The 288358-nt window shown below is 43.5% G+C and overlaps 4 protein-coding genes across 8 annotated transcripts; 3 read left to right on the forward strand and 1 right to left on the reverse strand.

Annotated features, from left to right (window-relative positions):
* Window positions 1–16238: 16238 nt before the first annotated feature.
* ATG10 (autophagy related 10) lies at window positions 16239–178112 on the forward strand. Of its 5 annotated transcripts, none has more exons than XM_066618190.1 (7): window positions 16239–16306; window positions 21553–21675; window positions 33286–33399; window positions 123265–123391; window positions 131305–131402; window positions 173283–173380; window positions 177871–178112. In XM_066618190.1, the coding sequence occupies exons 2-7, from the start codon at window positions 21553–21555 to the stop codon at window positions 177980–177982; spliced, it is 672 nt and encodes a 223-aa protein (XP_066474287.1). In that variant the 5' UTR covers window positions 16239–16306; the 3' UTR covers window positions 177983–178112. The 5 variants fall into 5 exon arrangements, with proteins under 5 accessions (XP_066474287.1, XP_066474286.1, XP_066474289.1 ...); XM_066618189.1 differs by lacking the exon at window positions 16239–16306 and adding an exon at window positions 16339–16558; XM_066618192.1 differs by lacking the exons at window positions 16239–16306; window positions 177871–178112 and adding exons at window positions 16604–17030; window positions 146156–146231 and having other exon boundaries at window positions 173283–173366.
* Window positions 178113–200186: 22074 nt separating this feature from the next.
* LOC136640044 (small ribosomal subunit protein uS12) lies at window positions 200187–205091 on the reverse strand. The gene is made up of 4 exons (XM_066614852.1): window positions 204985–205091; window positions 202069–202228; window positions 200909–201029; window positions 200187–200381 (listed from the first exon to the last, which is right to left on the reverse strand). The coding sequence occupies exons 1-4, from the start codon at window positions 204986–204988 to the stop codon at window positions 200235–200237; spliced, it is 432 nt and encodes a 143-aa protein (XP_066470949.1). The 5' UTR covers window positions 204989–205091; the 3' UTR covers window positions 200187–200234.
* A 297-nt stretch (window positions 205092–205388) lies between these two features.
* Window positions 205389–208645, forward strand: RPS23 (ribosomal protein S23). Its single transcript, XM_066614854.1, has 4 exons — window positions 205389–205497; window positions 206865–207024; window positions 207957–208077; window positions 208455–208645. Exons 1-4 carry the CDS (start codon window positions 205494–205496, stop codon window positions 208599–208601), a joined length of 432 nt encoding a protein of 143 aa, XP_066470951.1. The 5' UTR covers window positions 205389–205493; the 3' UTR covers window positions 208602–208645.
* A 9853-nt stretch (window positions 208646–218498) lies between these two features.
* Window positions 218499–239537, forward strand: LOC136641404 (V-type proton ATPase subunit S1-like protein). The gene is made up of 7 exons (XM_066617163.1): window positions 218499–218593; window positions 227956–227996; window positions 229485–229546; window positions 231376–231608; window positions 234028–234078; window positions 234836–235079; window positions 237903–239537. Exons 1-7 carry the CDS (start codon window positions 218499–218501, stop codon window positions 238203–238205), a joined length of 1029 nt encoding a protein of 342 aa, XP_066473260.1. The 3' UTR covers window positions 238206–239537.
* Window positions 239538–288358: the final 48821 nt, after the last annotated feature.

The raw sequence follows: 288358 nt of genomic DNA on the forward strand, positions 1-288358 counted from the left end.
GCCAGTATATGAAGTTTCTGTGTTGCACTTCAATAATATAGCCCAGTGTTTCTCAGACTGTGGGTTGGGACCCACTAGGTGGATTGCAAGCCAATTTCAGGTGGGTCCCCATTCATTTCAATATTTTATTTTTAATATATTAGACTTGATGTTACCATGGTATGTGACTGCATTTGGGGAAATGTTACAGACCTGTACTTTGAACAAGCTACTATATATATTCTTTAAACAATGATAATAAATGGGACTTACTCCTGGGTAAGTTTGGGTAGGATTGTAGCCTAGGATTGTTAAAAATCATCCTGTCTGATGATGTCACTTCCAGTCATGACATAACTTCTAGTGTGTCTCGACAGATTCTCATTCTAAAAAGTGGGTCCCGGTGCTAAATGTGTGAGAACCACTGATATAGCCTATATATTATAAACTGGTGAATGCTTTAAATAGTTGTGTGAATATTTTTGCTAATGAGTTCTGACCTGTGTAGGTACAGCCTGATAATTACTGTAATTAAAAGTCTTACAAGTCTCATCAACTAAAACCTTTTCTCCCTTGAGGCATCTTTGAAATAGTTATTTGCATTTGGTTTTATTTCCTTGTCCCTCCTTCCCCAAAAGTTACTAGGTCAAGATTGCCAGACATTGCAGACAGTCTTCAAAGAGTCAAGGAATTAAGTCAGACACAGTGCATTTACTTCAGGGTAACTTCACAATGTTTATCATAACTACTCTTGTATGGTGGATTTCATGTACACTTTCCTTCACTTGTCAATCTTATCCTAATTATTCATTTGCACAACTTTTTTTGGTCAACCAATATGCAACCTTAATTCCAGTAGAGCACAGTGATCACTGTATTCTGAGTTTTTGCCCAATTTTAATGAGTTTAAAGTCCATTTTTTTTAATGCTTCTAAAATTCTTGTGTAGCTTTTGTGACTTGGAAATTACATTTGTCTTCACACTAGTGCAGTGTTTCTCAAACTGTGGGTTGGGACCCACAAGGTGGGCTATGAGCCTAATTCAGGTGGGTCCCCATTCATTTCAATATTTAATTTTTCATATATTAGACTTGATGTTACCATGGTATGTGACTACATTTGGGAAAATGTTACAGACCTGTACTTTTAACAAGCTACAATGCATGTTCTTTTAACAATGATACTAAATAGAACTTACTCCTCGGTAAATGTGGGTATGATTACAGCCTAGGATTGCTAAAAATTTTCCTGCTTGATGACGTCACTTCCGGTCATGACATCACTTCCGGTGGGTCCTGACAGATTCTCATTCTAAAAAGTGGGTTCCGGTGCTAAATATGTGAGAACCACTGCACTAGTGGATGTAAAGACAAATGTAAGGCTATCCTATCCCAATCCTATCCTTCTCCCACCACAGCCTGGCCCTACCCTCTTCCACCCACCTTCACCCTTTTCCACCCTTTCAACCGACTTACTGAAATTGGCAGTCCTTCTCCTCACACTGATGCAGGAGGGGTCCTCCCTGCTGTCTGTGGTGGCAGGCTGGAAGAGCACAGCTCCGCATGCTTTCAGAGCATATTTCATGACACCATTAAGTGTCAAATGCCACCGGAATACTAGTTCTGGCAGTAGTAGCATCTTGTAGGATTGGGCCATAAATAAGTGAAACTTAGCATAAGCTGGAAATGGGTTCTGTAATCACAGTATTGCAAGATTTGAAATTTAAAAAGTAGATTTGCAGTTATTTTTTTAATTTGAAAATTCAGATTTTTTTCCTACTAAAAAGTCTACTCAAGGCAGTGTACAACCACAATGTAACAATTGTGGCACTTCCGGCTGCATCCAGGAGGTCTCTTGAAGCCCTCCAGCCGCAGGTCAGCACCGGAGGTGGATGCCAAATCCACAAATAAGGAAGGTCAACCTGATTTGTAAATAAATAGATGTAAATAAATATATCTAAATATATAGGTACTGTATAATGAAACACAGCAAGCTTCTAGTTCTATTGCTTCCAATAGCAATTATTAATTATACATTAATTAATATAATTATAAATGTTAAATATTAATATGAATAATCCTGTTTGGGGAAAAAAGCAGTTCATGTTGTAGGTAGAATTCCATTTGGGTTAATGGACACTCTGGAAATATAATATTTCTGTAATTTCAATATCACAACTGCTGGATTCAGCTTAGTATTTGGTTTGTTAAATACAAGGATTTAGGGTTGTAATTAAAGTGGGTGCACTAAATCACCTGAGCCTTTCTTTATAGAATTGGCGGGAAGTGAAAAACTGAAATAGCTAATATTCAAGAATAAATCTATATCCCAGCAAAGTCAGAGATGCAAAAGAAATTTAGTCAATTCTACATTATTTATTTGACAGTAGCACATGGCAGGTAATAGCAAATTTGGTTTTAAAAGCTGAAGACAGATTGCTTCCTTAGTTTGTACTTTGGGTAAATTATCATGGCAGCATAGTAAAGAACCAAACTGATAAAATGTTTTGAGTGTAATTACATAGAAAGCAACTTGTGATACCTGCTATAATGCAAGTTGATCTTAGAGAGAGGCAGCCCAATCCTATTGTACAAGAGCACTTGCTGTGGGTGTTATAAAAGCACCAAAAGGTGCACCCTGGGAATAAGAGGCACTGGTGGGAAGACCTGCACCATCCCATGGGTGCTGCATTCCTCCTGACAGCCACTGAGACAAATAAGTGCTGCACACAGCAGTGGGGAGGTGCGGAATGGCATTCTGGAGGCAGGGAGGGGGTGTTTCAGGGTGAGGGTGAGGAGGGGGGTTCAAGTATCCTAACCCCCGGAAAGCTGGTGCAGATCTGAGTAGCCCCATTGTGAAAACGGGGGCTGTGCACAGAGTAAGAGAAATATTCCCTCCTGCCTGCACAAATTCAGCACTGGATATGGTGTGGGCCCAGCTTTTTTATTGGAAGGTATTTGTTGCTGCAAGTGCATGTATGTGCAAATGTGTGATAAATATTATTATTCGGGAAATATTAGGGCAAATTTTGTTGTTGTTGAGAAGAAGAAGAAGATGTAAAAGAAGATGATTTGTTTGACAGTGCAAAAATCTCATAATAATAATAATAATAATAATAATAGGGAATATGCATTGTCCTTCATTGAAACAGGAAAATTCTGCTTTGGTTAGTACAGTACACTATTTTGTTTGTTACTGGAATTTCACAATTGTGTAGAGAGAGCTTTTGTAGACAACTTTGTTTTTTGTATGAATGCTCCATATTGAGAGAGAGAGAGAGAGAGAGAGAGAGAAGAGAGAGAGAGAGACCAGAAGCTTGAAGTTGTAAAGATATGATTAGGAACCAGTGTGAGTTGATATCCATCTGAATTACATTACAAGAATATGTGAAAATGAGGTTATATAATGTTAATTCCATCAGTCCCTTACATCAGACCCTAACATTTTTTATTACTTTGAAAAGTTTCAAAGGGATATTGTTGCTTGAATTACTATAGATTCATGGTACTTTGGAAAGATTATTTTCTTGGCATGATATCATATTAGTCAGGAGTGGAAAAGATCTGTTAGATTTATCCTGTTCACCTTGTTTCTGATGTAGGATTGCTCTTGTTCAGTCTAGTTTTAAAAGATTGAAGCAAAGTTTCTTACACTTTTAAAATGTTGCCATGCCAGGATGTTAGTTATATAAAATGATTTTCTGTGCGGGCACCAGAGCAGAGCTTTTTTAGTACAGTTGCCTCTAGTCTTTGGCACACTTTATTCATGCGAATTCAAATACACTCTCTTGGAAAACCAGAAATACAACAAGCAAAAACAGATAAAATCAACAGTTTAAATAGTGCAGGCAATTCTTCCTGCCTTTTAACTCACTAAATTCATGCCTGAGCATGAGATGAGAGAATGAAGCTGCTGTTCCCTCAGTTGTTTGGGCAGTTCAATCCACCATAACTCCCCCAACCAGTGATACAGCAATGCCAAAATTGCACTTTGCAGTTTTGGCCTCCGGAGGGGTAAGCTCCTGCCAACCTGTTATCGCTGGTGCAGGTCCATGTGGACTTGTGATGGAAGATCAAGCCCAGGAAGGGAGCTTGGATTCGGTTGATGCTTCTCCCATTGAACCCCCTTCCCCGTCCTGATCTACCCTCCTCCCTGCCCCGCCATTGCCCTGTTCCACCCATACTCTGCCTGCTCCCTGCTCAATTTTACCTGGGGCAGTTGGTGTCTTGCTGTCCACTGCCACATGGAGCCAGCTGTTTGCTGCTTCTGGTGGCGGCCAGGCTGTGAGCTCTGGCATGTCATGTTTTGCAACAGCTGGTAAGTGCCAAGCGCTGCTAGAATGCTTGTTCTGGCAGTGTTAGGCACTGTTAGAATTGGGCCCTTAGTTCCCACCTGCCTCTTGTAATTTTTGTATATATTTTCCAGATATAAGGGATTTTATCTGCAATTCTATGCAATTTTAGCTTTAAAATTCTATGCAATTTTAGCTTTATGCACTGACTAGAATGTAACCCTTATATAAAATGAGGGGCAAACTGTACTACTATGAAGAGCTCACTCTTCCCTTCTGGGCCTAGTGTGACTTCCATGTGCAACATAGAAGGCCAACATACAGATAATGATTGCTTTAGACTATTCCGTGTAGTGGTCACATGGTGAGCCACCTGGCTATAAAAATAGGGTGATTATCTTCATGTTGCTGCTTCCGCCCCCCCCCCCCAAGCGGGAGGGCAAATGGTGTTAATAGTGGGGTGAATAAATTTTCTCGGTCTTTGGGGTGGGCCACAGAACATGAGCATTTCATCATTTGGGGAGACAACTATCACTCAGAACAATTTAAAGTATTCCCAATATGGTAGTCTTGCCATCTTGTGAACTGTGTTCCATTGAACTGTTGTACTTTCTCCATCTCCTAATTTTGGCCTGTAAATCTGAGATCTCTTTAAACTGCCCTTTTCTCATATCTACGCCTAACTTCCCTACTTTCAACTTCCCTACTGAGGGAGGGGGAAGATTGCTGTGGGGTTCAATTCCTACAGACTTCTTGCCTTCCCAAATGCTTCAGCACAGATCTGGTTCTAAAACTCAAACTAAACATTACACAGAATGTGTTGTGTAATGTGACCTGGTGATTTCTAGTCTTTATTCCAAAACAGCATGGAACTGGAGAAACTGGAACAGGGAATGGAACTGCAGCTGGGGGTAGGTGGGCTTTGTTTTTGTCAAAGTTCCTACTGCAATCACATCCTCTCTGTACACTGTTTTAATTGGGTAAAAAAGTCAACAGAATTTTTTTTTGTTCTAATCAAAATAGTGCACAGGGAAAGGCACTGTGATCAGGATTGAAACTTGGCAAGGATGTAGTATTAAAGGCTCCCTTCCTTTGTGCCATGTATAGTACCTGCTCCATTTCATGGCTTCCCTTTGAGTGATTTTGGGGGAAAAAAATACAACACTGGGCTGTATCATGTATTCCATATAATGTACAGTTTACCCCTAAGTTCAGTTATGAGATGTTACTATTGATTCTCCCTGGGGTGTATCTACATTTAACTCCTACAAGTCAACCCGATGCTTAAAAACAAAGAAGAGATCAGCCCAATTAGCTTACAGTCTAGAAGAGACTGGTTAAAAGAGCAGGAAAGCTAAGTTAGCATGCAATAAATGTTCACTAGCAAGTTGTAGATCAAGAGGAGAATATGAAGCTGACTTAAAACATAAAAGACTCAGTGGGGCCTTGTTGCCTTCATCTCCCTCTGCCAGCAGCAAGGTGTCTGCCTGCTGATAGACTGTGAGTTGATATTCAAGGAATTGTGCTGCCCTTTGTTTCAGCAGGCTAACGGAAATGGGCTTGCAGTCTCTCCTGCTCCTTCTGTCAGCTTCTGGGTGCCTGTCTGCTGGGTGATATACACAAAACTGATAGAAACCTGCTGAAGGTAGTGGAACTGCAGCAGTGCAACTGATCATTATATGACTCCATTGCATGACAGATGTCTCTAAGGGCAGAAGCTTAGAATAAAATGCATAAGACATGGGTAGGGGAAACATAGCTGTGAACACTGAAGCAGTTTGCCCAGGCTTCTACAGAACAATATTCAGTAGCAAATCAATTGCAGAACCCTATGTGGGACCAAAGTAGTTGAGATCTCCTTCCTGTTCCTGTTTATTGCATCATACTGCTTTTCATGCACATGATCTGAACACCTCTTGGATGCAACTAGAAAGTGCTTCTGGTCACATCCAGGAGGTCCTTTGAGAGCTTCGCGCATCTAAGGAAATTGGTAATGGGGGGGGGTCCAGGAGCAGATCCTTCTTGGATACCAAGTGCCCACTGTACCATCTTTCCTTGTGCAACAATGCTTGTCAGCAGTGAAATAACATGCTCTGAAGATGTATAAACTCTGGACATATAGGATGACTTACTAATCTTTACCTCTATGTCACGAACCTCTCTCTCTCACTGCACAGACACCACTTTATGGCACACTATGCTCTAACCTGCTTCCTTTGTTTTTTAAATCAAGGATCACCTTGGTCATCAGAGAAGGCCTTTTTACAAGTGCCGCCGCCTAAGGAGGTACGTGGGGCGGCGGCAAGAAATAGGGCCTTCTTAGTAGTGGCACCAACATTATGGAATTCCCTTCCCCTTGACTTGAGAATGGCTCCCTCTCTTGAGACTTTTCAGCGAGGCCTGAAGACATTTTTGTTTAGAGAAGCCTTCTGAGTGCATGGCCTTTTTAAACATCTTTTCTGTATCTTTTTAGTATTTTTACAGGCCTGATTCCTCTGATTTGCTACGTTTTGCTCTTTTTATCTGACTATGGTTTTTATGGGTATATGTTAATGTGTTTTTAATATGTTTTTATTTGTGGTTAAATTATGTTTTTAATCTGTTTTTAATATGTTGTGAGCCGCCCTGGGTCCCTTTGGGGAGAAGGGCGGCATATAAATAAAGTTTAATAATAATAATAATCACCTTTTTGTCCAAGGACACTCAAGGCAAGAGATAATGAAATTAAGGCTGCAATCCTAACCACACTTTCCTGAGAGTAAGCCCCACTGAACAAAATGGGACTTACTTCTGAGTAGACCTGATAAGGATTGTGCCCTAAATCATTTAAATACTACAAGGAATGAAACAAAAACTGCAAGCAAAAGAGCAGTCGGTAACAGAAAATAGAACAGTCACATCATCCAAAAAATGTTCTAGCCAACACCCATATTCCTGAAAACATGGTTTTTAACATTATTATTTACAAAGCTTTTGCACACACTCTTTCTCTCAACTCTGAGCTAAACAAACGCATTGGTAAAGCAGAAACCACGTTTTCCAGACTCACAAAGAGAGTATGGTCCAACAAGAAGCTGACAGAACATACCAAGATCCAGGTCTACAGAGCTTGTGTTTTGAGTACACTTCTGTACTGCAGTGAGTCCTGGACTCTTCGCACACGACAGGAGAGGAAGCTGAATGCTTTCCGCATGCGCTGCCTCCGAAGCATCCTCGATATCACCTGGCAGGACAAAGTTCCAAACAACATAGTCCTGGAACGAGCTGGAATCTCTAGCATGTATACACTACTAAAACGGAGATGGCTGCGTTGGGTTGTTCATGTTGTGAGAATGGATGATGGCCGGATCCCAAAGGATCTCCTCTATGGAGAACTTGTGCAGGGAAAGCGCCCTACAGGTAGACCACAGCTGAGATACAAGGACATCTGCAAGAAGGATCGGAAGGCCTTAGGAATGGACCTCAACAGATGGGAAACCTTGGCCTCTGAGCGTCCTGCTTGGTGGCAGGCTGTGCAGCATGGCATCTCCCAGTTTGAAGAGACACTTTGCCAACAGTCTGAGGCAAAGAGGCAAAGAAGGAAGGCCTGTAACCAGGGAGACAGACCAGGAACAGACTACATTTGCTCTCAGTGTGGAAGGAATTATCACTCCCAAATCGACCTTTGCAGCCACACTAGACACTGTTCCAGAACCACCATTCAGAGTGTGATACCATAGTCTTCCGAGACTGAAGGATGCCAATGCAAATTTACAAAGCTAGAGAGAAGTGGAAGAACACATGAACTATAGTGCCACTACCAGGTTGCTGGGAGCTCCGGGTATTGGGCTTCCCAGTAATGACTCCTGCCTGTACCATTTTATGACTATAAGCCACTTTTGGATTCTCTTAAGAGGAGGTAAGGTGTGTGCTGCATCCTGTAGTGATGGGGCAGTCACTGGGGCCTCCTCAAGGTGTGGGAACATGTGTCCCCTTACCACAGAGTTGCATTGTGCCTACACCGGAGCTGGAAAGTTGAATAGGATTAGGCCCTCAGTTATCTGCGGATTGGGTCTGTGGCCTCCTGTTGCGCACCCCCTCTGGAAACAACAGGAGGGTCCTATGAACTCAGCAGAGGCCCTCCATGAAACCAGAAGTTGCGTTATTTCTACTGTTAGGCTCTGTTTGAGCCTGGTAGAGGCTATGGACCTCTCTGATATCCGTGGCCTCTGCTGAGCTCAGAAGCCCCTCTGGAGGATCCAGGCCAAGGGGGTGGGTATTTGCCCGTATCCATGGTTTTGGCTATCTACTGGGGTGGGGGGTTCTGACATGGAATGCCCATGGGTAAGGGGGCACACCTGTATATGCTTGAACAATTAAACTGGCAAGAACTGGTTAGGACAGACAAAAGAAAATATTTCTTTACTCAGCGCGTGGTCGGTCTGTGGAACTCCTTGCCACAGGATGTGGTGCTGGCGTCTAGCCTAGACGCCTTTAAAAGGGGATTGGGCGAGTTTCTGGAGGAAAAATCCATTATGGGGTACAAGCCATGATGTGTATGCGCAACCTCCTGATTTTAGGAATGGGTTAAGTCAGAATGCCAGATGTAGGGGAGGGCACCAGGATGAGGTCTCTTGTTATCTGGTGTGCTCCCTGGGGCATTTGGTGGGCCGCTGTGAGATACAGGTAGCTGGACTAGATGGGCCTATGGCCTGATCCAGTGGGGCTGTTTTTATGTTCTTATGTTAACTGAATATATAGGAAAATTGAAGGTTAAAAACAGTGGAGTACTACTGTTTTAGGGCCCAATCCTATCCTTTTCCAGTGCTGGTGCAGCTGTGCCAATGGGGCATGCATTGCATCCCGTGATGGGCCTCCTCAAGGTATGGGAATATTTGTCCCCTTACCTCGGGGCTGCATTGTGGCTGCACTGGTGCTGAAAAGTTGGATAGGATTGGGCCCTTAGTTCAAGAACTTATGACAGAGTAGTGCCAGTCAGTATCAAGACATACACCCAGAAAATTAGAAATAACACATTTTGAGAACTTCACACTTGATGGCACAGCATCATTAATGGCACAACGTCAAATTCTGGTTGCAAATATGTTTGTACAAAAGCAAAACTAAGTGAAAAATGTTCTACATTCTCTGACAAACACTTCAGAAATGTAACAAGCTCATTATTTTGGGAAACCTAACGCATATTAGAGGCAGTCTAAAATAGTTTTATTTGGGGGGAGGATGTTGGTCTTATTCAAAAATAATTGGTGAAAATGGTATTATGTGTTCTTATTCCAAATTAATATTTTTATCAATTTTAAAGCATTTTTATCAGGTGTAATCATCAGTGGCATAGTGTGGGTAAGGTCACAGGCGCAGTTGCCCTGTGTGCAAAATTCTTATAGGTGCAAAATTTCAAAAGAAAATAAAAGCAAGTAGTAATAATAAATAAAAAATAGCGCACCCTCCCCCTCACACAGCAACAGTGGCATGTGCACCTGACAGCAGACTGCAGCAATTGTAGCCAGAGCACTACTTGGGCTTGGGGGGCTAGTGCTGGGGGGGCCACTCAGTGCGGCAGAATACGCAACACAGCCTCTAACCACTGCCACCTCTTGCTCTGGGGGCTTGGGGGGTGAGCAGGGGCAAGCAGGAAGGGGGCTGGGCTGGGGAGAGGCGACAGAGGGAGGGAGCGGTGAGCTGCTGGGGGAGGAGATTGGTTTTTTCCCTCTTTATTTTTTTTGAAAAGCCAAGGTGTGACATCATGCTTGGAAGTGATGTCACTTCTGGTTGTGATGTCACTTCTGGGGCATCATTTTCAGCTTTTTCCCAGGCTCCAAAATTGTTAGCTATGCCACTCGTAATCACTATCATATAGTTGGTATATATGTGTGGTTTTTTTTTAGCATTTTAGACTGTCCCTATACAATTGTAGTTGAGCCATTTCAGTCTGTTGCAGCCACAATGTAGAAAACACAGTGACATCTCTAGACTGCAAACTGATGCACGCTTACATGGGAGTAAGCTCCACTGAACTTCATTAGACTTAATTCTGAGTAGATATGCATGGGATTGCACTGTAACTGGTTTATGGTACCTGAAGTTTTGTTGAGGCTCTGCCTGCCTGCTCATGAACATATAGCTGTAATGTACTAGCAAGGGACAATTATTAGCTTAAACCCCTGCTAACTGGGTAAGAGGCCATTTTTCAAGTGGGTGCTCCTCTTTTTAGCAGGGGGAGAGTAACTGGCTCACCTCACCCCAGCACTGTCTGTTCTAGTGGATGTCTGCTGATGTTCTTTTGCATCTTTTTAGATGGTGAGCCCTTTTGGGACAGGGAGCCATTAGTCATTTGATTTTCTCTGTAAACTGCTTTGTGAACTTTAGTTGAAAAGCGGTATATAAATACTGTTGTTAATAATAATAATAATAATAATAATAATAATAATAATAATAATAATAATAATAAAGAATTTCTACTCCTGTTTTCACCAAATGGCCATCAAGGAGGCTCACAGTAGAGCACAGAAATGATAATTTAAAAACAAAAAAGACCCTGAACGATGATGTCAATGCAATTACTTTGGGGGGGGGCAGTAAATGGGGGTGTGGCTCCTGGTGGGGAAAGTGCCAGGGCCACCACTGCCACAAGGCTGAGAGTGGGGTGGCCAGCCCCACTTCAACCAGCCCTGAGGGTCAGGCATAGGAGGCCCAGGGACCCTCAAAAATGGAGTACCTCAAGCCCCATCAGGCACAATCCCCCTGTGAGGACTGGTGGACTGGAGCCTTGCAGGGAGGGGTGTCGGGGCATTGTGACAACAGTGTCCCCATCCCTGGCCAGGCAAAGGGATGGACTCTTTTGCTTGAATTGTATTGGGATTGATAGATGCCACAGGTTGTGACCAGAGCATTGTGACTGACCGACCTAAGAAGAAACCTTCCTAGAGCAAATTTGTGAGTCTGCTGACCCTCTGAGCTTTGCAGGAGGGCCTTGGGGACTCCGAGATGTCCACAGACAACCTCTTCAATACCTCTCTGTCCCTGGGACAAGGCGGCAGCCCAGGCAGACATGACAATGAGTCAGAGCAATTAACTTCAAGCATTTGTTATTGGCAATGTTCTTGCTGCTTGCTCTCAGAATTGTATCTTGCCTCATCATGAGGGCAGCGTTCAATGCTGTGAGACCTGCAGACTGAAGTTTGTTAAGTGGTTTGTTGCAGGATGAGTCTTACTGCTGCAAGCAGGGGTAGATCCAGCATTTAAGAATGTAAGAACAGCCCCACTGGATCAGGCCATAGGCCCATCTAGTTCAGCTTCCTGTATCTCACAGCAGCCCACCAAATACCCAGGGAGCACACCAGATAACAAAAGACCTGCATCTTCGTGCCCTCCCTTGCATCTGACATAGCCCATTTCTAAAATCAGGAGGTTGCACATACACTTCATGGCTTGTAACCCATAATGGATTTTTCCTCCAGAAACTTGTTCAATCCCCTTTTAAAGGCATCCAGGCCAGATGCCATCACCACATCCTGTGGCAAGGAGTTCCACAGACCAACCACATGCTGAGTAAAGAAATATTTTCTTTTGTCTGTCCTAACTCTCCCAACACTCAATTTTAGTGGATGTCCCCTGGTTCTGGTGTTATGTGAGAGTGTAAAGAGCATCTCTATCCACTTTATCCTTCCCATGCATAATTTTGTATGTCTCAATCATGTCCCCCCTCAGGTGTCTCTTTTCTAGGCTGAAGAGGCCCAAATGCTGTAGCCTTTCCTTATTAAGAAGGTGCCCCAGCCCAGTAATCATCTTAGTCGCTCTCTTTTGCACCTTTTCCACGATGTCCTTTTTGAGATGTGGTGACCAGAACTGGACGCAATACTCCAGGTGTGGCCTTACCATAGATTTGTACAATGGCATTATAATATTAGCCATTTTGTTCTCAATACCTTTTCTAATGATCCCAAGCATAGAATTGGCCTTCTTCACTGCCGCCGCACACTGGGTTGACACTTTCATCGACCTGTCCACCACCACCCCAAGATCTCCTGATCTGTCACAGACAGCTCAGAACCCATTAGCCTATATGTGAAGGTTTGATTTTTTTTGCCCCAATGTGCATGACTTTACACTTACTTACACTGAAACACATCTGCCATTTTGCTGCCCATTCTGCCAGTCTGGAGAGATCCTTCTGGAGCTCCTCACAATCACTTCTGCTCTTCACCACTCGGAAAAGTTTGGTATCGTTTGCAAACTTAGTCACCTCACTGCTCAACCCTGTCTCCAGGTCATTTATGAAGAGGTTGAAAAGCACCGGTCCCAGGACAGATTCTTGGGGCACACCGCTTTTCACCTCTCTCCATTGTGAAAATTGCCCATTGACACCCACTCTCTGCTTCCTGGTCTTCAACCAGGTCTCAATCCATGAGAGGACCTGACCTCTAATTCCCTGACTGTGGAGTTTTTTCAGTAGCCTTTGGTGAGGGACCGTGTTGAACACCTTCTGAAGGTCCAGATATATAATGTCCATGGGTTCTCCTGCATCCACATGCCTTTTGACCTTTTCAAAGAATTCTAAAAGGTTTGTGAGGCAAGACTTACCCTTACAGAAGCCATGCTGATTCTCCCTCAGCAAGGCTTGTTCGTCTATGGGTTTTGAGATTCTATATTTGATGAGGCATTCCACCATCTTACCCGGTATAGATGTTAGGCTGACCGGCCTATCGTTTCCCGGGTCCCGTCCCCCCCTCGTTCCCTTTTTAAAAATCGGTGTGCCATTTGCTATCCTCCAATCCTCTGGCACTGTGGCCGTTTTGAGGGACAAGTTGTATATTTTAGTCAAGAGATCAGCAACTTCATTCTTTAATTCCTTAATAACTCTTGGGTAGATTCCATCAGGGCCAGGTGACTTATTGATCTTTAATTTCTCAATTAGGTGTGAAACATCTTCTCTTTTAATCTCTAACTGACTTAATTCCTTGGTCAGGAGGGGCCATTCAGACAGCGGTATCTGCCCAAGGTCTTCTGCCGTGAAGACAGATGCAAAGAACTCATTTAATTTCTCTGCCATCTCTAAGTCTCCTTTTATCTCCCCTTTCCCTCCCTCCCTCAGCATCCAGAGGACCAACCGCTTCTCTGACAGGTTTCCTGCTTCTACTATATTTGAAGAAGCTTTTATTATTCCCCTTAATGTTGCTGGCCATGTGTTCCTCATAGTCTCTCTTGGCCTCCCTGTATCACCTTCTTACAATTCTTTTGCCACAGTTTATGTTCCTTTTTATTCTCCTCATTAGGGCAAGACTTCCATTTACGGAAGGAAGCTTCCTTGCCCTTTACGGCCTCTCTAACTTGGCTGGTTAGGCATGCGGGCACCCTCCTGGACTTAGTGGAGCCCTTCTTCCTTTGCGGTATACACTTCCACTGGGCCTCTGTTACTGTTGTTTTAAGCAGTCTCCATGTTCTCTGGAGAGATTGGACTCTTTTTACCTTCCCTTTCAACCTCCTTCTAACCAGCCTCCTCATTTGAGGGAAGTCTGCTCGTCAGAAGTCAAGGGTCTTTGTGAGAGATTTGCCTGGTATTCTTTTCCTGATGTGCATGTCGAAACAGATTGCAGCGTGATCACTGTTCCCCAATGGCTCAGTAACACTGACATACTCTAACCTGAGTTCCGCATAATATTAAACCCAGAGTCACCTGTCCTCTTCTGGGCTCCATGACTAGTTGCTCTAAGGCACAGTCATTTAACATGTCAAGAAATCCAGTCTTCTTTTCGTGACCAGAACACAAATTGACCCAGTCTATATGAGGATAATTGAAGTCCCCCATGATTACAACCCTGTCCCTCCTTGTCACCTCCCTGATCTGTTTCCTCATTTCAAGGTCCCCATTCGATTTCTGGTCTGGAGGACGATAGCACGCCCCCAGTATTACATTGCTCCTCAAGTCTGGTAATTTAACCCACAGAGATTCTATGGTGGAGTTGGACCCACCTTCAATCTCTTCTTTGCTGGATTCTATCTGTTCCTTAACATAAACGGCCACCCCACCTCCAACACGCCCCTCCCTGTCCGTCCTGTAGAGTTTATAGCCCAGGATTGTGGTATCCCACTGATTCTCCGCATTCCACCAGGTTTGCGTTATGCCCATTATGTCAATGTTTTCCCTTGTCACCAGACATTCCAGTTCTCCCATTTTTGCTCGGAGACTTTGGGCATTTGCATAAAAGCATTTGCACATGGAATGCCCCAGGATGGGCATTTTGTTGATTTGTTTTTGCTGTGGTGGTGGGGGGCATGAGCACTACCTTAATTCCAGAGCCCAGGTCAGCTTGGTGGGTAGAGCTGGGCTCCCAGTTGAACTTTGGCCTCCATGGCTCAGGTTTGCTGGGCGAGTAGACCTGGGCTCCCGCCTAGATTTTAAGCCCACATCTACCTACTGGGTAGACCAGGGCTCCCATTCTGACTCTGCTCTCTGGAGCTGCCTCTTCCAGGTGGGTAGACTTGGGCTCCCAGCTGTGCTTGGGCTCGGCTGGGTGTGATCTTGTTGCCAATGCAGTTGCGGACCTTCCTTTAGGTCCGATAGGGCAAATGACCTAGGGTGTGAGCCTCTAGGACCCCACTGAAGCCTCTCTGAGGCTCCTGACGGGGTTGGAAACTGTGCTTCTGGTTTCCTGGAAGCAGCGTATAGTGTCGAGGAACCTCAGAGAGGCGAAGTCTTGTGAGGCTCCGTGAGTCTCAGGTGAGTGGGGGATTTTCACGTGGGAGTTGGTGACAATCTGCGGGGACACTGTCACAGACCTTTGCCCTGGGTGTAGGACTGGGGAGGTCCGCCACTGCACCAATGCTCTGCCCAGTAGGTGTTCCCCTGGCGCTCGACTATGCTCTCCATCCTGGTGGGCGGCATTCCTCGCTGGCATGAAACTTGGGGGGGGGGCATGCAGTTCAAGCTCTGATAACGCAGCACGCACACATAGTCCCCCCTTTTGGATCTGCCCCTACCTGCAAGAGGAACTGGAAGTGGTGGTGGAGAAGCATGAACATTATTATTATTATCACATGTCTGATACCAGAAATAAGATTCCAGTATTTCTAGCTTTTATGCTTTTTTAACCCATTTTTGCCCAGTCCAGAGGTGTACACATTTCATCCCTTTTGCCTATATGCAATGTTGAGCAGAAATGGCTCAGAGCCCAATCCTATGCACGTCTACTCAGAAGTAAGTCACATTACAGTCAGTTGGGCTTATTCCCAGGTAAGTGTGGATAGGATTGCAGCTGTAGGGGCCCAATCCTATCCAATTTTCCATTGCTGGTGCAGCCATGCCAATAGGGTGTGCACTGCATCCTGTGGTGGGGAGGCAGGCGCAGAGGCCTCCTCAAGGTATTTGTTCCCTTTCCTTGGGACTGCATTGCAGTTGCACTGGTGCTGGGAGGTTGGATAGGATTGGGCCCTTAATTATATTATTAAAGGATCTGGAAAAGACTGACCTGTGTATATAAGAGGTAACTCTGAAACAATTTTTTTTTGTTTTTTTAGATATAAAATTGTTCTGGGTTTCTTAAAGCAGCACTGGGGGACCAAGATCTGAGGATTCAAGCACTTCTTATGGCACTAAGGAACAAAGAGAGAGTGAGGGGAAAGCACACTTCTTTTATGGGGAGTGATTGACAAGAAGCATCTTGCACGGTTGCAGCCACAGCCAGTGGCAGGCCTGCAGGACTGGCTTGAAGCCAGTTGGCCCCCTGCACTAGGGCGATCTAGTCTGTGTGCAACTCAATCTTGAGACGGGCTTCCATTCACTGGGTCCACCGTACAGGTGAAGCAGAAGAACTGCCCTGTTTCTGGCAAGGCTGGGCTCTGCCCTGTTCCTCAAGGCACACACAGAGCAAGCACGCATGCGCCTGAATGGTGCATCCACTCGCTCCGAGGGGGACTGCTGAGCATCCTTCTGCGCTTGCTCGCCTTTCCCTGCCCTTCCTCCTCCGAGCTCCTCCTTTGGGGGTGGGAGGGAGGCGGAGAGCCGCGCTCTGCGCCTCTGTCTCGGAGGGAGGCGGAGAAGGTGAGAGAGGACGGGGGCCAGGCGGGGGAGGCGGACTCCGGCAGCTGGGCTGCGGCGCCTGGGCGCCTCCCTGCCCTGCCCTGCCCTGCCCGGGCGCGCGCCGCCTTGACGGTGCCGCTTGGCAAGTCCCGCCCTGGCACCCCCGGGGGCGCTCGGTGCTGTTTTGCCGGCGCTCAGCCAGGCTGGCGCTGCGCCCTCCTTTCCGAGGGCGCGCAGGAGATGCCACCCACGGAGAGCCAGCAGTGGCAGCGGGTGTGTGGTTGTGGCAGGGGGTGCGCTTCCTTCGCCAGGCCCAGTGCGGGAGCGAGGAGGAGGAAGGGCTTCCCCGGGTTGTCTTTCCAACAAGTTTCTGCTGTGGCTGCCTTGGGGCGCGAAGCGTCCTGAACAGCCCCTTCCTGTGAACACCCTGGTGCCCAGTGGAGAGTGACAGAAGGCAGCAAGCCTGCCACCCCAGTTCCCCTCCTCCCCCCTGCCTGCCTCACTAGGGAAAGGGCCAGGCTCAGGCACAAGGCAGCTGCTTTCTGGGCAAAAGTTCTTGGCATCTCCAGCTAGGAGAGAGGAAAGTTTCCTGTCTGAAAACCTGCTGCTTGACCTTGATGAACCGATACTCCAACTCAGCATAAAGTATTCCTGCTGGGTATAGGATTCCTATGAGGCATCCATGCAAAGTGTCAACTGTTTTGATCAGTATGGACTGAAATGTATTCACAGAACAGGCTTAGAGGTACCAAGGAAGCATTCCTGGCCTCCAGAACTCTGATAGAAGTGTCCTCAAGACATGTGCCAGGCTTCCCCCATGTGGGTTGTATAAATGAATATGTGCAAGTGTGGTCCAAATCCTAACCCACTTTCCCACACTGACACAGCTGTGCTAATGGGGTATGTGCTGCATCCTGCAGTTGGGTGGCAGTCATGGAAGCCTCCTCAAGGTAAGGGAATGTTTGTTCCCTTACCGCGGAGCTGCATTGCCCTTACCTGGGTGCTGGAAAGATAGTTAGGATTGTACCCTGTGTTGCTTAAAGTCATGCTAATATGCACACAGCATTATCTTGTGGTTTAGCTATCCTAATTGTGTGTGACTGGACAGGGGTTCTTGTTTCATTTCCTTTGTTTATGTTTGCCAGCCTTTTCCTTCTAGGACTCTTGTGCATTCTTTCAAAGAGGTACCTGGTAGGCTGAGACTGACTTATATTTTTTTATTTTTCTTAGCTACTGAATTTGTATAGTTATGCATCCAGGCACTCATTCGTCCTCTTCAATACTTCTGATAATTATTTCTGCAAAATAAAAGACATCTTCATGAAGTAGCCAGGTTTGGGATAATGAAGTAAGAAGTTTAGCTTTGATTCAACGAAATGTAGTGAAAGAGTGCATAGGAGTTTTGGTGTAAATTTAACATTTGGGAAATTAAAATATTCCCTGCACATGCCCGATCTTGTCTGATCTCGGAAGCTAAGCAGGGTCAGGCCTGGTTAGTACTTGGATGGGAGACCACCTGGGAATACCGGGTACTGTAGGCTTCTACCATAGTCTTTCGAGACTGAAGGTTGCCAACCAACCATATTCTCTGATAATAAAGGGAATGGGCTGGGAAAATGGCCATGAAAAAATATGAGATTTGTGTTCATGCGCATCACAGAAGTTTTGTGCTACTTTAATGTTATGTAACCTTCTTTATAAAAACAACCACCACTGGGAACTGAAGTTTTAAGCAGTGATGGGTTGTGGGATTTGGTGCAGATTCCAAATGTTCAGTAGACGCAGTAAAAAACACCAAATTATTACTTTTTTAAAAAATGCCAATTTGAACTCGCCATAAATGACTTATTATGTATGTCACTTTATGGGGTTGCTTCTGTAATGGTGCCTGACTGGTTCCAGTTCTGTACAAGTGGGGGCGGGAGTTATATAATCAGTCCTAAGTTGCATCATGCCCAAGCATCAGCATGCCTGTGATTGACTGGGTCTCTGAGAAGTGAACTTGATGATTACTGGCATTTTGGTTCCTGATTCACTGTGTATTGATTCAAACAGGCCCTTCTATCAAAGAAATGTGCCTTAGATTATGTTTTTTGAGGCATAAGAATTTTGTAAATGAACGTGCAAAATGCAATTGTTGAAACTCTTATAACTAACCAAGCTGAAGTTTAACGCAGTCATGAATCAAAGATTTCTAGGTGGTTGATTCCACTCCACCCTGTTTATTCAGTCCTAGGCAAGCAACAAAAACAGGAAGACTTGTCATATGCTTAGTAGGCCAGCTCATAAAACTGATGGGTTGCATTCAGCAAGATAGGATACAAGCTGTGCAATCTTATTCTAGAACAGTGGTTCCGAATTGGTGGGTTGTAACTCACTAGGGCAGGGGTGCCCAAACCCCAGCCCTGGGGCCACATGCGGCCCTCAAGACCTCTCAGTGCGGCCCTCAAGGAGCCCCCAGTCTCCAATGAACCTCTGGCCCTCCAGAGATTTGTTGCAGCCTGCACTGGCCTGATACAACTGCTCTCAGCGTGAAGGCAACTGTTTGACCTCTTTGCGTGAGCTGTGGGATAAGGGCTTCCTCCACTGCTTGCTGTTTCATGTCTGTGATACAGTAGTGGCAGCAAAGGAAAGGCCAGCCTTGCTTTGTGCAAGGCCTTTTATAGGCCTTGAGGTATTGCAAGACCTTCATTCATTCATATAAGTTCATCTTTAATATACGCTTTTATGTAAACTTATGTAAATTTATTCAAATTTTAAATGTAAATTAATTCTTTCTTTCCCCCGCTCCCGACGCAGTGTCAGAGAGATGATGTGGCCCTCCTGCCAAAAACTTTGGACACCCCTGCACTAGGGGAACCAGAAAAGGACCATTCCCCCTAAAAGGGAGCAGCCCAGAAATGGATGCTCCGACAGCGCTGCAGGGATCACACTGTTGTCAGAAGCAGGGGTTTTTTAAACTTATGGGGGGGGGTTGCGCTGACCTCCAGGAGAGTCTGGGAGCCTCATGGCCGCCTCCGCAGGCCATTCTGCTATTCCAAATAGCTCCAGTTTGTGATTGGAGCCCATTTCTGGTTTTCTGTGAAAAAACTGGAAGTGGGCTGTGATCAGTGCTATTGGAGCAGCAGGGAGGCCCGAAGAGGCTGCAAGCCTCCTGATCCCTCCCAGAGGCCAACGTGACCCCAGGGCCTATGAGAGGAATTTTGTCAAAGGGTACAAAGTTTCTTCTGGGCCCCTTCCCAAAGGGGAGGGGGCAATGGGGGCAGGCAGAACGGGGGGGGGGGGCAAAGTGGTTGGCAACCTTCAGTCTCGAAAGACTATGGTATAAGCCTACAGCACCCAGTATTCCCAGGCGGTCTCCCATCCAAGTACTAACCAGGCCTGACCCTGCTTAGCTTCCAAGATCAGACGAGATTGGGCATGTGTGACAGCCACAATAGTCTTTGGAGCCCAGGTCTACTAGGCTTCTTGATGCAGAGCCCAGGTCTACCTCATCATATGGCATTGGCAGCTAGATGAAGTAATATGGAAAACCAAACACACTCCTAAGTCTCTCTAAAATCTTTGAAATATAGAAAATCGATTATGGAAAATTAGCATCTTCGTGTTTAGGTTCACATTAGAATGGACCAAAATGAGCTTCTGCAGCAGCAGTAGCCCTGCACCTGGGTCACTGAGCTTCTGTATACTCCTTCATGGTTATGGGATCCACAAACCAAAGAGCTATTGTAGCAAACCAGTTTCCTCCCAGATTTGACACTGTGTTCAGGAGGGTCATGGATGCATTTCTGAGCCCAATGTGTATGACTTGCAGCAACAGTTAACACTGCATGCACATGTTTGTGCCTGAGCATCATGCGCAGGCAGTGAGTTCTGGTGAGACAGGAAAATCAGATCCTGGTGAGACAGGAAAATCAGGTCAGATCCCAGGAACTTTCTGGGTCCCCTCCTTTGGCTCCTGGGCCCCCTTTCTGACCCTGGGCCCAGGCACAAATCACCCCCTTTACCCCCCTCTTTTAGGCTCTGCGTGACCCCCCCCCCTAAGTTAAAAATCCATTTTCTCTGGTGCCACCACAATCACTATGGCACAGTTGGGGTCTCCCCTGCCAATACTTACTGCTGTCTCATAGTCCAAGTAGGACTTTGGGAACTACTGTTCTAGAATGCTCTTAATTTTGAGAATATAGCATGACATGACAGAAGATGACTTATATGGTAAATGAGCAGACTAAATGCTTCTCACGACTCCAGCACTTGAGAGGGTACTTAGCTATGTATTTATACCAAGATATAATTTCAATGAGAAAATGCTCATTTCTCCCCCTTTCTTGACTTCAGCAATGATTTGTGGCACGTGCATTGGAAAGGAGGCAAAATTGTGTTACACTTTCCAGTTACTCTGTTATGTCTACATCTGCTCACTTGCTAAAAACAGGTGGTTCTATTTAAAGTGTGTGTGAAGACTACAGTATTTTTACCTGCATTGTGTTGATTAGTTTTGCATTTGATCACTGCAATGGGAAAGCTAGCAATTGCTGATCTACTGTATTTCTAAAACCTAGATTTTTATGTCCTCTTTCCAGTTCCTTGTAATCCAGAGCGGTAGTAATACAGTTTCTGGTTCTACTCATTCTGTCGTTAATTCAGTTTTAAAAGAAGGTAGAATTGAAAGAGGCTGATGGCATAATAGCAAATCTGTAACCCAGTCCCCAACATGCTTTGCTTTCTCAGGTCCCATTCATTTTGTTGAACCATACTGCCTGGCAGCATTACAGGTTACAGTGTAAGAGAAGATAGGTATTTTTGTTGCAGAATAAAGTTGTAGTGAAATCAAATTGTTCACTAAGGTAGCAAAATGGGACTTTAAAGTCCTAAACACACTTACCTGGGAGTAAGACCCATAGAATTCAGGGGATCTTACTCTGAATAGACATTTCTAGGATTTGGCTACAAGGGAGACAGATGTGTTTTATCCTGTAGGCAGCTGAAAATGGGGAATTTTATGTCTTCAGAAGACTTCTCCATTAGCACCAGAGGCTATCAAGCTGTATGGCAATGGGTTGTTGTAACACTGAGTGATAACATCATGACAAAGAACATCATTGTTCATAAGCAAAAGGTCCATCTGAATGCAATAGATTGGTTGCACCCACACCTGGCTGATCTCTTGCATTGCTCTCTTTCTATTCCTGTTGAAAGATCTGTGTACTGTATTAGCATTATTGTTCACTGCATCTGATAACATTAACCTTTAAATTTCTTGATAGATGTCGCTTAACTTTGATAGTGAAGATCCTTTTTTGGAAGAGAACAAATTCAAGGAATATTGTGCAGAATTTATCAAACTCTCTCAGCAAATAGGTGACAATTGGCAATGGACGAATGTAAAGGTATGAGCATTTGCAAAACCTTTCTTAAAAGGATATCTTCTTGCAAGCTCTTATCTATCTTGTATACGTGTTTTTAATGCCCATTTCCTTTCATTTCCATTTCTACGCTGTAGTTCCTGAAAATTGCAGATGTGGGTGCAGCCTCAGTGTTTTGGAAGTTGCTCTTACAGAAGCTTTAGGATTTCTGCCTGGGATCTCTTTAGTGGTTTTTTGGTGTATTGTTGCTTATTCTGCTACTTTTAAAAAATTCTGCTGTTTAAAGACCTTGTATTGCCCATTTGGTGTTTTTGTAATTTGAATGTGAACCTGTCCACCCTGTGAAATTGTAGACGAGTCTCTGATGCAGATACTGTCACCCACTGGTGATCCTGGCAATCCTGTGCTGCCCGGGGCCAGGACCACAGAATGCCCCCCCATGGGGCCCTCTGAAGGCCTTCTGAGGCCTCCAGAAGACCTAAAATGCCACTTCTGGTTTTTGAATGAAAACCAGAAGTGGTGCTTAAAGGCTCCCCCTTTCCCTGGAGAACCTAGAAGGCCTTCGGGGCACTGGGAAGACTGCACGCAGTCTCTCTGACCCTCCGAAGGCCTCTGTACAGTGGCTGAGAGAGTGGCGGGGTAGTGAGGAGGAGGATGCCACCTCTGCAGGTGTGGCGCCTTGGGGAATTTGTCCCCCTTGACCTTCCCTAGGGACACCAGTGTTGTCACTTCAAAAATATAATTAACTGTAACTTATGCAGTTGTTTTTAATTAACTTTTAATTGTTAGCTGCCTTGAGCTTTCTGATGAATCAGGAAAAGTGGATTATAGATGTTTTTGAAAGAATGAATGAATGTGATGTTTTAATTTGTATTCTAGTTTTTCATTTGTGGGAAACCTTGGAAACATTTCTGTTAACTGTAAGAAAAAATATTTTTAAAAACTTATTTAAACATTATTGAGTTAAAAACCCAGTTTGAAGATTTATCATGGGCACTCTTTAATGGAATCGGCAGGAACATTACGTATTTTCATCAGGAGGATGTCTCCATTTAGTGCTGTTTTGTAAGATCACCTTGTATGATTCATGAAACTTACTACTCCAGAAATTTTATTTCCAATCTACCAGATCACAAATGTTAGTCATTTGTAGCATATTGATGGCATAAATGAAAGACAGGAACAGACTTCTGGTTACAAAGGCTTCCTTGCCTGTCACCTGGAAGAGAGTGAAGGCCCAATCCTATCCAACTTTCCAGCACCAATGCAAGGTAAGGGAATGGTTAGTCCTCCATGACTGCCTTCCCCATTGCAGGATGTAGTGCATGCCCCATTGGCAGAGCATTAGCCGTGGAAAACTGGATAGGATTTGGTCCTAAGAGTATGTACAGGTGACTGAAGCATCTTACTTTGGTACTATAAATGTTGTTGCTGTTAAAGTTTGCTATTCTAAATTTTGAAATTGGACCAATTTGGAATTTTGAATTGAGAAAAATTTTGAACTCATATGTGTTGGTCTCTTCAGACACATATGTGCCTTTGAACACATATGTGCCTCAAAACTAATATTTGTTCTGTGAAAAATTAAGTCAGTTGCAGAAAGAGATATAAATCCAAAGTAATTACACTATACTTTGAATACCTGAGGTGCTTAGAATGTAGGTGCTCTTAGAATGTAGAATGAACATGCTGCAATTTACTATTGTATTTATCAATGTAATTTTTATCCTATCTGAAGACTCTGGGTTCACAGGTATAATTCTCTCTTGCTCCATTTTATCCACAAAACCAACAATGTGAAGTAGGTAAGACTGAGAGATGGTGATTTTCCCCAAAATACCCAATGAATTTTACACCAGAGCAAGGATTTGAACTTTGGTCTCCTCTGTCCTTGCCTGACACTCTTACTGCTACACGCCACTGGCACTAAATCTCTACTATTCCCTCATTATTGTGCTAGAGCAGGCAACTGGAACTTCTCTACCATAGATGCAGCACAGATGATAATGTTAGGCATACTTTAGTTTCATTGAAATTATTGGGGCATAAGTGTGTGTAACACATTTGTATTTTGAGCATATAAATCCCTTTATTTAAATGGGATTTAAGAAACCTCCTTTTTTTGAAGGCTATACCCAATATTTAAGAGGGGAGTTCTATAGAGAGCTATTGAATGTGTAGATTTTTTGCTCTCCCCTGGCATATCTTACATTTTTCTGGTCTACTGCTTAGATTTGGATTGTAGCTATGGCTTCTCATTGAACATACAGCTGCATATGCAATCAGAATTGCTTTGTTCCAGCACAGGTACGTTCTGTGTTTGGCTCATTGTGTTTTAGTGGGGACATAAATATAGCATAGCAGTAAAAAGCAAGTAAGAACAAGGTAATTTTCTCTAAACTGATCTACTTTGTGTTTCAGTGTTTACTGACAAAAGTACGCACATTGATTTGTTACAGGTGCAAACTTGATAAAACAAAGTGCTAAAATAACCCCTGGCACAAGCCATGCAGATTTTTAAAAATATATAACATTTTTTTTGTAATGCTGCTTAAAACACAGAACTAATGTGTTAGAATGAGATGCACATTGATTTAAAGATCAGAACAATTGAAATAAACTGTGTCAGAAATGATAGATTAGCCAAAGAGTTAAATTTATAGTTAAATTTGCAGCCTTGTCGAGTAATTTAATGCTACATTAATGGGTTTTGTATGGAGACTGTTTTGAATAGAATCCCTTTATATCAGATGTTGCACATATGCTTTCTGTGTGTATTTGTATAAAATAAAACTTAATGAAACAGCTAATAAAACCCCAATTTGTTTGTGCTTCCTTTGAGAAATAAGCTCTTAATATGCAGCTACTGTTCATTATCTCCCATGCAGTTTTGTTGCCTTTTGACAGATAACTCTTATCAGTGATACTTGCCACGTTACAAGATCAGTCTTTAAACTTTTTTTGTGTTAAGACTTATTTGTCAAAGATAGTGTGATGGGCAGCCCAATCCTGCGGTCAGGTGGTACCCAGCAGTACAGTGGCGCAGAAATGGCCGCCACTGCATCGAATGGGCTAAGGCAGCCACCAGACTCTCCTTGGGGTAAGGGAACAATCTTCTCTGCTGGTGCAGGAGTGCTTACGGAGCTTTTGCTACGGTAGTTGACGGGACAGTGCAAATTAGGATCGGGGTCTAATTTGCTTAGTGGAGCTGGTACTGTATTTAGGAGATAGATGATGAATGTGAGGTGATGGAAGAACCTGCTCCAGGTGCAATCTTTGCAGGGTTGTGAAAGGGACCTCAAAGGTCATGTAGTATATTTACAGTTATTAAAATTGATAAATTATGTTATGTTTTTGATTTAGAAATATTAGGCATGTTTGCAAAGTAGTAGATGAAAAGTCAGACATTGGGTTTCCAGAAAGCTTTGTGAAAGCAGTAGCGAGGCAGAGTGGCACTCTTGCACCTTCTCGTTGGCTTTGTGCTTGATGGCTAGCACGTTTAGCCATTGCGTATTTGCTGGTGGGGAGGAGGGAACTGGAGAAATCTGATTTTGGCAGCCCGCAGGTTTTTTGCACCACAGCTTCTGAGCTGACTTGATGTAGAGCCAGGAGCAGCATGAATCTGAATACTGAGAGCTCAGCAGCAGTGCCCTTAAAGGTACATATCCATTCTTGGCTCACTCCAGATTTTACCAGTCATTCACCACAGGAGTCAGTTGAGGAATCATTCCTATTTTATTCCTCTTTACGTGGAGGCAGATATATTGTATAAGCTAGGAATGTGTTTTTAAAATTTGTGTGGTGCGAAGCACAGGATGGGGCCTGCCTCAGGTACTGAAATGACTACTTGCAAAACTTGTTTTCCCATCCCTTGGGTGAAATACAGCATATTCAGGGAAAGTACTTGAACATAGTTTAATTAATTAAACTTGCTGTTACAAGAGGTTGACTCCAAACAAAAATGTTGTTTCATATACATATTTGATGTTAAATTACTTTTTACACTGAAGAAAATGAAACATCTGTTTCAAAATGGCATTTTTTAATGTGACATTTCAGTGAAAGTGTAGTCCCAAGTAGGGACTTGTTCAGCAACAATATTGCTGAAACATATTGAAATGCTATTGTCTTTATAGGAACAGTAGCCCACTTCAGATGAGTGTCTCCCCAGGGAGACAAACACCTGGTCAGGTGGGCAAAGGTGCACCAGCAAGCCCCACCCTTGTACTGACATGTTCCTAAAGCCCCATCTCCATGTGTACATTGTTTGTATGCAGATTTTCCCCATGTTTGGATGCCCAGCATATGTGTGGGGGGCAGCATGTTGGGTGTGGAGTGACAAGGCTTGCTATTGTTCTCTTGATGCCCCTCAGCTACAAGTTTGCCTTCCCAGGGAGACTCACATTTGAAGACAGCTAATGTTTGCTGTATAAATCAGCTCAGTACATGCTGATTTCTATCCTACTAATAACATTCTAACCTATTAATAACATTGTGTTAGAACAGTGGTCTTCAAACTGGAGACCCCTGTACAGCTGAGAACCCATCCCAACCAGCGCTTACAGTTCTACCGTGCTGCTGCTCCTGGCACCCAATTTTGTCGCGAGGACCCTCTAAGAGGTTGCATCTATTGCCTAAAGCTGCAACAGGCTTTGTGTCAGGATGTCAGGGCAGACATGAGTGTCCACAGTGTCCTTGTGATCAGGTGCCAGAAGCAGCAGCAGCATGGTGGTACTGTGGGTGCTGCTCACATGGCAGAGGGCTATCTCCAAACACCGAATCCAACCTGCAGGCTGGGGTTTGGAGAGCCCTGTGTTAGAGTGATCCAAGCAAAAAAGTATATTTAAGGGCTAATTTGGATCCTTTTCCTCAAGTAAGCATAATACTGTCATGTTTACATATATAATATTTCATGTGTCTGTGTGTATACACTTTCTTCTCAATCCTTCACCAGTATGGGTGGATAAGTAGGAAAGGTAGTGCCAGAAAACTGAGAGGATGGGGAAGGTAATAGGTTGTGTTTAAGAATTTAAGCTATTTAGGTGGAGTGAGTGTTGCTAGAATTAGGAGAGACTAGTAATATAGCAAGCAGGGGGTGGAGGGTAGTCTGCCCTGGGCATGTCACTTGAGCCTCCACCAAGTGGAGGCCCATGTAGTACTTGGTGGTGGACGGGTCCTCCTGTCCTCCCTGAAGCTCCAAAAGACTGGAAAAGGCCAACGTGGAAGTGATCTTAGGTGCATGTGATGATGCGATGATGTCATCACATCAACAAATCACTTCCGGGTGCTATGCCCAAGGTGTGGTGTGGGGGTGACACCCATGCTGGGCAGCGCCTGCGCTGGTGATGCCACTGAGAAGGACCATAGTTCTGTCAATGGCAGAACACATGCTTTGCACACAGAAGATTCCACATAAAGGTCAGAGGAAAAATTCCTTTCTGAAACTTTAGGGAGCAACTGCCAATCAGTGTCTACAATACTGACCTTGATGGGCCTATGTTCTGACCTGGTATAAAGCAACTTCCTATGATTCTTCCCCAAGATTTGCAGTGGAGAAAAGGCACAACAAGACTGGTAGCATACTTACCTGACTTGTATGCCTTATGATGTGAACAGTTAGTAAATCAATTCTCTCTTTCTATCATGCATATTCATATTCATATTATTATTAATATTATTACTACAAACCCTTTAGCTTTAACTGACACTAGTTAAGGAAGTGGCTTATAAGATTACAGAAATAATATTTTTTTTATGCTGGATAATTTAGACAGCTGCTGTTATCCAATCAGAGTTCTGAGGAATCCTTTCTTTATGTGGAATGGTACAATTTTCTGATATGGAATGTTCTAACTTTCTCACAGTGCAATTCTAACTTGCGCTGGAACAGGCAGGCCAGGGGCCTGCGCTGTATCCAGCACAAATTTCATTCTTTCTGAGGCTCGGCCCAAGGCAAGGGGAAAATTTCCCTTACCCAGGGAGAGCCGCTGCAGCCCCAATGGGGCTACTCAGATTTGTGCTACCTAATTTGGTGGCGCAAATTTAAGGACTGCCCCTGGCCGCCCAGGAATGGGGTTAGGATCTGTCACAAGTATCAGATCCTGGCCCAGCCTCCCGCTCGCTCCAAAACGCCTCTCTCCTCCATATCCCCGCCCTCCCCATGCCACCCAAGATCCTTGCGCTGGCCAAGCTCAGCTGGTGCAAACTTACTGGGCCCTGGGGGTCGCATTGGCTTGAGGAGACTGGCGCATGGATGTGCACTGGCCTATCTACCCTGAGAGTGGTGCAAAAGTGCTTTATGGCACTTTTGCAATACTTTTTGGCCAGTGCAAGGGACTTGCTTTGGCTGAAAGGTGCTTTGCATTGCGCCCTTAGTCTAAAATCTTAAAACATAAGCTCGTTCATAATTCTACTTGCAGGGCTCTTGAGTATGAGTTTTCTGGGTGTGCTTACTTTTAATGTTTAATTTTAGAAAGTGCTACTTCACATTCTCCTGTTTTACAGATGGTAAATTTTCTGTCCATTTTCAATGGCATATGGGAAGGGTACATCCTCTTGCTTCTTGTGAAATGCGTCTATTGAAATTCCTATCGAACACTTGTGCCTTTTTTGTCACTATTTACAGGTTTACCATCTGCACCTAACTGAAAAGTAGGTCAGCTGTTAAGATTTAAACAATACATCCTTATTTTGTTTTGACTGTATTTTGTCTTTACTGTCTTTAAATCTCCTTTATTCAGTGCATTATTAACTGCTAATTTGTATTCATAACCATTTCCCTGATATCTATTTATATTCTCTTACACTCTCTCTCTCTCTCTCTCTCTCTCTCTCTCTCTCTCTCTCTCTCTCACACACACACACACATACACACACACACACACACACACACACACACACACACAGAGTATAGTATGATAGGGAATTTTTTTAAACTTCTTTCTGAATTTTATCCTTTAAACTGAACTGCTTTTCCTAATAATGCTTTTCCCCATCCTTATGAGATCATTGCTTTTATGTATTTAATAATATGTTCTTAGAATAAATCAGAAATGTCCATCAACATTTTTCATTTCAAAATTTTGTCCCCAGTTAGTAAGGGTGACTATTGCTTTAAGTGCTGAGAAGTTTATCCTTTTGATTTTGGTTTTGAAAGAAAATTGGATGCTGGATAATAAAAATACCCTAAATCAACTAATTCTCTCTTTCTCCTGGCTTTCCTTATGTATTATCTACTATTGCTATTTTGTTGGCAACCTTCAGTCTCGAAAGACTATGGTATCACGCTCTGAATGGTGTTCTGGCACAGCGTCTAGTGTGGCTGAAAAGGCCGATTCGGGAGTGACAATCCCTTCCACACTGGGAGCAAATATAGTGTGTCCCTGGTCTGTCTCTCTGGCTATGGGCCTTCCTTCTTTGCCTCAGTCTGTTGGCCAAGTGTCTCTTCAGACTGGGAGATGCCATGCTGCACAGCCTGCCTCCAAGCAGAACGCTCAGAGGCCAAAGTTTCCCATCTGTTGAGGTTCATTCCTAAGGCTTTCAGATCCCTCTTGCAGATATTCTTGTAGCACAGCTGTGGTCTACCCGTAGGGCGCTTTCCCTGCACAAGTTCTCCATAGAGGAGATCCTTTGGGATCTGACCATCGCCCATTCACACGACATGACCAAGCCAACGCAGACGTCTCTGTTTCAGCAGTGTATATACACTGGGGATTCCAGCACGTTCCAGGACTGTGTTGTTTGGAACTTTGTCCTGCCAGGTGATATCGAGGATGCGTCAGAGACAGCGCATGTGGAATGCGTTCAGTTTCTTCTCCTGTTGTGAGTGAAGAGTCCATTACTCACTGCGGTACAGAAGTGTACTCAAGACGCAAGCTCTGTAGACCTGGATCTTGGTATGTTCCGTCAGCTTCTTGTTGGACCAGACTCTCTTTGTGAGTCTGGAAGATGTGGTAGCTGCTTTACCGTTGTGTTTGTTTAGCTCGGTATCGAGAGAAAGAGTGTCAGAGATCGTTGAGCCAAGGTACACAAAGTCATGGACAACCTCCAGCTCATGTGCAGAGATTGCAATGCATGGAGGTGAGTTCACAGAAGGTGAACAGGAGGTGGGCAGGAGGTCTGGTCTAGAGGGTAGAGCCTCCATTTGCTGAAGATAACATCCGAAGGTTGCCAGTTCGAGGCCACCGGCACCATGGATGGCGAGATCTTGAAGCAGCTGACAAGCCTAGCCGAGTTATACCGAGTTATTCCACCTGCTCTTTGACCACTGTCAGCCTGCGTGGGAGGAAAATGGAGGCCAGAATGTGATACCAGATCATAAAAGATCCATCTGAAATGTTGTGGTTCTTGAAAGACAGAACCTTCTTCAATTGTAAAAATCCCTATTGGGATTTAGTATAGCCTGCCTATGTAAACCGCCTTGAATTAAAGTCTGAGGAGAAATCTGACAACCAAGAAAGGCGGTATATAAATACCTGTATTATTATTATGTATTATTATTCACATCCTGAACCATGACCTGTGTTTGCTTCAGGCTGTCAGTCCAAAGTCTTGGCAGGTTTGCTAAAACAGTTCATGAGCTGCTGGAGATCTTTGGCAGAGTGGGCGGTGACAGCTGCATCGTCGGCAAAGAGGGAGTCACACAGACATTTCAGCTGGACTTTGGACTTTGCTCTCAGTCTGGAGAGGTTGAAGAGCTTTCCGTCTGATCTGGTCTGGAGATAGATGCCTTCTGTTGCAGTTCCAAAGGCATGCTTCAGCAGGACAGCGAAGAAAATCCCAAACAAGGTTGGCGCGAGAACACAGCTCTGCTTCACACCGCTTCGGATGTCAGAGGGGTCTGATGTGGAGCCATCAAAGACTACAGTGCCCTTCATGTCCTTGTGGAAAGACCTGATGATGCTGAGGAGCCTGGGTGGACATCTGATCTTGGGGAGAATCTGGAAGAGGCCGTTCCTGCTGATCAGGTCAAAAGCCTTTGTGAGATCTATGAAGGCTATAAAGAGTGGCTGTCATTGTTCTCTGCATTTCTCCTGCAGCTGTCTAAGGGAGAATACCATATCGGTGATGGACCTGTTGGCTTGGAATTCACACTGCGATTCTGGATAGACGCTCTCTGCAAGTACCTGGAGCCTCTTCAGTGCAACTCGGGCAAACAGCTTTCCTACAACACTAAGGAGAGAGATGCCGTGGTAGTTATTGCAGTCACCCCTGTCGCCTTTGTTCTTGTACAGCGTGACGATGTTTGCATCCCTTATATCTTGAGGTACTCCACCTTCTCTCCAGCAGAGACAGAGGATTTCATGCAGCTTAGTGGCGATGATCTCTTTGCAGCACTTTAGGACTTCAGCAGGGATGCTGTCTTTCCCAGGTGCCTTGCCAGAGGCGAGGGAGTCCAGGGCCACGTGAAGTTCTTCTAGGGTTGGTTCACTGTCAAGCTCCTCAAACATGGGTAGGCACTCAATGTTGTTCAGTGCTTCCTTGGTCACTGCATTTTCTCTGGAATATAGCTCAGAGTAGTGCTTCAACCAGCGTCCCATCTGCTGCGCCCAGTCCTGGATGACCTCGCCTGTGGCAGACTTCAGAGGGGCAGTTTTCTTCTGTGTTGGACCTAGGGCCAGCTTGATACCATCATACAGCCCCTTGATATTGCCCGTGTCAGCTGCTATCTGTATCTTGGAACAGAGTTGGAGCCAGTAGTCATTAGCACATCTCCTGGCAGTCTGCTGGACTTTGCTGTGAGCAGCTCGGAGGACCTGCAGGTTGCGCTCACTGGGACAGGCTTTGTATGCTGCTAGAGCGCTCCTCTTTTCCTCAATGACTGGTGTCAACTCCACAGAGTGGGCTTCAAACCAGTCTGCTGTCTTGTTGGTCTTCTTGCCGAATATGGACAAGGTGGTGTTGTAAACGGCATTTTTGAAATGTTCCCATCTGTTGGATGCATTTGCATCAGCCAGGCCTGGAAGAGATTCCTCAAGTGCTCGTGCAAATTCCTCCACTTTTCCCTGGTCCTGGGTCTTGCTGGTGTCAATGCGAGGTCTTCCTTCCTTTTTTGTGTGATACAGTTGCTTAGTTAGCAGTTTTACTCTGCTGCACACCACGGAGTGGTCAGTGTCGCAGGCAGCACCCTGATAACTGTGTGTGATCTGGATGCTGGTAAGGCTGGAGCGTCTGGTGAGAATCAGGTCGAGCTGGAGCCAGTGCTTTGATCTTGGGTGTCTCCAATAGACGCTATGTTGGGGCTTTGTGTTGAAGAAGGTGTTGCTGACGCAGAGACCGTGATGATAGCAAAGCTCCAGCAGGCGTTGGCCATTTTCGTTCATCCTCCCAGTGCCAAACTGGCCTAAGCAAGTGGGCCATGAACTGTGATCAGCACCAACTCTAGCATTGAAATCACTGAGGATGAACAATGGCTCTTTTCCGGGGATTTTCTTGATAGTGGTGGCTAGGTCATTGTAGAATTTGTCTTTAGCTTCTGCTGGAGACGACAGAATCAGTGCATATGCACTGATGAGAGTGACAAGTCCAGCTGATGAGTGGAGCTGCAGGGACAAAATTCTTTCACTTCCTGCAGAAGGTGGGATGGTGGATTTCAGCAGGGTATTTCTGACCGCAAAGCCAACGCCATGTTCCCTGGTCTCGTTTGGTGGTTTTCCCTGCCAGAAAAATGATAAATTTCTCTCCTTGACAGAACCTGATTACGGCAGCCTCATCTCTTCAAGGGCGATGATGTCTATCTGCAGTATGCTCAGCTCCATGTCAATGACAGCTGTTTTGCGGGCGTTGTCTGTATCTTGCAGGTCGTCAGAGAAACCAGGTGTCATTGTCCTAACGTTCCAGGTGCCCAGCTTTAGGACAGGAGTTTTCTGTTTTCTGTTGCCTGGTGCAGAGTTGTCGATCCGCTTGTCAGTTTTCACCCTAAACCCCACACATCCCGTGAGGTTAAAGGACCCTGGCGTTAATTGGATGCTGGATAGTAAAAATACCTTGAATCAACTAATTCTATGTTTCTCCTGGCTTAATTTCTTATGAATTATCTACTATTGCTATTATAGCCATAATAAAGTGTCTTTCTGTCATTTTCCTTTTGTCAGATTCAGATGTTTGTCTATAAGTGTTCTGTTGGAACATGACCTCTAAAATATGCCTTGTTAATTATTAGAGTTGCAAATGGAGTTCTGTGAGCACACCTGCTATCCACAGGAGTCCCAGTTTGATTCTAACCCCACAGTCATAAAGCTTCCTAATTGTTCTGTGAAATTTATCTGTCCTATAGAGGGTTAATTAAGTGGACTGGAAATGTCTGATGTATGCCAATCTCTTATTCGTAGTTGAGTATGTGCAGCAGCAATCTTGAGCCCATCCAATGTAACATTTTATATAGGATGAATTGCCAAGTTTGCTACATCAAAAATCTTGTTGAACATTTGCAGATAGTTTTGGGATTGACAAAATATATTGGTAAATTCCACTCAGATTCTTGGTCCATCTCTGTAAGAAATACATAATTGTGGACCATTACAGTATCAGCTCTTAAGACCTAAATATTTCATTTATTACATTCTTGAGGTTTCTGCCATATGGCAATAGTGTACTTAAAAAAAAGCTTAAGTATTTTATTTTTGTGAAACACAGGACTCTGCTGATGGCTACATGAGTAAAACACATTTCCAAGTGAAAGGTGGAAGCACTTCAGGCATAGGAGAAGTAACAAATGAGAGTGATGCAGTAACATTTACACATTGTGAGGTAAGTACAGCCTATTTAATGGTTTTATTAATTGTGTTTTATATTGCATTTTTATTGTTGTACACCAATTTGAAAACTGGAAAAGCGGTTTATAAATATTAACCAAAAAGAACACTTTGCAATGAAGTAACTTTAGAACTTCTTACCCAAAGAGAAGTTTGAGAGTTTGTTTGTTCGCCTTTGAGAGATAATTGCTCTATAGCCGATGCCTTTTAAAGCAGTGTTTCTCAAACTGTGGGCTTGGACCCACTAGGTGGGTCACGAGCCAGTTTCAGGTGGGTCCCCATTCATTTCACTATTTTATTTTTAATATGTTAGACTTGATGCGGTCATGGTATGTGACTGCATTTGGGGAAATGTTACAGATTTGTAGTTTGAACAGGCTACTGTGTATATACTTTTAACAATGATAGTCAATGGGACTTACTCCTGGGTAAATGTGGGTAGGTTTACAGCCTTGGATTGTTAAAAATTTTCCTGCTTGATGATGTCACTTCTGGTCATGGCATCACTTCTGGTGGGTCCTGACAGATTCTCATTCTAAAAAGTAAGTCCTGGTGCTAAAAGTGTGAGAACCACTGCTTTAAAGAATAAAAGAACTCTGCAACCAAAGCCAGTCCCAGGGCCAGCTCTGAAAAGTGAGCTGATTGTGCCTTTTATTCTGGCAAGGCTGTGTGTTTTCCTTTGTGATTAGATGCATCCACCAGTGTCTGCCAGGGTTGGACGAGTCATTTGAGCTTTGAAGATGTACAGGATTCTAATGAAGGGAGTGTAAGGATGGTAGTGGTACTATGGCTGAGACTAGTAGTAGTTTTGGCCCTTGCATCACAAGAGTGTTGCGCGTCTGATGTTTTTGCTGTAGAATAAGACTGTTTCTACCAGCAGAGGAGAATTGTTTTATTTAAGAAACCATAAGATTATAGATTTACATTCTGAATTTAGTTGGTAATGACATCCTCAGTCATGACTAACTCAATTTCAGATACAGTTGTGCACTGCTTAACGACAGGGTTCAGGACTGTGATCCCCATCGTCAAGCGGGGCTTGACGCAGTCTGGACACTCTGCAGGGAAGTGGTTGCTCTGCTCCCCTCCCCTCCAGAGGTTCGTCTGAGCTTTCCAGAGGCAGTGTGCATCTGCTCACTGCCTCTGCAGAGCTCAGGCTGAGGGAAATCACATCTGTTGCGCAACTTCTGGTTTCACAGAGGAAACTGGAAATCGTGTGAGAGACACAATTCCCTCAGTCTGAGCCTTGCAGAGGCAGCACACGAACTTGCGCTACCTCTGTGAGGCTCAGACAATTCTCCAGAAGGAAGGGGAGTGGAGCTCCCCTTGCTTTCAGAGGGTTGGGGTGTTTACCCCCCTGATGACCACGTGACCACACGTGGTCGTGGTTATGCGATTCCGGTGTAAGTCGGAAGGTCGCAAAGTGGTTCACACCTGTACAACTAAAGGATTGGAAGATACAATAAGCTAGGATTCTTGCCGCACTTGCACAGCTCATCAGTGCTGAGGCATTGCTGTTCTGTACTCAGGTGGAAGTGGAATGAAAACGGTAGTTCTACATAGCCTTTTTTATTGCGCTGTGTTTCCCAGTATTATCTTGTAATGCCTGTTCCTACAGGAAAGGTTTAAACTGGCAGTGCAGGATTGACTTAGGACTGTAACATCATTTTACTCAGAAATAAGCCCCATTCAGTTCACTGGGACTTAAGGTAGCTGTAGTTTAGTGGTAGAGTACGTGTTTTGCATGAAAAAGATCCTGGGTTTGGTCCCTGATATCTCTAGGTAGGGTTGGGAAAGACCTCTTTCTGAAACCCTGGAGAGTCACTGCTGGATGTTGTTGATAATACTGAGTTAGATGGACCAAGTGTCCAGCTTGGCATCAGGCAGTCTCCTCTGTCTTTTCATCTGCAGTTTCTCTTACTAGAGCATTGGCATTCATTTTGGATCCTTAGACCTGAAACATGCACGAAGGGACTACCGTAGACACTTGCCTACAAGGCAAGAAATTTCTACCAATAAACCAAGCATAAATTGACACCTCGTCTTATCTGTGGGCCAGTCAGGGGTCAGGGCTGTTGAGACATGTCTCAGCCACCAGGGGAAACCTGGAAGAGCTTTAATAGTGCCTGCAGAGGGTCTGTGAAGCGTGTGAAGAACACTTGAGTGATTGCAGACAGTTTACAAACATTTAACATAAGAACATAAGAACAGCCCCACTGGATCAGGCCATAGGCCCATCTAGTCCAGCTTCCTGTATCTCACAGCAGCCCACCAAATGCCCCAGGGAGCACACCAGATAACAAGAGACCTCATCCTGGTGCCCTCCCTTGCATCTGGCATTCTGACATAACCCATTTCTAAAATCAGGAGGTTGCACATACACATCATGGCTTGTACCCCATAATGGATTTTTCCTCCAGAAACTTGTCCAATCCCCTTTTAAAGGCGTCTAGGGTAGACGCCAGCACCACATCCTGTGGCAAGGAGTTCCACAGACTGACCACACGCTGAGTAAAGAAATATTTTCTTTTGTCTGTCCTAACCCGCCCAACACTCAATTTTAGTGGATGTCCCCTGGTTCTGGTATTATGTGAGAGTGTAAAGAGCATCTCCCTATCCACTCTGTCCATTCCCTGCATAATTTTGTATGTCTCAATCATCTCCCCCCTCAAGCGTCTCTTTTCTAGGCTGAAGAGGCCCAAACGCCGTAGCCTTTCCTCATAAGGAAGGTGCCCCAGCCCCGTAATCATCTTAGTCGCTCTCTTTTGCACCTTTTCCATTTCCACTATGTCTTTTTTGAGATGCGTCGACCAGAACTGGACACAATACTCCAGGTGTGGCCTTACCATAGATTTGTACAAAGGCATTATAATACTAGCCGTTTTGTTCTCAATACCCTTCCTAATGATCCCAAGCATAGAATTGGCCTTCTTCACTGCCGCCGCACATTGGGTCGACACTTTCATCGACCTGTCCACCACCACCCCAAGATCTCTCTCCTGATCTGTCACAGACAGCTCAGAACCCATCCGCCTATATCTAAAGTTTTGATTTTTTGCCCCAATGTGCATGACTTTACACTTACTGACATTGAAGCGCATCTGCCATTTTGCTGCCGATTCTGCCAGTCTGGAGAGATCCTTCTGGAGCTCCTCACAATCACTTCTGGTCTTTACCACTCGGAAAAGTTTGGTGTCATCTGCAAACTTAGCCAGTTCACTGCTCAACCCTGTCTCCAGGTCATTTATGAAGAGGTTGAAAAGCACCGGTCCCAGGACAGATCCTTGGGGCACACCACTTTTCACCTCTCTCCATTGTGAAAATTGCCCATTGACACCCACTCTCTGCTTCCTGGCCTCCAACCAGTTCTCAGTCCACGAGAGGACCTGTCCTCTAATTCCCTGACTGTGGAGTTTTTTCAGTAGCCTTTGGTGAGGGACCGTGTCAAACGCCTTCTGAAAGTCCAGATATATAATGTCCACGGGTTCTCCCACATCCACATGCCTCTTGACCTTTTCAAAGAATTCTATAAGGTTTGTGAGGCAAGACTTACCCTTACAGAAGCCATGCTGACTCTCCCTCAGCAAGGCCTGTTCGTCTATGTGTTTTGAGATCCTATCTTTGATGAGGCATTCCACCATCTTACCTGGTATGGATGTTAGGCTGACCGGCCTATAGTTTCCCGGGTCCCCCCTCTTTCCCTTTTTAAAAATAGTCGTGACATTTGCTATCCTCCAATCTTCTGGCACCATGGCCGTTTTGAGGGACAAGTTGCATACCTTAGTCAAGAGATCTGCAACGTCATTCTTCAATTCCTTAATAACCCTTGGGTGGATGCCATCAGGGCCCGGTGACTTATTGATCTTTAATTTATCAATGAGGTCTGAAACATCCTCTCTTTTAACGTCAATCTGACCTAACTCCTCGGTTAGGAGGGGCCGTTCGGGCAGCGGTATCTGCCCGAGGTCTTCTGCCGTGAAGACAGATGCAAAGAACTCATTTAATTTTTCTGCCATCTCTAAGTCTCCTTTTATCTCCCCTTTCCCTCCCTCACCATCCAGAGGGCCAACCGCTTCTCTGGTGGGTTTCCTGCTTCTAACATATTTGAAGAAGCTTTAATTATTCCCCTTAATGTTGCCGGCCATGCGTTCCTCATAGTCTCGCTTGGCCTCCAGTATCACCTTCTTACATTTCTTTTGCCACAGTTTATGTTCCTTTTTATTCTCCTCATTAGGGCAAGACTTCCATTTACGGAAGGAAGCTTCCTTGCCCTTTACGGCCTCTCTAACTTGGCTGGTTAGCCATGCGGGCACCCTCCTGGATTTAGTGGAACCCTTCTTTCTTTGCGGTATACACCTCTGCTGGGCCTCTATTACTGTTGTTTTATGTAGCCTCCATGCACTCTGGAGAGATTGGACTCTTTTTACCCTCCCTTTCAACCTCCTTCTAACCAGCCTCCTCATTTGAGGGAAGTCCGCCTGTCGGAAGTCAAGGGTTTTTGTTAGAGATTTGCCTGGTATTCTTCCCCCAACGTGCACGTCAAAACGGATCGCAGCATGATCACTGTTCCCCAATAGCTCAGTAACGTTTACATCTCTAACCAGGTCCTGCGTACTGCACAATATTAAATCCAGAGTCACCTGTCCTCTGGTGGGCTCCGTGACTAGCTGATCTAATCCACAGTCATTTAGCACGTCAAGAAATACGGTTTCCTTATTTTGACCAGAACACAAATTGACCCAGTCAATATGAGGATAATTGAAGTCCCCCATGATTACAACCGTGTCCCTCCTTGTCACCTCCCTGATCTGGTTTCTCATTTCAAGGTCCCCATCCGATTTCTGGTCTGGAGGACGATAGCACGTCCCCAGTATTACATCGCTGCACAAGCCTGGTAATTTAACCCACAGAGATTCTATGGTGGAGTTGGACCCACCTTCAATCTCTACTTTGCTGGATTCTATCCCTTCCTTAACATAAAGGGCCACCCCACCTCCAACACGCCCCTGCCTGTCCCTCCTGTAGAGTTTATAGCCCGGGATTGCGGTATCGCACTGATTCTCCGCATTCCACCAGGTTTCCGTTATGCCCACTATGTCAATATTTTCCCTTGTCACCAGACATTCCAGTTCTCCCACCTTTGCTCGTAGACTTCGGGCATTCGCATAAAAGCATTTATACACAGAATGCCCCAGGATGCGCTGCTTATTCGCTCCTTTGTCCCCGCATCCTCTCATTGTGCCAAACCGTCTATCACATCCCATCACCCTACCTTTCCCAATTTCTTCTCCTACTCTGCCTGTGTCTTGTTGTTCTCTAACCTCCCCATCCTCATCCCATAGGGATGAGGAGTCCCGAACCGGATGCCCCTCGGCTCCTGTCGGCCTTCCCCCAGGGATCAGTTTAAAAGCTGCTCTGCCACCTTTTTAATGTTATGTGCCAGCAGTCTGGTTCCATTCTGGTTCAAATGGAGCCCGTCCCTCTTGTACAGGCCCCGCTTGTCCCAAGAAGTTCCCCAGTGCCTAACGAATCTAAACCCCTCCTCCCTACACCACCGTCTCATCCACGCATTGAGACCCCTGATCTCCGCCTGCCTAGCTGGCCCTGCGCGTGGAACAGGTAGCACTTCAGAGAACGCTACCTTTGAGGTCCTGGCTTCACTTACATTTACATTTGTTGAATTTACATTTGTACATTTACATGTACATTTCATTTACATTTGTTGAAGCTCGTTGTAGAGTCTTCTGACCATGCTTGTTAACTCCAAAACCCAAGAGTGCCTCTTAAAACGACAGTGAACAGTATAAAAAGTTGTCTGGCAGCAATAGAAGCAAGGTGTGGACTACTAGGGATCTGGTTGGACAAAGTAAACTGTTTCAACAACCAAGCAGCTACTAGGGCTGATCACAGTGAGAAGTATTGCTGTGCTACTAAACCTAAATAACTTCAAAAATAGGGTATTAATTAGGAACAGCCTGGAGGGAAAAGTTAGGAAATTAAAGTCCATGGAATCAGCACGAAGGCTGCTGAGGAATACCATAGCAGAGAAACTGAATTTATGCGTCGCCCAGAACAAAGAAGCCAAAAAGCGAGGCAGAAACCTGCTATGAATGCATGACAGGGTACAAGACTGTATTCACACAGTATAAAGGTATTCTCTAAAAAATGGGAATCCAGTCTAATAGTTACTAATAGAACAAAGCATTAGTTTTTGGCAGGCAAGATGAAATATTAAGTAGGATTTTGAAAAGCAAATGTACTACATTAAGATAAAAGAAAATATAAAGTTCTCAGGTACATCAGTGAAGAGCATTACCGGAGTCATCAGAACTAAAATAAATAGCACATCCGAAATGAAATAACATTAATTAGATTAGTTGTCATGCAAATGAAGAAACTAGTGTAATTTTAAATAACCAGCAGGGCAGTCTTGTACTTGTCTATATAGATGTAAGCTCCATTGTGCTTAATGGGAATTTCCCTTGAGTAAATGCATTTTGGATGCTGTGTAAAATTCTGATCCTACATAGGTGCCTGTATGCCTGCAGTAATGGTGTAATGCCGTATTTGTGAGGTTGTATCTTTCAGTTTGGTTTGTAAAACTAAGTGCAAATAACCAGATAGATTCCTGTTCAAATGTTCTGTGTGTTCTTTGAGATCCTCTGGAGCGGGACATCTTGCATGTCCCTGACATTCACATGAGCTCTGACCTGCACATGAGCTTTGTGGAGAGAAGGGCTGCCTCATTTGCCTCTGCTTTGGAAATGCACATATTGTTATTACAATCCTAGTGGAAATGACAATTGTCATGAGGCTAGAGGAGTCAGGGAGTGTCAGTGCTGGTCCTCTCCTTGTTTTGTTGTTTTTATTGCCTTTGTATTTTTTTTAAAAACTACATTGTAAACTGCCTTGAGTTTGGGTATAAGTCTTAAGAAAAAAATGAATCTATTAGCTTAATTTTGTCCAGTTCAGCAGTAGAAACATAATACCCATATTATTACTAAAACTCATAAAGTAGCATGTGCTAGCTTTTGAGTTTCAGAGGACTCTTCTTCAGGCTGGATATTAAATTAAAAATGGGGTTGAAGAAAAGTATACTGCTGGGGAAGGGCATGATTGAAGTTTCATAGCAGTAATTGTCATTTTTTGACTTAAAAACATAAGAACATAAGAACAGCCTCACTGGATCAGGCCATAGGCCCATCTAGTCCAGCTTCCTGGATCTCACAGCGGCCCACCAAATGCCGCAGGGAGCACACCAGATAACAAGAGACCTCATCCTGGTGCCCTCCCTTGCATCTGGCATTCTGACATAACCCATCTATAAAATCAGGAGGTTGCGCATACGCATCAAGGCTTGTACCCCATAATGGATTTTTCCTCCAGAAACTTGTCCAATCCTCTTTTAAAGGCGTCTAGGCTAGACGCCAGCACCACATCCTGTGGCAAGGAGTTCCACAGACCGACCACACGCTGAGTAAAGAAATATTTTCTTTTGTCTGTCCTAACCCGCCCAACACTCAATTTTAGTGGATGTCCCCTGGTCCTGGTATTATGTGAGAGTGTAAAGAGCATCTCCCTATCCACTCTGTCCATCCCCTGCATAATTTTGTATGTCTCAATCATGTCCCCCCTCAGGCGTCTCTTTTCTAGGCTGAAGAGGCCCAAACGCCGTAGCCTTTCCTCATAAGGAAGGTGCCCTAGCACCGAAATCATCTTAGTCGCTCTCTTTTGCACCTTTTCCATTTCCACTATGTCTTTTTTGAGATGCGGCAGCCAGAACTGGACACAATACTCCAGGTGTGGCCTTACCATAGATTTGTACAACGGCATTATAATACTAGCCGTTTTGTTCTCAATACCCTTCCTAATGATCCCAAGCATAGAATTGGCCTTCTTCACTGCCGCCGCACATTGGGTCGACACTTTCATCGACCTGTCCACCACCACCCCAAGATCTCTCCTGATCTGTCACAGACAGCTCAGAACCCATCCGCCTATATCTAAAGTTTTGATTTTTTGCCCCAATGTGCATGACTTTACACTTACTGACATTGAAGCGCATCTGCCATTTTGCTGCCGATTCTGCCAGTCTGGAGAGATCCTTCTGGAGCTCCTCACAATCACTTCTGGTCTTTACCACTCGGAAAAGTTTGGTGTCGTCTGCAAACTTAGCCAGTTCACTGCTCAACCCTGTCTCCAGGTCATTTATGAAGAGGTTGAAAAGCACCGGTCCCAGGACAGATCCTTGGGGCACACAGCTTTTCACCTCTCTCCATTGTGAAAATTGCCCATTGACACCCACTCTCTGCTTCCTGGCCTCCAACCAGTTCTCAATCCATGAGAGGACCTGTCCTCTAATTCCCTGACTGTGGAGTTTTTTCAGTAGCCTTTGGTGAGGGACCGTGTCAAACGCCTTCTGAAAGTCCAGATATATAATGTCCACGGGTTCTCCCACATCCACATGCCTCTTGACCTTTTCAAAGAATTCTATAAGGTTTGTGAGGCAAGACTTACCCTTACAGAAGCCATGCTGACTCTCCCTCAGCAAGGCCTGTTCTTCTATGTGTTTTGAGATTCTATCTTTGATGAGGCATTCCACCATCTTACCCGGTATGGATGTTAGGCTGACCGGCCTATAGTTTCCTGGGTCCCCCCTCTTTCCCTTTTTAAAAACAGGCGTGACATTTGCTATCCTCCAATCTTCTGGCACCATGGCCGTTTTGAGGGACAAGTTGCATACCTTAGTCAAGAGATCTGCAACGTCATTCTTCAATTCCTTAATAACTCTTGGGTGGATACCATCAGGGCCCGGTGACTTATTGATCTTTAATCTATCAATCAGGCCTGAAACATCCTCTCTTTTAACGTCAATCTGACTTAACTCCTCGGTTAGGAGGGGCCGTTCGGGCAGCGGTATCTGCCCGAGGTCTTCTGCCGTGAAGACAGATGCAAAGAACTCATTTAATTTCTCTGCCATCTCTAAGTCTCCTTTTATCTCCCCTTTCCCTCCCTCACCTTAGTCAAGAGATCTGCAACGTCATTCTTCAATTCCTTAATAACTCTTGGGTGGATACCATCAGGGCCCGGTGACTTATTGATCTTTAATCTATCAATCAGGCCTGAAACATCCTCTCTTTTAACGTCAATCTGACTTAACTCCTCGGTTAGGAGGGGCCGTTCGGGCAGCGGTATCTGCCCGAGGTCTTCTGCCGTGAAGACAGATGCAAAGAACTCATTTAATTTCTCTGCCATCTCTAAGTCTCCTTTTATCTCCCCTTTCCCTCCCTCACCTTAGTCAAGAGATCTGCAACTTCATTCTTCAATTCCTTAATAACTCTTGGGTGGATGCCATCAGGGCCCGGTGCCTTATTGATCTTTAATCTATCAATGAGGTCTGAAACATCTTCTCTTTTAACCTCTATCTGACTTAACTCCTCGGTTAGGAGGGGCCGTTCGGGCAGCGGTATCTGCCCGAGGTTTTCTGCCGTGAAGACAGATGCAAAGAACTCATTTAATTTCTCTGCCATCTCTAAGTCTCCTTTTATCTCCCCTTTCCCTCCCTCACCATCCAGAGGGCCAACCGCTTCTCTGGCGGGTTTCCTGCTTCTAACATATTTGGAGAAGCTTTTATTATTCCCCTTAATGTTGCTGGCCATGTGTTCCTCATAGTCTCGCTTGGCCTCCCATATCACCTTCTTACATTTCTTTTGCCACAGTTTATGTTCCTTTTTATTCTCCTCATTAGGGCAAGACTTCCATTTACAGAAGGAAGCTTCCTTGCCCTTCACAGCCTCTCTAACTTGGCTGGTTAGCTATGCGGGCACCCTCCTGGATTTAGTGGAACCCTTCTTTCTTTGCGGTATACACCTCTGCTGGGCCTCTATTACTGTTGTTTTAAGCAGCCTCCATGCACTCTGGAGAGATTGGACTCTTTTTACCCTCCCTTTCAACCTCCTTCTAACCAGCCTCCTCATTTGAGGGAAGTCCGCCCGTCGGAAGTCAAGGGTTTTTGTTAGAGATTTGCCTGGTATTGTTCTCCCAACGTGCACGTCAAAACGGATCGCAGCATCATCACTGTTCCCCAATGGCTCAGTAACGTTTACATCTCTAACCAGGTCTTGCGTACCGCACAATATTAAATCCAGAGTCACCTGTCCTCTGGTGGGCTCCGTGACTAGCTGCTCTAAGCCACAGTCATTTAGCACGTCAAGAAATACGGTTTCCTTATCGTGACCAGAACACAAATTGACCCAGTCAATATGAGGATAATTGAAGTCCCCCATGATTACAACCCTGTCCCTCCTTGTCACCTCTCTGATCTGTTTCCTCATTTCAAGGTCCCCATCCGATTTCTGGTCTGGAGGACAATAGCACTTAAAAACAGGAGGGCTCAATTGGATTTGGTCTGTGAAGCTGGGAAAGTCCTTTCTACCACTTTTTATTGTATCTTTTTTCCCCTCCACTGTGGCTAACAGCAGCTTGAGGAGGGGGGGACTGAAGAAGACTTTCACTGAAGAAACTGTGCAGGGAAACAGTGAGAACTTGTGCTGCTGTCTTTTTTCTAAAAGCTGGGATATCCAGTCATGGAACTTCTATATAGTATGTAGTTTGGTCCTCATTTATCCTTTTTTTACTGGTGTGATAAATGCTTGTGCATGTGCTACTATCATGACAGTGTGGCTTCCATGTGGGCTACAGATGCCTTTAAAAGGGGATTGGGCAAATTTATGGAGGAAAAGTCCATCACCGGGTACAAGCCTTGATGGGCATGTGCAAGTATATGTATATGCAAGTATTCTAGGAATAGGTTATTTCTGAATACCAGATGCAAGGTTGTGGCAACAGGTTACAGATATCTTGTTGTGTATTTCCAGAGGCATCTGGTGAGTTACTATGAGATATCTGAAGCTGGACAAGATGGGCTCTTGACTTGATCCAACAGGGGGGTTCTTGTGTTATTCATAGAACATATAGCATTCCTCCCTTGCAAGACTGAACATTCAAATTAGATATAGCTCTGATTTCCTGAACAACTGTATTATACAAAATTCATGAACACTGATTCATTCCCCCCCCCCCCCAAAAAAAATATCCAATCCTGTTTTTTTCTAGACTCCTAGCCAGAGGCTCTTCACAATTAAAATTACCCCCCCCCACACACACAAATCACCAACGGACACAATTCTGCAACTTTTTTGCAGTAGGCAGGCACTTTATTTTTGCACTCATTCTGGTTTCCTATAACAGTTCTGGTGTTTTCTTCATACCCTTTGCTGGGCGGGGTGGGGGGCAGACACAGTGTGCTCAGCCACAGAGGATAGTTGCCAGGTGGCGAGTAGGGAGACTAGAGGTAGAGACCTAGGGGAGAGCAGCAGATGCTGGAATTCATGCACAGAGCTCAAGTGCAGCGACATAACTATTGTAGACACAGCAAAAAAAAAACCCTTAAAAATGCCATGCTACTTCATACTGCTCAGAACTGAAGGGAATGTGGCAGCAGTAGAAGCTGGTCTAGCAAACTTTTGCAACAGACTGATTAAAACAGACAAACAAAAACCAGGGGGAAATACTGTAGGAAATACTGTAGACTGAAGACCATATCACCAGAATAAAAATACTTGGTTGCAGTGGTAACCATTTTTTTGGGTTGTTCTATATAAATATTATTTGTCCCAGATAATATTGGACAACGAACCAATGGTCACTTGAGCACTGTTCAAAATGCACAGACCTCTTGCACGGCAGAGAGTAGACAGAAAGAAAAACATGGTAGCCTTCATGTCACTAAAGCTGCAGGATTAGATGATACATTAGATATAGAGGCATTAGAAGGCAATGGGTAGCATTACCTATTGGTTGAAAGATGGTGTAGTGGTTCTGGTGTTGGACTAACCTGGAAGGCTGAGGCTGAAATTCCCAGTCAACCACAAGCTTCCTGGCTGACCTTGGGCCAGTCACTATCACTTAGCCTCATCTACCTCACTCACAGGGTTGTTGAGAGGAAAAACAGGTGGGGAGGAACCATGTATACCACCCTGAGCTCCTTGGAGGAAGTGTGGTATAAAAATGTGAAAAATATTTTCTCCATTAAAATGTCATTACTGCAGGTTTGCTTCCTCCAGTTTTGTGATTCTCATCCTGGTTGGCTAAATACAGTGTTCTCCAAAGCAGATAAAAATGGAAGCCAGTTGTTTTTGTATGTCGCACCTTTCCCCCTCTGCCTCCTCTCATGGGGGTAGTTTAACTTGTATAAGTCTGGGAAAGACACCTGAACTTGCCCTGGATGAGAAATTAATCTCCATCATTACTCTTCAGTTGCTTGTAGTTTATTTTGGTGGCTTGTGGTACACTGTGTACCGCACTGTGTACCACCATATGTACACTGCTCCAACCATCTCTTTGTTTGCTTCTCTCTCACCTTGTTCCCTGCATTGCCTCTGTTCTTTGCTTTTCTTGTTCTTTGGCTTTTTCCTCTCCTGTAGTCTATGTCTCTTTCCCTACCTCCCCCCACCAAATCCTCTGTTCCCCATCTCAATTGATCTCATGGTGTACCTCTTTCCTTATCTGCTCCCCTCAATCTCTGTCTTCTTTGTCTGATACTCTTTCCTTCCCCACGGCCTCTCCCTTCCAGTATAAACACTGGTGTTCTCCCTTCTCCACCTTTGCATATTAGTCAAGCTCTGGTTCTAGGCAGCTCTGCTCTAGAGCAGTTGTGCCAGGCTGCCACATGCTCCATTAGAAAAAAAACCCAACAGCAATGGGCAAAAGTAATTCAATTTGCAAAGAGATTCTTGATGTGCCACCTTAAGACTTTTACATATTGCTTATGGCTCTTCCATCATGCCTTTTCCCAGCAACAACCTTTTTCCCTTCTAGCACCACCAACCTTTTTTTGAAGATTAATTTACATAAGCAAACATAACATGATTTTACTGGGGCATTTGCCATATTGGCATTTTATTCATAAGCAGAACAGGTGATAACTCTTACCTAGTAACTATTAGCAGAGCTGTGGAAAAAGCAAACTCATTCACAACAGAGCCAAGTTACACAGATCGTCTTAATACCTCAAAGTAAAACCAGAAGTAACTTGCCATGGCTGCTCAAGCAGGGAAACCTAAGACAGCAACACAGGAAACAAATCTAATGTGAAGACTAGTTAGAGTAGGAGACAGCAACCCACATAACTTTAAACTAGGAATTGAATATCTAACTGCTCCCCCTGTTGGTGGCAATGAACACATATACCCACATCCTGTGTTATTGTACAAGTCTAATTCGCATGCTGTTGCTCTTCCAATAATAACCTTGGCTTACATGCTGGGGCTCTGACATGCACAGAGGCTGCTTCATTTGCTTCTGCTTTGGAAATGCACATATTCATTGCAATCCTAGTGGAAATGAGTATGCAGAACTTTCCCTGCCATTAAAGTGAATTTGACAGTCTCTGCATGTGCAAGGTTCCATGTACACTTTGGAGCTCCCCTGAGTTTTGGATTGGGGTAATTGTCATTAAGTTGGCAAAGAAAAAAAAAGATCCTAATCTACTAATAGTCCTAGAGAAAATAAATCACACTACTTCATCAGTCTTTCCTTTAGAAAGCTAGGGAGTATAAGTTGTGCATACTAATAAAGTAAATGTGTTAGATAAGATCATGACTTTCCTTTGCCTCCTTTGTTCAGACTGGGCAGAGGGATCTTAAGGTAGATATTAATAGTGTTCTAAAATGCTGTTTTTGTTAACTTGAATAACATTATTCCAGAAATATGAATACTATTTAATAACAAGTCCCAAGCAAAAAATATTTCATGGTCTGCTACTTTCACCAAAGTGGGGTAATGTTTATTCTTGTTTTACTAGAATTGGAAACAAAACATGTGTCAAATTCACACTGTTATTTTTTGCAGATAATCTAATTCAAATACTGGCATTTTTTACACGGGTTAAAAATAATCTGCATAAAACTGGACCCTACTGAAGTCTGCACCCCAAGCAGCTGCGCAGTTGACCTAATGATACCACTTGCTCTGGGTATACATTTTATTTGAGCTACTATTATTGTGGTGTTTAAAAGCTCGTTTCACTCTGGACAGGTTTGACCCTCTTGACTTTCCTTTTCAGCTCTGTTTTTACAAGGACCCTTATTTTTGTGAAGACCTCTCTTTTGAAGGCAAATGAGTTTGTGTTGGACTTCCTTGGAAAGTGTTCATGTTGTGGATAGCATGATGGTCACTATTCACTATTCCCTAATGGTTCAACAAAATGTACATCTTGTACTAGTTTCTGGGCGCCACCTAGAATTAAATCTAGGATAGCCTCCCGTCTGGTTGGTTCCAAGATCACTGTTGTTCTAGGGCGCATTTAGGCAACTACAATGTACAACTTCCTAGGATTAAACCAAGATGAATGGGACCTACTTCTGACTTACTATTCATACAGTTGTTCTCTCAGAGTATCTAGAAATTTTCTCCTTATCTCATCCTGAACTGGAATTTACCAAGTCTACATGAGGGTAATTAAGGCCCAATCCTACCCAACTTTCTAGCACTGATGCAGCTGTGTCAACAGGGCATGTCCTGCATCCTGTGGTAGGGGTGCAGTCACAAAGGCCTCCTCAAGGTAACGGAACATTTGTTTCTTTACCTTGGGGCTGCAATGTGGCTGCATCAGCACTGGAAAGTTGGAAAGGATTGGACCCTATGTCTCCTATTACTAGAGGTGGGAGAAAACTTATTTTTTCACGGATGTTGGTGTTTTCCAAAACTTAGAAGTACAGAAAGCGGTGTTATGTGTTTTTATTCAGAATTTACATTATAATTATTATCTCTTTAAAAGTGTACTGGGTAGGTGACATGGGTGGTGTAGTGTCAGCAGATGCAGTCATAGTTATTACCCATGAACCCCCCATTAAATAATAAATAAAAATAAATAAAAACCAAATAAAGAAGGTCTTTTTTGGCAGATTTTAGGTTGTTGTTTTGTGTGTGTGTGTTTTACAAAAATGAGAAGTGCTGAAAATGGTGTTGTGTGTTTATTTTTTATCACCATTTCTCCCACCTCCACCCATGACTGTTATACAGTCTCCTGTACGTATATGCCTCCCTGATTTCTTTCTTCAAGTCAGTTTCACTACCAGCATTTTGATCAAGAGGGTGATAGCATGCCCCAGTAAGTAGTAAATTAGTACTAAATTGAGTGCTCCTTTCTGGAGTGGAAAGGTGGGATATAAATTCTACTAATAAATAAATAAATAATTATTATTTGGACTGACTATTCCATTCACAGTGATTCTTGAAGGAGTCTGATTTCCCTCTAAGTTTTCTAATTTGTTGGGATCTTTATCCTTGTTGACATACAGAGCTACATTACCCCAGTGTGCCCTTCCCTGCCCTGCCCTCTTTATAAATTTTGTATCCCACTAATTCTCTCTATTCCACCACGTTTCTGTTGTGCCCACTGTACCTGTGTGCTCCTTTGCAACCATATGCTCCTTCTTTGGCTCAGAACCTTCTCACATTTGCATATGAACACTGGTATATTGTGTCCTCTCCAGCATATTGTTGATGTATGCCTTTTCCCCTATAACCTTTTGCTCTTTTTATTCTCTCCTATTATACACTCATTTCCACTTTGTGCTCTTTCTCCTTCTGGATAGTCTAGAACAGGGGTGTTAAATATAAGACCCGTGAGCTGAATTTTAACTCTTTAGTCATCTTAAACCTTTAACTCTTTAGTCATCTTAAAAGTGACTTAAAATCTTAAAATAACTCTTTAGTCATCTTAAAAGTGTTGCAAAAGTTTCAGTAAACCTGACTGCTAAGCAGTGACTGGCAGCAAATCTCAAATGCTACTTAATGTCTCTATTTAATTCTTTGAGTTATTTGGACTGTCTGCTAAAAGTCAGATTGTATAATAGCGGGGTGCCTGTAGCCGTGATTTTATTTAACTGTGGATGTGGGGGCCCCTGAGTGCTTCTGTGACTTTCCTAATGCCATCACTTCTGGTTTTACAAAATAACCAGAAGTTGACCTGTTTGGCCTAAATGGCCATTTTGAGCCTTGTGGAGATAGCAGGCAGATGCACACAGCCTCTGTGGGATTCGGAAGATCCAGGGTATTGGGCCTCCTGCGTATCCATGATTTCCACTGTTCATCGGGGTTCCGGAACAGAACCCCAGCAGATACTGGAGTACCTCTATACAGAAATATGAACACTTTTCATACCTTATATAAAGAGAAGCAGCAGTGTAAATGGAAGCATCTAAGGCACAACTGCTATTCATCTTGGGTAACTGGAGATTGCACAGTATATTTGGAGAACTACTTCTGGTGTACAGACTCTTGGAATGGAAAATGTACAGCTAAAACCTACCAGAATTCAGCCCTGTTCTTACTGAGAGGAGACAGAATGATTATGAGGTGGCTGGCTGGCGAATTTCACTGGAGTTGCTTAAAAAAAAATACTATTTCATGTCTATTACTTTTTTGGTCTGATTGCCAACTTATTTGCTTTAGAAAATTCTAACTAGTGTAGGGGACAAGAAGACAAATATGAGAAGTGTCTGCCTCATATTTTCTATAACAGTGTTTCTCAGACTGTGGGTCGAAACTCTAGGTGGGTCACGGGCCAATTCCAGGTGGGTCCCCATTCATTTCAATATTTTATTTTTTATATATTAGACTTGATGCTACCATGGTATGTGACTGCATTGGGAGAAATGTGGATAAACCTACTTATATAGTAGTAAGCGTCAGACAATTATTGATCGATTTGGGTTTTAAGTGGTTAATTGATCAATTAATTGACTAAACTCAAATAAATGTCTATAGTGCAGTGCTTTAGTTTGGGTATATGTTTGAGGGTAGAGAAAGAAGATGATGATTTCTCTTAGTTTAAAGCTGTGAATTAATTTGCATCTAACAGCTAGGTTGGAATGTGACCAGAAAGAAAAGCTGTCATTAAGTTGCTCTTACATTTGTCACAGGAAGTGTAGGCCACTGAGTCTTTTTGTTCTGTGTGATAGTGAGCCCTTCAAGAGTCCCAAGTCCAAGAGCTTTGCTTCTCATGTCACTGATTGATGGAAGAGCGTTTTTTAAATTGGCCATTAATTGATGGGGGAATTTTAATTCACTGTGAACATTGGTTAATTGCACTGATTGATCAGTGAAAGGTTACATCCCTATATATCAGTACTAGGTTTAGCACTTTTCAAATTCCCAAATGAGAGTAGTACTTCTCCAAATAATTTATCACCTGGAGGATGCAGACTGAGATGATTCCTTGCAATGCTCAATAGATCGATTTAATGTTAACAGTAATTCGTTTGTGTATATGTTCTGTGTGGTTTACTTTACTTTTTGTGGTAACTGCAGTTGGAATGAGTCAATGTGGTGTAAGTTTTGAAAGTTATCAGCTGGTAGGTTGTGGGTGCTGGGCATGACCTCTCCATTTGAAAGTGAAACATCAGTTTCTCATCCAGGCTGATTAAATTTATGTGCTTCCAGTATGGAACATCATTTTATATATCTGTGTAGACAGCTCCCTGCAGAGTCAACGTGAATGCCACCCACATAAAAAGTGTGGGACTGATGCAATTTTCCACATCCAATTAATTGTATCAGCAAAGTTGTACTGCGTATTGCATTGCAGATGTAAATATATAAATTCTCAGTGATTATTAATCACTTTCCCCAACAAACAACTGCATTTGGAATTAAAAATCAAACCATTCTCAATTTTGTGTAGAAGTAAATAGTTTTACTGTCCTGAAATGTAAATATTTGCACAGCCACAGCATTTGGGAGAGGGGAAAACCGAAAAGCCAAAAACCTAACAAATGTTACTTTAAAAAATGTAAACAAATTTAAGGGAACAGCATTCAGCAGGAATGTGAAATGGATTTTAAGGAAAAATAAGTACTCCAAGTATTTTTTTTATAACTCACAGCATAATCCTGTCCTAGCACTGGTGCAGTGAGTAACACGCTGGTACTTGTATTGGCAACCTTCAGTCTCGAAAGACTATGGTATCGCGCTCTGAAAGGTGGTTCTGGCACAGCGTCTAGTGTGGCTGAAAAGGCCAATCCGGGAGTGACAATCCCTTCCACACCGGGAGCAAGTGCAGTCTGTCCCTGGTCTGTCCCCCTGGCTATGGGCCTTCCTTCTTTGCCTCTTAGCCTCAGACTGTTGGCAAAGTGTCTCTTCAAACTGGGAAAGGCCATGCTGCACAGCCTGCCTCCAAGCAGGCCGCTCAGAGGCCAGGGTTTCCCACTTGTTGAGGTCCATCCCTAAGGCCTTCAGATCCCTCTTGCAGATGTCCTTGTATCGCAGCTGTGGTCTACCTGTAGGGCGCTTTCCTTGCACGAGTTCTCCATAGAGGAGATCCTTTGGGATCTGGCCATCATCCATTCTCACCACATGACCGAGCCAACGCAGGCGTCTCTATTTCAGCAGTGAATACATGCTAGGGATTCCAGCACGTTCCAGGACTGTGTTGTTTGGAACTTTATCCTGCCAGGTGATGCCGAGGATGCGTCAGAGGCAGCGCATGTGGAAAGCGCTCAGTTTCCTCTCCTGTTGTGAGCGAAGAGTCCGTGACTCGCTGCAGTACAGAAGTGTACTCAGGACGCAAGCTCTGTAGACCTGGATCTTGGTATGTTCCGTCAGCTTCTTGTTGGACCAGACTCTCTTTGTGAGTCTGGAAAATGTGGTAGCTGCTTTACCGATGCGCTTGTTTAGCTCGGTATCGAGAGAAAGAGTGTCGGAGATCGTTGAGCCAAGGTACACAAAGTCATGGACAACCTCCAGTTCATGCGCAGAGATTGTAATGCAGGGAGGTGAGTCCACATCCTGAACCATGACCTATGTTTTCTTCAGGCTAATTGTCAGTCCAAAATCTTGGCAGGCCTTGCTAAAACGATCCATGAGCTGCTGGAGATCTTTGGCAGAGTGGGTAGTGACAGCTGCATCGTCGGCAAAGAGGAAGTCACGCAGACATTTCAGCTGGACTTTGGATATTGCTCTCAGTCTGGAGAGGTTGAAGAGCTTTCCGTCTGATCTGGTCCGGAGATAGATGCCTTCTGTTGCAGTTCCAAAGGCATGCTTCAGCAGGACAGCGAAGAAAATCCCAAACAAGGTTGGCACAAGAACACAGCCCTGCTTCACTCCGCTTCGGATGTCAAAAGGGTCTGATGTGGAGCCATCGAAGACAACAGTGCCCTTCATGTCCTTGTGGAAAGATCTGATGATGCTGAGGAGCCTGGGTGGACATCCGATCTTGGGGAGAAACTTGAAGAGGCCGTCTCTGCTGACCAGGTCAAAAGCCTTTGTGAGATCTATGAAGGCTATAAAGAGTGGCTGTCATTGTTCCCTGCATTTCTCCTGCAGTTGTCTAAGGGAGAATACCATATCAGTGGTGGACCTGTTTGGCTCGGAATTCACACTGCGTTTCTGGATAGACGCTCTCTGCAAGTACCTGGAGCCTCTTTAGTGCAACTCGGGCAAACAGCTTTCTTACAACACTAAGGAAAGAGATGCCGCGGTAGTTGTTGCAGTCACCCCTGTCACCTTTGTTCTTGTACAGCGTGATGATGTTTGCATCCCTCATGTCTTGAGGTACTCCACCTTCTCTCCAGCAGAGACAGAGGATTTCATGCAGCTCAGTGGCGATGATCTCTTTGCAGCATTTTAGAACTTCAGCAGGGATGCACCCAGCGTTCCATCTGCTGCGCCCGATCCTGGATGACCTCGCCTGTGGCAGACTTCAGAGGGGCAATTTTCCTCTGTGTTGGACCTAGGGCCTGCTTGATACCGTCATACATCCCCTTGATGTTGCCCGTGTCAGCTGCTATCTGTATCTCGGAACAGAGCTGGAGCCAGTAGTTGTTAGCACATCTCCTGGCAGTCTGTTGGACTTTGCTGCGAGCAGTTCGGAGGACCTGCAGGTTGCACTCACTGGGACAGGCCTTGTATGCTGCTTGAGCTCTCCTCTTTTCCTCAATGACTGGTGTCAACTCCTCAGAGTGGGCTTCAAACCAGTCTGCCGCCTTGTTGGTCTTCTTGCCGAATATGGACAAGGTGGTGTTGTAAACGGTATTCTTGAAATGTTCCCATCTGTTGGATGCGTTTGCGTCGGCTGGGCCTGGAAGAGATTCCTCAAGCGCTTGTGCAAATTCCTCCACTTTTCTCTGATCCTGGGTCTTGCTGGTATCAATGCGAGGTCTTCCTTCCTTTTTCGTGTGATACAGTCGCTTTGTTTGCAGTTTCACTCTGCTGCACACCAGGGAGTGGTCAGTGTCGCAGGCAGCACCATGATAACTGCGTGTGATCTTGATGCTGGGAAGGCTGGAGCGTCTGGTGAGGATCAGGTCGAGCTGGTGCCAGTGCTTTGTCACAAATGTGCTGTAAAACACATTTGCGATCATTCATGAGCAAGCAGCGTTGGCAGGAAGGCCTGCACTGACTCGCTGGCACTGTATCCAGATCCCTGGCCATTGGTGAAGGTGAGTGCAGTGCCAAGTGACACAGAGGCATGGGGAGGGTGACTGAAGGGTGGAATGGAGGTGGGGAGAGAGCATGGGAGGGAGCAACGGGGGCATGATAGGTCTGGGAGAAGGTGGGGTCAGTGGAGGAGGCCTCTGCCATATCCTAACCCCCTTGCTGGGCCTGGCAGCTTTACATGGGCCTTCTCGGACTTGCACCAGTGATATCGCTGGTGCAGATCCAAGAAGCTTCTTTGGGTAGGTTGGGGGTTTACACAAAATAAGGGGGCAAATGTCCCCTTACCCTGAGTAGATCTCCAGCCTCCTCTTAACCAGCCATGTGGCCCTGCTGTGCCACTGCTGTTTAGGATTGGGCTGTAATCAGAATTCTTATTGGTTGGTTTTGCTAGATCCCCAAGATATTATTATGGATTTGCCTTTAAAGGACTTGAGATCTAAAAAGAAAGTTAGTGTTCTGTAATGACCAGTAAATGTTTCCTCATTGGGCTGGGTGATATCTGGAGATGTCTCTTGGGTGTTTGTTATTATAGCTTAGAGGAGGTGACCCCTTCTCAAGCTTAGGGGAGTGGCTGATGTACCTCGTGTGTGTGCATGCATGACAGAAAATAGCAATTCAATGTTGGGAACTGGGAGAGAACAGAGCAGAAGGCAGGAAGGCACACTGAGATGCAAGCGTTTCTCCCTCTAGGGATCTGATGTGACATAGTGGGTCTGCTGCTTGGTCGGATTGTGTGTGCTGATTGCTTTCACTTATTCTACACTTGCAGATAAAACATATAAAACTAAGCCAACATAAATCTTCATGTTCTCCCACTTCCTAAGGAAATCAAAATGGGAGAAGTGCTTAACCCTGCCCCCCCATTTCTCACTGCTTGGGAAAATGGCTACAATTTATAGCAAGCATATGTCTAGTTGGGAAAAGAATAATATTGTGAATCATGCTTTGTATTTTTGTGTTTGTAGCTTGTTTGAACTTTGAGTCTATTTTCTTTAGTTAATCTGTGCAGAAGCTATTCCATGTGCTTTCCTTTGTTCAAAAATGGTTGAAGAGTCAGCTTTCGGCTTCCTGGTTTAATTTGGTTCTGACCATTTTGTCAGATAGGCTCATATTGGAATATAGTCCTTAAGGGTATTAGTCTCAAAAATCAATATTTTTTTCTCCTCTTTGGACAAGACCACTGTCATTTTGGTTGTGGTTAACAGGCCTTAAGTTTATCTTCAGATTATCCTGGTGAAGACAGGATCAGACCTCCTGTGCCAGAAACATTGCGTCAAATCCTCCCCCTTCTTTGTAATGAATCTGAAAAGGAAGATGAAAAATTGATCATAAGAGGAAGAGTGCAGAAGAGCAGAGTGATGCATCAGAGCATTTTTAGTCCTGTGTGAAGATCTCCTCCTGACTTTTTTTTTCTTACTCTGTAAATATTTTTTCCTATCTATTCTGTGTTGTCTAGTGGGATAATATAGCACATTACTGTACAGCGGGGTGCCCAAACCACGGCCCTGGGGTCACATGCGGCCCTCAAGGAAGGCCCTCAGGCCCATTGGAAGGCCCAATGTGGCCCTCAGGAAGCCCTCAGTCTCCAATGAGCCTCTGTCCCTCTGGAGATTTGTTGAAGCCCACACTGACGCAACTGCTCTCTGCATGAAGGCGACTGTTTGACCTCTCGCATGAGCTGTGGGATGAGGGTTTCCTCCACTGCTTGCTGTTTCATGTCTGTGATGCAGTAGCAGCAGCAAAGGAAAGGTCAGCCTTACTTTGTGCAAGGCCTTTTATAGGCCTTGAGGTATTGCAAGACCTTCATTCATTCATATATATTGGCAACCTTCAGTCTCGAAAGACTATGGTATCGCGCTCTGAAAGGTGGTTCTGGCACAGCGTCTAGTGTGGCTGAAAAGGCCAATCCGGGAGTGACAATCCCTTCCACACCGGGAGCAAGTGCAGTCTGTCCCTGGTCTGTCTCCCTGGCTATGGGCCTTCCTTCTTTGCCTCTTAGCCTCAGACTGTTGGCAAAGTGTCTCTTCAAACTGGGAAAGGCCATGCTGCACAGCCTGCCTCCAAGCGGGCCGCTCAGAGGCCAGGGTTTCCCACTTGTTGAGGTCCATCCCTAAGGCCTTCAGATCCCTCTTGCAGATGTCCTTGTATCGCAGCTGTGGTCTACCTGTAGGGCGCTTTCCTTGCACGAGTTCTCCATAGAGGAGATCCTTTGGGATCCGGCCATCATCCATTCTCACGACATGACCAAGCCAACGCAGGCGTCTCTGTTTCAGCAGTGAATACATGCTAGGGATTCCAGCACGTTCCAGGACTGTGTTGTTTGGAACTTTGTCCTGCCAGGTGATGCCGAGGATGCGTCGGAGGCAGCGCATGTGGAAAGCGCTCAGTTTCCTCTCCTGTTGTGGGCGAAGAGTCCATGACTCGCTGCAGTACAGAAGTGTACTCAGGACGCAAGCTCTGTAGACCTGGATCTTGGTATGTTCCATCAGCTTCTTGTTGGACCAGACTCTCTTTGTGAGTCTGGAAAACGTGGTAGCTGCTTTACCGATGCGCCTGTTTAGCTCGGCAGTGAGAGAATGAGTGTCGGAGATCGTTGAGCCAAGGTACACAAAGTCATGGACAACCTCCAGTTCATGCTCAGAGATTGTAATGCAGGGAGGTGAGTCCACATCCTGAACCATGACCTGTGTTTTCTTCAGGCTGATTGTCAGTCCAAAATCTTGGCAGGCCTTGCTAAAACGATCCATGAGCTGCTGGAGATCTTTGGCAGAGTGGGTAGTGACAGCTGCATCGTCGGCAAAGAGGAAGTCACGCAGACATTTCAGCTGGACTTTGGATTTTGCTCTCAGTCTGGAGAGGTTGAAGAGCTTTCCGTCTGATCTGGTCCGGAGATAGATGCCTTCTGTTGCAGTTCCAAAGGCCTGCTTCAGCAGGACAGCGAAGAAAATCCCAAACAAGGTTGGTGCAAGAACACAGCCCTGCTTCACTCCGCTTCGGATGTCAAAAGGGTCTGATGTGGAGCCATCGAAGACAACAGTGCCCTTCATGTCCTTGTGGAAGGATCTGATGATGCTGAGGAGCCTGGGTGGACATCCAATCTTGGGGAGAATCTTGAAGAGGCCGTCTCTGCTGACCAGGTCGAAAGCCTTTGTGAGATCTATGAAGGCTATAAAGAGTGGCTGTCGTTGTTCCCTGCATTTCTCCTGCAGTTGTCTAAGGGAGAATACCATATCAGTGGTGGACCTGTTGGCTCGGAATCCACACTGCGATTCTGGATAGACGCTCTCTGCAAGTACCTGGAGCCTCTTTAGTACAACTCGGGCAAACAGCTTTCCTACAACGCTAAGGAGAGAGATGCCGCGGTAGTTGTTGCAGTCACCCCTGTCACCTTTGTTCTTGTACAGCGTGATGATGTTTGCATCCCTCATGTCTTGAGGTACTCCACCTTCTCTCCAGCAGAGACAGAGGATTTCATGCAGCTCAGTGACGATGATCTCTTTGCAGCATTTTAGGACTTCAGCAGGGATGCTGTCTTTTCCAGGTGCCTTGCCAAAGGCAAGGGAGTCCAGGGCCACGTGAAGTTCTTCTAGGGTTGGTTCACTGTCAAGCTCTTCCAGCACAGGCAGGCACTCAATGTTGTTCAGTGCTTCTTCGGTGACTACATTTTCTCTGGAATATAGCTCAGAGTAGTGCTGCACCCAGCGTTCCATCTGCTGCGCCCGATCCTGGATGACCTCGCCTGTGGCAGACTTCAGAGGGGCAATTTTCTTCTGTGTTGGACCTAGGGCCTGCTTGATACCATCATACATCCCCTTGATGTTGCCCGTGTCAGCTGCTATCTGTATCTCGGAACAGAGCTGGAGCCAGTAGTCATTAGCACATCTCCTGGCAGTCTGTTGGACTTTGCTGCGAGCAGTTCGGAGGACCTGCAGGTTGCGCTCACTGGGACAGACCTTGTATGCTGCTTGAGCTCTCCTCTTTTCCTCAATGACTGGTGTCAACTCCTCAGAGTGGGCTTCAAACCAGTCTGCCGCCTTGTTGGTCTTCTTGCCGAATATGGACAAGGCGGTGTTGTAAACAGTATTCTTGAAATGTTCCCATCTGTTGGATGCGTTTGCGTCGGCCGGGCCTGGAAGAGATTCCTCAAGCGCTTGTGCAAATTCCTCCACTTTTCTCTGATCCCGGGTCTTGCTGGTATCAATGCGAGGTCTTCCTTCCTTTCTCGTGTGGTACAGTCGCTTTGTTTGCAGTTTCACTCTGCTGCACACCAGGGAGTGGTCAGTGTCGCAGGCAGCACCATGATAACTGCGTGTGATCTTGATGCTGGGAAGGCTGGAGCGTCTGGTGAGGATCAGGTCGAGCTGGTGCCAGTGCTTTGATCTTGGATGTCTCCAAGAGACTCTATGTTGGGGCTTTGTGTTGAAGAATGTGTTGCTGACACAGAGACCGTGATGACAGCAAAACTCTAGCAGGCGTTGGCCATTTTCGTTCATCCTCCCAGTGCCAAACTGACCTAAGCAAGTGGGCCATGAACTGTTATCAGCACCAACTCTAGCATTGAAATCGCCGAGGATGAACAATGGCTCTTTTACAGGGATTTTCTTGACAGTGGTGGCCAGGTCATCATAGAATTTGTCTTTGGCTTCTGCTGGAGACGACAGAGTCGGTGCATAAGCACTGATGAGAGTGATAGGTCCTGCTGATGACTGGAGCTGCAGGGACAAAATTCTTTCACTTCCCACAGTAGGTGGGATGATGGATTTCAGCAGGGTATTTCTGACCGCAAAGCCAACGCCATGTTCCCTGGTTTCGTTTGGTGGTTTTCCCTGCCAGAAAAATGAGAAATTTCTCTCCTTGACAGATCCGGAATCTGGCAGCCTAGTCTCTTGAAGGGCGACGATGTCCATCTGCAGTCTGCTCAGCTCCATGTCGATGACAGCTGTTTTGCGTGCGTCGTCTATTTCTTGCAGGTCATCAGAGAAGCCAGGTGTCATTGTCCTAACGTTCCAGGTGCCCAGCTTTAGGGCAGTAGTTTTCTGTTTTCTGTTGCATGGTGCAGAGTTGTCGATCCGCTTGTCGGTTTTCACCCTAAACCCCACGCACCCCATGAGGTTAACGGACCGTGGCGAGGCAACACCTTACTGGCTGGGGACTGCCCAGCTTAAGGCGGGCGGTAGCTGCCCAATGAGATGCAATGATCTCTCCCACCGTCGGAAGCAGCCCCTGGCGTCATGCTCTACGCCAATCGAGCAAAGACTTATAACCGGTAAACTGCTGCTTCCCGTGTTGTGCCGACGCCGTATGGCGAAGTTGGAGTGTCCTCTCCAGTGCGCGAAGCCTGGGTAAAGAAGGTATGGAGGATAGGCTGTTACCCATGCAGCAAATCCCCCCTCTCCACGTCGCTGGAATGGTCCAATGGAAAGGCAGAAGCCAATACGGTTGGTTCCAGCGGCGTCGCAGGAGTTGCCAGAACGTGACTGTGTTCAGCCATGAACTGCCTAAGGGACTCCGGCTCCTGATTTTGCCTCGAGGTTGACTCCTGAAGCCTTTTCCAGAACTGGATGTAGCCACAAGGCAGTGGAGGTTTGGGATCAGAGTTTCCTTCTCTTAGATGAGCTGCCTTCCTAGGCTGACGAGTCCCATCTACCCAGTGGCTGTTTAGTCGCCTCTTACGACAAGTACAGCCAAACTGAGGGCCTATTCTTGGCCCCCAGCCCCCAGGGGTATAAATTCATCTTTAATGAATGGCCCCCAGCCCCCATTCATATAAATTCATCTTTAATATATTCATCTTTAATAAATTCATCTTTAATATATTCAGTTATGTATATTTATGTATATGTATTCAAATTTTAAATATAAATTAATTCTTTTCCCCCCCCGGCCCCTGACACAGTGTCAGAGAGATGATGTGGCCCTCCTGCCAAAAACTTTGGACACCCTTGCTATATAGGAAAAGTGCATATACGCTGATGGCGCTGTAACGATAATAAATATGTATTCCTTCCCCCACACTAATAACAGAGTTTTCAGGAAAACTGGAGAAAGACATTTTCTGATAACCATGATCATCCTCCAGTTTAAGATGCTTATGTAGAGTTGATTCTGCTTTATCTGCCACTATAGCATGTAAAGCATTCGTTTATTGTATACAAAAGAATGGGCATGCAGAGCAAATTAAAAACAGCTCTGATTCAGATTTTTGTGTCAGCTCAGCTTGAGTTGCAGGGATTGAAGACAAGGTGTAATCCCAACAGCAAACCTCCCTTGATCTCCTTGGAAAATATGTTTCATTCTGTGTATGGAACAAGTATTACTCGGAGTGTAAATGAAGGTTATTTTCACTGTACTTGTATGTTGAAAGCCCAATAATTTCCTGTTAACACTAAGGTAATCTCTTGGGTTTGGCGCTGGATTTTTACATCGAATAAGTTAACTGAGAGATATAGCAGCTGTAATTTAGTGAGTGTTTGGTGTATTTTTTATGGCATCTAAAATGCTTACTGTGTGAAAAATGAACAGTGAACTCATTGGGTGCTTTGTTATTGGCTTGTTTTCAGTGACGTTCATAAAATCCAGCCTCGATAAAGATCACAAGATCATCATTTTGATCTCCTGTTATTTAGTGACAGGTCCATGGCCCACTGTGCCAGTGTTGCATTTAAAAAAAAAAAGTCCTTAAACTTAAATAAAAAAGCCCTTGGGAACCAGTGCTAATTAGACTCTCTTTATAGAAAAAGCTCTTAATTTTGTCAGTGTTGTGTAGCATAAAGGTCTGTTGCATATTTATGAAATCTGTATTGCATTCAATATAGTGAGTGTACCCTATGGCCAAAATGGCTATAACCAATGTCTTTTAGTGACAATGTGTCCAGTGGGATGACAGTGGTTTTAATAAATGTTGACGTTGTTGTTGTTGTTAAGAATATTTATATACTGCTTTTAAACAAAAAGTTCACATAGCCATTCACAGAGAAAATCAAATAAATAAATCACTTCCTGTTCCTAAAGGGCTCACAATCTAAAAAGATGCAGAACACCATCAGCAACAGACTAGAAAAGACATTGTGCTGGGGTGGACATAAATTTAAGATGACCACCACTTGAAAAAGTGGCTCTTTGCCCGGTTAATGAACTTTGTAACGTTAATGTATTGAAGGTCCAATTTTTGAACTGGGATAGCTTGCAGTACAATCTAATAAAATAAATAGGAGATTAGGCATTATAATGAGAATCATTGCTTGGCTTCAAGGTGTAAGTAAGTTCTAGATAATGCAATTTTGTTCATCTAAAAAAAATGCGGCATAGTGTTACTGGAAAACAGTTTGAAACAACTATGTTGGATTAGTTCATCATACAGTGTTACTCAGTCATGCTCCCCAAATAGGATTGCCCAGGTTTTGAAGCTGAGCTGTATTTTTGCTGAATAACCTGAGGATAAGTGGTTCTAAGCATTTGGCTTAGAAGCTCAATGAAATATGTAAAAGAACAATATTTGTTACTTTGAATTTTAATAGCCTGCTTTATCTCCAGATTGTATGCCATTGTATGAGGTTAAGTGTCCTTTCATCATTCTTTTACAACTATACATTCTTTCTTCACATTATGATTTTTTACATTTCATTGAGATTATTATAGTAGTCTAATTACCTTCAAAGTCTGATAGTAGTTTAAATTCAGCAGTACATATAAAAATATGTTGATAGCAATCTCAAACACTTTAGTAATGTAACTTTATTGAGATTTGGAAGATATGCCAGCTCTCCAAATACGTATAATGAAATTGGCACAGTGATGTCAAATGTCATAAACCTAGGATTAATGTTAAACAGTCGGCATTTGCATTAAAACCAGTATATTGTGTGCTATGGATTTAGTTCTTCTGTCCCTGTCCTGTGAGAGCCCTGCACTCTTGGAACTAGCTTTCTGGGAGCACAAGGTCCTTTACTGCTGTTGCAAATGTGATATGCCATTGAGCACGGCAGGGCTGCTGCCAGAGCCAGCTAGTGACTGCTCACCAGTGGCCTGGAAAGGAGCCCTGGTGTGGATAGGCCAGCACAGGAGGGAAGTGAGGGCTGGGTGGAATGGGGTGGGAGGGGAAGGATGGGGGAAGAAGGTGAGGTGTGGAGGAGGGTAGATTGAGACTGAGAAGATGCAGTATCTGTGGCAGCAGCATTGCCCAATATCCTATGTCCTGCCTTAGTCTGCCTTGCTGGGTCCACTCAGACTTGCTTCCACTACTGTATATATATAGCTGAGGCAAGGAGTGGGGCAGCACTGAGTGGGCCCTACTGAGGAGTGGGGCAGCAAGGGCTTACCCCTGAGCAAGTAAACAAATATTCTCATATCCAGAGGAGACTTCTGGGACTGCCCCTCCACAGGATGCAGTGTGTACTGCAGTGGTGTGGCTGAATTGGCGGTGGGGGGGGGTTCCATTAGGATTGGGCTGTTAGTTTACTGACACTAGGGATTTTCTGTATTTATGTGCATGGACAGTTTTCCATTGATGATATGGACAACCTTAGTGTCCATATTTTCCCTGTTTCATTTCTGTCTTGTTCTATGGGTTTATTCTCCCTTGTGTTCCATTCCCCCTGAAGTCTGGTTTTAAGTAGGAGAATTTGTAACTTCTGGAATTGGACCATTTACAGTTTGCTGCAGATTTCAGTTCCTCATTTCCTACATGTTGGTAAAACATTGCTCAGAAAGAATGTCAATTAAAGTCTACATACAATGACATAAAAATCTTTTTTTTTTTTGCCTTTTTGTTGATGTGCAGGTATATTAATTTGTTATCTGGGGGAAAGACAGAGGGACAGAAATCTTTAGCAAGCTGGGCATAGCACCCTACAGAAATAAAAAGGGAACAATGGGGGATTCCTAATACATCAGTTCTATTTTGGAAACAAGGCCAAGTGACATCAAAATTTGGGGGAAAAATTTGCTTGAGCAGGTTTTTGGAAGCATCCCTATGCAAATGTGTATGACAGCAGACAAGGGGGGAAAATAGCAAACAAACTATCTTATTTTGGTTTCTCAGTTTGTTTTTGGGGAAATGACTCAATGCCTTTTGCTTATTAGTATTTATGTGTGAGAAAGGAAGACAAAAAGTCTGAGACCTTTATTGTGATAGGAAGATAGATACTGGGAGGCTGACAGGATGCAAAATGGGAGAGCAACAGCTTTAGTCTCAAAGGAAAAATACATTCTTGCCTCTTTAAAAGTAATATTTCCATATACAAGCTTTATAACTATCTAGTGATATTTTGTAATGTGTAGTTAACTGTATGTATTTTCATTCTGTTATAATTTGCCAATGAAATTGGTTTGCTAGACAGCCGAACCTATCACAGAAGATGACAGGGGAATGCAAACTTCAAAAGAAGGCACATTAAATAGCTCAGAAATAGCCAGAAAACTTTAACAGCTCTCTTGGCTGTTGCACAATGGGATGCAGGAATTGCAATAATGTGTTCCTTCCATCTGGTGCCTTCAAACGTGCTGCGTTCATTACTCTGAGCAAACTGTTTGCTTGTGCGTTCATGTGTGGCTGGCCAGGATTTTCTTAGGAAATCCTTCAGTGGAAACATACTCCCCTCTAGGATGGTGGTTGTTTCTTGAACTATGGTCAGCATTTGAATATCCTGCTGGAAACAGTCTAGATCAGGGGTGCTCACACTTTTTTTGGCTCGAGAGCTACTTTGAAACCCAGCAAGGCCCGGAGATCTACCAGAGTTTTTTTACAATGTTCGCGCCATCATAACATATAACATTTATGTGTACAATGTATGTTGGTGTACCTTGCATAACCGCATGAGCCAATATTGCACAACACAACATAATTAACTATAAACATTTTTTGTAATTACTTGAGTTTACTTTGATGACTTGCACTGAAGTGAATCAGCCAAGGATGCATAGCCCGGACAGTAGCTGCTGACAGCCAGCTTCAAGCACACTTCCAAATGTTCATCAGTCATGGTGGAACTGTACTTGGACTTAAAGATCTTCATGTAGGAAAAGGCTGACTCACATAAATAAGTGGAGCCTGTCCTGCCTCAGGTGCTCTTATATCCCTGAGGGCCCTATTGCCTTCAAGTGGCTGCAGCTGTGCAGTACACTCTGCTGGATGCCCAGGCCTTACCCTTAAAGGGGCCACTGCTGACACCACATCTACCTCCTCACCAGATCTTCCTCAATTCCAATACAAGTGGAGGGGGGGGGAGCAGATCTCTATAAAGACCAGTGCAAAAACAGGGGAAAGGTGTGGGGGAGGAAATATCTCTATATAGACATCACAGCAAGACCAGTGCAAAACCCCTTGCACACAGAACCAACAGATGGAAGTTGGGGGGGGGCAGATCTCCATACATACCAGTGCAAAAACAGGGGAAAGGTAAGTCATCCCCAGGAGAGTCAACGGGGCTCACTCCCAGGGATGCGTGGACAGGAGAGAAGCCTGCCAGCGGCTAACTGGGTAAGAGGCACTTTTTCAAGTGGGTGCTCCTCTTTTATTTAGCAGGGGGAGAGTAACTGGCCCACCTCACCCCAGCGCTGTCTGTTCTAGTGGCTGTCTGCTGGTATTCCTTTGCATCTTTTTAGATTGTGAGCCCTTTTGGGACAGGGAGCCATTAGATATTTGATTTTCTCTGTAAACCGCTTTGTGAACTTTTTGTTGGAAAGCGGCATATAAATACTGTTGTTGTTGTTGTTGTTGTCTACTCACGAGTCACCCCAGTAGAGTCAACAGGGCTCACTCTCAGGGATGCGTGGACAGGAGCTCACTCCCAGGGCGGGGCTCACTCCCAGGAATGCATGGACGGGAGAGAAGCCTGCGATCTACTCATTTTGCCTGGCGATCGACTGGTAGATCGGGATCGACTTATTGAGCACCCCTGGTCTAGATAGTCTTTAATCCATTCCAGGAGATCTCTTCTTGCATTGTAACGGGGGAAAAATGACAGCTTAAAATTAATGATTGGACACTACAAGAGCTGTGTTTTCAGTTATCTGTTTGACCATAGAAGTTCAGGCTGTAGTTGATACCATCCAGGACCATACACATCTGTTTTGTATAAATAGCTCAGAGGTGTATAGTTACATCTTTATCATACGGTGAAAAAATGTTAGAAACCATGTTTGGAACCTGTCCAAGTGGTCCTGTATTCCCTTTCTTGTCTTCTGACCAAGCTGCTTTGATATCTCAGGACAGGAGAAGTGTCAGAGCTGCTATATGTTTAAGCTACGCTGATAGTGTCTGAATCCAAGAACACAGTGTTGTCTACTGTGAAGAGGGGATGATATATACTGCCTTCGTGGCATTCAGGTTGGCTTGCAAGACCTTGGGGTTGGAATTCCACAGACTGTAACCCAGTGATTTTCAATCTTTTTCATCTCATGGCATACTGACAAGGCACTAAAATTGTCAAGGCACACCATCAGTTTTTTGACAATTGATAAGGCACAACACACTGACAGCAAGGGTTCACATCCCTCCTGTGGCCCTACTAACAAATGATCCTCCTCCAAATTCCCGTGGCACACCTGCAGACCATCCGCGGCACACCAGTGTGCCATGGCACAATGGTTGAAAATGGCTGCTGTAAACAATATTTGTAAAAATTAAACTGCACAGTCATTGCCTGTCTGCCAGGGACTTTCAAGTAGTTGGATCATTTAAATGATTTTGGAGTAATTAAAGGACATGAACAGCATTTGCTACTTAAATATAGTTTGTAGACTGTAACTTGGGGTGCATTTCAATATATCCTTGCTTTTTCTACTCAACACTTTTGAGGTAGGTTAGAGATATAGATTGCAGGTTTGAGATTTTACTACTTTTTGTTTTACCTGGGGATTCTTCTGAAATTGTTCCAAAGTTTCAGTTGAGGTAGAACTTTAATTTAGGTTCTCTTGATGTCTTTTGACAAGAGGGAATGCCAAAAGTACAGCATTTATATTGAACACAATAACGTTTTGCTCTTTAAAAGCTGTTGTGTCCAGCTTCCCACGGTGTAACTGTCTGAACTGAGTCTGAACAACCTTATAGGACAACTTACCAAGTTGCATAAATGTTTCTGCAGTCTTTTTTTTTCATAGGAATGCCAGTTCTGTGTAGTTAAGCCCAGGAGAAAAAAAACATGTTTTATAAGCTGTTAAACACTTATCCACCATTGTAAACCATGAACATTTTATTGCTCATAAAATCCAAAACTCTCCACCCAATCTTTTTCAAATGTGGCACAGAGGACCTAGCTGGCAGCCTATACTATGCTTGCAAATTTGGCGCAAATCAGTTAAGAAATTAGAATGTTAAAGCTGTTTAAAGTCTTACCGAGTTTGGGGGATGTAGATGTGGTTTGTGAATCATCATAACTCAATGTTTTCCCTGAAGGTTTTCAAAATTTCAAAATATTTCTAAAGTGCGTTGTTTTATGATTTTCAAGAAAATCTGTAGTTTTTTTTTTAAAGAATTGATCTGATTCCCTGTAAATTCCAATAGGTTTATATGTGGGTCAGTAATTTATCTCTTGATAGTTGGAGTTAAACTATCAATTTCCAAAAGATTTATATGTGTGCGTGTGGTGTGTGTGTGTGTGTGGACATCTAGGCGTCTCCTCCAACAAGGCTTTTTTTTTTTTTTCCTTTTTGTGATCTTCTCGCTTGAATTAGGGTTTGTGCTGTACAGAGGCCCTAGGTTTGATGTAATGGATGACTGGGATTGGGTCACTTACTTCAGTCATTTAATTTTCACTATCTCTTGCAAAAATTGTGTTAAGGAGTAAAACATACTTGTTTACAAGATATTGCAAGTAAAGTTGTTTGAGCACTCTCAAATGATGTGTCAATAATGATTACAAATGTATAAATTTTGCACTCTGTTCCATGATGTGGGCAGGATATGCATCAGATAATTTCACTTTCTAGTTTTATTTTAATTGAACAGCAGTTTATAATAATGATGATAATTTCCATTCCAAAATCAAAGAAATTTGATAATACAAGGTTGACAGCCCAATCGTGAGCTGCCCAGAGCGCCCAGGCTCGGCGGCACCGAAAAGGGCTGCCGCCAAATCCTGCGCCTCCCGCGCTACCTTGGGAGGCTCCTTGGGAGAAGCGGACGTTTGTCCCCTTCCCCCGAGTAAGGTAAACAGCACCACAATGGGGAAGGGAAAGGCACTCGTGTAGGGCACGCAGCCCTCCTTGAGCGCCCTGGATCCTGCAGAGCTCAGCTCCGCGGATCCTCCTCCCATCCGCCCCCCAGCATGCAACTCATCTTTGCCCTTTATTTTGTGTAGCCTTATCTGTTGATACAAGTCAAGGTGGGGAAAGTGGCCTCAATACATGCTAATATGTAGGTGTTCCTCTTAGGTGTAGGTCTTGCAAGTTATTGGGAAGCTTTAACACACATTCCTTCCAAGCCATTGTTGAGGTGAAAGACCAAAGGAAAATGTAACTTCATGGGGCCTTGAAATGCATGCCTTGTTTTTTCTTTAGATACAGGATACAAGAAACCTTTATTGGCATATTTAAAATCCAAGCAGTATAAAACAAAGGACTAGATGGAGGGATACATGAATCAGACAATTCACCTCCAACCATGACCAACCAGGCCTTGCTGCCACATATCAACCATTGGGGGCCATCATAGAAATACGTCTCTTAATTATCATATTTATATATTTGGCTACCACCCCAGAAAGTTCTTCATTTACCCCGCTAAGTATGTATATAATTTTATTATGGTCATCCCAACCCCGGAGAGCGGCCTTTCTTTAACTTTTGCCTATTTTTCTGTATTTTCTGACGCTTCTAGCTCCCCAAAAGCTCCTGTGCAGATTTAACAAAGTTGCTGGAAAATCACCCTGCAGCATTCTTGTTCTTTGGGAATTCCGTTATCCCCCTGCCATGTGCTGAATGTGGATTCACAGTTTGTCTTCCTGTTTGGGGCAGCTATTCTGCCTTGCCTGTTAGGTAGCAGATTTTATTTTCATTTATTTAAGAAATTTATACCCCGCCTTTCCCATACTGAAGCAAGCACCAAAGGCACTTGACAATGCTTTATAATCAAGTACAATGTATCACAACAAATAAACATCAAACAAGGCATTAAAACATTAATTTTAACATTGCATCGTGAAAAGCAATATCAAAACAGAGAGAAGAATTTAAGGGAAAAAGAGAAAAGAACTCATTGTGCCAGCCAATGGGGAATCGATGAGTCCGCAGACAAGTCATCACAGTATATCAGACACAGAGGGTAAAAATTCACTCAGCAACCAAATGCCTGTTGAAACAGGTATGTTTTGAGCCCTTGCTGAGAAGCCATGAAGGAGGGAGTTGTTCTCCCCTGGAAGAGCATTCCATAGTTGTAGTGCCACTGCAGAGAAGGCTTGCCCTTGAGCTGCCACTTCTCTCACTTGGGACAAACATGGCACTTGTAGAAGAGCCCCTTTAGCTGACCCGAAAGGGTCAGTTGGAATGTATGGAAGGAGCCGTCTTTCAAGTTGCCTGGACCCAGGTCATGGAGGTGCCTTAAAGATTAGAACGAGCACCTTGAATTGCAACTGGGCAGCCAGTGAAGCTGCTGAAGCAGTGGTCCAGCCAAGTCAAAATGTCTGTCCCCCGTAACCACTTGGGCCACCGCATTTTGTACTAATTGCAGTTTCCGAACTGTTTTAGCGGGTAGCCCCACATACAGTGCATTGCCGTAGTCCAGTCTTGAGGTAACTAAAGCATGTCACCGTAGCCAGGTCTAAATGGCTCACGTATGGTTTCAGTTGGCGCACCAGCTTAAACTGGATGAACTCCCTTCTAGCCACTGCTGCTACCTGATTTTCCAGAAAGAACTGAGGTGAATTCCAGGAGAATTCCTAAGCTACACACTTGTTCCTAAGCTTCCTAAGCTAAGCTACGCACTTGTTTTTGTACAGAGAGTGCAGTCCTGTTCAAATTGGATAGATCAGTGGCTTTCACATGTTTTAGGCCGGGACCCACTTCTGAGAATGACAATCTGGCCAGGATCGACCTGGAAGTGATGTCATGACTGAAAGTGACATCATCAAATAGGAAGTGCCATCATTATGCCAGAGGCTGAAGTGATGTCATCAAGCAGTAAGTGACATCACTGTTCTCATCCAGGAACTCAAATTGCAAATGATAAAATGAAATATTGCAGCTCAAGCTTCGTCCAGTTCTCCCCCCCCCCCCGCTACCAATGGCTTCTCAGAGCACAGTAAGCCACCAGTTGAAAGTCAGGCTCAGAAAACTGTGTCTTGCTCAGTATAACTAGAAACCCAAACAAACAGCAGGCTGCAAAGATTGCCCAAGGAAGGATTGTTGCCTGCCTTGCATTTCAGAGACCATTCTTTGCAACAGATGCATCTTTCCACATACATCTCTAAACAATGTCATCAACCAGTCTCTCTCTTTTTTTTTTTGAAAGAACCAGAAAAAGAGAGAGAGAGGAGGCAAAGGGATGGGCAGATAAAGGGGGTAGTGTCACAATATGGACCACTCAGCATCACACTGCAGCTCCAACTTATGTGAGGGCAAATTCCCCCCCCCCCATCAATTTGCTTAAGAAAAAGAAAAAAGATCAACCTTCAGACTGACTGTCCTATTTGAAGTGAATCAGTCTATTGTTCCTATTTCATAATAGGAGACATGCACTAGGTCTGCTTTGTTTCCTGTGTCCCAAGCATGATTTTTATTGTTTGACTAGAGCAGCCTTTTGGTGTTGCCTTTCATTCTCTAGTTTCAAATGGTGAGGTTGTATAATAATAATAATAATAATAATAATAATAATAATAATAATAATACAGGTATTTATATACCGCCTTTCTTGGTCGTCAGATTTCTCCTCAGACTTTATTCAAGGTGGTTTACATAGGCAGGCTATTTAAATCCCTGTAGGGATTTTTACAATTGAAAGAAGGTTCTATCTTTCAAGAACCACAACATTCAGATGTTTCTTTCTGATCTGGTTTCACATTCTGGCCTCCATCCTCCCACGCTCAGAGCAGATGGAATAACTCGGCTCAGCTTGTCAGCTGCTTCAAGGTCACACGGTGCCGGTGGCCTCGAACTGGCGACCTGCGGATGTTATCTTCAGGCAAACGGAGGCTCTACCCTATAGACCAGACGCTTTTTCAGGGTTTGCTTAGGAATTCTCTTCATTCAGTCTCCCCACCCTCCAAAATAAACCTGACGTTAAATGTTTTCCAGAGGGTAGCATGTGGCTTCTTAATTCAGACAAGGAGAACCCATGGCAGTGGAGCTTGGGAACCACAGAGGTAACACTTCTGTTCTTTGGGGATACCCAACAGCCTGGAGGCACTTCTGGATACTGCTCTTCTCATTTCCTGTTTGGCTACTGCCTTCTGTCCTCAATTTCTTCAGCCTAGCTGTAGCTGCCAGTTTCTAGAGCATCTGGTCTTGTGCTTATTTAGAAGGCATAGAGGGAATGAAAGATGCAGAATGCACTACGCAGGGATAGTGTTAAGCCTTTGCACCAACAGAAGGTCCTGGGCCATTGTCTAGCTTGCTTGGCAAATGCCCCACCTATTAAGCTTTCGGTGGTTTTTAGAGCATAACATAACTTGGAATCCTTAGAATAGTTATTCCATAAATTAAGATATTTTCCTCCTCTAAGGTCCTTAGGTTAAATAACAAAAATTGTTTCTGGGTAGAACTGAATCCGCTCATCCAAAGGGAATTATCTCTTCTTCTTTGTACTGATGTTGCTTCTGTGTTTCTGCGTTCACTTATGGGTTTTTCCCCTTCCATTTAAAAATAAATGGTTTGTGGAAAGTGAAGACTAAATTATCTGGGACCCAATTTAGTCTTATGGATAATTAGGGAGGCTTAAAAAACCCTAGTGCTGTACCTGATGGACTGGAAATGCTGCAAGGGAACTTTAGAGCTACACAAGTAGCATATAGCCCTTTATGAAGGAAATGTCTTTTAAAAACCTCTTTCAAAATTACTTTGTACCAGCTCTGTATAGTGCTAAAGCTATAATACCTTGGCATTTTTGTGTGTGTTACAGGGATTTCTTTGGCATTTAAATGTTAACTTTGTAGCTTAACTTTAGGTCTGCATTTTAAAATTACAGACTCATTGAAAAATCTGGCACTGAGCTTAATTTTTATGATAATATGCTTGATTAGATGACCTAGCCTTTGAGAATAATTAGATTCAAATAATAATAAGTGAAACTGGGTAATAGTTATCTGCTGTAGAAGGGGACATCAGGGGGAGAACCACCCGTATCTATGTTTAATCCATGTAGTAGCCTAACAGTGCAATCCTAACCTCCAGGTTAGGCTGGCACAAGTTACTTGTGCCAACTGGGGGTGTCACATATTTGTGCCGACTTTAGAGTTGGGAAGGATCCCCACACTGCATCCAGGCCCGGCAGGGTATGTTTGTGTTAGCTGAGCTTGGCTGACACAGGGGTCTGGAGGAGGGGTGGGGAGGAGGTGTTTCGCGGCAGGGGCAGGGCAGGTGGAGGCAAACCCCGGGTGGGCAGGGAGCAGGATGTGGGACCAGGATTCAGTGGTCATGCCAGATCCTTACACCGTTCCTGAGTAGTGTGGAGCAGCCACTGGCTGTTCTGTCCTACTCAGATTTACGCACCTCCTGAAGTGGTTCAGATCCGAGTAGACCCATTGAGGCCAGTGCAGCGCAAGACAGGGTAAGGGGAAAGTTTTCCCCTTGCCTTGGATTTCACTGATTCTGGTCCCGAACTTGCCTTGGCCTGCCTGCTCCAGCACAAATCAGCACAAATCAGGATTGAGCCCTAAATTTCTTTGTATGTAACATTTGTGGGTCACAGAGATTTGCTTTCCTTAATCAAACGTATCATAACTGACTGGTCCTGTTAATGTAGTAATTGATTCTTTAGAATGTTTTAAACATGCTCTTTATGTTTTTTTAAGATAACAATAGATTATATAAAAGCTATTCTTGTTGTTCTAAGACTTTAATCCTCTACATACTTCCACGGGAGCAAGTCCCATGAGAACAAGTCCTATAAGTCATCATATCAGAAACTTCTTGTTTTAATTTCCAATTTTTGGTGGTTCTCTGACATAGAATATTGGTATTCAACAGTGTTAAGTGAAAATCCCCTTTTGCCTTTTAGTTGTGATTTTTTCTCTATCTGGTTATGTTACTATGGACTAGGGGTGCCCAAACCCTGGGGCCACTTGCTGCCCTCGAGGACTCTCAGTGTGGCCCTCAGGGAGCTCCCAGTCTCTAATGAGCCTCTCGCCCTCCGGAGATTTGTTTGAGCCTGCACTGGCCCGACGCAACTGCTCTTAGCATGAAGACAACTGGTTGACGTCTCGCGTGAGCTGTGTGATGAGGGCTCCTGCCACTGCTTGCAGTTTCACGTCTGTGATACAGCAGAGGCAGCAAAGGAAAGGCCAGCTTTGCTTTGTGCAAGGCCTTTTATAGGCCTTGAGCTATTGCAAGACCTTCATTCATTCATATAAGTTCATCTTTAATATATTCATTTATGTAAACTTATGTAAATTTATTCAAATTTTAAATGTGATTTAATTCCTTTTCCCCCCAGCCCCTGACACAGTGTCAGAGAGATGAAGTGGCCCTCCTGCCAAAAACTTTGGACACCCCTGCTATGGACTAAAATATCATGCAGGCTAAACTTCTCACACAGGCCACATTTCCTAAACTCTGGTCAAGTCGCAGGCTCATGGTTACACAACTACCACCTCCCTATGGTCACACATTATGGGAGGAAGTCTGGCATCGTAAATCATTGTTTAAGTGTCTCCTACATTACTGTATTCATTGTATTGTTTTAACCCAATCACTGTTTAAGGAAAAAGTGTCTCCTAACCCAATCACTGCTTAAGTACTGTATGCAAACTTGAACTGCCTTCTTGTGTTGCTGATTCATTGTATTGTTTAAGTTCCCCTGTCTAGGAAGCCAGCCATAGACCCCATTGAATTTTGCTGATAACTGACATCCTGATCCTTTCAATGTTTTTCCTGCTGTGTGGTAGTAATGAAGTTACCAGCACTGTCTGCAAACCCCTTTTTAAGAGAGGGCTTCCTCTCACATGCTCTCTCTGGCTCTCTCTCCAAGGACCAACACATCTGTGTTGTGACAGTCAGTCAGAGTTTAATTCTGGTAACCATAGGTCATTACAATAAAAGATCAATAAATTACAATATGTCCATAGACTAAAAAAAGAGGAACAATTATGAACATCATACAAGTAAAATCAACTAGTAAAAGGAAAAAACATAAAAAAACCACAATCTGTGTTGTGTCAGAGGGTCCTCTTCACAGGACTCTCCCCCCTCCCCAACTGCTCTACAGGACAGGTAACTATCTTGCGCCTGGAACTCTTTCCCTTCTTCCCCCCCTTCTCTTCCCATCTTTAGTTAGCAGCTGGGATTGGCAGACCAGGGACCCCTAAAATCCTTCCCTACAACCTTTCCTTTTTCTAATTTCCTCAGATGCACCAAATACTCTTTACACACAACCAGCATGAAAGCTAGGTACACTGGATTCAAGTACTAGGACCAAGAAACATACACTTATCATTTCTCCATGCACATTATGTTTACCTTTGTGTTTTTGTAATAAAACTATAATTTTTTATTAAAAGTTATCTTTCTCTCAGTTTCTTCTTTAAGCAATAGGGAATTTCTCTGCATTACACCGTCTTGTTATCCAGCCTACAACCCTAAGGTTCCAATAAGGGCAGTGTAATAATTCCCCTAAACAAAGCAGTCCTTTTGGTAGCAGTGCCTTTAAAACAGACCAATTGAATTAAGTCACCTTGTGGTGGAGTCCCTGCTTGTTTCAGAATTTACTGGGTCATGTTCTTGGATGTACAGTTGATTTATATTATAGAGGCCTGCTAGCTATTTTTCTAAATAAGCTGAAAGTGCAACAAATGGTCCCTTGGATCTGTGAACTATGTGCGAATGTCGGTAATAGTAGATGTGTTTTCAGGCAACTTGCCTGCTGTTTACAGATCTGCGTGTTGTAGAACCATTAAGAGATTTCTACAGAACCCCACAATTCTAAGAACAGTTTGCTACCATAGGATTTGCATAGTACAGTAGTTTGTAGTCTCCCCAGGTACTCAAGCAAGCAAATCAGATCCAAATTAAATACACAGCTTAAGTGATTGTTTAATGGTACATATGTAAACAATGCACTTGTTTACATATGTGCCAGACTAACTGAGAGCCTGCATGGGGCTGAGCAAGACTTGAATGGGGCTTGAGTGGTGGGACTGGTCTGGTGCTGGTTAGTCAAAGTTGGGTACTATACAGCTGGTTCTAGGGAGCACAGTTCAGAAAGCAGGGAGAAGTGAAGTACTGCAGGACTGGAGCATGCTTCCAGTTATAGTTCCCAGCCAATATATATTTTGTTTTTCCAGTAGCCTAAACTTGGGTATGTATATACATAGCACAGCAGGCTTGTTAAGTGATTAATCTGAATGCTCAAAGCAATTTAATAGAATATCTGGATAAGACTGAAGCCTCCAGGTTATGCCCTCTGTATTTTCTGTGGGAGCATACAGTTTGTTCCCCTAGGCTTCAGGCTGACTTGAGAGCTGCGGGATTCCTTTGGAAAAACTGTTGACTAGTATTCATGGAGGACTCATCTGCCTTGTAGTTACTGTCAGACATTGGGAAACTGAAGCATGATTGTTGATGGAAACCAGATGTGGAAAAGGTGCAAAAGAGAGCGACTAAGATGATTACTGGGTTGGGGCACCTTCCTTATGAGGAAAGGCTACAGCGTTTGGGCCGCTGTGAGATACAGGAAACTGGACTAGATGGGCCTATGGCCTGATCCAGTAGGGCTGTTCTTATGGTAAGGTGTGAGGACCCGTGTCAGCAGACACTTCCATTGGCTTTGTAAATATGTAACAACTCTAGTTTGTGTAACAACCTGCAACTGCGTGATGTACTGTGTTTCCCTGAAAAGAAGACACTGTCATATTTTTTTTTTTGGCTCAGAAAAACACACTAGGTCTTATTTTTGGGGTAGGTCTTATTTTTTTTAATGTACAACAATCCACAGTCATTCGTGTACAAAAATATACCGTACAAAAATATCCCCTCAGCACCCAGGAGGATGCCTGTCTGCCTGTCTACTCAGAAGTCAGTCCCTTTATAGTTAATGGAACTCACTCCCTGGAAGGTGTGGGGAGGGTGTTCCCTCAGCGCCCAGGAGGATGCCTGCCTGCCTGCCTGCTCAGAAGTCAGTCCCTTTATAGTTAATGGGACTTACTCCCTGGAACGTGTGGAGAGCCTCAGAGCCTGGTAGGCAGGGTTGCCTCGCTTGCTGCTTCCCGCCTCAGCTCCTCCTCAGCATCCTCTGCCCAAGGCAGCACAGCAGGTGCTTTCTAGGTGGCGCATGGGAGTGCAGCGTTCCCGGTCGTGTTGTCCACCTGCCCCGCCCGAGGACCCCCCTGCCCCCCCTCCTGGCCCTGATCACAACTAGTTCTTATTTTTGGGGTAGGTCTTATATTTCAGTAATTCTCAAAAAACACACTAGGTCTTATTTTCAGGGTAGGTCTTACTTTCGGGGAAACACAGTATGTATTTATCAGATCATGTTCTTTTTTCAGAATAACTTCTGCTTCTTGGTTTGGCCAGGTGACACTAATATAAACAGAAATTTTCACTTCCTGTGTAAAAAGTAATGAATGAATCCATCCTGGTTGAGTGGTCACATGTTGGTCTAAGCCGCAAGTAATCCACATGAATGAATCTGTGAGGAATCTTGACAATGACTTTTAGAGGCCTAAACAACCTGGGAGTAGGCTACCTCAGCTATCGCCTTTCTCTATGTGTATCTGTCAAAGCTCTGCTCTACTCTAATGTTTTCTTTTGATAGATATGTCTCTCATGTCCAGCAAAGGAATGTCACTACGGTGGTGATACTGCAGCTTTAGAATGTACCCCCCCAAGAGATTGATCTGGTCTCCTCTCTGCCTGCTTTTAGTTGGACAGTAAACACATAAAAGTAAATTTTGAAGATGTTGTGTCTTTACCAGTTTGAGATGGGATAGTTATGCTGCTTTTACATTTTTTCTGTGTAATTACTTTACAGTTTTTTTACAGTGTATTTGAGTGCTGTTCACTGCCTTGGACTGTTTTAGGAGACGCAAGATTATAAATCTTGTTGATAAATGTATTCCAGCTCCCATGGACACTAAAATCACGCATACCTATAGATATAGTATTAAAGTTGGTGTATGAACTTCTTCTAGATAATAGCTGCAATGGAGTGTGGAAACAATTTTGTTGGTTTTAGTAACACTTTTGATGATAGGTGAAATCTTCCTCATCCAAACTGTTTTCACTCAGAACCCAATCCTGGGCTCAGCGCCGTGGCTATGTGCCGCCGTGCACTGTCGCAAACATTGCCACAAATGTTTGCGAGCCTCACCGCCAGGCTTCCGTCCGTGTTAGCTCAGTGCCAGCCGATGCTGGGCTAGCACTGGGCTAGTGCGGGGCAGGCGCCCGTCTCACGGACCGCCAAGTTGCAGCACGGTAAGCAGGGGCGGGGAAGAGGCGTTCCGGGGGCCGGGAGGAGGCATTCCGAGGAGGCAAGTGGGAGGCGTGCCGGGGGGAAGGAGCGGGGGAGGCTGGAGGCAGGTCCTGTGGAGCTCTGCTCCACTGAATCCTGTCCATTCATGGAGGGCTCGGCGCCCTACATGAACGGCTTTACAGTAAAGTGAGTAGCCCCATTGCGGGGCTGCTTCCCTTACCTGGGAGAAGGGGACAAAAGTCCCCTTCTCCTGAGGCACTGCCTGTGGTAGCCCGAGGCATGCAGGATCTGGTGGCAGCCTTTCTCGGTGTCGCTGAGGCTGGGCGCCACGAGCAGCTCAGGATTGGGCTGTCAGTCTTCAAAGCATATGAAGAAAGAAAATAATACATTCTATAACATTGTGAATATGTTCCTGAAAACCTAGTGCTGTGTGAAACAGAGCTATAGAGGCAATTATAACACTGCTCTAATGTAGATGTGTTCACAGTACTATATTCTCCAATGCATTTGGTCAGAACCTGTTACGTAACTGACCACCTCTGCTATTACTCTGACATGGCAGTGGTGGACATTGAATAAAGGAGCTTATCCCAGGAGGATGAGCCAGCATGTGACTTATCCTTGGGAACGAAAGGCTTCTTGTTGAAGGCGTCTAAGGTAAATAGTCTTGCCAGTAGCATTTCCTGTTAGGAAGCAATTGGCCCCCATGTTAGCCAGAATACACTGCTCTCATTAGTTCAGTACTACCAGAATATGCATCTTCTTTTGGTGAAAGCACAGTGCAGACTGCTGTACTTTTCTGTGTTAAGCTTTTTTTTGAACAGTTTTATGAATTTTAACTTTTCTTTTTTATAATACTATAAAAATATAGTGCTAACAAAAGATTGTTATAAGAGATCTTACTTTCTGTCTATTTTTATGTGAACTGAGTTATAAGAAAGCTACAAGAAGAAAAAAATGTATCTTTCTGTTAATGGTACCAGCTACCTTAACATGTTAAATTTTCTCACCCTGCATGTGAATTCTATAATTTTATGTATATAATAAATAAATAAATAAATAAAACAATCTCTCTCTCTCTCTCTATATATATATATCTCAAACAAACAAACATTATAATTATATATATATACTTCTTGTGTAAGTAGGTAAGTAGTCTCATTCCTGGGTATTTGGAGGAATGCAGAATGCCTTCACAGTCTATCCTTCTGAAAATAAGTTAGAAAATAGTTTTCATAATGGAAATAGGTTCACAGCTTTTAGGCTGCAATAATGCTAACTCAAAATAAGAAATTTTTACCATCTGTAATAAACAGTTGCTAAGCAGTGTAGTACAATTCTACTCAGTTACCTGGAAGAGAGATTTTGGTAGGCAAATTAAAAGAAAACATTGTTAGCAATTGTAGGCAAAAAGCCCAATACCATAGCTGTGTCAAGGAGAAAGAATTTTTAGTTTGGTTTTTATTGCATTTCAGTTTTGAACTCTGCATGATATTGGGCAGCTGGTAAATAATACATTAGCAGTCTTTTTTTATTTAAATATTGACCAGAATCCAAAGAACCACAAAACTAGTTCTGTGCGTCAAACCGAATTGCACTGGTGTTCCTGAAATGGCAATCCTCTGTCTCATGGCAAGCTATTTAAAACTGTGGTGACTTTCAGAAGCAGTTTATGATATTGCATGGTGCCACAATCTTCTGTTCAAAGAAAATTTCAAAAAAATGCATCTTGGCTCATGCTAACTTTTGAACTCGCTTATATCACCCATTGGTTTCTGACCATTGTAAACTTAGCATGAGATATTGGATACCAAGTTAATAATTTTTAAACATGTTTGTACTTTTTCCTCACAGAACAATGTTTTAGGGGCCAATCCTATCCCACTTTCCAGCACCAGTGCAGCTACAATGCAGCTCCAGGATAAGGGAACAAATGTTCCCATACTTTGAGGAGGCCCCTGTGACTACCTCCTCACCACAGGATGCAGTGCACACCCCATTGGCACAGCAGCACCGGCACTGGAAAATTGGATAGGATTGGGCCCTTAAATGTTACTAAAATGTTGTAGGCATTCTAACTCTCTGTTTTAATCTTTTTGAGACTGTCTGCATTTATGTACTATTGTGATTTAAGATGGTTTCAGGCTTATTATAAACCTTTCTTTGGATTAAACTGGAATTCTTTTGACAAGGGATTTTTAAACACTTTAATAATTTGCTGCCAAATAATCACAGCTTAATGTGCTTACAGTTGATTTCAGAGCATTTTGCTTGGAAGCAGTCACACTTTTTCAACACTTTGTTGAAATACATCAGTTTATGGTACACAAGTCCCTAGAGGATTTTTTTCTCCCATGTCAAAATTCCCATCTGTGTATCATCTATATCCAAACAGAAGGATATACATTTTCTTTTGGACTTGAAAAAAACTTCAAAAACTTACTGCTGTAGAAACACATGCATATGCACTTATACATGAATGCATGCATGAAAAATAAAAACATTAGGCTCTTTTTCTTGTGAACTTACTTATTATAAGTATATTGGTTATCAGTAATAACTGCTGTTTCAGGCCTTTAATCTGCATGTTATGAATCCATCCCCTTCATTGCCATTACCACGGCAACGACTCTCCTATTAAATCACTTCCTTTCCTTACTCCTTGCCACAGCAGAGGGCCAGTTTTCAAATAGCTTGCACATGCAAGTCAAATTGTCCCTCTTTGATACATTTTGTTTCCAAACGTAATTTGTTACTGGTATTAATCTATAAAGTCTTAAAGGCCAGGGACACGCCTGTATCCAAAGGCTGCTTCCTTCCAAATGGTAGTTGCTTTCTAGTTCAGAGCCCTATAGGAGAAGCCCTATAGGTTCCTGAAATGTAAGTTGGCTAGCACATGAGATAAGATCTTCTCTGTTATTATTCAGCCCCAATATTCTGGAAAGTTCTTCAATGAGGAGCATGTTGATGCCCAACTGCACTAATGTTCTGAAAGCAGTATAAAGTGCTTTGTTTTGTCGGACACCCAGAAGCTGAAATAAGTGTTTTTACTGCTGATTTTGTTTGACTTCTGGTTTTATTCTGCAATTTTGTGTTTCTGTTTGTGTTTTTAAATTCTAGACCAGGGATGTCAAACATAAGGCCTGGGGGCCGGATGTGGCCCCCAGAAGCTTTTTATCCGACCCTCAGGCTCTCAGCTGCTGAGGTGTTACAGCTGAAACAGCAGCCCACATGAAAATTGGACTTTCCCAAACTTTGAAATATGATCAAGATTTGCGTATTTTCTCTTCTGTCATTTGCAGTTAATGAGTTTCCACGTGAGAACAAGGTCTGGCTTCTGGCTGTTAGCTGCTTAATGATGTCACTTTCTGCTTAATATCACTTCTGTCCCTCAGCTGGAGCCCTGAATGCTAACTTTGGCCTTCTGTATGAAATGAGTTTGACAACCCTGTTCTAGACTGATGTGTTGAACATTATCTCAACTTCTTCATTTTTTAGGGCTGCATACAAAATAAATAAGAGAACATATATTGTTAAGCATTTCCCATTTCCTCAAGTGGTAGGAATTGGGGACAAGCTTTATAGAGCTTAGTTTCATTTAGATAACAGAGCTCTAGATACTTATGGTGTCTTTGTAATATCTGCTTTATTTACAAATATTACCAAGTGGAGCATAGTGGAAGCAGACAGACTTCTGCTGTAGGCTACAGTGCTGTTAATCCTGTAGTAAATTCCCTAAAAAGAGCAACTGTACCCTAAGGATACTTCAGTTTTAGCCAACACTCAATACTCTCCCACTGTCTGTGTTCAAATAATTTTTAAAAAAGTGCTTTGAGCAGTCTCTTCCAATCCCACCCAGTCGTAGTGAGGTCACATTCTAAAGGCTGGAGACATTGAGAACAATTCTCTTATTAAGCTCCTGATCACCTGTTAGTTGCTGTGAAGGGAAAACCACATTTATGAACCCATTCACGATAATCAAGGCAACCAGATCTGTAACAGTATTAAGAAACTTTATGTTTTCCACAGTTTATCTTATTGGATAAAAATGGGAATTTGCATGTATTGTCTTTGGAGAGAAATGTTATTAGGACATGCACTTGATAAAAATAATCACAGCACAGTTACGCAGCATGCAAGTCACTCCCAGCATGCAAGTACCATATTTTTCGCTCCATAAGACGCACTTTTTCCCCCCCAAAAAGTGGGGGGAAAAGTGTGTGCGTCTTATGGAGCGAATACTGCAAAAAAAAAACAAAAAAAAAACCCTCCACCCCCGCCCCCTGCCCGCTCTGCTCTGCTCGCCTTCCCAGGAAAGTGTGGGTGGGATGGCAGTCTTGCTGAGCAAGCCCTCCTGTCTACTCAGAAGTAAGTCTCAGAGTCACTGGGGCTCACTCCCAGGAAAGCGTGGGTGGGGTGGCAGTCTTGCTGAGCAAACCTGCGTGTCTACTCAGAAGTAAGTCTCAGCGTCACTGGGGCTCACTCCCAGGAAAGCGTGGGTGGAGTGGCAGTCTTGCTGAGCAAGCCCTCCTGTCTACTCAGAAGTAAGTCTCAGAGTCACTGGGACTCACTCCCAGGAAAGCGTGGGTGGGGTGGCAGTCTTGCTGAGCAAGCCCCTAGAGCAGGGGTGCTCATTATGTCGATTGAGAGCTACCAGTTGATCTCCAGTCGAAATGAGTCAATTGCAGGCTTCTCTCCCGTCCAAGCATCCCTGGGAGTGAGCCCCTGGCAGGCTTGTGAGCCCAGGGAGGGAGCCTAGGGAGTGAGTTCAGGGAGCCCAGGGAATGAGCACCTGACGGTTCTGTGTGGTTCTGTGTGCAAGGGGTTTTGCACTGGTCTTGCTGTGATGTCTATACAGAGATCTTCCCTTCCCCACACCTTTCCCCTGCTTTTGCACTGGTATGTATGGAGATCTGCCCCCACCCCCAACTTCCATCTGTTGGTTCTGTGTGCAAGGGGTTTTGCACTGGTCTTGCTGTGATGTCTATACAGAGATCTTCCCTTCCCCACACCTTTCCCCTGTTTTTGCACTGGTCTGTATAGAGATATGCTCCCCCCCCCCCCCCGGTATTGGAATCCAGGAAGATCTGGTGAGGAGGTAGATGTGGTGTCAGCAGTGGCCCCTTTAAGGGTAAGGCCTGGGCATCCAGCAGAGTGTGCTGCACAGCTGCAGCCACTGGAAGGCAATAGGGCCCTCAGGGATATAAGCAGTACCAGAGGCAGAAAGGGTTTGTGGGTTTTGAAGGAGTGCAGGTTGGAGGTAGGAGAGAAGACTGACTGGGTTTATTGAATTTGGAATCTGACTGTGGATTGTGACTGGACTTGGATACCCTGATGGATTTGACTGACCTACCTGGAACCTGACCTTGGACTGTAATTTGGCTTATTGGCTCTGGATTCTGATTTGGTAACTCTGTTTGATGGGACTGATTTACTTGGCATCTGTGGACTGGAACTGGACTCACTTTTGCTTGCTGCACTGGTGAGTTGCACAAGGGGGACTGATCAGCCTTAAGCGGGCACGAGGCCCAGTGGTTTGGAATTTGGCAGAACATCATTGTAGCAGAAAGATAATGTGATCCCCTATTTGTGTGCACCTGCTTTTGTGAGCTTCATAAATTCTGACTCTAGCGATGATGAGTTCTTGGGGTTTCCAGAAAACTAGAGTACTCAAACCTTTAAGTCTCTCCACTTGTTAATGACAGTGATAATGGTTCTTAATGCCACTGTTGACTGCTGTTCACTTTACATGGTTCAAATGTTATTCTGTTATAGTTTATTAAATAATTTATTACACTATTTGGTTCAGAATATTTTTTTCCTTGTTTTCCTCCTCTAAAAACTAGGTGCGTCTTATGGTCAGGTGCGTCTTATGGAGCGAAAAATATGGTAATCCTTTTAAGACACCCTCATGTTGCCTGGAGGGAAGATAATAGCAACTCCTCTTCAAGTCTGGGGGTGGCACTGGAAGGGAGGACAGCCAGCATGTATCTTGGCTAAGAACCCATGTCCTCTGGTGTGCCTACCTAACCAGGCTAATATCTGAATCCTCAGTGTTGGTGGCAGTGATAATGTGCAAAGTGCCAACAGGGGACAGGCAGTGAACACTACAGGGAGGCCCAGTATATGGTTTTATTTCATGACCCTCAGCACCTTGATTCTGACACAGTTTATGACACTCAAATGCTTCTTATCAATCATAAAATAACCATGATCAGAAATTCACGCCATTTCTACGTAACGTGGTGAATTACCTCAGATTGCATCAGGGTTGTCTGTCACACCCAGAAATCTGAATGGAATCCTGTCGTCTTTGTGTTTGCCCCAAATAAAGTGCCTGTACAAAATTGCTAGTACATCATTGTGCAATTTCTTCTGCATGTGCTTCTACAACTGCATGCAGAAAGGTGCAGTGCCACTTTATTTCCACATAGGAATCAGTCCATGCAGGTTTTGACTATTGGAGAATTGTAGTACTGGCTGGACTGCTCAAAAACCAATAGTTCAGAATTTCATTTTCTGTGGTACGTCCTCTTGTAGTTTTGTTCTTAGATAAAAATTCTGAGAGCCGATATTTTCCTTGTTCATTATATTCATGATTATGAAGAATGGCTGAATATAATTTCTTGTGTTTTGCATCTTGAGATATTACATTGACGTTTGAAGGGTTCTCTGATAAAGCATGAAAAGCAAATAGATACCTTGCCATTTGGAAGTGAACAGGGCTAAGGTATTTTTGTTAAGTATAAGGTTCTGAAGTTTATTTTGCTATAATGTATGTTTATGTGTAGACAGTTGTTTGCCAAAGCAAAGAATGAATCTGACAGAGAAGCAGTAGCTTTTATGTAATGATATATAATAAAATTGTGTTTTTTCTCCTCATAGCCTTTTGTACAAATTGTCTGTTTTGGCACGAAGGACACCAACAGAATGTTCAGGAAACTGTCAATGTAAAAGACACAACAGACTGATTTAAAACTTGCCTGTTTGAAAGGCTGTTTTCACTTAAGGCTGTTTGATAGTTGCCTTATTTTGAAGGAATATTTCATATTTTAATTTCTGCCTGCCTTAAAAGCATGCTGTTTAGTTTTTGGCTGTATTGCCTTATTTGAAACATCAGTGTTCTGCATTTATAGTGAGAATTATCTATTGAAGTTTTGAAAATACTAAGGGTGTTTTGGAATAGTTGAGTGACCCCAGCTTGCTTTTTCCCTGGTCTCAAAAAATTCTCAAGCATTCAGTTTTTCCCCACCAGCTCAAGCTGTTGATTTGCTTGAATCAACAAGAAACTAACACAGGGGTTCTCAAAATCTTACCTTGGTGACCTACTATATTGTTTGCAGTGGATCTGGGACCCGATGAGGCCATGAAGCTGCAGGATAAAATGCACACCAATCAGAAGTCACTTCTGGATCATGCGGTGTTTCTCAAACTGTGGGCCACGACCCACTGGTGAGTCGCACCCCACAGATTGAGAAACACTGAACTGAAAGACAAAATGTTCAGTGTACCACTTTGGGTGGTACCACTTGACCAGCCTGCTGATTCACACTGGCAAGAACACATGCAAACATGTCTTCCCTCCCCAAGCACCTGGTGGGTGTCTCCCTGCCACATAATCACAGGAACAGAATGTCCAATCCTCGCTTCACTGTGTGTTGGTGAAAGGTGGTTTGAGAATTCCACCTCCATGTGATTTGCAGCAGTGGGACAGTACATAGGTGTATGCAAGCATACCTCATAGTGCTTTGGATGAGCCAGTTGAGCAGTATCATCTGAATTCCTGCCCATTATCTTGTGTAACTAGAGAAGTAAACTTTATAGTAGTAATTGGTCCTCTTTATCTTAAGCTGTTGACCAAGAGTCCAGTTTTTCCTCTGAAAGATGCTTGGGATCTATAGTTTAATAAAAAGCCAGGTTTTAACAAGTCTCCTGAAGGGTTATAGGCTAGGGGAAGAAGAAAGTGGGGGGTAGAGTAAGGCTTTGGTGGGTTAGAGTGTCTGCTTTAGCTCAGCAGTGCCACTGTACTCCTCCTTCCCTTGCTTTTTCCTATTCATGCCCTATTTAGGGAGCAGGACAAGATGAGAGGGACAAAATTGACAGCGGTACTGACAAGAACAACAGCCACCCCTGCTGCCACAATGGAGTAAGGCAGCGGAGGTGGAGTGAGGCACCAGGTGGATGTGGCCCATGGCCATAAGTGACTGCCTGAGGCAGTCCCTTCATCTCCTTGCATGGGATGGCTCTTGCATCTTGGAACCACCAGGGCAATCCCAAATCTGGGAACTGAGCTGATAACTTAAGAAGAGCCATGCTGTATCAGACCAAAGGCCCATGTAGCCCAGCTTCCTGTATCTTATAGTGGCTCCCCAGATGCCTCTGGGGCACACAAGATACCTATATCCCATTGCTACTCCTTTACAACTGTCATTCAGATAGAGGCTATCTCTAAAATGAGGAGATTGCTTACAGTCATCATGCCTTATAACCTTTGATGGACTTTTTCCTCCATAAAACTGTCCGATCCTTCTTAAAGGCTTCTAGGCTGGGTGCCATAACTATATCCTGTGGCAAGGAGTTCTACAGTTTGATACACACTGAGTAAAGAAATATTTTCTTTTGTCTGTCCTAACTCTCTCACCACTCAATTTTAGTGGATGCCCCCTGGTTCTGGTTTTGTGCAAGAAGGAAAAGAACATCTCTGTATCCACTCTGTCCATCCCATGTGTAATTTTATATGTCACATTAATATCTCCCCTCAGGTGCCTTCTTTCTAGAGTAAAAAGCTCCAAATGTTGTAGCCCAGTGTTTCTCAACCAGTGGTATAAGTACCACTGGTGGTACTTGAGGTGGTGTCCAGTAGTACTCATGGGATCTCAGGACCCACTCTACCTGGCAGCGAGAGCAGCGATGCAGTGTTACAAGTAGCAGTAGGAGGCTTGGCTCAGTAGGCAGACTTCCAGTGTGCACTTCTTGCTTGCTCAACAAATTCCTCCTGTCTACCCCGAGCTTCTTACTTGTGTTTGTCGTGTTGCATCTAACCTCCCAATCCTGAAGTAACTGGCAATGACATCATCGCCATTTCCTTCCAGTGGTACTTCCAATAGGTGGACCATGTGAAGTGGGGAACAAACGTTAAGAAACGTTCTTGATAAGGGAGGTGTCCCACCTGCAAATCATTTAGGTCACTCTCTTTTTCATCTTCTTCAGTTCCACTGTATCCTTCTTGAGATGTGGCTAGCAGAACTGGGCACAATACTCTAAACGTGGTCTTACAATCGGTTTGTATGACAGCTTAGTAATGTTGGCTGTTTTTATTCTCAGCCCCTAGTTCAATTGTCCCGAGCATGGAATTGGCCTTCTTTACAGTCACCACACACTGGGTCAACATTTTCATCGAGTTGTCTATTAGCACCTCAAGATTACTCTTCTGCTCTGTCACAGACAGCTCATAAACCACTGGTGCATATGTGAAATTTTGAGTTCTTAGTCCAATGTGCATCACTTTACACACATTAAAGCATGTTTGTCATTTTGCCCCTTATTCCCCCAGTAAAGAGCGATCCTTCTGAAGCTCTTTGCAATCCCTCCTGGGCTTCACCACCCAGAAAAGTTTCGTGTCATCTGCAAATTTGGTCCCCTCGCTGCTTATCCCCAACTCCAGATAATTGAACAAACTGAAATGCGCCGGTCCATAGACCAGTCCTTGAAGCACCCTGCTTTTCACCTCTGTCCATTGTGAAAATTTGGTCTTGTCATAAGTTGCTTCTGTCACACAGTTCTTCCCACAGAGAGCTGGCTTCTTGCTACAATCCTCCTAGGAGAGGACTTAATAGAGATGCCCTTATCCTTTACGTTATTTATCATTGTCAGTTTGTCAAAGCAGTCTCAGTTACTGTGACCCTGGATTGAAGTTGAGGCTCAGTGTACATTAGAATGAAAGATGAGATATAGATCATTTGAACTTAGTTTATGTGGTTTGAGAAGAACTTTACATGACAACTCTGTGATGCAATGTTAGATAAAAACTGCTTGGGAACTGCTTAGAACTGAATTCATAAAGTAGCAGAAGGTGAGTTCTCTTAAAATGTTTAGATGCCATGAGTTTCTCATCCATTGTGGGTCTTGTAGTGGCTTGGTTAGAAAAGAATTGTTCAATGGGAAGACTGCCAGGCTATAGATGGTATCTTATTGGACAGCAACTAGGTCACCTACTTCCTGTGAGGTTAAAGTCTATGTTATCTTTTTCACCTCCTTGCAGCAGGTAATACAGCCCTTTATTCTCGACTGTGAAAAATGGATTCTCTCTGTCACTGCTAGACATGAGCTACTCACTGCCTTCTGTATAGCAGTCTGGGCAAGCTCAGTGTTCAGAACTGTGAGGGAGAAGCAATAGAACGCAAGCTTTGTGTTCCAGGCAGGTTGAGAGAAGGAACTCCCAAGAGGTATGTTCTGCTTTGGGCTTTGCACTGATACATGGGAGACTCTGTGCGAGTGCTTGTGAAGTACAAGTGTCAGAACTAGCTATCTAGTTAGGTGATCAGTTTAATCTAGACAAGTTAAAAACCATAAGAACTAGCTTAAAGTTACAAGCCTTGTAAACTGAATACCATTCTGCTCATTCAATACCATTCTACCCCTGGGGGCTGGGGGATAAGAATAGGCCCTCAGTTTGGCTGTACTTGTCATAAGAAGTGACTAAATAGCCTCCGGGTAGATGGGACTCCAGTAGCCTGCGAAGGCAGCTCATCTGAGAGAAGGAAAACTCTGATCCAAAACCTCCACTGCCTTGTGGCTACATCCAGTTATGGAAAAGGCTTCAGGAGTCAACCTCGAGGCAAAATCCGGAACTGGAGTCCCTGAGGCAGTTCATGGCTGAACACAGTTGCGTTCTGGCAACTTCTGCGACGCTGCTGGAACCGTATTGGCTTCTGCCTTTCCATTGGACCATTTCAGCGATGTGGAGAGGGGAGATTTGCTGCATGGGTAACAGCCTATCCTCCATACCTACTTTACCCAGGCTTCGTGCACTGGAGAGGACACTGTTCCAGAACCACCATTCAGAGTGCGATACCATAGTCTTCCGAGACTGAAGGATGCCAACAAGATTCTGCTCAGAACCCGTAAACTTCAGCCCAAACTAAGCCTCCTCTTAATGAAATATTTTCAAGATACACTCTACTTGTTGACATTACAAGATCTGTTCTGATTGGCTAATTTCTTTTGATGGTATGTACAGAGTGTTCCAGGGCTCCAACACAAATGAATAGAATATAAACAAATTGTTTATTTGCTTATAGTCATAAATGCTGGCTGGCCACTGCTTTAGTAATTCAAGAAGCTGGTTATAGTTCTTAATGACTGAAGATGCTCTCTTCATAGGAAGCTTTCTGGGAAGCTTTCCCATCAATAGGAGCCTGTTGTAAAATCTGTAAGATGTAGAAAGAAAACATTAAAAATGTTTTACAGGTTGTGCCTCGTGTTCCAGAACCCCTAGTGGATTAAAAAAAAATCAGTGGATACCAAATCAGTAGAAAAATAGCTTTGAAGACCCCCTTGTTCCTACATTGTTGCCCCAGAATGCATTGTTATAGACACTAGACCAAATTTAGCGACTAGATGGAGTGTATAATGGAATCTAATGGAATGAAATTATAATTTAACAGTGTGAAGTTAAGAAATTGGATTTTGGCTTTTTTTCCTTGTTACAAGGCATTTAAAGGTGGACCTCGGTATCAGTGGTAAGTCAAATCAGTGGATTCCAAGGTCCCATTTGTATTTTGAAAGAGGGTATGACCCTGCTGGATGAAAAAAGATTGTCTATGGATTTTTACCTATAAGGAAAAAGAAGGCCCAGTTGCTATTCAGCAGGCATAAGAACATAAGAACAGCCCCACTGGATCAGGCCATAGGCCCATCTAGTCCAGCTTCCTGTATCTCACAGCGGCCCACCAAATGCCCCAGGGAGCACACCAAATAACAAGAGACCTCATCCTGGTGCCCTCCCTTGCATCTGGCATTCTGACATAACCCATTTCTAAAATCAGGAGGTTGTGCATACACATCATGGCTTGTACCCCGTAATGGATTTTTCCTCCAGAAACTTGTCCAATCCCCTTTTAAAGGCGTCCAGGCCAGTCGCCATCACCACATCCTGTGGCAAAGAGTTCCACAGACCAACCATACGCTGAGTAAAAAAATATTTTCTTTTGTCTGTTCTAACTCTCCCAACACTCAATTTTAGTGGATGTCCCCTGTTTCTGGTGTTATGTGAGTGTGTAAAGAGCATCTCCCTATCCATTCTGTCCATCCCCTGCATAATTTTGTATGTCTCAATCATGTCCCCCCTCAGGCGTCTCTTTTCTAGGCTGAAGAGGCCCAAATGCTGTAGCCTTTCCTCATAAGGAAGGTGCCCCAGCCCAGCAATCATCTTAGTTGCTCTCTTTTGCACCTTTTCCATTTCCACTATATCCTTTTTGAGATGCAGCGACCAGAACTGGACACAGTATTCCAGGTGTGGCCTTACCATAGATTTGTACAACGGCATTATAATATTAGCCGTTTTGTTCTCAATACCCTTCCTAATGATCCCAAGCATAGAATTGGCCTTCTTCACTGCCGCCACACATTGGGTCGACATTTTCATCGACCTGTCCACCACCACCCCAAGATCTCTCTCCTGATCTGTCACAGACAGCTCAGAACCCATCAGCCTATATCTAAAGTTTTGATTTTTTGCCCCAATGTGCATGACTTTACACTTACTGACATTGAAGCGCATCTGCCATTTTGTTGCCCATTCTGCCAGTCTGGAGAGATCCTTCTGGAGCTCCTCACAATCACTTCTGGTCTTCACCACTCGGAAAAGTTTGGTGTTGTCTGCAAACTTAGCCACCTCACTGCTCACTCCTGTCTCCAGGTCATTTATGAAGAGGTTGAAAAGCACCGGTCCCAGGACAGATCCTTGGGGCACACCGCTTTTCACTTCTCTCCATTGTGAAAATTGAAAAGGCAGCAAGTCAACATGCTGGCAGTTGTCCATGGTTGAATGAGAACTCCACAGCAATGAAACATTTTAAGCAATTTTTGCCCAACATTGCATATATGCAACAGGGATCAAATGAGTACACCTGTGGTCTGGGCAGAAATGTGTTAAGAGGGGGATCTCACAGTTTACAGGTGTGCGTCCTTTTTATGGGCGTTCTAGAGCCTCCTGTGGATAACAGACACCACAGATACGGGCAAACGCCTGCCCCCCTGTCCTGGGGGGCTGTGTTCCCCTCCAGAGACAAGAGCAGCAGAGCTCAGCAGAGGCCAGGAACGTTTGTCTGCTGAGCCCAAACTGAGCTCTACAGTAGAAAAAATTACAACTTTCAGTTTCACAGAGAAATCAGAAGTGACTTTTTAATGCCTTATAAGGCATTAGGAGGCCTGGGGAAACCCTGGAGGGGGAACCAGGACTTGATCTGTTGATAACTGAATCCGTGGATACAGGATCCGTGGATATGACCCTCCTGTACTTTTAACTACATAATTTACTCATACAGTGTCAGTGCCTAGGATGGTTTAGAATGAAAAACTGGAGTGGGTGAGTGGCTGCTTCACTTCTAGATTCCTCAGCAGGATAATCTTTATTGTGCCTAGTTCTAGTTTGTTTTCTAGAGAGAGAGAGAGAGAATAAAAACCTAGAACTGTGTGTTTTATGGCTCATGCATCATTAAGTAGTAAATGATTTTCCTTTATTCATCATCCACCCACCCAAATTTGATGTGGGGTCTTTTTCCTAATAAAGGAGGAGAATAAATAATAAACATGTTTTTCTTCTTTGCAGCGCTGTACTTGTTCTGCACGCTACCACATGCAGGCTAAGAAAAAGTTCTTTCAGTAAGTGTTTAGGAAAATACTTTCCAAAAGATCTGCATGAGATTAGAATAGCTGAGTGTTCCTCTCTCTGGCTTCCTGTTTTGGAATTAAATGCCTTCAGGGTTCCCAGAATATCTCAGTTTTGAAAAAGAAAAAAAACAGTTTAACTTTTTCAGTACTTCACCCGTTGATATGTGATTAATGGTAATTGGAAAAAAGAATAGATGAAACTTTCCTTGAGACATCTTAATTAAATCTTGCAATAGAACAATTGTACCTATTCTTGTGTCCTTTGTGGAGTAGTCGTCCTCAGAGGGCAATGTAGTCCTCAGTTTTGCAGGCATTATGCTCTCCATTCTCTTGAAGGTAGAGTTCAGTGTACAGGCATGTTTGAGGGAATGTCCTGGTTCCTCTTTTTTACATGCTTAGTTTTATGATTTCTATCCCCTTTTTCCTGTTAAAAACCAGGCACAAGGTGACTCACAATATAAAATAATTAAAACATAATATACAGTTCCCAAAACAATCAGTATAAAAGTAGCAGTGTAAAAACAGACAGAAGTTTCATTGAACCAGTAAGATTATCAAGCAAAAGCCAGGCAAAAACGAAAGATCTGTTAAACTGCAATTTAAAAACAACAAAAGAGAGAGCCTAAAGTACCTCCCAACAGAGAGAATTCTACAGATGTGGTGCCATTAATAAAAGACCCTCTTTCTGACCTCTTGTAAGTGTATTTCAGTTAAATATAGTCCAGACTGAATTCGTGTTCTGGAATTGTGGAACTTCATTATTATTATTATAGGTCAAGAGCTCTGTTCCAATGAGCTTGGCACCCAAAGCACCTTAGGTCTCAATTCTATCCAACTTTCTAGAGCCACTGCAGCCCATTGTGAACAAACATTTCCTTACCTTGAGGAGACTTCCATGACTGCTTGCCCACTATAGGATGCAGCGCATGCCCTGTTGGCATAGTTGCATTGGTGCTGGAAAGTTGGATAGGTTTGGGCCTTTAGCGTATGTAAGCTTTTTACTTCTTTGTGAGGAGGGACTCTTTGAAGAACTCTCTTGCTCATAGTAGAACTGCACAATTGATCTCAACTGTGGCTGTTGTAGCCAAGGTCTCTCCATTCCAGTGGGCTGGGTGCTGTGGGAACCTTCTTAGGGTTCTACTGTAGCTACTTAGAGCCTGTGGCTGGTGGCTTGGCTCTGTGCCGCTGGCCATAGTTGCAAATGCCCTGTAAGGCACGTTTGTGGGGCTCGACACCGGGCTCCCACCAGTGCTAGCCCAGCGCCGACCAGTGCTGGGCTAGCACCGGGTGGTGGCCCAAGTTCCGCGGCTCGGCAGTCTTCCGGACTGCCAGGCTGCGGAATGGGAGGCGGGGTCGTGAACGGGGGCGTGGGGGAGGCGTTCCAGGGAGGAGGGAGTCAGGTGGGGTAGAAAGGAGGAGTGCCAAAGGGTGGGCAGCAGCGTGCTGGGGGGCGGGCGGGAGGAGTATCCACGGAGCTGAGCTTCACAGGATCCAGGGTGCTTGTGCAGGGCTGAGAGCCCTACAAGAGTGCCTTTTCTCTACCGCCGACCAGGTAAAGTGAGTAGCCCCATTGCGGGGCTGCTTACCTTACTTGGGGGAAAGGGAAGAATGTCCCCTTCTCCCGAGGAGCCTCCTCCAGTAGCGCGGGAGGTGCAGGATTCTGCGGCAGCCCTTTTTGGTGCCGCCGAGCCTGGGTGTTCCATGCAGCTCGGGATTGGGCTGCCCTTTACTTATCCTACCGAGTAATAGCATGATGTGTTGCATTACTATTTTTGCATCTTCATCATATTAGTTTTATTACAACTGATTCTTTGATATGAATTAGATTAAAAATATGATTCAAATTCAAAATATAGCATATCACCTTCAGGTGATCTTCAGGTGAAAATGTGGAGATCTTGAATATCTGTATCCAGATAGAGCTTAATAAAATAACTTTTAGTTAAATTTTGAACTAGTTACCAAAATTAAAATACATTTACTCTATCCATACAAGTGAAAGTCTGCTGGATTTGGACTAACTGTAGTCAGGAGAAAAATCAAGATTTTAGAGCAAGGGTGTCAGACATAAGGCCCGAGTGCCAGATACAGCCCACGGAAGCTCTTTATCTGGCCCTTGGGTTCTCTGATGTTGGCATAGCTGTAAAAGTACACCAGTGGAAAATTGGATAGGATTGGTCCCCACCAGCTGTTCTCAGCTGCTGAGCTAAGCTGAGGTGTAACTGCTGAAAGAGCAGCTTGAGTAATAATTGGGCTCTCCCATATCTTGAAAATATGATCTTGCGTATTTTCTCTTCTGTCATATGCAGCTATTTGCACTTCCAAAGTGAGAAAAAAAGTACTTACTTCTCGTCGTCATCTGCTTAATGACATTACTTCCTGCTTAAGGATATCACTTCTGGCCCTCAGTAGGCATTATGAATGCTATTCGGCCCCACTGTATGAAACAAGTTTGACACCCTTGTTTTAAAGTATTCTTTTAAAAAGAAAGATTTGATTTGAGAAGATCTGACTTTTTCCAATACCTTATTGTCCAATAGTTTAATCCAGTCTATAGGTTCCTCTTTGTATAACAAAAGGAAGCCTTTCTCTGCTCTGACCAAAGATTTTGAGGTTGTTCTGGGCAGCCCAGGGGCCCAATTTTATCCAGCTTTCCAGGGCCAATGCATCTGCAGTGCAACCCCATAAGGAAACAAACATTCCCCTACCTTGAGGAGGCCTCCATGACTGCTTCCTCACTGCAGGATGTTGGCATAGCTGTATCAGTACACCAGTGGAAAATTGGATAGGATTGGTCCCCGAGCCGACTTGGTACAAAAAGGACTTTGGACAGTTTTTGTTTCAGTCTGAACTACCGTATTTTTCGCTCTATAAGACGCACCTGACCATAAGACGCACCTAGTTTTTAGAGGAGGAAAACGGGAAAAAAATATTCTGAACCAAATAGTGTAATAAAATATGTCTCTCCACTGCTCTGTTTCCATGCTCCTTAGCATATTTTACTGCCTCTAGTTTAAAAGGAATTTTATATGCTAGCTTTTTCTGCTTTATCGTCCTTGCACTGGTAGAATGAGGCACTGTAGTATTTTTCTGCAAGTGCATTGTCACTAAGCATTACATTTGCATTACCATTGAGTGCCTGTATTTGCATTGCAATTTGCATTTGCATTACCATTGTATTTGCATTTGCATTACCATTGAGCAGGCAGGCAGGACCCTGGTCAGGGGCAGAAGCACCTGCCAAGGAGGCTCTGCTGCCCTGAGAACGCCTGCAGCTTTGCAGTATTCGCTCCATAAGACGCACACACTTCTCCCCCCACTTTTTTGGGGGGGAAAAGTGCGTCTTATGGAGCGAAAAATACGGTATTTAGAAACTGATTAAAAATTATAATTGTTACTGCAAGTATTTCTGTCATAACAATATTAACTGTCAAACTTCTTAGGTTTCCCTTGCCCCCACACTTGTGGATCTTAATTAGCTGATTTCTTGGCTTTTATTAGGATGGTCAAAATATGTTTCATTCAACTGTTTGATAAGAAAAACTAGAAATCTGTTCAGATGAATGAGTAATTATCCAGCTTTATTTAAGGCAATGAGTTCCAAAAATCTTAAACTTGCTTTTACTATAATTAAATATTCCTCTTGGTGGTAAATAGTAAGGGTCTTAAGCCCCACGCTTTATTGTGCCAAAGAAGTGTCATCTACATAAAGCAGAACTGATGCTTGGTAGATTTCTAACCTCAGGTGAGAAGTCAGGACATTGCAATTTAATTACCACATTGTTTATTTAGAGAAGTAGGTATCTTTGATACGTGCATGAGTTGGGGTATTGCATGTCCTTCTTGGTAGTTACCCCCAAATTTAGAACGCCTAAATCTTTGCATTTATGCAGGCATTTAGCAATCACTTTAAAACATCATATTTTGGCATGCCCTCAGTGACTTCTTATAAGTTACATGGACTCATTTTATGATAGGTTTTTCTTGGTGTCTGTTAAACATATTTGTTCCTTTTGACTGTGACATTTGATATTGATTGTTTATGCTTCTCACTTATGTAATTTGGTTAGTATTTTTGTAAAACACCTGAAGCAGAATTTTTCTGGAAAAACAAGAGATAGATCTTTATATCACTAAATAAAAGTTAAATTAAAAAAGGGAACAAGCAAACATACCTCTCTTGCCTTGCTTATTAAAAAGGATTTGTTTTGACTGTCCATTTTGGCCAGTGTTTATATTAACTCTAACGTAAACATGAATTACTCTTAGGAAAAACAATAATTGTAGATCAATAGTTGTCTTTTTGGGTTTGTACCATAATTGTTCTCTATCTGTTGAGTTAAAGCAGTTTTCAAGTCAATAAATGCTCCAAAGAGTTTGCTTTGTCTGAGAACAGAATATTTAAATACTGAGTGATTAAGAATAAAACCTTTCCTCAGTATAGGACATCCTTCTTTTTTACCATTTTGTGCTTCAATAATTTTTTTTCCTTTATTCCTATTGAAAAATATATTTAAAGCTTCTGAGGCTAAATGTTGATCAATATACTTAAAAGAGCAACAAAGTGTTCAGCAACGACTGTGGATGTTAAGTATAAAAAAGCCATCAATCTCTTTTCTCTCCATTTTTAGCAAAGTTAGTCTAAATACGTTGTTATAATTTGTCTGCTACGTTACAATAAAGATCTTGGGAACATGTACCAGAAAGATTAAAGGTAGTCTGAGCCTAAAAACATCTTTTGTTGATCCTAAAAAAATCTAATTTAGCAATAAAGTTATGGTGAGAATTAGACTAGCAGATGGACTGATTCTGCCATCTTTTTTTGGAATGGAGGGTGTCAAGCACACTCTATGCACTGTTTAAAGAAGTCACTGATGGCTGCCAATATTAGGCCTAATACAAAGAAACAAAATGATAGATAACAGGTCTGCACACAAAGATTGCCAGATGCAAGGGACGCTCTGTGCAAGGGATTGCCAGATTCAAGGGAGGCACCAGGATGCAGACTTCTTGTTGACTTGGGTGCTCCCTGAGGCATTTGGTGGGCCACTGTGAGATACAGGAAGTTGGACTAGATGGGCCTGTGGTCTGATCCAGCACAGCTCTTATGTTCTTATAGGCTGTACCATGTAAACAAAAGCCTGCACATGTGTGCTACATGGAAGAAAACACAGGCATGCCTAAACCTGCATAACATTGACATCTGAAGTAACAAGATTTCTTCACATATGTTCTCTGAATTGGTTAACCTCAGGAAGGCTGTTTGTGTTCAGGTCCCACTGATTTTAAACACAAGTTTAAAAACAAGATTTTAAACAAGAACTTGGGTTGTGTATATCTCGGGGCAAAGTGAGTGAACAGGAGAGTTTGATTTGTTTCAGATTTTAGTTTTAAATATTTTTTTCAGCATTCGTATTCATGTATTCTTTATTGTATTATCTATAGTATTAATATTGGTAATGTTTACATTTATTGTAATGCTTACTGTAGTGTTTCTCATTTCTTCAAGGTGTTTTCAGTTATGTGTTTGCAGTCTTGGGGAATCATTAGAGGCTATGAAAGGATATAAAATTGTTATATTGATGCAGCCATTTAACATAAACCTAGTTATATTTATATAGAAAATATATTTGATTCCTTCGGCTTACAATGGAGCAGTTACTTCAGCTAGCACAAGAACTTTACGTATGTGATAGGAATTCATATAAAGAACAATTAGTTGTTTGAGTTTCTTCAGCCTTCTACAATTACATTAAAATAGTTAGTTTCAAAAGGAATGTATTATTATCCAGGGTTGGCAGTTGCCCCAGAAAAAACTAGTTTGGACAGGGCAGCAGTAAGAAATGTTTTATCGGTTTTATCCTGAGAAAACTGTAAAAACTAAAATTGGAATCCTTTTAGAATTCCATGTTTTTATGAAAATAGGGATGCAATTGCAGTGTGTTGGTAACCAGCTAGTTCAGCAAACATAGAATTAATATTTTCAGAATTTGAGTGTATTTATTCAAAATGAAGAAACATGCCTGGTGTAGAATATTGTGTGTCATGTTGTAGTTTTTTCTTCTTTGTAGCTGCTTTATTGTTTCTTAACTAAAAGCGAGATACAAATATTTAAAATGACCATTTGAACCTGGATTCAGATGGAGAATTGAGATGAAAAATTCCTTTCTCAGTTCATACAGTGAACTATATAATAGAGGGGGGACTCTGATCCATGTAGTTCACCACTGGCTGCTTCTTAGTCCTCCTGCATGTGAAAAGGAGTTTGTGTGTGGGGACTCTCCCTCCCTTTCTGAAAGCAGCCCCTCACAGTTACCAGAAAATCACCAGTGAAGGTTGAGGGGTTTCTGGAGCAAGATGAGATATGGCATTGGGGGGCAAGGGAGAGGAAATCCCTTCTCCCCTTGGCCCGCCACAACTGTCTTGTGGGGGAAAGAGTCTTCTATTTGTGCAAATCTAGGTCAGGAGACAACTCATTATTTGTCAGCTGTGAATATATTTTTGAAGCTTCTGTTTCACAATTGAAACTGGACATAAATGTGTAAACCACTGTGATGTTTCTTGTAACAAAACATTTGTAATCGTAAAAGATTTTTAAAGGAGATTTGAATGTCTTAAACTAATTAATTTTTCCCTTGGTTGTAAAAAACACCCACATCAGTAAATGCCACACCAACCATATTGCTGTAATTTTATTACATTCCTGCAGACTTTGCCCATAGTTTATACAGAACAGCTACAATAGCTACTTCTTGTTTTCATTGTAGATACTACCAATCACAATTGCAGTAGCCTACACTAATTCCTTTATTTTTTACTAATTTTCTTTTGGGTTTGCTGTCAGGGAGGGGAAAAAGAACTGATTAGCTGATTCATTATGACCAAGAATACTGCAAATACTGCATGTAGATTTTATGCATGACCTTGAAGTAACAGAGGAAAATCTTATACTAGAGAATAGGAAATGTTAAGCATATTTGGTTGACATAAGGTAAATTTGTGTATATTTTGTGTTGTGGTGGGCTCACTTTTGTTCTGTCTTGTGTAGCTGCATGTGTGTTTGAGATGTGTAAACACAACAATTTGTTTGAATTTCAGTATTAAAAATTCATGTCCTAAAGTGCTATACGAGTTAACAGTGGAGCTTTTTAACTGTGAGAATAATTTTGTTCACGATCAGCAGTGTGTGAATAATACAAGTTGTATCAATGATTACTTTATAGGGCCTTTTTCATTGGCTCTGTTGGGGTTATGAAGCTGATCTGGGATATACGACTGAAAAATTTGTGAAAGATAATATTTAATGGAAAACCTTGATTTTTACCCCACTCCCCAGCCCTGCAAAGTCTTAGTAATGACTGAACGTTACAACTGGTTCTTTTTTCTTTCATTTCCCCCAATTGAAGAAGTTTGTAGAGCTACCTGATAACCTGGAACAGTACCTTAATGGATTAATTTAAGTCATTATTGAAAGGACAGGTTTGGATAGGGTTTCTACGGACAGGGTCATTTTGGGGTTTCAGATAGCCTTTGGACTTAAGACATAAGAACAGCCCCTCTGGATCAGGCCATAGGTCCATCTAGTCCAGCTTCCTGTATCTCACAGTGGCTCACCAAATGCTTCAGGGAGCATACAAGACAACAAGAGACCGTCATCCTGGAGCCCTACCTTGCATCTGGCATTCTGGCGTAGCCCATTTCTGAAATCAGGAGGTTGCACATACTCATCATGGCTTGTAGCCCTTGATGGATTTTTTCCTCCAGAAATTTGTCCAATCCCCTTTTAAAGGCATCTAGACCAGATGCCATCATCACATCCTGTGGCAAGGAGTTCCACAGATTCACTACACACTGAGTGAAGGAATATTCTCTCCCAACACTCAATTTTAGTGAATTTTCCCTGGTTCTGGTGTTATGTGAGATTAAAAAGAGCATCTCTCTATCCACTCTATTCTTCCTGTGCATAATTTTGTATGTTTCAATCATGTCCCCCTTCAGGTGCCACTTTTCTAGGCTGAAGAGGCCCAAATGCTGTAACCTTTCCTTATTAAGAAGGTACCCCAGCCCAGGTACGATTACCCCAGTAATCGTTTTAGTCACTCTCTTTTGCACCTTTTCCATTTCCGCTATGTCCTTTTTGAGATGTAGTGACTAGAACTGGACGCAATATTACAGGTGTAACCTTACCATCGATTTGTGTAATGGCATTATAATATTAACCATTTTATTCTCAATACCTTTTCTAATGATCCCAAGCATAGAATTGGCCTTCTTCACTGCCGCCGCACATTGGGTTGACACTTTCATTGAGCTGTCCACCACCACCCCAAGATCTCTCACCTGATCTGTCACAGACAGCTCAGAACCCATTAGCCTAACTTAGGGGTGATGTTTGGAGTTTGGATGGTTATCTAACCTCAGTCAAAGTAGAGGACTGACTTTAGGTTTGGATGGAATCTAGTTTTGCCTGGAGAATGGAGTTATTTGGAGGAATGATTTGCATCTGAATCAGTATAGTGCAGTGTTTCTCAAACTATGGGTTGGGACCCACTAGGTGGGTCATGAGCCAATTTTAGGTGGGTCCCCATTCATTTCAATATTTTATTTTTAATATATTAGATTTGATACTACCATGGTATGTGACTGCATTTGGGGAAATGTGACAGATCTGTACTTTTAACAAACTACTATGTATATGCTTTTAACAATGATAATAAATGGGACTTTCTCCTGGATAAGTGTGGGTAGGATAGCAGCGTATGATTGTTAAAAAAATTTCCTGCTCGATGATGTCACTTCCAATCATGACATCACTCCTGGTGGGTCCTGACAAATTCTCATTCTAAAAAGTGGTCCTGGTTCTAAAAGTTTGAGAACCACTGGTGTAGTGGCATCTGGATTCCCCTCTAAGTGATGGGTGACTTTGGGGTTTCAGATGGCCATTGAGACTTGCTGAAAGGAGAAGGATGAGTTCTGGGTAGGAATTGGAGTTTTGCTTTGTCCAAGGGGTAATGAATACTTTGGTTATTATGGATTGGTGTCTGGCTTTGTCAAAGGGAGAGGAGTGACTTTTGGGGCTCAGATGGACATTTGGCCTTGAGTGGGATTGGAATGGAGTTGAGATGAGAGTCTGGTGCTAAAGTTGTTGAATGATTTTTGCAGTTCAGGTGGACATTATTAGTATTTTTATTAGTATTATTAGTATTTTTATTAATCTAAGTCATTATTGAAAGGACAGGACATGCAGAGAAGCTGACAATCAGTGTCTCTTGGTAGCCAAGAAAAATCTTGTCTAGTGTTAATCAAAGTAATTCATTGCAGAGGGAGAGCAAATTAATTGTTCTTTCACATTTTTTCAGTGGGCTTATATTCTGGCTTGGCGTACATGAGTCCTTTTTCAGGTTGCATATTAAAATTTCATAAGTGAGCTTGCAGGGAAACAGTCAATTCAAAGAGCATTAATTACCAACTACTCTTCACTGGTTAGCATGCTCTTGAGCTAAAAATGTATGCATCATCTTGAAATCAAAGAATATTTCAAAATTTGGGAGACATCTTTTTCCATAGTCCCGATGATTCCTGTTAAGATCTTTTAACTTGGTGGTTTTCCAGAAAGTGTCCAGTTATTGGTTTCAGCAGTTACTGAATGTGATTACGGCTTTTGCACGACAGCTTCACTGAACTTGATTAAACTGTATCTCACGTGGATTCAATCTTGGTTTTGTATCCTAACTTGTTTTGTCAACTTTGGTTGGAAAAAGCTAAGATGTGCTGGGTTTGATTGTTGTAGTAAATCCCAGTTTGTTTCCAACCAAACCTGAAGCAAAAAAATTCCTCCTATATGAATAGGAAAGTGGAGCAAACAAATGTGAGACTTGCAATTGTTACATGGAATGTAAATTATAACATGTATGAACGTAAATTATAACATTATAACATGTATGATTCTGTATGAAGTCTGATTTGGGGCAATAAATTCTTGTGTACATGCATCCTTCAATTTCCACTGTTCTATTTAAAACTTTTAAAGTGGTGTCCTCTTAAATTTAGCAGGGGGAGAGCAACTGTCCCTCTTCACCCCAATATGGCATTATTTCCAGTTGTTGTTGCTGGTGTCTCTTCTGTGTATGTGTGTTTAGATTGTGAACGCTTTGGGAACAGGGAACCATTTATTGATTTATGTTACTACGTAAACCACTTTGAAAAGTGGTTACTATGTAAAGCACTCTTGTTGAAAAGTGGTATATAAATATTCTTACTAATAATATTAGATTTTCAGGAAGACAATTGTCTCTGATTCATATTTGAAACATCCAAGCTAGTACAAATAAAGTAATATTGAAAGCAAAGAATGGATATGGTAATAAATTAAATTGAAACAGAAGCTTATTGTTTATTTTGTGAGGTTCTAAGTGTGCATTTTGCAACTTACTTTCTGAACAGATGTTTATTGGTTTATATATAAGATAAAATTTACACATTGGCAAACTGTGTTTTCTTTTAAGCCATTTCTGCCCAGTGTTGCATATACACAACAGGGACCAAATGTGTATACCTGTGAGCTGGGCAAAAATGGACTTTGTCATAATTAATACACTGAACTATGTATACACTGTATTATAGATTGTGTTCCTTGATCCAGCCAGGGCAGGCTGTTTACAAAAGGATTGTACCATGGATGGGTTTCCTGTTGTTGCATAGCTGCCTACAATGCTTTTTTTAATTATCCTCACAGTGCTGGTCCCCCATTCTGTTTAATTAAATTGTGCTAGTATTGATGCATTCCCAGACCTAAGTATGTACTTGCTGCTGCAGAAGGTCTTAGGTGTCCTTAGGATTAATCTAGTTTCTTTGGATTGAAGATTTGGTGATGAATTTACATAATGGTCTTGTTTTGTTCTCAAGGAAAAGAAAGTTGTTTATAATTTCTGTTGCAAAGTACAGCTTGCAAAGTGCTTTACAGTAACATCTCATTCATTAGCAGAATAAACTTGTGAGAAGGCAGTTCTTATTTCACATGTGAAGAACTGAGGCTCAGGGTGCAAACCTAACCCAGCACTGACATAAAGGCAATGCAACTTTGAGATAAGGGAACAAACATTCCCTTACTTTGAGGAGACCTTCGTGAGTGACACACAACTGCAGGATGCAGCACATGTCCCATTGACACTGCTATGCTGGTGCTGGAAAGCACTGACATAAGGGGTTAGGATTGCCCAAGATCACGAAGAGATTGCTTGCATGAGCAGAGATTGTGTCCAAGTTCTGCGCTGGAAGAGCACTGGTTTACACATATGTAATTGATCAATCAAATTTTTTGTTTCATGTTTTTAAATATAAAAGACAAAAAATGGTCAACATTCAGATGGTCTCAAACTTGTATGTTGCTCTCTATTGACGATCACTCTGATGATTTACAGTTAATGGATTGCCCATGTGGGTGTGCTCTGGGCATGGGAGGGTCAGAATTTGAATTCAGCTCAGAGTGTGTTTGCCTCTTACATGCACTACCAAACAGTTGGCGCACTCACTTCTGACATATGCTAATCAAATATTTGTGTATGAAGGAACTGATTCCAAACATCTTCTCCAAACCAGCAGGTATATAGCATTGTCACTGTACTCAACTAGCTGTTTGCCAGGGAGTTTTTTTTTATGCATAGTCCACTGCTGTGTGTGATTATGTCTGGGCCAGGACCACTGGCTGTGGTTGGCTAGCTCAGAATGACAAGCTATAAGCACAAAACGCAATTAGCTTATTCTACTATGTTAGTTTCACTTGGGCTAAGGTGTGTTTTAAAATTTGATATGCATCAGTTGTTATGACTTTATTTGTGTTTGTTCATGAGAGAAATGCAGTATTCTATGATTTAGTATGCATTCCTGACTTGTTGCTTTTGATTTTAGCCAGTTCACTGGTGAAACTAACTGCACTACATTGTGTACTCAGTTTTGTCATATTATTTTTTTATGATGATTGTATAAATACAATACAGGTCTGTGCCTAAACCTGCAATTGCCCCTCATATTCACTTTCTCATGCTCACAAATACGTGCGCACACGGACACCCTCACATGATGAAAAAAGAGCATTTTTTTTACATCAGCATTTTACCTCAGCATAAGAGCTGAGGTATTCAATCTGTGCGTCAGGACTCCCTTGGGAGGCATCTTGGGGAGAGAGGTTGTTACGATGCGGGTATAGTCTCCGCAGCAAGCAGCTGTCCGGCTGCACCTCTCCACCTATCTCTCAAGGCCAAAGCGTAGGCACTCCCAGGAACAAAGACGACACACGGCAGAAGTCCTCCACCAAACGTATCTTTACTATGTACAATATATACAGTCCAGACAGCACACAATTCACGGATCACACTGGCGTAGCTTTCGGCACAAACTCCGCTCTGCATCTCCCACAACCCAGCTTGCCCTGGCTGGAGTATATACTTGCCACGGCCAATCAGAGTGAACTAGAAAGTGCTTAGTCACTCTGATGGCACATGGGGCGACATACCTGGTGACAGTCACCTGGTATGCATCACCAGATGTTGGATCATCTCTTCCCATGATGCTGTGCGCAGTCAGGCCAAGGCTTCAGGGCCTGATACTATTCAGCCTGCAAATTACCTGCAGGCCCGGGGATGATCCCTTGACAGAGGTGGCTATAGCTGCTCAGCTCTGCTTAGTTCAGCTGCACGTGCTGCCTCCCGACTTGCTACTTTTCTGTGGTTGTGAACAAGGTGGATGAGGCAGTGTGAGGTGGGGCAGGCATGTGAAACATGGTGGGGGAAGGTAGTGGAGTCTCCCTGGCATCGGGCAAGTCACCAGCCTGGCTATTCCAGCCTCCTGAGCTGTGTGCGCTTGGCCTTCCCTCCCCGTCTGGAGAAGTCTTGGCCAGCCATTACACGGAGCGCTGTGCAGAGTAGGACTGCTTCCCTCTCGGTCCAGAGAAGGCTTGACTGGCAAGCAGGAGCCTCTGTACTGGGAGGGAAGCCCAACCCCAGAGAAAGCTGGCCGGACGGCACTGCTTGTGCTTACCAGCCAAGCCCTCTCCGGCATCCTCTGGCACTAGAGAAGGCTCAGCTGGAAATGCACACAGCGCCCTCGGTGAATCTCGTTGCCTTCCAGCCTTCTCAAGGTTCCAGCTTCGCTCGTGCTCCAGGGAGGACCTGCCAGCAAGCGTGCTCAGCACGGGGCTTCTTGCTGCCGAATTCAGAGAAGGCTGGCTGGGCTGCGGAGGTACTGCATCTGATCAGGCGCTGCACTTCAGACTTCCCTCCCAGTCAGAAGGGAGGCGTGTGCTGTTTGTGGTGTCCTCCTGGCAGGCATCAAACTGGGAGGGAAGCCTGACGCTAGAGTGCCACCAGTAAAGGCAGGCAGCACATCGCTTCCCTCCACTTGGGAAGGAGGGCGCCAACCTGCTCTTAGTGGGGGGGGGGTTGTCCAATTGCCCCAGCCTGCATTCTTCCGTCTTGCCTGGGGGGAATAGGGGTGGTATCTGCATGTTGGGGTATATGTGTATATGTGTGTGAGCATGCCCCCATCTGCTTTGGGGGTGAGTTGTAATCTTGCTCTGTGTGGCTGCAATCCTATCCACACTCTCCTGGGAGTAAGCCCCATCAAATGGGACTCAAATGGGACTTACTTCTGAGTAGACCTACTTAGGCTTGGAGTCTGGGTCAGTGTAACCAAGGATCCTCACCCTTCTCTTTTTCCTCCCCCTTCAAAAAAGAAAAAAAAAAGCCACTCTTGATCAGTCAAGCTTTGTCTCCAAAAATTGATTAAAAAATAAAAATATGCATTCCTTTTCAGCCATCCCCCTTTTCCCTCCTGCCTCCTTTTTGGGGGGGGGGGGACACTTCCCAAGTTGGCTGCTATTATAACACAAAGGGCACAATCCTAGATAGGTCTACTCAGAAGTAAGTCCTATTGTGTTCAATGGGACTTACTGCTAGGAAAATGAGGTTAGGATTGCAGCCAAATGGCCTCTAGGTCTCAGTGTCACATCAGTTTGCAATTAGCAGTTACACACACAAAAAAGTGTTCCCCTCCCCCAGCAAATTTCATCACTTCTCCCCCTTACAAGAAAGAAAAAACGTCCCTTTGCAAAACCTTCCAGGTGTGCCGCTAACAAACTCAGAGCCCAATTTGAGTTCTGTGTCAACATGGTTCTGTGCCGCCGAACACAGTTGCAAACGTGCCATAAGGCACGTTTGCTGGGCTCACCACCAGGCTCCCGCCCATGCTAGCCCAGCGCTGAGTGGATATTTGGGACAGATAGTTTGGGAACAGGGGCAGGAATGATAACCTTGAGAGAACCTGGGAGGGGGATACCTGGCTTTCTCTGTGTAGGTCACTAATATTTATCTGAAACTCGGTTTTATTTTGTTTTTTAAACTTTTCTCCATGTCTAAGGTGGGGGATGATGACACATTTTGGCTTTTTAAGGGATTTACTTCCCAATGTAGCATAGTTACAAGGGCATCCAATCTCCTAGTATGTCCAACCCCAGTCCCAACAGTTTACCTGTACTGTGCAGGATTCAGCCTGTGTTAGTTCTTTGCTAGGCATAAAGGTTTGGTGAGGATGATTCTACGAACAGCGTGTGCTGTGTTGTTGGCCTGGAGAGGATCTTTAGTGAAAACAGAGTGCCTTCCCTTTCCATGAGCCGCTTTATGCTGTGATTTTGGGTGCTATAAGGAACAAGGAGTCTAGGCAGCTACCACGTAGAATGGTTCTTAAAACAACAAACAAAAGCCTCTGAAGATATTAAATTCTACACCCTGTTGTTGTCCATGAATATGGAAATGGTCAAATGGTTTAATTTAGGACAAAGACAGACAATAGTTGAAGGCAGTTTGAGAGAGGCATTACTGCTCATATCACTAGTCATCCCACTGTAGCCTCTGATAAACATGTTCTGAGGATTTGATTTGAACCCCTACAAAGCCTGCTTCACTTGAAGGAACAGTGGGACCAAAGAAGTACAGGTGTACATCATGGAAAATGAAGTTTATCTTGAACCATTTTCAACTCTTTTAATAACCATTGTCTGTTTCTAGTCTCAGTTCTATACAGGTTTTGCAGAGTCCATAGCTGTCTTAACACAGTTCCCTCATTGCACCAATAAAATTGTACTGTATAGATTAGAGTTTCCAGTATTCTAATAAAGAGCCTCACTAATCACACCAACAGTTCCTCAATCTCTTTTTTCACCTTGGCAGAATGAATTATCTGTGGCCCCTGCTTGCTTTTCTTGGTTCCTTTTTTCCAATTAAATTCTGTGCTTTGCTCAACTTGAAGACTTTTGTTTATCTTTTTAATTAACATTTTAACCACCCTTCTGCACAGTGCAGGGTTTGGGTGTGTCCCTGATGTGTAGAGCAAGAGTGGATAAAACACCAGCTTGCTCCTTGTAGCTTTTTTGGCGAATGACTTGCCAACAACCTTGAATGGAGGACCATTCAACAAGTCAAGCTTGTGTCAGTAGGCACCTCTATAGTTTGTGCCAGTAATAAAAGCACAGAGATTTTTGATATAAATCTGCTTCATGAGGGTGACACAGGATTGGACTCTCTCTTTGTAGATCAAGTCATGGCTTCTCTGTCTCTCTCACTGTTACTCCTCAGTGAGGATGGTGCATAGAATAGGTTGGAGTTAGCATAATGGCTAACAGTGTGTGCTGCAAGTAAGTCCCCAATTCAAAATGGGTCTTGGGGAAAAATTCACTAGATGACCTAAGGCAAGCTAATGTTGCCTTTGATGTTGCCCTCCTTTTGCATATGGCTGAGGTATTCAATCTGTGCGCCCTGCTTCCCTAGTGAGGCACGGCTAGCCTCCAGGAGCGTCGCCAGGCATCTCTGGGAGAGAGGCTGCTCTGCTCTGCGTGCTGCCTCCTGACTTGCTGCTTTTCTGCAGCTGTGAACGAGGTGGGTGGGGCAGCGTGAGGCTGGGAGGGCATGTGAAACATGGTGGGGGGAGGTGGGAGAGAAGGCTGGTTGGGCAGGCAGGCAGAGGTGCTGCATCTCATCATGGAGCTCTCTCCATGTGCAACCTCACCCCAAGGACTACATTTCCCAGTGTGCCCCTCGCCCTGGGCATCCTGGGATTGGTCAAGGCTGGAGGAGAGAAGAGTGCGGAGGTGCTGCATCTCGGAGAGAGGTGACTGGCAGGTGCTCAGCTCAGCTCAGATGCATATGCTGCCTCCTGACTTGCTGCTTTTCTGAGGCTGAGAACAAGGTGGGTGGGGCAGTGTGAAACATGGTGGGTGGAGGTGGGAGAGAAGGCTGGCTGGGCAGGCAGGCAGAGGTGCCGCATCTCATCATGGAGCACTCTCCATGTGCAACCTCGTCCCAAGGGCTACATTTCCCAGTGTGCCCCTTGCCCTGGGCATCCTGGGATTGGTCAAGGCTGCTTGGGAAGGAAGGAACCAACCTGCTCCTAGTGGGGGGGGGGTGTCCAAACGCCCCAGCCTGCATCCCTCCGTCTTGCCTGGGGGGAACAGAGGTGGCATCTGCATGCTGGGTGTGTGTGTGTGAGCAGCCCCCATCTACATTGGGGTGAGTTGTAATCTTGCTGTATGTGGTTGCAATCCTATCCACACTTTCCTGGGAGTAAGCCCCATTGACTCAAATGGGGCTTACTTCTGAGTAGACCTACATAGGCTTGCAGTCTGTGTCAGTTTAACCAAGGATCCTCACCTTTCTCTTTTTCCTCCCCCTTCAAAAAAGAAAGAAAGCCACTCTTGATGGCTTTGTCTCCAAAAATTGATTAAAAATTAAAAATCCCCATTCCTTTTCAGCCATCCCTTTTTCCTCCTGACTCCTTTTGGGGGGGGGGTACTCTGTTGGCTGCTATTGTAAAACAAAAGGCACAGTCCTAGCTAGGTCTTCTCAGAAGTAAGTCCTATTGTGTTCAATGGAACTTACTCTCAGGAAAGTGGGGATAGGATTCCAGCCAAACAGTCTCTAGGTCTCAGTTTGCATCAGTTTGCAATTAGCAGATTCACACAAAACAAAGTCTTCCCTTCCCCCACCAAATTCATCTCTTACCCCCTCCCTTTCCAAAATCCTCCAGGTGTGCTGCTAACAAATTCAGGGCACAATCCTAACCAGGTCTACTCAGAAGTAAGTTCTATTTTGTTCAATGGGGCTTATTCTCAGGTAATTGTAGTTAGGATTGTAGCCTCAGAGTGCTGGCAGCCTTGTTTCTAGTGTATAATTATAACACCTTCATCCCCATTTTGGGGGTAACTGAGGTGAGGTGTTGTAATGGGGAGCTGTGGCCAGTGGCTACAAGAATCAGGGGAGGCGTGAGCCGGAAAAGTTCGAGAATCACTGGCATAGTGGGATTGTAATACTGGCTAGCCTTTCAAATATGTCAGAATGATTGCTGAGATAATGTATGTGAAGCACTTTGAACACATAAAATATGCTATATAAACGCATGTTCTTATTAGAAATTCATATTACAGTGGCACTAGTCACTGGCATACCTAGAGGGGGGCAAACGGGGCAAAAGCCCTGGGCGCTGACCTTCCAGGGGCACCTTACCGAGCCTCGCCTATCCCCGCCGGAGGAGGAGTGCCCAGGAGCACTGTGGAGAGGCAGGAAGAAGCTGCCTCTTCATCAGCGCCTCTGTGCCGACTGAGCTGCCTCCCTCCTCTCCTCCTTTATAGGAAGATAGGCACCCTAGAGAGGCAGCATGTCGGGAGATGCGACTCCCATCGTGCTGATGCTCTAGAATGCCCATCTCATATCCTCCAGAGCAGGGGGGAGAGCGCCCTAAAAAAGCAGCGTGACGGGAGATGCAATTCCCATTGCACTGACGCTTTAGGGTAGGGGTGCTCAAAGTTTTTGGCAGGAGGGCCACATAATCTCTTTGACACTGTGTTGGGGGCCGGAAAAAAAAGAATCAATTTACAATTTACATTTACATTTACATTTCAATTTACATTCATTTACATAAATGAATATATTAGAGACGGAAAATGAATGAATGAATGAATTCAAACCGGTTTATGATCCCATTTACACAATAAAGGGGTGGGGGGATATTCCAGCCAGTTCATAAGTGATCTACAAGCCAGTTTATGATTACATTCACACTCATAAGGGGGGGGGGAAGATATTCCAGCCAATTTATGATCTCATGCACACACAAATGGGAGGGGGGGAATCTTCCAGACTTTCACACACATATACCCACCTGCTCGCCTGCCCCTCGCCTTCCTTCCTTCTTTCACTTGGGCCGCATGTGCTCCTGCCTGGCCGCCCAGCTGCCTGCCTGCTCGCCCAGCTGCATGCCTGCCTGCCTGCATGCCTGCCCACCTAACCTGCCTCCCTTGCTCGCTAGGGCAGCAGGTGCTGCAGCGGCCTGGCTGGCCGGCCAGCCAACTAGCCCTTTCTCCCTCACAATCTCTAGACGGCATGTGCAGGGAGAGACAGTCCCGGCGTGCACACAGGGCCTTTTATAGTGGAGAGTAACGCGAGACCTGCAAGTCTCATGTTCCCACTATAAAAGGCCCTGCACACCCGCTGGGCTTGTCTTTCCTTCGCTGCCACTGAACTCAGTGGCAGCAAGGGAAAGCAAGGCACGGAGCTTGCGCAGTGGGCTAGCGCGGTCTGGGGTGAGGGCCGAGTGCCCGTTCGAGATGGGGGGACCCTCTGGGGCCAGATGGGGACCCATCGCGGGCCACAAGTGGCCCAAGGGCCGGGCTTGAGCAACCCTGCTTTAGGATGCCCATCTCGTATCCTCTGGAGTAGCGGGGAGGGTGCCCTAGAGTGTCAGCGCAGCGGGAGTCACATCTTCTATCGCGCTGATGCTCTATGTTGCCCATCTCCTATCCTCCTATAAAGGAGGAGGGGAGGGGGGCAACCCAGTCCAGTGCTGAGGCGCTGTCTAAGAGGCAGCTTCTCGCTACCTCCCAGGAATGCTCCTGGATGCCCCTCCTCTGCCTCTGCCTCCTCCAATTTTGGAGGAATCGCATGCCACTTCCCAGGCCCCGATGGGGCCTTCTGCGCTGTTTGTAAGCGGCACAGAGGTCTCCTTTGCAGCTGTCTGGGGCTGCTTCTAGCCACCCGGAACCGCTCCATTGGAGACCTCTGCACCACTTAGAAGTGGTGCGAAAGGCTCTGTCGGGGCCTTGGCTGCCTCCTCTGTTCTCCCTTGTTTTCATAGGAGGAGGTAGTTGCGCGGACGTAATTGCGGTGATGATGACGTCACTGTAGTTACTTCTGGGTCAGGTGCGGGGGGGGGCAGAGAAGAGGGTGGGGGTGAAAACGGGGTGTGGGCGGCGGAAAACGAGGGGTTGCCCTGAGTGTGGGGACTCCCAGGAACGCCACTGGCACTAGTATCACTATATTATATGCATCTTCTTATGTGTAAAAAAAGGGGGGAGAGTACATCTTGTAGTTACTAGAAGAGCACAAAGGTTACACTCCTCAACACTCATGTTGTAGAATAAGCCCCATTCAACACAGTGGTATTGAATTGTGCTGTTAAGGCTTCAGTCTAGTTAAAGTTATGTGATGACATGTGGTACAATCCTAAGCATGTTTACTTAGAAGTAAGTCTTACTGAGTTCCATGGAATGGAACGGGTTACAAGTCCTAGTAGGTATGTGCAAGCTCTTGGTTTTAGAGGCAGGCTGCCTCTGATTGCCAGAAGCAGGGGAGGGCACTGGGATGCAGGTTGTGTTTGTTGTCTTGTGTGCTCCCTTGGGCATTTGGTGGGCCACTGTGAGATACAGGAAGCTGGACTAGATGGGCCTTTGGCCTGATCCAGTGGTGCTCTTCTTATGTTCTTATGATTTTACTCTCTAGTAAATATGTATAGGATGTGTATAGGATTGCAACCCAATCCTATATACCAGTAGTTCTCAAACACTCCGGGAGTTTGAGTGGTTCAATACCACTGGGAGAGTTTGAGAGCCACTAAGTTTTTGTGTGGGTGGGAGGGGGGGCAGCAGGGGCGGGGGAAGGCAGCGGCACGATCCCCAGGATTGCGCCGCTCAGGGGGACTGCAGAGGCTTGGGTACACACGCCAGGCTCCCTGCACCCCCGGGAGGCTGCAGGGGCTTGGGTATGTATACCTAAGCCCCTGCAGCCCCCCTGAGTGGCGCGATCCTGGGGATTACGCTGCTGCCTCCTCCCTGCCTCCAGGCCGCCCCCACCCGTTAAGGGGGCAGGGGCCAGGGCCCGCAGGGGCCAGGGCCCGCAGGCTGGGACTTCGCAATGCCCCAGTTTGAAAAGCCCTGCTATATTCATTTACTTACTTCCTACTATGTTCAGTGGGGCTTACTCCCAGTTAAGTATGTGTAAGGTTGTAGCCTCAGGTACAGTGAAAGCAATGGGACTTAATTTAGTCATGGCTAACATGGCTACAGGTTTCAGTGGAACTTACAGCTCATACCTCTGTGTGTGTACTCAGAAGTAAATTCCACTGACTTCAGTGGCCTTACTTCAGGTAAATATGCATAGAATTGCAGCCTTAGTCATGATTGATGTCAGCAGTCTTGAGGTTCAAATCTGTATTTTGGTCTCATCCTGTGCCAACTTGACCAGGGTTTTCTCTGCTCTTTTCCCCACATTCTTTGGACAACTGGTCGATAAACGTGAAAATGTTTGTTCTGAATGTGGTTCAAGACACTTGTAATATACTTGGTTTTTATCTCATGTTCTCATTTTTAGACCACCCCATTTCAAGGGCTTAGAATGGATAGCAATGATTTATACCACCAAGGGCTTGCTTCCTCCCATATTCTTATTGGTTTTTCCCTTTTTTGTAGCTTTGAAGGTTTTCCATGAACCTAGGCTTGCCTTTTTCTGTCACACAGGTTGCTTCCTTGTTGTATTGGCAAGCTCATGACTTCTCTTTTATTTACCTTTTGTTCAGGTAGGACTGGGGTGTCCAAATGAAATAAAGTAACAATCTGTTTCCTCATATTTTCTGGGAAATAGTGGGTAGTTTAACAATCTTGTAGCAAAAAAACTGAGAGGTATTAAGTGTGTGTGTGTGTGTGTGTGTGTGTGTGTGTGTGTGTGTGTGTGTTAAGCAGTTGAGATTTCCTAATTTAGAAAATCAAGGAGAATCACTTGTCTGTTCTTTGAACTATTTATATAGATAATTAATACCTTACAAGAGAACTACTGAATTGAAGGGGGAGGGGTTGCCCATTTCTATTGTTTCCTTTCAAATTCTCTTTCCTTTGACTGTAGTAATTTGCATGAAACTACCTGGTAAAAGAGGTGTACAGAGGGCAAGGACTTCTGGCATGGTAAATGCATAAATAGTTCCACACCGGACCAATAATTGCTAAATGTAATTATTTCTTCTAGATGCTGAGAGGCATCTATTGGACAGTCATTGTGACATCACAGAATATGAGAAACCATGTTCACCCCTCTCCCTCTTATCCACTCTATTACAAACATAGATTCTGTAAAAGGGGAGTGCATCATTACCTTTGAAAGTAGTGCAGTAAAGATTTATTTAAAATGTGTTTCTTCACTAGAGCATACCTGTTTACTCTCACTTTTTTGTTTTGTTTGTTTTAAGAAGGTAGATAAATAGGCTACAGATATGCCTAAAAACATTTTTATTCACACTAGCTTTTGGGTTTGCGTAGATGGCTGTCTGTTTTCATGTGATCTGATTCCATCTGATCTTTTATTGCTCATCTTCCTGCCTTTTTGTTGCCTCAGTATTTTTAACTTGTTGTGTGCTGCTTTTTTACCTGTTACCACCTTAGTGGTTTTTATTAATGTTGCTGTTTTTTTTTTCTTCAAATCATACCCTTTGTTGCTCGGGCATTGTATGTCATATGTTAAATTTGGTTGTTCTTAAATTTATTTTTAAAATTTATATGTTTAAAATTATTTTGTAACTTTGTATTTATCAGGTTATTTTTATCGAGTATTGTAAACTGTCTTGAGCATTTGGAAAGGCAGGGTACAAATGTTTAAAATAAAGTTGTATAGTTCCAATTTATGGTCAGGGATTAGCAGCATGATGGTAAAAGTCACTTGCCTATAAAGTATTGAAAATTTATATACTGTAAAATAAGTGAAAAGTTACTTCCCTTTTCCAGAGGGCTCACCAGCTCAAGAGAAAAATGTCTATATAATATCCTTAGAACACAAAACATTTTGTATAGCATCGTAACCAAGTGGAGTGAGTTCAAACTTTCAGAGCTTGCCAGGGAGAATTAACTTTTCCACCTCCATTCTGCCTCCATCCCAGCCATTCACCCTGGCCTTACACTGGATAAAGCTCTTAGCCAGCCATGGAAAATGTTTTTTAAATGCTAAAAAAACAATTAAGTCAAAATGCATCTTTGACACAAAACCTAATTATGCAAGCTCCTTTCTGCAAAAATATTTATGCATGTGTTTCTTTGTAAATATTTACCGATATTATGAAACTTTAGTAGTGCATGGCATTCTATTCATTGAGTCATCAGTGGGTTGTCAGGAAAATGAAAACTCCTTTTAAATTCTTTCTTGAAACAGTTGCCATTATATTATTCTGGACTTGTTTAGAGCTTCTCAGAGTTCTAATCAATTACAGTGTAAGGCAAGGGTTTCCAAGCTGGGGCATTGTTACATCCAAGAAAGGGAAGCTGTGTTGCTGCCCCCCCCAAGGGGGTGGGGTGACTGAGATATTACCAACCCAGTTGGAACGATTGTGCTGCTGCCTGGAAGGGAAGGGTTTTTCCTACCTACCTGGGGGTCACTGTGGCTCTCCAGAGAGTCTGGGGAGCCTGCGACTCTCCTGTTAGTGCCAAACTGCTTTGAAAAGGGGAAAAAAATCACTTCCTGTTTCATTATGAAACTGGAAGTGGTTACCTGTTGCAAACAGGTTTGGGTTTGGGGTGTTCAGAGTTCTTGGTTCTTGAACCTTAAAGCCCTCAAGGCCCCCCCCCCCGTCCAGTAGTACTGCCACCACCCTGTATGTGCCAGTCCAGGGACACTGAGACCCTCTAGGCTTAATTCTGTCCCTTGCAGGCACTGAGCTCTTTCTCCAATTAAAGCTTCAGTCCTCAAGTTATTAGACCTTAATGAGCACTTGGTAGCTTGCTGAACGGCTAGGCAGGATTCTGAACCTTCGTCCCCAACAGACAATGAAACAACTTGGTAAAAGAGATTTTAGTTTATTAAGTACATAAGGTTACATAAGGCAACAAATGCTAGAGGCATAAACATCTAGGAAACATATCGGCAATAAAATAATAAAGCTAGCTGGCTATCTCTATTAATACCTATCTCTCACCTGGGTCAGTTACTCTTGTAGATCTCTTAGCTCCAGGCTACCTGTGAGGCCAGATGCCCATGGTGGACAGTGGAGCTCACAGCGTGCAGGATGTTGCCCCCAAAAACTCTGCCCAAGAAGAACCAGACACACCCCTTGGGGCACTCATTATTATACTTCTTATGCTAATAGTACTGAGGTGACTTCATACTTATTTAGATTGTCCAATCAGAGACTTTTGAGGACAGAATCTTCTCGGAGTGGGTCTGGTTGCTAGCCCTCCTAGTTCTTAGTCCTCCCAACTGGAGATCCATAGTTGCATTCCATTCCGTTTGATCAGGCGCCCCTCAGTCTACTGAGTTGTTAAACATTCCAGTGTGTTGTAATTCTTGTTGTCTGTCCTTTTTGGCCATCAAAGGAGAGACAACAATCTTTTTGTTTGTTTACTCACATTCTTGCAGCTAGGAACTGCTAGCCACTTCTCCGTTACTGACTTAGTTTGGTTCAGGCTTCACATGCTAACCTAGGCCTAAACTGTACATATTCATGACATTACCCCCCCCCCTTTTTACACCAGTTTGAAGCTCACAGGAGGACTGTAGAGGGGGATTGTGGACTCCCTGGACCCTCCGGAGAGCCATATAGATCTCCAGATAAGTAGGGGGAAAAAACCCCTTCGTCCCGATCATGTTGCTCCTCCTTCCCTGCATATACTGACTGGTTCCCAAACTCTTCCTGAACTGCTGCTGTAAGGAGAATATGAGGATCGTGTACTCATGCAGATCAACATGCCTATGAAGATGTCTTCCTGTCTTATTTTCTGTTGTTGGTATTGATGTACATAAAACGTTAAGATCCAGTCTTCTTGCTTTGTCAAAAGAAGAACATAAACTTTTGCAGAACGCTTGGGGTTCTGAGACGTATCTGAGATGGAACTTTCTAGATTCGATAGTTCATTTGTGCAAGAAGAAATGTTTAATATTACAGAGCCCTGTTTTCATTTCTCAAATAATTGAACATTATTTGGCGTTGAGACTTTCCCCTTAAGTCAATTTGGATAGCAACTCTAGTTTGAGGGAAGGCGTTGCCTTTCCTGTATCGTGTGGTTTGGCTCATTTGTTTGAGCCATTTGGATTTGTTTTATTGAACTATTTCTAGCCTGCAGGGTTCATTTCTGCTCTTGGTTTGTGGCACAGTGTAATGTGGTGTGGGGTGATATGTGGTGGGGATGTGGATTAATGTCTGGTGGAAGATTCTGCCTTAAGGCATGATTTCGGGTTCTGGGTTCCTTCCAGTCTCATGATTTCATATTTTGGAACTGAAACCCAGATGTATTTTTTATTGCCTTCCTGGCCCTCTTGATCTGGTGGTTATTCAGTCTGGAGGGAAATACGTTTTCATGCCAAGGATTGCTGTGCTCCCAATGCCATTCTCAGTGTCTTTGACAATCATTGGTATTGAGATGTGGTACTGGGAAGTCTTCTGCTCCTATAAAATCATATGTAATTCACCACATACAATTTAACTGCTGTTTTCTGCTGTACAGAACTCACAAAAGGGAGGGCTGGACTGAAGAACTTGGTAAGCTGTGCCGAAAAACTCAAATAAGCTGAATATATTAAACTAGTAGAAGTAACAAGCAACAAGGGTGCATTCAGGATTAATAAGGAACACCTGGGAGGTGGAAATAAAGTCTACAGATAAAATCAATCCAAGCAGACAAGCTCTAGCAGCACCCTTTACATTAAACTAATTTTAATCTTTATTTGTATTAACATTGTAGTGATAGTCTTTCATGTTCATTTCATCTGGTACTCAACTTGCCCAGGGAAAGGTCTACCTCAGAAAGTGTAGGATTTGACATGCAAAAAAGGGCAGTGTTCATATGGTTCCTCATACCAGTTTCTCAGAATATGAAAAGCACTGTGGAAGGTCAGTTTTGACTGCACAACATTTATGTTCTGCAGAGTCAGGACTCTTAAAGAAAAAAGACACTAAACAACTGCAAAAGCTGTATTTACTGGGTGTGTTTTCTTCAAGCTTTCCAGACAATTGTTTATTCCAAAGTGAATGTGTGGTGATTACTCAAGCTGTGCCTTCCCTCTGAAATATTTGTAGCCTTAAGTTTTGTTTCCTAAAAAAAGTAAATAGACTAAGGAATGTAAGAAGCCGCCTTACAAGAAGTCAAACCTTTGGTCCATTATTACCTATATCAGCGGTCTTCAACCTTTTTTGTACCATGACCCCAGGAAGTCAGTCAGTCAGGCATGAGACTGGGGACCTACAGTTGGTCTCACCCCCCTCCCAGAATCCACCCTGCCCCTGTTGCTGCCCATTACCCATCCCTGTTACACCCTCTCAGCACTGTTCACCTAACCAAATATTCTTATTAGAGAGAGCAGAAAAAGTTACCATGAAGCTTGGCACTAATGAAAGCTGTTTTAGAACAATTGCTAAGAACCTGAGCAGGAATGGGATGCAATATACTGGACCATACATTAGATTCTTCCTCCTTTACCTAGTGGGTGCTCTAGTTCAGTGGTCATCAACATTTCTCATTCCTGTAAGTTGCTGCGATTCCACAACTGAGGCTTTGCAACCCCATTGGGGTGCTGACCCATAGTTGAAGAACACAGGCCTTTATTAATTGGCTGGCAGCAAGAGTTTCAGACAGGGGCCTTTCCAGACCTACCTGGTAATGCTGGGGAATGAGCTTGATACCTATTTCAAGCAAAAGGTCTCACTTCTACAAGACCTGATTGATTGATTGATTGATTGATTGATTGATTGATTGATTGCATATCACAGCTGCCGGCTCTTTAGCTGAACGGGGTATTAATTACTAGTTGGGCCCCATTCAGGGGCCTAGGACTTCGTAATGTATTTATGTTTGATGTGTGTTGAACCAAGCAGGGTAGCTTTTTGAGTTTGACAAATAGTGATTTTGTCAATATTCAGATGTTTTAAATGCAGTTTAAATGTTTTTGGGACTGCACCTAGGGTACCGATCACAACTGGGATAACCACTGCTGGTTTGCACCATATTCTTTGGATTTCAGTTTTTAAATTCTGATATTTACTAATTTTTTCATTGCCAGGTATTGCTGTGCTGATAATAGTCGCTTTATTTTTTTCTGTTACTGTAACATCTGGTGTGTTATGTGCCAAAACTTTCTGTTTGTATTCAAAAATCCTACAAGATCTTGACTTTCTCATTTCTGTCACTTTTTTTGGTTTATGCTCCCACTAATTATTAACTGTTTCGCTGTTGTAATTTCTGCATAAATTTCAGTGGATCATTTGAGCCACTGTGTTATGTCTAAATCAGTGTTTCTTTAAACTATGGGTCGGGACCCACTAGGTGGGTTGCGAGCCAATTTCACGTGGGTTCCCATTCATTTCAGTACTTAATTTTTAATATACTAGACTTGATATTACTATGGTTTGTGACTGCATTTGGGGAAATTTTACGCATCTGTACTTTTAAAAGGTAGAGTAACTGGCCCACCTCACCCCAGCACTGTCTGTTCTAGTGGCTGTCTGCTGGTATTCATTTGCATCTTTTTAGATTGTGAGCCCTTTTGGGACAGGGAGCCATTTAGTTATTTGATTTTTCTCTGTAAACCGCTTTGTGAACTTTTAGTTGAAAAGCGGTATATAAATACTGTTAATAATAATAATAATAATAATAATAATAATAAATAATAATATGCTTTAAACAATGATAGTAAATGGGACTTACTCCTGGGTAAGTGTGGGTTGGATTGCAGCCTAGGATTTTTAAAATTTCCCTGCTTGAAGATGTCACTTCTGGTCATTACATCACTTGCAGTGGATCCTGATGGATTCTCATTCTAAAAAGTGGGTCCTGGTGTTAAAAGTGTGAGAACCACTGGTCTAGATTAATCAGTCTGTGCAGTCTTCTTGTGGGAACTAAGTAAATGGTCAACTGTTGCTTTGGCTTCTTTGTATGATCTGCATTTTGCATCATTTGATAGTTTTTCAGTTCCGGCCTTTATTGCATTTGTTTGAATAGCCTGCTCTTGGGCTGTTAATATTATTGATTCTGTTTCTTTCTTTAAGGTTCCAAATGTTAACCATAGCTAAATGTTCCAAATGTTAACCATAGGTTTTTTCATTATCTATTTTGCTTTTGATCTTTTCCATATATTGGCCGTGCAGTGCTTTATTGTACCAGCTTTCAGTTCTTGTTTTTATAGCATTTTTCCTATACTCCTGTTTAGTTTGCTTAGCTTTCAGTAAGTTCCTACTCATTACCTCAACAAGTGCTTGTTCCCGACTCTTTTACATAATCAGCCAATTCATGCTTCTCTTCCTCCACTGGTTGTTTTACTTGCAAAAGCCCTCTGCCGTCAAATTTACGAGGGCAAATACAATCTGTACATCACTACATGGATGTAAAATATAGTGTATTGTCCTAAGTTTCTGGGTTTTCCGATCCAAAGTATCTAGATTCACTTGAGTCCAATTTATTATTCCAGCAGTATGACTGGTATGGTCCAGCTGTTGATGGCCCTAAGTGTGTTCCCACCATTTAGTTTGGATTTCAAGATTTTTCTGACCCTCTGAGTAGATTCCTTTTTGATAATGGTCTTTACTTCTTCATGCTTGATGTTCTCCAATTGTAAAATGCCAAGTTGTTGTTGTTGTTATTGCTGCAGTGTAGCTGCATGAGAAGATCAGTTGTGTAGGGACTCAGTATTTTACTACTAGATATTGTCAGGCTTATGATGTTTTGTAGAAGTGCTAAACATTTTTTTTTTGCAGGTTGTTGTATTTTTTAACATCTAAGAATTTTTTCCATTTTCAGTTAAACTTTCTAGAAAAGCTGCCTGTGTCACTTCCACTCCAGCTTCCTGTTGATGGGATCTCTTTTATTTGGCTGCAGTATGAGTTTTGGAAGAGTCTACAGATAGCAGCAGGCGGAAAAGAGAGCCATTACAGAGTTGTAAGAAGGATGGTGGTCTTGGCAATGCATCCTTTCTCTGTTAAAAGATTTCTAATACCTGTATTACTGTTCATCAGGGGCGGGCAGGTTTCATGCTTGTGGGGATGTTCTTTACAGAATCATGAAGTCCACCAACCAGAGTCAGGTGCAGAAACAGTAGGTGGGAGGCAGAGGCAGGGCCAGATGGAAAATGATGATCTGGGGGCTAGAGTGAATCATACATTGCACCCCCTGAGCCATATATTAAGAAGACTGCCTCTACAAACACAAAGTGATATTTAAGATACTATAGATCAGTGAGTTCTAATGAACAACAAAACATTAAAACTGACCAGTAGAGCTGCAGAAAGACCTGGTCAGAGGCAGCAAATTACTACATGCGTTTTACAGGTAAAGAACACTGAGGTTGAGTGTGTGTGTGTGTGTATATATATATATATATGTGTGTGTGTGTGTGTGTGTGTGTACACACACACACACACACACACACACACACACACACACACACTAGAAAGGATTTCTGGATCAAGTTTTGTGTGATGATTAACAGTAGGGGAGGAAAGATACAGCTCCTTTTGTCCTTTTGTCAGTGTTGCTTTCCTCCTTGGTCACAGCTTCTGTCAATCTCCCTCTGGAAAGGCCCTCTCCTTTTTTGTGTTCTGGCTTGACCTGGGCCAGTTGCTACTGGCTGGGTTCCAGGCTCTTATCAAATGCTGCCAAAACCAAGTTAACAGCTCCCACTTACAGCTGAACTTTGCATGAGGGGTCTTAAGTTGAATGGCTTTCAGGGAAGAAGTAGAAATTATAACATTCATTAAAACAGAAATGTGTATGTTGCATTAAGTTGTTCAAATGATTGCTAACATACAATTATAAAGGGAACAGAGCAGATATGTTGGGGAACAGGCAGGCATATGATTAAAAAACTAAAGACTGACAAGACTCATTAGTTAGTGAGAATGCATTTGTAAAGCAACCTGTATCATTAATTAGGCAGTAGCTGCTTATCGTTTTTATTAAACATATATTGCACTGAGTATAGTGCTTTAAAGCATCTGCTCAGTACTCCATTATGATAGCACAAGAATGCTTTTACGTGAGTGTAATAAAATAACAGATGCTTCCTGATGACAACTTCCCAATTTGTTTAGGAAACAGTCAGTCCCAGATTTGGTTTTCCCATGTAGTGTGGCAGCCATGCAAATAAAATTGTTATGAAGAAGCAATAACTGAAAAATCAAGTGATTCTGTGTTGTTTTCTAGAAAATGCAACTTAAGTTAAATCCTGTTTTTAAGTACTTGAATAATTATAGCCTTTCCCCCACCACTCTGTAACCTATTTTTAAAAAATCATGTTCGCATTTATGTTATGACATGTGCATGCCGAAGAGCCATTTGTTTAACAGTGTGTTTACGGACATAATCTGGCAGTCTCTGCATGTGGAAAACAAGGTGCTGAGTGGTTCATCATTGCGGTGCAATTCTAGAGCAGCACCATTTCCAATGTGAACAGCCTAGGGAAGAACAGGCTGTTGGATACTTGATGATATGGTGTGGGAAGAACTTGTTTTATTGAAACTGTCTGGTTGCCTTCCTGTACATGTAGTAGTAGTGCACCATGTTCAGGGCTATCATGGGGCAGGGGAGGGGTGCTAATCATTCATGTATAGTGCTGCCTTTGTATTCTTCTCTCTGTATATAAAAGGGGCTAGGGCAGTGGCTCCCAAACTTTTTAGCACTAGGACCCACTTTTTAAAACAACACTCTGTTGGACCCACCTAGTTTTACCAGACTTCCTTTTAAAAAAAAGGAGATGAAGAAATAATATTTTATTTATTTATAAGTTATAATAACAGGAAAGACCCACAAACATTTATCTCCCTATATTTACACATGCATGCAAACTGCAGGAGCTGAATTACAATTGAGCAATTACAGTATTTGATTTTTGAATACTTTCAGGGCTGGAGGCATTTAGTTGTCTGATCTTTCCGTCATCCTTTGGTGACCCACCAAAAATCAGGTGCAACCCACCAGTGATTCACGGTTTGGGAATCACTGGGCTAGGGTCATGTCCTAATAAATGTTTCATGTTGTATGCTTTTTATTAGGTTCTACCTTTGTTTCATTATTTCTTAATGATGTTGCCAATCATTATGAATAAAGCAGTGGCAATTTGTTTTAAAAGCCCTACTGTTTATTGTCTACGTAGCCAACATAATAATCTCTGAGTTGTTGTGGCCTCCTCAGTCAAAGAGTGCATTAAGCACCGTGAAAGTTATATTAAAGTGACTTAAATGAACTTCTGTTTTGAACATGGCGCTATATCGGTTAAAGTGATGTTAATCACCAACATTTCCTTCTCTCTGTAAGTTCTTTTCATCCTCCCCATTGGAAATACAGAGCAAAGGATTACACCTGAGCACTCTAGTCTTTATGTAATGTATCCTGTTACAATTGTTTACCAAATAAAAAGGGATTAATGATGGCCTTAGGAAGGATTCAGGAGTCCTTGCATGTTTTAGATCACAGATACAGCACTGCCCTTGTCTCTAGAAATAAGACAGGCAAAACAAAACAAACAAAAAAGCTCTGAATGGTCTGCACCAAAATCTTTGCACCAAAAAATCTTCTAGTATCAGTACATTTAAATCACTAGTTCCCAACTAGTGGTCTGTGGACCACAAGTGGTCTGTGAGACCCCAAGAAGTGGACTGTGAGGTCTCAGAGAGAAAAAATCACCTCTGATCACTTCTAGTGTCTTCCCTAGCAAGAAATCTCCCACGGACCACCTGAGAGGACAGAGAACAGACCACCTGCAGCCACAGCCATTGAAGAGTCTGCTGTGGCTGTGGGGCAGTTCGTTCTCCATCCTCTTTGATATTCCGTGGGTGAGCGCTCAGGAGACGGACTACCATAAAGGATGGAGATCAGACTGTTCATAGCTGCATGTGGTCCATGACAATTCCAGTTTTTGCCTAAGTGTTTCACAGGCTCCTAAAGGTTGGAAAGCACTGGTTTAAATAATAACAAACTTTCCACAAGGAAATGCTGCTCTATTTAATAATCATCTTAGCTACTTTTAATCATATACTTTTTTTTTTTGAAAGAGCATACAGTATTTTCTAGCAAGATCAAATTATTGTCTGATACTAACTTGGGTATAAGCAATACATATTGCTTGAGATTTAGCAAGAGTCTCATTTTAACATGATCAATTCTAGGATCTCTCTTATACAGGAGAAAGTATAAAGGTATTTAAGAACTTGAAAGGGCCAGGATACCACCAGCAGTTATTCAAGCAACTCTGTTTTTAGGAAAGCTGATTTTTCATTGTTCCTTTCACCCAGAAAAACCAGCATAGTGAATTCATTACTCACAGCTGGTTACCACCAAGTTACACCTACAAATTCCATAGCTGTGTAAGATACATACTCTTGGAAATATGCCATTACTCAGCTTGTGCGTGCATGCTTATGTTTTCTGGCAGACCTACTCTCTTGTGTTCTCTGAATACATCAGTTGTGTTATCTTGACAAATTTGTTGTTGTATTTTTCATTTGTTTCATGTGGTAAACTTTTTGTTTAATATTCTTATTTGCAAAATCTCTGAGCACTAGCCGTTCACCCATTTGTGAGTGATCAGTATGTGAAAATCGGATTTTGCATTCATAAAATGTAACATGAAAATTTTAAAACAACTGGTAATTGGGAAAGTTTAATGAATATTTGTACAGCAGACTCTAGTTCTAGTTTAGATTTTTTAACCATATCATTATCTACTCCTACTTCAATAATGGTCTCCTTTCACTCATTTGAAGAGCTCCCTTTTCAGTAATGTGGTTGCAAAGGTTTACCAACTGTAGTAGACATCAATCATGGAATCTTGTAACAGGACCAGGGCTGGGCTGAAGCTGCGTGGAATGGGTTTCTCTTCTTAAAGAACGTATTAAACCTAATGTCTTTTTCAGTATAACTCTTGGAACTTGGAATGTGTTCCACATGTATTTTAATTATTTTTAAAAATAATTCTTAATAACCTCTTATTCTTTAAAAAAAGTCCTTCTCAGTGTTGGAAGAAATATTGTGGGTGAAAGCAGGCATAATTAAAAAAAAATGGAAACATCATTATTTTCTTCAATTCAGATATGCCTTTGGTCTCCGTAGTTGAGGTCTAGAACAAGAAACACCAGTTTTGTAGGTTTACTGACGTTGGCAGAACCCATTGCTGATTTGCTGGAATATGCGGCTTCATCAAGAAACTTTCCTCATTAAAAAAACAAGTTCCTCTTTTTAAAATTGACACTGCAATAATGGTTGACTGTTTGTAACGTCTTAAAAAATATAAGTGCTGGTCTGTAGCGTGGCAGAGAGGAGAGGCAAGACAAACAGCTGAACCAATAATCAGTTTTCTAGTGTGCATGGCTGTTGTTTCGATTGCAAACCAAGGAAGAAGATGCTTCCACCTCGCAGCTGAGGGATGTCTTGTAATCTCTTTTTGTACTATATGTCTCTCCACTGTGTGGTGGTTCTTGATGTTTTTTCATCAAGGCAATTGCTATGTGATCACTAGGTTGAGGAATCCACTTAGAATTACTTTAGATATTTATGAAACCATTTCAGTCTTGGTGATTTATTCTCCTTCCCTGTTGTTTATGTCCCCTGTTTATGGGTATTAATATCTGTTGTTTCAGGAAGACCTGGATGACTCTCAGGTGGCTGGAACCCATGCTGTTTCAGAGGTGATTCGCTATGACTATCATGTTTTGTACTCCTGCAGCTATCAAGCCCCTGTACTTTATTTTAGGGCTTGTTTTTTAGGTAAGACATCCACTTGATATTTGGAACAAATATTGAAAAGAAAAATGTACATAAGTGAAGGAGTAACTGTGTAGCAGGCATTGTACTGAAGCAGCATTCATGATTCATTTCTCATATATTTTAGATTCTGTATCAGCATCCTGGGGCAGATGATATCATCCCAGCCCAAAGAAGTTTGATCTCTAGACTCCTGGCAACAAGCCTATGGTTGACTAAACCTGCTGGCCATTTTTCTTTTTCTTCAAAAGATAAAAAAATTCTTAAAGCTACAGAGTCAGATTCAGAAAATAAAGTACCTGGGTCTGATTTATGTAGAGGTACTCCTACTATGAACCTTGATACAAAATACTCCCTTTAAATGAATAATGCATCTTAATTGATTATTGAATGGATAAATCATTGATTGTATGTTATCCTTTGCAAGAAGCATTTTTAAACTCTGCCAGTGATTGCTTTAAATATTTTGTTTGTTATATGCCTTGCTACTCATGGCCCACTACTATTTTCACTAATTTCATTGTCAGGAAAGTGGATCACTCAGCTTTCTCCAAGGCCACTGTAATGCTTGTATAATTAGCAGTCATGGAGTGATCATATTGTAGCACAGCCTGTCCTCCACTCTGCTCTATTCAAAAAGCCTGTGTACCTGGGCCTGGGGATTGGAATCCTGAGGTCATTTCTAAACTTAGTCTCCTGTACAGCAGCATCAGAACGGTCTTTTCGTTTAGAACAGTCTATTCACTTTATCTAGATTAGCACATCTGAATGTTGCTAGTGATATCTTTTCCTTTTTAATTAAAAAGTAGCTTAAGCTGCTTTGAATGTGTTTGGTAGATATAATCACTCGCTGCCTTATATTGTTTAATGGCTTTTAATTTTGCCATGTTAGCATTTTAACCAGCTCTTTGGATGTAAAATGGAAGAACAAATTCTTAGACTCCTCTGGTAAAAGGGATTTTAATCTGAGGTTCATTTTCTTGCAAATGGCAATTTAGGGTATGTTCAAGTTAGGATGTAGGGAATTGGGGGCATATCTCAGACTTCATTGCTAGTAATAGTTCCCTAATTCACACATACCACAGTGCAATTATATGCTTGCGGTTATTGCAAACATTTAACGAAGTAGCAATACACTGCCATTTAACTTGTTTGCAGACAGGAGGATAGAGGAACTCTTGCTGCTCGTCACTTTTCATGATTTCAAAATAAATAGTAAATTAATTTGTGGTGTGAAAAAATGTCATCATCTTTGTTTTAGCCGGAGCAACATTGTACCTCTTGGATGCAAAGGGTAGGCTGGGGTGAGAAATGGTGATGCTACAGGTATAGAAAATAGGGCAGTTTTCTCTCTCTCTCTCTCTCTCTCTTTTTTTTTACAGTACTGTATTTTCATATAATTAGTATTCACTATAAGCAGTTAATCATCAGAGAAGAGCTCCCAGAGACAAAACAAGTTGTTTAGCTTGTCAGCATCAGGGAATCGGAGGTGTTGAAACATGACTCCTTATAGCTGGAAGTAGATATTACAGAAGCTGATGGATGATCTAATGCACACTTGTATTGTGTGCCAACAGCTCCCCTTGCAGTACAGAATTTTAATTGTTCCTACAAGTATAATTATACATTTTTAACACACTTCTTGGAATTCTTTCACATTAGAAAATGACTTTTGTAGGATTTCTACAACTGACTGGAGTCTTTTTCCATTTCTTCAGCTTTTTCCTCTTTTGACCCAAAGAGTAAGATACACAACAGTGTTTTGTTTAGGTGCCCGTTAGACATTACAGCAGAGGTACTGAGGCTGCTTTTCTGTGATTTGTCTTAAGAATATAAGAATATAACAAGAGCCCTGCTGAATCAGGCCAAAGGACTCTCTAGTCCAGCATCCTCTTTTCCACAGTGGCCAACCTAATGCCACTGGGAAACCCTCAAGCATGAACTGAAGACATAACCCTTTCTCACTGTTGCTGTCCTGTAACTGGTATTCAGAGGCATGCTACTGCTGAATTTGAAGGTAGCATGCAGCCTTGACAATTAGCAACCACTAATAGACGTATCTTCCATGAATTTGTCTAATCACCCCTTCTGATTAGGGGGTGACAGCAAATATTTGTGATGGCAAATTTAAGTCTGGAAGACTAATTTCTGCATAAATGTATTTATAGTTAAGGTGTCAATAATGTTCACGAGCAACTCTTCATAGTGTGAATTAAGAATAAATTCCACTGTACCCACAGTTACACTATATGAGTCATACTAAACACTATTCTAAAGCTATTTGTTCATTAAGTTCATTTGGGCAGGAGGTCTGGTCTAGAGGGTAGAGCCTCCATTAGCCCGAAGATAACATCAGAAGGTCGCTAGTTTGAGGGCACTGGCAGCTCTGTGATCGGCTGAGAATGGCAAGACCTTGAAGCAGCTGACAAGCCGAGCTGAGTGATTCCAGCTGCTCTTGGTGTGAGCAAGAAGCGTCTTGGCTGCCCTCCTTGTGAGAGATGGAGCTGCTTGTCAGCCTGCGTGGGAGAACTGGAGGCCAGAAGTGAGACCAAACCAGGAAGATCTATTCTGAAATGTTGTTGGTTGTTGAAAGAGAGAACGTCTATGATTGTAAAAATCCCCTTGGAGGATTTAGAAATGCCTGCCTATGTAAACCGCCTTGAATAAAGTCAGAGGAGTAATCCGATGACCAGAAAGGCGGTATATAAATACCTAATAATAATAATAATAATAAGTGTAGTGTCACCATCCTAAATTTAAGTCACATTTTAGTCTTGAATTTGGGTACAAAAAATGGCAAAATGCACTTGTAGTAAATGGTGCCCAGGTGTTTAAAGACGTGCAATATTGAAGCAGCAATTAGGAAGAAATTGTGCCTTACCTTCTGTGTTTGTTGTGGGGAGAGCCATTAATTTGAGCATGGGCACACTATTGATAAGAAATCTGGGTACTTTCTGTACCCACCCAAGATAAAAATAAGATGTGAATTGGTTGAGGGGGGGTGTTAACATGAAACATTGAAATGATAACAAACTGAGAAGAGGCTATGCAGTTCTTTGGGAGAGCCCATGCTTTGTAGGAAAGTTCTCAGTTAAAACCCTGGCATAACTAGGTAGGGCCAGGAAAGACTCCTCTCTAGAACACTGGAGACCTCCTGCATGTCAGTATTAACAATACTGACCTAGAGGTAAAATAGTCTGATTTTTCCAAAGGTAACTTTGTGTCTGACTATGGAAAGGTAATGAAATCCTGTCGACTGATTTGATTTCATTTACACAGGTACATATGCTATACCTGCAGATAGCATTTTGCTGTAGGGCTGAAATGGGACCACCCTAGGACTGGTTCACATGAGATGATCTTTCTGCATAGAATTTCTTATATACTGTATATCTATTTATATGCATGTACAGATGTTAGGAAGTCATAGTTGCCAGCATCATTAGACTGAAGCACATATGTATGTAATGAAAAGAAGTTCATCTGTTTATCCTGTCACAATTTCCTGCATGGAAATGACTTCTGTGTAGGAAATATTTATCAAGTGCAGGGTTATTAATACTGTTTTAGGAACATCTTGTTGGCAACTTTGGAAGACTTAACAATCAGAGGGAACATTATTCTAATAACATGTTCAATAATTGCAGTCCTAACTGAGAAATGTTAAGTGATCAAACCCGACTTTGTATCCTGTGTATCCTTGCCTTCTTCTGAAAGAGGGGATCATTGATAGTGTCTCATTTCAGATTTACACCTTTTTTTTCTGAAAAACATAATCATTAACTGGAATGATTTTTGAAGTCTAATTGTTGTGTGGAGGTCGACAGATCTGAATCTTTCCTTTGTTTGTATAGATATAATGAAAATACTTTGGGAATAATTTGGATATCCTGAGATAAGAGGGAACAACTTTAGTACAGTGTGTGTGGCCTCTGATAACTAGGTTTCATGTCCCTATTCCAAAACCAGGTTCAGTGATGAATATCATAGCAGAGATTACTTGCTTACATAGCAGAAATTATGCATGTTTATGTTTTAAGGAGCCTTTGAATTTGTTGTATTCCAGAAAATAGCGTTTGAAACAAAACAGCAATTAAAATATGAAATTTAAATTGTGTGTTAACAGATCAATATAGCAATAACGGATTGTTGTGATTATCCAAGTTTAAAAAAAAATCTTATGTTGTGTCTGGAAGGCATCCAGCTGTGGCAGACAAATGAAGGGTGTTTCATATCAGCTTCTTCTTTATATACGCTCCTCATTATTAAAAGGCACATAGAAGTCACCAACAAGAATCTTGTGTATTGCGTTTACTGGGAGGCCCCCATATCCACAGATCCCGTATCTGCAGTTTCAATTAACCATGATTGGATTTGCGCTTCCCTCCCCCCGCACCGCCTCTGTAGATGAGAGGAGCTCAGCCCTCCTTGCCTCCGGAGGCTTTCCTGAGGCTTGCAGAGACTGTGCTTGTCTGCCCTTGGCCTCTGCAGGCTTCAGAGTAGCCATTTGGGCCAAAAAAAAGCAACTTCCAGTTTTCTTGGGAAACTGGAAGTGACTTTTTTTGTCCTTTCCCTGGGCCTCAGAACACTGGCGTTGCTCAGGGGGTGTGGGCCGCACCAGTTGACGTGCTGGGGGTAGCGCCCTGGGAGAGGATGCGCTAACATCGCAGGGTTAGGAGCTAACGCGTCATGCCATACACTGTTGGATGCAGAATGTCCAGCATTCAATGCAAAAAACAGAATTGAAATAGCTCCTTTCGGTCAAATGTTATGGCCAGAAAACCAGAAGGAAAAAATGCATGGAGCCCTATGGAAAGTGAGCCATATCGCGTGTTTACTCGTGAGTAGGTGTACTTGCCATAGTCTTTTGGAAAGGGCAGGCTGAGAGGAATCCAACGACACCAGAATGGTCCCGATCCAATGAATGCAACCCCCCCAAAACACCCGAAAGCTTCCCCCTCCCAGCTGCGAGTCTGAGCCTGAAACGAAGCCATGTGGCTGCATTTACTTGCAAGTAGGTGGACTTGCCTTAGTCGAGGCAGGCTGAGAGGCTCCAAGGACGTCAGAATGGTCCTCATCCAATGAGTGTAGCCCCCAAAAACGTGGGAGAAGGAGGTTCCTCCCTTCCAGCTGCCTCCCTCCCAGTTTATGGAGCCCTATTGAAAGCAAAGCCGCCTCACAGTCGTGTTTACTTGTGAGTAGGCAGACGTGCCTTGGCTGGTGGTCAGGCAAAGCAAAGGGGAATGTGAGGACACCAGAAGGGTCCTGATCTGATGGAGCTGCTCCAGAAGGCAGCTCCCGAAGGCAGCCTCTTCCCCCACTAAAAAGAATCAAAAAGAGGCTTGAATGGTAAGGGGAGAGTTTTCTATTTTGCACTTGTGAAGCCAGGTGGGTCTTTATTACGATGTGTCTGAAATAGAAGAACTTTAAACTGGGCACTGGGAGGGCTGAAGAGCTCACTGATTCTTTTTGGGGGGTTGTTTTTGCAGGCAGACTACAGAGTAAGCTACATTGTCCACTATGGGACTTACTTCTGAGTAGACATGCATAGGATTGCACTCACAGGCTGCAATCCTACCCACACTTTCCTGAGAGTAAGCCCCATTGACCACTATGGTACTTACTTCAGAGTAGATTCACTTGGTGGAACAGGACTGGCTCCCCTTTATTTTAATTTAATTATTTATAATTATTTATTTTAATTTGCTTGATGATGTCACTTCTGGCCATGACATCACTTCCAATGGGTCCTGGACAGATTGTCATTGTAAAAAGTGGGGGTCCCAGTGCTAAAAGTTTTGAGAACTGCTGCAATAAGGTATTAGTAAGTTGACATGGGGTGTGTGTGTGAAACTACAAGTTTTCAAAATCACTAAAATCAGAATTTGGAGGAATAATATCATCATGTTATATATCAATCAATATGTAATTTCATGCAGAATGCAATGAAACAAACCACATTGAAATATCTGTGTTATAACAAAAGGTACAGCCAAAAAACCGGTGGGGGCGGGGCGATGGTACATCACCACACCCACCTGGGGTGTTGCCCTGCCCACTACATGGGGTGACGCATAGGTCTCCCGCACCGGGTGACGCGAATCCTAGTGACGCCACTGCCTCAGAATACCTTATAAAGGCAAAAAAGTCACTTTTTTGTGACTCCCAAGGAAACTGAAGTTGTGTTTTTTGGTGCATACAGCCATTCTGAAGCCCACAGACACAGAGGCAAATGAGCGCAGCCTCTGTGGTCAGGTTCCGAGGGCTTGGAGGGCATCCCTGGATATCTGCGGTTTCAGTTAACTGTGGGCCGTTCCAGAACGGAACCCCCGTGAATACTGCAACACGCCTATAATACATGTGTAGTAACTTAGGACCAAATCCTATCCAGTTTTCTGGTGCTGGTGCAGCTGTGCCAGTGGGGTGTGCCCTGCTCTCTGTGGTGGGAAAGTAGTCACAGAGGCCTCCTGAAGCTATGGGGACATTTGTTCCCTTACCTCGAAGCTGCATTGCTGGAAAGTTGAATAGGATTGGGCCTTTAGTGTCTACACTAACAGCCCAGTTAGTATTTGAAGCTTGTGTGACGTCATCGCTCATTACAATATACTTAGGACACAATCCTAACCCCTTATGTCAGTGCTTTCCAGCACTGACATAAGGGCAATGCAGCTCTGAGGTAAGGGAACAAACATTCCCTTACTTTGGGGAGGCCTCCGTGAGTGACACCCAACTGCAGGATGCAGCACATGTCCCATTGGTACAGCTATCCCAGTGCTGGAAAGCACTGACATAAGGAATTAGGATTGTGCTCTTATTTTCTTATGCAGTTATTGTGCTTTGACTGTTGCTTTTGCTTCCTTTGTTTTTTTCTTTCTTACATTTTGAACTTCCTACTAGTACGCAGAGATTTTTGACCTCCATTTTGAATTGGTTAAAGAAATGAGATAAAGCTGAATGTGATGGTAACAGGAATTTGAATTGTATCTAAACATGACATTCAAATGTTAATTGAATGAATAAATCTTGTTTATTTCACAGACATGAAAATGTCAGTAGAATAAAACAATTTGTCATAGGATAATGGCCTCCTGACATCTGATAAATGCCAAGATGATGATAGTTATTGAAAAAATATCAAAATATTCTCTCATTTGTAAAAAAAAAAAAAAATACTCAAGCAAAGACTTTATTTTTATTTTCAACATAGTAACTTTGTTATAAAATTTCAGCCAATATCCAGCTCACATAAATAAACATGAGTCAATATGGCATGGTGAAATTCTGTACAAGATTGTTATTTCAGAACGTAGGCACAACAATTCCAAAACCACAGATAATCTGGGTTTTGGCTTCATACTTTTCCTCTCCCGCAATCCCCCAGACATCCACAGAACTTGCATTTCTGATCGTTAGATTTGGAATAGTTAGTACTATTTTTAATGTTCATTTTGTTTTTCTTTTGAATGATCCACAGTCAGGAGTGCCCAAACCCCGGCCCAGGGGACATTCGCAGCCCTCGGGGACTCCCAATCTGGCCCTTGGGGAGCCCCCAGTCTCCAATGAGCCTCTGGTCCTCCAGCATGACGGTGACTGTTTGGCCTCTTGTGTGAACTGTGGGATGAAGGCTCCCTCCACTGCTTGCTGTTTCACATCTGTGATGCAGCAGCGGCAATGAAGAAAGGCCAGCCTTGCTTTGTGCAAGGCCTTTTATAGTTCCATCTCTAACATATTCATTTATGAACATTTATTCAAATTTGAAATGTAAGTTAATTATTTTTTTCCCTGACCGACGACACAGTATCAGAGAGATGATGTGGCCTTCCTGCCAAAAAGTTTGGACACCCCGATCTATGTTTATGTGGCAGGGGATATAAGAATTAATCTTGTAGTACTGTATGTGCATTTCTTTTTTTCAGATGGAAAGTCTTTAACTCTGGATGAAATATGGAATGGTGTTAATGAATGCTACAGGGAACGCCTCTGGCAGGGACCCTGGGACACCATTACACAACAGGTTAGAGGTTTCTGATTTTTTATAGCATGGAATGAATTGGATTTGGTATCACTGCTTAATACAGTAAACTAGATTGCTGTTCAGTGGCAAAGATAAGCTGTTAAATTGGTGAAATTTGGTAAATGGGAGAGATAGTAATAGCAGTGAAATAAGAAATAATTTTTGGGGTTTTTTTAAAGCACAACTTTAAGCACTTTAAGAAGTCATTTGGCTTCACACAGCCACTTTCCAGTGTTCATGTTACTGTTGAAAACTTTCCTTACAACCAGTTGGAGGTGAAGTTCTAAAACAGCCTTAGATAATTTATTTTGGTACATTGTATGTGGAGCAATTTCCAATTCCGTGTTGAATAAAAATGATATTGCAAGAGACAGCATTTACTGCTTTTAAGGATATGAGAAATTACACTAATTCTGTGAGCCCAAGAGGGCTTTTGGCTTATTTCTTTTCTCACACAGAAATCCCACATGCTGTGTGGCAGGCTATTTTTGAAACTGCGATGAGTTTCAAAAGTGCTTTTCGCTGTTCTGGTTACCCTCATTGGCATGCCAGTGGTGCAGGGAAGATCATGGCACGTGTGTAGATCTGGGAGACAGGTTTCCACAGTTGACAAGGGAGACAGGACACACAGAGGTCAGGACTGCAGATAGCTTCCAGGTTACTCCAGGCACAATTGGCAAGGCAGTTATGGACATTGTTCCTGCAGAGGTGTGAAGCGAACTGAGTACCTGCCAATGAGATGGCGAACTCTTTCTGTTTTGCCTGATTTGATTGAGGAAAGTGCATAAAATGCTAATTATAGCAAATGGTCACATTTATTATAGACAGTAGTAAATTAGACATGGTTAGCATTGTAATGTGTTAGATCAGTGCAGTTCTGAGCAGTCAAAAATGCTATGAGGTATATATATTTATGAATTGAGATTACCAGTTCACTTCATGCTGTTACAGAAAATTTTCAGATACTGAAAAAATGTAGATTTTTGTTAAATCTGATTCTGGGTAGTTTGACCTTTATAAAAGAGATGTCTGTTAAATTCAAGTGGACGTATTTTGTGTTGTTTTTTTTTACTAGTATGCAAAATAAATGCCATCGGTTCACAAAGGACTAGCTGCTTTGTGTTGTGATAGTAAACTTTTTCCTGAATAAACAGTGTTGTGAGTGAAAAAGTTCATATTCACTAAGGCTTCATCAATAATGGAATGTATAATCAAACACACTAAGTGCATGGTCAGATAAACTAATTAGTCTGAACAGCTTGAGCCTAAATAGCAGCATGTTGTCAGGAAAGAAATATTGAATCATAGAACTAGTTCATGTATTTCACAACATCTTCATTCTTTCTATTGATTATCCTTAGGTTCATGTGTTTATCTTTAGGTTCATTATTCAATAGGTTCATGCTACTGCACAGAAATAGTTCACTACGTGAACCAGAAGTGCTCACATAGATAGGGAGTTGGAGGATACTTTGGAGGTCATCTAATCCAGCTCCCTGCTCAGTGCAGACAACTGCTGCATCATCCCTGATAGGCAACCTGTGTCTGAAACCTCCAATGAGGTAGAGCCCAGAACTGCATGAGGCAGACTGCAGCAGTGCCAGACAGTGGTTCTAGTTAGGATATTGTTCCTCATGTCTAGCCTAAGTCTCCTTTCCTGTAGTTTCAACCCATTGGTTCTGGCCCATCCCTCAGGAACCACATTCCTCCCCTTCTTCTGTGTGACAGCCCTACAGACATTTGAAGACTGCTGTTGTATCTCCCCTTGGTCTTCTCTTTTCCAAGCTTAAACATGCGAAGCTCTTTTAACAGTTTTTCATAGGACTTGGTTTTCAGACCCCTCACCATCTTAGCTGCCCTCTTCTGAATTTGCTCCACCTTATCAATGTCTTCCTTGAAATATAGTACTCAAGTTGGGTGTCATGTTGCAGAAGTCTCACTAGTGCAGAATGAAGTGGAATTATTACTTCTTGTGATTTGAACTCTGTGCCTCTGCTAATGCAGCCCAGCATTGCATTAGCCCAAGATAGCCCTGTGGCACTCCACTTGATACCTTCCTTCAGATTAATGTGGAGCCTTTTAATAGCACTTGTTGGGAATGATTGATCAACCAGTTTTGGACCAATGTAACACTAGTACAATCTAGTCCACATACTACCATTTTATCCAGAAGGATATAATGGGAGACTTTGTCAAACGCTTTGCTAAAATCTCGGCACACTGTGTCCATAGCATTTCCATGGTCTACCAGACTATTGATTCTGTCAAAATAATTGAGATTAGTCTTACATGACTTGTTCGTCACAAACCCATGCCGGCTCCTAGAAATCACTCCGTATTTTCTGACTGCTCAGAGATGGTCTGCTTAATAATTTATTGCAGAATCTTTCCAGATACTGACATCAAATTGACCTCATAGCTTCCCAGATCCTTCTTTTTCCCTTTTTTTTAAATATGAAGGCAACATTTACTTGTCTCCTGTCTTGGCGCACTTCATGCATTCTCCAGGACTTTTCAAAGATTACAGGCAGTGGCTCTGAGATCGCATCTGCAAGCTCCTTCAGTACACTGTAGTTCATCTGGCCCTGAGGACTTATATTCATCTAAAGTAACCAGGTGTTCCCTTGCAACAGCTTTAACTATCTTGAGCCATAATGCCCCAGTACCTCATTAGTGCACCTCTTGTTAGGTTGGACCATCTTCCTCTTGTGGGAGAAGACAGATGCAAAATAAGTTTTAAGCAGCTCTGCCTTATCTCATTTGTCCGTTGCAACATCCACATCTTCTCCATGCAACATACCTACAACTCCCTTGACATCTCTCTTCTTTAGGATGTAGCTCGAAACAAAACAACCTATTGTTGCTGGCATCAGTTGCCATCCTCCGCTCATTCTGTGCTTTAGTCTTCCTAACATCATCCCTGCAGGTGCAGGCTATATTTGTGTACTCTTTCTGTGTTACCTATCCCTCCTTCTGCATCTTGGACATATTTATCTTGCTTCTCAATTTTTTTTAGAAAGCTCTTTTATGCAGCCATACTGGCTTCCTTAGACATCTCCCAATTTTTCTTCTTGTGGAAACTGTTTGTGGTTGCACCTTCAGTACCTCACTTTACAAAATACCCCATCCCTCCTGGAATGCTTTCTGTTGTAGAAGTTCATTAAAATTAATTACATTAACTTTCCTCTGATTTCATTTTATGAAATCCAGGGTATACACCTGACTACCCATATCAAGAATTTATTTATTTTAAAGATCTATATGCCATTGTTTTTATCTAGATAGCCAGCACAGACTTGAGTAGTCCATTCTCCATTGGGATCTCCATGTCTGTCTTAGTCCTTACAAGTGGGTAGCTCCTCCCTCTCAGGTAGGCAGGCCAGTCTTTTGGACTTCCTGAGGGGAGGGGCTGCCTGGACTCCCCAGACTGTCCTAGCCTTTCGGCGAAGCAGTACAGAGGTGGTTCAGCTCTGCTCTGTAGGAGAACGCAGGGAAGGACCCCCTTTTCCTTTTTGCCTTTTTTCCTCCTTCCCCCCTGCTCCAGCAGGCAATCCTTCCTGCTGTTTTTTTCCTTTCCCCCTTTATTTATACCAGCAGGCTACTGCCTGCATGGAGGCTCCCATCTATTTTCAAATTTGGTGCCCTTCCGCGCCCGAGCCCAGCTTGCCAGGCCCGCCCGTGTGCGCCTAGCAGCATGGGCTCCAGGCTGCCCTCATCTGACCCCAGGGCAGCCCTCCTCAGCGGAGAGCCCGTGTGACCAGGCTACCCTCAGCCGACCCCAGGGCAGCCCCTCTTCTGCAGGCACCGCACGACCGACGGGAGCGCTCCGGGCTGCCCTTACCTGACCAGGGCAGCCCTCTTCTAGTGGTAGCAGCCACGCAACAGGCGGAGCGCTCCGGGGCTGACCTCACCTGACCTCTGGGCAGCCCCCTACACGCGGTGGTAGCCGCGCAGCCAGCAGAGCACTCCCGTGCCTCCAGCCACTCGCCCCCCCCACCTCGGCAGGGGTGAAGCAGGCTCGCCCGCGAGCACTCCGGCCGCAGCCAGCCTCCGGAGCAGCTTTCCCCCAACTGCTGCAGGGGCATGGAGCTTCCCTCCCCTCTTTCCTCTGGAGCACCACGCAGCGGGCGCCATCTTGGACTAGTGCCCGAAGAGCACAAAGCCTAACCCCCCCAGGGGTGCAGGGGTGACAGATGCAGGCTCGTGGTGGCAGCGGGGCTGCCCAGCCGCTTGAGCCTCCTCCATCGGCAGCAGGAAGACAGCGGAGCGCAAGACTACGTGTGTGGCACCATCTTGGCCACGTGCCAGCCCGAATCTTGATCAAACCTTGAAGGAGCGGTGAGCCCCCCGAACTGGTGGAAACTCTCCCTCACCCATGGGCACCCTAAATGAGCCCTTCTGATGCGTCCACCCCCCACGCGGGCCTCAGTGCCTTAGACCGGGGGGAGCTCTCAAGGGCCATCCAGGACATGGTCCATGCCAGCATCTCTGCTGCCATGGAGGCCCACCAGCAGCCTCGGGGGGCACCCTAGAGCACCCACCCACGGGGCTCCCAGCTTCCACCCCGGAGGAGGAGGAGGAGGAGGATCCCCCCACCCCCCAAGAGGCACCGGACGCCCTCCATGTGCAGTGCCACCCCCGAACACACCCACCTCTAGGAGCAGGACCCGGGTGAGGGGAGCTCCCACGCCTCATCTGCGGAGGAGGGCAAGATATCGGGGGAAGTCGAGACGCACAAGCCTCACCTCTTCTATGCTGAACAGTTCACCAAACTGATTTCAGGGGTGTTCCAGGTGCTAGACCTGCAGTCCGAGTGCCCTGAGGACACGGAACCCAAGACCAAGTGGGGGTCTCCAACAGTCTTCCCTAACCAGCAGGAAACCCCCCAAGGATGTCCCTTCCCTCCCTTCTTCCAACAACTGGTGGACAAGAAGTGGAACAATCCAGCCAAAGCCAGGGACTCCAGCAAGCCTTCCACCAGGTTCTACAGCCTGCCCCCAGAAGTCATGGCCTGCCTCAAGTCACCCCTATTGGACACTCCAGTAGCAGCACTGGGATCCCCAGCTGTCCTTCCCATGGACAGCGACGGTCTCCCAGGGGACCCCACAGACAAGAAGGTCGAGTTAGCCACCAGGAGGGGATTCGAGGCTTCCTCTAATGTGCTGCGAGTCTCCGCCTCCACATCCCTTTGTGCCAGAGTGTTGGTTTTTTGGCTTCAACAGTTCAGCGAGACCCACAAGCTGCGCTCCAGGGCTTGATCGGATATCAGAAAGATGGCCTCAGCTGCCGCCTTCGTAGCAGATGCCACAGCAGATGCCCTGCAGTTCTCGGCCAGGACCATGGCCGCCGGAGTCGCCACGTGCTGCAGCACCTGGCTGTGTAACTGGGACGTGGATGCAGCCTCACATGCCAGGGTCACCAGCCTCCCCTTCCAGGAAGCCAAACTGTTCGATGATGCCCTGGACCCACTCCTCATGGAGTCCAGGGGCAAGAAGAGGATCCTACCCACCAGGGAGAGGAACCCAAGGCCCACCCAGCGGCCCCAACACCAGCCTTTTCACACCCCAAGGAGCTTTCAGCCCAGCACCTCAACCGCTCCAGCTCCTTTCAGAAGTCAGAGGCCTGTCTGGCACCCTAGGCGGCCCACCCACAAGCCCAGAGGACAGCAGCCCCAGTGCTTTTGGCACAAAGGGCCCAAAGCCACAATGACAACCAGCCATCCTCATCCCGCACCATCCGTGGAAGGCTGCAACACTTTGCGGACAGATGGGACAAGGTGACCACCGACCAGTGAGTGGGGGACACCATCCGCTGGGGGTATTCCCAGGAACTCCGTGTGACTCCCCCCAACCAGTTCCTCCGGGTTCCCAGACCCAAATGCCCACTAAAACACCGCAAGACACTTGAGGCAATCCAACACCTCCTGCAGGTCACAAAGATCCCCATTGTGCTGACTGCGCACTTGCGCACAAGGGGCATGGCCGCCTTCCCGTATCTGGACGATGTCCTTCTGAGATCAGCCTCACCAGAAGAGGGCGCCCTACACCTGCGCCAGACCATCCAATGTCTCCGGAACCATGGGTTCCTCATCAACTTGGAGAAAAGTCACCTAACACCCTCACAGACTATAGAACACCTGGGAACAATCATCGACACCTCCCAGTTCAAGGTTTTTCTGTCCCCAGAGCGGCGGGACAAGACTGCAGACCCGATCAGTGCTGTCCTCCAATCCCCAATCCTCCAATCGGACATACTGATGTTGACCCGTCTCCTGGGCATGCTGACCTCCTGCCAGGACATCATTCCCTGGGCCAGGTACAGGGTGCGGTCCCTCCAGCACCTGCTGCTGCCCTTCCAGGACTTCATCGTATCTCAAAGGAGCAAGTGTGTCAGACTGGACCCCCTCACTCTCAAGGACCTTCAATGGTGGATGCGGCCACACAGGTTGGACCAGGGCTTGCCCATCCAGATACACCACAGAGCTGTCCTGTTCACAGACTCGAGTCTCCAGGGATGGGGTGCTCACACCCCCGAGGAGGTAGCGAAGGGCCACTGGTCCCCAAATGAGAGGACAGCTCCCATAAACCTGCTAGAGCTGAGGACCATTCAACTAGCCCTGCTGGCCCTCCCCCAACTCAAGAACCAGAATGTACTAATGTACACCAACAACATTGTGGCAAGGGCCTACGTAAACCGGCAAGAAGCACCAGGTCAGCAGCACTGCAGATGGAGGCAGGCAGACTGATGCTGTGGGTGGAAAAGAACCTCAGGTCCATCAGAGCTGAGCACATCGCTGGACTGGAAAACACAGCAGCAGACTGGCTGAGTCGCCAGGACCTCGACCATTCAGAATGGAGGCTTCACCTGCAGGTCTTTGCATGGTTCAACCGTCAGTTTGGTCCGATGACCATAGACCTGTTTGCCAGCAGCCACAACCACCAGCTGCAAAAGTTCTTCTCCCGAGGGCACTGTCTAGAAGCAGAGGGGATGGACGCACTCCACCAATGGTGGCTCCAAGGGGTAATGTATGCCTTTCCCCCCACAAAGCTCCTGCAGAGGGTTCTCACGAAAGTCAGGCTAGAGCAGGTCGAGGTCCTCCTCATAGCCCCAGACTGGCCCCGCCGGCCTTGGCACCCGGACCTGCAGGAGCTGGCCATCTCCCCTCCCATTCCCCTTCCCCAGCGCCTAGACCTACTGTCACAGGGCCCAATCCTGCACCCCCAGATAGCCAAATGCCATCTAGCTGCCTAGAGATTGAGCAGAAGAGACTGGTCAAATCAGGCTACTCCTCCGCCGTCCTGGCTACTCTTCTCTCTGACCAGAGAGGATCCACCAACCAGGTCTACAGTGGAACCTAGAGGGTCCTAACCGAATGGTGCCAACCCCGAAATCTTGACCCGGAGAGAATCCGGGTCAAGGACTTCCTGAGTTTCCTCCAGGCAGGTCTCGACAAGGGCCTCAGCACAGCCACCCTTAAGAGGCAGGTCTCAGCGGTCGCCTCCATCCTGGGGTCCCCCAAGGGAAGGTGTCTCACCCACACGTTCCTCAAGGGAGTGAGCCTCCTCAACCCGCCCCCCATGACCAGGGCCCCCATGTGGGACCTGACACTGGTACTGAGGGCGTTGACGAGGCCTCCCTTTGAGCCTATGGTGACATGCTCGCTAAAGCTACTATTGCAGAAGACTGCCTTCCTGGTGGGCGTCACTTCTGCCAGAAGGGTGTCTAAGCTGGCAGCCCTCTCCATAGCCAAGGAGCTCTGCCAGATCCAGGAGGACAGGATTGTCCTCCGCACCGACCCTACCTTCCTACCCAAGGTGAACTCGCTGTTTCACAGCTCATAGGAGGTGGTGCTACCCACTTTCTGCCCCAATCCTTCCCATTCCAGGGAGTGAGAATGGCATGCCCTTGACGTGCGTCAGGCGGTGAGCTTTTATCTCTCCGGGACCTCTGCCCACCGGCGTTCAGATGCTTCGTTCGTCTCATACCGACCCAGTGACCAAGGCAAGAAGGTGTCTCCCTCCGCCATTTCTAGATGGGTTAGAGAGGCCATAGCTGAGGCCTACAGGGCATCCAGCAGGGAACCCCCTGGGGGAATAGTGGCTGGGTCACTCAGGGGAGCTGCCACCTTAGCAGCATTCAGGGCCCACCCCTCCCTGGAGGCAGTGTGCAGGGAAGCTACCTGGAGCTCGCCTAACACCTTTATCAAGCACTACAAGATCGACGCCTTCGCCTCTGGGGATGCAGCCCACATCCCACTTGTAAGGACTAAGATGGACATGGAGATCCCACTGGAGAACGGGGAGATTTGTACTTACCATGAATCCTCCTTCTCAGTGGTCTCCATGTCTGGATTAGTCCACCAGCCCTCACACTGGTATATATATATTTTTTTTTAAAAAGAGAAGTAGATATAACGAAGACTAGAACAGTAAGGCCGGGGGGGGCAGTACAACGCGAAGTAGCAATGGAACTAAGGTAGGGCCTTGCGCCACCTGGGCCCATTCTGCACTCATCCCTGGAGCTGACAAGCAATGCAGCACGTAACAACAGATGACTGCCACTACAGTGCCATCGGGAGGAACATGAGATAGCTGGTATCCGAATACATCTCACTGGGGAGGGGTTCTTCAAGCTTGGACAGTCTGGGGAGTCTAGGCAGCCCCTCCCCTCAGGAAGTCCAAAAGACACTGGCCTGCCTATTTGAGAGGGAGGAGCTACCCGCTTGTAAGGACTAATCCGGACATGGAGACCACTGAGAAGGGGGATTCACGGTAAGTACAAATCTCCCTGTTTTGGGGCCTTCTCCCTTATTCTGAGGAGCTGCCACTGGCTGCCTGGTGTGCTCAGGTTGTAGCAGTCATCATTTTGCTGCTGCTGCTTCTCTGGGCACCAGGCAGTTCAGAATTGGGCTGTAATATTGAATCTACTGTAATCGTAATAATTAAGCACCTTGAGACACTTATTGCATGTATAGAAGGATATGTTTGAGATATGATTTTTCTACATGACATCCCTTATCTGATGTGGACCATATGTTTACATTTCCTTCCAGAATTAGTTCCCCTCCACATTTTATATGGCCTGATTCAGCTAAGCTGAAGTCCATGGAGTTAGGGTGATTCAGTCACATTTGATGTCAGTAGGATTCAGTTGGCCAACATCCAAATTGCTTTGGCTGAAAGTATTTTGCATTATGCACTGAGCTAATAATTGCATAAGAAGATAAAAACTAGATATGCAGTGTGGCTGTACAGGTCCAAATGATGTGTTGGACTTGCAAGAGATTTGAATAAAAAGCCCAGATAAGATGGCATTGTGAGGATGTACCAGGGGACTGAATATTATTTGAAATAATCCCAAGGTGGGAATAATGAAGTTTATGAAAAGGAGAGCTCTTCTGTATTATGACTGTGAGGTATTTGGAGCAGGGACAGTCTTAAGGAATTGACTTTTATGTTGAGCCTTAAACTGTCAATCTTGACATGCAGCATATTCAAGCATTTAGGCTGCTCTCTCTCCCCCAGATTGGCTCCTTAAGAACCCTTAATTGGAGATGTTATCTGACAAAGACTCAGCCTCATATATGGAAAGCATGAATCCAGAGAATGCTCCAAGTGATCAACTTGTGTGTCACTCTCAGAACTCCTCTGGAGTGACTTTTTAACATGAAGAAGAGTATACCTCATGCTGGTGCCTACCAGTTAAGTAGCTGTCATCAGCCAAACCAAGAAATGTAAGAAGGTGATACGGGAGGCCAAGCGAGACTATGAGGAATGCATGGCCAGCAGCATTAAGGGGAATAATAAAAGCTTCTTCAAATATGTTAGAAGCAGGAAACCCACCAGAGAAGTGGTTGGCCCTCTGGATGGTGAGGGAGGGAAAGGGGCGATAAAAGGAGACTTAGAGATGGCAGGGGGCCATCCCCTGGGGGCCATCCCCTGGGGGCTAGGGATAAGAATAGGCCCTCAGTTTGGCTGTACTTGTCGTAAGAGGCGACTAAACAGCCACCGGGTAGATGGGGCTCGTCAGCCTGGGAAGGCAGCTCATCTGAGAGAAGGAAAACTCTGATCCCAAACCTCCACTGCCTTGTGGCTACATCCAGTTATGGAAGAGGCTTCAGGAGTCAACCTCGAGGCAAAATCCGGAGCCGGAGTCCCTGAGGCAGTTCATGGCTGAACACAGTCATGTTCTGGCAACTCCTGCGACGCCGCTGGAACCAACCGTATTGGCCTCTGCCTTTCCATTGGACCATTTCAGCGACGTGGAGAGGGGGGATTTGCTGCATGGGTAACAGCCTATCCTCCATACCTACTTTACCCAGGCTTCGCGCACTGGAGAGGACACTCTGTTCCAGAACCACCATTCAGAGCGTGACACCATAGTCTTCCGAGACTGAAGGATGCCAGCTCAGATCAGCCAAACCCTTCCTTTACAGTCATTCAAGGAAGGGTTTCTTGAGGACACAAACCTGTAAATAATAACTCTGCCATAGCTCTATGCACTAGTTCACATGACCTCCAAACGGCCTCCAGTGTGTCCTTGAGTGACCTCAACTGCTTCCTCAAGTGACCTCCAAAGTGTCCTTCAACTCTATATTGTTTCAGAATTTAGTTTTAAGTATTAAGCATGGCTAGTTTGATGGCAAGAGTCTGTAGCTATCAGACATAGAAATATTTACAAAGTATATGAAGAGAAAGTTGACAAATTTGAGCATAAAAAAGAAAAAAAAAATAGCATTCTAACTGATGTATTCCCTGGAGATAGGTTTTAAATGCTATAACTGAAGGTCTGAACCACCAAAAACCCTAGAGTTTCAAAGTTATTGTAAACATGTTTTACCTGGTTTAATTAGGAAAACTTAGTCCTTTTCCAACTCTCTACTAGGTAAGCTGTCAGTAGCATCTCCACTCAAGTTTGATTGATCAGCATAAAGCAAGGATCTCAACAGCCCAGATTCACATAGGACAGAATCCTTTCTTTGTGAAGGAAATACATTATTTGAAATTGAATGAAACTATAAATTCACATGGGTTATGGCCCTCTTAAGTTTCTTTTAAAATTATTTATAGGAAGGCAATCATTGCTGAGTCTGAAAAGAGATAAACATTTCCTGACATCCGGTTAGCTAGGGCTACCAATAAAACCACTGACAGAAATGATCACATTTTAGTTTTTTTAAGAGCCAGTGTGCTGACTTTGTGTCAAGTGTTTTAGTATACTTCCCCAGAAAAGGGGATAGCTCAATTTAGAAGGTTGTGTCCTTTACCAGAGATGAGTATTCCATTCAAGATGTCTGTTCTACAGTAAAGAGGGCTGAAACTTTAATATATGAAGGAGGCACGTTCATACTCCCATCACAATCACATCCCATCACAAGTTCTAATTCCTCATGTACTTTTTGTTGGGAAAATGTGAAAGGTTGTGAATTGCAGGAGTGTAAATGATTGGGGTGTAATTTGCTAGACTTAATTATACATAAATAAAAGTCAAGGTACTTTAGAATAGTATCAGTGATCATCAGCAAAAAAGAGGGCACCTTGAATGACAGGTGATAGAATACATGCTTTATATGAGGAAGGTCCAGCGCTGAATCCCTAGCTTCTCCACTTAAAGGGTCTCTGATCAGTGGCATAGCTAAAGGGACACAAGTTGTTGTGTTCCAAACACCCAGAGGGGTGTTCGGAAAGTGGTATGAGGCATGAAGGGTCCATGTTCAACATCCCTGCACCTCAGGAGGCCTCAGAAGACTTTCTTGGGAGCCTTAAAAAGGCGGTTCCAGTTTTCTTTTTCTTTTTTTAAAAAATTATTTTCCAAAATAAAAACAAACAACAAATATAAACAAGCACATAACAAACACAAACTCAATACACAACACAAAAACACACCGTTGGAGGGTATAGGCAATCATATATCAATATCAATATAATCAATCAATACATATCTTCTAATCTTGTTCCTCTTCTAGTTTAGCCTCTTAATATCATTTATCATTTATAATATCAATATCTATCATATATCATATATAATATATCATGTATACAATATATTCATCTAAATGCCCTATCTTATACATCTACAACTTCATTTTCAACCAAGCTTAGAATGGTCTCCATTGCTCTGTGTCAGTTTGTGCTGTTGATCCAAAATCTCTGTAAGTCTATCCATTTCTGCCACATTCATTATTTTCTCTATTAATTCATCTTTAGTTGGAATTTTAATAACTTTCCAGTATCTAACATATAAAATCCTTGCAGCAGTTAATATCATAACTTATGATTCCTTACCATTTTCCAATATACTTGCATTTTTTTACATGTCCACCACATATAATAAAACGTCCCTTCTTCACATTTACACTTCCAACAATTTTTTGATATGTTCTGATTCATTTTTACCAATTTTACTGGTGTCATTTACCATGTATAAAACATTTTATATACATTTTCTTTAAAATTTGTTGCTCTAGTAAATTTTATATTATATTTCCAAATCTGTTCCCATTGTTCTAATGTAATATTATGGCCTATATTTTGCACCCATTTTATCATACATTCTTTTGTTGTTTCTTCATGCATCACAAAATCCGATAGGAACATATACATTCTTTTGATATATTTTTCTTTTGTTTCTAAGAGTATTCTATCAAATGGTGTCTGTTCTGAATAGAATCCTTCTTGTTTATCTTTCCCAAATTTTGAATCAAGTTGCAAGCGATTCCACCAATCACACCCTGTCTTAACAGTTCTTCTTTTGTCTTTAATTGCCCATCTTGCTTCAATAAACTTTCATATCTAAGCATTTTTGTTGTCTCTAATAAATTCGGCCGGGTACATGTTTCTAGTGGTGCCACCCATTGGGGAATTTTGGTATACATCTGTCTTTGTATTTTAGCCCAAATCCATAATAGAGATTTCCTTAATATATGATTATTGAATCGCTTATATTTGTTTGCTTTTCCATACCAGACAAATGCATGCCATCCCCATTCAAGATCATGTCCCTCCAGTTTAAGTGATCTTTGATCTTCTTTTTAATCTTTTTAATCTTGAAGCTAGTATTGTTGCAAAAATTTTATAATCCACATTAAGTAGTGAAATTGGTCTGTAATTTTGAATCTCTTCTTGGTCAAACCCTTCTTTATGTATAACTGTAATAATTGCTTCCTTCCAAGTATCAGGGATTTTATCCTTTTGCTGTATTTCTTCTATCAATTTTTTAAATGGTAACATCAACTCTTCTTCAAAACATTTGTAAAATTCAACTGGTAATCCATCACTACCCGGCGATTTCTGATTTTTTTGTTTATAGCGATTGCTTCTGAAATCTCACTAACTGATATCAGTTGATTTAAACTTTCTTTTTGTTGCTGCAACATCTTTAATTCATTATTTTTTTTGTAAGTAATTCCTTTGAGTAATGCTTGGGATCCCTTCTTCCATATATAATTTTTCATAAATTTTTTTAGCAATATCAATCATATCTTTTACACTCATAGTCTTTTTCTATCTTCATTCTTTAATGTGTCTATATAGGATTTCATTTTCTCTCTCTTTAATTTATAAGCCAGCCATTTTCCAGTTTTATTGGCATTTTCAAAAAAAAATTTTCTAGCAAAAGTTTCTTTGCTAGTTCTTCTGTCAATAAAATGTTCAGTTTGTGTTGTACCTCTCTCATTCTCTGTTTTATCTCTGTTATTGTAGGGTTTTGCTTTGCCAATAATTCTTGTCATTTCAATTCTTTCTCTAATTCTACATCTTTTCTCTCTTTTCTTTTTCTTGCACCTTCTCTTATTGCCAATCCTCTAAAAACAGCTTTACTAGCATCCCAGACCGTGGTCATTGGTATATCAGGTGTAATATTAGCTCTAAAATAATGTTCTATTTCTTCTTTCAAACTCTTTTTAAATTTTTCATTTTGTAAACTGTTAATGTTCAATCTCCATTGAGATGGCTTTTGAAGAGTTTCCAATTTGCTCATTACTGGGTTGTGATCTGTTAGTATCTTTGAGGTACTTTCGGTTTTCGAATAAAACCAGAAGTGTCTTTCTAAGACCTCCAGAAGGTTTTCTGAGGCATGGGGAGGCCGTGTGTGGCCTCCTTGTGCCTCATACTACCTCCCAGATGCCTGCATGCCTTGGGATCTGCCATGGGGGGTGGGGGTTGGCACCTCTAAACGTATTTCACCTGGGCAATAACCCCCCCCCCCCAGCTACGCCAATGTCTCTGATATCAGTATTGGCAACCTTCAGTCTCGAAAGACTATGGTATCGCACTCTGAAAGGTGGTTCTGGCACAGCGTCTAGTGTGGCTGAAAAGGCCAATCCGGGAGTGACAATCCCTTCCACACCGGGAGCAAGTGCAGTCTGTCCCTGGTCTGTCTCCCTGGCTATGGGCCTTCATGTCTCTGATAACAAGGTTAGGAAAGTCCTTTTCCTGAGCATCCTGTGATTGCAACCTTTATTACTTGCTTGATGACTATAAGATGTTTCAATGCTCTATCACTTATTTCATGGGAACAAATTACCATCTTATCCACACCTCCTTGAATTTAGCATCGAGCTACTATTTTTAACATTGATCCAGCGACTGCTTTTTTCAGTGTGTGGTTAAGAAGCTGAAAGACATGTTCGTTATAGTACTACAATAATTCTGTCTATTACATCACTTAATTTATGGCAGTGTTAACACAAAAATCAATAAACATTATTTCTAAAATGTCAAGAACGTTAATGGTATGCTTTTATTTTTTTAAAGGGGAAAAGATTCTCAACTGTTTCTGAAGAGAGGGCTTTGATGTAGTGACGTTGAGCCACAGCAAAGTGAAATTGTGGTAGGGAAGTTTTAAATCTTCATCACTGAATCATGAGGCATTATGTGTAGGTAGCTATTCTTAGACATACAAATCTTTCTGGACATATTGCAGGATTCTGTCAAGTAGGAGAGGTTATACGTTGTGTAGCTTAACAGAAGGCTGCTAAGATTTCCTGTTAAATATGTTTGAGATATATCAACAGTTGCTATAGATCCCTGGATAGAACTTTCAAAAAAATTAATTGGAGTAACCTTGTGGAAAAAAAGAGTTGTAAACATAATTCCATAGTGAAATGTATTTACCCTCAGGTTTATATCATTCTTCTGAAATTGAGCTTAGAAGTACAACAGCCTAGTGATGGCCACTGGCACTCATGAGCCTAAAATCAGGTCATATAGCTCATTATTAGAAGCTTCCCATTCACTACCCTTCTGGGAAAGCAAGATAAATATGCAACATTCTTTCTTCTCAGTGTAGTCTTATTTGCCACCAAATTTCTTGAGGTGACTAGGTAGCTGTGAATGAACAACCTATATAAGTTCCACTATATCCACTATATAAGTAGATCTGGTTCAGATCCCTTTCCTGGGCCCCTGCCTGCCATTGATTGTTTCTGCTGTAGCATTCAGAAGGCCACATTATAATAGAATATAAAATAATTTTTTTAAAAAAACACTCAAGTTTGGTGTTTCTTGCAGGGGATTGTATCCTAACATCTTGTGTGGTGCTGTTGCCACCAAAACTAGGATTTGTTATAGCAGTATGCACTTTATGGCATCATAAACACAAATATGGAAGTGTCCATATCACTGCCACAGTGGGGTGGACCTGTGCATGGCAGCGGCAGCAAAGAGGAACCCCACTGATGCTGGTGGGGTGGGTGAAATGAGGTGGGTGAGTAGGAGGATCGTGGTGGATTTCAGGAGGGCCAGGGGCATGTCAGAAGTGGGAAGGGATGGCACCTGGCATAAGTCACTTGCACTGGATGCAGTTCGCGCCAGAGGAAGCTGATATGCCCCTTTTGTCTCTTTGGGCTTGCGCCAGCTAAAGAACTAGCACAGTTCCAAGGAGACCCATGTGTGATTGGGCTTATGGCAGGGTAAGGGAAAATATTGCCGATTGGTCCCCCGTACCATTGCATGCAAGTGAGCCTGTTTTGGCATGGCTGCATGCTATGACAGGGGAAAGGATAGGATTGGGCTGTAAGTTTAGTTAGCCACAAGTAAGGAGGCAATTCAGTGTACCTTTTCCTGGGAGTAACACCTGCTTACTCCCAAGTAAACATGCACAGGATGGCACTGTAAGGGCCAAATACTCTGCAATTATCCAGTGCTGGTGCAGTTGTGCCACCAAGGCATGCACTGCATCCTGCAGTAGAGGAGCAGTCATGGAGGCCTTCTCTAGGTAAGGAAATGTTTGTTCTCTTTCCTCAGGGCTGCATTGCAGCTGCAAAGGCATTAGAAAGTTGGATAGGATTGAGCCCATTATAAGGCACATTATTTCAAATTTAATCACACCTAATTCAATTTCTTTATATCTGTTATATACAGCAAAAAATTTTATAAGGCGCAAAATAATGCGCCTTATAATGGGCCCAATCCTATCCAACTTTCTAATGCCTTTGGAGCTGCAATGCAGCCCTGAGGAAAGAGAACACACTTTCTAAAACACACTTCTTTGGTGTTTTGGAGCACTGTGTATATTGTAACTTTCAACAGCTGTCCTAATACAAATGAATAAGGAATTATAGCTTAACAAAAATGTAAGCTAAAATGATCATCCTGGGGTGTGTCAACATGTTGCTTGTTGTATAGATTGGATGTGCTCATGTTGTGCATTCATATTTTGCACTGGGATCTTCAGCCTGTTTAGTTACCCTGTCTCCATCCCCACCCCTCGCAGGCTTTGGAATGTTGATAGTGTCAATTTTTTCTGTCAATCTGATGTGGTGTTCTGGGGAAAAGGAATATTTCTTTTATGGTTGTGGAGTATCGTGGTGCATTGGAAGCATGAGCAGTTGTCAGGCAAACCTAATTTAAACCTCCAAGATCTTGGAAAATGCACAGGAGGTATTCAGTCTCTTAACAATTTGTATTTGATTCTGTGACAGATGTGATAGTTGGATGGCAAGCACTGGATGCTTTCACTTAAGTGCAGACTCCTGGAACCTAACCTGTATTTAAGTTGCTTAGTGTATGGCGTTTAAGCAGCTTGTAATTAGCCACTCAACTGGTGGTCTGTAGTGAGTAAAATAACCTCTGGGTGGCCAGGAAACTCTCCCTCCCTAAAGCCATGGACAAAACTATCACAGCACAAGGCTGAGCTCTGTGATTTGCACCTGTGGCTCTCCCTTAATCTTGAAAAGCTGTCTCTTTATGACTAGAACAGGAAAAAGAAAATTCTCTGTAGCGTACTGTGAAGACAACAGGCAAGATATTTATCTTTCTCTGGGTTTAAGGTTCAGGTGTGAGGAAGAAAAGTATTGGAAGCAGCAAGAAGAACAATGTAGGGAGTGAGCTTGGGTTAGGGAATGAAGAGTGACAGGAGAAAGTTAAGATGAGTGGAATGAATAATCACTACCCTACGAATTTTGTACAAACAGTACTTGTTCATAGTCAATCCAATAAACCACTAATCCAGAAAACTCCTGTTTTGATCACTGTCAAAATTTTGTTAAAAAAAGAATTCATTCCCATATGAGATGCAATAGTTAACTTTTGTACTAGATTTCACTATCATGAGGAATTATTGTATGTATAAGGCAAAAAGACCTCCCTTCTACTCTCAGGAAAGGCCATATGGCAGGAACTAAGAAATGGTCTACCTACAGTGGCTAGTTGTGCACCTCACTCATAGCATCCTCTTCCCTGCTTCCACCTAGCACACTCTCTCAAACTCTTTCTCATCAGGGGAAGAATTCCTTCAGAACTTTCCTCATACTGACTTCTCATACAATCTAGAAAGGGTGACACCCTCACCCTAATGTATCTGCAGAAATTCGTCTGGTGGAGTTAAGTGAAATTTATTTGTGCCTAGGCATGTATAAGTTTGGACTGCAGGTTTGAAATCATACCTTTCAGCCTTAATTGAACATCTTAAACTTCATAGAAGTGCTAAAACTTTTTTGTTCAAGAATTTCAATTTTTTTTAAATCTTGTGTTGTTTTAACTGCATTGAATAATCTTACTGCAATTTCATTTGCTTCCCTCTTATATAGTTAGATTTTCTTCTTATACCCTCAGTAAATCCCACAATTTCAGAAAATATTTAAAATAGTCACTTATTAAAATGACATGTAAGATTACTAAATTGTTGATGTCTAAATTAATTTTTTTTTGGCAAGCACTGGAAAATTTATCATCTGTTTATTTCCATGAAAGAATGGGTGAAGTGCCAATTCTAGAACAAAAACATGTGCCAGTTTTCCATTATAAACTTTCTTTAAAATGTTTAATCAGTTGCAAACGTTGGACTGTATCCAGAGATGCCTTGTGTGACTGAAGAGGCGCTTGCACTCATGTAAGGTGCCCCCCCTCCACAATCTCTGCTGTAGTGTGTTCCATTCTATGCTCCTCCTTCCACTGCAGTGTCTTGCATCCTGTTCTATTCCGGAGGGTCCCCTAATCCTCAAGGGTGAGTTTTCAAGGAGCTTCAGTCCCTTGAAGGAAGGGGATGGAAAGCCCTGTTGCCTGAACAAGTTGTACTTGCATACATTCCTAGTTGTATGATTGTGCTTCAGAATCAGTATTGTTTTTGTCCAGTTCAGCAATTTTCAGCCTTTTTCATTTCATAGCACACTGACAAGGCGTTAACATTTTCCAGGCACACCATCAATTTTTTGATAATTGACAGTTTAGGAGCTCAACTGGAAACTTTTTTGCAGGACCCCAGTTTCACAGCCCAGGTCTGTAGATTCAGAGCATTATAAAATGTATTATAGACTTTCTATCTCTGTGGTAGAATGGAAAACAATCAAAATGTGCTCTTAAAAAGTGCATGTGAATTAATGGACCAAATGGATCTTAGCACTTTTTAATATAAAATTGTATACATGTAAGCCTACAAGTAAACAAACAAAATGGGTAGATTACCTTTGAAAAGTAAATAGTGACAAAACCACTAGTGACTGTAAAATGATTCAGTAAAAATATTATTTTTGGTTTAGAAAAAAAATTGAAAAGTAGATTGCCCTAGGTGTGGGGCCCAGTTGAGAGCACTTGGTTCAATTGGCTTAAAGCCTGCCCTGCCAGTCCTAGCCACTGGGCTACAGAACCACGCACAACCCTCACCTACTTTCTCCTTGTTGAATTGGAAACAAGCTAACTTGCTTGTGAAGTACCACGTTGCTCTCCTCACCCAGTAAGTCACTGTAGCTGGCATAATGCTGAAATAACACAGCCTTATAATTTAGGCTTGCTTAGCGGGTCCTTTTTCTTTGTGCTCTCTCTGTTCCCTTCTCCTTTCCTCAAATATTCCAGGTCATTGACCTAGAGCTTAATTGTTACCCTGCACATGCCTGATCTTGGAAGCTAAGCAGGGTCAGGCCTGGTTAGTACTTGGATGGGAGACCACATGGGAATATCAGGTGCTGTAGGCTTATACCATATTCTTTCGAGACTGAAGGTTGCTAACCAAGCCTGGGCATTGCAAGTCGGATCTTCAGATGTCAGCAGACTGGGATAGGTAGTCTTGGCCAGTAGCCCTTTCTGAACTATTTTCCCATGTGCAACCCTTTGACTGTGTGGTCTTATGTCTCCCCACTATTTTTTGTTTAGTGAGTTTCTCTTTCTGTTTCATCATGAGTCTGGAAAATCAGCTTCCAGATTTTCTCAACTAGGGTCTTTTAACTGACATACGAAGACCTCTGAGCATATGAAGTTTGTACTGAATAGCAGCCTTTTATCTGCATGGGAACAAAACTGTTGCTCCTTCTCATCCTGCCTTCAGACGTTTGAGTTGTTTCAGAGTCCTTGTAGTAGAGTTCTAGCTCCCTCATTATGGGGGTGTGTGTGTACAGTGAGTCAGTATAGACCCAGCCTCCTCACTTTTTGTCTGTGATTTCCTGCTCATTGCATGCACTAAGTCATCAGTGCAACCTCTCTTCTGACCATGTTCTCTGTTTCTTTGCACCTTATGCCTGCTTTTTTGCCTCTTATTTGCTTGCCCTAGAGTCTGTTTTTTTCTAAAATCTCCTATCTTCTCTAGGGAAACCACTTAATAATCATGACACACTAGAATCTCTCCACTCAGGGTAATCGCTGACCTCCCTTTTCTCCTTCCTCCCTAAAAAACAAGCTCATACATCTCCTCTCCCTCACCATTCTAAATATTAAACCACCTTTACATCATTCTTTGTATGCATTCTTGATCAGTAAAACACACATTGTTCTAAGTGAGGTTGTTCCTGTATTAGCATTTCTTTATTTGCCTCTTATTTGTGTTATTGTTTGCCTCTTGTTTCATTTTTTTGCCTTTGTACTGCGTTTATTTTTATTCCCCTCCTTTTATTGTAAACAGTTTGCAAATAAACTGTGTATTGTGATTTAAGCCCTTTTGGATTTTCTCTCTTCTTTTTTCTTCTGCAATAATCATGCCCCCTAAGTGAACTGTGACCAACAGTCAAAGATCCTTTAAAGATGGACACACATGGAGGCCCATTCCTTAGTGTTTCTGAGGTATGGTAACCAAGAACGCAACTGGAAATTTTTGTTGCAGGAAGGGGTATTAGAAAATGATCAGGTTGCCTTCCTGTTTCAAATAAGGACTTTTTTAAAATGATGCTATTCTGATAGTTTTGTTCATTCTCAAATAAGGAGAAATAATTCAACTTCACAAGGTTTATGTTGCTGAACAAATGCTCCTTCACAGTGTTGCTAGCAGTTTGTAACTGGATAAGATTTGAATTAGTGGTCTTGACTTTCTGTGTCTGTTAGAAGTCTTCCTATTTCTGTTCCAACACCTTGTGCATTTGACTTCACTTAATATCAGAGTATAGTACAGGTGAAAAAGGTAAAGAATAGCAGAATCCTTCCAAGTGATCTCCTGCTAATCTCATTTTTCTATATGCAGCAGTAAATTCTGGAAAATACATGATTTTTAAAAGTTTAATAAACAAACTTTAGAACATGTCTCTTTCAATATGCGTATCCAAAAAGTGGTGTCTCACTTAAAATAATTTCTTCTTCAATGTATCTAAAAACTTTATTTTGGTTTTGTATCCTTTACATTGTAAATGTTTTGCTTCACTTTCCCCTTAGGAAGTCCTAGAGCCTGGGTAAGCCAGTGTCAGTTCTACAAATGAAACGCTACCAATGTGAAATTGTCACTTTTAATAAAATAATGTAGTTGAAATGATCGACATCATCATTGGTTACTTCTGGATTGGCAATGAGACAAACACTGGTAAGAGGCCCAGGGCAGATGGGACTGCTTTTTCGAGTGTGCAGTAAGCGCACACTGTAGCTCTGCCTGCTGAGGCAAGCCTCTTATTGCTACTTGTCTCGTTGCATTGCTGGTCTTGTTGGCAGGCAACGGGTCTGGGGGACCCGCATGTACCATGTATACTACCAGAAACTACTTCAAGTACCACCGATGTTACAAGTACCATTGGTTGAGAAACACTGGTCTACAGCAGGGCTCACCAGACCAAATCTGCATTTGCCAATATCCTTCCCCTCCATGATCAACAGCACTTGCTGTTCTGCTGCTTCACTCATGTGGGCATAGGGACGCACTGGAGAGTTGTGTCTATGGCCCATGTCTCAGCAGGCTCTGCGCCAGGATGTCCGGGCTGTAGACGTGGCTGTCCAGAGCATTCCTATGTCCACATGGGTGAAGAACAAAGTGGCAGAGCAGCAGAATAGTAAGTGCTACTTGGGACGGGGAGGGAGTTTACATTGCACGTTGGTCTCCAGTATGGAGTCTGCTGATCTTCAGCTATTTTTTGTGCTATGTGGAAATGGTTTTAATTTAGTTTGTAGCTGCTTATGGAAGAGCAGTATATATTTTTGGACATTGTGTAAATGAAGAATGGTCACAAACGTATCCCGCCACACTTTATAGCTCTAGACACTCGCAGGGGACATAATACACCACTTCAGACACTGTCCACGGGGAGGGTATGATCCTCCCCATGGACAGTGTCTGAAGTGGTGTATTATGTCCCCTGCGAGTGTCCTATAATTTAACACTGGGGTTCCTAGAAACATTCCTATGATTTAGAAAGCCATAGTAGAGCTACAGCATACAGGGACTTGGAATGCACTCTCAGATGTGTTGAAACCATGACCATTTTTATGGGTATAGGCTGTCCAAATAGAGCTAATACTTCAGCAGCGCTAAAGGCCCAAGTATGGAAGCAAGCAGGAAATGGCTCCCACACCTGCAGATAATGAGGAACAACAAAAAAATTTTGAAGTGTTTTTTCTAATTAAGGAAGTGACTGGATTCCTCTTTTCTGAAATAAATAAATATTAATTAATTCAATTTCTTAATTAAAGATGCAAATAGAGGGGGACCCTTGAATCCATGGATCCTATATCCGCAGATTCAGTTATCCTGGGCCTCCTAATGCCTTATAAGGTATTAAAAAGTAACTTCTGTTTTTCTGTGAAACTAGAAGTCAAACACTTTGAGCGGCCAAACCCAGTCTGAGTCTGGCAGAGGCCGTGGATGGATGTCTGCATCCTCTATTGATCTCAGAAGCACCTCCGGAGGGGAGGGGAGCTGGGCTCCTCTTGTCTCCAGATGATCCAGACTGCGGGGATAGGTATTTGCCCGTATCCACAGTTTCAGCTATCCATCTGGAACAGAATGTCTGCGGATAAGTAGGCATACCTGTATTTGTTTTATTCATGGATTTTAAGAATTGGTGAAGCAGAATTTTTTTTGTTCTTGTTTGGATTTGGGTATAGGATTACTTGTTTTGATGTGTAATGATTTTGGGGTTAGAATTTGCCAGTCGGATCCATCCCACAATAGCTCACAGATGGGGATATGAGGAAGGTATGTATTTTAATTGAATGCCCATAATCTTTTTCCCAGAGGTTCCAGGAAATGAAGTTTATTATTTTTTTCCCTTCTGCTCACGATCTGAATGATGGCTGAGGTCTCAGGTGGTACTGAAAAAATGTTCAAGCACAAACGTTTTCTGCTGCCCTTGATAAAAGTCTTGACATCCCTCTATGAGTGATTTTCATCAAAGCTACATCATGCAAACTGGATGTGGCAGAGGATGTTTTGGACAACAGTCCCTTTGCACTATAGAAGAAATGGAGAGGCCATAAATGCTATGATGGATGCTCCAAGGCAGTTTAATGTAACACTGGAGAAAATAGAAGCCATTACTACTGGAGGAGCTCCAGTTATGACAGGGAAAATAAATGGTGCTGTTACAGGAAATGTACCGACAACAAAATACCTGCTGTTTGGGGGAAGGGAAATAAAACACAATACCGGCTATCCAGAACTAATTACCTTGCTATATCCATTACCCAAAAGTGACATTCGTTGTTAATTGAAATTTGCCATGGATAATATTTCACGTATTATTTGAGACATTATCTCACTGTGTGCTGATTCTTTTAAAGTTGCATAACTAGTCTGATGCAAGTTTTGTCAGTGGTGGAACTTCAGAGCAGTTTGCTTCCTCATGGGATGAAAGTAGAAGGTTTCATGTGTTCTTTTTCTGCTTGAAATCTTGTGGAAATGGCATTTTATTTAGTCAAGGATAAAAGATGGATAAAGGACTTTAAACCAGAAAGATCTGTCTTCATTGAATACTGCTGTTGCAGACAAAGCAGAGAGAAGTTTAACCCCAAAAGATTTGTAGGACATCCAACTGCTATGTAGAGTCACAAATGATCATTCCTATCTTCAGATTGCAGAACCAAAAGGATTTTTATAAATATCACAGCTGTTTCATGTTTGTCTTCTTTCTGTGAATTGCTCCATAACAAAAAATAAAACTGGTTATCATTAGGTTCAACTGTGTCATTAAATATTTCCTGGCATCCCGATCCCTTGAACAAGTAATTTAATCCGAAACTTCTGTTTGGAACTCTATGAAAGCTGCAGATGGTGGAGGGATGTTACGGTGCAGGTATAGTTTCCGCAGCAAGTAGCTGTCCAGCTGCACTCTCCACCTGTCTCTCAAGGTCAGAGCGTAGGCACTCCCGGGAACAAAGACGACACACAGTAGAAGTCCTCCACCAAACGTCTCTTTACTATGTACAACAGGGGTGCTCAATACGTCGATCGCGATCGACTGGTTGATCGCGAGGCAAAATGAGTCGATCGCAGGCTTCTCTCCCGTCCACGCATTCCTGGGAGTGAGCCCCTTTGACTCTACTGGGGCTGACTCTTGAGTAGACCTGGAGAGGAGCTGCTCGAAGGCTTCTCTCCCATCCACGTATCCCTGGGAGTGAGCCCTTGGCAGGCTTGTGAGCCCAGGGAGTGAGTTCAGGGAGTGAGCCCCTGGCAGGCTCCTCCCTGGGAGAGGAGCCACTGGCAGGCTTCTCTCCTGTCCACGCATCCCTGGGAGTGAGCCCCACTGACTCTACTGGGGCTGACTCGTGAGTAGACCTGGAGAGGAGCCGCTCAAAGGCTTGTCTCCTGTCCACGCATCCCTGGGAGTGAGCCCTGTTGACTCTACTGGGGCTGACTTACCTTTCCCCTGTTTTTGCACTGGTATGTATGGAGATCTGCCCCCCCAACTTCCATCTGTTGGTTCTGTGTGCAAGGGGTTTTGCACTGGTCTTGCTGTGATGTCTATATAGAGATCTTCCCTCCCCCACACCTTTCCCCTGTTTTTGCACTGGTCTGTATAGAGATCTGTTCCGCCCCCCCCCCACTTGTATTGGAATTGAGGAAGATCTGGTGAGGAGGTAGATGTGGTGTCAGCAGTGGCCCCTTTAAGGGTAAGGCCTGGGCATCCAGCAGAGTGTGCTGCACAGCTGCAGCCACTTGAAGGCAATAGGGCCCTCAGGGATATAAGAGCACCTGAGGCAGGAAGGACTCCACTTATTTATGTGAGTCAGCCTTTTCCTACATGAAGATCATTAAGTTCCACCATGACTGATGAACATTTGGAAGTGTGCTTGAGGCTGGCTGTCAGCAGCTACTGTCCGGACTATGCATCCTTGGCTGATTCACTTCAGTGCAAGTCATCAAAGTAAACTCAAGTAATTACAAAAATGTTTATAGTTAATTATGTTGTGTTGTGCAATATTGGCTCATGTGGTTATGCAAGGTACACCAACATACATTGTACACATAAATGTTATATGTTATGATGGCGTGAACATTGTAAAAAAACTCTGGTAGATCTCTGAGCCTTGCTGGGTTTCAAAGTAGCTCTCGAGCCAAAAAAGTGTGAGCACCCCTGATGTACAATATATACAGCAACAGTCCAGATAGCACACAATTCGCGGATCACACTGACGTAGCCTTCGGCACAAACTGCACTCTGCATCTCCCACGACCCAGCTTGCCCTGGCTGGAGTATATACTTGCCACAGCCAATCAGAGTGAACTAGAAAATGCTTAGTCACTCTGATGGCACATGGGGTGACATACCTGGTGACAGTCACCTGGTATGCATCACCAGATGTTGCATCATCTCTTCCCATGATGCTGTGCGCAGTCAGGCCAAGGCTTCAGGGCCTGATACTATCCAGCCTGCAAATTACCTGCAGGTCCGGGGATGATCCCTTAACAAGGGATGTGTGCAGAATCACTTTCTCATGAAAGTTGGTAAAGATGCACAGGAGAATAGGTCTGATAGTTTCATGTAGATGACGCTAGTGAGTTCTTTGTGGGGAATAATGCTTTAAGTTCTAGAAAAATAATTTCACTTTTTCGACATTCTGTTCTTATCCAAAGTTTTTGCTTCTGAAAATGTCAGATTGGGTTCTGCAAAATTTCAGTACAGGTATCCCTCGCTTTCTGATGGTTCATTTTTTGACATTCTTTCAACACATTTCAATTACACCCAGAAGTTATTCATTCAACATGTGCTCTGCTCTTTCAACCTCTCTCTGCTGGTCTAAAGGCTAAAATTGCCCTCTCCCATTTTGATTTGCATATATGACATGGTGATTCAAACTGTTTTGGGGGGTGTGTATGTGTGTGAGAGAGAGAGAGAGAGATCATGGACCAACTTTAGCTTCAGGTCTATTTCCATTCCTGAAGGTTTTAATGAGAGTTGATTTGCAGAAATCTTTGTGTGACAGCAGGAATTTGCAAGATAAAAAAGGCATTTGCAATTTACTAGCTTAAAAAACCTTGGAAGCAACATTTATTAAAAAAAAAAGTCTGGATTTTGATTTTCAACCGTTTCCGCTATTCACCACGGCTCCGGTCCCTAACCTGTCAAATGAGCAGGGGATGCCTGTAGGTGCCACTCAGAAAAATTCTCAACTGAAGTGGCAGTTTCACTTCAGAAAGATCAATTTGTAACTAAGTTGATTTTTCATTTAAATGGGTTGTGCTTGCAAATCTCAGTGTGATTCATGCGTCTTTTTGTAACTGATATATAATCCTGACATGTGGAAGCAAAGTATTATTACTGCTGTGTGGAGAGGATTTCTTGCACCTGCCAGACACACATTGAAACCTTTACATAGCAGAGAGTCTCAAGACATGTGTTCTGGCACTTTTACAGGGTTTGTATATAGTCTTCTTTGCACTTTATTGGTTTCTACATCTCAGCTTCTCAGCCTCAGTTGGTGGTTTAGGCAAAGAAAGGACAAGCAATTGCATTTGAATCAACTTTGAAAACTGCATGAGGAGAGGGTACCCCTTTTAGGAGACCGTGGGGGAGAGGCTGATACAGCATTGGATTGAGAACAGATGCTTTAGAGGAAGGTGGGCCAAAATATTAAAAGTTGCCCATTTTTGAGTTTCCAGCTGGAGACTGGGAGAATGTTGGCTTCCTTTCAAGGTGCCACATGCTTTCAGATCTGTGACTACTAAAATAGCTATCATTTAACCCCGTGGTTCCCACACTTACCTGCGTCACAATGGCCATGCATCTTCTTCTCCCCAGCTGAGCCAGCCGCTCCTGTCTTAGATTTCACAAAATCTTGAGAGATCCAAAGTGGCGGCTCTGTCTGCAGTATTGTGATATTCATCAGATATTTCATGCTGCCTTTGCAAGGCTCAGACTGAGGGAGATTGCATCTCTCACACGATTTCCAGCTTCCTCTGTGAAACTGGAAGTTGCACAAAGGCTGTGATTTTCCTCAGTCTCAGCCTTGCAGAGGCAGTGCTTGGATGTACGCTGCCTCTGGGAGGCTCAGACAAGCCTCCGGAGGGGAGGGGAGGGAAGCAGAGCATCCCTGCGGAGGGTTCAGAGTGGGTCCCAATCCCCATCGTCAAGTGGTGCATGACTGTAATACAACCAGTATTTATATACCACCTTTCTTGTCATTGGATTTCTCTTCCAACTTTATTCAAGACAGCTTACATAGGCAGGCTTACTAATCCCCATAGGGGAGGGGATTATTAACAGGTTGTGTTCCAAGAACACCTTCGTTCCAGGTGGAGTTCTTCACAGTCTGGCCTCTTTCTGGCTGCATTCGCCTCCCCCATATAGCTGCAGCACTCCACTGCACTCTCACTGGGGGGGGGGGGAGTCATCCTTCGCTTCTCTCACCCACTGGAATGACTCATCTCGTCAGCACTTTCTGCAGCTCTTGGATACACTCAGTTGTTTTGAACTACATTCCCAATTGTTCTTTGGGCTTCATAGGCAGCAGCTCTTCCACTCAGCCAGACCTCTTGTAGATTGTACACTTATCTACAGCCAGCACCATCCCCTTGGGGGGTTTGGCATTGGGTTTGGCGCTGCATCACTCTGGCATATGCCAGCACTCTGGGTCTTTTACAGAATCCACACATGTGTCAGCAGGGCTCCCCGAGATTCCTTTTAGGGTCTTCAAGAATGAAAGGTTTGAGAACATCTGACCTAGTTGAATCTGTAGACCAGTCAAGTGACGGTGCGCATGTTGTTACAATTGCTGGATGCTCATTGAACACTTATGATGACTTCAGCATCTTTTCATTAATGTTGTAATGCAGCTAGGAATACACATCCCCTTCTGCTATTCAGAATATTGTGCAGTTATTACCCATGCATTATTAATTATGTTCAACACATTGATTGTGATTATTTCAGGACCAAGGCCAATATAATCTTGAAACTAATGCTGTGTTTGGACTACAGATTAAGTGCAGGTTAACAGAGTTGTCTTTGGTATGTTGGTAGCTATGCTACAGTATTGTTCTAGCTCAGTGGCTCTCAAACTTTTAGCACTGGAACCCACTTTTTAGAATAAGCATCTGTCAGGACCCACTGGAAGTGATATAATCAAGTAAGCAGAGTTTTGATAATCCTAGGTCACATCCTACCCACACTTACCCACGCTTATTAATAAAGTCGAATTTACTATCCTTATTAAAAGCATATACATAGTAGCCTGTTCAAAGTACAGATCTGTAACATTTCCCAAATGCAGTCACATACCATGGTAGCATCAAGTCTAATATTAAAAATAAAATATTGAAATGAATGGGAATCTTCCTGAAATAGACTCATGATCCACCTAGTAGGTCCTGACCCACAGTTTGAGAAACACTGATCTCATTTTGAAGGTGAAGGTCATTAATTGGTTTTAATAATCTTCAGATAATTGCACATTCACAAATCACTGATACTTTATTTTCTCTAGTAACTTGTCATGGTAGAGTCCTTTGGTTTGAATTTGTGCAAAGCATGATCAGGCCATTTGGTAATATCATAGTTTGTACCAAGGATGACCCTCGAGATGTAATATAGAGAATTTCTGTCCTTACATATTTGTGACACATGAAGTTGAAGATGGGTAATTTTATGCATTTCAGTATTAAGTTCAGTAGAAAATGCTATGTCAAGTCTACATAGATTTACTATATGTTGTCAGAGCACGTACTGCACATCAGGTGTGCTTGCTTAGGCTCACATCTGTGTTATAGAATGAATACAGACATGCCCTGAGGGAGACATCTGCATAGACACTTTGTTGAGAATTGGATCCACCCTTTCAGTACATCAATCTCACCCAACCTACAAAGCGCTTTGTGGTCAAGCACTGTCTGCTGTCCACCCACATTACTAATGAAGATTCAGTGTGCATTGTTCAAGGAGCAGTGTCTATGAGATTTTCCCCATTGATCTTCAAAAAATGTTTTCCAGTACTTGTGACAACTGAAAAACATAGAAAGCATCTGTGTATCATACAAATACACACAGTTGTGTGTGCCACAAATGTGCAAGGCAGTAGCGTAGCTAAGAGGTACAGGGGGTAGCAAGTGCACTGGGCTACAGGGTGGGAGGGGCAACAACATGGCTGAGGGGCGACCGCGCCTGTGCGCAACAAAAGGGCTGCTACCTGCAGCCCTGTCAGGCACTCAGGAGGGAGGAGGAGCAGCAGTCAGGGTAGATAGGCTAATCTGTATGTTGCCCCTCCCCGCAGCTGAGATTGAAGGAATCATGTTTGTGGGGGCGGAGGGATAGTCTAGTCTGTTGCCTCCAGCGACTGCTTGGAGGAGCTGGCTGGCCCTCTCCCCCTCCCGCAGTTGAGGTGGTGTTGATTTGCACATACCTTCTCCGAGTCCGCCCCTTCATCCAAGTACTCCTGCACCTTTCTTCCTTTCATGCATCTGCCACCCCCTCATTCCCTCCATGATTTCTTCCACCTGTCCTGCGTAACACGCTGCCCCCTGAAGCCCTATTTGGCTTAAATGGCAGAGCATCAGGCTCCCCTCCAAGGCTGCAATCTAATCCCACTTTCCTGGGAGTAGCCCTGCTGACTATAATGGGCTTGCTTGCAAGCTGGCAGGCTGTGAGTTGGCTGACTGATGGGTTACCTGCGCATGTGCAAGAACCTGAAGAGGGTAGCAAGCAAGGCAGGGCGGCAGGAGATGAGCTGCAGCAGGATCACTGAATAGCACGTGTCTCGGCCTCATCAAGCAGACCTCATTATTTATTCATATAATTCATCAATTCCTGTTTCTGAAGGTAAGCTGCTGGCTCTTACGTATTTTCTCCAGCCCCTTCCTGCACCTCTCAAACTATGTAAGGCTGCAATCCTACCTTACAGGGAGTCCCACCTACCTTTTCCAGGGAGTAAACCCTATTGGACACAGTGGGGCTTACTTCTGAGTAGACATGTACAGGATTGCATTGTAAAAGTTTGTATGTGCTGGGAGTAACCCCATTGACTAAAATGAATTCCCTGAAACGCCAGATAATCTTATGCTTACTGACCTCAGTAGGGCCTACTTTTGCGTAAATTGCAAAGATACCAAGTGTGAAGCATTTTCCAAGAACAAATGGATGTAATAAAAGTGTGAAAAGAGGCATGTTACACAGCATGTATTTTCTTTTATGTGCTTGTATTTTATGTATTTGTATGTTCATCCATTATGCCTATGATTGATTGCTGCTTTTTTATATGGCATTTTACAGTTTTATTTTAGATGTATACTTATATTTAAATTGTTGTAAGCCACTTTGGATGCCCCCCAGGAGAAAAGTGGGACAAAAAATTAAATAGATAAATAAATAACAACTTTTAATTCATACAAGTTATGGCCCAATTCTATTTCCTACTTGCCCTGGAAGAACTCATTCTGTCCTCCATCCCTCTCTACACACACTTCTCCTCTAGCCCCAATAAGGCCAACTTTTGGGTGTAATTTTATTTTATGCCCTAATTACACTTTTTAAAAATCAACTGTACATACATTATAACTCTTTAGCCTTTTCTTCAGTCTACTCTTTTTTCTTATTTTACTGTCTAATGTTTTGTCTGAGCAGATTTTGTGGAAGATGTGTTGGTAAATGAGAAATCTGTGACCAGAATTGTCCAGATCCTATGAATGTGGAGCTCAACGAAAGCTCCAGAAGATTCCTCCTCCATAGTAAAAAAAAAAGAAGATAAAAACAGAGACTTTGAACAACTGGGAAAGTGGTAAAACAGTTACTAAAACCCAGCCCTCAATTAATATTATTATCATTAATATTCTAGTTATTTTTATCCCATGTGTGCACAAGGATCTCAGGATGGAATAGATGCCATTTTATCCTCACAACATTTTATCCTCATCTTTCCCATTTTATTATCACAACAATCTTGTGAGTTAGGTTAGGCTGAGATAGTAACTCACTTCACAAATGTCATCTAGTGAGCTTTGTGGCTGAGTGGGAATTTAAACGCATGTCTTCCTACCAGGAGTATGTTGGGACCTACTTCTGAGTATACATGCCAAGGATTTTAGTGTCTAGTTTGGCCCTTAGAGGATGGAAAGTTAGGGAATAAGAAACCCAGTTGGCAGATCTCTGCCTCAGGGGAGAGAGATTTGAGAACAGTGCTGTTTTGGTCTGCAGGAAACATTGGATTATTATGGGCTGCCTCTTCGTGGCTTGGCCTGGAGTGGTATTGATACTCTTGTTGTTTGTCTCTTCTTATTTGCAATCATTAACCCCCTCAAAAGAAAGCAGCACAGTGGTGCACAGCTGAGGAAAATAAAAAAGCAAGAGAAAAGGAAAATGAAAGGCAATCTAGATCTCTCCTTAAATATGTGAGCCATACTGCCACTGCAACCTCTAAGGGAATAGCTAGATTATCATCCACAGCAGTGGAAGGCTCAGAGGAAGTTGCTGGAACATCATCCACAGCAGTGACAGCAATGGAAAGCTCAGAGAAATCAGATGATTCTGAAAAGAAAGATCCTTCTGCATTTGCTGGTGAAGAATGTGCTGCAAAAGAAGCCTCAGTATATATTGATGTTGCTGCTTGGCCTTTTCCTGTCCCTGGCCACCTAAGACCTAGCCTGGTAAGAAAGGGAAGCGAGCCTTTCCAGAACCAAGGACGAACCATTCCCTTCCATCACACAAGTAGGGGCTTGTGGTAAAGTCTCTAAAAGACGCATGAACACATCATGGTTCTACAAAACTTTAGCGGAGGGCAGAACAGTTCTACGAAAATGGATTGTGTACTCTACATCAACACAGTTGTTGTATTGCTTCTGTTGCTGACTATTTCATGACCAAGGTAAAGCCTTTCCTTCTGCTTTTGTGACAGGGTTCAGCTTCTGGCAGAAACTCAGCACAAAAGTCAGGGAGCATGAATCATCTGCAGCTCATATTGGCTGCATGGAGAAATGGAAATACCTAGCAATGGGACTTAAGAAGCAAGCAACTATTGACGCATTTCACCAACTGAAGCTGGGGGAGGAGAGGAGGAGATGGAGGGACATCCTTCATCGTCTATTGGAGGCTATTCTGTTCCTGTGCAAACAGGGCCTTCCCCTCCGAGGTCACCGGGAGGAACTGGACTGAAGAGAACAAGGGCAATTTTTTGGAGCTGATTGAATATACATCAAAATTTGATCCAATTTTGACAGAACACTATGTCAGAATCAAAAATGCCTGTCCTTCTGAAGGGAGAATTACAACCTACTTATCTCCACAGACTCAGTATGAGTTTATTAACCTTATGGGGGATCACGTTAAAGAAAGAATTGTGGCAGACATTAAGAAGGCGAAGTACTATGGAATACTTTTCAACACCACTGCTGATGCATCGCATACTGATAAGATGTGTCAGGTCATCTGATGTGTCCACATTGAGGGTGGTGAAGTTACAATCAAAGAATCTTTTCTGGGGTTCTTCCCTGTGCGTAAAAAGACTGCCAGTGAACTAACAAGAGCAATCCTCAGACTACTAGAGAAAAATGGACTGGAAATCAACCTCTGCTGTGGTCAAGGCTATGACAATGCAGCAAATATGGCGGGTGTGCATGGTGGTGTCTAGAAGAAAATTAAACAGATTAACCCTAAGGCCCTATTTGTTCCCTGTGCAAACCATTCACTGAATCTGTGTGGGGTTCACTCATTTAGAAGTGCTGCTGGATGTATGACTTTTGGGGGGACTCTGGACAGGCTGTACTCATTTTTCTCAGCCTCTCCCCTGTGATGGAAAATGCTTAAGAACAAAGGAATAACAGTGAAAAGACTTGGCACAACAAGGTGGAGTGCCCATTACGATGCTGTGCATTATTGTATTGGCAACCTTCAGTCTCGAAAGACTATGGTATCGCGCTCTGAAAGGTGGTTCTGGCACAGCGTCTAGTGTGGCTGAAAAGGCCAATCCGGGAGTGATAATCCCTTCCACACCGGGAGCAAGTGCAGTCTGTCCCTGGTCTGTCTCCCTGGCTATGGGCCTTCCTTCTTTGCCTCTTAGCCTCAGACTGTTGGCAAAGTGTCTCTTCAAACTGGGAAAGGCCATGCTGCACAGCCTGCCTCCAAGCGGGCCGCTCAGAGGCCAGGGTTTCCCACTTGTTAAGGTCCATCGCTAAGGCCTTCAGATCCCTCTTGCAGATGTCCTTGTATCGCAGCTGTGGTCTACCTGTAGGGCGCTTTCCTTGCACGAGTTCTCCATAGAGGAGATCCTTTGGGATCCGACCATCATCCATTCTCACGACATGACCAAGCCAACGCAGGCGTCTCTGTTTCAGCAGTGAATACATGCTAGGGATTCCAGCACGTTCCAGGACTGTGTTGTTTGGAACTTTGTCCTGCCAGGTGATGCCGAGGATGCGTCGGAGGCAGCGCATGTGGAAAGCGCTCAGTTTCCTCTCCTGTTGTGAGCGAAGAGTCCATGACTCGCTGCAGTACAGAAGTGTACTCAGGACGCAAGCTCTGTAGACCTGGATCTTGGTATGTTCCGTCAGCTTCTTGTTGGACCAGACTCTCTTTGTGAGTCTGGAAAACGTGGTAGCTGCTTCACCGATGCGCTTGTTTAGCTCGGTATCGAGAGAAAGAGTGTCGGAGATCGTTGAGCCAAGGTACACAAAGTCATGGACAACCTCCAGTTCATGCTCAGAGATTGTAATGCAGGGAGGTGAGTCCACATCCTGAACCATGACCTGTGTTTTCTTCAGGCTGATTGTCAGCCTGAATGCTGAATGCTGTGCATACAGTAAAAACAAATATTGAGCAGATACTCTCAATCCTGGAGACAGTGGCTGACCCAAATGAAGATGAGAATACATCAGAAGGAGCAGACAACCTGCTTGGTGCTGTAGGTGATTTTTCTTTTTTCTTTTTTTTTGTTTCCTGGCATTCTGGTGTGCCGTGCTGGAAGAGGTCAATCAAACACAAAAGTACTTACAAACATCTGGACTAAGCCTAGAGCACTGCACAGTGAAAATGGGTGCTTTGCAATTGTTCCTTAATGAACAGCGCACTGCCTTTGTGGAGAAAGCCATAATGTTTGCAACCACAGAGTGTGAGGAACTGGACATTGTCATAGAAAAAAGACCAAGATTTCAAAAAAGAATGCCCGGAGAGAAAGCTAGGGATGCTAGCCTTACAATACAAGAGGAAAATAGAAGAGCAATGCTGGTATGCCTGGACCATTTTCTTAAAGAATTGGAGATTCGGAAAGAATCAATGTCTAGTGTAATGTCATTCTTTGCTATCATACAGCCAACGTCTCTGATATTTGCCACAGTGGAAGAATTACAAAGACTTCCAGTACATATTTTAAAATATGAAAATGATAATAATTCGTTTATTTTAGAAGTATGTATTTATTTTATCTATTATTCATTTTAAAATATAAAAATAATTATTCATTTATTTAAAATTAATAAAGAAACATTTCAATGTGTTTAAATTTGATGTAATTTCCGGGGGCAGGGGGCTACAAAATCTTATTTGCACTGGGTAGCAACTGGGCTAGCTACACCACTGGTGCAAGGACAGAATTTTTCTTTGGTCAGTCATTATGAAGATATTTTTTCAAGTATATGAAAGAGTCTCTGGATTAACTGAAATAGAAAAAACAAAATAGGTTGCAGCCTAAGCAGGGAACCCAGTAACGATGGTTATGTAGAGATTCCCTTAAATTTCTTCAAGTATCATTAAACTTATCCATAGAAATGCTATAGTTGTCCAGTCAGCAGTACTATGCAATTCAGTTTCTCCTCTGAGTGGCTGTAGTGCCACAGGGTTAACTCATTCTCCCTGGCCAATTTAGTCCTTGGTTCCTCTATGAAATGAACAACAAGGGAACTAATTAATGCTAGTTTTTGATTATGTAAATGCCATCAATTAATTTTCTATAGGCCATTATACAGTAATAACATTTTGCTAATATCAACCTGGGCCAAATTTGGACTGGTGACCTAGCAATAAAAGACTTTGTTTTCCATTATCAATTCCCTGAACTGCTAACTGTTTCGATAATCTTCATTACATTGGCAGCTATCCACATCTTGCTTGCCTCAGTTTCATTGGTTTAACCTTGGATGTACATGAGTCTTTGCAACAGCTCACCAGTAAAAGGCCATTTGAACTTGTCAGGTAAACAGGCTTAGGCTGAAATCCTTTGCTCACTTTCCTGAGAGTAAATCTCATGGAAAAGAATGGGACATTTTTGATTAAGCATGTGTAGGATTACTCTGTTAGCTAGATTTTTGAGACTCTTGTGCCTTCTTCCAAGATTATATACGTATATATGGTAAGGAGTGAGAATTAAAGTAGCAATTTAGGGAGGTTGTCTATAATCAGTAAACACAGGACTCCATTGTGTTTCAGGATAGTTTAGATTCAAGGCTAGTTCATTCCACTTATCATTTTACTGTTGCATTCTATTCCTCTGCTCTACATCTTGAGTATTTACTTAGCATATGTTTATCTTCAGTATCAGATTATGGCTCATCCTGCTATCCTACGCAGACATTCCTGTTTTTATTTTTCACGGATATCACATTTTCCCAGTATTTAAAACACCATGTATTGTTGCTGGGCAAGTAACATTCTTTCTCTAGCAAATAGGACTATTGCAATTTGGAATGCTGTCTAGAAAGTAGTAAAGCCAGTGTAACATAGTTCTCAGAATTCCGTTTTATGCACGCGCATCAAGTACAGCATTTTGTAATTAGAATAAAAGGAATCTATTTAGGGTGACCATATAGATAGGTTCTTCAGTTTCCACAATACAGGTCCAGCCTATTTATACATGGATTTTTTATACACGGTTTTCACTCAACATGAATGGCCCCTGGAAATGAGAAAGAATGTGCTGATCCCTGCAGAAGGGGAAAAATACATCCCTTTAAAATCACTTTTAAAAACTGAACAGTCCTCCTCCCTTGTTTGGCTGGTTTGCCCTGGTCCTAGGCAGGAGCTGTTGGCTGCACAGCCTCCTGCCTCACCTCTCTTTCTGCTCTGCCTGTCATCACTGGCCTCCCACCTCTTATGGGGCTTTCTGCTTCCTCTTGCCCCTCCCCTTCCTGCCTTAGGGATTGAAACCTGCTGGCAGCTGCTGGCCCTTAAGCATTCCTGGCCCCACCCCTGGTGTCCATTGGCCCAGTTTGGGGCCTTGGCTGCTGCTCTCTGCCTTCTGGGACCCCTGCCCTGGTAAGTCGGGCTCCGTGGGGAGCAGGGGAACCCCGACAGGGATGTTTGGGTAATTTTTTTATACAGATCAGTAACTGTTTGGGAGGGTTAGGAGAGTTCTTTATTTAAATAAATGTTTAAAATTATACTTATTGTAAAGTCTTAATTTACTTACTTGATTGATTTAATTTTGTCATATGGGAATGTTAAAATTTTCCTGTTTGATTATGTCACTTCTGGCCATGAAATCACTTCCAGGTTAATGACATCACTTCCGGAGGGTCCAGACAGATTGTCATTCTAAAACAGTGGGTCCTGGTGTAAAAAGTTTGAGAACTACTGTTCTATAATGTTTATCAGAATTAAATTTCATTTAACAAAGGTCCTTTCCAATTCTAATTGAAAGCCTCCTCTTTTCAGGTTCAACTGATTTTATTGCTTTTCAGTTCAGCATGGCTGGGGCATTAACACTGAACATTCAGAATTGCCCTAATGTCCGTTTCTTTTTCTATTTGTGAAGGAGGTTTTAATTATATTTTCATTTTTTTTTAAATAGCAAAAAGAGTGCTATTTTATCATTTTAAGAAACACATTTTTTTTAATGAGAAGAATGAGAAATGAAAAAGACACTGACCCAATAATTCAGAAAGGCTGTTCAGCACTAATGTCCTAGCTATTGTGAAGTAATTAAACCAGTAAAATCTGCAAAGAAGAGAATTTCTTCTTTGCCACAGGAGCCATGAAAACCTTCATAGAAGTTTGTCTATCTAATGCTGGTTGCACTAGAGCTGTGTTGGAGTTTTATTAGAAAAAATATGCCCTCAAACCAGATCTGAAAAAAGACCAGCTAGTAATACAGAAAACGCTGCAAGTCAACAATTTGGAAATAATATCATGGGAATGTTTTGTAGAAAGCCTTTGAACAATTTCAGAGAATAGAGCTTGTGTGGACGAACCCAAAAGAGGTGAAACGGAGAGGTCAGTAGAGGAGAGTAGGAGAGGCCAGGAGGCCATTGCAAGAATGAAAACATGAGTGAAGGAGATCTGACTGCAGTGTGGCTTCACACACTGATGAGTCCATAGCTAGATCTATCTCAGAAGTAGGGGAGCTATCTGCTCCGTGTTTTAGAATTTGTGAGTGGTGTTATATTGTCATTGATAAACCTTTTGTTGCCAGTTCCAAGGCATAATCTTTTCCAGAAATCTGTCTTGCCTAGAAAGATTTTCACACATTTTTGATTCAGTCTAACAGCTGAGTGGAATATTATATTTTTTGCTCAGATTGGCACTCTTTTCTCAGTTCACTAGTATGGATAGCAGATGGTAACATCCTTGTATGAATTTGTAGTTTGGACTGTTCTACTGCAGAAATAAAACAAAAGAAGCTGGGAAATATTTTTAATGCTCTTCTGCCTCCTCTTGTTCAGTTCAGTGCATGTTATTGTGTTGTACACAGTTCACCCTCAATAGTATGTCATTTTTAGAAACTGATTTGCACATTTTTTTTTCAGTTTGGGGAATAAATTTCTGTGTATCAATACAGACATCAACATCCTGGGTGAATTTAAAAGGCACAGAACTGAGGAGACCCATGTCAGGTGCCTTGTGCAGAGGATTTGGTGGCAGACTTTGCCACTGTCCCTGCCCATCCTGGGCCCGATCCTCCCCTTGGTCCACCCTCCCTCTGCCTCCCCCTTGGTAAACCTCATTACTGGCTGGCAGGAGCACTTACTGCTGTTCACTCCGGTCTGGCGTCTTCCCAGCACTGAGGCCCAATGCTGACTGGCAGTTGCCTCTCCGCTGGCGCAGCCGTTTTTCCGCTGCCTGCGACACACCTTATGGCACTTACACAACAGTAGTTGCCAGGGCACCACACCAGCATGCCCCTGCATAGGATTGGGCCTTTAGTCTCACAAGAAGTCTATTTGTTTACAGACTCAGATTTCCAAAGTTCATTATAGTATTTCCAAGTCTAAATACAGAATTACAGAATTTGCAGAATTACATCTTTTTATTGGCAAGTGAGCCCCAGGTAGACCACAGCTGCGATACAAGGACATCTGCAAGAGGGATCTGAAGGCCTTAGGGATGGACCTCAACAAGTGGGAAACCCTGGCCTCTGAGCGGCCCGCTTGGAGGCAGGCTGTGCAGCATGGCCTTTCCCAGTTTGAAGAGACACTTTGCCAACAGTCTGAGGCTAAGAGACAAAGAAGGAAGGCCCATAGCCAGGGAGACAGACCAGGGACAGACTGCACTTGCTCCCGGTGTGGAAGGGATTGTCACTCCCGGATTGGCCTTTTCAGCCACACTAGACGCTGTGCCAGAACCACCTTTCAGAGCGCGATACCATAGTCTTTCGAGACTGAAGGTTGCCAATATATATAAGAGCCTCAGGTATCTGCTGCATCGTATTTTCCTGTGTATACAGATGTGGAAAAGACTCCTGTGTTTGTAGAAGAGTAACATGAGAATTGACATCTGTTGTAGAAAATTTTGATAGTACTTCAAAGCTGTGAGAGAACATCCAGCGGCTTGATGCCTTTATAAGATAAAGCAGTGGTTCTCAAATATTTTTGCGCTGGGACCCACTTTTTAGCATGACAGCCTGTCTGGGACCTGCTGGAAGTGACGTCATAGCCAGAAATGACATTGTCAAGCAAATTAAAATAATTATAAATAATTAAAGTATAGCAAGTAATTAAATAAGGGGAGATGAGATGCAGAAGCCAGCCCTGTTCCACCAAGTGAATTCTTTCGATAGTCTGCCTGCAATAAGATAACCTCCACCGCCCCCCAAAAAAATCAGTAAGATTTTCAGCCGTACCCAGTGCCCAATTTAAGTTCTTATATTTAAACCATATCACTATCAGGACCCACCTAAGTTTACAAGTCTTAAAAAGAAAAAAAATCACCTTACCAGCTCAAGCCAGTGGCGAACCCACCCAGTCCTGTGCCTGGGGCAAAGGTCCACAAAGCCACCCCCCCCCCCACTCACTTGTAGTGAGATGGAGTCTCCAGGACCCACCGGAGACACCTCCTAAAGCTTCCCCGCGGTCTTAAACTGTGCTTCCAGCAAACCGGAAGCACAGTTTCCGACTGCATCGGGAGCCTCAATGAGGCTTCCCACACAGTCCTAAAGGCTCATGGACTCGCCCCCCCCCAGGGGCATTTGCCTTGTTCACAAAGTGCTAGATCTGCTGCTGGCTCAAGCCTCTGTTTTTATCCTTTTAAGTGTTAGGGGTGTACCTTCTGGAGTATTTGCTGACTTCTGCTTTCATCAGATCAGGACCATTCTAGTGATCTCGCATTCCCCTTTGCTGATTTTAACACAAGTCAAGGCATAGTTGCTTACTCATGAGTAAATGCAACCATGTAGCTTATTTTCGCTTTCCATAGGACTCAATACATTTGTCAATGCAGAGGGAGGGACTTCCTTCTTGAGTGTTTTTTGGGGGCTACATTGATCAGTGTGGGATTCCTCTCGGCCTGCCCTTTGCAGTGGATCAAGGCGTAGTTGCCTACTTGTGAATAAACAAGCAATGTGGCTCGGTTTCACTTTCCATAGGGCTCCACGAATTTTCCTTCTCAGCTCTCTGCTTGTCTGTTTCAGCTTCACGACCCTCCAACAATCAGGTTGGTGACCCACAATTTGAGAAGCTCTGAGATAGATAATGGGGGGAAAAGCAACTAGTCTTACAGGCAGCCATGATTATTTTCCTGATAACTGTAGAATAGCCAAGTCCTGCAAAATTCTATATCCTTGTTACTCATCTAGAATAAACTCGTTAGGGTTGGAGTATATCAAGTTCTAGTAAATATATAACAATTGAGAGGTTTGCAGCAGAGATCTCTGAGGAGTAGTCTTATAAAAAAATACTACCTGAATATAGGAATATGATCAAAATGTATGCTCTGTGTTAACCCTTCAGATGCTGATTCTGATTCTCATAGAGACTAATATAACCCCTGTAGTACATATCAGTGGGACTAGTCTTTAAGATAGCCTCCAAATCATGGATAATAAACATGAAAGGTACGCTGCCTCTGTTACATCCCTAGTCAAACTACCAAAGGACTTGCAGTGTCCCTTAAGGATTACACATTTTATATATATCCAACAACTTTAATCCCTTATTTAATCCCCTTTAACTTTTGTTTTTCCCAATAGCTCATTTTGTTTTATTGCCATCTTGACAGTGAGTTTGTATTATTCAGCATAAGCTAAAGATGTTCTTGAAGAGTACCTCACGTTCTCATCTTGTTGTTTAATGTTTCTGGAATGATATTCAGATAATTCAAGGTTATGGCTGTACACTGTTGGATTTCATATTGGGAAGAAGCAGGCAAATCATTTTCAGATTTTGTCTATTAGTTAGCACAAAATTCCTAAGAGGTTTAGGGCCCAATTCTATCCAACTTTCCAGCACTGGTGCAGCTGCAATGCAGCCCTGATGTAAGGGAACAAATGTTCCCTTACCTTGAGGAGTCTTCTGTGACTGACCCCCCACCAAAGAATGGAGCGCACACCCCATTGGCACAGCTGCACCGGGACTGGAAAATTGGGTAGGATTGGGCCCTTAGTCTGCCACCTTTGTGCATGTACTAAAGCAAGGAGCTATCAGCAAAAGATACAGGACCAGCTTCCCATCATTACAATTTCCAGGCAACCACCAAATTAGCTCAGTGCAGGTCTTGCACCACAGACCTATGCATGCCTGCTCAATCTTGTTGTGTTCACTGGGGTTTACTTCTAGGAAAGTGTGTATAAGGTCGCAATTATAGACAACTTGAATCTTTGCAACAGAGTCTTGACATTTGTGACCATGCATTTTTAACAATTACTGGTGCTTTTCTCTGCTGCTGCCTTGGAAAATATTTGCATTATCTATAGCAGTGGTTCTCACACATTTAGCACTGAGACCCACTTTTTAGAATGAGAATCTTGTCGGAACCCACCAGAAGTGATTTCATGACCGGAAGTGACATAATCAAGTGGGAACATTTTTAGCAATCCTGGGCTGCACTCCTACCTTCACTTACCCAGGAGTAAGCCCCATTAACTATCACGTTAAAAGTATATACATAGTAGCCTGTTAAAAGTACAGATCTCCCCAAATGCAGTCACATCTAATGGTAGCATTAAGTCTAATATATTCAAAATAAAATATTGAAATGAATGGGGAACCACCTGAAATCGGCTTGCGACCCACCTAGTGGGTCCCAACCCACAGTTTGAGAAACACTGATCTATAGTATTTTCTAATTTGTATATGCATGTCTATGGGACATATAATAAAAGTATGGCCTGTTTAAATGTATTCAGTGTTAACATAGCCCATGGCATCACAGATCAATAGACTAGCCTATGAGCATGGTTCAGTGGAGAGAATTTTAGATTTGGATTTAGAAGATCTGAAGTCAAGTGTCACTTTGTGCTCTAGACTTATTTCTTGGCCTTGGGCAAATTGCTTCCTCATGACTTCAGTTTCTCAGCTTTAAAATGGGATTCTTAACTTACATTGCAGGATTGTTATGAGAACAAATGTAATAGCTATTTTAAATGACTTTCTATACTGAAACTTTCTATAAATTATTTAAAAGATTATGCTTCCTTTCAGGAACATCCATTACTTGGGCAGACTTTCTTTGTACTTCATCCCTGCCGGACAAATGAATTTATGTCTTCGGTACTATCCAGTTCACGTAAAGAAAACAGGTAAGGGGCATTGGTTCTTTGACCTATTGGAGTCTTCTACTTGCCCTTAGGTAACATTAAAAATAGAGGTAGATTTGTATGTGCATTTGTGATGATGAACTACTCCTAAGTCCCCTGGGGGCTGGGGATTAGAATAGGCACTCAGTTTGGCTGTACTTGTCGTAAGAGGCGACTAAACAGCCACCGGGTAGATGGGACTCGTCAGCCTGGGAAGGCAGCTCATCTGAGAGAAGGAAAACTCTGATCCCAAACCTCCACTGCCTTGTGGCTACATCCAGTTATGGAAAAGGCTTCAGGAGTCAACCTCGAGGCAAAATCCAGAGCTGGAGTCCCTGAGGCAGTTCGTGGCTGAACACAGTCACGTTCTGGCAACTCCTGCGACGCCGCTGGAACCAACCGTATTGGCCTCTGCCTTTCCATTGGACCATTTCAGCGACGTGGAGAGGGGGGATTTGCTGCATGGGTAACAGCCTATCCTCCATACCTACTTTACCCAGGCTTCACGCACTGGAGAGGACACTCTGTTCCAGAACCACAATTCAGAGCGTGACACCATAGTCTTCCGAGACTGAAGGATGCCTAAGAACTCCAAGTTTTCTGTTGTCAGAGAAATTCAAGTTAGAAATAAGGCACATTCCAGTGTATTGTTCTATGGCTACCCAAATTGGGTGCAGGAAGAATTCTGGGATTTCTTTTTCACTGGTAAGTTTAGAGTCTATAACTTTTTCCCCCCAAAATGTGATTGCCACTTTTGAACAGAGCCCCATCTTTTAAAAATACAGATAAAAGAGCAGAAGGTTTAGTTCAGATTTATGCTAATGCAATGGCATGAGCACAGGAGATCTTTTCCATCCCCTGTGCTCTGCTACAGTCTCTGACCCATCTTACACTTAAAAATTACTCCTGAGCATTGGTGGGCTCCTGGGAAACACATTGGATGCAGTGAAGGGAAAGGGGAGAATTCCTGAAAGTGACTGAAAGCATTTTCTATAAGTGAATATCTAACTATGGAAAATTCCCCTGCTGTCCCCTGTACTCATTCATGGTGTCTCCTGGCCCTCAGGAGTAACTTTTTGAGGGGCTGTAGTGGGGAAGAATGGGCAAGGAAGATTTGTTGCTTTAATCTGGATCCAATTTATTAATTCAGTGGTATTCACAACGCCCCAGCCTGAGAGTCCTGGTCCCTTTCCCCTTAAGGGTCTGGGGCAGCCAGGAGGCAGGGAGGCGGCAGCGGCGCAGGAGGCAGGAAGCTGGGGGGGGGGACTGCAGGGGCTTGGTGCACTTGCCCAAACCCCCTGCAGCCTCCCGGGGGTGCGGGGAGCCCTGCATGACCTTCGGCAGGGCTCCCCAGGTCAGGGAAGGTGACAGCGGAGCGATCACGCCCTGCTCCGCTAAACTGGAAGCGGTGCACAATCGCTCCACTTCCCCTTTTGACCGGGCTGCAGGGACTGTGGTGCACTCTCCAGTCCCTGCAGCAGCTGTCCCTGGCTGCGGGGAGCCGGGCACGAGCACCTGCAGGGCTCCTCGGGTCAGGGAAAGTGAGAGTGGGGTGCGATTGCTCTGCTGTCACCTTCCCTGACCCGGGGAGTCCTGCCAACGGTTGCGTCGGGCTCCCTGCACCCCTGGGGGGCTGCAGGGGGCTTGAGCAAGTGCACCAAGCCCCTGCAGCCCCCCTGAGTGGCGCAATCTTGGGGATTGTGCCGCTGCCTCACCCCTGCCCCCGCAAAGACTTACTGTGGGATTCAAACTCCCTGCAAGTTTGAAAACCGCAGCATTAATTATTATAAAAATCATAAACTATGGTACACCATCCATTCTTTGTCCAGAAAAACACAGTCCCACACAAGCCAAAGTTGTGTAGAGGCTTCTTTGGGAACAGCCACCACCATCCAGAAGCAAAATTCAATCTGGGAGAATTCCCTAACTGAAAATCTGATACTTCAAAAGGAGTGCTACTCCATTCGTATTAGGTCCCCTAGCACCACCTTATGAAATCTGCTGTGCAGGGAGGACCAGAACTAGCACAAAACAGTACCCCTTTCCTCCACCCCACCAGTCTATCCAAAAAGATATCACAGCTGATGATACTGAAAACTGCTGATAAGTCTGGCAGAACCAATGGGGCATACTTTCCCTGTCCAGAGCTTCAGTTTAATTAGTCCTCATCCAGTCTATGATAGATTCTAGACATTGATTCAGCACTTCCACCATGTCACCAGTGTCTGCTGAAAAGGACATATAGTGCTAGGTTTCATTGGTGTGCTGTTGGCACCGCACTCAGTGGTTTCATGAATGTAGAACATGGGAGACAAGCTGGAATCCTGCCGGACCCTAAAGCATGGAAGCCATGGGGCACTTCTGGAATTGGTTGTCTGAGTAAGAGCACAATTGTTGAAGCATAGTGCCTTTTATCTATGATCTAAGGCAGGGGTGCCAAACATTTTGTCAGGAGGGCCACATCATCTTTCTGACACTGTGTCGGGGGCCATTTTTCATTTTTAATGAAATGAAAATGCCATTCATTTTAATTCATTAAAAATGAATAAATTTGCATTTAAAATTTGAATAAATTTACATAAATGAATTTTTTAGAGATTGAATTTATATGAATGAATGAAGTTCTTGCAGTAGCTCAAGGCCTTTAAAAGGGCTTGCACAAAGCATGGCTAGCCTTTCCTTTGCTGCCACTGCTGCATCACAGACATAGAAGAGCAAGTAGTGGAGCGAGTCCTCATCCCACAGCTCAGGAGAGAAGTCGAACAGTCGTCCTCATGCTGAGAGCAGTTGTGTCAGGCCAGCATGGGCTCCAGCAAGTCTCCGGAGGCTCATTGGAGACTGGGAGCTCTCCGAGGGCCAGATTGGGAGCCCCTGAGGGCTGCAAGTGGCCCCTGGGCCGGGGTTTGGGCACCCCTGATCTAAGGCATGGTGGACAAAATGCAAGACCCAGAGACTGCATATATCCCTGGGCACATTTTTGAATGAATTTTGAGAATTGCAGCTTTTGCTTTTGAAAGTCTTATCTCATGGTTGCAAAAGTAAAGATGAAAATGTGGTAGCAAAACATGCTAAAAGTACAGAAAGAAGTTCAAATAAAAAGTGGATTTGTAAATTTAGAAACTTAAAAGTTCTCTTCCTATCAATTCAGTTCTACAAGCTGAACTGATTAAAGCAGTGGTTCCCAAACCGGTGGGTTATGACCCACCAGGCAAGGAAGCACTTGTTTCTGCCCCTTTAAGGGATGGGGAAGACAGCAGTGCAATCCCTAAGATTTCGCTGCTGCCAGGGTGTTTTTTTCCACTTACCAGCAGTCAGGACTGGAGTCCTGGGTAGAGGTCCGGGAAGCCTTTTGCAGGGCTCCCTGCGCCTCCAAACACGTCAAAAAAGAAAGGGCACCTCCAATTTCATGACAAAAACCAGAAGTGCCAATTTTTTTTTAAAATGTTTGGAGGTGTGGGGTGCCCTGCAGAAGGCTACCTGGACTCTCCAGACCTCCCCCCCCCCCCCAGGACTCCAGTGCTGACTGCCGGTAAGTGGGGAAAAAACCCTCCCATCCCTGGCAGCAGCGCGATCCTGGGGGTTGTGTTGCTGTCGTAGCCCCTCTCCTGCATACACTTACAGTGCTCCCAACCCCCTTGTAGGAATTGGGGAAGCCCTGGGTTAGAGCACGCTGGTGCTTTGGAATACTCTGTCTAGTGTAGTCAGCCAGAGTCTAGCCCTGCCAGTGATCATGCAAAATGTGTCTGTTTAAGCAGACTTTGTTCCTGAAGTGGTTCAAGTCTGTAGTAGATTAAATCTTAACATGGATCAGATACTTCTACTAGTGCTGCTCTTTGTTTTCTGGTTGCTGTTTTTTTATGATATGTGTTAATGCATTGTGATAGAAAAGATAGGATATAAATCAGAGTCTTTCAGGAGTGACTTGCTGGGAGGTTACAGATAAAGTTAGCATCTCATCTGATCTCGGAAGCTAAGCAGGGTCAGGCCTGGTTAGTACTTGGATGGGAGACCACATGGGAATACCGGGTGCTGTAGGCTTATACCATAGTCTTTCGAGACTGAAGGTTGCCAACCATAGCAGTTTTGGATCATTGTACAAGTGGGCCGCATCAGTTGACTAAAATATATTTTGAGAAACTCAGCGTCCTGGTTTAGGATTATGAGCCAAATCACAGAGCTTTTAAGTACCTGATCTACATGTTCTCTGTAGAGACTATGCCTAGATTACTCTAGATTATTCTACAGTGCAAGACTCCTGCTCATGTGAACAGCATGATTCACATCATGAATCATCATGAAACAATTTTGCAAGGTCAGAATTGCCACTGTGGATTTTTCTTTGCCTGAGCTGGATAATAAATGCCTATAATGTTCCAGTGATTATCAAATTAAGTGGTAGTCATGTCAATTGGTACCCAAGCTTAATAAAGACTGTCTGCTACTGTGTATTACATTTTCGAACATAAAATTCATATTTTCTCTTGGTTTTTTAGGTGTACAAACTATATCATCTCATGGCTGAGTATTGTGGGCCCAGTAGTTGGTCTCAATTTACCTCTGAGTTATGCAAAAGCCATTTCTGAGCAGAGCACAAGTACTGATTAAAGAGGTACCACGGATCCTACTTAAATTACTGTATAAGCAATTTCACCCTTCTCTTCAGATTGCTAAAAACTTTTATGTCTGTTTCCCAATCAAGTAAAATAAAACTATTTTGTTTATTAATATATTATCATCATGGTGTCACTTTGATTTTTCTCTTGGCCATCCTTAATCTGTTTACTTTCCAAAATTGTGCAATGAATTTCTCTTTTCCATTTAAACTGTCAGCCCAATCCTGAGCTGCCCAATGCCCAGGGCTGCCTGGTGCCAAAAATGGCTGCCACTGCATCCTGCATACTCAGCAGGCAGTGCTGGAGGCTCCTCAGGAGAAAGGGACTTTTGTCCCCTTCCCCCAGGTAAGGCAAGTGGCCCACAATGGGGTACTCGATTCTATGGTGACCCAAGCATCAGCGAAGCTCTATTGGTTCCACCTTCCTCCTGCTCTGCTCCCTCCACCCGCACACCTGCTCCCCACCCTCCACCTGCTTCCCCCGCCCCAGAACGCCACCTCCTTGCCTCTCCCCTGCTCCCACCTATGTTTCCGCTGCCCGCACGAGCAGTGGAGCACCAGTGCTCCAAAGATGCTAGCCCAGCGCCTGCCAGCTCTGAGCTAGCACTGGTGCTGAGGACTGCAAAAGCGCCTTATGGCATGTTTATGACACTGCACGCTGGCGGTGAGTCGGCTTGCACTGCATAGGATTGGGCCCTGTATATGTTCCTTTATTGAAAAAGTTTAATTATTCAGGGTGGTTTTTGTTTTGTTTTTCTAAAATGCCATTTAGCTTATGCTTCTTGGTCTGTATACCAGAGAACCATTTAGTGTTCTGGGTTAGTGCCTGACCCCTCTTGTTGCTACTTTCTGCACTACCATACATAGTTTCTGCTTTGCAAAAACCCAGTGTTTAAGATTGGTGCAGACATAACAAAGGAACATCACTTAAAAGATTGGGAGCAAATCACAAAATGGCCCATTCTTCCCTTTTGCCCCGCCTTTTCCCTCTTCAGAGAGAATTAACCTTAAGTATTCCAATAGGAATGACACCCCCCTGGTTAAGACCAACCAGGGTTCCCACCTAACAAGGATTAGAAACTAGACATGGAAGTCCCCTGGCATGTCATTCTCAGTGTTTGGAGACAAGCATATGACTGTACAGTTCACCTGTTTGCTTTGGGTACTACTGTTACTTCACACTTCATGTTGCAAGTTTCAACTCTGTTTGCAAAGGTAACCTGCCTCATTGGTCCCAAGGGGGGGAAGTACTGCAGGGGGAAGGGTGAGCACCCAGGCAGGCTGAGCTGACGTCCCCACCTCTTCCAGTTTTACAGCTTCGCAGCCCCCCCCCCATGGAGTACAGGAACCTGCAGCACCTGGGGCCACAGCCCCAAGGTGGACTGGAGGAGTTCCAGGACCCACCTGGCACCGCAATTACCCCAGGGGGGCATGGGCCTACCATAAACCAATATGGGCCAGTCCAAGGGGGGAATGTCTGTGCTACCCCAGGTCCAAATTGAGGCCATGGTGCGATGGATTCTGGGGGAAGCCAGCAGCCCTGGGCCCATGGGGGGCAAGATGAAGCGTGAACGCCCCCCCCATCATCATCCAGCTCTGATTCCAGCAGCCCCAAGAGGGAGCCCCCCCCACGCAAGCGGCATAAGGCCAAGCGTGCAAAGGGCGAGTCAGACAAGCCCAACTGCCGCAAGCGAACCAAGGAACCCAGCAGGGCAGCTTCCTCAGACCCCTGGGAGTCAGACACCCCCGGCCCGTCTGAGGACTCCAGGAAGGAGGGGGAGCTCACTGATGATGACGAAGGGCCTCCAGAGGAAAGTTGGGGCAAGCTTTTCCCTTTGGACTTGTACCCACGTCTACTGGCTAAGGCAGCAGGCATCCTAGACTTAGGTAACGAAGGAGAAACTGAGGCAAGTGAAGCTTCAGAGCCTCGCAGACCCAGCTCCAAGTTCCTCCATCCCCAGAAGACCACCACCAAGATTGTGGTTCCCTTCCTGAACTCCTTCAGGCAGGCCCTAGAGGCTGAATGGGGGGCACCCACCAGGCCCAGGCGTACCCCACGCTTTGCAATAAACTCTATTGTCTGCCAACTGACGTTATGGAGCAGCTGAAGGTCCCGGGCGTGGACTCCCCAGTTGCAGCACTATGTTCCTCAGCCGTGCTGCCCTAAGAGGGGGAGGGGGGCCCAGGGACCCTTGCAACCAAAGGGTGGAGAGCGCCCTCAAGAGGGACTCTGAGGACTCTGCTTTAGCCATTAGGGCGTTAGCCGCCACCTCCATTATGACAAGGGCTCTTATGGTCTGGGGGGGACACCTGATGGCCTCAGACAAGTCCCTGTCTAGGCCCACACGTAACACCCTCAAGAAGTTGTCGCTAGCAGCAGCCTTCTCAGCAGATGCATCCCTGGAGGCCATGCAGTTCAGCGCTAGAGCGGTGGCTGCAAATATAGTGGCTAGGAGGAACATCTGGCTCTGACACTGGGACGCAGACCAGGCCTCCCAGGCACGTCTGATAGCTTTCCCCTTCACGGGGTCCAAACTGTTTGGTCAGGCCCTTGACCCCTTGCTGGTAGAAAGCAGGGACAAGTGTGAGGTGCTGATCTCGGCACACAAGGAGGCGGACAAGGGCCTGTCCACCAACACACTCAAGAGGCAGGTGGCGGCCCTCGGCAGCATGCTGGGAGCGGGCTCGGGAATCCCTGTCATCCCATCCTCACGTCCGCAGGTTCCTGAGGGAGGTGGCACTGCTGAACCCTCCAACGGTACACAGGTTCTCTAGCTGGGACCTGAACAAGGTTCTGGAGGCCCTCACTGAGGCACCCTTCAAGCCACTGGCCTCACGTTCAAGGTTCTCTTCCTGGTGGCGATTACCTCAGCCAGGAGGATGTCGGAGCTTGGGGCTTTGTCCATCAACCCCAAGCTGCGCATTTTTCATGTGGTACTTCGCCTGGGGCGTAAGGTGTTGCAACAGGTGTTGAGGCCGTGAGCGACCCCTTGCTGGCCCACCCTTCTGGTTGGCTCTGGTATATCCCAGCAGTAGGAATGCCAGCCTTCCTTCCTAGAGAAGTAGGAATTTCTTACCTGAGAATTCCAGTTCTGGGAAAGGAAGGATGGCATTCCGCCCGCCGCTTCTCCAGCTTGGGGGGTGCACTGCTACTTCAGGCCTCCCCATGGGCGGCAGGAAACCCTAGCAGGTATTCTTTGCGCGGTTGTTGGGGTTGGTTGGTTGTTGTGGTTTGTTTGTAGTTACTCCTACAGTTGGCTAGGTATCGCCATAGTCAACCCTCGCGGCAGACACACCACAAATCAAGGGCCAGGCCACTGCGGAGGAGCAGGGGGGCATCAGGTCTTTTCCTGCTTGTCAAGTCTGGACTGGGGAATACCATGGGACGCCCCCAACTTGGGAGGAGAATTCGTTCATAGAGGTTCCGATCCTGCCTTCCAGGAGGAGGGGCAGCCCAGCAGTAGGAATGCCATCCTTCCTTTCCCAGAACTGCAATTCTCAGGTAAGACATTCCTACTTTATCTACCACATGCACATCTTGTGGTCATACAGTAATGGTATGTTAGGGCCAAACTAGTATGATAGTGGTCACCATATTTTTGTTCAAGTCTGCCTTCATTGTGTACAAAAATGGTTATACTGTCCCTATCTTGAGTTTTAAAACATCTTCAATGTACTGTTTTCACCCTCTTTTGAATTGGTTTTCTTCTCAATAGTCGGCTGCATAAAGCTGAGCTTTGCTGAAATCCTGTTTCTCCAATCTCTTTAGGATTCTGCTGTACCTAATTGTAGCCTATCAGTTACATATATGTGTTTTTCAAGACAGTTTACCGATTCCAAAGGTGATAATGTATGAACTCAATTGGCAAAGATTAGTCCGATTTTAATCTCACTCCCATTTTAAGTCTGTCATTCCTTCATTAATGCATAATGTTTTGCTGAGATTAGCGCATACCAACCTTACTGTTTGTTATCTTTCTGCTAAAATAATGTCACTGTTTAAACAGACCATACACAGAATCACTCTGTGTTCATTAGTATATTGAGTAAGTGTGGAATAATAGACAAAAAGATCATAATGACTGACAATTCCAATGTTGCATTCTTCAGATTAAAATTAAGTTGATGAAAACTCAATAACTGTTAAAGTTCAGTAGTTGGAAGGGAATAAATGGCAGCAGCTTTCTTTATAATCCTCAGAAAATAGTTTGTCATCCTCTTGAATCAATTATTGTTGAGTTAAATTAATGTTTTGAGTTGTACCAGTGCTTGGTTTATGAGTATTACCTAGGCAGATCGCCTCTATTCAGGAAACAATACTGTAATATAATATTTATGTAAGCCAGTTTTGATGATGACTCCACAAACCTTTTATTTTTAAGTGTTGTTTGATTTGTTTAGCTTAGGGAATCAAATCACATGTCAAATTAAATATTAAAATGTGTTACTTAAAATACAAAAAGGGAATAGTTTATTTTCTAAAATAAGTCCTTAGTTGTTTTGCTTGTTATATTTGCTTGTTTAGTTTGCCCTTTTTTGAGTAGTTAAAAATGCAGTTAAAGTTGACGTTGTTTTGGGCTTCTCTAAAGCAAGAAGCCTTGTCCCTGGAGTGTAAAACAACCCCTGAGTTAAGCTGGAAAAAAATTTAATTGGAATCAAGGGAGTAAGAAACATGGTTCATAAGGTTGACTTGGTCCCAACAACTCTTAAAGGGGTTGTGTTTCATGATGTCCTCATGTGGCTTCTTAATTTTATACAATACATTAAGCACCAGGTTTATCTGTTTTTACTGGCAGAACCTGTGTCACCTCATGGCTGCAAATTCATCAACTTAACTTGGTGTAACGGATTACAGAATAGTCAGAAATCCTTATGTCTGAAAAAAGGCAGAAAAAGCAGTGTGGTTTTGAATTTCCCTCTAGAAGGGCTAACTAAAAGGGGGAGGAGTTAAACAGCTAAAAGAATAAACAGGGTGCATCCAAAAATGTACACACATTTTAATGAGCTCTCATTTATACATACTTCGTTGTCTATGTAAGGCATACAAGGAAACATCTAAGGCAGTGTTTCTCAAACTGTGGGTCGGGACCCTCTAGGTGGGTTGAGAGCCAATTTCAGGTGGGTCCCCATTCATGTCAATATTTTATTTTTAATGGAGTAGACTTGATGCTACCATAGTATGTGACTGCATTTGGGGAAATGTTACAGACCTGTACTTTTAACCTGTACTTTTAAGCTACTATGTATATTCTTATAACAATGATAGTAAATGGGACTTACTCCTGGGTAACTGTGGGTAGGATTGCAGCCTAGGATTGTTAACATTTTTCTGCCTGATGATGTCACTTCCAGTCATGACATCACTCCTGGTGGGTCCCGACAGATTCTGGTTCGAAGAAGTGGGTCCTGGTGCTAACTGTGAGAACCACCAATCTAAGGGAAGAAATTGAAGAGATATGTGGACCATCCCAGTGCACACATTGGTGGATATCTGCTGATCCCCTAGTCAATGATGTCAGCAGTGTATAGACACCAATGGGAAACATTTTGAGCAAGTGGTCTAATTAACTGGGTTGTATTCTTGAACCTACAGAGGTATAAATATTGCTATCAGAGTTGACCTTATAAATAAACCCAATTCTGTTTGAAGAGCTGCGTTGATTCGGCTTTCGTTACTGCCTTACATTCTGGCAGAGTGCCAGCTTATTGGAGGGTGAGCAGACTCGTGGTTTAAGAACCCAAAAGGTAAGCTTTTGTACTCCTTCAGTGCCACAGAGAGAGAGAGAGAGAGAGAGAGAGAGACTGTTAACAATAGTAATGGAAGAATGGATTAGGGTTCTGAGTCAGGAATGACAAAAGCACCATGCTTGAGTTGCAATAGTCAGGGGATTGCCATTAGTGTGGAAATAAATTCTTCTGCTTAGCTGAAACTAGTCTCCTGCTGCATCAACCTGAAGCTTGGAGTCAATGCCTGGGAGTCAAAAAATGGGCACATATTTCATTGTATCACATTGCTTGACCCATTTCTGAATTGCCCGGGATCTGCAACACTGGTTTGGCAGCAGCTGCAGCTTCCAGCGTCTTTACCAATGCAGTGGCCTGAGACTGCAGTTCCTTACAGGTGCCTCCTCTTATCCTCAGAGTTAGGTTCCATCTGCTACCGTGAATACCAGAAGCTGCAGATTGCAGCAGTTCACAAATCCCTTCTCCATTTACTTAGTCTCTGATTGCAGCCCTCTTTTCACTGTCTTGTGTGTCTGGCTGTTTCTGTACTGTTTGCAAATGCTAACAGGAAGTGGGCTGAAGGGCTGAAAACAATGCAACGCTAAGCTGTATGATCTATGATGAGCACTGCGTTATTTTCAGCCCTCCAGGCTGCTTCCTGTTAGCGATTGTTGCTTCCTGTTTGGATTTGCAGGCAACACAGAAATAGCCAGAGAGAGCAAACAGTGACAGGAGGGCTGCAATCAGTGATTGGATAATTAATTTGCACAATAGCAGGTGTGTGTGTGTGTGTGTGTGTGAACCACAGATAAGTAAAACCCTGGATATGGGAGGATGCCTGCATTTGTACTGCACACTAGTCTTTGATAAGACATCCCTCAGGGACGTCTCTTGGTCCCTCTGGAATACATTACACTTTTGAACACTGGTGGCAGAAAAAGTAGCTCATTACACATCAGCAGCAAACTATACACTCATGTTCACAGAAACATCCACTCTGGATTGTGACTGATGTTTCATGCAATCCAGTTCTTTCTCTTCCAGGGACTCCTGTCTGCCTTTAAATTCAGGTACAACCTTGATTGGCATTGGAATGTGAAATTTGCATCAACAATCAGAGGCTAGAGGGTAGCTGAACAGGATTGCAAGGTGTAGAGCTCAGTGTCCTACACAGCTCCCTGCCCCTCCATCTAGGAGCAAAATAAATTAAGCAAATATACGAACTGTATGATTTGTGCAAGTAGCAGAATTCAGCCTGTTCTCACTGAATTTTTGTGGGCTTGGTGAAATTTTTGAATTTTGTTTTTGTTAGTCTAAAATATACACACTCTTTTATTATACTGATGATGTGCCTCAGTATTCATTTTTTTAGGGAGAGCTGTTTCTGAAGAGAATGATACAGGTTTGTGTGCTGTATTTATGAGGATGAGATGCTTGGTTCCATGCCATTCTCCTTCAGCTGGTTCAGTAAAGTTCAGTCAGTCACCTGGGATTTTCCCTAAGACTGAGGAATTCACCAAGTGGCAGACAGCCAGAGTTTCTGGAGTAAGACCACTTATTGCTTTTTAGTAATATATTCTGCGGTGGGGATCCCAGATAGTCATCAAGCATGATAAAAACTATGTCATCTGTGTGGTTTCTCTTCTGGGGTCCACAGCTAGCAGTTCAAGGCATCTCTTCAGCGGTCCACGGAAGCTTCCACATTGGGGTGAATTGGGCAGCAAAGTGTAGAGGTTAAGGGTCAAACACGCCCTACTCCCATAATGCAGTCCAGATTCAGATCAGGCCTCCACATGGGTATTATTTTAAATAAAAAGTATCCCTAAACTAGACAATGACATATTTTAATGAGTTGTCTAGTTTGACCTTGCCAATGATGGAAGTATAGGTTTGAGTAGTTGTTTGTATGTAGATTAGCTAATGTAGAATTGCATACATTATCCACTGCTGTAAACTTTGATAGTACAGAAGATAAGTCCTTATCAAGGAGTTCATTTGTCAAGAGTAGGTTTAGGCTGCAATCCGATACACACTTCCTATGAGTAAGCCCTATTGAACACAGTGAGACATTTCTGAGTAGACATGCGCAGGATTGTGCTGTTAGTTATGTTACAGCCAAATCCTAACCTGCACTGGAGCAGGCAGGCCAACTGGCCTGTGCTGTATCCAGTGCAGGTTTGAAGGTGGATGGAGCACAACTTGAAGTAAGGGGACCCTGAGTAATGTCCCAGCCACCATAATGGGACTGTGTGGATCTGCACCAGCAAAACTGCTGGCAAAGATCGAGCAGCCCAGTATAATGCCAGACTGCTCAGAAGAGGGCTTAAGATCCAGCCTAAGTGCCAAAGACTGGTCCTACCCTGAGCCCAGGCCACCAGCCCTGAAGCACCCTCATTCCACTCATTCAAACCCTCCATGCCAGCCTCCCCAACCCGGCGCAAACTTACCTTGTTCCAATGTAGCAAAGACTGGGTCTGGCCTCCGCAGGCTGGCGTGCATCCTTGCGCCAGCCCCACCAACTCACAAGGAGGCACAGGGCTTAACGGCACGTTTGCAACACTCCTGGGCCGGTGCGAGGGACTTGCAATGGCCCATTGTCAGGGCTGGATTGCACCCTAAGTCTTTATGTGTGTCTCCCTCTGGAACATTATATACTCAAGAACAGTGGCTCCCAAACCTCTTAGCACCAGTACCCACTTTTTAAAATGATAATCTATCATGGATTACCAGACTCTTAAAAAAATAAATCTAGAAATAATTTATTTACTAGCAATAAAAACCAGAAAAAGACTCTCGTTCATATCCCTATATCTACACAAGCTCACAAACTGGAGCTCTGCTCTTTGCAGGGTAATTAGCAACTCTCCTATTTTTGAATAGCTTCAGGGCTTGAGGCAATTAGTTATCTGATCTTTCCATCACCCTTACATGACCCACCAAAAATAAGGTCTCGACCCACAGTTTGGGAACCACTGCTGTAGAGAACTTCTGAGTTTCACATGTTCTGCTAGCATTATAACTATCTATGCAGAAGCTGAATGGTTTAGGAGTCCTAATTTCTTCTGTGTACATTTTGGTACAAAATGCTCTCGATGTCACACTCATAACCCTGCTGCTTTGTGGCATTTCCCCATCAGTGACAACAATCTATTTCCACTGATATTCTGAGTATTGCTCCCGAATACTACTCTCTCCATGTGATCCTGCAAATTAAGCTGAGTAGTTTATGGAAAATAATTAGAGCTATTGGAGAACATTTTTATTCATGTTGGGTCGCACCCTAGGTTCAGCATACTGGCTAATCAAGACATGAGACTAGAAAAAGTTCCTTCCTGCATCTCTTCTTCCTCCCCCTCCAAAGTTTCTTTAGCAGACCAAATTTCTGTCTGTCTTCAACATTTACCAAAAAGTGGTGGAGGGACTAGAATGTCGCAGGCTGGAAAGTGACATTAGGACAATGTTTCACTCTGCAAACGTATTTCCATTTTCATTCCTTGTTGCAGACACCCAAGTTGCCTTGAGCAAAGCATGGCACTTTGCATTTTGAAACCACAATTGTCTTTTGTGTATGGCACAGAGGGCCTGCTTAAACACTTCTTCCCTCCCCAGCACAACTTCAGAGGTTCCCTCAACTGACAGTATGCCCTGCCTGCACTCACACTGAAAAAGCTATGTCTAATGTTCAAGCCATCTTCCACCTTTGCAACTGATAAACTTGTTTTCTGTGTCTGCTCAATATCAACAGGCTTAGCATCTGCAGGAGAAATTGGATAGATAAAAAGGAAAGGTTTTGAAAGTGAGAAAGTAAAGGCTTTCCCAGATAAGGTTTTTTTCGGCCACGGAGTATGCTGTGGCTCCTTGCGTTACATGCAATACACATCTCTGCCCCCATCCCCCACTTTTGCAATGTGGGATTTCATATTTGGGTATTTTGAAGTACAAAAACCCAACTTTTCAGCAACAAGGCTTTAAATTTCATGAGAGGGATAGAAAATAATATTGTTGGTACTGGATGCTGGATAGGATAAAGGTACAAAATATGTAGTGGTTTAAACTACTTTTGTCTGAAAGAACCCCAGGATGCAGCATCTATTTCAGAATATTACATCATTGTGAACACTGACCGTAAAGCTAACAAAAGACTGTTTGCAGTGGAGTAAGGACATCAATGTTTTAAAACCTGGCATTTTTGTGAATCTATAAATAGCTACAAAGAACACTGAGTGGGGGGTTATTTATATCAGTAGAAGTGGCTTGTGAATCATCCGCTTAAACTAAGGATCAGCTAAGATATTCAGTAAACAATTAACCCAGCATTTTCAGAACATAAGTATTTCTATTCTTATAGAAATTTTTCTATAGTATAGTTTCTATAGTTTACTTTCGTACGTTTATTGGTGATGCGCTCCTTCAGATCATGTATAGTTAAGATGGGGAGATTACTGTCTGTTGTTGCTACTTGGCAATAGCAATGGAAAAACGTAGCCTGTTACAGGGATGGTTTACCGCAGCTGCCAGTGCTTTCATATTCTGGACTGTGACATAGTCTCCACTTGCTCAGAAAAGCAGAAAATTACAATATCATAAATTCCAATTATAAATATTTGTATCCCAAGCTCTTCTGCAGAGAAGCAGCATCTTTAAAACCAATTAAGACATAAAATGCACACATTATAGTTGGAATATGAACTTGGTTCTCTGCAACCAAGTGCCTCCCTCAACAGAGAGGTTTTGTACTGCCTTTAGAAAGTGCACCATTTTGGCAAGCCTCCAAGGCTGGGAAGTTCACAGTTGTGAGGCAGAGACTAAAGATGCCTCAGTGTGACCTTGGCAGTCCTGTGAGGAGGGCTCTTGAGGCACTTTCCCAATAGCCAGAACGGGGGTTTGGGGCTGTGATTGCACCATTCACATTTTCAAGAGCAGATCCACATAGCTTATGTTACAGTATTCACGTCTTGAGGTTATAGTAGTATGAAGTGTAGTTTGCTAGACAGGAATCTGAGAGGGCTATGGTCTAATTATCCCATTTGGTCTGAGAACATGGAATCTTGCACTATTCAGGATTAAGTCAAGAGTCACCTCCCCTCTAGGCAGGTCCATGGCTAACTTCTGGGTCATTACCATTTTACCCTGTAGCATCCTGGCCTTGGCAGGCCTGCAATATAATTTGGGAACTGCCACAATAATGAGAAAAAAAAGAACAATAAGAACTTAAAGTAATGAAAGAAAACAATGCAGAAGGAAGGGACAAATTGTCAGTCCTGACAACCCAGAAATGGGACCCCTCTACCATGTTTCTGAAGATCTCGGCCGAACCTCCCTGCCTTTCTCAGGTTCTTCTAGTCTCATGCACATTCTCAAGGAATGAACTTGCTTCTTAAGTAACTGGTGCTTGTTGCAACCAGCAGGCTCAAAGCCCTACCTTCGGCATTCAGTGCAAGACACTGAATTGATCGAATTCCTCACCTGTTTTCTAGCTTCGTAACTGTTTTATCTTTCATACTCTTTCTTAACAGACATGAATGCATGATCCTGCTATCGTGTGAGCTGTGAGCTCAGCTCATAGTGTTGTTTGGAAGGAGTTTTGATCCACACCTCCAGTTCCCAGCTATGGCTGGCAACTTGACTGGCACATTTCCATGGTCAACTTTTATGTTCGCATTTCTACACCTGGCCTATAAATCAGGAATTTTGATGGGTATTAAGAAGCTGAACAGCAAAATGAAAATTGTGTCTTTTCAGGTTGTCCCTGCCTTTTGAATGACTTTGTTTGGAATCTCACATTTACGGAAGATGATGACATAGAAATTAATAGCAGAGGATCTATTTATTAGGTATAAAGCATTTTTATATTAAGGTCAAGCGACTGGATCTTTTTTTAAATGTATTTTGGCTTTAAAGGTCCCACTTTGCCTTCCTCCAGGCAACATTTATTTTCCACCTTGTAAAAAGTGTGAATTTGACTGAGTTGGCAGGAAGTACTACAAAGTACACAAATGTTCTCATTGGTAGTCTCTTGATGATCTTTGGTGGGGGGGGGGCGTGAATACCGTTGCTTGAAGCATGGAGTTTGCTGTTTCATTTCACAGAGAGGATATTTTTATTTTGGATGCTCATGTTCATAGAGATAGCTCATTCTGCCTTCCTCTTACTCACACGTACATAGTAATCCTTTCCTTTACTTGCACAGAGTAGCACTTTACTTTTGTGTACAAAATAATGGCACAAAGAAAGCTTTAACTTTCCTGTATTTTGTGCCTGTGGTGCTGGTGGGATCATTTTGTGTGCTTTTGTATGGGAAAGGCTCTGCTTCCCCCTCCCCTCCCCTCCCCTTCTTGGAGGTTGGCAGAAGAAGCAGGCAATGTGTCAGTCTGAGAATGTGGTGAAACTGATCCCTTTTAAAGTATCCTTGATAGACAGTAGATGAGAATGTCCTGCTAATCAAAGCTAATTGTTGAGGGCATCCATTGGAATACTTCTTTAGGAGGAAGCCTCTTCTTTCAGGAAACAGTGTATAGAAAGCAGCTGCAGCTCATGGCTTAGTCCCAGATGAACATATGTATTTCTGAGCCCTATAAGAGCCTTTTGATGTTTGGCCTAGTCAGGAGGGGCACTTCCTTTCGTGTTCCTCCCTTCCCACAGTCGTCCTGTGGCTTCCATGTGGCTTGGTAGTTCAGGCCATGTCCTTTTGAGGTGACTGCTTTGTCTCCAGCAACAGCAAAGTAGGTGGGGAATGGAATAATGGGAACTGCAGCTTCAGGCTCATCCTACCATAATGTACGTATACCATTTTTTTTTCTGGTTGGCAGCCAACTAAGTGGCCTAATAGCTTATCTGCATGCTGCACTTGGTTTGCAAATTATGTATATAGATAAAGTGCTCCCATCCATTTAAGATTGACTACCACATGTATCTAACGATGAACACATTGTATGCACCTTGTTTTATCTATTATAAATATTAGATGGTGAAAGTACTAGTAGCAGCCATACAGAGCTACCAGTTTTTGTCCTTCAGAGCGGATGAGCAGAAGAAGAATCCACAGCAGAAATGAAGTGCATGGTACTCTTCACTGACTAGGAAAAAAATAGGAAAAAAAAATTCTGTTTTAAAAATAGATCCCACCTTCCACAAGGGTTTGAGAGACGGCTTTACAATATTATAGAACAGTGGTTCCCAAATGTGTTAGCGCTGGAACCCACTTTATAAAACAACACTCTGTCAGGACCCATCTAGCTTTACGAGACTGTTTAAAAGAAAAAAAAGGAGATCCAGAAAGAAATAATATTAATTTATTTACAAGTAACAATAACCAGAAAAAAGACGCTCAAACATTTATCTCCCTATATGTACATGTGCTTGCAAACTGCAGAAGTTGAGCTATTTGCAGGGCAATTAGTAGCTATCTTATAAACTGCAGGTTCTTCACAGGGCAATTAGCAACTATCTGATTTTTGAATAGCCTCAGGGCCTGAGGCAATTAGATAGCTGATCTTTCCATCACACTGTTTTCATTGGAGGCTCTGCTGGGTGCTATGTGACCCACCAAAAATCAGGTCATGACCACAGTGGGCCCCGACCTACAGTTTAGGAACCACTGCTCTAGAAGCAAAACGTATTTAACAAGTTGTAAACTACAGTATACTACAGATACAACACCACAACAATACCAGTGCTAACCTGGACACAAAACAACTATTGCTTGCTTGCTATTCCAAATTTCCTCTGAAATATCACAGTTAAGATTTAGTATGCAAGTCACGTGAATCAGTCTGGTGAGGGAGTCCCACAGTCGAGGTGCTACCACTGAGAAGGTCCTGTCAAGGAGCTGAACATCAGATGTTTAGAGAATTACAGAACATGGCCTCTGAAGATTATTTAAGTGAGAAGATAGGTCTATATGAGGGAAGTGCTGTATGATAACCTTGCTCCAAACCATTTAGCTTTAAAGAGGAAAAAAAAGTACTGTTTGAACTGGGCTTGGGCTAGGGTTACCTGGTGAGATGTATAAAATATGCAGATGTTTCTGAGCTGGGACTTAGTGATCTCACAAGATCTCACAGTCCTTGAAAATGGGGTAGATATTACGTCAGCTCTAGTAGTAAAGGTTGTAGTAGTAAAGGTCGGTGACAACCAAAATATAACCTGAGATTTCATCTGAGAAAATACTGAAAACAGAGAAATGGTCATTTCTGACAAACTGGCAGCTCTAGCCTAGAAACAAATTGGGAGTCACTGAGGTGTTGACACAGTGGTGTTATATGCTGCTTTGAATGCCCACTTGGGAGATAAAGCAGGCTACAAATTTGTAAACAAACAAAATTAAATATGCATAAGAGCATAAGAACAGCCCTAGTGGATCAGGCCATAGGCCCATCTAGTCCAGCTTCCTGTATTTTACAGCGGCCCCACCAAATGCCCCAGGGAGCACACCTGATAACAAGAGACCTGCATCCTGGTGCCCTCCCCTGCATCTGACATAGCCCATTTCTAAAATCAGGAGGTTGCACATACACATCATGGTTTGTAACCCGTAATGGATTTTTCCTCCAGAAACTTGTCCAATCCCCTTTTAAAGGCATCCAGGCCAGATGCTGTCACCACATCCTGTGGCAAGGAGTTCCACAGACCAACCACATGCTGAGTAAAGAAATATTTTCTTTTGTCTGTCCTAATCCTCCTAACACTCAATTTTAGTGGATGTCCCCTGGTTCTGGTGTTATGTGAGAGTGTAAAGAGCATCTCTCTATCCACTTTATTTTTCCCATGCATAATTTTGTATGTCTCAATCATGTCCCCCCTCAGGCGTCTCTTTTCTAGGCTGAAGAGGCCCAAACACCGTAGCCTTTCCTCATAAGGAAGGTGCCCCAGCCCAGCAGTCATCTTAGTTGCTCTCTTTTGCACCTTTTCCATTTCCACTATATCCTTTTTGAGATGCGGCAACCAGAACTGGACACAATAGTCCAGGTGTGGCCTTACCATAGATTTGTACATCGGCATTATAATATTAGCTGTTTTGTTCTCAATACCTTTACTAACGATACCAAGCATAGAATTGGCCTTCTTTACTGCCGCTGCACATTGGGTCAACACTTTCATCGACTTGTTCACCACCACCCCAAGATCTCTCTCCTGATCTGTCACAGACAGCTCAGAACCCATTAGCCTATACGTGAAGTTTTGATTTTTTGCCCCAATGTGCATGACTTTACACTTACTGAATTGAAACGCATCTGCCATTTTGCTGCCCATTCTCCCAGTTTGGAGAAATCCTTCTGGAGCTCCTCACAATCACTTCTGGTCTTCACCACTCGGAAAAGTTTGGTGTCATCCAAACTTGCACCATGGTGTGTGTTCCAACTACTGCTTTTCCCGCTGCATTCAAATTCAGTTTTTTTTTTCCAGACACCTCTCAAGGCATCTCACATCACAGTAGTTTAATCTGAATGTTACCAAGGTGTGAGCTATGGCCAGGTCCTGTCTGAGGTCTCCTCTGATCAGCTTGACCCCTGAACCCCCTGTACAAGTGGCAATGGTGTTGCCCAATACAGTATCAGAGAGTGGAGAGGGGGCACTGGGGGAGGGGGGAGTCTAGAGTGAACTTTGTCTCAGCATTCCCAGGAGCCAGCATTGGTGTTTTTTACACAGGAGATGGTGAAACTGTTATACCAGTGTAAGGCTGGCAAAAGATGCTCCTGTCTGCCATCACCACTTGGGTATCCAAGAGCAAATGCAGCAGGCTGGGCTGTGATCTGTGGCCCAGCATCTGTAAGACTTCCAGGTCTGCTTTGTGGTATTTGAAGACATTTTACTAATCCTGTTATCCTCACTGCTGCTGCTTGAAGATGTGGCAATGCATCACATCCTGGATTTGAAAGACCAGGGAGAGAAGAGCCAGTAGTGTGGCTAGGGCAGCTCACACACACCCCCTTGGCATTCCAGAGGTTTGTTGGGCTCTCAGCTGGGGGGTGCACAGCGCTTGCCACCCAAGTGTTTGGAGCTGCGAGTGGAGGAGCCCTCCTGCCTTCCTGTGCCTTGTATTTGGCTCAAAATCTGAGCAATTTTTTTGGGGGGGGGGGTGACTCATGGGCCTGGCTGGTCTGCCCTGAGCCCCAGCCAGCCCAGAAATTTCACTGAGAAGAGCAAAGAGTAGCAGTGGCGTTAGGCAGCTATTCCATATTCCTCATGCAGCGAGGGCATGAGAAAAACCATGGCTATAAATTAGATTCAAAATGGAAGGCCAAGAACAGCTTGAGAAGCAGGGTCATCCGTGTTCTATGTTTACTCAGGGACCTTTTGAATGTCCTCAACAGTTCTGTTTCTTGGTATCTGCCTTGGTGATTCAAAACTCTGCCCCCTTGAAATTCCTTATCTGTAATTAAGGTTGCAACCCTATACACACTTACCAGGGAGGAAGTCCCATTGAACTTAATGGGGCTTACTTCTGAGCATACACATATAATATTATGCTGTAAGGTAAATATGTTAGCTTCAGGGTGACTAGATTTGCAGTTGCAGCATGAAACAGGAATGTTTATGGAAGTGAATGCTGTGGGCTATAAATGATCTTATTTCTGAAGTTTTGGTTACTGCATGTTTTGATTTGCACTGCTCTTAACAGAACATTTTGTGTGACCAATTTTTGTGCATTTCTTATGTAAATGTCATTGCAATGTCTTGTTAGATTAAACAAGAGATTTGTTGAGTGATCCCCCCCCCACCATTCCCACCAAACTTTTTCCATGCCATTAAGCATGAAACTTGTTGGCTTAACTACTTCCTTTAGCTCATTGAAATCCTCCCCAAAGTCCCTTTTCTGCTTTGTTGCTTTTAACGGAATTAGGAAAACCCCACTCTTCCCTCCGTGAATGTGTCTGAACGAGCCTCTCTCCAGTTGTTCCTCTTTATGCATCTCCCAGTTGTTTTCCCTTCTATGTTATGATCTTGGGGCGGGAGAGGAAGTCTTAAATCTTTCAAAGCCTGGCTCAAGCAGCCTGCTTTCTTAGGAGACAGAAGCGGTTTGGCTTCCCTAAGGGTAAGTGGAAGAGATTGAGCCCTTCAATGCATCAAGCCTGATCTATTCAAACCTTCAAATGATTCCAAGGGATTTTCCATTAAACAACACAGGAACAGCTTACAGTTAATTCTCCAGACCCTATTCTCCTTTCAGTATTTCTCAGCATACTAAGAGTGGCATCTAGTGGCAGGATACCCTCATGTCCCTGGCTCTGCCAGATGAAGCACCCTTATCTGTAAAAATACACAAACAGGTTGCACTTTCCAAAATGTACTGTGGCATCTTAAAGGTTAAGTTATTGTGAATTCATGGTTCCTTCAAAACTGATATAATAGGTGTTTCACTGTTCATACAGTGGGCTTTCCCCCGCTATCTTCCCAGGTTTCTCTATTGAAGGATGCAGGTGATTGATATTCTAAATTGCCTGCAAACCATACTTGGGTGGGATGGTGATGAAAAAACCCCTTACAGTTGCTACTAATCCACCTGTAGTAGCAGGGGAGGAAGAGCTACTGTCACACGAAAATCGATATTGATAGCTCTACACTGTTGCAACATGACAAACACCTTGAGTTGCTTCCTCATTACTACAGTTATTCAGGGCAACATGTGGAAGTTCCCAAAACTGCTCTCCAAATTAATAGATGATGACTAGCTGTGTTTGAAAATGTTTATTTACCTTACTCAGAAGTAAGCCCATTGTGTTCAGTAAGACTTGGGCTGTAATCCCACCTTACTCACTGGAAACAAATACCTCTAATTATGACAGCAAATATTACCCCACAGGATGAGCGCAATATTTCCCGGGTCATTTTTGCAATTCTTCCCTTCTGCCAAGAGACTCTTAAAATCTGCAAAAGTCCTGCTTCAAATATGGGCAAAAATGTATCCTGAACTAACTGCATGCCATCGTTATCTCCATCGCATAGATTTTATTCAGGGAGCATTTGCCAGCCTGTTTTCAGCTTGGCACCTCCTTCCTGGCATAAAATGCAACAATAGCTTTTGACAGTATAGCCAAATGGAGAGATTCCCTATGCAGATGCCAAAGCTGAACCTAAAATCAAGCCATTACTGGAACAAATCACTCACTTGTTTTCAGGTATCTAAGCTGGGATATTCCCTTAATCTTCTCAAAGCTCTGCCAAGCCATGAATCTGGTACTGATACCCTCATGAATTGTATGCCAGTGTGGAAGATGCCCATGATTCCCCTTTTTGTTGGCATCAGCGCTGTCATAATATAGCAGCTCAGCCATGCAAGGATGGCACTATGCCAGCATTCCACTAAATGCTCTGCAACTGCAGCATCCCTGGCTGTCCTTCAGAGTTTGATTCTTGTTGGTAAACAGCCAGTTCACAGTAGCAAGTAGCCTTTAGGGCCCAGAATTGGTAACAAAAAAGAAAAATTTCCACTGAACAGAGGAGTTATATTTTACGTAGGCTTAAGAACAGCCACTTCATACATCGCATTTACCCTGGCAGATGAAAACATAATAAATCAGTTTAGTATTTGCCTCTTAGATGTGCACGGAATTGTCCCCAGTTCAGTGATTGTATCCATCCTTCAGATTCACAAAGATGTTACCTCTTGGGAAGAGGTTCAGCCAACCGGTTTCCCCAACAGCATTTCTAAATGTTTGGAATGCCTTGTTTAATTTTCTCTTAATTCTTCACATTATTCAGTATACAATCAAATACAGTATACACTTAGTTTTTCATTGCATTCCTTATGAAAGGGTATAAAGGTCAGATCAAGGAGTTAGTCTTGAATGAATCAATGACAAATTGGGAGGAGGTATCAGAGATCCTCCGAAGCTGGTTTTTTCAGCTTAGTTCTGGACCAGAAGTTTGATTTCTTAAATGTTTGTCTCTGTTTGGATTCATATCCAGTGTTGCTGAGTTTAGTATTAGGCTTCGAAAGAAAGGAGTAACAGATTAAGTACTTGCAAGTCAAACCAATATCAGTGGAGAAGTTTGTCTAAGGTGCACAATATTTAGGTCAAATTAGTAGTCATGAGCTGAGGGCACATGGCATAGAAATAGGAAGAAGGCAAGGCATTTGGTTTAATGAAGTCTGATCTCTGACAGCTCAACTGCCCCTCTTGTTTAGCAGATGACTAAAGACTGAGGGCAAAAACCCTTGGCAACTCCCTTCATGATGCACGTCCTTTTATGGATTAACAGCCCAATCCTAACATGCCACTGCTGATGCAGCTGTGGCAACAGGACATCCACTGCATCTTGTGGTGGTGGTGAGGCATTTATGGAGGCCTCTGCAAGGTAAGGGGACATTTTGTTCATTTACTCAGGGCTGTATTGCGGGTACATAGACACTGGAAACTTGGTTAGATTTCAGCTGTAAATGGTTTATAAACCAGGAAGGAAAGCACAAGAACGAACAGCTTTTCCAATGCAGGGAAATAAATGGGGTTAGGTTCCAGGGGATGCTCTGCACCACACATTCTATGACCTGAATCACATCTTGAAGTCTATGGGCCTGGGTGATAGTGAGGCTCATCAACTCCCAACATCTGATGCTACATGCCAGCTACCCCTCAACTATTTGAAGGTTGCTGGCCCAACAAGGCCTTATAGTTCAGCAGGGGGAAAGGGGTTGCTTCCTCCTTCTCCACCTCTATCTCAGCTCTTTTGGACCCAGCCCAAAGTAGTCCTCAGGTAGCCTCCCAGATACCTCTCGTCATCACTAGGGTTGCAAAGGTTCAGCTGGAGTCCCCATGTTGGTGGGGCAAGTCTGGAAGCAGACACAAATGTGTCTTATGATTCTCCATGGGTCAATCCCAATGCCCATTCAGTGTGGAAAACTGACCCAATCCAAACAACTTTCTTAAAACAAAAGTGTAATTAGCTGGACGCAATTACCCGAACCCCCTCTTCCGTTGGCCATATACTGTATTCCAGGGGTGGCCAAACTTGCTTAATGTGAGAGCCGCAAGAAGCAGTTATATTCTTAAATACGCGTACTCACCCTGAACATAACGTTTTAATCCAGTGGATTCTCGGTTCATACCCAGTAAATAATTATAAAGTTTGACAATTTTATTTTCTTTTTCTATTAAATGTGATGCAAAAAGGAGCTCCCCCAACATAATTTCATGAGTTGCACATTATACGTCAAAGAGCTGCATATGGCTCAGGAGCTGCTATATACTGTGTCATCCTCTCCTCCCTGCACAGCAACAGCGCTTAAGAGGAGGCCATTGTCTCTCTTCCTCCTGCAACCTCTCTCATCCCTGCCTACTCATACCTGCACTGACCCCCCTACAATATTTGCAGATAATAAGAGGTAAGTGACAATTCTGCCCCCCGAAGATAAGTGAATTCGAAGGTAGCAAATTCACAAATAAAAAGAACAGACTGTATGTACTTTTATCCATAAGCCTGTTGTAAACACACCTGCATTGCATTTGGAGCACACACATACCACCCTCTCATACAGACTTGAGTATAGAGGAAGCCTGCTCTTCCAGTCTGTAAATTAAGAGACTATGCAATGCTGATTGGCAGAAAGGCTTAGCCAATCATGAAGCCAACTACGTAGTTCAAAAGGGTAAGCTTTCAACCATTTTTTAAAAAAGGGGATTTTGTTTTATTTAGACACCAAACCAGCATTTGACTGAAATGCAAGTTATCTGAAGAGGAAAATATTACAAGTGAACAGCTTGCCTGAAGCTTAGGAAAGAAATATAGAGGAAGAGTACATTCATTTTCTCTTTAGAGCCTTTATGTTGTTGGGTGAGGAGTTAAGGCTGATGGAAGTACCATTCACCCACAGAGTAAAACTGCATTCACGCCTGCTTACAGGCACATCTGTACACGTTTAAGAGGCTGTAAGAGGCTATGCAGCCATCCTGAACATGACATGGTTGAACTATTTCTGTCCTGCATTGTACCACCTCCAGACTATAGGTAGCAGATTGAATGGTCTTTTCGTGGTGAAAAATTATACACATGGAAAACTGGTATATTAAGGTGACAGTGATAAAATTAGAATAGAGCAGTGTTTCTCAAACTGTGGGTCAGGACCCACTAGGCGTGTCACAAGTCAATTTCAGGTGGGTCCCCATTCATTTTTAATATATTAGACTTGATGCTCTCATGGCATGTGACTGCATTGGGGGAAATGTTACAGATCTGTACTTTTAACAGGCTGCTATATATATGCTTTTAACTATGATAGTCAATAGGACTTACTCCTGGGTAAGTGTGGGTAGAATTGCAACCTAGGATTGGTAAAAGTTTTCCTGCTTGATGATGTCACTTCTGGCCATGACATCACTTCTGGTAGGTCCTGACAGATGATCATTCTAAGAATGATAGAGGTCAACTGACAGAGGGCAACTAAGAAGATTGCTGGGCTGGGGCACCGTCCTTATGAGGAAAGGCTAAAGCGTTTGGGCCTCTTCAGCCTAGAAAAGAGATGCCTGAGCGGGGACATGATTGAGACATACAAAATTATATATGGGAAGGATAAAGTGGATAGAGAGATGCTCTTTACACTCTCACATAACACCAGGACCAGGGGACATCCACTAAAATGGAGTGTTGGGAGGGTTAGGACAGACAAAAGAAAATATTTCTTTACTCAGCATGTGGTTGGTCTGTGGAACTCCTTGCCACAGAATGTGGTGACAGCATCTGGCCTGGATGCCTTTAAAAAGGGATTGGACAAGTTTCTGGAGGAAAAATCCATTATGGGTTACAAGCCATGATGTGTATGTGTAACCTCCTGATTTTAGAAATGGGCTATGTCAGAATGCCAGATGCAAGGGAGGGCACCAAGATGCAGGTCTCTTGTTATCAGGTGTGCTCCCTGGGGCATTTGGTGGGGCCACTGTGAGATACAGGAAGCTGGACTAGATGGGCCTATGGCCTGATCCAGTGGGGCTGTTCTTATGTTCTTAAGAAGTAGGTCCCAGTGCTAAATGTGTGAGAACCACTGCGTTAAGAGATGATGGTGTTACATAGTGGGTAATGATGAGTACACTCAGAGAAGTGAACATTAGGGCGAGTTGGAAACAGGATTCTGGGTTGGATGGAATCATGGTACAATCCAGCAAAGCTGCTTTGTTGTTGCATTCAGGGTTAAATAGGAGTGATATAATTGGAATATAAACCAATTGGCATTACCAGATAGATCAACCTATAACTCCCTCCACAAAAATGTAGTAGCATAAAGGGGGGTCCACACTAAGATCTAGGAAGAAAATCCAGCAATGAGAAACTAGATTTCAAGGCCATCTTGCATCTCCTCTAATATTGGCCAATAAAACCCAAGTTCTTTGCAGAAAATAGCATTTCAAACTCACCACATAAGCATTATTCCCTTTTCATAGAAAAAAGTAGCATGATGTTGAACACACTATTTAAAAACCACACACCAAACATGTGAAATGCCAAGGCCACAGACACCACACAATAAAAGGCACAAGGATATTTTCTCAGAAGAAAATTTTATTGATCAGTTTGATGCAAAACAGAATTTTATGATCTTGGTCTCTCCTTCTTGCCTTTGTACAAGGCCAACAGAGAAACATTTGCTACTTTGACAACCTTGAAACGAACTCCGGGAATGTCACCTACAGCGTGGCCTTTTCGACCAAAGCCGGCAACCAGAACCTCGTCATTCTCCTGGAATTAAAACAAGTAACAATGTGATTTCACTCTGCAAATACAGAACTTACAAGCAGCAAAAACAGCAGCCAACTTAATTCAGCCAAGAAATTTAGAATTAGCTTTTGTGTATTCTTGCTTGTCACACAAACAAAATCTATCATCAATTCTTAAACAACACAACTGAAGGACAGGAAGAGAGATGCTCCCAGAATTCTTGAGATGCATTTCCCGGTCACGTTAAAAAGGCTTGAATCCTAAAAAAAAAAAAGTTCATGGGTCCAACGGGCCTCCCCATACTCTCTCCTCTTTCAAAACTTCCCAAGTGTGCTTTGGCTAGGGGGTGGTGATGGGAGCTAGGACTTCAAAGTCTTCTGCACCTTTCAGGTACAGGGCTTGTCTTCCTGGAAAACTGGGCCCAGAGCAGTCTGCAACTGTCCTTGCATATGAACAGGCTGTTTCTTCTACAGCATCATAAAGCTAAAAAAAATTGTACAAACTTCTTCCATTTATCAGTCATTCAGAGTTTTGGATAAATTATTCACCTCAATGAAGTTCAAACAACCATCATTGGGAACAAAGGCTGTTATTTTCTTGCCATTCTTGATAAGTTGGACTCGGACACACTTCCTGATGGCAGAATTTGGCTGCTTAGCTTCCACACCACTAAAACGCAAGCAAAGAAGAGACATGCTTACTGCATTCTAGCATAGTGATATATTACATCCCCATGGTGAGGTTAGCAAAGAACTCTTAAGTCTTCACCACAGTAGTTGTAAGTAGGCACATTCTGGAAAAGTATCCCAAAAGTAATTAACTATTTGAGGCACTCTATTAGCGATGTATGAGGAACACCTCAAATTTATTGAGTTTAGATGAAATCAATATGTTCCAAAGAAGCACATTTTCTAAAGAAAAAAAACCAATATTGAAAACACAGAAGTTTCACTTGAAATACAAAGACTAAAATGAAATAGTTATAGATAGTAAACTGAGGAACCAACAGGTGTGAGAAATAACTCCAAAGTACTGTCTAGTGTGATTTACTCCTTCAAGCTCTAAAATGCCAATACTATTTCCGAAGTACGTATGTTTCATATCTCACATTCTTCCCACAAAAGGTTAAAATTAACTAGAAGCGATGAATAGACAGATGAAAAATTTCTTTATTAGTATTTATTCGTTTTCCTGCATGAGAAACTACTAAAAAGTTGTATATAGTATACTTTATAGTAGTATAAAGTAATATGAACTGCTGTAAAGTAACAAAAACATCAGATTGCTAGGTGCTGGCATGTATCTGACAGACTGGGAATCGGGTAGATGCCAATAATGCCCTGGGTACAGAAGGACAGACCTGCAGGATTAGCTTAAGACACATCAAGTCCACACAGTGGCCAACAAGATGCCTTTGCAAGGCCTAAAGCAGAGCACTGTTACTCACCCCAATAATTAATATTCAGAGATATACTGCCTCTGACTCTGGAGGCTCCATACAGCCATCCTGTCTAGTAGTCAGTGACCACTCTGCGTTTGTCAAACTTTTCTTTAAAGTTGTTAATCATATCTTACATACTTACAATTACACTTACATTGCCTCAGTTCTAGTATTGTTTGTTCTCTAGGCAGTACTAGAATCTTTACAGGAAATGGAGATTTTCAGTAAAAAAAACCAAGATCCTATAAATTCCTGAATGAAACTTACACTTTTTCCAAGACAATTCCTTTGGCATGGGAAGCTCCTCCAAAAGGGTTAGCCTTCAAGGCAGTACCCAGATGGGCCTTCTTGTATTGTTTGTCATGCCATTTCTGATCACGTCGGTGACTGCGCAGCTTCCTGGCAGTACGAAGCCCACGACACTTGCCTAGAAAAAAGCAAATGGAGGTTATTCAACAACAGCTGCTGAACGCATGGATTTCATACCTAGCACAGACCTCTACCTAAGCCTTAGAATACCCAAACATTTCATTTCATTTACGATGCTGCAATTGCAATATAACTATCCACTGCTAACACAATTTGGTGGAACTGGTTAGTTCCACTGACAGCAGTTGACAAAAATGGGATCATTTATAGCCAAGGTTTGTAAACCAGAAATGGATATGGATGGATGCTTACCAAAAGGCTTATACGAAGAATCTCAAGTCTAAACATTTACTATGCCACTGCACAAACTGTGTCAATGATCTGCTGAAACTGATCTCTACTCATGTCACCTCCCCAAACTTTCTAGTTTTTTACACGCAATCTACTAACTAGGCAGTAACAAGCATGAATCTGGAGATGGGGCATCTAATAACGTTCATACATGCATGTCACTCACACACCCATTCCCCTAGATAGCATTTCTCAGGCAGCCATGATTTTCTGTCACCAAATAATTGCACAGTTCCCTCTCCATGAACACTTCCCTTTTTTCATTTAAAGTGCAGGGCACTATGCAGTACTCATTCCAATTTTCTCATATGAAGTGTCATCCATGTACACAGTGCTTCGACATGTGAAGAGACAAATGCTTCTTGTATAAAATCAGAAAAGGACAATAAATGGGATGAATGTGGTTGATGGGCTGCTTGTTCACATAAGCTAGTGGTTCCCAAACTTCTTCAAGTGGAGGCTCCCTTGACCTACTGGGCCATTGGCTGTGGTTCCCCATTAAGGCTACAATCCTATACACTGTATAGGGCAATGGGTTTTTTGTGAGGATTCCACAGCTCACCTAGCTGGTTTCCATGGCTCCCTGGGGAGTCACAGCTCACAGTGTGGGAACCACTGATATAAGCCTTCCTGCAAGGCTTCCACCTGGAGTCTAAGCAATTTCTTCCCAACTTTGCATATACACACCAGGGATCAAATGTGTACACCTGTGGACTGGGCAGAAATGGGTTAATACTCCATCCCAAACAGTTTACGTTTACCTGCTTTGAAAATCAAAGAAGAATTCTTCTGAGATAAGGGGGGGGGGCAGGCAGAAATTAACAGTCCCACCTTGGGCAATCTGGTAGTACATTGTTTCTCAACTAGTGGTATGGGTACCACCAGTGGTACCTGAGGTCATGTCTGGTGGTACATGCTGGACCCCTGGTCACCTGCACCTGGCAGCGAGACCAGCAAAGTGACAAGACAAACAGCAATAGGAGGCATAACTTGGCAGGAAGAGTTTTGAAGTATGCTTTTCATGCACTCAAAAAAGCCCTCTTGTCCTGCCCCAAGCCTCTTACTGGTGTTTGTCACATTGTGTCTAACCTCCCAACACGGACACAACTGGTGCTGACAACATCACCAGTTACTTCTAATAGTACTTATAATAGGTAGACCATGCAAAGTGGTACGGTAGGGAATAAATACTGAGAAACACTGTGGTAGTAGGATGGAAGAAGAAGACGTTTTCCTCTACTGATCAGTCCTCTACTGATCATTGAGAACCAGATAGTGAAACTGTTGAGGTCAAGGAGTTGGGGGGACCCAGATTCAAATCCCCTCATTCAGCCAGGAAGCTGACTGGGTGGGTGGTCAGGTAGTCACCCTAACCTACCTAAGAACATAAGAACAGCCTTGCTGGATCAGGCCAAAGGCCCATCTAGTCCAGCTTCCTGCATCTCACAGTGGCCCACCAAATGCCTCAGAGAGCACACAAGACAGCAAGAGACCTGCGTTCTGTTGTCACTCCTTTGCATCTGAGATTCAGAAACAGGCTACCTTTAAAATCAGGAGGTTGCATGTACACATCATGACTTGTAACCTGTGATGGATGGACTTTTCCTCCACGAAACTGTCCAATCGCCTTTTAAAGGCATCCAGGCCAGATGCCATCACCAGGTCCTGTGGCAAGGAGTTCCACATACTAATTACATGCAGGATAAAGAACTATTTTCTTCTGTCTGTCTTAACTCTCCCGACACTCAATTTCAGTGGATGTCCCCGGTTCTGGTGTTATGCCAGAGGGAAAAGAGCACCCCTCTATCTGTTGCCGTCTCCTGTGGCAAGGAGTTCCACAGACACTCAGTTTCAGAGGGAAAAGAGCATCTCCTACCTACTCTATCACCACATCCTGTGGCAAGGAGTTCCACAGACACTCAATTTCAGTGGCTGTTCCTGGTTTTGGTGCTGTGTGAGAGGGAAAAGAATGTCCCTCTCTATCCATCCCCTGCATAATCCACCCCCTTTCTCCATAAACACATCCAATTGCCCTTTAGGGGCATCCAGGGCACCCCCACGTCCTGTGGCAAGGAGTTCCACAGACCAACTGCGCCTGCCCATTACGGCTTGGAACCTGTGATGGGCATAACTACGTCCAACGCCCCTTGAAAGGTGACCAGGCCAGAGACCACCCACGTCCTGTGGCAGGGGGTTCCACAGACCCACGAGGCTTTGTTCTGCCTGTGCTGGCTCTACCTCGCGGGGTTGTTGTGAAGAGTTAGAGGAGCGGCAGCGGCAACCAGCCCCGTCTGGGGAAGGGCGAAGCGCTGAGGCCGCCCGGAGGCGGCCACGTGGTTCAGCCTCTCCCAGGGGGGCCAACCCTCCCGGTGAGGGAAGCCTCGGGCGCATCAGACGAGGAGAGCCACGCGTCTCGCCCCCGCCGCGCCACCGCAGAGGCCTCGCGCAACCCCCGCCACTCACCCATCGTGCCGCCCGCGGAGCCCGGGGAGGAAAGAGAAAGACCCACAATCCACCGCGCTACAGAAGCCGAGCCGCGAGGACCTCTCCGCGCGAGAGAGGCCTGTCTATTTCGCGCCTGCTTTGAGAACGAGCCCCAGCAACCGCGCCTCACGAAAGGCGCGCTGCATTGTGGGAGTTGTAGTCACTAACCCCTGCCAGTTCCCTTGTCGCTATCATTCCCAAGCGTGAAGGGAAAGCGAGTCTCACCATAGAGACGCCGAGGCTAGAGCGACGCCGCCTCCTCGCAACGGCCGATTTCCGCCCCAAATCGGAAGTCTGTCCGTGTGCCTCGCTGGTTAGGATAGACCTTCATGCGCGCTCATTATGCGCGCGGGCCGCCTCAGTGGGTGTGTTGGGCAGGCGCTGTAGTAGCCACCCCTCCAGGGGTCCTTCCTGGAGTGCCCTGAGGCCGCCGCAGGGGATTGTGGGTCTTTCTCTCTGGCTGCTCCTGGCCTGACGGCGGCCGCAGGATGGGTGAGCGGAGCGAGAGTGCGGGGGGCTCCGGTGGGGGAGGGTCAGCAGTGGGGGGCTCCAGTGGGAGGGATGGCGGAGGGTCAGCAGTGGGTGAGGGGTGGAGGCTGTGACCATCAACGGCCTCTGGAGTGGTGCTGGGCTGTTCCACGTGTCTTTCTTTCCGACGTGACTTCACCGCAGCAGCAGCACTCTCGTGTTTCTATAAGAGGTCTCCCCGGGTCAGGCCAAGGGCACTTCTGGTCCAGCCTCACAGAGCATTCAAGACACCTTCATGGTGGCTCCCTGGCGCCTGGCCTTCTGGGGCAGCCCCCTACTAAGCCCAGGAGGTGGCCAGACCCATCCCAGGGTGGCTTTTGCCCTGTGATGGGCCAACCCTTTAAAGCCGTCGAGGCCAGATGCCGTCGCATCCTGTGGTGGGGTGTTCCACAGACCTTTGACACATTACGTAAGGACAGCCTTGCTGGGTCAGGCCAAAGGCCCATCGAGTCCAGCCTCCTGTATCTCACAGTGGTCCACCAGATGCCCCAGGGAGCACCCCAGAGACCTGTATCCTGGTGTCCTCCATCTGGCTCTAGGCCAGGGGTGCCCGAACTTCTTGGCAGGAGGACCATGTGGTCTCTCTGACACTGTCGGGGGCTGGGGGAAAAGAATTGATTGATATTTCAAATTTGAATAAATTTACAGAAATGAATATATTAGAGATGGAACTTAATGAATGAAGATCTTGCAGTAGCGCAAGGCCTATAAAAGGCCTTGCACAAAGCAAGGCCAGCCTTCCCTTCCCTTTGCTGCTGCTTCACAGGTCTGAAACAGCAAGCAGTGGAGGGAGTCCTTGTCCCACAGAAGAGAGCAAACAGTTGGCTGTGATGCTGAGAGCTGTTGCATCAGGCCAAAGGAGCTCCAGCAAGTCTGGAGGGCCAGAGGCTGATTGGAGACTGGGGGCTCACCGAAGGCTGCATTGGGAAACCAAAAGCCGTAAATGGCCCCCGGACCAGGGTTTGGGCACCCCTGCACTAGGCAAAGAAATATATTTTCTTTTGCATGTCATAGAACATAAGAGCCCCGCTGGATCAGACCCATCTAGTCCAGCTTTCTGTATCTCACAGTGGCTCCCCTACTCCCCTCCTTCCCAGCCCCTCCCCCATTTTGCCCTCCCCCAACACCCACACTGCCAGCCAGCATCCTTCCAGTGCTGGGTCCAGTGCCGACTGGCACCGGCCCAACACCAGCACTTCCTCCTTCTGCAGTGCTGCAAACATGCTTTACTGCGCATTTAGAACACCTCGTGCCAGCGTTACAGGATTAGACCCTAAAATAGACATCTCAGATGCTTGAAGTTTAAAGGTTTCACCTCTTTACCCTTCTAGGCAAGTGCCGTGGTCTTCGTACAGCTAGGAAGCTGCGCAGTCACCGCCGAGACCAGAAATGGCATGACAAGCAATACAAGAAAGCCCATTTGGGCACTGCTTTGAAAGCCAACCCTTTTGGGGGAGCTTCCCATGCCAAAGGAATTGTGTTGGAAAAAGTGTAAGTTTAATTTTAAGAATTGTTTTTGATGGATGTGTGAGTGAAACTTCTACGCTAATGAGAGAGTGAGTTATGAAGTTTTACTTTCTCTTGTATCTGAAAGGGCCTCAGATCATTGCTGTGAGGTATAGGTGTCCTGTATTAGGGTACACCTACCACATTGGGCAGTTGGAACATGGGCATATTTGAACCTGTTGATATTGGTGCATATAGGGCACACCTATAGAGATTATTTCTTTGTCAGGATTATGACTTTGTGTAATAGTTGAAATAAATTTCTCTGTAAATATTAGTTCTACAGCTATGAGGTAGAGCTGTTGACTAGTTTTTCAGATTTCAGATCCTTAAAGGTGGTCTCTGTTTTGGTAGAAACTTTCCTTTTATCATTTTTTTTTGTTCTGGTCATTAAAAGAGAAATTTACCAGTTGCATGTAATTATTTCTGTTTCCACCTTCAAAGCATGTTTGGGTTGGCCAGAATCAGTTAATTTTATCTTTTGTCTTTCAACTTTAATATGCATAGATAAATGTAGGGTTGGAGGTAGGGAGGATTGTGTCGAATTAACACTGCTGTCTTATGCTTACTTATCTTGGAATCTTATTGAATTTTGTGAGATTTACTGAGCAGGCATACATAGGATCAGACTGTAAATCTGCTTGTACTTGACAGGCATGAGAATTGAACTGTATGCTTTGTCCTTAAAGTGTAACTTCAGTGTCATTTGTACTGAAGGGATAAAATAAATACTAATTTTTTTCCTTCCAATGTTGAGTTTAATTTTAACATTAAGTTGCAATAATGAGAGAAAGATTGAGCATGAAAGGCTGTACCTAATTACAAATACTTGTTTTTAAAATCAATTTTCAAAAAATTGAAATTCTATTTTTAGATGTTTTCTTGGTAACATCTACCCTTTTCACTTCATGCTTTAGTGGTGTAGAAGCTAAGCAGCCAAACTCTGCCATCAGGAAGTGTGTCCGAGTCCAGCTTATCAAGAATGGCAAGAAAATAACAGCATTTGTTCCTAACGATGGTTGTTTGAACTTCATTGAGGTAAATTTATAAGGGAAACAGAAAGGTGGCTGTAATGTTGTAAGTCTCAGGATGGTGTAGTGGTTTGGGAGGTGGACTTAGACCTGGAAGAGGTTTGAATCCCCCCTCAGCCATGAAACTTCCTAGGTGACCTTGGGCCAGTCACTTTCTCTCAACCTCACCAATCTCACAGGGTTGTTGTGAGAACCAAAGGAGGGGAGCAGCTGTGTACACTGCCCTGAGCTCTTTGGAGGAAAGGCGGTATTAAAATGTGAAAAATAAATAAATGTGGCTTAAATAAACTACAATTTTTCCTGTCGTTACAAAACTCTTGCTTTTGACATTTATGCATATGTATTTGTTGTGAGTCAACATATTTGCTTTTCTTTTTACTGTAGGAAAACGATGAAGTTCTGGTTGCTGGTTTTGGTCGGAAAGGTCATGCAGTTGGTGACATTCCTGGAGTTCGTTTCAAGGTTGTCAAAGTTGCCAATGTTTCTCTGTTAGCTCTGTACAAAGGCAAAAAAGAGAGACCAAGATCATAATTGTGATGGTACATAAATTCTAATAAACATTTTCATTAATGAGAGGTTTCTGTTGAATATTTCCTAGTTGTTTAGGTTTTGTCACCTTGAGGAATTTTTCTGTGAAGCACTTTTGGGGCAAACAGAGGACCCAATTCTAACAGCACCTAGCGCCACCAGAACAAGTGATCCAGCAGTGCTAGGTGCTTTTCAGGTATCACTATAGGTGACCCACAGGAGCATGTGGGCTGGCTGCTACCAGAAGCAGCAAGCAGCTGATGCTGAGTGGCAGCGGGCTCCGGATGCTCACTACCCCAGGTCATACCACACAGGATGTGGGAGGGGGGTGAGGCGGGAAGAAGGGTGAATTGGGACTTGGAGGAGGTGGGTTGGGCAACAGCAGTGTCCTCCAAATTTGAGCCCCCTTCTTGGGCTCAATCTGCCTTAATGGGTCCATGTGAATTTGCATCAGCAATATTGCTGGCGCGGGTCCAGGTAGACCCATCAGGGCCTTACGTTAGCCGGGCAAATGTTTTCTTACCCTGAAGAGGCCTCCAGAAGCCAAAACACCACTATACCTTTGGACTGTTTTGCACCAGAAGTGTTCTGAGAAATTCTTGGTAATTGGTCACTTTCCAAATTACGTTTTGATTTTTTTACTGTGCTGGTTTTCAATCACTGATTCATACATTAATTGACAATTTAAAACTAGCTATTAGTGGGGCTTTCGTGGCCAACTAGCTACCTCCCTTCCTGCCTTGCTAGCCCTGCAAGGCATTCTGGAGCGCAAGAATACCTTTTTCTGCCATTATTCAATCTTTTTTCAGGTACACCTAAAGTTCCTGTCAAGTGCCCCAGGGGTACCTGTACCCCAGGTTGGGAACCACTTTTACTGGTATGTTTAGAGTGCACTTACTCTGATAGTGTTTGCAATAAGGTTGTGAACACGAGAATTAAAAAAGTTAAAGAATAAAAACGTATGATCCTATTATCTTTACTATATTTTTATTAAATTAGAGAATGTAGAGTTCTTAAGTAACAATTACTGATAGGTTATTTTTCAGGATCTGGCCTTGGGCAGAATCGGGCATAACTATAGTCAGTCAGTTTTCCCCCTTCCCCTGACTTATCACAGAAAATTCCATGACTTTTTTGCTCAAAACCTGGCCTTGACAACTGTGAGATAGATACCAGCTTATAGGCTAGTATCTGCGGTAGGTTTATGTTAGGTAATGGAATCCAGGTTCAATGATGCTTCAAAGGAATTCTCCTTATTTACTCTTGGGTTTCAAAATTGCTATCTTTACTAATTTTTTAAATCAATTTCAAAGCATTTTTATTCTGCCTTTTTCTATCATAATAAAAGGCTTAAAGCAGCTAACAGTAGTACAATGTAATAACAGATAAAAATAATTTTTTTTAGTAGAGTAGCAGCATAAAAACAATAAATTAAGAGGATATAAAAGCTGAGCGGAATAAAAATGTCTTCAGGTCATGCAAGAAGGCAAACAGGGAGCCCTTTTGTTTTCCCAGCTATGTGTCAAGTCACTCCTCAAAGGACAGTAGCATATGGGAGTTATCTGCCCTTGTCCAAGTTCTCAAGCCTTATAGACATAACTTACCCAGGTGAGGAAGAAGTCTGGGTGGAGGCGGAAGGAGATGCATGGATGTCCCATTGCTGATGATATCCTGGGTGCTGTAGTGTGCATGTGTCTGGGAAAGGATAATTGCATTTTATCAGTGGAGCTGTATCAGGATGGGTCTCATCCTGTAAGCCTGCCTTCTGAGGTTTGAACAAAGACCTCTAATAGTTCTAGATTTAGATTTACTATTTTTATCCTGCTTTCCTCAGAAATACATCAAAGTCATTTATACTTGGGCTATCTGTAAATAGTATTTAAAATAGATCACCAGCAAATTCTCTGTGCTAGGCTCAGACAACATCTAATCCATTTTAGGGATCATGTTTTCTAATGTGGGTGGCTGAAAAACATTAAAAGCAAACCAACCCTCATATTTGATGAAAATCACATGACTTTAGGGACTATAACCTGAGAGTATTGATGGCTGCTGGTGGAGACAGTTTGAAATGTTTGTAGCCGTAGATAGACATAGGAGAAATGAGTGCCCAGAGAACAGCATTTGAAATAGGGGAAATGCTAGAAGATTTAGTACATGCCAGTACTTCACTTACATCTAAATGACTGGCTGCTGTTATGTTGAAATCACTTAGTGGGCTTTATTTGAAGTGTGTATACAAAAGCAGGTGCCCAAGAGCTACTGATGTGTGACTGTGGCTTAACAGTAATGCCAAAAGGATGTGCACCTACTTTATCCCCCACAGCTGCCCATGGCTGGAGGATATTGTACATCGCAAAGCATCAGCAAAAAGATGTCCCAGTCCTGTTGCATCATTGTCTATTGATGTTCAGAATTCTTCTTGCTTCTGTCTGCCCAAGGAGATGCAAGTCACAGTATGAATTATCCATTTTGAAAGTAATATAATCTGGTGCAGTGTCATCCCCTGAATGTAAATGTTGGCTGTACATAATCATGGAGGCATCAGGCAGCGCAGTTGGTGTGTCCACGTCTTCTTCAATATTGATGTAATCTTGCTGGTTGACAAGGTTTGCTGAGGTGTGCAACATGTTCAGACCTCTTGCCAAATGTGTGAAACGAGGGGGAACAGGTTGCTCAACTGCTGCTATTAGGGGAAAAAAGCTGGAGCCACATCAGTCTTTGTGATTTTTGCATTCTATTTAAGTTGTAACCTTGTGAACTCCAGAAACTTGCTAAAATGTCTTTGGTCAGAAGGATCTGAGAAGCAACAGATCTGAGTTCACACGTTATCAGCCAAGCTGGCATTTGTGAAATTACAGTAAAACCATGTGTTTGCCAGTCTGAAAGCACGAATGGCTGATGCCAGGTAATATAGCAGTCTAGTGTGGATGGGTAAAGGGAAGGCAGCAACAGAGAATGGGTTGTTTAGAACTGTGGGAATCCTCTATCTCCAATTTACATATCATGCTCCTTGATGCCAAATTCAGAACTTCCACATTCAGAGCACTATGTAACTGAATACCGCCTGCTGGGAAGCAGCAACTGGGGAGAACTCTTGCTATCCCTCTTGTGGGTTTCCCAAAGAAATTTACTTGGCCACTGAGGAAAGCAGAAAGCTGAATGAGATGGGCCTTTGGTGGGATCCCACATGGCTCATTGTATGTTGTCTGCTGCACAGCTGAATACACTTGAAGGAAACATGCAAGGCTGGGAGTGACCAGGAGGCATCAACAATCAGGAATGGCAACCCCAACACATGTCCTGACCCTTCAAGATGAATGCTGGGGAGGAATCAGGAGAAGGGTGCTCTGATCCCAGACTAGCAGTGACATCCCAGTTCTCAGAGATGCATACCATTCTCAATGTCCGAGAGAATCCGCCTGTCTGAGACATCCCATTAAAGCCTTACATAATGAGCTGAGGTACAGTATTTCCATCCTCGTATGACCTCAGGGAAAAGTGCAAAGCTAAGACTGAGTAATCACCAAAGGTGTTTGCTTCCAGTGAGTAAGATGGGATTACAGCCTTAATGGCCTTACTTCTGAGTAAAACAAAGCAAAACCACAGTTTTCAAACACCTCTAGTAATCACTTGATCATGATTGGGAGTCTCCAATCTCTGGAAAGGCTGGATGCCTAGGTACCTGTTGGCCAGACTAAGATTGTGCTCTGTTTCTAAGATTAGATTAGATTCTAATTAACTAAGATTGTTAATCTGTTGTAAGCCGCCTTGAGTCCCTTCGGGGAGAAAGGCGGGGTAAAAATAAATTATTATTATTATTATTATTCTCTAGTGATCTGATACTAACTTTTGCAGTATGGTTAGTATGTGGTATGGTAGATGTAGGAATGATCATGTAGCAATGGATTTACTGCACAAAAGATTGGATTTGATATAATTCCCCTAGCTCACAGTGCATGCAGTAAAAATGTTGGCTATACTGATCTACATTTTGATGTGGTAGATCCATTATATTGTGCTTTTCTGTACAAAAGCTTGCATGTAAGAAATCTTGAAGTACAGAAATGCCATCGCAGCAATTTCCAAATTGCTTTCTATGGTGTAGCCCAGCCTGTTGTTTTTGGTGGACTACTAAAATAAGCCTGGCGTAGCTAAGGGGGTGCAGGGGGTTGCAGTTGCACCGAGCATCAAGCTTTAGGGGGGCAATGAGCAGAGCTTGACACTAGTGACCAAAATTGGTATATATGAATAATACCATCATGTTATATATCATTGGAAAGGTAATTTAATGCAGAATGCAATGAAACTGCACTGGAATATCTGTATTCCATCAAACGTTATGGCAATTAACCAGAAAATGAATACACAATTGCCTTATGGAACAAAAAGTGAATTTCTGTAACTCAGAACTGACCTATGAGACAGATTGTTCTGAGAGCCAGTGACATATTACCATGTTATTGACATGTTGCAATGACATGTTATCATGATACAGCATGAAACCCATAAGGTGTTAATACGAGTCACCTCTCATTTCCTTATAATACAGTTACCCTTGCTAACTGGGTAAAAGGCACTTTTTCAAGTGGTGCCCTCTTATATTTAGCAAGGAGAGAATAACCATCCCTCTTCACCCAGCACAGTGTCTCGAACCTATCAGGGGCGCACTTTTTATTTATTTACTTAATTTGATTTTGTCTGCTGGGGGGGGCGAGGGGAGGTCGTCTACAAATCTTCTTAGCTATGCCACTGACTGGGGCGAGGCAGCTGAGCAATTAGATTGCAAGCTGCTGGGGGGAGGAGGTGGGTTCCTCCCATTTTTCACTTTAAGCCCGGGCATGATGTCACTTCTGGTTGTGACATCACTTCCGGGGCAACATTTTGAGCTTGGCACTGGGCTACACAATCATTAGTACACCACTGCCTGGATGGATGATACTCACAAGGACAGTTTGGCAAGGAGCATTCTGGGCATACAATTGGCAACATCTCTGCAAGTTAAGGTGCAAATGCATCCTAAAATCATAAAATATTTGGTTGCAAGACTCAAACGGGATCCAGTGTTCATTTCTGGCCCAATTATTGCTGACATTTTCAATTTTGCTCACCTATTTCTTTTGATTAGCAAAGCTTCCTTTCTCCAAGGTCTTGTCATTTGGCAAAGGAGGAGAGAGAGTTTAAAAAGCAAAATGAATGTGGAAATCTGCTGATAAAGTCATGGGTGAAACCTGCAAGTCTGCATCTTTGATTTCTGAGGCATTCATGTGCAGAGGAAGGGAATTTTTATTTAGAAACATCATTTCTAGGGTTCCTGCACTGATGTTCCTGGAAAATGTTATGGACAGGGATAAATGCAGCCAACGCTCATCAGGACATAGGCCTGGAACAGGTTTCCTATGCCAAGACTGGGCCTGTGATATGTGAGTGCTATAATAAAGGGAGTGCCCGTGAAGATGTGCAGATCTTCACCTTATCTCCCTTCTCCCAAAATCTCCTTATCCAGTGATAGAGAGTGAGGCCTTGCAGGATTGAACCATTTCTTGCTTCTAAAATGTTCTTTTTCAAATGCAATTAACTTTTACAGTAAGAACAGAGGCGCACATACAGCCGAATGAAGCAGTACAGTGCTGAAATGGTAGCATGGACTGTACCACTTCAGACTGTAGGTGGGTAATCACATTGTTGGATGCTGCCCTGTAAAACAGCATACCTGGCAAATGGCTAAGATAGAATCTTTCTTGCTAATTTTCTGTTTTCAGGGAGGGGTTGGTTTTTTTTTTCTTTTTCTGTAGAGGAGCATTCAAAACAGGAAACTTCCATCTCCAGACTTAGGTTGTGCAGTTCTTTGTATTCCTTATAGTATTCTCCTAACTCTGGAAAGGGGGTCCCCTCTAGCCAGTTCTTGATTCACTTGCACATTGTGCTGTTCCAAAAGTAACACAAACAATTCATAATCATTGTATTTAGATAGCACTTTTCCAAGCAGTCAGCTTCTTTGTATCATTGTTGCAATAATTTGTATAACAAATTACAATGCAATTCTGTGCAAGTTTGAAGAGAGTAAGTCCCACTGTGCTCAAAAGGGCTTACTCCCACGTAAGTGTGCATTACATTGTGTGTAGCCCGGCATTCTTACCTCCATATTACAGATAGGACTGGGCAGAGTGTAAGGCTGAGGGATAAAAATCTTTTTAGTGTGTCCATGTCCTTCCTGAGACTTGAACCTGATTTTAATTTCAAGGCTCATCATTTTAACCCCTGCAGCATCACACGTTACCCTCTTCTACTCTCAGAAATCAGTATCATGATTTGGGTTCATGATTTCTTACCGGCTAACTGTTTTTTTGTGCAGCCAGAAAAGTGGCCTACAAATATTTTGAACAAATAATAAGTTCATACAAATGTCCCCACAATTCTATTTTTATAATTGTTTTGTATTCTAAATCAATCAGTTTGAAGCATTGATAACACCACTGAGAGTCATTTCTCTAGTCTTTCAGCCAAATCTAGACTTTCAAAACTCACATGCAGTGAAATGTGTAGTGCTGTTGTCCTGAATTGCTTAACCCATTTCTGCTCAGCCCACAGGTGTACACATTTTATCCCTGTTGCACATATTCAACGTTGGACAGAAATGGCTTAATAGGATTGCTAACCCTCAAGGACTGGCCCGGAATCTTTAGAAGTCAACATAAGTCACCGGGTATCTACTGAAGGCAATCCTAGAGGTTGTAACAGGGCTTTCAAAAATTTTCACCATTACATCATGTTGGAAAAGCTAATCTTCAGGAGTTAGATTCAGAGTTGGCAACCCTAGTCCTCTGGACATGATTTGACATCAGCTCTCGGTGGATAAAATATATTACAGGGTAACTGATTGCATTAAAGCCTAGCTAAGAGCCCCAAAGAATGCAAATAGGTCTCTGCTCCCATCTTTTATTCCCCCTGAAGTGAGTTAAAAGTGTTTACTTGTTCTGCCTGCATCCCTGTTCCTGACTTCTTTTTCACAAGTAGATTTTAACTGTACTGTCTGTTTAAAAGGCGTTTTGTGTGCTTCTGACATATGATAGCCACAAATATGATCCGTCCTTTTATTTTGTCAGGCTGGGATTTTGTTGATAAGACCTGTATTTGGCTTTCCCATCAGATGAAGAGCAGGCATGGTGTGTTGATGCTGGAGATGGATTTGGAGATTATCATATCCAGTCTGTATCACTCAAGGAAAAAATAATTAAAGATGGTAAATCCCAATGCTTAATGGCTGCAGATGCTAAAGCCCCTACTTAATCTTATATCTAGGTTACATTCGATTGACCTCCTTAATCAGTCATTTTTCTTCTATGATCCTTTCAATAGGAATGCTACCTTAGCCTTGCAAACAATAAAAGGCAACATATAATTAGAGTATTCTTTGGGTCTAAAAGAACTAAAAAATTTTCAGGTAGGGTTGCCCAAAATCTGCAATCAAAATAAAGTTGTTATTCAGGGCTCACTCTCTGGTATCCCAAACAAGCAATGAAAATAACTAATAAGAAATATAGATGTGTAAATGTGTTTATTTTTCAGCATTCTTTCTGCTACTGATGTTCAGAATTTGGACTTGTATTGGCAAAGAGTGAAAGAATGAAAGATGCAGACATGTGGAGGATAGGGGACAGACCTTTTACAGTGGCAAGGGACAGCAGAGGCTCTGGTAGAGACCCGAGTGCTGGGAGTCCCCGATCCATCCACCACTCCTTTCTGGAAATTCCATGGGCCATCGAGATGAGTTACGACATGTGTTGCTTTTAAGACAACATTATTTAAAGCCAACTGGAATAAGATTCATTTGGGCTGGTCCGCGTGTCACAATGTTGGCTAGTTCTGTTTTTCTTCAGAATATTTATTCATTACCTGTATATTAATGCACACTAATTCTATGGGTGATTTGGAGCTGCTGCACTACAGAGAATCTAACTCAGGTCTTTGTGGGGATGGGTGGTGGGTGCGTGGGGGTGTGGGTGTGGGGGGAACTTGCAAGGTGTTAAAGCAGAAAAATAAAATCTGGTTCATTGTTTGTATGAAAAGCAGATTAAAGAAATGATAAATGACCCAGGGTAATATATAAACGCTACAGAATACTGCCTTCATGAGAAGAGGTGAAGGGGGACCTAATCTCACTGCAGGAGTGATTATGTCATCAGCAGAAGCACTCAGTGCTGACATTGACATGTTTTTCAAAGGGTCTTAGCCAAAAAGAAGCATCAGGCTTAGTATATGGTAAACTAAGAAATTTGCTTGTGTTACTATCTCAGCCATCATTTTTCCTAAGGGCTGTCTGAAAGATAGTATGTAGCTCATGTTACACTGAGACGACAATACAATGGGAATTTACCTGGGAGTAAGTCCTACTGAACACAACCTAGTGGCGTAGCTGGAGGGGGGTGGAGCACTCAGTCCGGCGGGGAGGCTCAGCGGGGCAGGCAAGCGGCCCTTCCCTTCCCGGCGGGGGGAGCAAAACAAAGCTGTACAGGAAGGGAGGAGCTGCTTGCCCGCCCTGCTGAGCCTTCCCGCTGGACTGAGCGCTCCACCCCCTCCAGCTATGCCACCGACACAACCTCTGGATTGCTCTCAGTACAAAACAACTTATTATTATTATTAAAATATGCTGCATATAATGTGTTGTCTCCTACTGAGACTTACTTCTGAATAAAGATGCAGAGACTGATGCTCCAATATACATTTGTCTGGAATATTTTAAAATGCAATTTTTCAATTTCTATACATACATTATAACTAGATTGCTAAATGAAGTATAATATGGTTAGTTTCAAGGTCAAAATAACCAGCAGAAAATGAAAACCCTTAAAGAAATTTAAAGTTGATTTGTTGTTGTTTTATTGTCTCTGTGGGGCATGGCTATGGAAGTGCAAGGGGGTCTTGCACGTCAAAATATATCACTACCCACCTACTGGAGGTAAGTAGCCCTTCCAATATTTTTGGCATTATTCAGATCGACTGAGGGTGTTCAGTGAGAATCTCAGTGGTGTCTTTTAAGAAATAAGTTCCAGTGAGCCTATTAGAATATCCTGGAAGATAACACAGACATGCAGTGGGTGGGGAGGCAGGTGAGGCAGAGCCTCCCCACTGGAGTCCTTTGAAAAGTGCCGTGGCCACTGCCATGTGAGGTGCCCAAGCACCCACAACACATGGGCTCTGGGCTTCCTCCCTCCTTGCTCTTAGCGTAGGTGGTGGATTCTTTGGTGCCTCACACAGTGGCGGAGCTTTTCGAAGAACCTGCCTCCCCACATACCGCATGTCCCTGCAGCTTCAATTGACTCTTGACATAGATGGAACATCAGACCTGCCCTGCATTAGCTGTATTTGAAATGAAGGGACTTCTAGGTATCCTGCCATTTATTTCAGTGTATTTGCACAAGAGATATTCCCCATAGTTTGCAGTCTGGGTATGGTACTTTTTTTTTCAAGCTCCCTGCCCATGGGTAAACACTTATTTTTCCATTAAGTGTTCCATCAGGGTAAGGAAGCATGCAAGTTTAAATAAATTATTAACTTTTGTTTAGTTTAGGGGATTAATTTAGCTTCAGAAGACTTTGTGAAAAGCCATTGCTTGCATTAGCCATGTTTTCCTCGAAGCATTCACTTGCATCTACACTCTCCCTGGCATTAATTATAGGTCACAAAAGGAAGCTCTCTGTATTCAGCAGAGAAAGCGAGCCTCAGACAGCCTTTTATTTTGTATAGAATAGATAGTACATGACAGCTCATGTGGTATGGAATGTTGCTTCCTATTGGTTGGCTCTGCTGTTCATCACATGGCTCCTGAGAATACGGGCTCAGGTCTCTTTGCTACACATGAACAGATGTGCTGGTCTAGAGGGGCCAATTCCTTTCTCAATGGACAGCAACATCACCTTTAAGCTTTTACTTCTCTTTTTCTGTGTAGGACTTTCGCTGTCTTTGGATCAAGTATTTGGAAAAATGCAGAAGAGGTCAGTCTTTACATGCGTTGGAGTCAAAAGCATGAGTGTAGCTGAATGTATGGTTTATACAAGCTGTGTGCATGACAGGGGGTTGTAAACGTATTTTGTATTTTATGTACAAGAGATTAGGATTAGAATGTCTTCTTTCTGTTTTAAAAATTGCAGGATTCATGCAGCATTGTTGCAGCATTAAAGTTGCAATCTGCTGAAAGGCATTTACTTGGGAGCAGGACTATTAATAGCAGTAGGGCTCCTCTTGAGACACTGGATTGTTGACTGCAGATTAAGCCATTTCTGCCAACATTGCATATTCACAACAGGGACCAAATATGTACACCTGTGGGCCGGGCAGAACGGGTTAAATGGATCGTCTTTCATGTGATTTTATAACTAAACCTTAGGGTTCTGAAAGGGACCAGCTTCTATTGCATTTCTGTTTGCTTCTGTGACTTCACCACCCTTCTGAAATGTTAATAACAGAGATATAAATAAAAAAGCGTAGGTGTAAAACATACTCCCAGCAACACCAGCTGCTGCAGTTTTTGTTTTTTTTAAATATGAAAGGAAGCTTTCAGCTATGGATGTAGTTGTTGTTATAGGTTTGGGGGAGGGGGGAGAAGCTGCTCAATTTTCTTATTTTGCATTGCTATAACATACTGTTTCATTTGGGCAGTATAAAGAGATCTCAGATATTTCAGCAGGTGTTTGCTGCAAGGGAAGTTATAAAAAGAAATAATTCTAGAAAAAAATAGCTCAGTTGAATTATATGCAGCATATTTTACACATGAAAATAAGTTAACATGCAGTTCAGGTAGTGAAGATGAGAATCACACTGATAATGTCTATGCATTTAGGTAACAGGCATGTGGTAATTTGTTTAAGCTTGTATTAAGAGATCTGTGGCTTGGCTAACTGATAAATTAAAGCATACTGTTGCATTTCTGTTGTTTGTGTTCTATGATCATGGCAGACCCCCAATCAGGGAATGTTTTCAAATAAGGTCCTTTGTCAATAGTCATGAAAATTAAACTGATGCAACTTAAAAGATCTGAATTAAGTGGAAACTTTATAATGTCAGACCATAAATCAGGCCTTTAATCCTGGAGTTGGGAATTTTCCTGCAATGAAAGCTAAATTATATGCTTGGCTTAACATATCTGAAACATAATTTTGAATCTCCCTTTTTGGCAGTCTTTAGCCATCAGCTAATACCTACAGGAGGAGGAACTCAAATAAGACAATGTAAAAGTTTGTGCTCTCATTCATCCAGGGATGTGTGGTGGGTGGAGAGGCAGGTGAGGCAGAGCCTCCCCACCAAAGTCTTTTGAAAAGTGCCACCTGCTCTGCGTGTGGGTTGTGGGTGCTTGGGCGCCTCTCATGGCAGCGGCGCTTTTCAAAAGACTCTGGTGGGGAGGCTCTGCCTCACCTGCCTCCCCACCCACTGCAAATCCCTGCATTCATCACATTAAACAACTGCAAAAAGCAGCGACAATCCGCTCACCCATCGTGTAAGGATCGGTCAAACTAGACAAGACATTTACTGCATGCTCAGTCACTGCCTGACTAGTCTTTTCTAAATAGCAGGTGGGGGACGGTAGATTGTAGTCAGGGTAAAGAGGGAGGAGGCTGTTAATTCCCCCCCCAACTGATCCAGATTGACCCCCAATTCAACTGCTATTTGCCTCAAAAGGGAATTAGTGCCAATGTATTGTAACACGGTTGTAGGTGTTGGTGTAGTTGTATAACACTTGTAGGTGTTTTAAAATAGAGGAAGCCAGGAAAGCAAATTAAACTTTGCAAGAACTGAGCAGATAGACAAGCCAGAGTTCATTGCAAGAGTGTAGCTTCTTGGCTATTTTTGTTTGTTTGTTAAGAATCTGTTAACATTTGGGTTTACCAGATCACCTTGCAAAAAACACATCCACCTGTAATGTATTGAATATACAGTATATTGTATCTACTTTTTTTTTTTTTACAAACTACAAGAGTAATGCTGATTAAAGTAGTCACAGATTGTATATTTGGGTCTTATCCCTAACCTGCACTGTTCAGAAAACAGGGTCACTCCATTTTCCAATGGAAGCAGAGTGAGAGAGAAGAGGAGTTTCTCTTCTTCTTTATCCCATTGTCATCTTCGTAGTCTACCATGACCAATCTAGGGGGTGCTTCCTGATTTAGTGCAAACTTCCCTGGAGGTACTGGATACGGAAACTGGAGATACTTCAGATTGAGGTGTTGGGTTTACTGCTGCTAAACCACTGCTAGGGCCCAATCCTACCCAATTTTCCAGTGCTGATGCAGTCCTGAAGTAAGAGCACAAATATTCCTTTACCTTGATGAGGTCTCTGTGAGTGACAGGATGCAGTGTATGCCCCTTTGGGACAGCTGCATCAGTGCCGGAAAGTTGGATAAGATTGTGCCCCTAATCAGTTTTGACTCTACAATTATCTCTGTTTGGAGCAGGGGTGTCCAAACCTTTTGGGAAGAGGGCCACATCATCTCTCTGACACTGTGTCGGGGGGGGGGGGGGAAGAATTAATTTACATTTAAAATTTGAATAAATTTACATAAGTTTACGTAAATTAATATACTAGAGGTGGAACTTATATGAATGAGTGAAAGTCTTGCAATAGCTCAAGGCCTATAAAAGGCATCACACAAGGCAAGGCCGGACTTTTCTTTGCTGCCGCTACTGCATCACAGATGTGAATCAGCAAGCAGTGGAAGGAGCCCACATCCCACAGCTAATGTGAGAGGTCAAACAGTCGCCAAACAGTCGCCCTCATGCTCAGAGCAGTTGTGTCGGGCCAGTGCGGGCTCCAGCAAGTTTCTGGAGGGCCAGAGGCTCATTGGAGACTGGGGTGTCCCTGAGGGCCACATTATGAGTCGTAGAGGGCCGCGAGTGGCCCCAGGGCTGGGGTTTGGGCACCCCTGGTTTGGAGTATCATGGATCAACACAAGAATTAGTATATAGTGGTCCTGTGTGGAACATGGGTGTCAGCTGTATTGATTATCAGAAGCCTGTGATTGCTGTGGAAAGCTAAGGCTACACATGCAGTTGGGGGGTGTATGTGTTCTTCATGTGCTTAGTAATTATTATCTTGATGTAATCTTTACAACAAGCCTATAAAGTAAGTAATTATGAATACCCCCAGGGCTTTTTTTCTAATGGAACGCGGGGGGACGGAGTTCCGGCACCTTTTTGCAGGGGCCGCTCCCCTTCGGAGGCATTCCAGGAGGGGGGAGCAAAACAGAGGCAGAGTAGACAGGCACAGGATTGGACTCCTATCCACAGGCTGCCATCCTATCCACAGTAAGCCCCATTCACTAAAGTGGACTTCTGAGTAGACATGCATAGGATTGGGCTCTTAGGCTGCAATCCTAGGCACTTTCCTGGGAGTAAGCTCCATTGACTAGAACGAGACTTACTTCAGAGTAGACATACCTAGGATTGGGCTCTTAATCCTGGCAGAGATATATATCTGCACCCGTTTTCACATGCTAAGGGCAGGTGAAAAGGGATTCTACGTGTGTACAACATGCTGTCCAGCCTTGCCAGATATCTTCCCCGTCCTTCCCCCACAAGCATGCCCTCCGCCAGCCAGCGTTTGCAGCTTCTCTCCAGCAATGCAAAGCGGCTGCTCAGGGCAGCAGAGAACATACGATTGCATGCCAAGCGCCTTCCCAAAGATACAGAGTATTCTGATACCTGAATTAAACCATATTTAATCGCTTGTTTGCAAAAGTAGCTGTTTCCGTGTGCACCTAAGGACCCCTCTCGTGTAAGAATTTCTTTTTTGTTCTTACTCCCACAGTTACTTAGAGTAATTTTACTACATGGAACTCATGTAAGCCATTTTTCAGAATCCATTCACTGTTTCCTCTCCTCGAAGTAGTGCCACACTACATACTACACGCTACAAGTGCACCTGTACAGTATTTTTCCCCATGTGTAGAAAAAATAGCTAGAGGGAAGGGGATGTGGAGATTGACAGCCCAATCCTATGCATGTCTACTCAGAAGTAAGTTCATCTTTAGGGGGAAGCACATAAAAAATATTTTATTTCTCCAATAAAAAATGGTTTAAAAATAAATAAATAAATAAAAGATTAACAAGTTGTGAGTTCCTGCACCTTTTTTTCCATAAAAAAAGCACTGATTACCCCCATATTATAACTGGGGAGCTGAGGCAGAGAGGGAATGGCTTGCTCAAGGCCACCTAATTCCCCCCCCCCCATCCTAGGAAATACCACTTTCAGTTGCTTCCTGTTCAACATCCTGTGATGGTATGAACAGTAGCTGGAGGCGGGAAATACCTAGGAGTTTAAGACTATGATAGAAATCATTAGTGATATAGATATCCCAATCTAGGCAGAGAGATCCAGATGGTTAAGCAGACTTCTGTGTGGTATCAGTGTAGATAAGGATGCTTATGTGGATATACATCCCCCAAATAAACCCTGATAAAAATCCTCATCTATATTTCAATTGTTCATCCAAGTTCTGCGTGCACTGAGTGAAGTTTGATGTGAATGGCAATGCGCCTCTGCTTCCAGGACCACTTAGTTGTTCTGCATGACTCATTGCCTGTGATTGCTGGATCAGGATCGGAATATGTGAAAATATGTTTTTAAAGAATAAAATATTATTTTAAAGAATAATATTAATACAGGGATTTTGCTTTCTTTGAATGTCTGCACATTCAATGTCTTTCAATCTGCACTGAAAAAAAATCACAATTGATGTTTTCATTCCCAATCAAGCAACATTATTTGCTGTCATGACATACAAACCCTTATCCTGGTTGTATTTTTTTTTTTTTTTTGCAAGCCTTGAAGCTCTGGACTACCTGTGTGATTCAGGGTATCTATTTGCAAGTTAACCATTACCAAGTCTCATTCTTTTACATGAGCTCTTTCCAAATAAACAGGCCAGATTTTGTTATCTTGTTGATGGATAATGTCATCTGGTAAGTAGGCATTTATATCCCTTTTTATTCATATAATCTTGTTTAATTGAGTATTACATTGTGATTAGCTGTTCAAAGGCTTTTCAGCAGAGCTAAGCCAATTTTAGTTCTGCTTGTGACAGACCTAGAATGAGTAAGATAAACTTCACGCCAGGATAAAATGCTGCTCACATAGGATGGATTTAGGGTTGTTTCATTTATACTGTCATGCAGACGTGTTTATGGCGGTGGAACAGAGTTTCATTGTCATAAAATGGCTGCTGATGGAGCGCACAGTGCTCCAACACCAACCATTTTCTGAACACTGCCACAAGAGGCGGCAGTGCTCCAGCTCCACTGGTGGACCATATCCTGTCCACTGGAGAAGGTAAAGCAGTGGTGGGGTGGGTAATGGGCAGGTACGAGGAAAGAATGGGGGTGGGGAAGCTGCTGGAGGAGGTGGATCTGGCAGCAGTGGCACGCACTGGATCCTATCTCTGTCAGCCTCCCTGTCCCCTCTGCCTCCTCAGACTTGTGCCAGCTAAAGAGCTGGCACAGGTTCAAGAAGGCTCATTGGCAATCAGGAGGAAAATATTTTCTCTTACCTCTCCCATGCCTCCTGACCTGCCCATTCTCAAGATACAGCAGCAGTCTTTTTACCAAGGCAGCATTGGCGGGGAGGGGAGTTTAAGGATTGGGCTCGCAGGTATTTTGCTTGAAGGCCTCAACTTTATAACACATGGATCACGGCTGTGTATAAATTATTTCTGTGAAACAATCAAATTGACTTCTTTATGACTACAGTGACATGAGCACTGATGACTATATATCACTTCCAGGGTCAGACATCACTTCCAGTATGTCTCAGAATACTGGTTGCAGTGGTGGTGGGAAGGGCATACCTTCAGTTCCTGCTTGTGGACAATCTGGTTGGCCACTGAGAAATATAAAACGCAACTAGTTGGGCCTTGGGCCCGATCCAGCAGGGCTCTTCTATATTCTTTACAAGCACCAGTAGTTTTATAACTATACAAGGAGGAGGAGAGGAACCTTACCATGGGAGAAAAGCATAGAAGACATTGCTTCTTTGAGCCCAATACCTGTCAATGGGGTGATAAAATTAACTAAACCAGATTGCAGCCAAATTCTGGTCAAGTCAATGACACCACTACGAGAAACTTTGCTCTTTGTAAAAAGTTGTCTATCTAGTAGGTGTCCATAACTGTAACATCATAACAGACATCATAACAGTCATACTAGAATAGTGCTGTTCACACATGTAGGAGCTTGTTCTGGCTTTCTGGGGTACAGCTACAGTGCAAAGAAAGAGTTAGACTGGAGGCAATGGTGGAACTGAACGCACAAAATGAAAGTGTACAGTATACTGCAGACAATGAAATCTCTGAAGGGAAATCATACACAGCCAAGTGATTTGTTTATTACATTTGTATCCTGTTTTCCTGCCAACAAACAATGGGGAGTGTGCAGGGTTTCTTCCATCTCGTTTTAGCAAATCCTTGTACATTATGATTAGACTAAAAGATAATGACTTGAGGCAAGTCACCTTGTGAACTTTGGGCCCAAGTATGAATCTGAATCTGGCTTCTGCCCCAATCCAAGTGGGGCACTACTCCTCAGTGGCTCTCACGGCCCATGACTTGCAAGGGTGCAAGTCCATACCTTTGTAGGGTTGTGTCACCACAACAGAGTTGTCATCCTTTTCAGCACAGCCCTCCTCTCCCTAAGCTTTCATTGGGTAGTTTTGTGTTTTCAGCTGCTTCCCCTCCACACTTTATTGCTCTCCAGTTTGATCAATATACTTTTAAACAGATGCAGGCAAATAAATAAAGTGGTTTGCATTTAGGAACCTGAAATCTCTCTGTGCTCTGTTACAGCAGCGACTCCCATGGCTAGCACAGTCTGAGGCATACATAGGATTTGCTACTCCACTGCACTTGATGAGTCTAAGAATGAGATCTCATCCCTGTGATGTAGGCACCAGGGCAAATTCCTCCACGCTGTCATTTCAAACCCTTCTCTGTAATGAACAGATGGAAAGAGGTGGGGAAAACAATGTATAAAAGCTTCTTAGGAGGCTCTGCAATGATGTGCAGTTATGTTTTGAAACTTCCAGGAAGACCAGTTCAGCTCTTGCCAGGAACTAGAGGCATGGTCAGTGATAACCCAAGCAGCTGCGATAGCTAATTAAATTGGTAGAAGTGTGTTGCTTGTTTATAGCAAAAAGCATTTATCCATTATGAATGTTGCCAGTGTCATATCTGGATTCTGCTGCATGCAAGAATGGCAAGCATGGCAGAGGCATTACTTAAGGGAATTCTGTTTTTTTCTGTACATGTATTAACTATTCATATGCCCAATAGGTGACAAGTCAACTGGTGAATGATGGACTACGATATGTGGACCAGCTACATTGTGTTTTGCGAAATGATCACTTGTACCAGCTGTGCTCAAACAGAAGATTCTGTGTATTTGGGCCAAACTAGATGTTACACAGAATTGTGCATGTAGCTTCCCTCCTGCCCAGTTTTTTAAAAAAATGTAAAGCAGCCACTAGAGGCTGCAGTCAGTGACTGATAGGGAAAGGTGTACTTAACCCTTTTCTTGCCAGCTGTTTCATCTCAAAATTTTTTCTTGCAGTGTCTTTGACCCCGACTTTGAAAAATATATGGGGACCTATATGCATTTCCCCCCCCCCCCGGTAGAACCCTAAGTGAGAGGTTAATTTAAAGACAGCTGGCAAACAGACAGCTGAAAAACAGCTGGCAGCGAAAGGCTGAAGCAACATTTCTTGTGTTTACCATGATTTCAGCTATCAGTGGCAGAATTTCCTTAAAATAATAAAAATGTCCAGAAAAAATGATATGAAACTTCACATAATGTGTATTTTTTCCCTATTTAGAAATGTCCATAGGAAATGTATGTAGCTTGTGGAATGAGACCCTATGTTTTGTCAAATTGAGGCTGTTTTTGACCTTGTGAAATTATCCAAAGATAAAGGTTTAAGCCAAGGTGTTGCAATAGCTCACCCAAGACTTCCCTTCCCTTTCCTGGTGAGGAGCCAGTCTCGGCTCCTCCCACTCCCTAAAGTTGCTCTAGCCCACTGCTCTCCAATCCTCCATACTTCCATTCCACTGCCCTCTTCCTTTTTGCAGTCCAAGGATCAGTGGAGGTGGATGGGTGGATGGATGCACCCAAGCCAATCCGCTGTTTGAGTCTATTGCTTCTGCCAGCCTCACAGATGGGCCGGCCCTGTGCTACAGCTATTTTATACAACATTCATAGTAATCTTCCTTAGGGCAGAATTTTTTTTCACAAGGCACATTTACGCACTGCAAGATGATTCACATGATTGTTTGTAACAGGGAAATGTGCAAAGAACGCATCTCAGTTCCCTAGACACCATGGTGACTGGCAGTCTATAAATACCAAGGACGCAAATAACAGCCGTACGCAAAGGCCTTTTTACTGACATGCCTCAGCCACCTGCCTCCTGAGAGGAGAAGAAAGCTTACTGATTGTATCTATCTATCGGTAGCATTTTGCAGAGGCTCACAGATCCCTCTTGCCACTGGCTTTCTAGCTGAGCTATGAATATTTCATTGGGGATGCACATTTAGCACTTTGTGTTTTCCTGCTGAGAGTAGAATCTTGTTACTGTGGTGTGAAACAGGGTTTCATGTTCCAGTGGTTTTCTGGGAGGCATAAAGCAACCTATTGCAAGCTTCCAATTTGAAAGTAGGAGTTAGCAGCAACTGTTTGGGGACTTGGCAATTGCCTGACTAGGCACTGAAACAAACACACTCACATTCTTGCTGCGAAATGATGTTTCACACCAATTTGAATCCCTCTGAGATTCATGTCATAAATGTCAGCTTCATTTCATGTGTCACAAGAAGGGCCTGAACATCAACTTTGCTAGAGATGCAGCTCTCCTGTGACAATTCAGACCAGACTAAGTGGCTGTGTCCACAGTTATCTCAACTCTCTAGGCAGATGTAATTCATCTTATTAATTCTAGAATCAAAAGCAATTGGTGGGAGGCAGGAGAGGGGAGGGAGGGGTGGATCCTGGCAGCATCAACTTGCAGCAGGCCTCTCCTCTCCCCATTTTCCCCCTCTCCCTTACTCTCCTCAGACTTGTGCCAGCAAAATGGCTGGTGCAGATCAAACAAGATCCAAGAAGACCCACTGGGGCCCCCAGGACTGCCTCCTCCAGAATGCAGGATGCATCAGCGGGTTTTGTGCTTTTTAAAATTAGGATTGGGCTGTCAGTCAGTTTTAATAAATGAGTTATTTCTGAGGTGCGGTGCAGTCATAGGACCACTAAATACTTAAACAGGGTCTACAAGCTGAAGAAATGTTGCTCATTGCCTGATTTTTGTGTGTGTTGTGTTTCTTTGCAGTTTCTTTGCAGTCTCTGATCAAGACCTGCTCCAAAGAAGCGGTAAGGCTTTTGACTGCTTTTAAATTGTTGTTTTTGGTAGTACTGTATAGTGCTTTGGTTACAATATACAGTATTCTAAGAAAGTTAGGATTTCTAAATCTATATAAAATCAAAACTGACGTGTCTCATTGATTTCAATTATGCTTCATCATGACTGACTTCTTTAGTAAACAACCCAATTTCTATTAAAAACTGTGGGAGTGCTGACCTGTATGAGAAGCTGGTCATGGAGAGAAGGTTCTGTATTACATGGCTTTGCATTGCATTTCTCCCACAATTATTTTTCTTTTTGCATTACGCAGATAATTGCTGCCCCATTGTGCATCTGTACACCAATCAGTGTGAAAAGTTGTGATTGAACATATATGCATTTCCATGCTTCTTTTTGCAACATCTTCTCCTCTGTAAAAATGAATAGCAAGGAAAGGATTATTTTAGCTTCACATGTATGGCACCCAGAGTATATGTTCTTCTCACAATCATCACTTGAAACATCAGGGATATCTTGTGCAGTGAGACTGCAAAGGTGTCAGGACAGACACGAATTCTTCTCCCCCTCCCCAAACAATGAGACCCTATCAAGCTGAGAAGGTGAGTGAAGCCGCCTGTTCACCTAACAGCTCAAACTTAATCTGCCCTGGAGCAGGCAGGCCAGTGGGCCTTCCCTGCATCCAAGGCAGTGTTGAGTCTGAAAGCAGCTCAGCCCGGAATCATTTCCCCTTACCTCAGTTAAAGCAGCAGCAGTCCCAATGGGGCTGCTCAGATCTGTGCCACCTGAGGCACCTTTCATGTTGGCCCATATCAGTTTTAGGATTGCACTCTGTGACACTGCTGGCACAGTGGCACGAAAGAGATTTGTGCTGGCCCATGCCCATTTTAAGATTGCACCCTAAATGTTACACTGCTAACTGATGTGTTACCAATAACACTTTCCAGGTGTTACTGGTTAACACCTGGGAGCTTCTCTTGCAACACTATCCCAGCAAACCCTCCTGTACCTCTCCCATTGGATAGGTTGAGATGTATCCAAAAGGAAAGATAGCTAGGCAAAGGAGATGCACAGTGATCTCCCCAAAATAATGGGGATGGCATTCCAGGAAGTGGATAAGACTTGTATGCTCCTGGTGCACTTGCCCTTCAAACACTCAGAACTGGCAGACAAAATATTGTCAGTTGATAGAGATTTAAGTCTGCCCCATATGCAAATACCAATTGCATTACCCGAAGCGTATTTTAATTCACAGAAAATAAATGATAAAAGGTACCTGGCTATACTTTGGATATGTTGTGTAACAATGTGCTGGTGACAATATGTTAAAATGGCAAAGCTGCAGCACTCCTTGCAAGGTTTTGCAAATGATATTCCTTTGGGGTGCCCGTTTCTCCACAAGTGATGTTGCAGGAGTTAATAAAAGTTGCTTATCCTTTTTCAAAGTTTCTCCAGCTTGCAGATACCAAGGCTTTATATTTATATTGCTTTTTCTGCAGGCCGAAGATATGATGGCAGTGTGAAACCAAAAGTTAACTTACAGCAAGTAGGAATTGCACAGGTATGGAAACTGGTTTGTAAGTTCTTCCACCATGTACATAACAATGCTTTCATTCAAAATAAATGAAAAAGGGCCACTCTCTCATGATCACCTTCAAGGCTGAGGGGATATATGAACCTGGGTCACCTTAGTCTTAGTCAAATGCTTGTATCTGCTACACCATACTTGAGTCCCCTTAGTTCTAGTCCAGTGTTCATATCTGCTTCACCATACTTGCTTGCAATGCTTACAAGCATTGGTACCAAACATGTAAGTGGGGCATAACCCTTTGATTGTGGGTACTTCAATTTGATTTGCTTGGAAATGAAAATTGCTTAATATAGTGTTTTGTTTACGTGAACCTGTGTGTACTGGACAATTCCCTACATCAGTGGCTTAGGAACTTTTAACAGAGAGTTCACTTACAGAACTTCTTGTTTTCTCAGAACTTACCTGTTCATCTCAGTACCTTTGACCAAAAGTGAGCCTTTTGCTTTCCCTTGCCTTTCCCCTCCAAGACCTTTGTGCTGTATTTCCTCTGTTACACTCCACTGACAACCTGGCATCTCATCTCTAAGCCTGCCACAAATTCATTTATGGCTCCCAGGCTGTGATTTGAGAATGTAACTACAGTGATTTGGAACATACCAGCAATTGGATAATTGTGTGAGATGTAGGATGCAAAATGTAGCATTATGTACATTATTGAATGGATAAAAATCCATTCTAATTAGCCCTTGTGCAAGCCAATTACAGTTACTATCCTGTACATTAAAAATTCCCATTGCATTGGTATCCCTCAGATAGAGTTGTGGTTATTTTTCAAAAAGCTTGTTAAATGATGTGAAAGAAAGGTTTGCAGAACTCTGGTATAGTTCCATCCATGAAGCCTGGCCAGAATTAGGATGGGACTCCACTTTGAAAGCCAATTGAGGCATTTTTTTCATTTAAAAATACCACTTGGAGGGCAAACTACTGAGATCTCCCTACCCTGCACCATGGTTTCACCTGTGTTTGCACTTACTATTTATAGTTAAAGCTAAAAGCCCACCAGGTCTAACTGCTCTATAAGCACATGTAGAATTGTACTATTATTTCACATTGACTCTTGTATGGTCTATGGTAGCGGTATACGAATACAGTACTAACTTGTGTAACACAATCCTATCTTGCGCTGGAATAGGCAGGCCAGGAGGCCTGCGCTGTATCCAGCACAAGATTGGAGCCAGAACTGGCTCAGCCAAAGGTAAGAGGAAACTCTTCCCCTTACCCCGGTTGAGCCACCGCAGCCCCAATGGGTCTCCTCGAACCTGTAACACCTCAGGTTGCAGAGGTGACACAAGTCCAAAGAGAACGGAGTGGCTTTGAACCACTCCGCACTGCTCGGGGAATGGGGTTGGGATCCAGCATAACTGCTGGGTCCCAGCCCTGCCTCCCGCTCCCCGCCCGCCCGCCCGCCCTTGGGACACCCTCCACCTGCCCTCTCCCTGACCTGGAACGCCTCCCTCCTGCCTTCTCCCCACCCTCCCCAGACCTTCATCAGCTGAGCTCCACTGACATAGCCTTCCTTCTTCGCGCTGTCATGAAGGCTGGATGCAGCCTCCGTGGACCTGTGCACATCCCTGAGGCCCAGCCAACACACGAGGAGGTGCAAACGTGCTTTATGTCACTGGTAGTTAGAATTGTGCCCTTAGTGTGTTTCACAAACCATATAAGGATAAGTCATATGCTGAAGTAACTGGGATTAAGCTTGCTTTATATATTCAAATATAAGTGGTAGCTGCCATTGCTAGTCATTGTTCTGTTGGAAAAGCCATCACTGTAATTCATCTCTTATTTTGGTACTCCAGGTTTTGAGTTACAACACAAGCAGCAAAGAGAATTCAGAGAGAGAGTCTGTCATTCACAGCCACTACAACCCTCTTAATGTCACTCTCAATGGAAGTCCTTGTATCCTTTTCTGGGCCAGAAGGATCATTATTAAGTTTCAGAATCACACTCAGCTGGACCTAACAGACAAGACATTTGGTGTCCATGCCACGGTGGATGTTGCCGATTCAAATTGCAGTGAAGAAAATGCAATGTAAGCTGATGTCCTACTGTGGCAGTGGCCAAGGTTTGGAATGCAAATGCAGCAAAATCTATATTGTACTAAGCTTGGGGTGGTGAAGCCTTTGACCCAGATTGTCTGAGGTGTTTTGATGGGTTGGAATGTTCACAAGTGAGTGTTTGCTCAAGGAACAAGGTTATCACAGTGTTTACCATCTAGCTTCTGTGTGAAAAGTTGTCAGTTTAATTTTGATGCAAACTTCACATGGCCTGAGAGTGGAAAGTAGATTTGTTGGGAAGGTTGAGGATAGAGAAGAGGTCCTGAAAGGCAGGGGAGCTTTAGAGCAGGGATCTTGGAGACAAGATGATTGAAGGAAGTGTTCAAAGTATGCAATTCATTAAGGAAACTGAGGCAGAGAAAGAGGTATGAAGAGAGAGAGAGAGAGAGAGAACTGAAGCAAGACAGGCTTAATGAGAGTCCAAGCTGTGAAGCACCCTCATGGAGCTCATAGTAAGGAGTGATGATGGGGCTATGTGAGGTTAGTGGGAGGCTGGCCAAGAAACAAGATGACCTGAAAAAAACAATATATGGTGAAGGCATGAAGGAGGAGCCAAGAATAAAGTAGGGCTTAAGGACAAGAGAGTTGCACATTATTGGCATAAAACGGAAGTGGACAAGCTGGGTCAGACGGTGGGTAGATTTAGAGTCTAGACTGCTAAATCTGCCAGGGCTGCTGACAAGCGTTGTGGTTAAGCATTGTGTAGAAGGAGAATTTTGTCAGTTGTAGCCTCCACAGTCATTGGAGCATTGTGGTCTGGCAGCGGTAAGGAAAAACACTGGGACATGGGGTGCTGAACTTCACGTGTTCATTTGAACTGACTAACCAATCCCTTAGCTAGTGAAATTGAAAATCTGAATACCAAAATGAGAAATCGTGCACCTGAAAACCTAAATTAAATAGGTGAATAAAATAGTTCAAACTGTGATATGAGTTTTGGTTTTGTAGTGTGGTTTTGTGAGGGAAAACTCTGCTTCTCCCTTAATACTTGTTTTGCCTCTACATCTTTAGCTTTGGAAGCTTGATGAATAATTATTAAATATAGCTCTAGTGTATTTTCATTACTGATGACAATTAGTAATTTTTAAATTAGTTTTCTACTTAGAATTAGGGCCCAATCCTATCCAACTTTCCAGCCCCAGTGCAGCTGCAGTGCAGCCTTGAGGTAACAGAACAAATGTTTCCATACCTTGAGGGGGCCTCTGTGACTGCCCCACCATCACAGGATGCAGCGCATGCCCCATTGGCATGGCTGCACCGACATTGGAACATTGGATAGGTTTGGGCCCTTAGTAGTTTTAACTAATTCTGTATAATTAATAATTTGGCTAGTTGTGACCACATGAACACACAAGCAAGCTTTCTGAGGCATAGCTGCTAATAGCCTTCCACAGCATTCATATACAAGTGGAGCTCTGCCCTGTTACAATTCAGACATGAATAGTATACCACCTAAGGTGTAAGACCTCTATAATGGGGATCTGAACCAGCTCAGAGATTTCCAGGCAGGAGTGGGAGGCCATACGTAGCATGTGAGGGTTGGGCCATATACAGTTTTGTTGCATAGCATGTGATGAGAGGCAGGGAGGAGGAATAGTTTGCTCCTTTACACCTGTGTTTTCCACATCTACTCACGTTTACTGCTTTGCAGTGTGGATGTGATGCTTGCGCAGTGAACTCCAGTGACTATGGGGGTCTAAATACAAAACCAGTTTGTGGCATCAGCTTGCTGGAGGCCAGTACATAGCCTGGTCTTTCCTTCTCCCCTATGCTCATGAATAGTAGCAAACTGGTGGTTCTGTCCTACTTGAGGAACTGTCTCTTTAAGAGGATTGTGTTTAATACAGTTGATGCTGGGATTCAGGTGAACCTGCATATCTTATCCTATAAATGAGAGGGCAGGGTTATGTCCATTATTACTTAATTTTAAAAGGCATGCATTGCCAACTGTTGGGTTGAGATGGCAATATATCCTCAGCAAGTGTAGCCTAGTTTGCTGTATCTTCCTCCAGAGAATGAAGTGATGAAATTAATCAGAATAATGTGTGCCACCCAGGCCAGGAGTCAGTTTAAGAACACAGGTGGTCACTTTATTATCTTCCAGTCCACTACTGTCAGCCCTAATTAGAAATCTCTTTCTAACACACCTCTCTGGAGGCTTAGGATAAAGCCTTGCCCTATTTTATCATTCTATCAGACTCTGGGGATTGAGATTGGGACACTGAAACCTATTCAAACCCCATTAAAGGCTAGCTGGAATTATTTTCCATTGATGGCAAGGGAACATATTTCAGAGTCTAAACGCCACATTAGGTAACTTAATGACCATAAATATAGCTGTGTTTCTTCTTTATGCTCTTAATGTACTGTGTAATTGTTCTTTTTTGGCTGTAGGCTATCACTTAATTTTGGTGACATTGACATTTTGAAGGGATTTGTTATCAGGTAAGTTTTCAAATATAAATACCATTTTTGGGGCCAGCAAATGTATTGGGTAGCATCTGCAGTGGTTGCTGGCACCATTTATGCTTACACAAGATAGTTTCCCTGAGCCCTCCTCCCTCCTGAAGCTCCCCAATGCCTCCCAAAAGCAACTGGTTAGGATTGGGGGGTCTTTAGTAAGGGAATGGGATGCAGTGTGGGAATCTGCAATGGGAGGGGAGGTTGAGGCTATGACTGAGGAAGTGATAAAGATGACTTTTAGGTTTGATAGGAAAATCCCATCCAAAGATGAAATTCACTGTTAAGTTTCCTTGGTAAATATTAATGGAATGGTAGAATGGATAGAAAGATATTCTTTTCTCTGTTAAATAACAACATAAGCAGGGGGTATCCTAGTTGTTAGAGCAGACCAAAGAAAATATTTTTTTACCCAACATATAATTAATCTGTGGAACGCCTTGCCACAGGATGTGGTGATGACACCCAGACTAGCCCCTTTACAGGTTACAAGCCATGATGGGTTTGTGCAACCTCCTGGTTTTAGAAGCAGGCTGTCTCTGAATGCCAGATACATGGAAGTAGCAACAGGATATAGGATGCAGGTATCTTGTTGCCTTATGTGCTTCCCGAGGTGGGTCATTCTGAGATATAGGAAGTTGGACTAGATAGGCCTTTGGCCTGATTCAGCAGGGCTCTTATTCTGTTCTTATGAGGGAGAGAAATTGTATTACTTTTCTTTTTCTGCCTCGTTTTTTCACAGATTCATACTGACAAATAGTTATTACAAGCTGTCCATTCAAAATTGGTTCACCTTGCATCAGATCCAGCTCATTTACAACCACTCTGTACAAGCAACGTTCAATGCAACCCAAATACATGCTCCAGCAAGTTACTCCTACCACTGTGAACATGTTAGCAACTTGCAGAGGTATGATGCGCTCCTGATGCCCAGCTTCACAAATGATGCAGCCAGGCTCTGGGAAGTCACTTTTATTGATTTTCAGGTAATACGGGAGAAAAGCTGAGCCAGAGGAATTTAGGCTGCAATCCTATATGCACTTACCTGGGAGTAAGTGCCATTGAAATCAGTGCAACTTACTTCTGAGTAGACACGTATAAGCATGTACTATGCTGTTAGTGCTGTCCATCTAGTCTAGTCACCCACCTAATAAGTGTGTAACGATCAAGCAGCTTTAATTACCTCCTGAAAGCAAATTGCAAGAAGAAGTAGGATTGAACAGAAAAGAAGATAGGTGTAAAGTAGATGTTATTCATGCTTCTTGTCATATGACATACTTTTCTGCAGGATAAACTTCAAGAGTGGCTTGGGAAGACTTTGCTTTCCATTGCATATGTTTTGTCCCAAACCTACCCTTCCCCCTCCCCAGCCTGCATGATGTAGCAGTGCCAAGACAGCACGCGTTGCATCCTATGGTGTGTGTTGGGGAAGTGACCAGATGGCCTTGGAGAGGGCAGTAAAAGTGGAAAGCCAATGCATTTCCACTGATAGCCAATGGGTCTCCTTGGACCTATGCCAGCTATTTAGTTGGAGTAAGTCCAAGGAGCCTCAGTGGCATGTCAGGCTGAGAAAAGGGGATAGGATCCTGGTGTGCACAACTACCACCAACCCCTCGCACCCCCAAATTGCCCCTCCCTTCCTAGTTCCCTGCCCCAGTCTTCTCCAGAACCATCCATTACCTCTCCCTTACCTTACCTGTCCCAGTAGGGCCTGGGTAAGCCATTGAGGCACGCGAGGGGCCTCTGGACATTTGTGCCAAAGGTCTTGCAGGGGATGAGAGCAGTGGAACCCTGCTCCCCCAGATCCTATCCTCTGTGTCAGGCTGAAAAGCCCGACATGAAAGTTCTCCAGTCTGCACTGGCAAAACAGCCATCACAGACTTGAGTAGTCCCTTTGCGGGGTTATACCCTTATTCGGGGGAAGAATGTCCTCTTCCCCATGGGGCCACAGGATACAGCAGTCACCATTTTGGCTTCTCTGCACCCAGTGGCCTTGCTGGGAATAGGATTGGCCTGCTACTCTATTTAATGGGGCTTTACTGCCTAGGAAGTGTGCATAGGTTTGCAGCCTTAATATTGAACTAGACACTTTTATGAATGCCTGCTTGACAATGAAAACATGGGTTGTGTATCTCTTTTTTCCCCCTCTTGCTGCAATGTCTAGGTCAGAAGGTGCATGACCAAGTTACCACCCCCTCCACATTATTGACTGCTTCCGAGTGGTGATGGAGATGAATAGGGAAATACATGACATGATGACATCATGACATACATTTCTCTAACTCAGGGCTACAGTGAAAGGAGGAATAGCTAGATACATGGCTTGGTTTAAGACTGATTAGAGGGTTGTTCCCTGAACATGTCATCCTCCACAGTTGTGTGACAAGAACACCCTTAGGTCAGTTGCTGAGGTCGGTAAGGACAGGGTATAATGCCTGTTACTGACCCTTATCATCTTACAAGGATCTGGGGAGAAGGGGCAGGCAAGGCTAACTGCTAAGTCCCAAAGAGACTGTTTAGACAAGAAGAAGTCACCCGCTGGCGGCAAGCAATTCTCATCTGTTTGAAACTGCAGTCAGCATTTGTATATACATGATTCGCAGTAGGCGTGAGTCCTCTCCTGATGTTTTTGTCTTATTTACATTGGTGCTGGCTGCCAGAGTCTCAATAACTGAATGTACAAAGCTACCTTATACTGAGTCAGACCATTGGTTTGGTCCACAGAGGTCAGGTTTGTCTCACAGGCCGGCAGCAGCTCTTCAGGGGTTTCATAGAGTGGCCTGATCCAGCTCTATCTGGAGATGACAAGGATTGACACTGGGATCTTCTCTGAGCAGAGCATGAAATATATTATTGAGAGATACCCCTTCCCCTTCTGTTATCTGCTTCTGATCATATAACTCAAGGGAATTTTACCTCCTGAAAAAGGTCAGCTGACAGTTTTTCTCAGCTGGGGAGCTTTCCTATCTGATACTTTTTGTTTCTATCAAGTATTCCTGTGGTTTTTGTTACAAATCTAACTGAGCATTCTTAAAGGAGATATATTCCAAATTCTAAGGTTACAATCCTATAAACCCTTTCCTGGGAGTTAGCCCCACTGAACATAATGAGACTTGCTTCTGAGTAGATTTGCATAGGATTGTGCCGTAAATTTACTAGCCCACTGCATGTTTCAAATTCCAGTGTGGAAATGTCCACCCAGGGACTGGCTAGCGGCAGTCCTCCCCAGCCCCGCGCTTGGGGCAAAGGTCCGCGATGGAGCCACCCATGGGCTGTCGCTGCCCCACCGTGTGAAAATCCGCTGCTCCCTACCTGAAGCTCATGGAGCCTCGCACGACCAGGGCTGCATCGGGGAAATCTCTCTGAGGTTCCCCAATGCTATAAACTGCTTCCGGAAAACTGGAAGCTCAGTTTCCAATCCCATCAGGAGCCTCAGAGAGGCTTCAGCGGGGTGCTACAACTTCATGCCTGAGGAATTTGCCCCATCAGACCTAATGGTAGGTCCGCAACTGGGACTGGCTAATATATTCTCTCCAAGTGAAGCAATCTTACTTACTTACTTACTTACTTACTTACTTACTTACTTACAGGGGCTTTCCCTCTAGTTCAGGATCACTGGTAACAAAATTTCCATCCAAACATATCAGTTCACAGGCTCTTTTGGTAGTGAACAGTGTAGTACAGCCAGCTAAAAAGCCAAGATCACACTGACATCTGTGTCATAACCAGCATTTGATGTTAAAAATCCTTAGGCTGGAGATGGAGAATGCTTTTTTTTTTAAATTCACACCATTTTATTCTTTTCACAGATTCAGGGATTTAACATTGAAGATGGACAGTTTGCTTACGCGAAAGACTGTGCGTCCTTATTCCCACCAGCAATTCTGATGGGTCTGGTTATGTCGCTGATTTTGCTTCTTGTTCTGGCCTATGCTCTTCACATGCTGATACACTTGAAATCCCTTGACAGGCATTATGAATGCAAAGCTTCTCCTGCTTATTTCCCACAGATGAAAGACATTGACACAGCAGATGAAAAAGAACCCCTGAGAAATAACGGCAATGAAGTCTATGAACTTAGAAGCCAACAGTATTCTAAAATCTATATTTAGCAGTGTCTTTCTTTACCACAGTTAGCAACAAACTGCTTCTGAGGAACTTTGGTGTCCTGTGGGCTCACTTTAGGATTTTGAACATCTCAACTTTGTTATAAATTAAAAAAAAATTCTAGTCCTCATGATTGTGGAGAGACATGCAGAATTATTGCAGCAATGTGTACTGATTGCTCAGAAACTCAAAAGTGACTGAACTGTTACGTTTCTAACATCATAGTCAACTGCATACTTTTGGACATGATTGCCTCATGGCCAGGAATGTTGGAGATGAATGAGTGGGTGCTAACTCAGCTGGCAAGATGGCCCTTGTCACACTGCTGAAATCTGCCAAGACTTTCCCCCAGAAATAAAGGTCACAATCAAAGATGCACAGAAGAGTGAGATCCAAGTCTCGACACTGGAGGATTCTGAACCAGAATGTGGTTCTAAACTTGTATGTGAAGTTTAATTGATCTATGCTATTTGCAGAGGTTTGTAAACAGGGTTCTTTGGCTACTGGAATGCCAACAGTATTTGCACAGAATGAAATGGTAGCACATGGTCAGAGCACTCGAACGAGACTCTCCTGTTCTGCATCTGTGACTCTTAGTGTTACAAAAAAACACAACCCACTTAATTGTTAATCTGCTGCCAAACATTGGCCTAAGACCCTCTCTCTCATTGTGCCCCTTGGCATCACCGAAATGCAATATGTCTCTTGGCTAGCAACTGGGGTACTTCTAAAGACATTGCACAAGTTGTGTCAGTTACATATAAATCTGTTGTGCAAATTTGCTGTGGATCTCCATCTTGTGGTGCTTTTCCAAGGGCACCCTCATCCCTGAGCAAATTTCTCACTTCTCTTGTTATCTCTGTGAAGTTATCAGTATTTTCTTTCTGATGTTCTGTTCTTCTGATATTCAGCTAAATGTTTTCTACTAAATGCCTTCTCTGATGAATGATCAAAGGATATCAGACTGCTGGCGTTAATTTCAAAATGTGTCACTGAATAGGAGGTACAAGAGAGAGATCTCAGTGGGAAGGAAGAAATTAATGTCGCAAAGATTGCCTCTGATATAGCAGACATAAAGCCTTGTCTTCACAAGTAATTTATAACCTTTGCAAATCACGTTTATAATGAAGCCATAGGAAAAAGAAAACCTAAACAAGCTTCAAAGGCTTTGGCAGGAGGCCCCCTATCCTGTGCAACTGTATAAACAAAGTCTGTGGTGAGAGAGCCTTTCCTAATGCACAGAGGCTTCAGTACAAATTTGTCAGATTAAAACCCATTTTAGGCATATCATCGCCGTTTATTTTGAGGGCATAACCCGGATGTCTTTGATGCAGTTTTTTGTTTCCTTTGGAGCACAATATACTCCTGTAGTCTTGCCTATGGTGCCTTTAGGACTGGTCATATTGTTATTGTTGTTCTTCAAATACAGCTGTAGCAGCCAAAAATGTTGAGATTGGGACCCCAAGAACTACTTTAGGCGCATCCAAGGGTTGATGTGCTCCCAGTGTAATTAAAAATAAATAAATAAACCTTCTTTCTTTAGAACAGAAGACTTAGGGTTGGCCCATCCATGAGGCCAACTGAAGCGGCTGCCACAGGCAGCAGACAGGCAGGGGGTGCTTGCTTTACCTCCTCACCTTCACCGATCTTCCTGCTCCCTGAATTGGAAAAGGAAGATGGGGACAACACAGAACTGTGGAGGAGAGGAGAGCAGTGGGCTGGAGTGTTCGAGGAGCAGAAGCTGGCACATTACCAGGTAAGAGGGGCAGCATTTTGCATGCTACCTCAGGCACCAGGAGGTCTTGGGCCAGCCCTGAGAAGACTCCTCAAGTCATAGCACAAATTGCTTGTGCTTCCCTCACTTCCAAACATGAGTTGCCATGTAGCTTAACATCAGCTGTGTGGTTCTAGGCCTGAATAACATAAGTGAGTTATCAAATGTTTTGCCCGATAGGCTGCACCTTGTGTTCGTAGATGTATGAAGTGGATTGAGAAATAGATGCACACATAGATTGACAACAAAAGCTCACCCACATAGGAGCTGCTTTCCTGTGTTGTGTAGTTCCGCATGGCTGAGGCAGGATCCTGCACCTGAGGTATGTGCAGCAGTCTAGGTGAGTGCAATCACGTTGGGCTTCCCTACCTGATTGTTGCCCACCCTCCCTGTTGACTAAGAGGGGAAGATCCACACAGTTGGTCCCATTCATATTGATATGGTTGTGGTATCTATATATTTATGTATCTACTGTATTGTAGAATTTAACCAGGGGAAGTGATTGTGTGTGCACATGTGTTTGGCGGGTGGGGAAAGAAGGGAAATCACCTATACCTAATCTGCTGGGTAGATTGGGGTATGGTGGCCTTCTGCAAAGGGAGGTTGGCTTGCATGGCTTTGGGTTGAGGGGAAAAAATGGATAAAGTCAACCGAAAATAGATGCCCCTTGGTGGGCAGGGAAGCCAGCTCATGCAACAATGCAAGAGACAACTGTGGCCTGCAGGCCTTCAAAGCAGGGAAAATCCTCCCTGAATTGGACCGAGTGGGAGTCTCTAATGGAGGGAAAGACTACCAAAACATGGATGCTGTCAGTGTGGAGGAAAACGAAAGTGTTGCAGGGGTAGTTATTGGAATCGGAACAAAGAATATGTTCCTGGACAACTAATGGTATCCAAAACATTTCCTGGGTGTTCAGCCAGGAATTTCCTGGGCTTGCTTAAAGTGTGCCCTTCTAAGAAAGCACAAAGGCTTGATTGTACCCTGACTGAGGAGGTTCCTGAAGGGGCAAAAGGTGTGGCAGGGTGTGTGCCTTATGAATGTGTCTATCCTGTAGACACTCCACAAGGTGATTGGTGAAAACTGTGCTAATGGGACACACTGGAAAACAGAAAATAATTTAGCTCTGTATGATCATGAGTGCTACGTATTCAGAATACTACATTGCACTGGAAGAAGATATAATCACAATAACCATGAATAAAGGGCCTATCTTGCCTTTAGCCATGGGGAGATGGGAGAGGGTGTCCTATATGTGGACAGCAAACAAAATCTTTATGACCCTTCATTTAGGAAAAGGAGCAGCTGGCTATCCCATACACATCCCTCAGCAACTCATAAAATAATTATGAATACTGTGAGTTGGATATTGGAGAGAGAATGTGGCATCTCATTTGAGGAAATGAGAATGCACATTTCTGTCCAATTTTGCCTTCAATAGATGTAACTGGGTGGGTGAGGGGCAAACGTGTTCCACTTCAAATCTGCATTATGTAATGAGGCTTTATGGGCATTTATGTGGAAATAATTGTAATACAGTGTGAGTTATTTATGTGGTATGTGCATAGCTGCACGTGGCTGGTGGACTGCAGGAGAGGCAAATTCAAGAAACACTGACAATTCTACCCCAAAGTATAAACCCAAATGCAGGTGGATGGAATAAGATGAAACCCTAATGCAGCTCATTCTCTCAGAATGTAGTTCACACAATGCTCGACAGCCCCCTGGTGGCCATTTTAAATCACTGTCAGTGCTATTGAATAGTAGTAAAACCTTGTTTAGAACCTGCTGCTGTTACAAACCAATTAGCTTGTTTTTGAGTTTCACAGCCTGCTTCAAGTTAGATGCTGAACAAAAGAAGAAGAAAGGGCAGGAGCATAAAAAAAATGTTACTATGAGAGGGTTGTTCACAAGTTTTAAAAAATGTTTAAAATGATTTACTAGATTTCTCTAATAATTATTTGTGCAGTGAAGACAGAACTCAAGCAGTTATGGTATGGTATAAGGTGAAGAAACATTATTTCAAGTCTTCCCTCCCTCCAAAGAAGCAGAGCATGTTAGGCATCAACTGTAGATCTATAATAGGCGTTTTCATGACACTATCTCTGAAAGCAATTGCCATTGTTTTGTGTATGTGTACATTACTTTGCATATGGATAATGCTTTACAGAGTCAAAAGTGCATCACATATATTATCTTTTTTTAATACTTACAACAGTTGCATAAGGTAAGTCAGGGTATTATCCTACATTGGTGTTCCTCGCCACTGTGCTGCCTGGGGGCACACCTCCAGGGGTGCTCCCCCCCCCCGGCCTGCTTCCTCAGTTCACAGAGGCTTTCTGGATTTGTACAGTGTACGCAATTTGTACAGTGTACTCAACTCAAAAAACCAGAGGCTTTCTAGATTTGTATTTGTACTCAATTCACAGAGGCTTTCTGGGGGTCCAGAAGTAGGTCCAGGGGGCAGCAGCCGGGCATGGGGGTAGTGGATGCCATCCAAAGCATCTGCCGCCCTGGACCATGTGATCCCCAGGCCCCCTGCCAGGTACGCCACTGTTATCCAAGAAAATAATATAGTAACATATTTTCCCCACACCGGTTTATGTGGCTGATACTTTGGGGTCATTTATCAATTGCTGATTTGTAAGGTCAAAGACCTGCAACATGTTTGGAATGTATTAAACTGGGCATGATCCAAGCAAATAAGCACATCTAGGTACTGCTGACTTTAACTGGATAATTATGAGATTAATTTTCTCCCACTGCTAACTATATAAGTAAGAGCCCAATCCTAACTCCCCTGATGCAGCCACACCAGTGGGGTATATTCTGCATCCTGCTGGGGGGGGGGGGGTTCATCAGCTTATCCAATGGGTCTCCTTGGAAGTATGCTGGCTATTTTGCTGATGTATGTCCTAATTGAGTAAGGGAGAGGGAACGGGGATCAGGTCCCAATGCAGGTCCCGGCTTTTAGAATCCACTCCTGCGTCCCCATTCTGCCTCCCACCTTCCCCCATTCCACCCAGAAACTCATCTGTCCCTCCCTCTCCCTGCCCAATTGATTGCATTCCAAGCTTGAGTGCTCGAACTGCTCAGGCCTCTCCATCCCCTGCCCTGGTTTTGGGCCATTTCATGTATCCTCTTGGTTCTATTTGTAAAGAAATATTAAACATTCAAGTTCAAAAGCACGCATATGTGTGCATGTGTAACTCTCCCTCAAGCAAATGTGTGTCACTTTATTCACTATTTCAGATCTGACGAGGAAAACATAGGTGGGTGATGTAGCAGATCACCATTCTGTTGCATAAGCCAGATACTTTTAATACAGTACATGGATTAAAAATGAGTTAAAGTGCTAGAAACATATCTGGGACAAATCCTGATGGATGATCACAAGAGATCTGTCCTTACTATGCAGCAGGAGCATTTGTCTCTATACACACTGTTCTCCCCCCATTCTCTCTCTTGGTACCATTCAAACTTTGGCTTCCAGTTCAGGGCAAAGACCCGGGCCCGTTTCTACTTCTTCTTTTGTCCAGAGCGCTGCCCTAATTATAAAAGATTCACTTGTGGTTTGTTCTTGCTGCATAACACTCCCTAGATTAAATGTGAAACACTTCTATTTATTGATTTTCTACCTCTCCTCTTCTTACCAATTCCAGAGTGACATTTTATGCCCCTTGACAGAGATACTTGAGTATCCTGAAAGAACATTTCAGCCCTTGACAGTCCACTATTCAGGCTGAACAGTTATTTATAAGGAAAAGAAAAATATTCTTTTTGTTTCTTGTCTCATTTTCCTCCCGTACAGGAGAGCTCGTGCATTAACAAGCATGAATACCACTGGTAATTTCATCCCCTCACACAGTTTCTTTCCACTGGGTCAACTTTTGCCCTTTTTCTTTCCGTATTGTTGCAATTTCCATCTTCCTTTAGCAAGATGTAGCAGCTACAGGTACCAGAGCTAGTGCACGCCTCAAGCGTACTTCTTCAGAAGGAGGTCAGGTCAGGGATGCCTGGAAGCACCTTAATAGTCAGGAGAGAACCTGTTATTCACTAAAGGGATGCAGATGCTTAAGAAGACTACAGCTCCTCTAATTGTGTCAGGCTGTGCCTCTCTTTTTTAACCTGGAAAGATCCCAGCAGATTACTGGTTGTCACCTGAGAAGAGATTAAAGGAAGATTACAGCCATACAAAAGATTTGCACTCACAAAAGCAATGGAAATTATTCAGTGCCCTGGGCAGAAAAACCTATATAATTAAAGCATAATGACTAGAACAGCTTATGGGGAATGGGAAAAGAATAACAGGAGACATGTTACAACCATATATATAAAGAAACATTCAGGAAACCAGGTGGACTGTTACCTTTTTTGGTAATCCTGTTAGAAGGGTGCCTTGATGGTAGGAAAAGGGCAGCAATTCATTGGATTATTTTTCCTTACTCCTGCAGCACAAAGGCATTCTTGAAGCCAACAACACTAACATTCCCCAAAATTTTTAGATGCTGAAATAGCCACATTGGCTCCGTATAAAGTGCTCAAGAATGACAGAACAGACACATGCCTGAAATTGGGGCTTTGCAGATATAAAAACACCTGTACTTCTGTAATGAGTTCTTTTCTCTTCCAGAATATGTGTCCTGGGTGAATAGCAAAGTATCAAGTTGCCATAGCCTTTTAAATCATCAGCTCTATTTTTTTACCAGTTATTGAAGATGAAACTGCGTGGCAGTATAATCTCTGAAGAGAAAGTTTAGGTTTCTGTTTTGATTACGTTGTTTAAGTTACTGGCATTCCTGGGGGTCCCCGCCTGGGGCAAACCCCCATTTTCTGCCCCCACACCCCATTTTTGGCCCCCCACCCTCTTCTCCACCCCTGCACCTGACCTGGAAGTAATTGTGGTGATGTCATTGTCACCGCAATTACTTCTGTGGAGCTACCTCCCCGTTCCCCCTTTGAAAACAAGGAGGAATGGAGGAGGCAGCTGACGCCTGGATGGAGCCTTCTCCACCGCTTGTAAGTGGTGCGGAAGGCTCTGTGGGGGCCTGGGAAGCAGCATGCATCTCCTCCTAAATCAGAGGGTGCGTGCACTGCTTCCCCTCTGCCTCTGAGGGATGCCCTCAGACGCGAAGGAGAGGTGCCCAGGAGCACTCTTGGGAGGCAGTGAGAAGCTGCCTCTTAGGTAGCGCCTCAGCGCTGGACTGGGCTGCCACCCTCCCCTCCTCCTTTATAGGAGGATAGGAGACGGGCAACCTAGAGTGTCAGCATGACGGGAGATACGACTCCTGTTGCGCTGACCCTCCAGGGCACCCATCTCGTATCCTCCTCTGGAGAATTTTCTCTAGGGCACCCTCCCCCCTGCTCTGGAGCATACGAGATGGGCGCTCTAGAGCATCAGTGCGACGGGAGTTGCATCTCCCAACGTGCTGCCTCTCTAGGGCACCCGTCTCCTATCCTCCTATAAAGGAGGAGGGGAGGGGGTGGCTCACTTGGCATTGAGGTGCTGATGGAGAAGCAGCTTCTCGCTGCCTCTCCAAAGCAGTCCTGGGCGCTCCTCCTCTGGCGGGGGGGATGAGGCTCAGGGAGGCGCCCCTGGAGGGTCGGCGCCTGGGGCTTTTGCCCTATTTGCTCCCCTCTTGGTATGCCAGTGGTTTAAGTCATTCTTTCTTTTTTTCTGCCTACTTTAATTGTATGACAGTATATCAGTGTTTCTCAACCAGTGGTATGTGTACCACCAGTGGTACTTGAGGTGGTGTCTGGTGGTAGCACCGCCCACCCGACAGCAAGACCAGGAACGTGACACAACAAGCAGTGGTAGAAGGCTTGGCTCAGTAGGCAGAGCTCCAAAGCATGCTTTTCTGAGCTTGAAACAGCCCTCCTGTCCACCTTGAATCTCTTACTGGTCTTTGTCATGTCACATTTGGCCTCCAAATAAAGAGCCACTAAAGAGGCTCCAGGTACTTGCAGAGAGCGTTTATCCAGAATCACAGTGCAGATTCCGAGCCAACAGGTCCACCACTGATATGGTATTCTCCCTTAGACAACTGCAGGAGAAATGCAGGGAACGACGACAGCCACTCTTTATAGCCTTCATAGATCTCACGAAGGCTTTCGACCTGGTCAGCAGGGATGGCCTCTTCAAGATTCTCCCCAAGATCGGATGTCCACCCAGGCTCCTCAGCATCATCAGATCCTTCCACAAGGACATGAAGGGCACTGTTGCCTTCGATGGCTCCACATCAGACCCCTTTGACATCCGAAGCGGCGTGAAGCAGGGCTGTGTTCTTGCACCAACCTTGTTTGGGATCTTCTTCGCTGTCCTGCTGAAGCAGGCCTTTGGAACTACAACAGAAGGCATCTATCTCCGGACCAGATCAGATGGAAAGCTCTTCAACCTCTCCAGACTGAGAGCAAAGTCCAAAGTCCAGCTGAAATGTCTGCGTGACTTCCTCTTTGCCGACGATGCAGCTATCACTACCCACTCTGCCAAAGATCTCCAGCAGCTCATGGATCGTTTTAGCACGGCCTGCCAAGATTTTGGACTGACAATCAGCCTGAAGAAAACACAGGTCATGGTTCAGGATGTGGACTCACCTCCCTGCATTACAATCTCTGCACATGAACTGGAGGTTGTCCATGACTTTGTGTACCTTGGCTCAACAATCTCCGACACTCTTTCTCTCGATACCGAGCTAAACAAATGCATCGGTAAAGCAGCTACCACGTTTTCCAGACTCACAAAGAGAGTCTGGTCCAACAAGAAGCTGATGGAACATACCAAGATCCAGGTCTACAGAGCTTGTGTCCTGAGTACACTTCTGTACTGCAGCGAGTCATGGACTCTTCACTCACAACAGGAGAGGAAACTGAATGCTTTCCACATGCGCTGCCTCCGACGTATTCTCGGCATCACCTGGCAGGACAAAGTTCCAAACAACACAGTCCTGGAACGTGCTGGAATCCCTAGCATGTATGCACTACTGAAACAGAGACGCCTGTGTTGGCTCGGTCTTGTCGTGAGAATGGATGATGGCCGGATCCCAAAGGATCTCCTCTATGGAGAACTTGTGCAAGGAAAGCGCCCTACAGGTAGACCACAGCTGCGATACAAGGACATCTGCAAGAGGGATCTGAAGGCCTTAGGAGTGGACCTCAACAAGTGGGAAACCCTGGCCTCTGAGTGGCCCGCTTGGAGGCAGGCTGTGCAGCATGGCCTTTCCCAGTTTGAAGAGACACTTGGCCAAAGTCTGAGGCTAAGAGGCAAAGAAGGAAGGCCCATAGCCAGGGAGACAGACCAGGGACAGACTGCACTTGCTCCTAGTGTGGAAGGGATTGTCACTCCCGAATCGGCCTTTTCAGCCACACTAGACGCTGTTCCAGAACCACCTTTCAGAGCGCGATACCATAGTCTTTCGAGACTGAAGGTTGCCAACTACTATTTGGCCTCCCAACTCAGAAGTAACTGGTGATGATGTCATCCTCAGTTACATCTGGTGGTACAGGTAGAGTACCCCTTATCCAGACTATTCCAAAATCCAGACATTTTTGTCCAAGACTTGTGTTCTGTAGTGAACACTAGAAGGTCTTGTGCTCATTTCCATGTACAGTGCAGGTACAGGCTGTAAGCTCTGCTCTGTGCTGTATACCTGTACAGATATTGTTGAAAAATGTCAAAGATGCCAGCAGACAGCTGTATGCGTAACAGTGAAAAGAGCGAGAGGAAGTATTTCTCATTATATGTATGCAATCATTCTGAAATTCAGACAAATCCAAAATCCAGACTTCCTGTCCCAAGCAGTCTGTATAAGGAATACTCAACCTGTATTTCAAATAGGTGGACGATGTGAATTGGTATGGCGAAGGACAAACGTCGAAAAACACTGGAATATATAATTAAGGTTAGGAATTGTTGAGAGTGGCTATATTCTTCTCCAGGGGTGGATCATTGTTTTTCTTTGGGCCGCCATTAAAGGACACAAATTGTTTGTCTCTGAATGATCTTTTAAAAAAAATTTCCTTTATTAGTGAAAAATAAAACATTAGTACAATTGCTAAACAAAATATCAAATATGTATCAGTATACATCAGTAAATGTACAAATAAACAGCCACATATAAAATGGATATTAATAAAGAATGTATGCATAAATTTCTAAGAAGGGCTTCCAAATATCCAAAAACGTATTCATATGCAATTGTCTTCTGTAAGCCATAGATTCAAATATTGCGTTAAAAGGTCCTCAGTCACTTGAAAGATAGTGCACTTATCTTTCCAACATTTCAGTATGAGTATTTTATCTACACTAAGGGAACAGAGTCCATTCCTGTTAGTCCTTTAGATAGCTTCGACAGTAAGATTCAAGAGAATATGCATATCAGCAACGATTTTAATATCTGCTTATTTCTACTAATAACCTCCATCGAAAAGGGTTGTATCACTATACAAAACCAAAACATATGCCTAAATAATGCTTCACATTCACCACAATGCCAACAATTAGATTCCTTGATAAATTCCCTTCTATAAAGGCATGTTGATGTCCAATAAACTGAATCAATCATAGTTTAAGATTCGTATATATTATAGTAATAGTAGCTAATGCTGTTTTCCATTGATTGTGTAAGATAGAATATTCCAACTCTTTGTTCCATGCTTCTCTAAAACTATAACGGTCATATTTATTAAGCAACATTTATATACCGATATCCTGGGCTTCTTTTTATTAGTAACTTCAATAAATGTTTTTGGAATTGGAGGTAATTGAGAAGTTGATAGTGCAGCTGGCCCAAACTTTGGGCCTGATCCTGCCCAACTGGCGCGCTGGCATAACATGTACTGCATTGGTGTGCCATGTCTTCACACATTGCAGAAAAGCACCATGAAGCAATATGGAATGGAGTGGAGATTGGGTGTGAAGGTGAAGGCCTTCATGTGTGAGCGCTGGCTCTTGCCAGAGCAGGTGAGTTCCCTGCTAGGCCATGCAGAGGGAGGGGAGGGTGGGGAAGGGGTGGAATGGGATGGAGGAGGGCAGCGGTGAGGGTGGGGGTGAGTGGATTGGGCCTGGGGAGGTGGGATCAGCAGCACTGGCACACACCACATCCCATCTCCCCTCCCAGGCCTGATCCACTGGTACACATGGACTTGCACCAGCCATATGACTTGAATAAGTCTGCGTAGACCCATCGTGTGGGCTGGGGCTTACCCTGAGGAGAACTCCTGTCTGCTAAATTCCCCCACAAGATGCAGTGCAACCTGAGCTGGCCCCTCTGCATTTGCACAGGGGAATTTATGCTGGATCTAGCTGTAGGGCTTTACCTCAGCATTCATGTGCATAGGAGGAACAGAAAGAGGATAGGGAAGCTTGTTCAAGGGCACGGTCTCTGGCTTCTCTCTCTCTTCTCATGGAAGCTAACACCAATTCCCACCTGGAAGCCAGGAACTGATAATGCCTCTCCCCCGCCCCCATTCTACAGGTGCTGCTATTCTTAGTTCTATTAATTATTTCATGGTTTTAATTGCTAATTGTAATTTTAACTTGTTTTATTTTGTAAGTTGCCTTACTGGAAGGAGCTTGTGCAGAGTTGATTTTTGTTTCTGCTCAATAAATACATTTATGGCCCAATCCTGTTAGGGCCTTGTGCTGATGGACACTCCACCCCCCGTTATGTTACCTGCCATTCAAGGTTTCATATCCTTCAGTACAAATTTGATTGGAATCTCTATAGATCACTGTGTAATATGAAGTATGTTGCAACACGCACAGCTTAAATTGCAGCTGGTAAGCTGCCACCTGCGAGGATAATGACAGCCATTCTGGATGAAAAACAAAACGTGATCTTAAACTAATACTTGTTTCTTCCTCTGTCAGACTTCTTTTCCCCTCAGGACCGGTGCATTCCACTTCACTGTAGAGCCAGACTTTCAATTAATAACAGGCAAAGTCAGGACAAAGTCTGCTAACAATAGACAGCCATCCTCGATTCCTGCAGGTGCTTGAATGTTCTGCCACACACATTTTTCGAGGTCAGGAGGATGTGGCTGTCTCTGAAAACTGCAAACACAAAGGGATGAAGACAGAGCCCTACTTCAGGTAAGAATAATAATTCCTTTGGCTGAAAGCCATGCTACATTTCTGCTAACACAATGCATCTGTTTTCTGTAAGTGAAATATTACATAATTATTTAAGGCAGGACGGATTAGCAAAACCTACTAGGGTTATAAGTAATTCAACCCCAGTCAGACTTTTGCTTTCTTTTTGGTGAACATCAGGAGGCAGAAGGGATTCTAAAATTAAATCATGACTGCCCTAATTCTGATCTACACAATGAATGCATTATCAGGAGACAGGTCTACATGAGAGAGGGAGAAGGATTTGTGCATTCTGGGTGTGATAAAAGAGAGCAGGAAGAGAGATGTCTGAGATGCCAGCAAAACATTGCAGAAGTGTGGCAATGCACCTCTCAGCAATACATAATTTGGCTTGTGTTTGAAAGCCATGAGCACTGAGGTGAAATGCGCGATGCGTTGGACTGCAAGCAAATGCATTGCTTGCAGGGCTGCAACCTTTCATTGATTGATTCATTGGATTAATCCATTAAAACCCTTCTTGATCAACTTAAAAGGCATCCCCTATTCATCAAGCAGCACTTTATAAATATGTTAATTATTTTTAACACCAGTATTTGCAAAAACTGTGGACGGCAGGCAGTCACATGGCAGGGAAGATGGGAAGCTGTTTTTCCTTCTGGAGAGTGGCAGCAGTTACAATTTGGGCCTCCTTGGGAGAAGTAGACTAATAATCTTGGTGCAGAGTTACAGGGTCATCGGATTCAATGGAAAGAGAACAGGAATGGAAGACGGAAGTAAAGGAAACATTCATTGTCTTAATAAGATAAAAATGGCATAGCTCGATGGATATAGGTAGTCCTCCTGATGCAGCATGCCAAATGCTGTTCCCCCTTACCTGATGATGTGCCTGCCTCTGTTCCTTCCACTATCCAATGTTCTGGCTCAGTATTCTCCTTCCCTTCACATTTCCCCTGGAGGTCAGTGGAGGCAAGTTGGTGGACAGAGATGGGCACCCCTCAGCAATCTGCTGCCTGTGGTGACCATTTCAGTTGGCCTCATGGGTGGGCTGGTCCTGGACGTATGTATGAGGTGAGGAAAAGTCTAATGCTTTGGAAAATCAAGAAAATAGTTTTTTAAAGTGTAGATTTAGTTTTGTCAATAGAAAACATTGACTTTAATGGAAATGGAGCCTGGGAGATCTTAGTGCACATTGGTACAAAGAGGGGAAACAACTGTTTTCATGGAGCTCCATATGTGTATTCACTGCTGACTCCTGTACTTTTGCAAACTGAGGTGAAAATCAGGTCTCTCTTGCTTACATCTTCCCTGTGTGAAAGTGAGAGCATTATGTTTGCTTCTCAAGGGTTTCCCTGATGGCATGCTCTTTTCCTTCTATGCTGCTAAAGACAGGCCTGTCCCAGGGCCTGAGGTGATGTTCAAATTCTGTTCCACCTCTTATGGGGTGCCTGCATCATTTCCTCATCTGCTGGCTGGGTGAGTAGGGACTCTACTCCCAAGGACCCCCTACCCAGCCAGTTTAGAATAAGAGGGGGAGGTGATGGTGGTGGTGAGATGGTGACTCGAATCCCTTGTAGTGGCAGATCTCACCCCTCCTCCAGCTGCTGCCATGACTGTTGTCAGTGGTGCTGAGGCAAGTCCTTCATCTTGCCCATGCCCACCCACTGTCTCTTCTTCGCTTTGGCTTTTCTCCTTGCTCTGCAACACTGTTTTGAAACAGAGTTGCTGAATGAGCCTGGAACAAGAAAGCCAGGAAAAATACTGTCTTAATTCCAATTTTTTTTTCCTTTTTTGTGTGTTGAGTAAGCTGCTTCCCACTCTGTCTATAGGAGGAAGAAGTATAGCGGGACAAATGGGAGCAAGGTATGGTGATGATGGGCACTAGGTGATGCCAGTGTGATCTCAAGACACCATCAGGGGGCACCAAGGGGGAGCTGAGTGCAGTGCTTTGCCACCAGCACTGAAATGTTATTTGTTGTTGTTTCCCTTAGTGACAAGGTGCGGACAATAGGTCAATAGCAAGAGGCTTTTGTCATATAATGGTTTTATATAACTGCATTCTTAACTTTGTATAAAATGCTTTTAGATGTTCAAATGCACAGAGTTGGGCTGATTTTAATGTGGGGAGTGGTAATTGAATTGGCACAGTTATTGCTAGATGGACAGACATAAGAAGGCTTTGGGTCGAAAGCAAGTGACGTCTTGAAAAACAAAATTAATTCCAGAGCTTTTCACAAGCCTGAAGCTAAATCTTGCAGCTCCCTATAGGTAAAACTCCTGAATTCAGTAGGAGTGTTCTCTGTGTAAGAGCCAAAGATCACCGATTTAATGTTACGTAGCCTTTTTTGTGTGCAAGAATTTGCTTTGTATTGAGTGGGGAAGCCAGTGTGCAGGCACATAAGCACAGCTATGGGAAGGTAGGGAATAGTTGACCCAAGAGGCCCGAAATGAAAACTTCATGCAGGGAAGATGAGATCACCATTTCTAAGGTGTCATCCAAACATCTTGCAATTCCTGAACTCCAGGTTATTCCGTTTACCTTTGATTGAAAGATAAAAGGCAGAGCTAACTCTTGAAGGATTGAACTTGCTTCTCAGGAAATGTACATCAGATCCAAATCCTGCAGCATCCCCTTTGTTCAGACTTGTGCCATTTAGAGGGTATGCTTCTTCCTGACATGAAAGGAGCATTAACCTAACTCAGATGACTCAGCCAAAGTTTTTTGGAAAAAAAAACTCACCTAATTAATATTCCATTTACTGGACCTTTTATTTAAATCCATGGTCTTTCCCCCTAGTCTGAAACAGCATCTAAGTGAATACTGGGCAATATGTTGTCACACTTATCTATTGCAGCATGACTAGTCTGCAGGAAGTGAACCATCCCTTCTTTCATATCTTGTTATTGTCCCTGCTAAAACAATTGAGGGCAATGCAATTCTACGGGAGACACAAAACTAGACACACAACTGAAAAAATGCCATTAATGCTAAAGCAATGTGCAGGGGAGAATATCCATATCACATAAAGTGAGTGTAGTAAATTCTGAGGCCCAGTGACTATTGTTGCATATGCCAAGGGAAATGTGGAGGCACTCAGATTTCTCAACAAAACTAGACTCTTCTGGAAATTTAAAACCTTCACTTAAAAGCCTATTTTATTAACAAAGATGGTGCTTGTTTCTGTTTTGTACACTGATTTTGCTGTAAAAAGCAAATGAGTCATGCAACAAAGCTCTGTTTAGGAAAACCGTCACTAGCAAACCACCCATCACGAAGGGGTATGTGTGTGTGAAGTTTATCAGGAGAGTATCTAGCAGGAATGCAAATACACGTTGTGGTGAAGTGTGGCCAAGAGACAGAGGTTGTAGTTCGCTACCTGTTCCATAGGGCATGTCAGCACACCAGCCACCAATGCTGTCTGTTCTCTGCTTGGATACATAACCTGATGTATCAGCGGCATGAACTGGGAAAATATGGTAGCATGATGTGACACAGGCTTTCACTTACAAATGCTGTGCCTTTCTTCATGTGCTGACTGTGCACAGCCTATGATTCCTGACATCTGCAGCCAGAGGATTAGTGCTGGCTATGGTTTGTGAGGACTCTGTATTCGAAATTAGAATATTCAAGTGGCTCCATTATCCCTGGTGACAATAGAGGTACTTGTGCGCTGGCAAACAAGTCCCAGCCTGGCACAACAGAGAGATGCCCAATTTAAACATTCAGGTAGATTTTGGGATACAAATTTCATGCCATTCGTACCAGGCAGCTATCCACTGCTGAAGCACCATCAGCTGTGTCTACCATGTAAATAATAATAATAATAATAATAATAATACAGGTATTTATATACCGCCTTTCTTGGTCTTTATTCAAGACTTTATTCAAGATTTATTACATAGGCAGGCTTATTAAATCCCCGTAGGGATTTTTACAATTTGAAAGAATGTTCTATCTTACAAGAACCACAACATTCAGGTGTTACTTTCTTGATCTGGTTTCACATTCTGGCCTCCATCCTCCCACGCTCAGAGCAGATGGAATAACTCGGCTCAGCTTGTCAGCTGCTTCAAGGTCGCACGGTGCTGGTGGCCTCGAACTGGCGACCTTCGGATGTTATCTTCAGGCAAATGGAGGCTCTACCCTCTAGACCAGACCTCCTGCCATGGTAGACACAGCTGATGGTGCTTCAGTGGTGGATAGCTGCCTGGTTATCTTCTGGACACATTTGCCACATGTTTATTGAGTACTCATCATTGCTAATTGGGCCTGTACTGGTTCTGGATTTGATCAAATCCTGTTTTTATAAAAATATTCAAAGGGTCTGAATCTGGTTCTCCAAAGATTCCTGTCCAGAAAAATGAAAACTTTTGATGGAACCATTTTTGTACACAGGAGAAAAATGCTCTTCATGCATTACATATATTCATACATTACAATGAACACGTGAAGAGCAGATTGTGGGATCACACCTGTTTACTGTACTCATGCACAGTTGGCATAACCTGTGAAAGATCTTTCAAATGCACATAAGCTTTGTGCTTGCTGTTGGACTCCCCTGAAAAAGCAGATACCCTGAGCATACGTACAGACCTGGCATGCATGCAGTTTGAATGCACATTGCACAGGTTATGCCGAATGCATGTAGGAGGCAGGAGCAGGAGTCATTGTGTGTGATCCAACTGTACCTTCCATATATTGTCATTGCAGTGTATGAAGAGTCCTACAGAGTTTCCCATTCCATTAATTATCCAGTGTGCTTGCAGGGCAGGATGGAATCAAGGGGAGATAAAGAATTCTGCTATACAAATTCTGATGCCTTGGGAGCAATTGTCCCCCATGCATTTAAAAAAATTATCCTGCTTTAAAAATCACAATAGAATTTGTTTACACCATAGGGTGGCTATACACCGCAGATGAAAGGGCTTACCACCTTCCTGAAAGACAACCACTTTTCCTGTTTACACAGGCCTGACTCATGGGGAAATGGCTCCGGAAGCAATTCATTCCAAGAGTTATTGCTGCTGGTACTGCTTCTACCTACCTTCCCACTTTCCCTGCCTATCTGCTTCTTCTGGCTCTACCAGACTGTTTTGAAATATCTAGGAAGAGAAGAACAGAACAAGGAAGCTGGGAGAAGTAGAAGAGGGATAGAGCTTCTCCAGACTTCCTTTCTCTGCTCTGCTGCTCCACCGCTGTATTTCAAACCATAGAGTAGCACAGTTAGGAGGAACAGGTAAGGAGGCAAAGGGGAGGGGGGTTAGGTGGCAATTCATTGATTCGTCTTCCTGTGTATTTTAAAATTATTGAGCTAAATGACCCTATTTCAGTCAAATTCAAATTAGGTCGGCAGGTTGTGAAAAATTATTGTGTTCGGCTTTTAAATGTGTCTTCTCCTCAAATTATTTATTTTATATTATAAATTCTTTTTGAGCAAGTTGAAGGTACAAAAGCTATGCAAAAAATTTTTCTTGAATAGTTTGCAATATATAATGAGCTCTAGTTCGTGTTATGGGAAAAAACAACAAAAATGTGGTGATTACTGAGGTTTTTTGTATTTTTGTTCGCTGCTTGGCTCCTGGTCTTGTATATATCAGTCAAATTATCCTACTCTTATCAGACTACTCTTCCAAAATGATATCTCTCTAGCTGCTGGCTTCCTTCTTCTACGGCACTTAATCTCGAGAGAGGCCTGCATCTTCCTTCCTCAAGTGTTTACCACTTCAAAATTGTGTTGAACTCTCTATACATTTTGGTCCTTATCATGCTATGAATGCTCCACATCCATCTTTTATGCTGTCAAGGCTATTTTCACCTGTGATAAGCTATTTTCATCATCCATTCTTTCTCCCTTTATAGCTCTGCTGTGATGGGAAATCCACTTAAGAAATCTGTGTGGCCTTCTTTGGAAGGAACCTGTATTCATAGGCAATGTTACACATCTTAGTCTGAATTACCCTCATGGACTGTTATTCTGGTAAGTGGTTTGAAGGTGATAGCCTAGGCCAGAACTTTTTTCATCTCATGTATGCTGACAAGGTACTAAAATTGTCAAGGCACACCACCAGTCCTTTGACAATTGACAAGGCACACTGTACTGCCAGCAGAGGGCTCACTTTCCCCAGTAGCCCTACTTATAAATGATCCTCTGCTAAACTCGCACAGCACATCTGCAGACCATTTGTGGCACACCAGTGAGCCATGGCACAGTGGTTGAAAATGACTGGCCTAGGCTGAGGGGAGCTAAGATGGCATTTTTGACATATGCTTTCATCTCTATTTTGGTGTGAGCTAGGTTTTTATCTACCTGTTGCCTGTCAGACCCATAAACACTTGCTAATAAACCTAATAACCTCAAATGTGGTGGAGCAGAAAGGTCTGCCTTGTAAAAGAGCACAGGTCTTCTAGAATGTGAAATTGGAAGGGGCACAGAGTTAACTAATCTAGCTTAAATATAGCAGGCAGATAACATCAACCCCAAACTGGATAACACTATGGAACAGATCAGCCAATGTGATTTTAGTCTCCTGATTTGGCCCATTGCATGGCATAGAGCAAGTGTGTGCAGCCCTCCCTGTCCTCCTGGTGCACAGTCCCCACTCCTACTTGCTCTGCATGGGTGGAACATTCAAATGCCACCCAATTTCATGTTTGATTTGGTGACTACGTTTTGGTGACTTTTGGATGTTTTCTTCGTGTGTGTACACATGGGATTGCCTGGGGAGGGGGTGAAAGCAGTATGCTAGCTGGGCAGGGAGGAACTACGTGCACTTGATGGATCTGGTTACAAGTCACCAATTGTCCAATTTGACCCTACAGCTCCACAATCAAGTGACTGGCAACACAGGACAGTTGAATGGAAGGCACAATCTGCCTTAATGCAACTGGGGCAATTCATGCACATGTGCTCAATCTTGTCTGATCTTGGAAGCTAAGCAGGGTAAGGCCTGGTTAGTACTTGGATGGGAGACTGCCTAGGAATACTGGGTGCTGTAGGTTTATACCATAGTCTTTTGAGACTGAAGGTTGCCAACCAATGAGAACCACAGCGTAGATGCAAACATTTTCCAGTGCTGAGGTATTTATATCTTTTGGGTTCTAGTTTAAAGGTGTATCTTTTACTGCATACTAGACCTCCTTTTAGGTATAAAGGAGATTTTGTGGTTTGAGGTATCCCTCCCTGAAGTGGCCTCATTCTGTCCGAAGTGTAGAGCTTCAGTCCCGTAGACAGCCTCCAATTTAACTGTACAATTTAAATGCATAAATGTACAGTGTACTATAGGCTACAAAGATGTATGCTGCCCCAGCCTCTGGAAGGAGTAGAAAAAGCTGAGAATACTTTGTGATGTGTTAACTGGCTCTGATTTAGTAAAAAATAAAGGGCTGTTTATAACCTCTTGCCTATAAAGTTACCAAGAGTTGGATTTGACTGAATGGCTAAAGAAAAAAAGAGTGGTTCACATGTTGTTGTACCTTGGTACAGTCACTGTCAGTCTGTACCTGGGCACAGCTTTTCACAGTTCTATTAGCCCATTTTTTCCTGACCCACAGGTGTACACAATTGGTCCCTGTTGCATGTATGCAACAATGGGCAGTGTATAATGTACACAAATTGCTGAGCTATAAAAATGAATGAGGTACTGTTAATCCCAATGCTTGATGACTGGTGCAGACAATGCAGGAAAATGCTGTATGTATGGGGGCTTTGGGAATGCATCAATGCAGGGGTGGGGCTTACTAACACTCCTTGGCTCCCAGGCCACATGTGTACATTTCCATGCAGATATTAATGTCTGTATAGGACTTGACTGCACCTGCTCAAGGTGGGCGGAGGGTTGGGAGGAGGCGTAAAGGGGAAGCGAGAGGCAGGGAGAGGGTTGGTGGGAGGCATGCTGGGGGGAGGGAGTGTGGAGGGAGGGAGGCAGGATCCTGTGCGTTCCTGTGGGGCTTGGCACCAAACAGGAAAGCTCTTACTTCACCGCTGACCTTTTGGTCGGTGGTGAATCAAGTAGCCGCATTGTGGGGCTACTTCCCTTACCCGGGAGAATGGGATGAAAGTCCACTTCTCCCGAGATGCTGCCTGCAGCTGTTGTTGGTGCGCAGGATGCAGCAGTAGCCATTTTCGGTGCCACCACAGCACCGCACCACAGGAGCTCAGGATTAGGCTGTGTGTCTCCTAGGACCTGTGCTGGTTAAATAGCTAGGTCAGGATATTAGTTGTCATGTCCCTCAAACCATTTTTTCTGTTAAATGTGTGCTTGTTTATTCAAGTCAAGACACCCAGCGAATGGACAATAAAAAAGTTTGTGTAAATTGTAATGGGGTTAAGGGCTCGTATATCAATCTACCACTTTTATTACAATTTCCTGCTGTCTTCAAGGATGACATTATTTAATCTGCAGAGTGCTGGTACAGTAAAAGCACTTATAAAAAGCAAAAAAAGGTTTTCATTTAGGGTGAAAAAGATGATGCACTAAGGATTAATTCACTCTGTTACATGTTTATAACAGATTTCTAGTTGGAGGCTATTTACAGTAGCTTGTTGACAAGGCACACATGTTGATTAAGGGTGAAAATTATCCCAAACAGCACAGTGGTGTCTCAGCAGCTTATTACTGCAGTGTCTGCAGGGAATCAGTAGAGGGCACCCCCTGCCTTATAAAATAAGCAAGAAAGCTAACTAGCAAATTTAACAGGCTGAGAAGGACATTGTGAGAATGGTAGTTTTTAACCATTCAGTGCCTGGAGTCACACATAAGTCATCTGCCTAATGACAATGGTGAGATAACTTCAATTCATTAGGTTTTAGAATGAATAGATTCTACACCTAATATCAAGATATTAAGATATTAGAATATGAGTTAGCCTCACATTGTGACTCCATATCATGTCATTAGGTCATCTGCCTAATGACAATGGACTTTCCAGTCCAGGTGCAGTTGCAGTGCAGCCCCTAGGTGAGGGAACAAATGTTCCCTTACCTTGTGAAGGCCTCCATAATTACTCTCCACCACAGGATGCAGCTCAAAGCCCATTGGCACAGCTACATCAGGGGTGAAAAGTTGGATAGGATTTGGCCCTTAGTTGCTTACTCAGACACATACAGTAACATGGAACTACACATATACACTCTGCAGCACGGATTCATACACACCAACTGTAACTCAATACACACATTGAGAGCAAACACTCTCTGCCATACTCACATGGCCAAATGGACTTTCACACACAGATGTACACACTGTTACACAGGCCCAAACATACATATACCACATTTCTGTCATGCAAATGCCCCACAGATTCAGATGCATACAAAAAAGGACTCATTTGCACATGCCATAAATTAGACTTCCTCAAACAACTCCAGAAGGATTAAATCTGGCCCCTGCTTGAGTTCGCCACATGTACATTATTGTATGTGTCTTTTACATACATCTGTTTGTCTGCATGTACACATGTTGGGAATTCATGGCCAATCACTCATGAATTTGTGGTCACAAATATCTGTGTACTGTTTGCTGGTCAGTCATGGGTCTGGTTCATGGACTTTTCAGGTCACCCCCCCCCAATTAAGTATGCACCTTAGGTTACTAGCTAGGATGACTCATTTGCTGATTGTGACCCTTGCTGTGCTGTTGTATTAGGACAACAACTTATGGATCTGGGCCATGAGTTAAGATGTGAACATTTCCAATGGGAAGTCAAAAGAGATTTTGTGTGTGTACATATATAATTGCTCTCACACACAAATAACTTTAGTGCTTAGTTATCGCGTTAATATATACAAATGCTACTTTGAACATCATTACAGGACATCAAGTATACTTTACAATTACTGGCTCATATCCTATAAAAATGGTAAGAAGATCATGCGCTTTTAAAAAAAAAAATCTTGGAATCCATGAACAACACTGAGGTGGTTCCTTGAATAACATATTTTAAAATATTTTTTTTTGGAGTTGCCTTTTGTGCTAAAATAATGAATAAATATTGGGGAAAAATATGGAAGGATGGCTCTCTTTTCTTAAGAGTAGTGCAAGTCTGCTGCTGAGGTAAACCAAAGTGACATAAGAACAGCCTATGCTTGCCAATTACATGCTGACATTGGCTGGTTGTCCTTTTCCCTCAGCCATGACTGCGCTGAAAAGATATTCTGTTTAAAAGTTCTTGTTCTATTTTTTCCATAGAAATGGTTGTAACTGAGAGCATGAATTGAAGAATGTGCTTATTTAGACCGAACACTAGGGTCAATGTAGAGGCAAGTGATGTGATAGCTGTTATATAGTGGGTCCATGCGAATAAAGGAAGGCATAGTGATAACAGCTCAATACATTTATTCCATCTTCAGAACAGGACCTGGCAATGAATCTGAATGAATCTGACACAAGGCAAACACCCCTGGCTTTTATACCCTTTAGCTCTGCCCAGACTTCCCATGATTGGTGCAGTTGAAACATTAAATAGCAGGCCAATCGGATGGTAGGATTTCGATCCCTCACCCGATTGGCCAGCAATAAGTCTTGAGCCAATCAGTTATGCAGGATTTCGATCCTGCATAACTTGCGTACATAACAATAGCAATGGTCTTTTCAAGTAGGAATGTGCAGGCCTCTTCATTTGGCACGCTTCAGACATGTGATTGGTATCATACCAGTAAAAGCAGCAGAGGCATCCAATGTACTCCTTCTGAGAAGAACAGAGGGTGGAAATAATCAGAGACCATCAAGGACCAGGACCAAGCCCTATACAATGGGGGGGGGGGAGAGAGAGAGGCAATGACATCATCCGTGCAGACGTGGGAGAATCTCAGGGCTGATTCACACATCCTGGGAGAGTGCTGGAATGTGAGTTGATGGGATGTGGGCTGGGTCAAATGCACATTAGATGCCAAGATTTGACACAACTGGAAGCAATAATTTTAAAAACCATTTCCTCCAGTGCTGACTTTCTTACATCTTTCTTCCCCTAAAAGCAGCCTCTGATTTGGATCAGGGCCATGGTATAGAGGGGTTACTCTTTCATACCACCAGCCTGACCCAAATCACATCCAGTTGATGCTTCCTATATGTTTTCCATTCACAACAAATAGCAGGCAGGTTATTTACACTGGAGACTTGGCACGGGGATAAAGGTAGCTTTACCTACCCTGCTGTTGCTTAATCCAAGGGGGGGGGGGGATATTGGAAATGTATTCATGCATCACAACATTTCATTCATGCATGAAATGCATGACTGTATCACCATATTGAAAATGAATTTTTGTCCTAATCCTCTACCAGCATGAAAACATAAAGTTCTAATCCTAAAAGAAAGCAGTGTTTCTAAATACAGTTTCTAATAAGAAATAAACACACCTGGAGAACAGAAACAGTTTCAGGTGCATTTTAAGGTCAACCAAGGTGAATATCGAAAGCAAGAAGATGCCACACAAAGGAGCCCATCACAGTGATATTCCCATTGTGAGCTGATTTAAGGAATTACGGTGGTAAGACACCCCCCCCCCCAAAAGGTGTAGGGTGTGAGCGCAGTCCAAGATGCATTTCAAGAACAAACTCTACTGTATGAAAGTGGCTTGGCACAAGTCAAAGCACAAGCAAAATAAGTATTTTTAGTACGTTATTTTACTCTGCTAAATGCACAACTGAACGAGGTGCCCAAGTCGACCGCTGGACATACAGAAAAGCCAATGATATCTCTTGTGATGTGGGACAAGTACATCTGATTCTGCCTTAAGTGTTGTGTGTATCAGATTAGATTCAGGTTTAATTTCTTGCTTGAAAAACAAAGATTGAGTTTGAGGGATGGATGATCATAAAGCAACAAAGGAGAATTTGCAGAGATCTGTAATTTATATATAAAGAACCCAAATAGTTGACAGTGGAGCAAGATCTATTGACTCATTTTACTGTTGGAAAGAAGAGATCTAAGGACATTTCTGCTTCATACTGCATTAAACTACATGCAGTTTTTCTGTGTCAGATCACTGCTGAAACTGGAGCTTCTTGTAAGTGTATGCTTGGATTCAGGGTGTATTTTTCTAGTGGTGGAGTTTGCTCTTGAAACATTGCACACAGTTATATGCTGTGGAAATTTATTGAAATGAGAAAAGTGGGTGGGAGGGAAAGAATCACATGAGTTTTGTTCCAGGTTCCTTTCCAGATTATTTTCTGCTCCAGATTTCATGGGAAAAAATATCTTGGAGTGGTATTTCTCTATTTTGGGGTTGGAACAAAGCTTTTCACGTCTGTGTGATGTTTGTGTAGCTGCAGGTTATTATAACCATAAAAATGGCAGATGGGTAGGTAGCAAAGTATAGCCATAAGTGAACCATACCTTGAGTTATTTAGGTTTCTGCTGAGTATTTAAAAAGTACAATGTGTTTAAAAGAAGAAAGCCAAGAATCAAGCCTCTTTGGAAGTCTAAGGTATGTATCTGGCAGGGCCGGACAAACCATGAGGCAACCCAATGTGGCTTGTGTCAGAGGTGGATGGCAGGGAAGCGAAAGGGCTATGAATTTTACCCTGGGACTACCATTGCTTCCCTTCAGCCTGCTGCAGATTTGAGCTATATTGATCTGCTTGCTTAAAGCAGAGATCATCCACTTTGCTACCTTTGCTCCCCCTTCCCTCATTCCTTCCTTGTATTGTCAGATCATGGGAGGAATGCCCCTGAACCTCCCCCTACCCACCCCACCTCCAAATTACTGATACCAGCTCAGCCTCTGGGAGCTGCTGGTGCACATGCCACACCTCAGGCCATTTGATCCAGTGGCCTGGAAGCATGCAATGGCATCCTAGCTTTTGTTCCACTTCAAAGGGCATTGCATTGCCAGAGGATGGGTTTTGGCAGTTCAAGGCCCAGATAGGATGGATCATCTTTTTAAAAGATTGCTTACATAAGCTTGATTCCCCCCCCCCAACAGTAGCCCTCCCATACAGAAAATTCTGCTGCCCAGTCCCATTAACAAGGTATTAGTCCTTATGTCAAAGAAACAACCATCAAGGAGCATTGCACCTGTAGACATCATTTCAGTAGAACATGGTTAGTATACATGAGTGCTGGCACTTTGAGGTGTGTGATGCGGCTGAAAATTTACAGCAAAATGTTTGCCGTAAAAAATGTTTGCAGCCCTTGCAGGCTGAGTTTGCTCCTCAAATCACTAAGGCATTATTTCCATTTTATTTTAGTGATCCTACTGTTGAGAAAGCCATTTTAATTATTACTGGAGGCGGAAGGGCTATGAAATTTTATGGTGCCAGAGACATTACCATATTATCTGAAGATATGCAGGCCAGTAAAAGAGACAGAATGCTCATATCCCATTCATGATTACACATATGCTCCAATAAATAAAACTGTGCAGCAAGGATTGGAGGCAGACAAACTTATCACATGGAAACAGCTGTGGGCCTACAACTCTGAGTGGCAAGCTTTATGTATATTCATTGGAATGCTCGGTGCCTAGATCTAGATATATTTTGTTGCCAGCTGAGCAGGCTGTCAAATAACCTATAATTGAAGAAAATGAATGAGACTTACATTTTAATGAGCATGTTGCCTGTTAATCTGGTTGTTTTATAGAGGATAAGTCTATCAAGTGTAATTAATCAAGATTGTTAAATCTCCAAAAATTCATGGTCAGGGACACTCTGAGAAAGAAGATGCTGGGCCAAAGAACAGGGGGCGCTCTGTTTATAGGCTTCCAAGAGGAATTTGGCCACTCACTCTTGGAATCAAGATGCTGGACTGGACTAGATGAACACTTGGTCTGATCCTGCAGTGCTCTTCTTATGTTCTAGACCAGGGGTGGCCAAACTGTGGCTTGTGAGCTGCATATGGTTCTTTGACATATAATATGTGATTTATGGAAATATGTTGCCTGAGCTCCTTTTTGCATCACAATCTAAAAGATAAATAAAAATGTTTCAAGCTGTATAATTATACAGGCCTGTGAAATTGAGGGTCATAAAATCTTTTTTTTCAAAATTTATGGCAGTTTTATATGAACGGGGGGGGGGGGTGTTGATTCCAAAAATGGCGTCCGTTTTGCCCTATCACGTCTAGTTTTGGAGATACGGCCTAGCCTTGCTAGTGAATAATTCAAGCAGCTTCCTCATGAGGAAACTGCTTGAACCATTCACTAATGAGACTATGCCATAAGAAACTAGACTTGATAGAACAAAACTGATGCCATTTTTGGAATCGGCACCCCAAATATACCCAGGAATAGGTTTAACATTTAGAAGAGCAAATGTGTGTTGGCCTGTGTTATTTACTGGGTCTAAACTGAGAGCCCACTGGATTAGAACATAAGTTTAATGTTCATGGTGAGTAAATATATTTAGGAACTTAAATGCTTCTTGAATATTGTAGCTCTCAGACATCTGAAGTTTATTGTATGTGACTGTTGCATAAAGCAAGTTTGGCCACCTCTGTTCTAGTATGAGTATATTGAAGAGAGCAAACCACCCTTTTCTGTTCCGCAGACTCAGCTTCACAGACTTTCATTTGTATTATTATTTATCTAAAATACTTGACGCAATGCACAAGCCATTAAAACATACAGGATAAAAATGACATTTCATTAAAAAACAGACAACACTGAAACAACCTAAAAAATGGCAGCAGCCACAGATCCCATTTAAAATTCAGAACTTTTTATGCACTGCAGTTCTTTAAAATACTCAACTGTCAGTTTTTATGGCAGTATAAATTCTGAGCGGATTATCTGTTCACTGCAGTGATCCCATTTATTCATGGAGCTTTGCATACACAAAGACATATTTTTTATATCATGTAAAGCCCACTGAAATGGTAAACTCTCGGAGCTGAAGCCTTGTCTAACTAAATTGTGTGGTGGATTATCTCTAATGATGTCATTGATGTCAAATCAACATAAAGCAAGAAAGATGGTAGACCTCACGGGATCTCACAGCACCACTACATTCTATTCATGTTGGGGCATGATTTTCCAGGTTAAGGTTCAGGGATGAGAGCATCCCTGCTACTTCAACATGTTGGTCCATCTAGCTCTGTCCACACTTGACTGGTGGTTACCAGGGTTTTAGGCTGAGGTCTTTCTGGGTGCTACCTAATTATGCCAGGAATTGTGCTTGAGACTTCCTGTGCGCTCAGCCACTGAGCTTTGGCCTCACCCTCCTGATGAAATCATAACAAAACCAGATTAAAAACCAGCATGGCTCACTGTGATCCAATATGTCATATATTGTAATCATGTCATTTAAATCTGTGTTTTTTTCCTCTCGAGGAGAGCTTCAGGGAAAGATTGATACTGGGGAAACAGCATGAGATGAATAGGAAAAATATCCCCTTCTCCAGTGCTGCTTCCCCTTTCAAATTAGTGGCCACCCCCCATTTAAAAAAATTATGGATCTTCTCAGTCACATCTAGTTGAATCCTAATTACTTATCCTAATGAGGAAGGGAAGGAAGCCATATAAGCCACTGTGATTTTTTATTTCTGTTGCCAGTTCAACAAGGCAAAGACCATGTTGTAATGTAGTTTGGCCCATTATTAAGACATCAAATGCTAACTACATGTTATATTCATGAATCCTTAGTGGAAGAGCAGGTGTGATGCAGGAGACCTGTGATCACATCTCCCAATTTTAATTTTTTCTTCTGAGAAGCCAGTCTTAGCTGCAAAGGTCCCTTTGAGTAATTAAAAGCTTCCTGATTGCGCTCCCTTACCCTGTATAATCCCCAGGCAGCCCTGATGAGTCTCATCAGATCTGCGCCCACTATTGAGCAGGTGCAGATTTGAGGAGACCCGTGTCAGATCTCCCAGGCTAGTAGGGCGGTTAGGATATGGCGGCAGGGCCTGCTGCCATCTCTGCCCCCTCCTGCCCTGCTCCCTCCCCCACCATGCCTTCCCCTATCTCTACCCTGGAATGCCTCCTCCCACCCGGACTTACCAGTCCGCCTCTCAGCACTCGTCTGGAGCGCCGGGCAGCAGTTGTCCCCAGAGGTAGAGATTAATTACTGATTTCCTTTCACAGTTTTTTTTTTAAATGATGAAAGACTGCAACTATCTCTCTGCAATTTGATAAAGAAATAGAATAGGAGAAAGAAAGGAGACAAAATGTTAGTTTTGTTTTATTGAATTATTCTAACCTCTGCTTATGTTCAGGATCAGTAATCTGTTTTACCATTTGCTCTGAAGCTTAATTTTACAAAGTAGTTTGCATGCTTAGTGATTTTGATGTAAAGGTATTTTTCAAAAACTTTTCAACAACCTGAAATCCATTTGTTGAAATTTACTTGCTGAATAGATCCATCATTACTTCTTTCCTTTCCTCAAGGATGAAATCTACATTTGATGAGGAAAAGGTAGTCTAGGAAGAATTCTAGGTATGTTCACCTGGGTAATTACACTCTTTTCTTAATCCAAGTAATGTCTACACCAGCTGTGGTTCCAGTCCCACTCTCATGTCAATGATGTATTGAAAGAGGTAGTTAGCGGTTACCAGCCAGAGGCTCACCTGGGCATTCTATAGCAATTCTGCTGGTATTGGCATGACAGATTACATGCACTGGTTTGGACATCCTGAATTAAATGAGATTTCAATTAATCCTGATATGACAAGGCATCTTTCATCAGTACCCTGCTATTTCAACACCATCCATTATAAGAGGATATAGTGCATTCATGCAATTAGATCAGAAAGCACCACAAATTTAATCTAGTTCAAGCCCTCTTTTTAAAGTTTGAACTGGACAAATTCCTGCAGGCTTCCTAAAGTTTTAAGTACATTGCTTTGTGTTCCATCTTAGTGGATTGGGTAAACAGATGTGCCCCTTGTTGACATATTCACAAGCATTTGAAGGGTGCCAACACATCCTTGGTTATGTCAACACATCTTCCTTTCACTGATTCATAGATTTTATGGTTATGATATGAAACTCTTATTTGATATGTTTGCTGAATGACTTCTTTGATGGATGGGCCTCATGTACATGAAGGACGCAATCTATCTGAGCTTGTTTTGCACCTGACTGAGAGGGAGGGTTGGTTGAAGTCTGGAAGGTCCTGTGCCCAAAATTGGCCTGACTGCTGGGAAGGTGGGTAACAGGGCTCTATAGATCCCTATAGATCTATCAGTCAATCTCTCTGCATATGTGTGCTCTGCCTGAAATAGAATGGATTACACCCATGAGCTATGATTTAAAACAAACAAAAAAAAACTGCATTGAGGTGCCTCAAATTCTTCACCCAGACAAGTAGATTTCTTTGTCATATTTGCTTGATGTAGCACTTTCATTTACCTTTGTTTTGGGATGGAGTAAAGAGTATCTTCTTGCTTCTGAGATTTCTTCAGGCTCTTTGAAGCACAAAATTCGCAAACCAGAGGATGGTCTGAAGGCACATGATGCTCCTACTTACGTAGTTAAAGCTAAGCAATGGTCCGGATGGGTAGCTGTTTTAGTATTCCCTTGGAAGCTACTTTAATCTTTATATATACTCAGCAGCACCTTTACCAATTTAAGCCTTAAGGTACCCACTGCCTTTCCAGTTTAAGGTACCCACTGCCTCCAGATGGCAGTGAGATGCGTAGCTGGGTGTTGTCAGGACACTGTAATAAACACAGGAGAAGTACAAATGACCATGTATCCAGCAATAATTCAGCACAATCTTTCTGCATGTAATAACTTGGTAAGGTCAGTAGTCTGTAATGTCTGCCACACGTGAGAGTTTTGGCTTCCCAGGATTTCTTAATGGATGTGCCACTTCTGAATTCTCCTTACTCTTTGGCAAGGCATAGTAGGCGATTGGCTTACTAAGAGGTTACATGCATGCTGCACAGTAAAGTTAAGAGATGTAAGAGAAAATAGTGGGGTCTACCCATTTCTTCAGGAATTGTTTTCTTTCTCTAAATGCACAGCTTCTTCATTATTCCCTCACATATTTTTCTGTCTAGACCTGCTTCTGGATCCCTAGAGCAGTGATGTGATGCCCAAAATTAAACACAGAGCTCCCTATTAATCTGCCTGTCACTTTGTTACTTGGCTGTGAGGTAGCTACCTGCGCTTATTTTGCCAACCACCTGGCTGCAGTGTGAGAGAGAGATGTTATGTTTTCTCATCACCACACATAGGTGTGAAGCATATGTGTTGTAGGTATGTACGTGTTGGCTTCCAGCTACTATTTATTTGGCTGTGGGTAGGTTTGGCTTGTTTCTTTGCTAGTTTGGGTCCTGATCCAGCAAAAACACCTGTGTCCAATTTAACTCGCTGACCTGAGGATTGATTATTCATGGGGGAAAACACTGAAATTTTAGTTCAGGGGTGTCACACTTATTTTATACAGTGCGCCATTTAGCATTCACGATGCCTGCTGATGTTATTAAGCAGGAAGTGATGTCATTAAGCAGGGTGATGACCAGAAATAAGCACTCTTTTTCTCACTTAGGAACTCATTAGCTCAAATGACATAAGAGAAAATAGCACACATCTTGATCATATTTTCAAGATAGTGGAGAGCCCAATTATCAGGCGGGTTACCCTTTCAGCGGTGACACTTCAGCAGTTGAGAGCAGCTGATATTGTTGCTGGGGGAGCCCAACTATTATGGGGACCAGATAATGAGCTTCTGTGGACCACATCTGGCCCACGGGCCTTATATTTGACACCCCTGCTTTAGTTTGCACCAAACAACGGAGTGGATTCACACAGCTCTTTAATGTGACAAGATGGGGGGCACATGAGGAAAATATAGTACATGCTGAAGAGATCACTGAATTTTGCAACTGCTCTCCTAGGTAATGCACCATCATATTTAGATCCCTGTGGCAGCCCACGTACTACTGACCAGAGTGCCAAACAGACATCCTCAGCACCATCTTCTGGGACCTGTCAGCCAAGAACGAGTGGAACCATTGCAAAACAGTGCCCCCAAAGCCTCAGTTCAGTCAATCAAACCAGAATGAAACCATGCTCAATGGTGTTGAAAGTTGCCGAGCGGTCCAAGAGATCCATCCTGGACACAATCCTCCTGTTCAGTCCCCAGTGCATGTCATCCATCAAGGTGACCAAAATCATCTCTGTACCAAAGTCTGGCCTAACACTAGACTGAAAGGGATCCATATAATCCATTTCATCCAAAGTCTGGCCTAACATTAGACTGAAAGGGATCCATATAATCCATTTCATCTAGGACCCTCTGGAGCTGAGACAACATCACACACTCAATCACCTTGTCCAGTAAAAGGAAGTTAAATACTGGCTGGAAATTATTCTTCACAACAGGAGTTAGGGAAAACGTTTTCTGGAGATGGTGAGTCACTGTGATCTTCAATGCTTAGACAATACCCCCTCCATTAAAGGCATATTAACCAGCCTCCTCAGACTTGGCCAGACTTCCCCAGGCAGATCTTACAGGCCACAATTGGTGAGGGTTGAGTTGGCAGTCAGTCAGCCTCACAATCCACAGGATCCTGTCCATATCATCAGGTTGTATAAGCTGAAAAGACTCCTAAACAATAGAACCAACAGATACCTGCTGGCCATCAATACACTGTCAATGTGGAGTACAAGTTGTGAAAGATGTGAGAGATTTTATCCACAATGTGTCTGGCAAAATTGTCACATTAAGCCACCAAGTGATCTTCATTAGTAACTTGAGGGGCCAGGGTACATGAAATAGCTCAGCTGGATGGCACTCCATCTATGGATGCACAGAGAGGTTGCAGCTGAATGGAGCAATCAGCAGAAATTGAGACTCGCCCCTTTGTGAGAAATTAGGCCTGATCATGGCAGATGAGCCTCCTGAATCCAGCTTATACTGAGTATCCCAAGTCAAGAAAATTGGCATAATACTTGCCCAAATGTAGCAGAGAAAGATATACACAAATGGCTGGGTTGATGGGTGTCACTGTGGCCCTGACTGGTGGGTAAGAAGATTTGACAGAAAGAAAGAATTCTGGCTGTTTAGGCCAATAATTTCCGGGAAATACCCCAAGAAATTGACTTCAGGGAAGTACTACCAATTAACTCAAGAATGAGGGTGCACAGAGTCTACACATATGGATCATGGAGGGGAGGGGAGGGAGGGCTGTGATGAAGTAGTAGATTGGCACTTTTGGCTCACATACAGGCACAGCTTTCCTACCTGAGATCCATGCCCCCTAAGTTGATATCACACACAGAAACACTTGGGGCTTATTCTAATGGAAAATGATAGCTTTGTTGTGGTAATCATAATTTTCCATTAGCTACTCCTAGATCTTCCTTCAGTTCTGAAAAAGGGAGTTATTTTTGGATTGGCCTAGACAGGACTTTGTGAATACTTGTCTGCATTCACATGAGCTACTCACTCTAGGAATATTAATAGATGGGTTAAGAGCCAAATCAGAGACAGTCTCATTAAAATCCCCAGGTTTGCAGGGTGGTTACAAAATCAACATGCTGTGTAATGTTAATATTTGTCCAGTGAAACGGCTGCTTCCCGTATCCTGACTCTGGCTCCCAGCCACATAAAACACACAACAGATGTTATGCTTTACTAGGGTCAGGGTTATCAAGGGGGTGTGATTAATAGTTCATTGCTTTACGTTTTGACACTCCTTGTTTTGCTTTTTACCAAGGAAATGCTGAAATCATTGGTAATTTTTGTTCTGCATGAAACGCAGACTAGACAGTACGAGGTACCAAATATGATCCTTACCAGAACTTGTAACAGTCCAGACTGGGCAAAAAACATTTTGGGGGTGTGTGTTTGGTTGGAGTGTTACCGATAGCGATATCTCAAAGGTCAGAGGTTAACGCCTCCTCATAAAAATAACAACTGTGAATGGAAACAAGGTGTTCTCTACTGTATAATGATTTCCTATCATACGATCAAGGCAAAAATGTCCGAGTTCAGAAACCACTGACTTTTTAAAAGGCATCAAAGTAATTTGTTAGTCTTTGATGTAGGAAGTTATTTATAACCTTACCATGCTTGCTGATTGTACGATATGGCTCAAGGCAGACATGGATGATCAGAGTTAAAATAACACAGTACAGTGGGAAATCTGGATCTTAGAACTGGGTGATGTAACTGGTTATATTTGAGATTTTTTTTTTCAACTTGGCATTTTTGAAAGGAACTGTCTCTCTGAGGGTCATTTCATAAGTTATTATGATGCGCTTCACAAAGACCCATTCCGTGTATGGAAAGGTTGTACCCAGTGATGTTTGAAGTGTAGTGCAAATGTTGTTCTTTGAAAGTAGACACCGATCAGCACATGCTTGCGTTTAAGTTACTTATCTCTTTAAAATACTGTATATTTAATTCATAGAATTATTTAGGTTTAGAAATGGGCAAATTTTCCCACAGTTATCATGCATTAACCTGGACATTTTCTGATCTTTTCCACACCAAATAAATGGGAAGGACTTGGATTGCTTTTTTTTCTGAGCCAATCTGAGACTCAGAGAAATGAACCCTCCAAAATGCTGCCAGGCCCTCAGTACCCTAAATACCTTTTCCAGCCCTAACTGCTCCAAACATCATACCGCTTCCCTTAATGTGGTGAGATATAGTAGTGGCAAGGAGCTGCAGTGACAGCAAGTGAAGGAAGGAGAAATGCAAGGTTTGCTGGCTTACAGTAACCCTTGGGAGAAGTACATTATCTCACGGTTCCTTGGGACTATGCTCAATAATAGTAGCACATCAAATAACTTGGCATGCCAAGGTATTGATGATGGAAAGAGGAGAAACCATTTTGCAATGGAAATGGCTATTGAGAAGACTACATTTCTCATCGGCCACTGGGTTTCTCTCTCTCTCTCTCTGATGTACTAGCACTGATCACCAGAGATGGAAGGGAGGGAGAGATCAGATTGTCTTCCTTACCTTCTTCCTGTGCCAATGTACAAGCTGTTTATCTTACTCATGCCATCTATTCAGTCTCTAAAATCTCTAGTAATATAATATTGATTGCAGTGGCCATTCATTTGTATGTATATTTTCTGGCCCCCACTTTGTGCAATGAGAGTGAAACATGGTTATGCATGAGGTCTGATCACTTACTGTACATAAAATCCAGCTATCAAGGTTGTGCCTGCAAATGTGTTCACATGGGCAAAATGACCCTGTATCATCAGTCTGTATTTCATTATTGCAGTGAAACAGCCCAGGTCTCATTAATATACAAAGCTTTTAAAAGTGTATTTTAAAAACATCTGCCCATATTTTTGAATATGGGTAGAACAGTCATTCATTCCAGAAGTTCCTTGTTGTGCATAACATGGCACAAGATTAAAGTGGTATGTTTTGTTTCAGCCACTCCTTGTGCATGTGGGAACAAATGGACACAAGGAGTTCTGATATGTACAATGCCTTCCCCATTCATTTCAATAGGCAAGGTGTCTCTACACAGAGACCTCCATTCAAGGAGATCCTATGGAGATTTCTGCTTCCCCTGAACATGGACATAACTGGGCGAGGCTATTTCCATAGTGGGGCATCTTGACTACATCAGAGCTTTGGATTAGGGGCATTGACTGAGCATAAGGCCCATTCATGTTGAATAAGAATGGTGTCCAAGGTGAAGTAGTATGTGAAATATAGGGGAAGGGGTATATAAAGAAATATGGGGAAATGTACAAATATATGCAGTGAAAAATTATGTTTCATTTTGATGATTGTTTGGGTTTCCTATCTCTCGATCTCTTTCTCTCTCGATCTCTCCCTCCATCAATCTTCATCTTTCCTTTCCTTCTTTTTAAGACTTTCTTACTTATCTGATTATGACTGCTGTGTGTGTGGAGGTATATATGGTAAGTGGATTTGAAAACAGCTCGGCAAAATTCCTAGTTGGGAGAAACTGTGATGGAGGAATTGAAATTGCAAGGGCAAGTGGGAGGCAGGGCAATTACATGGGGACACAATATATACATGTGATATATGATTTAAAATGGTTTTTTAAAATGATGAATATGTGCTATTTTACATAAAATGTATAATAATGAATAGCACCTTTCCCCCTTCCTTTGGAGCAAGGAAAACTGTGGATGCTGCCCAATAATAATAATAAAACAAATGTTATGAAGGCAAAAGTGGACAATATCTTGAATGTTGCCAAATGCAGGTTCTGTAAAGAAAAAGGTGAAACAATTGGGGTGCAATCTTAACTCAATTTTTGGCCTGTGCAAGTCATTTGCGCCCACCCAGGAGTGTCACAAATGTGCTGAAAAGAATGTTTGCACCTCCTTTCATGTTGACTGAGCTGGTGTAAGGACGTGCACTGGCCCACAGAAGCCAGATCTGGCCTCCACAGTGCCAAAAAAAGGTAAGGTTGAGCTGGACAAGGGTGGCCAGTGCAGAGGATTGGGGAGGGTGGGGGATGATGAAATGGGGGCATTTAAGAGTGTGAGGAGAGGGAGGGCTGGTTGCTGGACTGGGCCTGGATGGGGATGAAATTGGACTGGGTGACATATGCTGTATCCTAAACCCCTCTTGGACAGCCTGGCTTTACATTGGTCTGCTTGGATATGCACCAGCAAAATTGCTGGCACAGCATTGGATAATGGTCTGAGCAGCCCTGCTGTGCCAGTGCTGAATAGGATTGGGCAGTTAATTTTGTTATTATTAATTTTTGTTATTTTTAATTTTTAGAGTAAGAAGCACAGGGGTGTGTGTGTCTTGCAACTTCATTTCCTTTTTTAAAGACATGTTAGAGTTAATTCTGTACTCTAGTCTATACCCTTTGAAACTACACCATGGCTTCCTCATGAGAAAGCTGCTTGAACCATTCACTAATGAGACTATACTATATCTCCAAAACTAGACGTGATAGGGCAAAACGGATGCCATTTTTGGAATCGGCACCCAAATTCATATCAAACCACCATAAAGTTTGGGGAAAACTTTTCTGACCCTCAATTTTGTAGGCCTGTGTAATGAAACTCTGTCCTCCCCATGCTCTTTTTCTCTATAGCTCAAGTGAGATAAACTCTTTATTGCAAGACATAAACCTGTTACTCAACAGGTTCACTGGGATGTCAGGAGGAGGTATTTTAAAAGGCTCATTGGTGCTAACCTTTGGCTAATCTAATCTGTTGATCTTCCTGGCTTCACAAGTGTCATTCAAGAAAAGTTAAATCCAGTAGGTGATATTACTAGGGTTAGACCACTAGACTGGAAGAGAATCAAGAGGATTAAAAAAAGCGGGTAAGAGAATGAAGCTATCTTTGAAAAAGAACGACTCATTAAATAATCTAACAAAAAAGACAAAGGAAACAAGAAAAGAAAATAAGCAGCAGGGGAATTTGGAAAGGAAATGTACTTATCAAATGTGAAAGGAAAATGTTATGATGTTCTGTTAATTAAGTACATAGCAAAAGTAAAACTTAAAGAAGATAGTCTGGCTGTTTGGTGATAAAAAAAATTATTGATAAAGTATGAGAACCTGTGAAAAAACCTCAAAACAAAGCCTGGTATCTAAAGAGCTGCTACATTATTAGTTCATGCAATTATCATTAATTGCTCATGGAAGCTGTTTGTGCTAGTCTAGCAGACTTTGGGCCTTTTCTGTCCTTGACAGAGCAGATCCCCATGCCAAGAGGACAGTTTCCAAAGCAGTTTGTTTGTATTGGTTCGGAGCCAGAGCTTTGTAAGCAAAAACCCACTCCTGCAGCAGGGCTTTCCTGCCCCTCTCCAGGGCTGCTGAGATTTGGAATTGGGCCCAGGGCAAGATGCCTGATTGGACCCCCTTCCTAAATTTCCCTACAAACCATATGTTTTGTCATGGCCTGGGCCACCTGGAAGCCTGGGCCCCATGGATTTTACCCTCCTGCCCCCTCTCCTTAGGCCTGCCCCTTTATCCCCATTGCAGCACTCCGAGTTCCCCACAAAGTCTTTCTTGATACTCAAGTCCTGTCCACAATCATGAGATTGTGCTGGGAGGGGACTGCAGGGAAATGGGGAAAATACTAAAAATTAAGCAAAGGCACCTTGTGCAGGTGGAGCTTCTGTTCATGCCACTATGAACTCATCCCTAAGTATTAGAAAATTTATAATCTGCTTTTCAATGATTCTGCAGATGCAGAATGTGGTGCAATGGGCTGCTGTTCCAAAAGCATAATTCAAAAGTCTTCTTGGGCTCATGGAGCTTGTTGCACCATTCTTTAGATCTTGGCCACAACTACTGGCTATCATATCTGAAGAACCAATGGTGTGGCTAGAAAGAACCACATACAAATGTTTAAATGCATATTGTTTAACCTACAGAAATGCAAACTGGAGAATTTGAGCAAAGGGACAATCTCTGGGTATTGTGATTAACAGCCGAATCCTAACTTGCACTGGAAACAGGCAGACCAGTGGACCTGTGCTGTATCTAGTGCAAGTTTGGGGCTGACTACAGACCAACCCGGTGCAAGGGGAAATGATTTCCCTTACTCTGTGTTGCACTGCAGCAGCCCCAATGGGTCTACTCAAATCTGCCCTGGGCCAATCGGGAATGGGGTCAGGATCCAGCATAACTGCCTGGTCCTGACGCCACCTCCTGCTCATCCTCCCCTGCCCAGAAACACCTCCCTCCTGCCTCCTCCCTGCCCTCCCCATGCCTTCCCAGACCCCTGCATCAGACTAGCTCAGTCGACGCAACTCACTCTCTCGCCAGGGCCCTCTCTCCCAGAAGAGTGGCGCAAAAGTGCTTTACAGCATTTTTGTGATTCTCCCGGGCTGGTGCAAGGGATTTGCGTTGGCCCAAGTGAGGTCAGGATTGCACCCTAAATGACTTAAGCCATTTCTGGCCACACTGCATATATACAACAGGGACCAAATGTGTACACCTGTGGGCCAGGCTAAAATGGGTTAAAATGCACAAGATCCTTGTGGCAAAAGGATGAAATTAAAATGTAAAGCAATTGCATCAAAATCAGGTGATCATACCGGTGAAGCAAGGAATACATCGACAGCTCCCTGGATATGCATTTACCAGGTAATTTTGCAGGATTGCCTGGTTGTTATACCTGTGCTCATTAACACTATCTGTTAATATTTTCCAACAAATACGAATTACAAGGTAGGCAGTCTCCCTAATCTAGTGATTTGGCTTGATCCCAGTCCTGAATCAGGAACCGTGGGCATGGATCTGAAGTACATTCAAATTTGATTCAGGACATACTTACAAGTGGGGATGCTATCTCCTTGCACCCTATTGCTTTCAGTGGGATGCCCATCAAACATAAACACCCTGGCATAGCAAGTCATGTGTAAATACATTTGAAAGAGTAACTGGAGTTGGATGGGGTCACTCTGTTCCAGCTAGCTTGTGAACCAGGCTGCAAAACTGTGCCTTTAAGAATAAAAGCAACGATAACATATATCACAGTTGTGTGAAATGGCTATCCTGGGTAGCACCTTCTTATCACATAATTGAAGTTCCTGTCAACAGAGACAGTCTTATCAAGTGATAAGCTGAAGTACCACTTCCGCTGCTTCTGTTGCTTTGTAACCTTTCTAGGAGCACCAGCAGTGTTCTTGGCATTATACAGAACATAGAAAGGAGGCATTCCATGCTCAGAGAATTTAACAAGACTTGGGCTGGAGGGACAGGGTGAGCTAAGAGAAAATCAAGGTGCTGTTGACTAATAGGAACTGCCTTATAATGATCAAGCCATTGATTCATCTGGGTAGTATGGGATACTGACAGTGGTTCTCCAGGTCTTCAGACAGGGATTTTCTCTAGCCCTGCTTGGAGATGTCAGGGATTGAACCTTGGACCTTTTGCATGCAAAATATTATCATGTTCTTATGGTCCCAATCTCATCCCCCAATATCCTATGCAATGCAGCTGCGCTGCATCTAATGGGGGGTAGGGGGTGACCAGATGACCTGGAAGAGGTGAGTAAAAATATTGTTTACTTACCTCTCTGTAGTCCGCCTGGCAGTCAATGGGTTTATTTGGACCTATTCCATCCATTTTTTCTGGTGTAAGTCTGAGGAGAGGCAGGAGGTATGTCAGACTGGGAAAACACGTGTAGGACCCCAGTGTGCACTGCTGCCACTCAGTGACGTAGCTCAGGGGGTGCAAAGGGTAGCATTTGCACTGGGCAATAAGCTTTAGGGGGGGTAACAAGCTGAGCTTGACACTAGTGGCTAAAATTGTGAAAACCTTAGTATGTACAAATAATACCATCATGTTATATATCATTGTAAAGGTAATTTAATGCTGAATGCAATGAAACAAATTGTGCTGGAATATCTGTATTTTATCAAAAGGTATGAACAATTAACCAGAAAACTATTTATTTATTTATTTATTTATTTATTTATTTATTTATTTAATAAATTAAATTTGATTTTGTCTTGCGGGTATTACAAAATCTTATCTGACCTGGGTAGCAGATGCCACTGCCCCATTTTCCACTTTTTAAAAAGTCTGGGTGTGACATCACTTCTGGGGCATTATTTTGCACTACACCGGGCTACACTTTCATTAGCTATGTCACTGCTGCCACTGATTTGCAGCCCCATCCCGTCTGGCCCTCTCCCTGCTCACAAACATCTCCTGCCACCACCTTACCTGTACCAGTGCAATATACGGAAGCGATTAGCACTTCAAGGGGCCTCCAACCATTTGAGCCTATGACCCTGCAGCATGTGATAGTAGCATGCAATTTACAATGCTCTAAGAGGCCTTATGGTGGCAGATCAGGAGATCTGCTGTCGTACGTCCACCATAAGATTGGGCTGTAAGTGATCCAAATACTGTAGAACTGTGCTGTTTTTACTTCTATGTTGGGTCACACTTAAGCCTTCTCAGACCCAAAAGAAGGGATGTACCCAAGACCCTGGTGATGGCGATTCCTCCTTCAGCTCTGGGTGGGAAACTGGTAAGAGGATAATAACTCTCAGAGTTGAGCAAGGAGTCTGGGGTATCATCACCAAACAAATAGGCAAGGGGAGTGGGAATCCACCCTCCAGAGCTTAAGGAATTGACCATCAAAGCTCAAGGTAAAACCTAATTAAAATTATGCATGGGATTGATATAAAGGAAAACACCAATTTTTATGTGCTCACTTTGAAACCTGTCGAATGTTCAGTAGTAACCATTAATTATGCTTGTATTGTGTACACAGATTAGTTTCTTTAAAAGAGAAGAACAACTGTCATCACCTTCCTTTAACTAGAACATGTAATTGCAGCTCTCCCAGCGCTATCTGATTTGATCAGGAGCTGTTTGTCTGATCTACACATTCTGGTCAGAATGATGGTTGATCAACCCCTTCCTTTTGCCAAAATGGAACATTGTTCCTCATTGTGTTTTTCATTCTCATGAATCTCTGGCCCTGCATGCTATTTCACTATTCTTCCCGTCCATCTGGTTTCTCTCAGATTTCAAGTGTTGCCTGAGATATAATTTCCCTGATCAGTTATATTATTATTATCTTTGACAATTTTTCCTCTGCTAACTCTGATGCATCAAGGCATGGACTCTCGGAATATAGGCTGTGCTTGACTTATTGTAGTCATGTTGAAATCAACTGGGGCTTTGTTAGGCAATCTATAGTAATGTAGTGGCTAAGAGACTGAGGAACTAACCAGGACTTCCCTGGCTGAAATCTCACTTCTGCCATCAACTCACTAGGTCAGCCTGTCAGCCAAGTCTGACAGCCCATATGAAGATATTATTTTTTCTTGCAGTTCTGCTGTAAGAATTATAAAAATCTAATACAGGTGAATCACTGAACACTTGAAAGTACTATACAAATGCTATACATATTATCTCAGCTGTTGTACTATCTCCAGTGGACGAGTACCAAGCTAATAAAAATCAATCAATCAATCAACAATATTTATATACCGCTTTTCAACTAAAAGTTCACAGAGCGGTTTACAGAGAAAAATCAAATAACTAAATGGCTCCCTGTCCCAAAAGGGCTCACAATCTAAAAAGATGCAAATGAATACCAGCAGACAGCCACTAGAACAGACACTGCTGGGGTGAGGTGGGCCAGTTACTCTCCCCCTGCTAAAAAAAGGAGCACCCACTTGAAAAAGTGCCTCTTACCCAATTAGCAGGGGTAATGCTAATCAATCAAAAATGCTTATCAATTAGCCACAAATGCCTGACCTTGTATTTTACTATTCAGTGACACTCTCTTTTTATTACTTGCTTTAAATATGAAGACATCCAAGTCATTCCCTCGTTATTTCTCAGTTCTTTTCTGCATCTTAGTGATGATGGGCAAACAATGGGTAAATTCCCCCTAGCTTGCCTCACAGCGGCTTTACTAGGGTTTGCGTCACATGGTGCAGGAGGCCAATGCGTCATCTCTATGATGGAACTCCTCCCATGCAGTGGGTGTGATGATATAGCATTGCCCACCCTGCTGTTTTTTGGCTATAACTTTTGATTTAATAGAGATATTTCAATGTGATTTGTTTCATTGCATTCTGCATGAAATTGCACATCAAATGAGATATGTAACATGATGGTTTTATTTGAAAATACAAAGATTTTAATAAATGTTGGCAAGTAGTGGTGTTACCACCCCTATACTGAACTTTCTCAGAGAATTCTTGGGGAAAAATTGGGCCTTTGTTAACTTTTTTTTTCCCTAAGAAAATGGGAACAATCCATACTTGGGAAGTTTGTTCCCAGATTTCCCTGGCAGTTTTAAATGTTCCCAAGCAAAATATACCCTTGCCTAGTGGGGAGGTCTCATTTGTGGAGGACCTCCAGGCCCAATTCATCAAATTCCAATCCGAAGAAAACATGAATTTCCATGTATGTACCATTACCTAGACAGAAAATGGTGCATATTCAGGAATGTTCAGGACTTGAGGATAAAGCCTACAAATTGTCTTCTATTGCTTAAGAACATAAGAACAGCCCCACTGGATCAGGCCATAGGCCCATCTAGTCCAGCTTCCTGTATCTCACTGTGGCCCACCAAATGTCCCAGGGAGCACACCAGATAACAAAAGACCTGCATCCTGGTGCCCTCCCTTGCATCTGACATAGCCCATTTCTAAAATCAGGAGGTTACACATACACATCATGGCTTGTAACCCGTAATGGATTTTTCCTCCAGAAACTTGTCCAATCCCCTTTTAAAAGCATCCAGGCCAGATGCCATCACCATATCCTGTGGCAAGGAGTTCCACAGACCAATCACATGCTGAGTAAAGAAATATTTTCTTTTGTCTGTCCTAACTCTCCCAACACTCAATTTTAGTGGATGTCCCCTGGTTCTGGTGTTATGTGAGAGTGTAAAGAGCATCTCTCTATCCACTTTATCCTTCCCCTGCATAATTTTGTATATCTCAATCATGTCCCCCCTCAGGTGTCTCTTTTCTAGGCTGAAGAGGCCTAGAAAGATTGAAGGTTGCTAGGGAATCTGTGCTTGCCCTGGTTCCTCCCTCTTTGCAAAGGTACGTTTGCTTGTGCATTAGTTCAGCCTGACAGGCAGGGTTGCCTGGTGGCAATCTCAGTTCAAACAAAGTCTGAACTTCAGAGGGACTTTGGCCTCAGCTTGGAGATGGGATTTCCAAACTGGGCATATTTGGTTTCCAAACTCCCCCCATTCCTTTTTCATCCTCATCATTAGTTTCACCTGCACATTTCATCAATGCATTCTTGCTTCTTTCTTCAAGGTTAATAAGTCTTTTTTGGGAGTTACACCATTTAGGGGTGTAAAGGGTTCCAGAATCCAAAATGTTTGAGAATCACTGCTCTAACTTAAACCTATAGTTGGAGTGATGAAACTAACTAGACCAGATGTCTGGTCTAGTGAATATCATTACTAAGGAAAACTTTGCATTTTTGTCTTTTTAAAGATCCCATGAGTACAAAGACACTGGCTCTGATAGTACTGTAACTTCACACAACCAGTGACCTCAGATGGTGCTGAGCAGTGCATAAATATCAAAAAAGCAATTGACCCAATGAGAGTGCAGATGGGTACTGCAACAGGGATGACACTTGGACTCAACTGTGCATCCCCATGCACTGTATTCTTCAGCTGCAAAGAGGGAAGCCCTGCTGTTGCATAAATTTCTCCCCTACTGAATCTGGTTGGCTTTACTTAGGACAACTGCTTTTGTCTAGTCCAGTGAACTCTCTAGACTTGGCTCCCTTTAAAGCCATTTCTGTCCAACTTTGCATAAACGCAACAGGGACCAAATGTGTACACCTGTGGGCTGGGCAAAAATGGGTTCAGTGTACATTTTGTGCCAAAACTCACCTGGATATTGAGCCAACCACCTATTTGAAGGATGAGTTTGTGGATGCTCTTTAGTGTAGCAGCATGTATCTGCTCGCTATACGCTGGGATCTGTATTAAAAGGTATTATAGCCTGAATGCTGCCATCTTTTTCCTCCTCCACTGTCTTGCCTGGCAAAAGGATATTCCCACTCTTGTGTCTGGCTGATAAGAAGCTCCTTCCAGCAGCTGCTGATCACAGAGTTCCTGCTCAGGGTCTTATGGGGGGGGGGGAAGTATGGGAGGAAATAGATGTGACTCTCAGATGCTGATTGCCCTTCAGCAACACCAGATCACCTCTGGTGTCCCCCTTGAGATTCCAGGTGTCTCATGATCTCTGATGGGGTCGAGAACTTAGAATATACTTTACTGAACTCCCCGCCCTCCCAAAAAACTAACCCATTATTTTTGCTGTCAAAAACTGGTGCTTCTCAAAACAATTATGTTCCCTTTAAACAGAAGAAAATTAAAATGTAAAAAAGCATGGCCTTCATCTGAATAATTTTATTTATACATCTTTTCAGTATTTCATTGAACATTAATAATGTGCACTGGCTTGACTGAAAGGCTGCTTGTTCTTTCACTTGGTTGAAATCCAATTTGTGCTAAGCCATTTGTTTGCTGCCAAGGATAACAACTGTAGGAAAGAGACAGGAAGCTAACGGGCCTTTCTCTTCAAATTGCCTTTCTTTTCTAATAAAGCTTTCCCTCATCTGTTGTGAATAGAATTGCCATTTTTTTGGTTCTATTTCTGTTTCGCCAATTGCTGTCACAATACTAGTTAGGTATAACAGTTTTCAAATAGAATTATTGTTAGGGCTTTTCTTTCTAATGGTTTTTGGGACAGCAGGAAGGCAAAAAGTCATTGCATGTGTAAAATGCATCTATTTATCAGATGTTGCAAAAGCTGTTTGGCAAGAGAATACAGCAGATAAATTTTAATGGGTCAGTGTGTGAGACTCACAGTTTTATTTTGTGCTTTGTGAACTGTAATTGTAATAATTAGAATTGGAATTGCACTTTCAAAACATTTTATGTGCACTATCTTGTAATCCTGACAATGACCATGTGAGGAAGACCTGTTATCTAGGTAGGTACCTGAGTATGTAGATAGGAGGGTGAGCTGAAGCGGAGACACTACTAGCTTCTCTAAGGTCATGTGTGGCCCAATCCTATCCCCTGCCAGAGTGTATGATGCAGGGCTCCTGGCAACATCCTATATGCTGATTGGGGACCAGACTGGTCAGGAAAGGTAAGAACAGAAAAACTTTACAGGCTACTGCATGCTCCCTGATGGGACTCTTCAGATCTATGTCAGCTCTGTAGCTGGTGTAGCTCCGAGGAGCCTGCAGGGGGCATGTCAACCCTGGAATTGGAGTGCTGGATATGGAGGATGCCAGTGCAGCTGAGATCCATCCCTGTCCCTCATTCAGCCCATATCTACCCTAATTCTTGTCCCTTCTCTGGCAGAATGTTGCTTGTGCTTGCTCTGCACTGGAGGTATGCAACCTTCCAGCTCTTGCACCGGTTTTAGTGCTGAAGCTACTGCCATGACGGCAGAACTCACGGTATGCTTGTATTTCGAGAAGATAGGATTGGGCCATCCAGCTGTGATCCTATACACACTTTCCTGGGAGCAAGCCCTATTGAACACACTTCTGCGTGGACATGCCTAGGACTGGGCTGTGAGTGAGTTCAAGGCAGAGGTGCCATTTGAATATGGAATTTCCTGGTTTATTGTTCATTTGCTTAGGACAAAACTGGATGTGATGGAGACACAATGAGTATTTTATCTGTTTCCCTGCCCCTTTCACAGATCAAGCTCTGGAGGGCAGTCTATTCTTTATCTTTTCAACTGGTGCCATGGTTTTGGAATTCTCTCTCTGGGGAGGCTTGCTTTGCACTGAATCTTTTTGAAGGAAGCCAGATGAGGTCCTTTCTATTTGCCCTTTTTATTTATTTTTGATCTTTTACTTTCTTATTCTTTTTTTGGCTACTCCAGTGGTTCTCACCAGGTTCTCACATTTAGTGGTTCTCACATTTAGCACCAGGACCCACTTTTTAGAATGAGAATCTGTCAGGGCCCACTGAAAGTGATGTCATGACTGGAGGTGACATCATCAATCAGGAACATTTTTAACAATCCTGGGTTGCAATCCTACTCACGCTTACCTAGGAGTAAGTCCAATTGACTAGCATTGTTAAAAATATATACATAGTAGCTTGTTAAAAGTAGAGGTCTGTGACATTTCCCCAAATGCAGTCACACCCCATGGTAGCATAAAGGCTAATATATTAAAAATAAAATATTGAAATGGGCTTGCGACCCACCTAGTGGGTCCCAACCCACAGTTTGAGAAACACTGGGCTACTCTATTGGGTTTAATGATTTGTATTTGGTCTTGTTTTTAATTATAGTAAATTGCTTTGGAACTCCTTGGACTTAAGTGTAAGATACCAAGTAATGGCACCAAGTAATGGCAGCTATTTCCCCCCCCGGACGTGTGAAGAATGGGAGCAAAACCCATTCCTCTTCTACTTTACCTTGCTGAGTTCCACTGTCCTAAGCAATTTTTCAGTCTGACTCAGTTCTAATATTGAAGCAGACAACAGTGTAAACCAAAGGAGTACAGCAAGGGAAGATGGCAGGTGAGGGGCAGTTTTCAATCCCATTCCCTACATGTGCCTTAAAAAATGTATCTATTAACCTCCACTGCCTTGTGGCTACATCCAGTTACGGAAAAGGCTTCAGGAGTTAACCTCGAGGCAAAATCCGGAGCCGGAGTCCCTGAGGCAGTTCATGGCTGAACACAGTCACGTTCTGGCAACTCCTGCGACGCCACTGGAACCAACTGTATTGGCTTCTGCCTTTCCATTGGACCATTTCAGCGACGTGGAGAGGGGGGATTTGCTGCATGGGTAACAGTCCATCCTCCATATCTACTTTACCCAGGCTTCGCGCACTGGACACTAAGCACCATTCAGAGCGCGATACCGTGGTCTTCCGAAACTGAAGGATGCCAACTGTACATTTTATATCCTGCTCTTCAGTCTGAGGAGGTTTTACTACTATTGCTCTTCATTTTGGCTCTTTTAGAGACATTGTTATGCACTAACAAGAGAAAGGTTAAATTTCTAACAAAACAAAAATTAATTCCATATCAACTGCATAAAAAGTTGCTTTTTATTGTGTTGCCTCACATGTATGTATCATTTTATTTAAAGTATTTTGTGTAACAAGTCAGACAAAGCAGCTGGGCTGGCAACCAACATACCCAACGGCTAAAGATCAAAATAACTACCGCAGCCAGACATCCCTCCGTTTTAGCTGTATGACGTTGACAGGAAAAGGGTTCCTTGAAGCTGAGATTTCACATTAAAGCAAACCAGGTTTTCTATAGCCAAAGTTCAAAAAGGAACTGAAAAGGCCTTTTTACAGCCAAGGCCTCCCCTGCCCTCAGGAAGGATCTGGTTCTTTGCAGAGGGCATGGAGAGATAATGCAGAGCACACTCTTGTAATCTGCTTTGGATCCTTTAATGTGTTCCATCTGCCTTTCCCTGGGCTTTTTGGTCAGCCTTGACAGTCCAGGAAGGTAGCTCTGATGTTTCTTTTAACATTATGAGAAGGGCTGCCCTAAATTTTCTCAGTTTATAATTTTGTATCAGATTATGAGGTCCCAAGGAAAAAAGGGATTAAACAAGGATAATCAATTTCCCCAGTTAGGAAGGTCTGACCCACAAAACTGTTTTTGGCGCCATTAGCCTAATTTTGGTCTTCAATACTATCCAGAGTCATCTGCTGAGAGTTATGTTCATGGATGATCTAAGACAGGGATGCCTAACCCCCGGCCCAGGGGTTTTTTTGCAGCCCTTGAGGACTCCCAATCCAGCCCACAGGGAGCCCCCAGTCTCCAATTAGCTTCTGGCCCTCCGGAAACTTGCTGGAGCCTGCACTGGCCCTACACAACTGCTCTCAGTGTGAGGGCAACTGTTCGACCTCTTACATGAGCTGTGGGTTGACAGCTCCCTCCACTGCTTGCTGTTTCACATCTGTGATGCAGCAGCGACAGCAAAGGAAAGGCTGGCCTTGCTTTGTGCAAGGTCTTTTATAGGCCTTGAGTTATTGCAAGACCTTCATTCATTCATATATGTTCCATCTCTAATATGTTCATTTATGTAAATTTATTCAAATTTGAAATGTAAATTAATTATTTTTTCCTCAGCCCCTGACATAGTGTCAGAGAGATGATGTGGCCCTCTTGCCAAAAAGTTTGGACGTTCCTGCTTTAAGATATCAGAGACCAAAAGGTGGTTGGCAGTGATAAGGAGCCACCATGTTTGGGTGGAGGTGATGCAGACTCAGGAGACTTCTGCAGAACATGCAAATGACTGAAAAACTTTCATAGCCCTACTTGATTAGGGAGACCAATGGGTAGAGGTGTTTGTTTCTGGTAAGGAAGGTAGGATCACAGCCTAAATCTTACTGAATACAATGGGCTTACTTCTGAGTAACGTAAATAACACAATTTTCAAACACCTCTACCAATGGGCTGTTTGGTTGGAAGCACCACCTCGGAACCTGGAAAGCCTTGGGAAGTGTTAAGTTTGCAGCTTTGTGATTCACTGCCTAGGCAACAGACCACAGATGCAAAGGTTCCTATTCCAAGTTGCTCTTGACACTGGGTTTGAATGCACAGCCACACTGAGCTATCCCATTGGATACAGCAACCATTCATTTCTCAACAGAATCATAAAGTGCCAAGTAATGTGCCAAGAGAACACCCAGTTTTAGCACGTGTTTATGAGAGGAATGAAGAAGTAAATTCATTTTAAAGATTGCGAGTACAGACCACTGGTAATACCTTGGTTCTCAGGAGTTAAAGTAAGTGTGTGCAGGGGAAGGGCTAAGGCAACAACACAATCCTCAAGATCACCCTGCTGCCAGGGACAGGAGGATTACGTTTTATCCCCTGCAAAGGGTTTTTTTTTTAAAATCCCCCCCTGCATCTCCAAACAACTTTTTTTTTTTAAAAAGCCCAAACCAGGCACTTCTAGTTTCATGACGAAAACTGGAAGTGTCCTTTTTTTGTTCTTTTTAGATGTTTGGAGGCATGGAGATCATTGTGGAGGGCTCCCCGGACGCCCCCCCCCCGACTCATGCGCTGGCTCCTGGTAACTAAAAAAATCCCCTCCTGTCCCTGGCAGCAGTGTGATCCTGGAGATTGATTGCTGTCTTCCCCTTCCCCCCACCCCTTAAAGGGACAAGGATAGGGCTTCCCTGGCTTGGGCATTGTAATGCCCTAGTTTGGGAAACCCTGCTGATAGTAGCTATTTTGGATAAATTAATCCAGAATAAAACAGTGTTAACATGTATGCACGAACACATGGGTATTCTAATCCGTGTTAGTGATTTGAATACAAAACTAAAGATGTAGTGGTTATTCAAGTCTAATTGGCACACACTAAAAAGTTGGCTTGTGTATGTGGTGCACACTGGAGTCTAAATAGTGGCACCTCTCAGCAGTAATCACACCAGCAAAACAATCCATGATACACAATTGATGTACATTGGATCCCTGCTTTACAAGGGGTTTGCTTTACAATAAAACATTTTACAATTAACTATTGTATTAATTCACAATATAATAAATTATTCACAGTGCAATCCTAAGGTTGAAGGTGTTGTGAAGCACATTCGTGAAACCGTGTGAGTAGGCAGCACCAGTGGAGAGGCCTGCACCATTCTGCCTGCACTGTATCCAGACTTCTGGAGATAAGTATGTTGCTGGGCCTTGGGGAGGGCCTTGGGGAGGGTAGCAGGAAGGCAGTCTGGAGTGGGGGGGGCATTTCTGGGCAGGGGGAGAGCAGAACGGGGTGGATTGGGTCCAGGAGGGGGCAGGATGCCTCCTCTTCTTCCTTTAAAAATCTCACCTTGAGGAAACCTCCTGCTGCCTCTTAACCCATGCTGGATACAGCCCAGGCCATGCTGTTACCAATAATTGCTCCTATGTCATGCATTTAGGATTATGTACATGCATCTTATGTACATGCAAATGCAGCAAACTGTATGGAGGATTAATGCAACTTTCAGTACGGAACTAATTTCCAAGTAGAAAATTTGTCATGTATGTAGTGGTTCTGAGAACAGATGCTAGAGTAAAAGTGAGGTATCAAAATGATGATTTTGAACTGGTTGTTATAATACTTTCTAGGATATGGGACTAATGAATATAAGTTTTTACTTTCACCCTGCAAATTCAAAAGCTACTTATTTTCAGAAAAGCACATAAAAAGATGGTCTCCACTATCCAAAAAGATGGTACATGTTAATGAACAACACAATTCAATCTGAAGGCTCAAGGTGGATAATAATAATGAAATATACAGTGTACCAATTATTTTTAAAAAATCACTAACAAAATGTTGAAAAAAAAATCACATTAATCAGCTTAATTCGGAAAGCAAACTCCAGTCCAAATATAAAAGTTTCACACAATATTCAACAGATAACATAACCCTACAAAACTGAGGGTCAAAAAAGTTTTTCCCAAACTTTATGGTGGTTTGATATGAATTTGAAGTGCCAATTCAAAAAATGGCATCCGTTTTGCCCTATCACGTCTAGTTTTGGAGATATAGTATAGTCTCATTAGTGAATGGTTCAAGCAGCTAACTCATGAGGAAGCTATGGTACAGGTAAAACGGATGCCATTTTTGGAATTGGCACCCCAAATATACCCAGGAATTGGTATAACGTTTAAGGAAGCAAAATGTGTGTTGGCCTGTGTAATCAGACTTCATAGATTATCTGAGTCAGACTTGTGAAAGAGGTGACTGAGCATCCAATCCTATCCAATTTTGCATTGCTGGTGCAGTTGTACCAATGGGGTTTGCGCGGCATCCTGCAGTGGAAGTGTAGTCATTGGGGCCTCCTCAAGTTATGGGAACATGTGTTCCCTTAACATGGGGCTGCATTGTGGCTACACTGGAGCTGGAAAGTTGGATAGGATTGGGCCCTTAATTATTATTGTTGTTGTTTGTCGTTGTCATTAAAGTGATATAGCTGAAATCTTGCT

Source organism: Tiliqua scincoides, chromosome 2, assembly GCF_035046505.1.
Source record: "Tiliqua scincoides isolate rTilSci1 chromosome 2, rTilSci1.hap2, whole genome shotgun sequence".
Taxonomy (NCBI): Eukaryota; Metazoa; Chordata; class Lepidosauria; order Squamata; family Scincidae; genus Tiliqua; species Tiliqua scincoides.

Excerpts from the sequence above, each read along its gene's own strand:
- RPS23 (XM_066614854.1), top strand. Across the intron at positions 207,025-207,956 it reads GGAATTGTGTTGGAAAAAGT|TGGTGTAGAAGCTAAGCAGC; the intron begins GTAAGTTTAATT and ends TTCATGCTTTAG. Across the intron at positions 208,078-208,454 it reads GTTGTTTGAACTTCATTGAG|GAAAACGATGAAGTTCTGGT; the intron begins GTAAATTTATAA and ends TTTTTACTGTAG.
- ATG10 (XM_066618188.1), top strand. The coding sequence starts at position 16,968 with ATGCAAAGTGTCAACTGTTTTGATCAGTATGGACTGAAATGTATTCAC. Across the intron at positions 33,400-123,264 it reads TAACATTTACACATTGTGAG|GAAGACCTGGATGACTCTCA; the intron begins GTAAGTACAGCC and ends CTGTTGTTTCAG. Across the intron at positions 173,381-177,870 it reads AGTTCACGTAAAGAAAACAG|GTGTACAAACTATATCATCT; the intron begins GTAAGGGGCATT and ends TTGGTTTTTTAG.
- LOC136641404 (XM_066617163.1), top strand. The coding sequence starts at position 218,499 with ATGGACAGCAACATCACCTTTAAGCTTTTACTTCTCTTTTTCTGTGTA. Across the intron at positions 229,547-231,375 it reads AGCAAGTAGGAATTGCACAG|GTTTTGAGTTACAACACAAG; the intron begins GTATGGAAACTG and ends TTGGTACTCCAG. Across the intron at positions 231,609-234,027 it reads TGCAGTGAAGAAAATGCAAT|GCTATCACTTAATTTTGGTG; the intron begins GTAAGCTGATGT and ends TTTTGGCTGTAG.
- LOC136640044 (XM_066614852.1), bottom strand. Across the intron at positions 201,030-202,068 it reads GGAATTGTCTTGGAAAAAGT|TGGTGTGGAAGCTAAGCAGC; the intron begins GTAAGTTTCATT and ends CTTGCGTTTTAG. Across the intron at positions 200,382-200,908 it reads GTTGTTTGAACTTCATTGAG|GAGAATGACGAGGTTCTGGT; the intron begins GTGAATAATTTA and ends TTTTAATTCCAG.